The following is a 232,645-nucleotide window of genomic DNA, read 5'->3' as shown; positions in this document are numbered from 1 at the left end:
ATAAAGAAAAGGAACCAAAAGTGTCTGCTTCCCAGGTGTAAAGTGATGATTTGAGATTATACCACTGACAGCATTTAGGGTGCTACATAAAAAAAAAAAAAAAAAAAATATGGAGATGGCTAGAGAATTACAGGAGAAGTTTAAAACTGGTCAAAAAGGTAAAACACACAGGAGCCCGTTTCACATTAACAATCTCAATGCTTAAATTCCCCACAAAAAACTAGACAGCGAAGTGGTCTAGTCAGTGAGATAAAAGTAAATCAGCAGCTGTCTTGCATGTGGTTTGCTCAAGCTGGGAGAAGAGCAAAGAACTGCAGAGGAATCTAAGTTTAGTGAACGGGCATTACAATCAATATTAAGCTCATTGTTGGCAAATGCACATTGGAGGCAACAATTTGGGCTATTCACACACCTTACTATGCTAAATTAACTATCAGCTCAGGAAAGAGTCCTAGGAATTGTGGACAGCTCAGTTGAGACCAGTTATCAATATGCAGTCGGAGGGCAAAAAGGAAACTTATTATGCATAAGGAATAGGCTGGAGAATATGGAAAATGCTATTATGTAAATTATTATGCTATTATGTAAATCAGTAACAACCTCACCTGGAATACTGTGTTCCACTAAAAAAAACAAACAAAAAAACAACCACATGAAGAAACAGGTGGTTGGTTCAATGCTGGGTTCCAAGAATAATTAAGTACATGAAACAATTTCATATGAAGAAAGATTGAAAAGACGATGCGCGTTTGCCATGGAGAAGGGAACCGGAGATTGAGGCCACAGTTTAGCAGGATGCAGAAACAGATTGGACATTTAGATGGAACAAAGAATAGCTTTTTCACCCTTTAAATTAGTTTTGGAAAGGATATAAGACCTCATGCTTCAAGGCTTAAACAAACTTCTAACTAATGGGGGTTAGCAAGAAACCTTCCCTGAGGGACAGGGTTTTCCCTTGACAGCCTACTGCAGGGTTTCTTGTACCTTCCTTTGAAGCAGCTGGTACCAGCCACTGTTAGTAACAGGATACTGGACTAGATTGACTAAGTGGTCTAATGCAGCATGTCAGCACCTCTGAACAAATGTATGAAAGCAGGCTAGTACTGAACTGAAGGAGAAAGGCTGTGTACTACTGTTCTTGTTACACCTGGCTAGCCCAAGAACTTCACATTTATCAGCAGTAAAGTCATAAAATGTTCTTATCCACATGGAAAGTAGTAATAGTGCAGGGGAGTGGTGTATATTTACAATCTTCTATCTTACTTCCTCCTCCCACATCCAATAAAACAGTTTAATTTGGCCACAGTATGATTTAATTTGAAGAGAAATGGGCTCACTACATCCTTGAAAGCCACACAGTGAGGATAATACTGTCTGAATAAAAAGCAAGATTAAAGTATAGAAACCAAAATGCTAAATCCACTCCATCTTGAATATTTCTCAATTCTTTCACTGGCTCTTACTGCTAATGTTTAGACTAGCTAGGCCTCTAGGTGGAAGGTTGCTGGAGACAATCTAATTTTTAGTGGGGAGTAAGGGCACAGCACTAGTTATATAATCATAGGACCCTAGTAGTGTTGTTCTCTTATTCCATCCAGTTGTTCATTAAATTTTAGAGGCAGCAAAAGGGGTAAATAGTATGGTTAATAGTTTTAAAAAGTATGGGCTGGATGAATGGATTATAAGGTACATAAAAAGCTGGCTAGATTGTCGGGCTCAACAGGTAGTGATCAATGGCTCGATGCCTAGTTGGCAGCTGGTATCAAGCGGAGTACCCCAGGGGTTGGTCCTAGGGCCGCTTGTGTTCAACATCTTTATTAATGATCTGGATGATGGGATGAATTGCATCCTCAGCAAGTTTGCAGATGACACTAAGCTGAGGGGAGAGGTAGATATGTTGGAGGGTAGGGATAGGGTCCAGAGTGAGCAAGACAAATTGGAGGATTGGGCCAAAAGAAATCTGATGAGGTTCAATAAGGATAAGTGCAGAGTCCTGCACTTAGGATGGAAGAATCCCATGCACTGCTACAGGCTGGGGCCCAACTAGCTAAGCAGCAGTTCTGCAGAAAAGGACCTGGGGATTACAGTGGATGAGACGCTGGATGTGAGTCAGCAGTGTGCTCTTGTTGCCAAGAATGCTAACGGCATTTTAGGCTGCATGAGTAGGAGCACTGCCAGCAGACTGAGGGAAGTGATTCTTCTCCTCTATTCGGCACTGGTGAGGCCACACCTGGAGGATAAAAAGTCTTGTACCTACTACTGTGCATTAAGGATTTAAAGTAGAATACTAATATAATAACTAACATAGGCTAGCAGTGGCACAAATTACTGAAGCATTTGTGGCTACCTACAACAGGTTCTCAAATGAACGTTGCTCATTTCTACAGCAATTCCGCTAATTCAAACTCAAGTACGGACAGAATAATTCTGAAGATTGCTTACTGACCATTCATTTTTCAAGTATGCTAGAAAAACATTCCACACATTTTCCACCTTTCCTTGGAGTTCAGACATGAGATATGCCCAAGAAGGTGCACTGCTGCATTATGGTAGTCAGTCAAAGAGCTGATTTTAGGTTTTGTTTCACGTTACTTAAAAATTCATGCTCTGGTTGTTACAAAAAAATAAAAAGGAGGACTTGTGGCACTGTAGAGACTAACAAGTTTATTAGAGCATAAGTTTCTGTGAGCTACAGCTCACTTAAATTGGTTAGTCTCTGTGGTGCCACAAGTACTCCTTTTCTTTTTACGGATACAGACTAACACGGCTGCTACTCTGAAATGAAAAATACAGTTTTTCAAAAACAAATCATCCAGGTTCAGACTGAAAGTGCATTCAAATTGTCACCACGGGACACTTGTGGATGGGTGCATAACAAATATATCTAAGTATTACTCCAGTTTTACCAAAAATGTCTTGCATGACTGGATTCTGCAAGGTATTGACCAGTGTTGCTATGTGCATTCTGGAACAGACAAGACATGGGTGTACTCCTATAGCAGTATGTGGTCTTTCAACACAGTTCTTTTCTTAAATGTAAATTATAAAGTTTACCATATAGAAAACTGCTTCCTACCTTCTGAGCTTTTGAGGAGAGTGCACCAAGCAAGCTTGCTGCAGTTTTATTTTAGTCATATATGCAAAATAAACTTTCTAAAGCAATAATGCAATTTAAGGGACCAACAGTCCAGAGTAAGTTTATGCAAGGAAAAAAACAAAGATATTGACAATTTCACATGTATTTTACAAAATTTTCATGACTTTACAATTACATAAACATGTGGCATGGGCGGGTGTGGGTACAGAGGACTTTACCCCACCAGTAAGTCACTTTTGCTGGTTAACAATACAGAACAAATAATTCTGGGCATCAAAGAGGTCAGTTATCCCATGTGTAATTTTCAGAGAAGCTAACATACATATGTGTCATTGGACAAGAGAGCTCAATAAACATGGATGTAAAGGTATTTTTAATACAGTTTCTCAGAATTAGGGCTAATCTAGTAATGTGGACCTGATTTAATACAAGCAAAAAGGAGCTACTACTTTGTCTTGGAAGTTAAGGAAATGCACATTACTATGTCTAGCACAGTATCTAGAAATCGTAGGCCATGTGAGTTACTGTAAGTGATAAACATTAAACGCAGTTTGCAAGTCATGACTGTTACAACCCTGTGCTGGAGTCATTTACAGACTGAAATACAAAAGGGATATGATGGAATGCAATATACTTCCAATACTTAATATGTGAAAAGCACTACTCAACTACAGCACTCAGCATGCTCAAAAGAAGGCTACGTTATTTCTGGTATTCTTTATTAAAAATACTGCTGTACACATGAAGAATGAAAACAGGATTAAAGATGGATAACATATATTGGGATCATGACAGAACTTAACATACTGGTGCTTTTTAGGGGAAGCTGTTGACATCTGAATTACTGAAACAGGGGACAAACCAAAAAAACCAAAACATAGGTACCCCCCAAAAAACTTTTACAGTGTAGTAAATACACAGACAGAATTTAAAACAGGTACAAAAATTAAAATGACCAACATCACATGATTTCAAAGGTTGCCCTTTCTGTGCTTTTAGCTGTAAAGATAGGAAGATCACAATAATTTCCCACATGGAAGGGTATGTCCTGGGTGGTTTTTGTTTTTTTTTAAAAATATACACATACAGCTCTTCTTCGGAATGGAAGAGAGATTATAACTTTAGGACAACCTTCTTAATGGAATTAAAATGCGGTAGAAGGGCTCTCCCCAAAAACACCCAAGCAGAACTTCAGACTGTTCAAATCATTCCCAAATATGGACCAAATGAAATAAATAGAAAACAAAGCTCAACAATTATTTGTTTTATGTATTACCTGACACCAAATGTTTTCTGGCTGACATTAGTTACTTATGAAAACTTAATAGCTGTCTCCTTTTTTTTTTTAAACCAAGTCCTGAGGTTACTAGGGGCTGAAGCAAACTGAATTATGTAAATACATGCAAGTTTGCATTCTAGACTTGTCTCACAGAGGATGGTTTGCTGGTCTAGGAAGGATGAGAATTCAAGCCCTATTTTACCCCTGCCTTAACTTTCACAAAATATTGGTCCACAAATTAAATTTTCCAAAGGTTCCCAAACCCCACAACTGAACAGATGATCCCCTTTCATTTTCAAAGAAAACAATACCGGAAAAAACCTCAGCCCGCTTATAAATTAAGCATTTCATATTTCTTCTAGAATACAAGTACTTCTTTTTTGTACAAAAGAATTACAATATGATTTGTCAAAAAACATATAAAAGACAGCTGCTCTTCCTCAAATACATGAGCTAATGATAAAAGACTGTTTTGCATGTTCACTTCTCAAAGTTCCCGTTCCTTTTACATTAAAAAGAACAATATTGTGGCAATTGTTATCCTTTGAATATTAAACGTTATGTTCCTTTTAAAATTCATTCAGATCAAATGCAACAATAATTGATTTTTAAACTCAACAACTGATGCTACCAAATGCGGACTCAACCACATTTTCTAAAATATGTAAAGCACGGTCCCTAGTCTTCAGAGCTTCCGATGTGAAAAGAGTTGCTTTTCTTGATGCAAGTCTCAAGGCGGAGAATCATTTTAAAGCTTATAAAAGTGAACAGAGAAATATTAAAAACTTCTCTGAAAACTACAAATATTGAGAATTATTAAAATTGATGTCAGTAACATCAGCTGCAAGTGCTTAGAGTCTGTCCTGACCTTTTGAGTTTCCACATTTTCTTCATGGTGAGCACCCAGTGCTATTAAAATATTCAGTGCTGGGAAAGGATAGATACAGTCTTCACTACTGCTTTACGAAAGGAAATTCCTACATATTTGGCAGTCTTCAATATCAAAGTGTAGCTGTTTATCTTTTACTATAAATCCCAGGAATACCCAAGTTTGGAGACACAACTGCATGTCCAAATATTAGAAAGTTAATTGAGGAGGAAAATTCCAGACTGAATTACTTCAGGAATATTCATGTGTTGAGTATTATCAAAAGTAATATTACTTTGGGCTAAGCAGTGACTGCAAAGGCACAGCAGATCATTATCCCTCCAGATTCAGGTTGTAAAACTTCAAAAGCTCTTGATGCCAGACAACTGCTGTGTTTAGTTAATCTTCTTAACAGTGTCTTTGTTTCTGTATCCAGTGTAGAGTACCATAATAAAGCTGTGGTTCAAAGAACAGAACTTTATACAAAAATTATACTGTAAATAACCTAAAGTAATACACTCCTGAAACTTCAGGCATTTAACACAATTTCTTTAAAAAAATTCTGTTAAAAAAATTGCATAAATGTAAATGCAGCTGACTAGCAGGAAAACATACAAACAGTTTTTAAAGGCGTTGGTTGTGTTTAGAGCAAATTTGATATGCCCCTTAAATTATAGGTGTTTCAAAGGTTGCTATTTTGTCACGTTGCTTAGACAAGGCTTAAATGAGAGGGGATTTTATACATGTCAATTCACTGATACTTGATTTTTTTTTTTTTTTTTTAAATATGCATCTTCTGGTTGGTTTGTTAACTAACTGTGGGTGGCATACAGAGCTCGCATACAACACACTTTTACAGAGATTACAAACTAAACTCTCATTTATAGAGCACAATTTCTATGAAATTATTTCCCTGGTCCTTTATGCTATTCTGGGTGCAAATAATATCAAAATGAATAAATTGAGCAATATCCTCAGTGACAAAAATGTATCCCAGAAATGTCCTTGCAAAGAGTTTCCCTTAATAAGTATACAATGTGGCAAAACATCAGAGATCAGAAAAGTCTTAAAAAAATTAAAATTAGTGCATATACAAGTGGAAAAAATAAAAGCAGGAACATCATGCACCTGATGTGTTCCTTAATCTAAAATAAATTCTTCACAGATAAAGCCTCCAATGGCAGCCATAGCTCTAGGATAAATGAAACATTCTTCCCTTCAAGTAACAGTGTACCTGACTGAAGTGCAAGCAGCTTTGCTCATCTCCTGTTTGTTTCCCAAATGTGAAATGAGATGACAACAATAATTCAGCTGTAGTGCAATTTGCTATTGGTTAAGTTCCTCAGCAATGTCCTGCATGCTTTCAGCAAATACTACAACTGACCATTTGCGGCTGCAATTAGTTCTTGAAAAGTATTTTCAAAGCAGCGTTTTAAATCGCTGTAAGTTACCACAAGGACACTCTTCTCGTCTCTGGAAATGAGGCTTATTTTTTCTGGCACACCAGCATCTAACTGTAACAAGAATGCAAAAGATAAAATGTGACAAATGGCAGTACAATCATTTTCTTAAACACAAAACCTATGAGGTTTTTAGCAAGCTTGTGAGAGTGTGATTCACAGAAAGGGCAAGGTTTTTCTCTTTCAACATATACAACCTGTTAAACATTTTCAAACCTGTGATTAGTCAACTCAAATCTGACCCTGCATCAGATTAATGGTCAAGAACCACAAGTTAAAAAAACATTGCAGAAGAAGAAGGGAACTTGGTCCAACCCTTCTGAAATACCACTCCCCTTAAAACAACCAAGCAAGCTAGGGAGGGATAATCTCTATATAGGCCTGAGCCACATCACTGAATTTCTGTGCAAGTTACGGGACATGTTCATCAAATGGACCAGTTAGGAGGGATGGATCTTCAGCCATTTTAAACAAAACTACAGGAAGTATCAGCATCTGAGCAATTTTGGCTGCCTAGTCCTGTGCTCTGTAATAGCTGAAACTTTAACTTCCGAATTCAAACTGGCTAGTGGCCAGTGAAGGTGGGAACAAAATTAACTAGCTGAAGTTTTGTTAGGCAGTATCCTTTTTCTCAGTCTAGAATGCAGACATTATCTAATTTTGATCTCTGACAGACAGTTAATACAGGCTGTCAGTCAGTCAGAAGAAAAACAAACTTTTTTTTCCCAACCAACGTCTCAAGTTTTTCTTCTACCGATTAAACTAGCATTGAAGCAACATGGAAATAAACTAACATACATTCTCAACTGGCTTCCACACAGCTTGTGTCACTAATATTTTATGATATTTCTACCAGCAAGTGGTGTAGAAATCTCTAGGGGAACTTTATATTTTACAAAGAGTACACAATTTCTACACTGCAAAAGGTGTTCATTAATTTGTAACTTGCAGATTCTTTGCTAAGTACAATGGGTGCTGCTTTCTTTTGAAAATAGTTTAAGGGATCTTCAACATTTGTTTTATACCACAAACTCTTGTCCAAACACAGGCTTCACTGTCTGTATTACGGTATATAGAGCAACACTTTGGAAACATACCCCAGGGGATAATGGGGGTACTAGTAGATTTGTAGATAATATGGTAATGAGTGCTATGGAAACAGATAAATGTACTGTTATGCCTGATTGAATAGAGGAAAAGGAGAACTAGGTTAGCCACCGAGTTCTTGTTTAATTGGATGTTCTCAGGAGCAACACTGTAAGATAGAAAACATCTTGTAGAAAGAGGTGCAGCATACTGATCTGAACTCACAGCAATAAAAGCTAGAACCTCCCGAATTCTAGCCTCACTGTTGTGTGAGGCTTCAGGCAAACTAATGCAGAGAGACTGATTTGTTTTCTATTTCTGTAAAATGGGTATAATACTGCCTCCACCACCCCGCAACACTTCTCCTAGGGTGTTATTAGGATTAATTTTCAAAAAAAGAAACCAGTTTGAAGACAAAGAGTACCAACTGTAAGTGCAATGTAAGATCTTCTATCTATTGTTCAAGTGCTGTATACGCGTAATCTGAGGTATCCTACTGGATTTGAAACACTGCAGATCAATAACAAACAAAGCCATGCTATTGACCATGTACCTGACTACATGTGGCTTTCTTCCGCTGGTCCTTAGGTAAATAGGTGCACAGAAATGTCGCACTCGGATATAGAAGTTCCTTCCCCTTATGATACTTGAATAAGTCTGAATCTAACAATGACATTTCAAGAGCAAAGTATGAAAGCCAGATACCCCATTTTACTAGGATCCGTTTTCCAATATGCTGCTTTCTGAAGTTTAAGAATGCTTTTTTTAGAGTGCCTTTACTGCCAAGATATTGAGGTCCTTCAGCCCTAGATAGTGATTCTTTGCATTATGGGTCCACAACCCTAGAACTAACCATTTGTTTTGAGCATAAGCCACAAAAGTTTCTAGCACACAATATTCTGCAATATATTCTTTCCCCTGACTTACAGAATTACATCCCCCCAAAATTGCTGTAGCTCTTCACCTCCTGTTTGAGCATCAGCATACATGCCTTTAATTTTCACCTGGCCATTAGCACACACTCCCCCAATCTCCTTTATTTAGCCTCATAAATCCCTTTAAATCAGGATTTAAAGAGACTGACAAAACAAAATTAAAAGTAAAAGGAGATTAAGGAAATAATCCAGTGGCCAGATTAAGAGCCACCAATAATTTAGGGAGAAGTTTTGGCTGAAGTTAATTAGTAGTTGCTAGTATCTAAGGATCTGAGTATGGTCAAGCTTCTCTGGAAAAGAAAGGTGGTTTTGGATTGCTAAAGTTTGGTAAAACATCTGCAAAGTTGAAGTACAAGCTGCAGGGAAAAAGTAAGTCTGTTACTTTTTTATTTCGTTTACGGAGCGGAACAGAAAGATATGCCTCTGCTGCCATTCATGAGAGTGCTCAACTAAAGTTTTGCCAGTGACGCAACTAAAATCTTAGAATACTGCAAGTGGCCTCTTTAAACCAATTATGCACCCTACTACTGCTGAGCTGCTCTGGGGGCTGGAAAGGACTCTGGCACAATTTAGACAAGCCATTGCGTCTATGTTACAGAAATCTCCCTGGGGTGCCCCTATGTGCCACAATGCTGCCTGGAATCCATGCAGCACTGCATGCTGTGGTACCCCTCCAGATACAACCCTGTCGCCCCCAGCCCTGCCCCGGCAAACCCCCAACAGCAGGGTGTGTGAGGGCATCTTCAGAAGACAGCCTTATTGAGGTCTTCCACTGTACCTGTGCCAGGAGAATCATACTCTAGGGGCTGATTACAGGACTTTTAGGGTCCCTCTCGGTTATCCTTTAGCATGACAAAAAGGGGCCACTGTACACCACTCTAATGAATTCCCAGTTTTAACATTAACATAGCAGTACTTCTAATTAAAATATCCATGAAAGGTTACATGCTAATTTACTGGATAATCTGTTCTCACACAGATTAGAAAAATATCAACTAAATCAACAGAATTAGTCTGTCAGTGACGCATCCATTTTCTTTCAACCATGGAATGTCACATGAGTGAAAGCTTCACCAAATCATTCTTTAAAGAAAGAACACAGATACAGGTTACCTTGTTAAGACATGAGATAATGTGACTGAGGTCAATCCAAGGAGTGCCCGCTTCTGTCACCTGATGGAAAAGATGATCCCGAAAGAGCTTCAGTAGATATCGATCTCCAGTTTCTGACCAAGTTGGGTCTTTCTGAAATCTGGTGCAAAACAAAGCTTCACATTAACAATCAAGGAGTTAAAAAGATATTTGCTCATTAACTCTTCAAGATAAATACTGTCTCATTATGTAGCGGAGCTTAGATAACCTACTACCAAGTAGTAGTGTTTTCTTCCTATCACAAAGATATAAGAAGCTTTATCCATAGTTCCTCAGCTAAAGTACCTGAAGTTAAATGTTTACTAAAAGCTTGCAGGAAAGGGATTGGGAGGAAAACCATCAAAGTTACCAGACGAATGCTAAAAACTAGTTATATTGTAACTCAAATCTGCAGTTACCTAACAGTTTATTTAAGTGATTTTGAAAATAGGCCAGTGAAAAGTACATTGTTTCATATTAGCAGACAGATAATCGGCACAAAACTATGCCTCATTCAAACTCTTCTGAAACACTTTACTATAATTACATATTGAGGTAAGCCATAGCCTTGTATATGTGCTCTCAAGCATAATAAACCTCAAATACAATATATATGCTAAATATATGGTAAAGAAACACAAATATATATGTTCAGATAGGAATATTTTTCTTTTCTTTAAGTTAAAATTCTGATTAAAATAGCCTAACTCATTGCCTCAAGGTGTTTTTACTTCTTACTTCTTCAGAGGCATAACTGGAGATAGGATTATTCAGATCATATCTGTGAGGGTAGAAATCTTGAATTATAAACTGGATTTTATATATTGTACTATGAAAAAAAGCATTGCATCTCTTACTCTGGCCTCTCATTGATTGTTCCCAATTTTGCTAGAAGCCTAAACAACCTTCCATTCTGCACCTCCTATAACACAAGAAATGTATGATTAGTTCAAAGTTGGGAAGAAACACAAAACTTAGACACGGGTGCACACAAAAGCCTCAATGCAGCAAAACTGATCTTGTGTAACAAAATTGCAAAGACCCATCAGATTAATTTTGATGAAGATGGTTTACATTTTCTAGAAATAGATTCATCAATACATTGCACTGCATACCCAAAGTCAGCGTTATTGATCTTTGTGCTTCATTTTCTTCCTTTGCAAATCTCCAGTCTGGCCAGCACCCAGGCCATGTTTCTGCCCCAGAAAGGGCTAGACTATCAGCTTCATTGCCTCATGGAACACCAATGCAGACTCCAGCTACCCCATTTGTTTAGGATACCAGAGGGTGGATACTTTAAAAAAGTATATTGGGTTTTAAGATGGAGCAGGAGCAGGGTCTAGACATCAGACGGAAGAGGAAAATGCTAAATTTCCTAGTTGCTTCATGCCCCTCTTATCTTGGTTACCTGGACATTCAATTTGGATTGTTTTGTTTTCTTCTCACTTTTTTTGTTTTTGCTGGCCACCATTAGTAAAAGGCGTTTGCTAATACTGGTAAATCAGATTGCAATCCAAATGCATAATAAGTATCAGATCCAAGACCACTTTAGACACAAAGCACATCTGTTCAAAAGGAAAGCTATAAACAAATGCGTATAACTAAAGGAGCTAAAATCCTGACACCATCCCAAACAAAGACAGCAACAAAATCAGCACAAAGTATAGAACCTCTGCAATTTGGGTTTTTTTTTTTTTAATGACACAGACAGCTGATAATCCATTTCACACACTGCTTTCCATCTCCATGTCAAGTCTGAGAGAAAAAAATTGTTCTGCCTGTATCCTAGTTTATAACACATTCTGAATACATGCATATTTTGTTTAAATAGAGGCTGTTCAAATCAGGCTTCCAGAAGGAAAAAAGATTCTAATAATGTGCCATTATAAAGCATCTCAAGACCTAGTTACTGCCATCCACACTCATGTGGCATAGCAGCTTACTCCACACACAGTGCCACTGATTTCAGTAGGATTACTCCTGAAGTAATTTACTACTCAACATGAGTAACGTTGGCAGAACTGGGTCCTAAATTTGGCAAATGAAGTCATCCTGTAATACATTAGTGTGACAGCTTGATTTGAAAGACAAGAAGAAAAGGGACAACAAGATTTATACTCCTCAGGCTCCTGGAATACTGCGGAGCAGTTTGTATTGCTCCTGTAACTGTATTAATTTCAGATTATGGAGTGGCAGTGCAGCCTCCTACTTTGTCCAGCTACAAGGTTTTGCATGCAGAATATATACATTAAAAAAATAATAATGCCTAACGACTACATAGCAACTTTTATCTGTAGATCTCAAAATGCTTTACACAGGTAGTCAGTTTTATTATCCCCATTTTACAGATGAGGAAACCAAAGCACAAAGAGGGAAGCACCCAGAAGGCCAGTGAGAGCCAGGAACAGAACCCAGATTTCCTGGTTCAGTGCTCTTTCCACTAGGCTATATGGTCACCTTTTAAAACCTCAGTATGGGCAATGGGATTAAGGGAAACAGGACATAAAGGCATGATTTAAGCCCTTAAAACCTTAATATCCCACTTTGACTGAAGATTTGAGTTATTCCATGTTTTGTCACATGAGAGGGAAGCAGCGAAAGCCTCCTACCATGTATCTTGGTCTGAATCTTGTTGGGGATTTGTAGTCAAAGTAGGAAGAGTCAAACCCTCTCTATAGCAGTATTATATAGTAACAGGAAAGTACACTTCTTCTGGAAGCTATATAACTTCCAGAAGATCTACTTAGCAATACATGTCTTGACTGAATTTGAACAGTATGAGCGACTGATTTAGTTGATGCGAGGGTGACAGCAGATAGCTCTATTTTTCATTTGTTTGAACAGGAGTTAATATGGGGTAAGGAGAAGAGTAATGGAATCTGAGGAATCAAACAAAGGTAGTATTTGTTTGTGCCTATTTCTAATACAAACTATTGAAAATGTTTTGATGTACTGCAGATCATATCTACTCAATCAGAAAAGCAATCTTCATTCTATAAGGTAAGGAGTTCAATGCACATAGAATGTCTTTTAGCTTCTCCTAAGCCTGTTGGTTCCGTAGAATGATGGTGCTTCCACTAAAACCCACGTTAAAATGCCACCATCATGCACTGACCACCTCTCAGAGAACTGGCCACCAGGCTTTTAGGTTTACAATCAGTTAGGGAGACCTCAAGCTCTGACTTGTTAAGACTATACAACCAGCACCCAGGTCAGTCAAATGCTTGGGCTGTCCCCAAAGACATCAGTAATTGAGGTATTTATTTCAATATTATTAGAATTTCTTATTTAGCACTAAATTCTAGTTCTCAAAAAGTCAATGACAAAACTCACCTAGAGCTCAACAAGAACAGGGTTCAACTTTATAAATTGTAGATCTACCCCCCGTAGGATACTTATGTTCAACCTTTTACCACTGAATGACTTACCTTTGCAAGGTCTTCCTCTATAACATCATTTCTCATTTGAGCAGCATCCAGTTGAGTATAGAATCGTGCACCAATCATAGGCATGATATCGTTTACACTGCGAAGCCTATTTTGGTCAGTCAGCAAATACCTACCAAAAAAACCAAACAGAGTAATTGAACACATCACATTTAAAGAGAGATGCCACCATATTGTTTTAACCAGATCCTATTTTCTGCTTCAAATGCTATTTTGAGCACTAAACATGCATCTGGCTCTGAAGCTGCCACTATGTCTTCTTATATAAATGTCAAGCAGCAGTACTGAAGCAGCAGAGAAAATGTTCTTTGTAACTTACCTATATGCTGTGTTTCCAGTCAATCACTGAGAGAAAGCACTCAGTATGCTAAAGAGTACTCACATGGCAGTGCAGAAGTAGATCAATGCCAGAAAGGGCAGGATTAAAAGTAGGAGATATATGCAGATTGTAAATTTTCAAGTGATGTTTTTTCAAATGAGGAGCAGGGGACAAATACTCCCATTTTTCTCTCTCTGACTGTAGGGGTGGGTGAGGAAAACAGTGACTACATTTATGAACACAAAAAAACAAATCCTATCTCTCTGGTCAGAAAGGCAGCAACCCTATTAATAAAAAAACGGACAGTTTCAGGAACTAAAGTGTGCCTGTAGTTTGTATAAAGAGGTAGAACACAAAAGTTAAGATCTTAATGCAAATCCAATTATTCATATGCTATTTCTGACTCTTGAAAGAAGATTTTATGATATTTTGGTCAGAACACCTTAAACACCACTTACTGAGGGAATATGGGAGTTCATATTTACTACATATACTGTAGAAAATATATAAAAAGTTGTCTCTGAATAGCAAGGGTAATAATGTATTTTGTTGGCCCTTTTAACCTACTAAGATGACAATTCAGTACCACTTTTTAATGCTGTTCTTTTAATTTGAAATGATCTTAGACACTGTACAGAATTTAACTCTTATTTGTGTCTGAAAATATGAACTATTCATTGGTACCTTCGGCTATATATTATCTTGCATTTGTGTTTTGCTACTAACAAATTTCCTTCAACTTAAAAAGCGGCAACAAAAATATGCTTCAATCCATACTATGAACTTACAAAATCAGATTCTTCAGATCAGAGGAATAGTTGATTGTCACCAGTTCCATAGCTTTCTGCAAATTTTCTCTCTGAATTCCCGACAAAGAATTGCAAGCCAACGCCAACACAACTTTTCCTAGTGAGATCAGATCTGCTTGCTAATAGAAAAAACAAACAACTTTACTATGGCACTTTTTAAAAGTACTTGCAATAGTTATTTTTTTTTTTTTTTTAAATGAGTATCTAAACTAAATGCTTTTAAAGCCCACACTATCAATAGAATTTTTCAAGATATGTTTAGTGTGCACAAAACAGAAGACTGTATTAGTAGCAACTGGTAGGAATTATATGCATCTTTATTAACACTTAACATTCAACTGCCTATTTCTATTTGCAATTTAAATTTTAACAAACGAAGAGTGCCAGGGCAGAATTCTCTCTCGAGAAGGGAAAGATCCTTTCTTGTGGAGATCAGAAGCTTTAGAAGAAGGAGGTGTCTTCTCTCTATCCACCCCCTTCCACATCCCACCCCAGCAGAGTGAATGAACTGGTGACAAATAGAACAATTCTGGTTACATCTTGGTCACATCTCCCTGCATTGTCCACAAGGGTCTAAAAGAAATGCCAGTCAGGCAACTCTTGCCTGCTAGCATCCTCAGGTTACTGGGCAATTAGTCATAAGTTGAAAGCAATGCTTATGTGTTGCAGGTCCACCAGACAAGGTTTTTTTGAAGAAAAGCTATAATCAGAATAAAAAGGGCTGAATAGATAATCAATTTTATTAGCCATTTCTTTTCTGCTGATTACAAAGAACATACAACAAGAGATATCCAGCTAAGAAGAAATAAGAAACAAGTTAATGTACACTGGTAAAGTAAATTGAGAGCGGTTTACTCTAACACGAACAGAAAGCTGCTACATTTCTGAGAAGTCTTGAGCTTTAGCCAGGCAGAAACCAGCTTATTCAAACTTCCCATTTATTACTATGTATGTATAAATAAGCAATTCTCTCAGTGACTAAGCTTGTTTAATGAAAACAAATTAAGTCCAATTTCCTACTGTGGTCTTACACTCCCAAAGCTGTCAGGAGATGAAAATGCTCTGAAGACAGTAGTCAGCAGCAAGGGGGAGTTAGGGAAAGTAACCCTCCAGAGAATTATGGCATAGCACTCATTGACTCTAAAGGGAGTCTTCCTAATGCAGGAAGTATGTGGAGTGTATAACTGTTGGAAATGGGAAGAGAAGTCATCCCACAGTGAGCCCATTTAAGGACGGGGGAGGGGAAAGAAGAGGCGAGTGAGTGCAAGTACAAATTTAAAAAAAAATTTGTTAAGCTATCTTGCTCTTAGATACACATTTACTTCTGAACTATTCTGGCTATAATAGCATGAAAATGGAAAGCAGAAACAAAAGTACAACTAAACCATTAACTGTTCATTGATCTCATTTTCTATTAAAACCATAAACGACACAAGCCCAATTCTGTAGCAGCTTCATGCGCACATCACATCCTAAATTTGTTTCCCAGTATTCACTCAAGTTTTCATACTAAATTTAAAAGATTTTTCCTTCTTTTAAAAAGGAATCTCATTTCCAACCAATTCTGATTTTTGTGGTTTTGCAAAGTAAGCTGCCCTATGCTTTGCTTGTTGTCAATATATAAGAGCTATCTTATTTCAGAAGTTTCAAGAGTAACAAAATGACAGCTCATATATACAAATCACAAATAAATTTAGACAGCTTTAGGAGGAAAAGATATGACAATACCAAAGATAGTTAAAATATATATACACTGAAGCCTAAAAATGTAAAATGTCTAGGCCTTAATGAAAATTAATGTTTCAAATGGAATTAAGTTTTTCCTGGTACATATTATCTAACAGAAATCAACCTATTATAAAGCAAGCATGGCACTATCATCCTACCTGAAACTGAGCCATTAGTGCCAGTGGATTATTCTGACTGTTATCGAATGTTAAAACATCAAAGACTCCAACACAATTCACTCGTAACCTTTGAAACAAACAGGAAATAGGGAAGAGATTTGGTAAGATTTTCTCTCTGTTGATTAGTTTTTTTCTGACATTTATCATATAAAAATACAGGGTAAGATTTCAAAAAAGTCATCTAAGCTCTCCTGCTGCCAATTAGCTTACTAAGAATTTTTTTTTTATTAAAACATATGCTGCAGCTGAAAGCTTTCTAGGTAAGAACTTAAATGGTTAGATCCACAAACATGCCTTCTGAAAACATCCAGTAAGCAGCACGCAAGATGTAAATTCTTCTAAACTTAGTTTAGTAAAACTTGATTTCGAGCATCAAACTTTTATCACGTCATTAGTCTTGGGCCAACACAAAACATTTTAGTCAAATTATTAGGTTGTTTCCCCATATCTGGAAGAGGAATGTAATTAAAAGCTATCGTTGCACACAGATCTTAATAGTCAACAATCTAATTTGAAAAGGCTGTTTTCCATTACCTTGTTTTGCCCGTTACTAGAATCTTTGTTGGATCCATAACTCGACATGCTAATCCTGCTGTATGAATGGTCCTCAACGCAGAGCTGAGCTGCACAATATATGCCCAAATAAGAGACTCTGGCAGTAACCCAGCATGCTGCCGGGGCAGAGGACCATCATGCTGACCTAAAAGCAAAATATTATAGTATCAATGAACAAACAAAACGCAGCCAACTTTAACTTCAAGGATCGTATGTAATATTTAAGTTAACGTATTTTGAAATGAAGAATTGACCAACGTACCTCACTTTCATTCTACTTTAAGGCTACGTCTACACTATGAACCAGAAGTGCGACTCCCAGCTTGCATACATGCTCCTTCTAGCTCACATCTGAGCTAGCCTGCTAACAGGAGGGGTGTAGGGGCTGTAGAATGGGCAGGGGCAGCACTGTAGCTGCCCAGAGTACAAATCCACGGTAACCCTGTGGGTACGTACCTGGAGCGGCGAGGCATGCTGCCGTCGCCCAGGCTACAGCAGCTCCACTACCCTTTTTGGCAGGCTAGTACAAGCACGCGTACAGCAGGCGGGCACCCCACTCCTTGGCTGCAGCACAGACGCGCGCGCTTACTTAAAAAGCGCCACCACCCTTTTAAATGGATAATTTTGAATGGTCAAAATAGATCTTCAAACCGGTGACAACTCCTCCAATAAGTACTGTAACTTTTGATTCAAATTCATGAGAATTAAGTCATTTTAAAAGTTAGGATGAAAATTCAGTGCGAAAAGGCAACAGGTTTAAAAAACTGACTGCTGCAGTCTGATTGCTGATGCAGCACGATACTCAAAAAGCAGAAACCAAAAACGTTCCAAAACAAAAGGCATATAACACAATAACTACTGCTTATCTGCAACTGGTACCATTTTATGCCATATAAAGAATAGAAAGGAGTATAATTTAACCCCTCCCCCAATCCCAGAGTGTACAGACAAGATAAACAAACAAGCTCATTTCAAATTTCATTCGGGAAATAAGAATGAAAGATTGTATTGTTCAACAGAATTGGAATGCTGAGCCTTATTACCCCAGATCATTTCTTTCATTGCGACTCAAATCACTAGTAATTCAGTCATTACTACAGTTCAGTGGGCCATGGAAAAGCAAACTGATTTCAATCCATTTCCAAATCATAGCCCAAAAGCCATGCTTCTAGAACAGCAAAATACACAGAGTGCAGATCTTAGTTGTTGATTTTAATGACTGACCTAAAATAATGACTAGAAATAGGGAGACTACAAAAAAAAAAAAAAAAAAAAATCAGAGGGGCGGGTTGTTAATAGTGAAGACACTCTGCAACTAAAAGATGTAGCTGTGTGTGCGGCTACGGTGGAAACAATGCTTCCAGAAAAGGAGTACTAGAACTAAATTTGACTAGGAAATCAAGTTTGCTCTTTTCAGATGTTTCATTGGTGTTTGTTTTGGGACTATCAGGGTCATCACTGTGGCTCCTCTTAGTAAGTCCCTGATTCAACAGTGCTCTTACATATGTGCCTCAATGCTGAGAAATTTACAAGTATCTTCATCCTTTTCCATATAAAATGTCAATTTGTTGGTTTTCCCCAGGAATGCGTCAACATTTCTGGGAAATTGCTCAAGACTGTAGTTAACAGCCACTGTTGAAAAGTAAAGCACATTGCTATAGATGATTCCAGATGAAATGTTACTGTTTGGGGGGTTGTGGGAAGGCCAGAGAGAGAGGAGAGGAATGTGTCTTGCTTTCATTTCTGTTAACATCTTTATCTTTAGTTCACTCTTGGTGGTGAAGGTTCCTTTGGTTCAGATTTTGAAGGACAAGACACTTCCTCTTCTAACCCACAGAACTCTGGCACACCACATGGAGGCTCCCAATGATTTAATTTTAGCTTTATTGCCCTGCTGATGAATCAGTATGTGAATAATCCTCCACAAACTTTACACCAGTAGTCTCGCTTTGCACACATTTTTAAAATATCCCCTCTTCATCATTCATATCTATCACTGTTTCATGTCAGGGTGACAGGACGTTTGTTGCCTTATTGGGCAAGGCTCTGTCACTCACACCTGCACTTTATTTCATTATATACTCGTTTAGATACGGTGAACTGCAGCAGATGCGATATGCATATGCATTTGGCTGTGCTTTTCCTTTGCATATAACAAAAATTACATTTGATTCTAGTGTTTGTTTATTAAACAGATGTAATAGTCACTGTCTTAAAGGGACAAGACAGTGACTATTACATCTGTTTAATAAACAAACACTAGAATCAAATGTAATTTTTGTTATATGCAAAGGAAAAGCACAGCCAAATGTTTATCTTCTTGGAAAACTGCAATTATTTGCATCACTGTAGCACTTAGGAGCCGTAGACATAGGCCAGAAATCCATTGTGTGAGGCTCTGTACAGAAACAAAACAGTCCCTGCCCCAAGGGGCTTACAATCTAAGTATCACAGTGGGAGCAATATTTGCCTTTTGATACAGAAAACACTAATGAAAGAGTGCTCAACATATGCTGAGAAGGTAAAAAAGATCAAGGAGTGATTACTCAACTAAAATACCAAACTTTATTTCTGCACTAGAAAGCTGGAGTTTTCTGTGCCAGTTAGCGACTTAAGCAGTTACTGATCTGATATGCACTTTTGGGGAGGGAGGGGCGGGGGGGAGGGGGGAAGGGGAGAGCAGGGTGTCAGACAGATCTAAAGTAGCTCAAGACAAACTCTCAATGTTAAACTGATCACTCAGACTGTTTACAGCAATCATCTCTCCTTCCCCAATAAGACAGACTACAGAGAAAATAGCACAAAATGTTATTGAGTATTTAGTTTTAGTCTATGTTAGCCCTGGTCTACGCTGGGGTGGGGGGAGAAATCGAACTAAGTTACGCAACTTCAGCTACATGAATAACATAGTTGAAGTCGACGTACTTAGATCGACTTACCGTGGTGTCTTCACCACCGTGAGTCGACTGCTGCCGCTACCCCATCAACTCTGTCTGTGCCTCTCGCGGCGCTGGAGTACAGAAGTCGACAGGAGAGCGCTCAGGGATCGATTTATCGCATCTAGACTAGACGCAATAAATCGATCCCCGCTGGATCGATCGCTGCCTGCCGATCCGGCAGGTAGTGAAGACATACCCTTAGAATACTGTGAGAAATAAAGATTCATAGCTACGACAAACAAAACATTAATATAAATGAATGCAATGCAAATCAGTTGAAACACTCAGACTCCTGGCATATTCCCTCATTAGTAGTATTACGGTAGTAACACAATCGAGGATCAGAATCTTGTTGAATTTGAACTGTAAATGCATGCACTAAGGAAGACAGTCCCTGCACCAGAATGCTCAAGCTACAGGACAGACAGTCTACATTTCCACTGCCGAGTTAATCTGGTCTCGTATGAGTGTTTCTAGCCCAGCCTCCTACGCCACAAAAACCTCTGACCCAAGTTTGGAGGTGCTTTCAACCCATGCTAGCTGGCTTTTCTGGGGCTATAAGATAAAGACAGAGTGCTGCTTTCACTTGGGCTGGTAACCTGCCCACTTTGCTGTCATGACACAGACTAGCCCACTCAAGTGCTGACAGTCTTCCAATGCTTTCCCACAATTCCCTCCATGTGCAGAGAAAGACGGACACGTTGTCCCACAATGCACTGCAAAAGAATCAGAGCAGTTTAGCTTTCTGCAGTGCTAAGAATGATGGGATGTGTCTCCAGAAGTCCTAGCAACTCACACGAATGTGACACACTGGCAGACTAGGTCCCAGCTCATGCCAAGGCCCCAAGCCTCACTAAACACTTACAAATGCATAGCTGGAAACCAGTCTTGCTTACCTATGTGTTAGCATTATCAAAATATATTTTAGATGTTAAGTTGATAAGAATGTGTTTAGACTTTTATAAAATGCTTGTTGGATGCTGCATATATTGATCTCACTTATAATCTCTAGAGCTCATGGCAGTGGTCCCCAAACTGTGGGGTGCACACCCCCTGGGGGAGTGGAGGAACAGTTGGAGAAGAGTGTGACAGGGCCCGGGCCAGCCTCCATGTGGGGCAGGGATAGAGCGACACACTTCCAGCTCTGCTCTGGTCCCAGACCAGCTCTGCCTTCAACCCCATTCAGCCTCCAGGCCTGCTCCGCCTGCATGTCAGATCCGCCCCCAACCTCATTCCACCCCGAACCCCAGCCCAGTTCTGGCCTCATTCCTTCTCCGCCCCCAGCCCAGCTTCACCTCTAGCCCCAGCTCCTTTCCCAACCACAGTTCCATCCCCAGCTCTGCCTTCAGTCCAAGCGCTGCCGCTGAAGAAGCCTTGACTGTGTAGTAGTGGAGGGGGTCATGGACAGACAACGTTAATGGTACGGGGGTGGGGGAAGCACAACTGGAAAAGTTTGCTCACCACTGGCCCACAGTGAAAAGTTACTTTGAATTGTAAACCTCTGTAATTGTGTAATTCACCAAACAGGAAAAGAAGCACTAATTAAAGGGCTTGTTAAAGTAACTAATTAAAGTAGAATCATAGAATATCAGGGTTGGAAGGGACCCCAGAAGGTCATCTAGTCCAACCCCCTGCTCGAAGCAGGACCAATTCCCAGTTAAATCATCCCAGCCAGGGCTTTGTCAAGCCTGACCTTAAAAACCTCTAAGGAAGGAGATTCTACCACCTCCCTAGGTAACGCATTCCAGTGTTTCACCACCCTCTTAGTGAAAAAGTTTTTCCTAATATCCAACCTAAACCTCCCCCACTGCAACTTGAGACCATTACTCCTCGTTCTGTCATCTGCTACCATTGAGAACAGTCTAGAGCCATCCTCTTTGGAACCCCCTTTCAGGTAGTTGAAAGCAGCTATCAAATCCCCCCTCATTCTTCTCTTCTGCAGGCTAAACAATCCCAGCTCCCCCAGCCTCTCCTCATAACTCATGTGTTCCAGTCCCCTAATCATTTTTGTTGCCCTTCGCTGGACTCTCTCCAATTTATCCACATCCTTCTTGAAGTGTGGGGCCCAAAACTGGACACAGTACTCCAGATGAGGCCTCACCAATGTCGAATAGAGGGGAACGATCACGTCCCTCGATCTGCTCGCTATGCCCTTACTTATACATCCCAAAATGCCATTGGCCTTCTTGGCAACAAGGGCACAAGTAAAGGGCTTGTTCTGTGTACAAGATGGCCCACAGAAGGCAAATGAGATATTGGGTAGCACTGAAAGAAAGAGTCCCTGTTGATGCATTCCTAACTCCTTCCAGGAAGGGGAGACCTACACATAAACTCATCCCATCAGTTTGGACTCTGGTGTGGAGAGGATTAAAATCCTTGACAAGGAGAAACTGAATCTCTCTTATGCTGTTTGGACTCTTACCAGGGCTGGAGCAAAGAAACAAAAAGTAGAGATTCTCAGGGTTAACCTGGGTTAGTCTAAAAAGACATTCAGTGGATGGACTACTCCATCTCTGTCACCTTTTGGAACCACAGACTGACTCTTTTGTGCTTGTATGTTGCCTGCTTTAACCTGTATATAACTCTTCTTTTTCCTCGTTAATAAATCCTTAGTTAGTTTACTATAGGATTGGCTACCAGCATTGCTTTTGGTGTGAGATCTAAAGTACAAATTGATCCGGGGTAAGTGACTGGTCTCTTGGGACTGGGGGCAACCTGAATATTTTATGATTTTTGGTGCAAGTGACCATTTATCACTAAGTTCTGCTTGCTTGGATGGCAAGATAGATCGAAATGCCCAAGGGAACTGTCTGGAACTCCATGGTAAGACTGTTACAGTGATTCAGGAGTTCATATTTGTTACCTGTTTGGTGAAATCTAATTATAGAATATACCACCAGTTTGGGGTGCCTTTTTGACAGTCTGCCCTGAGGCTGGCATGCACAGTTGTTAACCACTCCAGAAAGCATGACAGAGTGCAACCCCAGTCTGTATGATGTTGAGTAGATGCACCCGATTATGGCTTTGCAGTGCGGTCACTCGCATCTGAGCTAGGCCAGCCCAGGTGACCTAAGTGGTGATCACTTGAGTAAACAGAGCTAAGCACTTTTCCAGAAAGTTGATAATAGTGGGATAAAACTCATGAGGAGCAGGTCAAAAAAATTCCAAAAAATGATCAAACCGAATGGACGCAAACAGAAAAGCTTTATACCAAGGGCAGGGAGTTCCACAGAGGTCCAACACCCGGTAATGAAAAGGTGTGCCTATGTCACTACATCCTGCAGTAAAACACAAAAGACTAGAATCAACAACTGTAGCAGGCAAAATTTTAGATTACATCCCCTCTCTACAGAGCAAACACCAGAAAAGAATTAACCTATTCCTGGTATTCTGCAACATAATTCCACTGTCATCTTTCACAAGGCCACGACCTAAAAGACTTCAGCACGTCATGAATGACTGAAGAGATTAGAAATATTTTCAGGATGACAATTCTTACATAAGCGAGCCATTTCTTGTTATAAGTAAAAGCCCATCCTCCTAGTTTTATAATTCTGCGCTATGAGGATGTCAGTGGAACAAACTTTAAAGTAAACCCTTGATCAAGAGCAATATGCTCCCCATCAGACAACGGAAGTGGTCCCACTGCCAGAAGGGTCCCCCACATGCAAGTAAATGTAGCTGTGACTCAGGAACATTGTCTTGGATGCATGCTAATGAAACGTGAGCTAAATTGATTTTGGATTAGAGAAAAACTTCAGACAATCAGAAGTCACCGGATCATATTCTAGCCTGCCAAGATTATGCTCTTTTTAAATTCAATGCTTACTCTTTGTCAATAGATGCTCCTTGATCTTATTTAACTAGTTGTTTGAGAGAGGTACTACAATTCACAGCTTGAACAGGGACAATAAAAACCAAGTTCTCCCTTACTGTGAGGATGATGCACCTTCTGCCTATATACAAAGGCCCTGTTGCCAGAGGAGGCTCTACCAATTTTGCTGCCCCAAGCAGTAGCTGCCGAATTGCCACCGCGCCCGGAAGAGAGGCGGAGCTGCTGCCCAAAAGCCTCCGCGGTGGAGCTGCCGCCGAATTGCCGCTGCGGGACACGGACTGCAGCCCCATTCTCAATGCCACCCCAAGCACCTGCTTGGAAAGCTGGTGCCTGGAGCCGGCCCTGCCTGTTGCACCCATTCTTCTCCCTTCCCTCCCCCACAAGCTGCGCCTACATTCCATAGTACTGTGGTATGGATTTTCTGCAGCAGTTTAATTTAAATTTTAAAAAAAGTGAGTTTTTCAACAAATCCAATATGAAAGTACAATGAATACAGTAGACCCTCTGCAACTGGTTATTGAATTCAGTTATTTTTACACTGTCAATCAATATACTGCAGAATTTTTGTACTGTTAATGAATAACTGCATTTCACAAAAGTTGTTAGGGATACGGAGGTTTCAGGAGAGAGTTGGGACTTCTAACTCCTGGGCAGTCACAAAGGCAGTTTTGGATCGCGAAACAATCTAGTCAGCTAGATATTTCTGCTAAACAATCAGCAGCAGTGAAATAGTTAGTTTCCATTTAGAGTGCTTTCTTTAGATTTCAGTATCAACTTGCTATTGCGATAAAGGTGCAGTTTATACCTCTCAGAGCTATTTGTTTCTGCCTGTTTGTTGATACAGGAAGGCTATATTCACATCAACTTATAATGTTCATGTTTTCAAGGTCCTCAGTTGTGAGGACTAGAAACAGTTTAAAGTAGACTATATTCTGGAGAACGATTCTGAGGCAGGGATGGAAAAGATGGATTCAGTTCCAAATTATGTTCTTATGGCGTAAACAGATTCCTGCCTATACGTCAAAAAGGGGCTTGTGTGTCTTTGCTGAAAAACGGCTGTATTCAGAAAAGTAATCTGTAGCACTGAAAACTAATGTTCAGAGCCTTTGAGGGGTTTGTTAATAAGCATGGATAACACAGAACTTTTTAATGCATTGATTGGAAGATGTATATAGAAGGCTTGCTTGTCTTCGGTCCCCCCCCTCCCCAAACTAAAGTAGTATTGATCTAGGAAATCGATTTTAAAGAAATGCCATCCAATGCTGCCAAAAAAAATTATTTCTAATATTGCTGGTGTTTACTTTAGCAAATTATTTAAAATATGTACAATTTTTGTGTAGTTTTTTATAACAATCTGATACTTAATTTCTATTAATTGATTATAATTCATTCAGGCAGAGTAACAGTTTAAGGTACTTTTGAGGCCAGGTTTCTACAGTAAGAGGAGTTTCAGCTGGTGTAAAAAGAGATGTGACACATTGTCATGTCTTGTAATATTTCAATACATTAAGTAATATCACTAATAAAAAAAGAAAAAAATGCTCTACCAGAAACTCCAGAACAATAACTATCTCATGGAAAGATGACAAATTCCCTTCTTGGGAATAAAAATTGATAGACAAAACAAGCAGCAAGATTCAAAGAAACTGGAATTGTACAAATAAATGGATTCTAAACAAACAGAATGCTTTGTCTGTTGAAAAACGTACATGCTTCATCCTTAAATCTTATCCACATTGTAAAATACATCAAAAACAACATTGGATTATCACAGTATACTACCAGAAACTGAAGATATTTTATGGAATAAAAGACAGTACAGGGAAATTTTTTAAAAAAAATTAGGAAATAAAGTACAGGTGTTCAGTACAAAAATAAACCATCGTTGTTAGGGCCCCCCCCCCCCACCTGTAATGAGAAAGCTTTATACCACATCCCTTCCAAAAAATTCTGGAACAGTATTTGCAGATGACATAGCAAAATAAAAAAAGACTGACCACACTGACACCAGAAAGTGACATGTGAAACAGCTATGTAACCACAATTCTTTTCATTTAACTGTCAAAAACTAGCTTTGCTAACTGATAAGACCGAGACAAATAAGGTTGCATACCTGAAACCAAATTCTCTTAATTCACTATTTCCACAGATTCACACCAAGTTGTATGTCACTCTGTAGGGATTCTAAACCTTTAAAAGTAATAGCACCATTCAGGGCCTCATACTGCAGCGTGTTCTTTGGGAATTTATAGAAAGGAAATCTCTTCTTCCATATATCCCCTGCTTCTCTTGGGAGTCTCTTCCAGGCAGGCAGACAGCCAAGAAACTCTAATGAGGGGTGGGCAAGGAATCTGTGAAGGTAGTCAAGCCTGGGAATTCAAATTATAGGCACACAATCTTATTTTCTCTCTCAATTTGCTCATTGATGCCCACTCTTGTAGACTAGAAAGCAGTAGGTAACTCAAAGATGGACCAGAAGAAATATCTGAAGGAATGCCCTGGCAAAAATGGCCATCTGACTAGCCTCATCTAAACACCACCATGCAAAAGCTGGAACAGACTTTGAAGCGGCTGTTCTGCAGAGTTCAATAGTAAGGACTAGATGCTGCAGGTACTGAAAGCTGCTCTAGCTGTGGTGGAATTACTTTAAATACCTTCCTGAAAAACAACTTTAGTTTTGTTATAACAATATTCTACTTAATTGTACAGAACACCTAGTTTCTGTTTAAAAAAAGAAACAGAGCCCCCTTCTTGTTTCAAGAGTATCACCCATAGCTATGTCTTATCTATGGTGTACGATACTCTGAGAGAAGTAGATGATGGAAAGAAAACATGAGAAAGATAGATTGAAATGTTAATAGAAAAAATACATGTGGGAGACATTCAGAAATTCAGTCCTACTCTGAAAAGTGACTAAAATAGCAGTAGTTCCATGTTTATTCTCTCTCACTAATTCCATATTAAGTTCATTTGGTTTAGGACTGCTCTTTTTCTTAACTGCTAGGCCTGGAAACTTATCATGGAATCCGAAAATCAAGAGGAGTTCTTTCCCTTTGGCACATCACCATCAGTCATGATGATTCTGCAAATCAAGTTTTAATTTCATACCTGAGAACTATATGAAAAGATAATGGGGACTATTTGGTGATCATTTTGAATTGCATCTTTTAAAGGCTTGCAACTTTCATACACTGAAGATCCACTAGGTCCTGATTTAAACAACTAAGTCAAATTTAAATAGAAACATTTAAAATAAACTAACAAGTCCAAAACTAGTGGTTCCAGTTTCAACAGGCAGATGTAAGAAGAGCAGGCTTGGGAAGAGTCTGTGGGTCTATTTACAGAATTGCTCTCAGAGCCAATTAGTGGCCACTTTGAGCTATGAAATCCCTAACCACTGATTTCTTTTCTAAAAAGTAACAGATTCTATGGCACAGCTTGCAGTTCTCAGAACGTGGATCTGTAGATACAGTATGAAGGAAAAAATATATCTAGGAATATTAAATGTGCAGAGATTTTAAATTGGTTTCCTGTTCTTACTAACTCTAGCTTTAACATTTGTATGGTGCTTTGAAAAGGTATTACCTAATTAGCCTTCATAACACCTTTGTGAGCAAGTAAGAATCCCCATTTTACCAAGGGGGACCTCTCAAATTACAGAGACTAAGGGGGAGATTTTCAAAGACACAAATTGCACAATGACTGTAGATGGTAGTTAAGCACCTGTTATTTGTGCTTTGAAAATCCCACTGGTAAGTAACTTGCCAAATACCACCCAATAATAGAGCTGGGATTAGAGCTCAGGAGAGCTGATTCCCAGTCACATGTACAATCTCGTAGACCATACTGCCAAAAAGTTGTTGTGGCCTACAGTTGCCAACTTTCACGCAGTAAAGCAGCACCCAACTTTCACAATAAGCCAAAAACCAAGCTAATCCCATTTCAAAAACAAGGCCAAAACAAGCCAATCCCTAAGAACCCCAACATTCTACGTGACTAGATCCTCCCTGGCGTGCAGTCTGGGACTGTGATGGCCTGCTGTGCACCCCTGACTCTCTCCCCCCCCCGGCCCCTACTTGCCAGGAGCCGATTTAAAAAAAAAAAAAAAAAAAAAGGGCAACAAGCAGCAAGCTACTAGCCAACAAGCAACTCACAAGCCAATTAGGCCAAAAACAAGCCCAATTTCTGCGTATTTTTTTGCAGGTTTGGCATGTCTGTTGTAGCCCCCTTACTCAAGTTTCTTGTGCATTTTCTTCCATTTTTGCTGATGTAAAGTCAGAAGTTGTATGAAATTAGGAAAATAATCATTGCTCAACTGGTTCAGTCTATTATTTAAAATACTTCCCATGCATTTATTTTCATATAACACCTACAGGGTGCTAGGAACTTTACAAATAAACTAGGAAAAGAGAGGTAAAGACCATTGTCCTGTGGTACTTACAATATACCTAATATCTGACTAACTGAAAAATTATTAAGCTGAACTTACCTATTTCTCTGCCCAACTAACTTTACACCTCAGATATCTGAAATAATTTCTAAAGTGAGTTGAATGCATTTTCCTTACCCCATTTCCTTTTAGTGAAATAGCCATCAGCACTAGGGTCATTAAAGTGTCTGCTCATCATAGTCTCTCCTCCAGCATGAAAATCGTATGCAAACACAAGAGCTTAAAAATAAAAAGATGTGCAAGTGACAACAATTATTAACTCTAATACAGGGTTTCTCAGCCCATAGCTCACGACCCAAAAGCGGGTTGCCAGAATGCATCAAAAGGTTGTGGGGCTGGCTGAACTCAGCTCCACACTCCGAATGTTGTGATCTGGTGCACAGAGTTGCTCAAGTTTGCCCTAGTTGCCCCTCCCCCATCCCTGACGATGGGGGGCCAGCAAGGCCAAATTTGAATGTGTGATAGCTGCGATTCCGTGCGCCAGGTCACAATGCCACTCGCACAAATTTGTCCCAGCTGGCCCCTCACTAGGGGAGACAGGCCAAACCTAAGAGGTGCTGTAGGTCCAGAAATCTTAATGCCCGGAGTAGACAGCTGAGCCCAGGCAGCTCTGCGAGACAGTAGCTGTGAGGGAGCGGTAGGGGTCACATTCTCTGGTAACTACTGGCCACTTGATGTACTCCCCCTCCCCACTGGAAGGTGTACTGCCTGTCTTCCATTCCCCATCCTGGGCTGCCTGATGTACCCCTCCTTCCACAACCAGACGAATACCCCCATCATATCACCCACCAGGGCCACCAGCTACCCAGCACTTCCCCGACTGCACCACCAGCCCCTTCTGCCCCCAACTCCTTCCCACAGATTGCCACTTTATCCCAAAGATGACAAATCCCCACTCCACCCTTTTACCCTCTGCCCCACAAGGGCCATGTGTGGGGAATGTGTCCCCGGGCCCCACTATGCTCATATCCTCACTCAGTCCACCATTGCACCCACACCCATCTGCCCCTCCAACTCCTTCTCCAGCACCTCCGAACCTGCAAACCCTTCTTCACTACACCCCCAAGTCCCCAAATCCCCCTCCCACCCTGTGTCCTCTGATACCATAGGTTTGGAGGGGCTGTTTTTTGGCGGTGTCAGCTCACTGCCACTCCTCCAATTCCATTGCGGAGCATCTGGAATCTTAGCTCTGAATTCCCACTCCCACCAGTGGAAGTGGGGATGTCATTGCGTCTTGGGAGATCTCTGTGTCATGACAGGCCAAAGTTTATAAATGGGTCCTCAACCCAAAAAGGTGAGAAGCACTGCCCTAATACCCTCAAAATTACCTCAACAGTTTAATTCCTGGAAACTTACAATGTTCTCCAAATGCTTTAGTGGTAAACACTTCACGCAGAGTTACAATATTTGAGTGTTGAATTTTTTTCCACATGTCAACCAATACCATGCACTTTGTGTTAACAAGACGGAAACCTGAGAAGAGAATAAAAACCCACACAGTTTAATTACGTTTATTCAGTGATTTTAGGCTCCATTAGATTTGTTTAAAAAAACGTTGGTATCTGTTCTGAAAGTACTGAGCTGCCACCAACAGAGGCACACCAATATAAAACTTTGCTTGCTCATTTCCAACACTATGGACTGTTATCTAGGCCAAACTTTGCTCTCTTATTCCAACAGAATGATTCATTTCAAAGCCAATTTAAGATTTATGCGTAGTATTATAGAAGTGCAAATGTTTTAGGCTTAAATATAGGTAGCATTGACGTTTAAAAAGATGACAACTTATGATTTCCCTCACCATGTATCCTCCGAAGGCAATATGGCAGATCATCTTTGCTATTTACAGCTTTGTAGCATGATGTAATGTACCCAAAGTTGCTTGTTTTCTGTATCCGATTGGGTGGTGGCAGTGGTTCTAAAGGGAAAAGGCTGTGGTAGCTGTCAACTTCTGTAGGGACTGCTAAAGCAGTTTATAGAAATATATTAGACACTAATTGCATTTGTAAAATCAATATTACAGTAGTAAAGAAAATTTGACTATTAAGATGTCAAACAATACTTTGTGCTGTGTCTGAGATACATGCAACAAAAAAAGTAAAAATTCATAATTCTATCTTTGGCACAAATATGGTTTCTTGTGAGATATTTTTGGATAACAGATATATCTGCTTTCTGAAAAATAATCTTGCCATACTAAAAGTAAACAAGAGAAGTAAAAGCCCTGTGTGCCATGAAGTATCAGCGTCATTCTAATATTAAACCAATTCATCCATAAATAGTGGGGAGCAGTACATTGGTAGCTGCCCAACAAATTGTTATCTTTTGGTCTGCCTCGAAAATTTACTCTTTCTTGCAGCTACTGAGGATGAAGATATGAAGGGACATGGATAATCCCCAATACCACACAAGCCTTGTGAATATGAAGCCCCGAGTCAACTCTTGACTTCTGTTATGACAGCAGCAGAGAACAGCAAAGACAGACACTGTCAGTGTTCAGAATGAATACACTATTTTATTTGGAGAGTGAGGGGAACAGGACAGATAATAAGACATCTAAGAGGACAGTCCAGACTAGGAAGCTAGACTGTGTTTTATAGTGCATCATTTAAAGTGCTAACACTTGTATTTTAGTCCCAACTTTGCACCTAGACAGGACAAACTGCATAAAAACCATGTTAGCTGACTGCGGTCAACAATAGGTTCTCCAAAAGACTGACCATGATGAGCAACTGCATTTTTAAACACAACTTCCCCAATCTACACTAGGTGCAAAATCTGTCTAAAATCATGTTAACTAGCATTTTAAAACACAATCTATCTTACCAGTCGAGAGTGTCTTGTAAAAACAAAGTCTTCTAAACATAAACCCACATTTACCAAGGCTTGTCTACATGGAGACTTAGTGAGTGGCAAGCCAGGGTGTGAACATTTAGCATATGAGCCTGCTGAGCACTAAGTGGCCATGTGGACCCTTCTATTGTGCACTAAAAGTTCTGAAGTGAGCTTTGACATACACTTGTTTCAAATGGCATATGTCAAAATGCACTATGAAACTTTAGAGTGCAGTAGCAAGGTCCAAACATGCAGTTAGCGTGGGGCAGGCTAATATGCTCTAGATTTACACCCTGGCTTGCTGGGTCTCCATGCAGATAAGGCCTAACTAGTAAAGGCACTGAGTTTAAACAAGGTTTTACTCCCTCAACTCATTTTCCCTTGTTTAAATCATTTAGTGAAGTCAATCCTGTATTTATACACGCAGCAAAAAAAGGACAAGACAACAGATTGATGGACTTCGCAAGCACTGAGGACCATTAGTATCAAGCAGACGCTGGGGGAGGGGATGCTAGGGAGAAAGTTCTCATTAAAAAGCAAATACCTTTGAGCAGTAACAAATACTGTGGATGTTGTTTGAATGCCTTTATTTAGGAAGAATTTCTCAAAAGTACAAAAAGTTCCTCTAAAGTATCACAATAAATGCTTATTACTAAACCTGTGGAATTTTACTTGTTTTTCCTCATTAAAATACTTCCTTGGTCTGATTTTATACAGATAAGCTTCTAGAACAGTTCCCCTATTTCTTGGTAGTGAAGTGGCACCCTAAATATTCCTTCATCCAATGCCTGTCAGGATATTTTAATAACAAGGAAAGGACTGCTGAAGAACCCCTCCCGTTAGCATAGGTAGTGTCTAAACTGAAGTGTTGCAGGTGTGCCGCTGTAGCATTTTAAGTGTAGACATACCCACAGTCCCCAAAGCTGAAGGCTAGAAACATAGTCAAGTTGATGGGTTTAAAAGTCCTTGTCCTGATGATCTGCATCCATATTCACTTTTGAAAAAGTAGGCCTTAGCTGCTGTAGTCACCCAATAGAATGTGTGAAAACAAACCATGCTTAGAGCCAACCATGCCACTTACTGGATACAAAAATCAGTTACAATGTGGATTGTGGACAGGATCTAAAAGGGAAATCTGCTCAATGAAGTTAAGAACTGCGTACTTTTTAAGCACAGATATATGGTGTTAAACAGAAAAACAGACAGTCAGCTAAAGAATTTTAAAATAAAGAAAAGAAAATATGCAGAAGAAACAGTGAACAGTAGAGACCTCATGTTTGTAAAGTACTTTGAAGGGGCAAAGTATTAAAACAATGACATCTGTTATTAACAGCTCTAGTATAATCAGACCAAGTCATACACTTCATAAAAAATTAAATTCAGGAACAGTTTTGTCAAAACATGCTGTTAATATAAATTTATTTTTAACGAAGTTAGTAGTGCTATGCGGTTGTGAGAGCAAACAAGACTTAGCTTAGAATAATCACAGACAATTATGACTAACTTTCTAGTTACTTACCAGGGATATCTGCTTGATCAATCTGAGCCATTGTTATTAAATGTCGGTTGATCAGCTCCTGAGGAACAAATTATGTAGCCTTACAGTACAGAACATAATTTAGTTTATCATCTTTGCTAAATTTACAGCATAATACCTAGGAAGGGCCAGGTTTCCATAGTAGAATAGCTAGTTGACTTTTTAGGAGAACTCACATCACCAGCTTGGAAAAATTAGGGCTTGAATCTATGGACTCTCCCCACAGGTAGAACCTGCACAAAAGGGAGGCTGCCTCAGGACTACTGCTTCTCATCAGAAGGAGGTTACAATGGAGACTTTTTCTTTTTTTAAAAAAAGAAGTGTCATGTGGAAGAAAGGAGCTGTAAAAGGAGCATGAAAAAGGCAGGGGCATAATACCAAGAGACACCATAACAAGTCAGAGCAACTCCAGGGGTGCTCAGTATCCTGCCCCAGAAGGCTAACAGGTATGCTGAAAATGCTGAGGCAGTTAACTTTACAGCCAACTTCATAATACATTTAAATATACTAAAGAAATAGAACTACATACTCTGTATATAAATAAATCCACATAAAATCAACATTTTCTTGATTATACTTCCATTTCATAAAATCATAGAATAGAATCACAGAATATTCGCGTTAGAAGAGACCTCAGGAGGTCATCTAGTCCAATCCCCTGCTCAAAGCAGGACCAACACCAACTAAATCATCCCAGCCAAGGGTTTGTCAAACCAGGCCTTAAAAACCCCTAAGGATGGAGATTCCACCACCTCCCAAGGTAACCCATTCCAGTGCTTCACCACCCTCCTAGTGAAATAAACTTTCAGTTAATAAATAAATAAAATTTCAGTTAGCTGTATTCTAATCAAATTTAAAATAAAACCCCAATGCCTCACAAAATGTTTAGCATGTACAGAAATTCTAAAAGATTTACAATAATACATTTCTCTTCAAGTAAACTTTCTTGATAAAAACATATGGCATGCAGAAGGTATTACAGTTATAAGTACTTGTAATTTTGTTTTCTGTGGTACCTCTATTTCTGTAACGTGATTACATTTTTAAGTCTGGAATGAAGATAACTGTCTCAGTGGTTTTAATGTGCTTATTTCCCTTTTGTTGTTTGTGGTTGCCCAACTTTCTTTAAGAATATATTAAGATATTTGAATCATTTCTACTTCAACACTATGACAGCCTACCTGTCTGAGTTCATCTGCCATGAAGAAGGAAGGTGCATTTGCTTTTGGCTGCATATAAGCAACATGAGGTGCAGTAGGAGGGTAAATGTGATAGTTTGGAAATACCTAAAAGGGAAAAAATAAAAGATTATTTAAGACTTGTTTCCTTTAGAATTTGGAAAAATCTGATTTTGATATGTGTTTATTCTGAGCACTTTTTGACCCGCTGACTTAACAAAATCCTCAAAATGGAACATGTGCTATGAATGTACTTCTTGCATTCTCTATAATTTTCTAATGTGACATTCACAACCAATGCAACTTTAGATGATTTTTAAATCATCTAACACTAACTGTCCTTCTTTCCCATCTGTAAATGCAAGTTTCTCTTTATTTTGCAGAAATGAAAGATTATTATTCTTGGAGTTTAACGATTTAAAAAAAAATGTTTTCTTCTTGCTGTTGTGTGAAAAAGCCCACACAAATGGAAACAAGCAAAATACAGATATGTTTTCTCATATCTCTTTCAGTTATAATAATCTTAGGTGTTACTTGTAAATTTAACACTATTAAACTATTCAGACAATGTGATTTTTGAGTTGACAGTACCCTTTTAATTATCCATGAATTTTTCCTACTGTCTTTCCTTACAATTCCTCTGCTTAGTTACAACTTTTAAATTAATGGAAATTTCATCAAGAAGTCTTGTGTACATATAACATACCAGACTCAGTAAAACAAAAAAGCATAATTCGGAGTGGTCATCGGAACACTTCCTCTCTAGTCAACCATTTACTAGAATTCTGCACAAAATTGTAAGTTCCAGTTTGCCTTTGAATATTACCCACATTATGCAACTATTTAGGGTCTTATGTGACTACCCTCTCCCCCATCATCACAGCATTTTAGTATCTGCATGATAACAACTCAGTAACCTACTCCTAGTTTCAATTTTTCATGAGTCCCAACACGCCCTTTTTGGGGGGGTGGTGCAGAACGTAACAGATTCAGCACAGGAGTGCAGAAATAGGTCAGAAACAGCAAAGGAAAAAAACTGCCCCATAGCGCTCTCATATCACTTGAATAATACCACTCAAAATTAAGATTTGGCAAGAGAAAGTGTCCAAGTAACAGCTTCTGTGCCAAGTTGCAATAGAATACAAATTAGTAGCAAGATTAAACATCTCTCAAACATCTTCATTTTATGAAAAAGCTCAGATATGGTCAAAAACGTTATGAGGGTATCAAAACAAACATACCATTCCTGTGAGAGGGGCTGGAGTTGTATCAGTGTAGAAATACGTTGTTCCACCCACAGTTTCCTTCTGAATCACCTGGCCAGTAGATGGAGGCTGGGAGACAGCATTAGTAACAGGAGTAGAGGCACTAGTAGGCACCATATAATTTGCTGGGTTTGGAGTATGACTTCTTCTTCTAGGAGCAGGAGATGTGTGAGGAGTAATTTTAGGGGAGTGAAGAGGAGAAGATCCTGCAGACAGTGACATTCCTTAAGAAGACAAGAAAATTTTCTTCAACAAATTTTTGCTTTGTGGAAATGTAAAGACTAACTCAAAGCTTGAAACAAAATCTACCTCATCAACTTGCTCAAGGTGAAATGAAATTTTGATAGGTGAGAAGGGCCAGGAAGCTGCAAGTTCCCTCTGCAGGAAGGCAGGGAGCAGAAAGGCATAAGCACCACTATTTCTTTATGAAGCATTAAGGGGACAAAGTAGCAGTACAGCTGGAGAAGACACATTTTTCCCAGGAAGAGGACAGACACACAACAGCCAGAATCTTTGCTTCTTTTAAAAGGAGACCAGGACAGTTGTGCTGGGGGACTGGAGAACACGTGGCCTAGATGTAGGAGGAGGAATTAAGATGGCACATGGAATACAATATGTCAACAGGGAGATGGGACTGAGAGCAGAGGAGACTTGCAAAGACAAAGAAATAACCAAGTTATTGGCATGCTTGTAGGGGCAGAACTGGTTTAGTTGTGTGCAGATAATATAGGGAATGAAAATGTGTCAATATATATTAACACTAATTTTTACACAAGGTAGTCAAGTAAACAATCAGGAAAGTTTTTCAATTTAAAGCAGTACTAAGAAATGTATATTTCTGATAATTCACAGACTGCTTATGAACTACATACTATGACGAATAAGTCCCTAAAGAAAAGTTATTCCTTTTCCTAAGGTAACCAAATAAAAAGTGATCTCTTGTTGATTGGAAAATTAATCTAATAAATATCGATATGGTAACTCTTTCCAGATTGAGAACTAGTATAGATTTGGGCTGACATTTTCAAAGCTGCCAAGGGACCTGAATGTCCAATACGCATTAAAATCCATGGTAACTGGATATCCAACAGGGTTGCCAAACTTGCCAGGCATCTGGTTTTTGACCAGAATTCCGGGTTGAAAAGGGACCCTGGTGGCTCCAGTTGGTGGCGCAGCAGGGGCCTGGGGCTAAGGCAGGCTCCCTGCCAATGGCAGCTGTGGGGGTGGCACCTGCAGGCATGATGCGCGGAGCCTACCTGTCCATCCATGCACCTAGGGGCTGCAGGGACCTGGTGGTCGCTTCCTGAGAGCCGCAGTAAGCGGCCACCAGGACCCTGCACCTCCTCCCATACCCCAACCTCCTGCCCCAGCCCGGAGTCACCTCCCACACCACAAAGCCCTCCTCCCTGGTCCCACCCCAGAGCCCACACCCCCAGCTGGAGCCCGCACCCCCTCCTACACTCCACCCCACTCGGTTCCAGCCCAGAGCCCCCTCCTTCAACCGAAACCCCTCATCCCCGGCCCCACCCCATAGCCTGCACCCCCAGCCAAAGCCCTCAACCGCACCCTAATGTCCAAGTCCTATAAACAACTTTAGAATCTCAGGGCTGATGAGCACTTTAGTGCTGCAACTGGAATAGACAGGGGCACCCTACGTTACATTCATACTTTAGTTATTGAGCAACTTCTCATTCAAGAATATTGCAGACAGAGATCTAAGATATGAATATTCCCTGTTCCCAAATATCCTTAAATTCATTAGGAATCTAAAAAAATTCATCCAAGATTAGTTTGACATTTTCAGATAGTATAGCATTTTCAGACAGCATAGGAGTGAGTGTCAGCCTACAAAAATAATTTCAGGAGTTTATTCTATTGGCCCCAACTACCTCATTTGTAAGAAAACCCCCTGGGTTACAGATAGAACATACACATCTGGGTGAGCAGGTTAGATACAAGACAGGCTGGTATTATAGTGTTCCTTTTAATATTTCTCACTTTAGGCACGCAGTTTTCCCCATCGGAAACAACTTTAACATTTTCTAATATGTCTAAAGTTAGCCTTTCCAGACTTAAATATCCTCTCTGCAAAACTGTACCATAGTACCACCTATATCAATATGACTAGCTACAAAAGTGAATATAGATTCTACCATGTAAAATGCAGCCAACGTCTCAATTCTGTATACCTACCAAATATGTTAATGGATATAAATGTAACTTTTGGTGACTTTGATAAAAAAAAATTAAAAGAGATGTTACGCTGTGGAATAATGTAAACTTTCTTGGTTTTGAAAATGGCTAAAATTTCATCTGAAACAAGTATATTCTGATGGTACTATTAAAGTTATTTGCTCAATTTGCACTCTAGCTTTGGTTCTAGCAAAGAATTTTTAGATAGCTCAAAAGACATGCATAATAAGTTAGGTCTATTTCTTTCTGTCAACAAAATTGGCAGATTTCCTCAGAAAGATTGACATTTCTCTTATCTTTCACAAAAACCCTGAAACAATCTTGCAACTTTCCCAAATTCCAAAACATATGTATCTTTAATACATTTTCTTATGCATTTTTCCTCCACTGCTGAGGTAAAGTCTACCAGTTCATTGTCTTTGCATCCTTTATATATAGATATATAGAAAATACAGAACCTTCATATCTGCTCTCTTGTTAAAATTAGTCTTTTAATATAATATGCCGTAATTGTTTGTTTAACCACTATTCAATCGCTCTAGTGGTTAAACAATTACTGCATATTATATTAAAAACTAATTTTAACAAGAGAGCAGATACGAAGATTCTGTATTTTCTCCCACTTTAACGTGGAGAGGAGATAATGATTTAATAGGAAACAATATACCAAGTCAAATATGGAAGGAAAGCCAATAAAATAATGGCCTACAAAATAAGAATGAATTTTATGAATTCCACTACACAATTCTTTAAACCAAGGAAAGATTAGAGTGTGTCTCTTCTATCCTATTTCAGTTATTTTATGCCATAAAATGTTTGACGATTATGTATTAATTAAAAGCATTTATTACTGAGTGATCCAAAACTATACCAAAGTAATTGCTTCAAAGAGTTTACTGAAAAAGAACTAATTGAATTAAATTATAGATTGGAAAAAGCAGCAGCCACCACTTAATGAAATAATGTCTAAGACTGCTTTATGTGGTGAAGTTTAATATAGAATATCTGTAAACAGGAAAAAAAGTTATATTGTACTGTATACCTTGCTGGTTTGGGTACAAATATAGTCTAGGGTCTGTGTTTAAAGTATGCTATGAACATCTGTTGCAAGTTTCTCAAAACCATTCTCCTGGGGCCAATAAAGCCATGTACCACCCAGCTATGGTTATAGGTATAGTTTCATCCATTTTTAAATGTTAACAAGATATATTTCCATTTGCAGTAGTCAAATAAATACATCTAATGTTTAGAAAGTTATGTTTGTTTAGCAAAGCAAAAGAGAGGAGGGAAGGGAAACAAGAGAAAGGGAGTAATATCATTATACAATTTTGTATACTGTATTATGCTTATTAGTCAAAATTTCAAATGCGCATGAAGTTCAGCCCTGCATTTAGGTTTCAGGAGTTTGGGTATCTTTTGAAGAACTTCTGACAGCTTGAAGGAATAAATTGGAGGTCAGACTATCCAGCCTGGAAACACGGAAACTCTATCATATCAAGCCCCCTTAATGTAATAGTAGTCTATTTTGCCAATGCACATGTTGAGTAAAACGATTGGAGATAGGAAGGGGTTTTTTTTTAAATCAGAGTTTCTTTTTATCCTGCTGGAACAGCAGACCTGTTTGTTGCAAGAGACTTGCAACTTGCTTTTGGTTCTGTGGATGATTCCAGTAGGCTAGGAGTGTCAAATATATAGCACATTTGATGGATTTAAGGCTTGCATTGCAAATTCAAATTTTACATCATTTAAATTTTCATTTATAAAAAAAAATGTTTCCAGCCTTCAGGGTAGCAAAGAAATTCCCAATGTAAGCAATGCAACTGATGCAGTGCTGCCAATGTGAGTATGCAGACTGTCTGAACCTAGGACTCAAGGGTATGAACTCCCCTGGCCATCACTAACTTAACTGAGGTGTTTTTTTTTTTTTTTTTCTAAATTAAGACACTAATGTCAACAATTAGTGACATGGAAAAGAGGGTAGAAATAAAGCTTGCTGGGAAAAGCAGACACCAGGAGGTGCTGCAAGAAAGGAAATGTGGAGGTAAGAAAAGAAACAGAAAAGAGGATAGAGGAAAAAACAATGAATTATAGAAATCAGTTAGCATATCTTCCCATTGACTGACACTGACAACAACAATAAAGGCACTGAATAAGCAACAAGACAGACTGTGGAGCCTCTGTTCCCATAACTAGAACCACTGGCTTCATCACACCTATTTACAGGGTAAGCGCTCATCCATGTGATTAGGGGGGTGCACAATCTCTAAAGGTTTCATAAATGCCGTATTCTACCCTTGATCTTTACACAAACCTGCCACCAACCATAGTAAGAAAATAGTAAAGCCATTTCCATCTCCTCTATTGGAGAGTTTAAAGGTCTGAGCGCTGTGAGTGATTAACTGGTAGGAGCACCAAGATACAAGCTTTGAAGAAGCTGCTGTCAAGCTGTTTTTTTTCCATCCTCAGTGGGAGAAACAGATCTTATCTGATAATGGAGAAAGCTGGGGAGAGAGCTTCCAATTTTCATCTCTGCCCATCATCATCCTCTCATCCTCTCACACACTATACTCAAATGCATCAGTCAGGTCTCCTGGTGAAGTAAACCATAAGTGAGAAAGAGCTTATCTGGCTTCATTATCAGTCACATTTGAAATATGATCCATGTATGCTTTGCTAACCTATACTTCTTGGTGAGAGGCACAGATTTCAGAATCTATCGACTAATGTAACTATTTGCAAACTGATCAGTGGACCACTGGAAGTCTGCAAAAGAGCTGACTGGTCACATGCTACTAACACTCCCCCTTATTTTCAGCTGCTAAATCTCTTTCCTGGTATTTATAAGTACAGTACCCACACAGGTTCCTTATGGATTTGTGAACTGGAGTGGAAGTAGGAGCTATACATCACTTGATGAGGTAGGAGTTAATATTCACACATGAAATCAAAAAGTGCCTGTTACTGTCAAACTTTCACTTCTTACATTGTTTTACATTTTCCAAGTTTCGTGGTAAATGAAGAAAAGGGAAGTGACAGGATTGAACAAAGAAAAGCCAGCACACTTAAAGTATATTCACAAATTGCTGAATTGTTGATACTAATCTAAAAAAGGCTACGACAATATTTAAATATTGTAACCATAAAATTTAAACATTGACTTTTATACAAAGTACTTGATTAAAAAGCTGGAATTCTGCAAGTATTAACTCCTACACCCACAACTGCTTAGTATTAAGAGACAGGTTTCAGAGTAGCAGCCGTGTTAGTTTGTATTCGGAAAAAGAAAAGGAGTACTTGTGGCACCACTGAATGCATCCGCTAAAGTGAGCTATAGCTCACGAAAGCTCATGCTCAAATAAATTTGTTAGTCTCTAAGGTGCCACAAGTACTCCTTTTCTTTTTATTAAAAGACAGTGGAGCACAATGTTAACTTTGCACGCTAGAGCCATGAAAAGCGTGCCTTTACTGGCTTGCTTAATTGAATCTCATATTAGTAGTTGTACAAGTTTCAAAGAATTGCTACCCAAGTTACAGTAGTTCAAATTAAGAGACATTTTCTTCATTCATATTCTTGTCACAAAGCTACTTTTTTTTTTTTTTTAAATAGAAAGACTAATTTTATACCACAACAGTAAAAAAAAAAGAGCAGGCAATGAAATATTGATTTTATCTTCCTTTTGTATTACAATTCACTCCAGGCTCACATAATTCATGGGATGAATGCTTTAAAGCTCTATTGTTCGCATTTAAATATTTTCATTAAAAGCAAAGTGCCTTTTGACTTTGAGAATTCATATGGATACACTGGGACAAAAAAATGTTGGTTTTAATGTATTCTTCATTTGAGACCTGGCGCTAAAACTCCCTGAAGTCAATGGAAGTTTGTCAGTCAATGCTTGTACAATCCAGCCTTTAATTAGTACTACTTAATAATGCAGATGCAGTTTAGCTAGTCTACAACACGTGATCTTTTAAAAAGTGGTGCAATTGTTTTAAAGCATCACAAAAAGATTTTCCACCAATTTTTTTCCTCTCGTCCACAAATTTACACTGGCACTCACCATAACCACAGCCTAAAGCTAAAGAAAAACATTAGTGATGTGTCCAGCAATTGAGGCATTCACCTTCTTTTTCCAGAGATCAAACAAAAACACTGTACAAATATAAAATTGTTAAAAGCTTCACAGATATTCTAAATTACTGAATGTTATAGAAGTTTTAAAATAAAATAATTTGCAAAAGGTTTTTTCTGTATTTAAAGCTGTTGCAGCAGACATTTCTTTTTATCTTAGAGAGTTTTCCCACAGTGTCCATTACCACAGTAGCTAAATGCGTGCAAGGTAATTAGATCTGCATGCACTAGGAACCTAGTGCATTTATAGTCTTCTGCTCTTCTTCCTTTCCTGCTATGAGATGGTTTTGCTTGGAATATAAATAATTTTATTCTTTCTTTTCTTCTCCCTCACCTGTACCCTTCTGGTATGTTCGGAAAGCTCTCAAACTGTAGGGTGTGGCATCATACCTTACAGGTGGTCAAGAGAGATTAATCTGACCTCCTTTCAGAGCTCAGCCCACAGTCAAACCCCTTCAACAGAGAACACTTTCTCCTGCTGTCCCACACTGCAACTTATGTGGACATCCCTGATCTAGATAAAAGCTAGCTTGGGTAAGGCAAACTTTTTGGCCTGAGGGCCACATTGGGTTTCTGAAATTGTATGGAGGGCCGGTTAGGGGAGGCTGTGCCTCCCCAAACAGCGAGGCATGGCCCAACCCCCCGCTCCCTATCCAACTCCCCACTCCTCCCCCTCACTTCTCGCTCCCTGACAGCCCCCCTGTCCCCTGGGGACTCCTGCCCCATCCACCCCTCCCTGTTCCCTGATGGCCCCCTGCTGCCCATACAACCCCCTCCTCCTTCCTGACTGCCCCCATTCAATCACCCTGCTCCCTGCCCATCCCGCCCCCTATCCACACCCCCGCCCCTGACCGTCCCGCCCCCTATATACACCCCCGCCCCCTGACCGTCCCGCCCTGCGAACTCCCCTGCCCCTCTGTCCAACCCCCTGCTCCTTGCCTCCTTACCGTGCTGCCTGGAGCACCTGTGACTGGCGTCGCAGCTGCATCAGGACAGGCAGCCAGGCAGCACAGAGCACCGGGTTAGGCCAGGCTCTGCAGCTGCGCTGCCCCAGGAGCTTGCTGCTCTGCCACCCAGAGCATTGTGCTGGTGGAGCAGTGAGCTGAGGCTGCGGGAGGAGGGGGAACAGCGGAGGAGGGGCTGGAGGCTAACGTCCCGGGCCAGGAGCTCAGGGGCTGGGTAGGATGGTCCCGCAGGCCGGATGTGGCCTGTGGGCCATAGTTGCCTACCTCTGATCCAGATAGACCAAACAGCAGAATAGCTGCTGCACCATGGATGGCAGCATGGACTAGCTGCATGAGTTATGTACCCAGGGTCCTAGGCACGGTTGTACTCAGGAGGCAAGCCTGTACCAGTGCCCCTGCAGCTACACTGCTATTGTTACTTGATCAAAGCCTAACTCAGGTACACCTATGCAAGCTGGAATCACCTCTCCTGAGTGCAGTATAAACATACCCTTAATCTTGGGCTCTGTACATTTCATTTCCTCAGAGGTGTTCAGTTGTCTTGGTAGGTCAAGGATGGAGAGACAGTTTCAACAGAACAGGCTACTGCGAGCACATCACCTCTGCGTTTCCCCTACTAGCACTGAACATGGTTCTGTTGTCAGTTCAAGGTCCTGGTTCTTACCCATTTGATGGCTTTGAAGATCACGGGTCTTGAACTGTCAACAAAACCAGATTGGAAAACAGTGGAGAAACTGGAGCACGGGGTGAGGTATTTGCAGAGGCCTGGCTCATTGAAAGGCAGGCTGCTACATTCTGCTTGAGCTGGAAGCCTCTACATTGTTTTCACCTTCAGCCCCAGAAAGAGGAAGTTGCAGAAATTTAGACTGGAGATGACAAATGCATCAATCACTGGCCAGATTCTTGTCTGAGCAACATTATTTTAAGCAAGCTAGAAGTGAAAGAAGATTTTCACAACTGATGCTATGTGGTTCATCTAGGCTTAGTGAAGAGTCAGAACAGGGCTATGACACGTTGCACCACTTTGATGAATTGAAAAAAGCCTTCAGTGAAGGGGAGGATAACATCCTGGCTAATTCTTCAAAGCACTTCCCCTTTCTGACCAGCATCATTTTGGTCTTGTCCAGAATGAGTTTGAACCAGCTGTTCTCCACCCAGCTACTGATCTCTGACATCTTTGTGATGGCATTGGTTGCCTCCGGAAATGAGCTATACAGCCGAGTGTCATGAACATACTGGAGGCAACGGGGTCTGTGGCATATTACCAACTCTAAGTCGCCTCATGTAGACTCTGAAAAGAAGGCTGGTCCAGGATATTTACTTGTGGAACTCTGCAGGGGAGAGTTTATGAAGAACAGCAGCTGCTCATCATTTTCTAGGTCCCACTGGGGAGGAATAACTGGAACCATTGCAGTTCAGCAGTTTTCTCCAGCTACATGCATTTTGTGGCACTACATTTCAGCATCTATGTTCAGTGATGAGCTGTCAAAATCTTAACAACTGGTTCCCTCCTCACCCCGCGAGGGGGTCGTGGCCCACCCCTGCCCCCCAGGACTCCTGTCCCATGAGGAGTGGTTCCCCTGCGCCCCCCCCACGGGTTACCTGCTGCGGCGTGGGCTGCCCTCCTCACGCCCCGCCACCCCAGCTCACCTCCGCTCCTCCTCCCTGGGCCTGAGCGCGAAGCCGCCGCTTGCTTCTCAGCCCTCCCAGGCTTCCCGTGCCAACAGCTGATTCGCGGGAAGCTGGGGGGGGGGGGGGGTCCGGGGAGGGCAGAACAGGGCGGCACGTTCAGGGGAGGAGGTGGAGCAGAGGTGAGTTGAGGCCGAGCACAGGGCAGGGCGGGGTACTGCCGGTGGGTGCTCTGCACCCACCAAATTTTCCCTGTGGGTGCTCCAGCCCCGGAACACCCACGGAGTCAGAGCCTAAAGGTGCCACTTTTGGCCAGTTGTTAAATTTAGAAGCCCTTTTAGAACCGGGACAACTGGTATCCTCACGGGACAACCAGTTCTAAAAGAGCTTCTACATTTAACAACCGGTTCTAGTGAACTGGTGCGAACCGGCTCCAGCTCACCACTGCCTATGTTGAAAGCTGCAGAGATCAAGTAGTGTAGGTGCTAAGATGTAGCCTGCATCATGATGTAGTCATGAGTAGGTAACCTTGAAGCTCTATTAGTCTTGTCTCCATGGCGCACACCAGTACAGAAGTTGTGAAGCAGCCAGGAATTGACAAATGTGATCTGTTTGATTTTGGCTGTCACTACATTCTCAATGGTTTTGCTTAAAAAATCAGTTGCAGAGGTTTTCTTCATCCAGTGTTGATAAAGACTGAGTAAATAAATGCAGATTTCAAGGGACATTTATACCATTTTGGGAACAAATTCTTTCAAATGTCATATATAAAATAGGTTTTTGTTTTACATTTCTTAAAGCAAGGGAAATCTCAGAATCAAAAATTTTAAAAAAAGAGAAGAATCTATTTGGTCGTCTTTTTCCATCCTCAAGGGATGAGCAAATGCAGGACTGTTCCCTACAGAATGCTTTATCCACTTTAGTGTTCAGCGATTCAAACAATGGAGACTTCTCTTTCAAAGTTTAACAGCAATCACTGCTAGTTCATTTCCTCATCCCACCTGGAACACTTTTGCTCCTAATGCCACCTCACTGAATGATCCTAATGAATTCTTCAACATTTAAATCCTTCACATACCTTTTGAAAGTTATATTCTCTTCCCCCAGACAACACATATACAACTTAGTTGCTTTTCAGCTAAGCTATACATTAAAAAACAAACATTCCCTGATTTAAAAAAGCCAGCCCATACATATTTAACTTTTTTTGCTTTTTTCTGAGTTCCCTCCAATTTGTGAGCATATTTCTTATATGACATGCCAAGGAACAGTTTGCAACATTTTAAATGAAGCTCCAACAGGGCATAAAGAGACCATTAGCAACTTAGTTTGTAACTTGTTTCTAAGTGTGCTACTCAGAAATCATTCCTTATTTTATCAATTTCACAACAGAGTTCATTTTCTGTAACTTGCTGTCCAGTATGACCTAAGACCAAGATTTTCAAAAATAGGAACCTAAAGTCAAGCTTCTATACTCTTATTCAGGCGCTTACAAAAGTGACCAAATTTTCAGAGGTGAGGAGCACCAAGCACCTCCCCTTGAATGGACAACAGGAGTTGTTGACAGATAAGCACTTTTGAAGCATCATGCCACTTAGAAATCTCAATAAGGAGGCTAGACGTCTAATGTTAGGTTCATATTTTAAAACCTTGGACTAGATCTTTTTCAGCACTGGTATCTGCTAAGTATTTATTATGGAATCCCTTTCCGAGATTTAGGCATAATCTGTGTTCATGTTCTACTCATATTTCTAATTTCTCTGCCCTCAATGCTGGTGCTTCCCCCTTCAAATATTACTAAAAGAGATGTTAAAGGAGGACCATGAAGGATCCTATAGCACCCCCACTAGACAGTTCCCAAAGCAGATGATCATTTATTGTATTTTGCTGGTCTACACTACGAGTTTATGTCGGATTTAGCAGCATTAAAACCGAATTAACCCTGCACCCGTCCACACAACGAAGCCATTTTTTCAACATAAAGGGTTCTTAAAACCGATTTCTGTACTTCTCCCCAACAAGGGGATTAGTGCTGAAATTGACATCGCCATTTCGCATTAGGGTTAGTGTGGACGCAATTTGAAGGTATTGGCCTCTGGGAGCTATCCCACAGTGCACCATTGTGACTGCTCTGGACAGCACTCAACTCGGATGCACTGGCCGGGTGTACAGGAAAAGCCCTGGGAACTTTTGAATCTCATGTCCTGTGTGGCCAGGCAAGCTCATCAGCACAGGTGACCATGCAAAGCTCATCAGCACAGGTAACCATGCAGTCCCAGAATCGAAAAAGAGCTCCAGCATGGACCGAATGGGAGGTACTAGATCTGATCGCTGGACTACGCACCAAAAGACGAAATGCCAAAACATTTCAAAAAATCTCAGAGGCCATGAGGGACAGAGGCTACATCAGGGACGCAACACAGTGCCGCGTGAAACTTAAGGAGCTCAGACAAGCATACCAGAAAACCAAAGAATCAAATGGACGCTCCAGGACAGAGCCCCAGACATGCTGCTTCTATGCTGAGCTGCATGCAATTTGGGGGGAAGGGGGGGCGCCACCACTACCCCACCCCTGCCCGTGGACTCCGATGATGGGAGACCGATGATGGGGTACTCTCCGCCATGCCTGAGGGATCTTCCCTGATACCAGCCAGGCGGTGGGGGGAGGGGAAAAGCAATCATCCCAGAGAACTGGATGGGGGGAGTGGGTTAGTTTGGTTTCTGCTGCTGCACTTTAACAGGAAAACCGCAGCACTAAATGGCCAACTCAACGGGCTTTGCTTGGTATGGGAAAGGAGGGTGCTGCTGTTATGAAGGTTGCAGAAGCCAAAAGACTATGGCTTACCATGGCCGCCTGCAAGCCGAATTCTATTGCCCGGCCCTGCTTGCGTGACCTCTAACACCAAAGCCGCAGGCACTCAATATAAGATGCAAAATGTGACCTTGTACCAAAATCACATGTGCTATGTAATGTGAATAGTGTTGTTCACTGTGAAAGAGTATAGCCATTGTTCTGTAAAATGTATCTTTTTAAATACTTCACTCCCTTTTTTTCCTCCAGCAGCTGCAAGTGTTTCAAGCCGCCGTCCTCCGTCCCAAAGGCTATCTCAGATAAGGCGTCGAAAAAAAAAGCACACGCGATGAAATGTTCTCTGAGCTCATGCAGTCATCTGGCACTGACAGAGCTTTGTGGAGGGACACAATAGCAGAGTACAGGACAGTGGCCGATGAACGTGAGGAGAGGTGGCGGCAGGAAGATCAGAGGAGGCATGAGGCACCGCTGGGGCTACTGTGGAATCAAACGGACATGCTCTGGCATCTGGTGGAGGTTCATGAATGGCAGGAGGATCACAGACTGCTGCTGCAGCCCCTGCTTAACCGCCCTCTCTCCTCCCCAAGTTCCATAGCCTCCTCACCCAGATGCCCAAGAATGCGGGGGTGGGGGGGCACTCCGGGCACCTGACCACTGACAGCCCAAGCAACAGAAGGCTGTCACTCAACAAGTAGCTTTTTCCTTCCCTCCTCCCACACCCCACCTGGGCTACCTTGTGAGTTATCTCCCTATTTTTATAATCAATTGATAAAGAATACATGTTTTTTAAATGATAGTGACTATTTCCTTTGCAAGCACGTTGTGATCGAAGGGGGAGGGCAGGTGGCTTACAGGGAATTTAGAGGCAACCAAGGGGGCGGGTTTTCATCAAGGAGAAACAAACAGAAGTGTCACACAGTACCCTGGCCAATCATGAAACTGGTTTTCAAAGCTTCTCTGATGCGCAGCGCTTCCTCCTGTGTTCTTCTAACTGTCCTGGTGTCTGGATGCGCGTATTCAGCGGCCAGGCGATTTGCATCAACCTCCCACCCTGTCATAAAAGTCTCCCCCCTACTCTCACAGAGATTGTGGAGCACACAGCCAGCAGGAATAACAATGGGAATGTTGATTTCGCGGAGGTCTGAGCGAGTCAGTAAACTGCGCCAGCGACCCTTTAAACATCCAAATGCACACACTACCACCATTCTGCACTTGCTCAGACTATAGTTGAACAGCTCCTTAGTACTGTCCAGGATGCCTGTGTATGGCTTCATGAGCCAGGGCATTAAGGGGTAGGCTGGGTCCCCAAGGATAACTAGGCATTTCAACATCCCCAACAGTTATTTTCTCGTCTGGGAAGTAAATCCCTTCCTGCAGCCATTTAAACAGACCAGAGTTCCTGAAGACGTGAGCGTCATGGACCTTTCCCAGCCATCCCACGCTGATGTTGGTGAAACGTCCCTTGTGATCCAATAGTGCTTGCAGCACCATTGAAAAGTACCCCTTGCAGTTTATGTACTGGCTACCCTGGTGGTCCGGTCCCAAGATAGGGATATGTGTTCCGTCTATAGCCCCACCATAGTTTGGGAATCCCATTGCAGCAAAGCCACTAGTATGACATGCACATTTCCCAGAGTCACTACCTTTGATAGAAGCAGCTCAATGATTGCATTGGCTACTTGCATCACAGCAACCCCCAGAGTAGATTTGCCCACTCCAAATTGATTCCCGACTGAGTGGTAGCTGTCTGGCATTGCAAGCTTCCACAGGGCTATTGCCACTTGCTTGTGAACTGTGAGGGCTGCTCTCATCTTGGTATTCTTGAGCTTCAGGGCAGGGGAAAGCAAGTCACAAAGGTCCATGAAAGTGCCCTTATGCATGCAAAAGTTTTGGAGCCACTGGGAATCATCCCAGACCTGCAACACTATGTGGTCCCACCACTCTGTGCTTGTTTCTCAGGCCCAGAATTGGTGTTCCAAGGCATGACCCTGCCCCATTAACACCATGATCTCCAAACTGCAGGGGGAACGCGGTTTTAGAGAAAAGTGTGTTCATGTCCTCATCACCGCCCTTCCGTCGCCTCCTTGCCTGGTTTTTCAGGTGCTGATTCTGCATGAACTGCACGATAATGCGCGAGGTGTTTACAATGGTCATAACTGGTGTGGTGAGCTGAACGGGCTCCATGCTTGCTGTACTATGGCGTCTGCTCCTACTCTGGCAATCCAGGGAAAATGGCACAAAACGATTGTTTGCCGTTGCTCTGACGGAGGGAGGGGCGACTGACAACATGGCTTACAGGGTTGGCTTACAGAGAATTAAAATCAACAAAGGGGGTGGCTTTGCGAGAAACAGAATGGCCCCCTCAAGGATAGAACTCAAAACCTCAAGGATAGAGCTCAAAACTGGGTTTAGCAGGCCGTTGATTTCACGGAGGGAGGGAGGAGAAAATGAATACAAAAACAAATCTGGTCTATTTTTTGGTTTGATCCACTTCATCTACCTTTATGCATCTTGCTGGCAGCAGACTGTGCAGTACGTCCGCTAGCCATCATCATCTCCTGGGTGCTCAGCGGAAGACAGTGCAGTATGACTGCTAGCCATCATCATCTCCTGGCTGCTCATTAAAAGACGGTGCAGTAGGACTGCCGGTAGGACTGAATTGCCATGAGATGAAACTCAAAAGGGTAATGACCTGGCTGAGTCACTCCCATGTTTACCCAGGCGCCCCGACCTCATCGAGGTCGGTTAAAAGAGCACCCATACTGCACTGTCTGCTGCCAAAAGGCAATAAGCTGCTGCTGTGTAGCAATGCAGTACTGCGCCTGCCAGCACCCAGGAGACATATGGTGATGGTTAGCTGAGCGGGCTCCATGCTTGCCAGGGTATGGCATCTGCACAGGTAACCCAGGAAAAAAGGCGCAAAACGATTGTCTGCCATTGCTTTCACGGAGGGAGGGAAGGGGGGCCTGACGATATGTACCCAGAACCACCTGTGACAATGTTTTAGCCCCATCAGGCATTGGGACTTCTACCCAGAATTCAAATGGGCAGTGGAGACTGCGGGAACTATGGGATAGCTACCCATGGTGCAATGCTCCGGAAGTTGATGGTTGGCCTCAGTACTTTGGACGCACTCCGCCAACTACATACACTTAGAGCATTTGCGTGGGTAGCTACAATCGACTGTATAAAAACGCTTTCTACAAAACCAACTTCTATAAATTCGACCTAATTTCCTAGTGTAGACAAATCTTTATGTACAACTAAATCTTTCAGGTAATTTTCAATCCAGATGACAATGTTCATATGCATACCAAAAAGACAGTTTTCCAGTCAGACTGCATGGCACTTTATACCTTACTAAAGTTCACATATAATTATTGCATTATGTCATCCGTCACTTATGTTAATTTGATCAACAAAAATAACAATTTTCTCAACATGATTTGTTCTTTGCAAAGCTGTGCTATTTAGTGTTTATTTTTCTGTTCTCTTCTAAATAGTTACAGACAGTTCTTCCATTATTTTACGAAGGACTGAAGTTAGTTTTGCCAGACAGCAACTGTCAAGACTGAGCATTATGTCCAACAATTGCTCTTTTTGATTCCTCTAGTACAGGGGTGGGCAAACTTTTTGGCCAGAGCGCCACATCTGGTTATGGAAATTGTATGGCGGACCATGAATGCTCACAAAATTGGGGGTTGGGGGTGCAGGAGGGCTCCAGCTGGAGGTGCGGGCTCTGGGGTGGGGATGAAGAGTTGGGGGTGCAGGAGGGTGCTCCGGGCTGGGACCGAGGGGTTAAGAGGGCGGGAGGGGGAAATCAGGACTGGGGCAGGGGCATGGGAGAGGGGCAGGGGGGCGGGCTCCGGGCGATGCTTACCTCCAGCAGCTCCCAGAATCAGTGGCATGTCCTCCTCTGGCTCCTACATGGAGGCACAGCCAGGCAGCTCTGTGCGCTGCCCTGTGAGCAGGCGCCGCCCCTGCAGCTCCCACTGGCTGCGGTTCCCGGGCCAATGGGAGCTGCGGGGGCGGTGTATGGGGTGGGGTCAGCATGTGGAGCTCCCTGGCTGCCCCTATGTATAGGGACTGGAGGGAGGACATGCCACTGCTTCCAGGAGCCGTGCGGAGTGGGGCAAGACCCTGATCCCACTCCCTGGCTGGAGTGCCAGAGGGGAGCAAGCCCCAGACCCCACTTCCCGGCGGGAGCTCGAGGGCCGGATTAAAATGTCTGGAGGGCTGGATGTGGTCCCCAGGCCATAGTTTGCCCACCTCTGCTCTAGTACTTCCCTAGTTCTCTATGACTTGTCAAAAGCAATGGTCAGGGGTTCAAGAATGTACATTAGCAAATTCCCTTAAAGACCTGGGATGTATGTTATCCAGACTTGCTGATTTGTATATATTCAAATTGTCCAAGTATTCCCATATGTGCTTTTTATCAAAAATTAGAAACTAGTAAAATATATCTTTGCTTTATCAAACTTTGGAAAACTAATGTGCAAATTGCTTGAAATTTTCTAACTGTTTTTATTTCCAGAACACCTTTGAATTCCACGATTTGCATGCAACACATTTTTATAGGAGTTTTTAAAACTGAAAATAATTGGAAACAGAACCCTAACTATGGGTTGCAAACTGAGATTACACAATAAGACAAACGGTATCAGTAGAATTAATTTTTAAAAAGCCAAGTGATTTTAAATCTTATTTTCTAACACTAAAGAAAGTAAGAATTTTCTTAAATCTTTAGCTTTAATCTTAGGGCTTGTCTACACTTACCAGAGGATCGACTTTGCAGTGATCGATGCATTGGCCGTCAATTTAGCGGGTCTAGGGAAGACCTGCTAAATCGACTGCCGATTGCTCTCCCGTTGACTCCTATACTCCACCATATCAAGAAAAGTAAGGGGAGTCGGATTTACTTTTCCCTTTAGTGTAGACAAGGCTTAAGTGTCAATGTATTATTACATCCACAATACCTATCCTAGAAATAAAAAGCATTTATTGTATACAGTACACCCAAGCTATAACAAAAGAGACCCACAGTGGGGGGGAAGGGGAGGCAATAACTCCTCCAGCCCTGTCGCAGTGGTGGGGCTCAAGGTGGGATCCAGGGACCACGTTCATTATATCTGAAGGTGTGTTATTATGAAGGGCATTATAGAGAGGGTGTACTGTAGTAGTAAATTAGTAGGAAAGTTATTTCAAGATATTGTACTATTATTGGCACTAAGGATTTTAAATTAAGAGCTAAACCAGGAATATACTATACACTGAAAACTTTACTCCTAGTTTTAAATGGGGTTAAATTTGACATGTAGATTAAATATAAATAGCTATACTACAAATCATTATTCCCAACTTACCTGGAGCTAGTCCAGCAGTAGCAGGACTTCCCATGGAAGGGTGAGAGAACAAGGCTTGAGAGAAGGCAGACATACTTGACTGAGACACATTATTCAGCCTGGAAGTTGATCCACCTTTTGGAATAAACTCACTTGCAGTAGGATTTGGTGTCTGTTTAAAAATCAAATACAGTAAGTTAATGTTTATTTCAAGTGTGAAAATATAGATAATGCCTATTAAGCTCAAAAAACTTTCTAAGCAAGTATATCAGAGGGTAGGGGACATTTTAAAGATTTGCATACAGCTTGTCTGAATAGATATAGAAAACTACATTGCATAAACAGATTTTAAAGTTACCTTCTACCTTACATCTTAAGTAGCATTATTGTGCTAGCCTTATGAACATCTGAGTTATGAATTTATAGAACATCTTTGCAAAAGATTTCTCAAAAATCTCTTATATTTTAGTATTATGGACCTTTTGAGAACAGACTTTGTAATGGGAAAGCCCTAACATCGCTGCACAGATTGGCACTACACTGAAGTATTTTAGGGAACTAGACTGCTGAAAGTACCTCAGAACTGAGAAAGAGTTTCAAATTTAAGTTGTAAAAACCACTTCTACTAAAGAAAGGTCATTTCTTTCTCTGTTTCAAACAGGTTTGTGTGTTTCTTTTTTTGGGGAAGTACAGCTCCCTTCTGATTTAGGCCATGTCTACACTACCACTTACGTTGGCAAAACTTATATCACTCAAGGGTATAAAAAAACCACACTGCTGAGGGCCATAAGTTTTGCTGACATAAGTGGTAGCGTGCACAGCACTATGCCAGCGGGAGAGCTTTTCCCGCCAACATAGCTACCACCTCTCGGGTGTGGTTTAATTATGTTGACAGGAAAGATCTCTCCCGTTGGCACAGAGCAGCTACACAACAGATCTTACAGCAACAGCTGTAAGGTCTCCAGTGTAGACATAGACTAAGTTATTTACTCCATTTACATAGCACCTTTAACAAACTGCTAGTTGCTACACCATAGACAATATAGATTCATAGATACTAAGGTCAGAAGGGACCATTATGATCACCTAGTCCGACCTCCTGCACAACGCAGGCCACAGAATCTCACCCACCCACTCGTGCGAAAAACCTCTTACCTATGTCTGAGCTACTGAAGTCCTCAAATCGTGGTTTAAAGACTTCAAGGAGCAGAGAATCCTCCAGCAAGTGACCTCTGCCTCATGCTACAGAGGAAGGCGAAAAACCTCCAGGGCCTCTTCCAATCTGCCCTGGAGGAAAATTCCTTCCCGACCCCAAATATGGCGATCAGCTAAACCCTGAGCATATGGGCAAGATTCACCAGCCAGATACCCAGGAAAGAATTTTCTGTAGTAACTCAGATCCCATCCCATCACAGGCTATTAGGCCTATTTACCATGAATAGTTAAAGATCAATAAATTACCAAAAATCATGTTATCCCATCATACCATCTCCTCTATAAACTTATCGAGTTTAATCTTAAAGCCAAATAGGTCTTTTGCCCCCACTGCTTCCCTTGGAAGGCTATTCCAAAACTTCACTCCTCTGATGGTTAGAAACCTTCGTCTAATTACAAGTCTAAACTTCCCAATGACCAGTTTATATCCATTTGTTCTTATGTCCACATTGGTACTGAGCTTAAATAATTCCTCTCCCTCTCCGGTATTTATCCCTCAGGTATATTTATAGAGAGCAATCATATCTCCCCTCAACCTTCTTTTAGTTAGGCTAAACAAGCCAAGCTCCTTGAGTCTCCTTTCATAAGACAGGTTTTCCATTCCACAAATCATCCTAGTAGCCCTTCTCTGTACCTGTTCCAGTTTGAATTCATCCTTCTTAAAACATAGGAGACCAGAACTGCACACACTATTCCAGGTGAGGTCTCACCAGTGCCTTGTATAATGGTACTAAAACCTCCTTATCTCTTCTGGAAATACCTTGCCTGATGCATCCCAAGACTGCATTAGCTTTTTTTCCACGGCCATATCACATTGATGGCTCATAGTCATCCTATGATCAACCAATACTCCGAGGTCCTTCTCCTCCTCCGTTACTTCTAATTGATGCGTCCCCAGCTTATAACTAAAATTCTTGTTATTAATCCCTAAATGCATAACCTTACACTTCTCACTATTAAATTTCATCCTATTACAATTACTCCAGTTTACAAGGTCATCCAAATCTTCCTGTATGATTTCCCGGTCCTTCTCTAAATTGGCAATACCTCCCAGCTTTGTACCATCAGCAAACTTTATTAGCACACTCCCACTTCTTGTGCCGAGGTCAGTAATAAAAAGATTAAATAAGACTGGTCCCAAAACCGATCCCCTGGTAACCTCCCTCCAGCCTGACAGTTCACCTTTTAGTAGGACCCGCTGTAGTCTCCCTATTAACCAATTCCTTATCCACCTTTCAATTTTCATATTGATCCCCATCTTTTCCAATTTAACTAATAATTCCCCATGTGGCACGGTATCAAACGCCCTACTGAAATCTAGGTAAATTAGATCCACTGCGTTTCCTTTGTCTAAAAATTCTGCTGCTTTCTCAAAGAAGGAGATCAGGTTGGCTTGGCATGATCTACCTTTTGTAAAACCATGTTGCATTCTGTCCCATTTACCATCGACCTCAATGTCATTAACTACTTTCTCCTTTAAAATTTTTTCCACGACCTTACATACTACAGATGTCAAACTAACAGGCCTATAATTACCCGGATCACTTTTTTTTCCTTTCTTAAAAATAGGAACTATGTTAGCAATTCTCCAATCATACGGTACAACCCCTGAGTTTACAGATTCATTAAAAATTCTTGCTAATGGCCTTGCAATTTCATGTGCCAATTCCTTTGATATTCTTGGATGAAGATTATCTGGGGCCCCTGATTTAGTCCCATTAAGCTGTTCAAGTTTCGCTTCTACCTCAGATATGGTAATATCTACCTCCATATCCTCATTCCCATTTGTCATGCTACCATTATCCCCAAGATCCTCTTTAGCCTTATTAAAGGCTGAGGCAAAGTATTTGTTTAGATATTGGGCTATGCCTAGATTATCCTTGACCTCCACTCCATCCTCAGTGTTTAGCGGTCCCACTTCTTCTTTCTTTGTTTTCTTCTTATTTATAGGGCTATAGAACCTTTTACTATTGGTTTTAATTCCTTTTGCAAGGTCCAGCTCTACTTGACTTTAAGCCTGTCTCACTTTATCCCTACATGTTCTGACTTCAATAAGGTAGCTTTCCTTGCTGACCCCTCTCATCTTCCACTCCCTGTATGCGTTCTGCTTTTCCTTAATCACCTCTCTGAGATGCTTGCTCGTCCAGCGTGGTCTACAACTCCTGCCTATGAATTTTTTCCCCTTTCTGGGGATGCAGGCTTCCGATAGCTTCTGCAGCTCTGATTTAAAGTAATCCCAGGCTTCCTCTGCCTTTAGATCCATAAATTCTTCAGTCCAATCCACTTCCCTAACTAATTTCCTTAATTTTTGAAAGTCAGCCCTTTTGAAATCAAAAACCCTAGTTGCAGATTTATTTTTGTTAATCCTTCCATTCAGTGTGAACTGAATTAGCTCATGATCGCTCGAACCAAGATTGTCCCCTACAACAGGCAACAGTTGAACACCCTGAAGTAAGCAAGGCATTTGAACACTTTCTTTAAAACAATTAAAATTATTGGTTTTGAACTTGCATTTTAAAAAAGTATGTTTTTCATAGGAGAAAAAAATATAAACTGGTTCTAGATGGGCATAAAGTACACTACAGGATATCCATCTAAAATAAACTTAAGTGGACAGAAAACATGTGAAGTTAAGAGTAGAAAATAAAAATAAAAATGAACAAAATTCTACAAGCAGAGGTGTATAACCTGAAGATCATTAAGTGTTAGTTGGCAAATTTAAGTATACATTCTCAAATTCAAAGGGAACTGCTACAATTGCCTGAATAAAAGAGGTAAAAAGAGTGAAAAAATCAGAAAGAATACGTTAGCAGCGGAACTTTGAATGGACAGCAGGCTGTTGACAAGGTAATGGTTGACAAAAAACAAAACTAAAAAACCCACACCCTCACAGCAATTAAATGAGGTATGGACCATACTTTTTTAGGTAGTTGAAATAAAAGATTATGAGTTTTATAATTTAGATTAGTTAAGTTACTAAGTTGTACACTTTTCCACAAAAGTGAGAAAACCAAGTCCCAAAGAAAATCATTTGTTCATTTCACACACATTAGATGGAAGACATGACAACAAAGATGGACGCTGAAGAAAATTATTGAAAACATTGTTTTAAATGCTTCTGGTATTACAAATAAATTAAAAGAAATGAGCCTCCAGTTAGACACTTCAGCCACACTGTGGAATATAATATTTGAAACTACTAGAAAGGAAGGCTAAATCTGGACACTGCAACAAGATAGATAATACTCAAAAATTTAAAATCACAAAAAATAGTCCAACAGCCAGCAACGGATTTGGAATGGAGCTCTGTTGCATTCCTACATTCCAGCCCTATGACCAAGATAAATTCATACCAAAAAATAATCTGTTTTAGGTAGGAGTCAATTTGTGCATATGTGTGAATATTAAATCTGAAGCACAGTCAATAGAGAACTGTCCTATTTTAGTCACAACCAAAAGTGCAGACAGGAGAATTAAAATACCTGGACTCATAAGGGTACAAAGGTGTTCATCTACGATGCTAAAGGAGTTGTAAAGTCTGGGTAACGAAAAAAAATCAATAAAATCTAAACCAAGACAGGAAAATAAAATGAAAGTTAATTATAACCGGCAATTTTAAATGCATTTAAACGCAAAGGGAAAGTTCTAGACAGACACCTGAACGTTTTAGGTAGAGGAATAACTGTAGAATGAAATATGGTCTTTAACAGCCTGAAGTAAGATCAGGCAAACATGCATGTAGTCAGTTAGATGAAGAGACTGCAGAAAGTGAAGAGAAAGAGGATGCACTGAGGGGAAAAAGAGTTTTCAAATACAATACTACTACTGTAAATTCATCAAGCAACATCATTCAAACAGTGTCTGAAAACAGGTGAAAAGCTTGTAGAATCAAATTAAATTGCATCATCTCAAAGAATGACAAAGTCCATAGAAAAATAGTTTACAGTTACAAGCAGATCATGAACCCTTCATGTCTACAATACTGTGATGAAAATTCTACCATGTCAAAACATTTTGTGAAATTAAAACACCTGTCCTTCAATGAACAAAAACAAAATGCAGTCAAAACCAAAAATGCATCCAAGAAACTCTGATCAGCAAAAATTCCCTACTGCCTCCTAAAAAGTGGGCAACTTCCAAAAACCCACAAGTGATTAATACTTAACTCCCTCAGCTCAAATGGAAGCCCATTCTACTGTCTATAAAATCATACCACTGTAAATTCCTAAATATATTACACAAATTTAGGTACCCAAGTTCTGGTCTGTATAACAGCAACCAGTAGGTTCAAACATTTTAAAATGAAATTCTACTCCGAATGTTCCCACTTTTGTCACTCTATGAATACTTCAGTTTATCCAAATTAGGTGGCTGCATCTGGATGCTATTCTCCATATATAATCTAAATAGTACTTTATAATGAAACTGCAAAAAAATACCCTTGATTTGACATTATATCGCTTGATGAATAGCAATATCCTATTGGCCTTTTTAGTCACTCACGCACTCACCTGCCTCTTCTATGCTGGTCAAAGAAGAGATTTGAGGATTTAAACATGCTTCCAATTTCTAACCCACTTGGCTCCATACCCATTGATCAGAAAAACAAGTAGGTTAAAATTCTGATTATAATGGTTTATAACAGTAAAACGTTCTACACAGTCACAAACAAGCAATATTTTTTAATAATTTAATATAACATCATGATCAGGAAATCAGACGTTTAGTTCCCAGAGCTCGCTTAACTGCCATGTTACACACCAGTTGACAAAAGCTTTTAAGAACAGACAAATTTCCTGAATGTGTAAGCTCTCAGCTATAGTGCCACATTACATTAGTGTGATTTTTCTGCGTCCGAGTTCCTTGTTACATGTGCATCTTTAATTTGTAATCACTTGAAATCAATGAAATTTTATTTAATTTTCTGGCTTTTAGATATATGACTACATGTTTAACATAGACAGGCTGCACATTCAAAATGGTCAAGAAAGTGACATATCACTGTTACTTGTCTATGCTTGCTATTTCATTTCAGTGTTCTTTTCCAAACTTCACAAAATGTACTCAATGCCAACTACCAGGTATATGCTAATTTTGAATGAAAGATTAAGAAATCAGTTATTAATGCTCTAAGTAAGTACCCAAGAAGGTTCTTATACCTGAAAAAACATCCTTGTCAAACTCTGGCAACTCAAAACACCAAATTAAATTTTAAGAAACTTTTGATTAAGTCTGAGTCAATAATAAGCCCAAGTCGAGAGTTTTCAGCCCAAAAGGGGATGGGATTGCTTTAAATAGTCAAAAAGAAAACAAGTGCATCACTACAGTTTTATGTGGATTAGTTTAACACACTATACTGAAATAAGAATGATTCCACTCTGAAGGGACACTTCACCCTTGACTACATGTGGAAATTGCAATGGTTTAATTTAAGGTGTGATTTTTAGAACCATTTAAACTGCTGAAAAAGGCAGAGAACATTTATTATGGTTTAAGACAGGCTTGTTGCACTTTCGTTTAAGTCTTTTCCTAACTGAAAGCGAGGGGAGACTTACTTTCTTAGACACAAAAAAAATTTACTTCATTCCAATCTGTTACACTTATGATACTCCACAGAAAGCAGTGTCCTTTTTTTTTGTGGTCATGTGCAAAACCACAAAGAACCCAGTTTGACCCTCTGAATCCTGGCAGAGGGTGCAGGATCAGCAATTCAACATATTTGACATGAAAATCTCTAACACAATACAGAAACTCACAAAGTCATTTTTACTGTTTTCTGAGTGGAACTTTACCGAGTTTTCTGACAGAAGTTGGATTGAATAACATCCTTTAGATTGTGAGTAACCAACATGTATTTGGCGTTAACATGTTCAGAAAGAAAGAGGTATTCCTAACCACATTTCTGAGATACTTTTTTGAAAAATTTTAATAGGTTCTGAATTTCTTATAAGAATTGTGTAAGCAGAGGCACACAGAGCTCATGTTCAGCTACTTATCCACACCACCAGCACATTAAGAAACCTGTTGGGAGAAGGGGGAGCTCTTTACTGCTAGCTTCTCTCTTGCAAGTTCAAAGTTTTTAAATTTAGAAATAGTAGCACAAGGAATTTTACCAGCTTCTAAACACCTAGGTTTTTTTGATAATCATTAAAAAACAAAACAAAACCTATAATCAGAAGAGAGGACAATGCTGTAAAGAAGAAGGTAATTAAAGATGCTATCTTGCATCCACAAGATTAAGGCAGTGGTTTGCAAAGCATATTATTTCAATAACGCTTTGCCTCAGATTAAACAAACTCAAAAATTGGGGCTAAAATTGCTAGTCAATCAGAGTAAGAGTAACCTAGAAGCAAGAAAGAGCAGCGTGACAACGGCAATTTCCTACATATCCTTGGGAAACCTTACTGAATTAAGTTCAAGTATATTTGGGGTCCATTGTTTTAAACAAAGGGTTTATATGTAGGATTGTGTTGTACTCCCAGGGGGAGGGCTACCACAGCTCCCCCAGGAACTAAAAATAGTGGATGCTGATTAAGGCAAACCAGTCAGGTTGTAGTTCTGCCTCAGAGAGGTATCACCTCTGGGGCAGCTCACATATTAGGTCAAACTGGATTCTCCACAAACCAAAAGACAAAGGAAGGCCTTTTGGATAAAACAGCTTGATTTTAAACTACCCCAGGGCCTTCTTTCTGATCCAGCAAGCAGATAGGACCTGCTGTCCAAGAAGGAGTCACAATCCTTGCAAAAAAGGGTTTGAAGGACTGACACCTACCAGACCCTCGTGCTCGAGTTGGGGGTAAGCTTTTTAGCATGCGTGTAGCTTCTTTTTTTGTTTTTAGTATATTTTCTCTTATGCTTTCACCTTAAGAATAAATGTGCTTGCTTCAGAGATTCTAAGGCCAAAAGGGAACACTGTGATCATCTAGTCTGTCCTCCTGTATAGTACAGGCCATAAGACTACCCCAGAATAATTCCTAAAAAAGCATCCAATCTTTTAGAATAAATGAATAAATGAATAAAAAAAATACTTTTAGAAAAGCATCCAATCTTGATTTAAAAATTGCCAGTGATGGAGAAGCCACCATGACCCTTCATAAATTATTCCAGCAGTTAATTACTCTCACCGTTAAAAATGTATGCCTATTTCTAGTCTGAATTTGTTTAGCTTCAACTTCCAGCCACTGGGTTCTGTTATACCTTTCTCTGCTAGACGGAAGAGCCCACTATTAAATTCCATGTAGATACCTACAGACTGTAAATCAAGTCATCCCTTAACCTTCTCTTTGTTAAACGAAAGTCTAACATTATAAGGCATGTTTTCTAATCCTTTACTCATTATCGTGACTCTTCTCTGAACTTTCTCCAGTTTCTCAACATCCTTCTTCAATTTTGGGCACCAGAACTGGACACAGTACTAAACCAAAAGTTGCACCAGTGCTGAAAAAAGGTAAAATAACGTCTCTTCTCCTACTCAAGATTCTACCGTTTATATCATAGGATCACATTAGCTCTTTCGGCCACAGAGTCACACTGGGAGCTCATTTTCAGCTGCTTATCCACCTCCACCACCAAATCTTTTTCAGAGTAACTACTTCCCAGGATATAGTCCCCCACTTCATAAGCAAGGCCTATATTCTTTGTTCCTAGATGTATACTTTTCCATTTAGCTGTATTAAAACACATATTTGCTTATGCCCAGCTTACCAAGCAATCCAGATCACTCTGAAACAGTGAACTCTTCCTCATTATTTACCACTCCACCAATTTTTGTGTAATCCGCAAATGTTATCAGTGATGATTTTGTGTTTTCTTCCAGGCATTGATAAAAGTATTAAATAATGTATGGCCAAGAACCAATCCCTGAAAAGATCCCCTGGGTCAGGAGGGAAACAGAAGTGAGTCTCTGCACAGGAGAGGTGATGGCTGAGGAGCCAGGAGTCTACAGTGGATGCCCTTAATGGACCAGGGAGGAGGGGGAAGCAGGGGTAGAGGGCATGCAGATGCAGTTTCCTTGAACAGTGACAGGAAGGTAGAAGAAAAGATTCACAAAGCCATTTACTGAATATATTTAGAGAACCTAACAGACTCAGACTTTAAGGCCTGAAGGGACCATTATGATCATCTACAAGGGATGTCTGCTGCTCAAAGAGTATGGATAAAGTAATGGAACAGTGTGACTTTTAAAAAACAAACAAACCCATGAAGTACTGGCTGTAGTTCTGAAATTTCAATCAAGCACTAAAAGTAAGCCAACACCACCATTTAAGTGATTTGTCCAATAGGTAGCAGAGCAGAAAACTGAATCCAGAGCTCCTGGCCAATGTCTTATCCTCAAGACCATTCCTCTCATATTGTCCATCCCCCTGCTAGTGCAGAATAGTTCCCAACTGTGTATTTTCTAATGCTTTATTCTGACTAGCTGTAAAATAGTTCAGACAATAAATGAGGATTTTGTGTGTGTCAGATTTTCTATGACAAAGGCCAGTTTCAAAAGTCTAAAGTGGGGACACAGAAACAGCGTTCAACAGAAACTTAACTGAATGTAAAATGTACACATATGTTGTCGTTAATGAACACTGTAGATTTCCCCCCTAGCAGACTGATAAATATAGCATGGTGCGGTGTGAACATGAGAACATTCTGGTGCTACCACCTCACTTTCTGCACCAAGAAGTCAGTTACAGCCTACTGCACCAGGCCAGAAGGGAGACAACATTTAATTTAAATCAAATCTATTGCAGCAGGTAGTAAAAAACTACATTGTTCAAAAGGAATACTTTAACAAATTTGTCTCCTGTATGCATAGTAAAAACAGCTGTAGAAATATGGGTTGTGCCTTTAAAAGGCTGTGGCTGGTGTACTGCATGGCTATATTAGCTCCATGCACAAATCCTATCAGATCAAAGCAGATATAGATTCCATTTATTTCAGAAGTATGCGGTCGAATGTACTTACCTTGTTAAAAATCTGAAGTAAAGCCTTTTTGATCTTTTTTATTATTATTACTACTACTCCTACCCACCACCTCCAAATTCATGCTGATCTGTTCAAACATCCCAAACTGAATAATCCTTTAAGGTCACTGTTCGGAAAGAACTCCATTACACTGTACCCATGCTATTCGAGGCAGTTATCTCCCTTTATGGCATGCTTTTCAAAATGGTTTTTATATTCCAAGTAATCTTTAAAAACAGACAGGTGTACCCAATAATGAACCTCACTTACCCAAGTCCCTATGCAGGTGCTTGCTATTCCATTTGAGTTTTTTGATAATTATGACATCTGAGAATTAAACACTCTGGAACATCAGAGCAGCCAGCCTGAGACTGGAGGTTGCAAGGGACATTAAAAACAAACCTCTCCCCACCACCCCATTTGTGCAGAATGCCTGTTTAGGCTGTTTAATAGAAACAAACAACACATCTCTCCTAAATTAAATGGATTCTACCCATTTCTTCTGCAGATCACTCTTACCATGAATTATAGTATTGCTCCTCCCCCCAAAAAACAGTTACAGGTATGTTGAGCTGTATGTTTAAACTGAACCTTTTCTTACCATTTTACACAGTATTTCATATTACTGCATGCGTGTTGTGTGATCATGTAATAATACACCCTACTTTCTGCATACACACAAGGGACAGAACTGAAGTAGCCATGGATGTTTTGTAACTGAGGGTAGAATTTAGTCCTGAAAAGGAATTTAGTAACCTTTTGAAGCACAAAATTGAATAGAATCCAGCTCACTTTCTGCACAACAGTGTTGACTGTGCAATGCTTACAGCTGTAAGAAGTAGCATAAGCTTACTGCCACTAACATAAAATTGATCTGACCCTTGTGTATTCATGACCATATTAAATAGTTTCTGTCCTCTTTCAGCTGCTTTTCTGACCATAGCAACATATTAAAGATAGCACTTATGTTGCACCTTTCAAATAAATTTAATCCTGTTTCCACAATCCGAATCAGGTATTTCAATGGCTGTACATTCAAATGAGTATGTGAACTTTAAGAATACCAAAATGAAAAGTTATTGGAATGTTAAGCTGGAATCCTGGTTTGTATTAGTTATAGATCTTCAACAGATAAGAAAAACCTGCAAATAAACCCCTATGTCCATTTGAATGTACAAGTCACCTTAACGGTATATTATATTTTCATAAATTATATTAGCAATTATGACTTGAGGCTGAGTTCTTCCAGGGACTTAAGAGGCTAAGATAAGAACTTTAGCTTCAGCACAGGCTTTCAACACCTCCAGTAACCACTAAATGCCCTCCCTAGTCACTACTGTTTAATCATCCTACACTATTTTCAGACCAGAAAAGCTATTTTTGAACTACATATCTTCAAAATGTTGGTAAGGCATCAACCTTATTTGTGGATTATGGACATGCTGAATTAGGACACAGTCAACTTGAAATCTCAGTTTCAACATGTTAATTTAAAGGTAATTTCAGGAACCAAACTTGCCCAATTACTATTGCCTATTTGTGATTTAACAGTTAGTTTCTATTTTTTTAAGAATAATTTTCTCTTCTCCCCCTTGTGTTAAAACAGAAAAGTTTAATATCGGTACTTTCAAAGTCACCCTCACAAAAACTCACTAGAACTTCAACATATATAAGGAACAATCTTGTTATAGAATTCAACCAAAGCTGAAATTCAGCTTTTCATTCTCCACCTAGAAGGCCCTATACAATTTTGCTCTCACCTAAAGTCTCTGCTCATCTCTCCATTTTTCTCTTTCCTTCCCTATGCTTTTCACCATACAACTCCTTTTGTCTCATCTTCCTGCTCTGATTCATGTATTCTGCCCTCTACACCTGGAATAGTCTTCCCTTCGTCATCCACAAAGAGTGCTCTCGCTCTTTCTCTCTCTCAAAGAAAGTATCTTCAAGCAGGAAAGCACACTGTAGAATACACAGCCTCACGTCTTATGTGCCACATTAATAACCGACTGTTGCACTGGCCCTGGCTATGTGTAGTAAGGAACTTGGATTTATGGGATATTGTTCCTCTGCCCTTCCAAGCCCCTTGACCCACACTGCAGTCCCAGCCTATTGCCAATTTAAACTCAAAGACCTGGGGGCACTACTAGGACCAAAGAACCTCACTCCTTTACAATTCAGGAGGGAAAAACTTAGAAGAGAAGGGTGGCAAGGAGGAGGCCTGAATATTTAGGTTTCTAGTCCACTGCCTCCCCCATAGCATTTTTAGCTTTCTTACTCTAGAGCTGGGCAAATGGACCAGATGAAAATCCCAAACTAAATTACAATGGAAAAGGAGAAGAGGTGGCAACTGCAGGAGCAGGAGGGAGAAAGAGCGGGCAACTCCTTCCTTGCCTTTCCCTGTTGAGTTTGGGGATGGGAATTCTGCCATTCCCCCTCTTCCTCTCACCTAGCAGGTGGCCCCTAGTGAATTATGTGCGGTTTGTGCCCCTACGAGTCACAAAACAGAGTGATATATTGAACAAAAGCCTGAGAGCTTCAGAGTTCTAATTCCACCTCTACCACTGATTCACTGCATGCCTTAAGCAAGTCATTTAACCTTTATCTTTCTAACTCAAATAGGAAAATAATACCTCAACACCACTGTGAGGTAGAAGACTGTTCTCAGAGCAAACATTAATCGCAAGTGTTACGGAAGTTTTAAGCAATAGGAATTACACCTAGGGTTACCACTTCTGAAATACAAAAAAATGGCACCCCTCGCCCTCCACAACCACAAGGCAACTCAGTAACACTGGCCTCTTCAAGAGCAACTTGAGTATCTAGCGAGATAACACACAGATAAGAATGATAACATCATTTTCTTACTTAAACTGTGTAAGTGGCAACACTGCAGCATTTTTAGCTGGACACAAACTTTTAACATTAGATATCCTAGTGTATTGTGATAATAATGGAAATCTTTAGTTCTACATTAAAAAAACTGTCAGATTAAATTATTTTACTGGCAAATTCATAAAAAAGCCAGGCTGGTCAAATACCAACCAGGTGGTAACTCTAGTTACAACACAATAGTTAAGGTTAATACGATCATTCCATTCTAAGTACCTCTTTTCAGTTCTAACTTTATCAAGTTTATACAATCATAACCTTCAACACTGCACAATCTCTCCTCTCTTAAAAACTGAGTTGATGGTAATTCGGGGGGGATGGGGGGGAAGAAGAAGAGGAGGAACTATTAATACAATGTTGAATTTGACAATTTAAATGCACAAGACAGCCAGGAAATTTAGAAGGTTCAAATAGCAAAGTTAAATTGTGAAGTTTTCTGACTTTTGTGCATTTAAACTTTTCTACTTTAATATTCAATGCAAAAAAGCCTACAATATTAGATGTTTGCGATGGATATAACGAAATTCTTTCCATCAGAAATGTACCTCACTCAGAAATGTAAAGTATGGTGTCTTATTTTAATAGGTTAGAAAGAATGCAAGTCTGTTATCTCCTCCACAAATTAGAACAGTAAACAAACAAACAAAACCAAACCTCTGAATGGGAGCGGGGACAGACAATAAAATGCCAGAGAGCATTTGTCCTGGGGGCAACTACACTTATTTTATTGTTTGAGCTTCTGGCCCAATTTCAACCCCTGCTTTGAGTAACTGTTTCCAACATTTTTTTTAAAATGTAAAATAAAGCATCCAAGATACTGAAAAGTGACTAGTAAAAAGTAATTTTACCTGAAAATTGTTTTCTGTGACTCTGTTCCACCAAACCATATTGATGGGTACTCCTGTTTTACACCTGTCAGCCAGACAGCCAATAGCGTTCTTTGATTTTCGTGCCTTTGATCCCACCGGAACTATCCTCTCCTCCAGCATCCCCAGTCGATACTTCCTTGGCTACGAAAAAGAAGGAGAGAAACCAGGCCACTCCTAACATCCCTCAGTCTAGAACTAAGCTAAAATAGGTAGAACATCTCAGGATGATCTCTGGATTGGTGGAATAGGAAACAATTTGCAAGTAAAATTTATCTGAGACTGTTGCCCTTCAATCCCGACTATGAGGCTCTAACTAACAATGCCTTGGAAAGGAAAGGAAAACAACTAAGGCAGAGGTAGAGTATTTGTAAGCAAACCATTGCAACAGAAGTCAGCCACTGAAGTCTGTGCATACAGTTTGGTGAATTTCATAAAAATGAAAAATTATGTTTTGCAAAACTCTTCCATTGACACTCCCTGTTTTTATCCCACAAAGCAGACACTGTTGTGGCAGAACAAGTGCAGAGGTTTTAGACAGAGACCCATGGTACCTTCCAACCTATATTCCTCTAGCACATACCTTCAACCACATCATGATACTGAACTCCGACACTTTCCTTGGGAAGGGTCAAAGGCATCCATCAAGCAACAGGAAATCAGCTTAATGAAAAAACATTCAAAGGCAAAACAAATATTTACGTTCAAGGCTGCCACAGCTCTTTCTTGAAAGAAAAAAAGAATGGGGCCTTAAAGGAAATTTCAAAACATAAGACAATTTTGAAGCCATTTACAACAGAACTCATGGAACTAGACAAAAGGTCTTCCACCTGTCCAAATTAATAGTCAGAAGACTAATTCCAACTATCTTCCTAGATGAAGACAGACATGAAATACAATAATGGAAGAATATGTGAAATGGACTCCAGTCACTCAAGAAAGCAAACCATGCGTTTTTTAAAAAAGCAAACATGCAAAAGGTGGTTGTGACTCAACAATACAGACAACCCTAGTACCCTGATTATGAAAACCAGTAGATGGACTTTAAAGCATTTCATTGAATTTTTATGAAAAGAGCTCTGGAAACTGAAACCCTTTACCCAAAAAAACAGGCAAAGCACAAGGGCACTGCAAACTTCCCCATGATGTCATATCAATGTATCCTAGCCTAGAGAGCAAATACCAGCAGGGACACAGTTCAGAGTTTAGACTTACTTAGAACATGGCTTCTTTACTGCTGCTACCAATCAGTTGGGGAATAAATTTCCACACCTATGAGTACGGGTCTTAATGCGCTGCTTGGCCACTAGGATCTGGATTGAGACCACCAATTACTTAAATCTCACACTGGTCACTGAACAGTTCTAAAACAGCTTTCAGAAGACTTCTAGTTTGGGTAATAGGTTGTCGCCTGAATGTGAAGAATGTTAGAAGTCTAGGATTTTGATAAGAACCTGCTTTAAACTTCCAAAATGATCAAAGGATGTTCTGCTATGGTAAAATCATGACAATGAAAGGGAGGGAAAGAGCAGCTAATCTATTTTAGAATATTTTACCCACACAGAATGAAGGATGTAAACTTTTCAATAGTCTCCTCTCTAAAGCAAGCTTGTAGCAAGAGTCATTCTACATTAAAATACCCAAATCGTTCTGAATACTTGTTACACGAAGAAATATGAAACTGTCTGGAATCAGACCAGCATGTCTGTTATACATGGTCCCGTGTAATGACTTCACGGATAGGAGATATGGCACGGATATGGATCAACTCTCCTGGGTTCCCTTTGTTACTTCCTTCTATACTTGTAATATGAACTCTTAAAAACCATGGAGAGAGTTCATCCTTATTCATAAAAAGTCTTCCTTTTGGGGTATCTACTGAAATAGGTATCAACTGGCAAATGTAGGGAGGTTTTACTGTGATCCTGTATAGATGGAGATAAACTAAAAATTTACTCCCCTTCATGCAGAAACCTACGTAACTAGTCTCTCTAGGAAACTGAACGGCTTACAACTGGACATGCATAGTAAAGATTGTTCCTTGCTAGACAAAATGAGAACTTCATTGAAGGAGATTCCCCCTGTTCATGCAAAGCCACCAACACTGTAAGATGAGTTTAACCAGACTATCACAGAAGGCTGCAAAAGGAGCCTCTGTTTATGGGGGGGTTCACCTGACAACCTATGAGTCACACTTTTAGCCAGTCTAAATACCTACAGAATTCAGTTGGCATTTTGCTTGAATAATAATTCCAGCATTTGGCCTCCTCACATTCTTGCTTCTGAGAAAAATAGTTCAAGTTAACTAAGAGTAGAAGATGAAGGATCCCAACTTTGACCTTCAAGTTATAAAGATATAAAGCTGCTTAAAGATCAAGTAATTTGAATCCTTGACGTACAAAAGGAGAGTAAGTGGCTTCTGCAATGTCTCTAAATGGAAATATATAAACTGTGTGATGACAGGACAACAGTCTCCCCACATTTTGAGTATGAGTGCATTACAGTAATGCTAATGATCAGTTGTCCATTTGGGAGACTGGAAATAGCAATGTGTCTGAATTTCTGGTAAGGTATACTCAATACAGGATCTTTTGGGCGAGACAAAATATGTCTTTTCTCTGCATAAATATTGAAAATTTTACTGTATTTTTCATGATGGGTTTGTCTCAATGTCCTTGACCAAACTAGCACCTCGGCCTTCACTGCTATATCAAGTACTATGTCCCAACCATCCACTCTCCTCAGTGTTGAAGCTCACATATATTTATGAAAGGCTTATGGATCCTTCAAAATGAAAGGTGATCTATAAATATAAATATTTTGAAAAGGAAAACTAAAACAAAAGAGAAACTGAGCCAAGCAGTTAAACCAGAGGAAGGCTGTTTCCTTTACAACTAGATTCAGATTCCAGAGCACTACACTGAAACTGAATCCAGGTTTTATGAGGGGTCACAACCAAAAACACACACACACACACACACCCCCCATAGGCCAGTTGTATGCTACAAGCAATATAGAATCCAGTCTGGACTGATAAGATCCCCCTAATTCATAGCGTTCCTAACAAGGCTCAGGAATTAAAAGACATCTGCATGTAATAAAACTTAGATCTTGCACTAGAGATAAGATTCTCAAAAGCGCCCAAGTGATTTAACAGCCTACATCAGGGGTTCTCAAACTGGGGGTCGGGACCCCTCAGGGGGTCACGAGGTTATTCTGAGGAGTCACAAGCTGTCAGCCTCCACCCCAAACCCTGCTTTGCATCCAGCATTTATAATGGTGTTAAATTATATATATATAGGGTTTTTAATTTATAAGGAGGGTCACACTCAGAGACTTGCTATGTGAAAGTGGTCACCAACACAAAAGTTTGAGAACCACCGGCCTATATCCAATTTTCAAAACTGACTTAGAGCTTGTCTACATGGTGAGTTACTGCATGGCAAGCCAGGGTCTGAATCTACAGCGCACCAGCTTGCTGTGCAATAATTCACCATATAGGCACTTCAACAGCACAGTAGAAGTCCTGGACAGTGGACTAGACCTTAGACATTCACTGCAGTTTAGCAGTGTCCACAGAGTCAGCATGCAGCAAGATGATGTGTGGTAAATTCACTCTGGCTTGCCATGCCATACAGACATGCTTGAGTCACTCAAAATTTTTTTTTACCCAAGAACCCGAACTTCTGCAATGTAAGACAGACATAAAAGCCCTGTCAACATTTTAATAAAAAGACTGGATACAAGTTTTGAGTAACTCACATCTAAATATCCCAAGTTCACCCTCAAACTATTCCATCAATGAAAGCACATCCAGGTCAGGATGTACAGCCGAATCTATAGGAAACTGGAAGAAAGGAATTTCTGTAGGGAGAGCTGATAAGGTTAGTAAATCTACTGAGTAGTCAGGACAGGAAAACCAAGATTGCCATATTCTTACTCTCTGTAATTTTGTTTGCTACCACAGGTAGCAGATTATGTCTTGGATCAAAGGCAAGGACAAAACAGCCACTCATAAGCTTCTAGGAAAACAAGTCATCTTGATAATGTCTTCTCTGAAGCTATGACATCCTATGAAGTATGATTTAACCTGCCCAATACAGCTCAAGAGCTGCTTGATGCAAGGGCAATTCCCTTGGATGAATATAAAGACGACTGTCTGAAAGAAAGACTCCATCAGGTAAAGAACTGCTCAGCAAGACTTTTTGTAAACTTTGACATCTGTATAATGTCTGTACGTTTTAGGAAGACAACTGACATTTAAATACTGACTTGGTAAACAATCTTGAGAAGCATCAGAAAGTTCTAAGAAACGTCTTCACACCAAAACACTCTGACAGATGAGCAATCTTGAATCACCATGTGCTCTAGAAACGTTTCCCGATGCCAGCCTGTTACTTGCTCCCCATTCATCCAATATAGAGTTCCAGAGAACTCTAGCAAGTCTATTAACTTGTCCATTTTATTCTGCTAGATGGACTGCTTGTTGTATTTGAAATTAGCATGGGGAAGTAGTTTTTACTTTGTGTAATGACTCATCCACTCCCAGTCTTTATTCAAGCTTAAGTTAATGGTGTCCAATTTGCAAATTAATTCCAATTCTGCAGTTTCTCATTGGAGTCTGTTTTTGAAGTTTTTTGTTGGAGAATTGCGACTTTTAGGTCTGAAATTGAGTGACCAGGGAGGTTGAAGTGTTCTCCGACTGGTTTTTGAATGTTATAATTCTTGACATCTGATTTGTGTCCATTTATTCTTTTGCGTAGAGACTGTCCGGTTTGGCCAATGTACATGGCAGAGAGGCATTGCTGGCACATGATGGTATATATCACTTTGGTAGATGTGCAGGGGAATGAGCCTCTGAGGGTGTGGCTGATGTGATTAGGCCCTATGATAGTGTCTCTTGAATAGATATGTGGACAGAGTCGGCAACGGGCTTTGTTGCAAGGATAGGTTCCTGGGTTAGTGTTTTTGTTGTGTGGTGTGTGGCTGTTGGTGAGTTTTTGCTTCAGGTTGGGGAGGAGAGGGTGGCTGTCTGTAAGCGAGGACTGGCCTGTCTCCCAAGATATGTGAGTGAGGGATCATCCTTCAGGATAGGTTGTAGATCCTTGATGTTGCACTAGAGAGGTTTTAGTTTGGGGCTGAAGGTGATGGCTAGTAGCATTCTGTTACTTTCTTTATTGGGCCTGTCTGGAGTAGGTGATTTCTGGGTATTCTTCTGGCTCTGTCAATCTGTTTCTTCACTTCAGCAGGTGGGTATTGTTCTTTAGTTGTAAGAACACTTGATAGAGATCTTGTAGGTGTTTGTCTCTGTCTGAGGGGTTGGAGCAAATGTGGTTGTATCTTAGAGCTTGGCTGTACACAATGGATGGTGTGATGTGGTCTGGATGAAAGCTGGAGGCATGTAGGTAAGTATAGCGGTCAGTAGGTTTCCGGTATAGGGTGGTGTTTATGTGACCATCGCTTATTAGCACTGTAATGTCTAGGAAGTGGATCTTTTGTGTGGACTGGTCCAGGCTGAGGTTGATGGTGGGATGGAAATTGTTGAAATCATGGTGGAATTTCTCAAGGGCTTCTTTTCCATGGGTGCAGATGATGAAGATGTCATCAATGTAGCACAAGTAGAGTAGGGGCGTTAGGGAACGAGAGCTGAGGAAGCGTTGTTCTAAGTCAGCCATAAAAATGTTGGCATACTGTGAGGTCATGCGGGTACCCATAGCAGTGCCGCTGACTTATGCCCAAATAAATTTGTTTGTCTCTAGGGTGCCACAAGTACTCCTCATTTTTTTTTGCTGATACAGACTATCACAGCTACCATTGTGAAACGTATTCCATAGGTAATTTTGGAAAATCTAAGCATAACATTTATTTGTGTGTGGAAAGAATTTACTCATTTTCTGAAATGCATTTATTATACCATTGATGAGCACACAGCATTTTAGAGATGTAATACACTTCCTGTTCCAAGGATCTTACAGTCTAAATCAGTCATAGAAACATTTGACTATGGTGGGTAGAGAAGATGCAGTACACAACAGTTATCAGTGGGTAGAGAATACAGATTTTGGGACAGCATTGTATTTCAAGGAAAGTAGTTCAAATATGTATTTTTGTTCTACATAGATATTTTTGAAGGGTTATTTTTATACATACACTAGAATGGGAACAGATTATGCCTCAACAGAGATTAGGCAGAGATTAGTGGTGGAGAGCTACCAAAGAAGAATTTGAAGATACTGAGCCATGCTGTTAGTCTACTGGGACAGAACTAGCTTTTCCTGTGTTGCCTCCTAAAAACTGACCATTAAACACGATGTGACAACCCATAACCTGCTAGAGTACACAAAAGCGCTCTGAACAACTCATTATCCCACAATCCATAAAACACCTCCTTCCTCCTCTCTTCAGGACAGCCATAAACACTATGTTATTTTCATTCAGTAAACCATGATTTGTTATCTGGACTACAAGCACACACTTCAAATGAACATTACCAGTAACTAATATGTTCCACATGGAGCTATAATTGAACACTACTTAGTAGTAGAGTTGCTATAGAATGCACCATCCTTCGTCCTGCATGCCAACTATTAAGGGGATGTCTTCCCTAGCAGAGGCGTGCAAAGGATCAGTTCCAGAGGATCAGACCTGGTACCATAAAGGTGCCTCAGCCCCCCCACTTTTTTTTTTTTAAACTTCTCACTCTTCTCTTCTGTCATGGTGCCCTAGCCTTTTCTACAATTGCTTCCGTCACTTGCTCTCAACTGACCTTATATCTGCATTCCTGAGCTCTGGCTTAGTTTCACCTGTTTTAGCCCTGAGTTTCACAGACATATGACCTTTGACCCAATTTCTCAGAGCTTCACAGAAATATTAGCTAGACCTTTCACACACTCAGTCATTCCAATGCTAGCAATTCATTCACGAAGAGCTTGGTGGGTGAATTCTTATGGTCAACAGTGATTTCCACCATGAATACCTACAAGCACAAAAATGGTGCTCAAAAGTGCAAGCTGCAGCAGGCCTTTGAAAAAGATCAGAAAAGTGCAAGTGGTCTACATAGTTTCTTGAAAAGTGAAAAGTTTGGCCATGTTCCTGGTGAACAATCATCGGATGTTTCTGCTACTTACACTTTTAGACCTTCCTTAGCTAGTGAGGATGTTGATTTGGATTTCTCAGGCTCATTGAGTGCTGGAACATCTGATTCTGGCACAGAGCTTGGCACTGAATAGTTGAGCCCTAGAGTTTGAGTCTGGGACAGAAAGTTGCCTGTTTGTTAGTGCAATAGTTATGGATGTGGATGCTGAAATTGGTTCGATTATTGAAAGCGTGGGGAAGAATTTGAACTCTGACAAGGTAGATCTGGCTACTTAGCCACAAGTGACAGATTCTGTTCACTATTTTTTTTGCAGAAAACAATCCTGTTAATTTAAAACAAGGCAACTATTAAAATGGTGAGTCTTTGCTAATACTACTAATGTTAATTGCCAGTGATCTTCATTAATGTACAGTTAGATGCTTGCCTCCTTGTTACATTTTACTTGTTTGCTTTTTCAGCTAAATTCCTCATCTTCCTTTATGAACCACAAAACTGTGCACCCAAACTTTTCCTTATAGCAAGTGAGAATGCCAACATGAACATCTGAAGGAATATATAGAGGCAAATCACTTGCTGGATGGAACTTGCAGAACAGCTGGAAAAAGGACTGCACAATTGAAAAAGGTATGTAAACCTGCTACAGGATGCAGAAGGGCATGTGGCACAATACTCTCATCTCTTGGATATTCTGCTGTATTTAGGTGAGAGATGTTAAGCTTTGAGAGGTTCAAGCGAGAACTTAGACAATTTCTTGTAATGGTAATTTTTTACATTTACTGGAATTGCTTGCAAGGTATGGATAGTGTGTTGCAAGACCGTGTGAAAGCTATTAAAGCTTGTGCCACAAAGGTGACATACGGAAACTGAATTCAAAATGAATTTTAGTAGGATCATAAGAAAAGTATGGCAGCCTATTTTTTACAAGGTTAATAAACCTGATTACGTCTCTATTATGTTTTATTGCATTTCAGACCTCTCCTGATGGAACAAATGTCTCAGGTGTTTATGTATGCAGAGGTTTTGAAAGACAGAGCAAAAGGTTATTGCGAATGTTATAGATTTAATTGACATCCACACCAAAACTAGGGAGGATATTATGGAAGTTATTTAGAAGAGCTAAAAAAACCTATTTAGATCCAGCTGATTGAAGGGGACAAAGCAACGAGAACAGAGCTAATGGCTGTAGCACACAATGCTGTTCAAAACTGAATTCAGTGGGCAAATCAAAACGAGTCTTTCGTCCTACATGCTACCCATTCACTGAATCTTATTGGAGGAGAAGCAGCTGCAATGATTGTTCCAAGTTGTTTTATTTTTTTTTTTGGAATTGTTCAAAGATTGTATACTCTGTTTTCCATTTCTACCAGTGGTTGGGATATGTAGAAAAAGCATATTAGCATAACATTAAAATGTCAAAGTACACAAGATGATCAGCATGGGTAGAGGCAATGTGCTAGACAAGATCAAAGCTTCAAACAATCTTATGCCAGTACTTAGACACTGATAGATTGCAAATAAACATTACACAGAGGTTTTTGTTTTCTTAGTATTCTGCATCTCAGCAAAAACATCTGGTCAAAAATTAATGCTGTGAGCAAAAAATTGCAGAATTCAGATCTTGACATTAAAACGGGTAATGGTTTACTTGGTGGCCTGCAAGATGCTTTAACAGAATTATAGTCTCCTGGGTTTGTTGCATGTAAGGAAGCTGTTGATTCACAGTCTGAAACATTAGGATTATCCACACAGGTCAAAGAGAAACTATCTCAAAGGGGAAAGTAATGCCAGATGAACTTGCAAAGGATGAAAAGAAAGGTCATTAGATCTTGAAAGTTTTGAATGCAAGGTTTTCAACTCCATTTTAGACAGTATTAACACAACTGGATGATAGACTGCATAAGTACGAAGTGGGGAAAACGTTTGCTTTCTTTTAAAAGAGGAGTAACTGAAAAGTCTCAGCAGTGACAACTTGAAGAGCCACACTCAAAACTTAGCAAGCAGCTACCCTTGTGGTTTTAAACCCTGAGAGTTTTGACAATGAAACTGAGCTCTCTGCCAGTTTTTGCAAGCAAATCTTCAAGGATGACTTAGAAACAAAAGCACCCACTGAACTACTTAGTTACATTCTAAAAAGATCTTTAGATAAGAATATCCATAACAGAAATAGCATTGCATATATCTTGCTGTCTTCTTTTACCTGTGGCAACTAATCAAAGGAATTTCAGCAAGCTAAAATTAAATCACTAAGAACACCTATGGGGCAGGAAAGGGTATGCAATCTGGCAATTATTTATAGAGAGAACTCAGAAGCAAGGTGGACAGACTAGGATGAGTTAATAAGATTGCTTTAGAGAAGACTTTGTAAGAGTATGTAACGTGATTTTAGGGTTGGGGGGAGAGGTGACGGTGGGAGGCAAGGATGCCCATATTTGAGTCTTAACTGGGCCCGGAACATCCTGGGTACAGCACTGTTTCCCAATCTCTTTCAGGTGAAATTCAAGTTGCTGATATGGATCCATAAAAGCCAATGTGGTTTGGATCCTAGTTCTAAGAGCTCTCTCTCTCCCTTCATGTTCCACGAACACCATTCAAATCAATCAAGCACTCTTGCCTATCGTCCCTATATTTGAACTTCTGAGGGCTGGAAACAGTGGTTTTCAGCAATGGGCCTTAGGCTCTGGAATTAACTGCCCTCAATGGGAAACCAGAAGAAGAATCGCTTAACCTTCAGCACACAGTTCAGAGCTCATCTGTTACAGAGGTGGAGCATGCTGACATTTACAATGTTGTCACTAGGATTAAGACTGCATACAAGTTTCAATGCTAACTCCTATTTTCATTTGCTCATAACATTCTTAAATTTTCACCTTTTAAGATGAAACTTTCACTGGCTGAAAATGACTTGGGAAAGTGATCAAAAAATGGTTGAGTTATTTGAGGGCAAGTGAAAAACAGTTCTTGTATTATAAAAAATTACTGATACTTTCAGTTTGGTACAGAAATAACAGTCATTCGAGGGATGTGCTTTGGAGTACTGCATGAAAACGGGTTTTGATCTGAGTTACAAATGTGAACAGTGCATGCTGCTGAAAGAGGACATTCTGCATTTTGTTTCAATTCACAACACAGGAACACAGCGCAGGCAAGTGTTGGCTGGTGGCTGCACAGTGTAAGAGTCCCTGCAGACCTTACAAACTCCAAAGGAGTAAGAGAAAGCTGATGCACTCTTAGGTCAGTCTATGCTCAAAAATCAAACCTCTAACTGATATAACTGTGCTGTTAAACTTTTATTTGTATTTTTTTACATAGCTATGCTGGCAAAAGCCTTACTGTAGATGCAGTGATACTGGCAAAAAAGTACTTTTTTGCTGGTCTTGCTGGCAGAGCTGCATGAGCAAAGCTTCTAAGTGTAGACAAGGCTTAAGATTTGAAGCAAAGAACCATGCTTAGAAACATACCTTGGGAACTCCATAGCTGAGGGAGGCAAAAAGTGCATTACTAAGCTGTAAATTTCTTAAGTTTAAGGGCCTCTTTTATGATGTCTTATAGTGCACAGAACACAGCATTATGGCGGTGTGTAACCAAACAGTTCCAGATAACGGAATTTACACATACAATTATATGTTTTTTTTAATAAGAAAGTAGACTTTAGACGTCTAGGAAAGTGAAATTTGGGTTTTCGTTTTAAAAACCCTAGAATATTATATATAAAAATTTTGAAAAAGTTAAAGATGCATAATGAAGCACTCAAAATGCAGGGAATAATAAGGTTAAGGATTCATATGCAACCTTTACTCCGCCCCGTGTTCATGCATCTCTATACAGTAGCTCTTCCTCAATGATGACATTCTTCCTGCCATTTTAAATACAAGTGTAGTATCTTATATCATGTATGGAAGGCTACAAGATCTTTCCCTCTTCATGTTCCATTACAGACATATGAAGAGTTCATAGCAAGTCATTCTTACACAGCACACTACATATGTATTAGACCTAACATAGGTATAAGAGAAATCTTGCAAATACACAATAGCCATCTAGATGTACAGCAAAGTTGCTTTGAGGTTTAATTACCTCAGCCCTTGAATTGTAGCTATAGAAGACTGTGTGCCTGGTAGCAAAGATATGTAGCTGATGAGTGCGGACAAACCTATTAAATTATCCTTTTCCTAAGGTATGTCTCACAGAAAGACTAAGTTATTAAAGTTACTCCAGTCATAAGATATACTGACTTTATTTAGGTATAAATAACAAAACAAGCAATAAGATATTTTTTAAGTTACTAGTTAAGATGAGAGCTAGAAGTTTGTTCTTTCATATAGTTAGAGGAATAAGCATTTTATCTTGATGAACTTATACACGTCATCAGTTTCTGAAACTTTCTATAAGTAAATGTAATTTTGAAATAGTTTAGCTTCATGAAATAATGTAGGGTGCCCACCTACCCATAAATCAAATTAAACCTGAATAAAAAAAAGTATTTAAGAACACACCACACTTACACAAGAAGAAAGAAAATATCAAGTCAGGTCTGTTAATTAGTAAATATCAATTCTGTGGAACTCTACTGAACAACTGAAAACTGAATAACAGAGTTCCATAACACTGTAAAAAGGAGACCAAATAGCACAGCAGTCTTGATACACGCCTTGTAGTAAATAAGTCAGTTTCTCCACAGTAAAGAAAAACTTTATTCTAACTCTTTGTTGGAGGATAATCTTGTTTCCACATTTGTGCAATAACCTTTATAGAAACAAGCAAGTGATTGCGTAACTGTTTAACAACAACATTTTATTATTGCAAAAGTATGGTATAATTGCACAATGTAAACTTCATGTTTAAAAGAAAAGTTTAGTCCAGTAATGATCTGAAGTCTTCTCTGTAGCCCCACAATCCTGAAAATTACAATGAGTGATGACACAAATGTGGGGTTGCTTGGTAATGAGTACTGATCTACCCCTAAATGTGGTTTATGTACTGGATTTCTGAGATGGTGTGTTAGAATGTCAGAGGGGAGCAGACAGTTTCAACACACTCCCACGTGGTTACATACAGTCATAAGACCAGTGACTGCAAACCATTAAGGCTGAATGGATTTCACTGTCTGAACAATGGAACATGGATGGGAATATTCTCCTAGAGTGACTTTTCTCTCCTTCTGGTTCAGACTTGCTGACTGACTTGGGGAAGACATCACACCACATCCCCGTACCAAAGAACATTGAGCAATGTGGTAATTGGGGCCAGAGACACAGAGAGAAGGAGAGTTGACTTTCTACAAGAATGCTGAAGAAGTGCTTTGCGTAGCTCAAAAGCCTGTTTCTTTCACCAACAGAAGTTGGTCGAATAGAAGATATTATCTCATCCACCTTGCCTTTACAAGAATGCAAGTTGGTTCTGTTCTTTTACTGTAATTAGGGTGGCCACTCTCACATTCTCAGAATACTGGACATTCCAGTAGTTGTGGGAATGGAGTGAGCCCGCCCCTGTCGGCATGCAGGGTGCACGGGAGGACGCTGCCCTGCAACCACCAGTGTGATCTCGCATGCACCATGTGTGCGAGATCGGGCCAGAAGAGTTGCATAGTGTGCTCTTCAAAACAGCATTCCCCTGTCAGATACTGAACAAAACCATGTCCGGTTTTGTCTCTGTTCAATTTAAAACCAGATTACCTACCTGTAACTCAAGAGAGAAACATCTTACTTAGCTTGCAGAGAAGCACAAGATTAGAGGAGATTAAATATGCACGTAGGCGGTTTTGAAATCTTTATCTCTAAAGTTTTGTTCCTACCGCTGAATAAAATATTTGGATTTAAAGAAGTTGGTCAATCTCACTGGTCACAGGTCTGTGAACTTTGCATGGTAATACTTGGTTGAATACATGGGTATCCCAATCTAAGAGTGGAAGCACTGCAAAATTCCATTCCAAGACAGGGAAGGACAAGAGCCCTTATACCTGGGGGGAAGATGGGGAGACTCAGACAAGAATGGGAACAGAGATGCAGCTAGTCCTATAACGGTGACAAGCACATAGTCCCCCATGTCTATATGCTGTAAATTGAAGAATTATGGCTTGTTTTAGTAGTGGCCAAAAGGAAGATGTTTCAGTGCATTACACTACCTACATAATAGTGTGTCCTTTTCATTGCATTTTTCCCAGCAAAAGAGGAAACCAATTTTCATTAATTCTTGATAGTTTGTTGGGAACATAATACATTCTTAATATTATCTTAACCCGAGTTAAGATATCCGAGAGGTTCTAAATTAGCTATTACCAACCAAAAACGATCTTGGAATCACTGTGGATAATTCTCTGAAAACTTCCATTCAACGCGCAACAGCAGTCAAAAAGGCTAACAATATGACAGGAATTATTACGGAAGGTAAAGAAATAATACAGAAAATGTCATAATGCCACTTATGAATGCGTGGTGCACCCACAGAATCAATTCTGTGTCTAGCTGTGGTTGCCCTGTCTCAAAAAGGATATAGTGGAACTGGAAAAGGTTCAGGGAAGAGCAACAAAGATGACTAAGGGAATGGAACAGCTTCCATACAAGGAAAGACTAAAGTTTAGAGCTGCTCAGCTCAGAAAAGAAACTGTGGGGGTGAAGTAACAGAGGTCCATAAAATCCTGAATGGTGAGGAAAAAGGTGAATAGAAAAGCGTTATTTACCCTTTCACACAACATAAAAACCTAGGGTCACCCGATAAAAGTAACAGGCAGTAGGCTTAATACAAACAAGAGGAAACAACTCACCACTAAGCTTGGAACTCATTGCCGTGGGATGTGGTGTTGGCCAAAAGTATAAGTGGATTCAAAAAAGAACACATGCATAAAACTGGAACAACACAGAGAAGGAACAGATCCATGATGACAGTTAACTAAGGTAAAAATGGAAAAAATTGAATTATAGAAGAAATGCTACTTTACGTATAGTATGTGATCTCAAAGACTACTGTAATACATATGCACAAGATAGCAGAGCAAAGGTTGCTTGTTGAAACTTCACTTTTGAGTGCTTAATAGACTTTGTATGGAATTCTATTTAATTTCATATCAGTCAACTAAGTTTTACAGTTTAAGAAATGAGTTTATATGACAAAGAACAAAATGAGAGGAGTTTATTTTTTTTAGCTGAAAAAAGATAAAGAGAATTCCCAGGTGAGTGCTTGCTACGGAACGACTCAATGCCTCAAGGTGCTGGCCCCAATTCAGCAGAGGATGTTGGTATGTATTATCTTTAACCACATGATAAGTCCTTAGTCCCATTTAAATACGACTGAAGTCACTGCTTCAAGTTAAGCATGTGACTAAGTGTTTTGCTGGGTTGGAGCCAGAGTGTTCAGCACCCTGCAAGACTGAGTCACTAATGGTTTCAAGGCAGTGTACACATACTAGTGGAAAGCTGTATAGAACACAGTAAGAACAGAAGGTGCCAAAATACACTACTGCTGTCAGCAACTGTAGAAACATGGCATGAGCAGGACTAAAGTGGAAATTAGGTCTTGTTCTGGGAGACACAAATATTCCAGAGGAAATCTGGAATGGTTTAGGCAAAGTTCACCTCTTCATGTAAAGAATACTCTAATAGACTAGCTAAGCACGAAGATGCACCAAATTTGAATAAGTAGTTTGTTTCTGATGAATCTCAATCCAGATAACCTCTCCAATATCTTCCACTGTTCAGTCCAATTTGGAGAAAATCTTTTGTTCCTAACTTCTAGTCATCCAGGGCCAGTGAAGAGAGATTCTGAAGGACTAGAACTCTTGTTATACAGCTTGTGGCATATGTAGAGAGACTAGTACAAGCAGCACAGAAACATCCCAATAGCATGGCCAAACGGAATCACAGGATGGTTCCCTCATTCCAACCACTGTACCAACAGCTGTCATCACATGAACAATTATCACTTCCGCAGGGTATATCTACACAGCAATAAAAATAACCCACAGTACTGAGTCTCAGAGCTCAGGTCAACTGACTCGAGCTTGCGGGGTTCAAGCTCTGGGGCTATAAATCACAATGTAGACATCTGAGCTTGGGCTGGGGCCCGGGCTCCGAGACCCAACCCCCTTCCAGGGTCTCATAGCCTGGGCTCCAGCCCAAGTCTGAACACCTACCTTGCAATTTTATAGCCCCTCAAGCCCAAGTCAGCTGACCCGAGCCAGCGGCAGCCATGCCACAGATCTTTTAGCACAATGTAGATGTACCCATAGAGATCTTCTCTAGTTCTGACTCAGATAAAGAGCCATTCAAAAGTGGAAATAAAACCAAGAAAATTATTGGGAACCATTGAGGACAGTTCAGTTCCAGTGGGTTTGAAGGTATGAACAAATAAATAAAAAAGCAAAGAATGGTATTTGTGGACCTTCCAGGCTGACTGGTGAAGGTAAGTGGTAACCATAAGTCTGGATTGGTGGTAACAGTCTCAGAACCAGTTTACATAAAAATGTCACTATGCGTTTTTCTTTAAACCTATAAAAGTGCCATCCCCTTAGCATCGGTGATTACAATCAATTATACCATACATATTTTATGAGCTATCAAAACCAATTACCAAAGGAACCAGAATTAATCCAAAGAGCTTTTCCAGGCTGAGAGAAATAATAATTTATGCTAATTTAAAATATAATCTTTCTAAAAAGAAAGTATTTCAATATATTAATGTTGAGACAAAATGTTAAACTCCAAGGAATCCAAGTTCAGGATGACACTCCATCCTTAGCAACTGGTATTATGCATTTTGGAAGATGACAAAAAAGGTACAACAGCATTAAGTTAAGGACAGAGTGTTAATCTAATATTGAATATCCCGGCTCTTGTTATCATGCACCACAAATTTATTATTTGTGTACGTAGTTTGTAAGAGAAAAATTGCCATAAGAAATTTTCAAGTAGCTACCTAATTGCATTTAGGGTTATGACATTCAGAGAGGTTTAGGGTTGTCAGAACCACCACATAGACTGCACCCACAGAAGTGTTCAGCTCATATGAATTTTTCCTTTTCAGTATCCTGTAAAATTTCTTAAATTTGTATTCTTAGATTTACTGTAACTTAAAATTGTAGTGCAGCATTCTAATAATTATTTGATGGGTGAAAGGAAAGATTTTACAGTTCCAAGAATGCATTTATCAAAGGCCATTTGAAGGTAATTTTTAGACTGTTCATGTAAAATTAAGAAGTTGGGTTAATTTTTTTAAAGCCAATCTGTAGCTGACTGATTACAAGATGTTTAAAAACATATAATGTTTTTAACGCCCTAAATATTATAAGCACCTCAAATAGCCCCAAGCACACAAACCTATACTTCCAAACACTGTCTGCCTACACAAAAAGCAAGGAAATTCATAGTTAAGGTTACCAAGTCCATCCTTAACTTACTTTGTTGTAACCAAGTATTGCAGCTCATAAGTAGTATAGGATCACCCACTGTTCTGAGGACTCTGATAGGATCATATGATCAGCAATATCTAGGCACAATAAGATTTTTTTCAGACGGAATAAACTCTGAATTTCCTTGTCGAAGTCAGCTATTTAATAAATCTTTTACAGAAAACTTTATGAATTCAATACTACTCAAACATCCCTCTTTCGGAGAGGTAAGATGCAAAGCTTTTTTAAATAGTTGAGTATTTTAAGATTCCAAATTGCTAACTTTTAAACAAAATACCTGAAAAGCAATTTCTCCTTTACTCACTTACCAAGACCCTATTCAGGGTGTTATATTTGTCTTCCAAGTCAGTGATAATGCAGGAAATGCTGGTTTTAGACAACTGTTTTTAAGCGCTTTCAGGACAAAAACAAAACCCACAACTTGGGTTCTTGGCAAGTAAAGAGATTTTTTCAAATAGCTATGTTCAAATTGTAAGTGCATATGAACTCAGGTCTATACAAACCATTTAATATCCCAAATCAATATATTTCAAACTGTCAAAAGCTCTGCAATTCACCTTACAGGTGACCCGTTGACATGAACTGCAAGCTACACAAACCCCAATAATACAAAAATATGCATTTCAGAATATTAACAGTATTTAGAAAACAAATCCATAGCCATCTGCATTTGTATTCTCTGCAGACTGAAGTCAATGGATAACCTTCTTCTTCATGAATCGACATTAAGAAGTAGCAGCTACAATGTATACTCAATTAGTAACATTTCAGAGGTTTCCAGTTTGTATTCCAATTAACAGAAGTGCTAAATTAGTTGTAAAAGTGAATTATGAGTCAGTTTGCATAAGCCACTCTTTCTGTCAAAGATACCATTTTTGTGACTATGGGTTTAGAGCTTTGATTATTCATGGAAAAACAGGAACAAGCTAGGAATTTATAGCTATTTCAGGTTTTGCTTTGTATTTGAAACATTACATTACCAGCCTGGACAAATGAGATTAATTATAGGTAGGTCAATTAAACAACATATAGCACCGTAGCCAGTTGGCCTTATAGTATACCTATACATGATGATATGCTCCTTCTACATATTTAATTTTTATTGTTGTGTGTATATTTTCATTCTCACCACTTTCAGCAAGTAGTGAAAAGTGTAAGATTATATGCAGCATTTAAAGCAAGCTGTTAGAGCGTGACAGCTGGCATTAAGGAACAGGGACAATTCATAATGCCAAACTATATCCAATATTAGGAAATAGACAATCTGTAACATCATTTTATTTCAAGGAACACTTATTTGGTGGGCCAATTATGGTAGCTTTCATTTCAATCCTTACCTGCAGGAACTATGCAAAGAACCCACAACTTTCAGTACATGGTTAGAGCTACAGGAGAAAGCACAAGCATGCTGAAGTAGCGTGCTTGCAAGACAGCGTACCACTCACTTGGGGGAAATTAATGCTCATGTAGGTGGCTTGATATTAGGAAAAAGATGTGAAATTGGTCAGTGAAAGTACATTTTGACTACTATTTGGGACAAGTTGGGTTGCCTTTCTAACAAACAGCTGCAGATTACACAGAACAGATGGAACTCTGGTGTAACCCTGGTTTACAGAAAAAAACTTTCTGATCTTCTAGATGTTTACATTTTTTCAAACTAATGAATTCTGCAAGAATCACTGAGGTTCAGGACCCATCCTCCATTTGAAGATCTTATCACAGAACCTGAGGCTGTGAAGGCCCAAGATGAACACCTGCAAGCCTCTGTTTTCAGCACCATAAAAACAGTTTATTTTAGAGTTCAAGGGGCAGGTCCTTGACACTCATGTTCAAAGTATTCTTATAAATGCAGTCTGAAATATGTGCCTGGAATATTTCATATTAGCAGCAACAGGCTGGTCTGCAATAGCACATCTTAAAGATATCATCTAACTTCTTTATGTAATGAAATAGAAAATAACAAATGTGACACCAAAAGAGTCATACCCGTTTAAAACAATCTAATTTCTTGGGTTCCCTCTGTCCTACCCTCCATTCTTCTTTTGTCAGTTACAGATATGCCACCTTCTAGAGTTTAGGTGTTGCCTACCTTTCTCCTTTGAGATAAACTGAGGGCAGCAAAGTCATTAAACAAGGATGAAGCTGGTGAAGTCAGTGGGTCTGTAAAAGAATGTTAGAAACATCGTTACTACTATATATTATCAGCACAAACTATTTTGAAAAAAAGTTCAAATAATTTTAAATGTCACTGGAAAAAGGCGAAAAAAGGTTTATCCATTCAGAATTAAAGCTAATTTTAAAGTCAGAACTGCTAAAAGCATAGCAGTTCATTAGACTGTGCATGGGTACACAATTAAAAGAAGAATTTAAAAAGTTACCCATTGCCAGTTTAAATAATTATGTGCTGTACTCCATACCACTTAATTCTGCAAACATTATGGTTGTTGTCTGTTTTGCCAACTTTTTATTTAGAAATTTAATCAGGACCTAGAGGCAGTCAAGATGAAGATTTTACAAATAAATTATTATTTCTCCCTGTCCCTACACTTTGCCTCCAGATCATAAGTACCATAATCTGGATCTCAATCACCACAGTCACTATTTAAACAGGAAACTCCAGATTAATTCATAGATTAAAAATATGGATGTCTCCTAATTGCCTAGTGGATGCCATCTGCTAACACACTAATGTTTAAAAATGTTTTCTGTAAACCCGAATCTCTTTGACCATGGTCAGTATGCCTTCAAAGTGCAGTTCTATTCTAAAGTGTGCCTCAAAAAGGGAACTGGAAGTTCTCTCTCAATTTCTTAAAGAGTCTGTTCAGTTTACACAGCCAGTCTAGCAAACCAAAAGTCAGTCTGTTTTTTCCCCTCTTCGTGTATTGCCCTCAATGGTGGATATTTTACACCTAAAACTTAAATCTCATTTACACCAGCAAAACTCCATCATCTTGAACAATTAACTATTTTCAATCGGAGTGTAGAAGTATAATTCAGGACAAAATCTGCTCTGTAAAATAATTATTACTAGAAATGAAGCACAAGGAGGAAACAGCCACCTGACTTTCAAATCTAAGGTTGCATTTGCACGATAAGTCCATAGTACGCCCATATAAATCCATGGTACGCTGACATCTTGAATACTGCATACAGATATGGTTGTCCCATCTCAAAAAAGATATACTGGAATTGAAAAAGGCTCAGAAAAAGGGCAACAAAAATAATTAGGGGTATGGAACATCTTCCATATGAGGAGAGATTAACAAGACTGGGACTTTTCAGCTTGGAAAAGAGACTACTAAGGGGGGATATGATTGAGGTCTGCAAAATCATGACTGGTGTGGAGAAAGTAAATAAGGTACTGTTACTTCTCCTTCTCATAACACAAGAGCTAGGGGTCACCAAGTGAAATTAATAGGCAGCAGGTTTAAAACAAACAAAAGGAAGTATTTTTTCACACAACGCACAGTCAACCTGTGGCATCCTTGCCAGAGGATGTTGTGAAGGCCAAGACTATAACATGGTTCAAAAAAACTAGATAAATTCATGAAGGATAGGTCCTTCAATGGCTATTAGCCAGGATGAGCAGGGATGGTATCCCTAGCCTCTGTTTGTCAGAAGCTGGGAATGAGCAACAGGGGATGGATCACTTGATGATTCCCTGTTCTGTTCATTCCCTCTGGGGCACCTGGCATTGGCCACTGTCAAAAGACAGGATACTGGGTAAGATGGACCGTTGGTCTGACCCAGTGTGGCTGTTCTTATGACTAATCATTAAGATAGGGGTTTTTTTGTTTGTTATTTTACTTGTAAACGGACAAGTGAATTTGCTGTGGCATCTAACACAAACACGGAGCTCCACAACACCACTTTTGTAGCCCCTTTTAGAGGAGGGCCATACTTTAAATGTATGTTTTTGCCAATTGGAAGTGGGAGCCACTTCTTAAAGAAGTTAAATATTGATACAGGACTAAGCAGATCATCTGAAGAAATCTAAAGTGTTGTTATATTCTAAGAACTAAAAAGAATATTGTGAGGTTCAGTATTCTCTCACTGGAGTTAAACACTAAATTTGCTCAAGTTAAAAGTAAAAATATTTTCCTTAACTGACAGCATTTCAAACACCTTGGGATCTTCCAGACGTTGACATAACTAATAATGATTTTTAAGTAGAAAATGCATTAGCAGCTTCATAACACAAAGATAGGCCTATAAAATATAGTCATTTTTTGTATGGATGGATGGAATGTTCCCAAGTAATATGAAAGAAGAAAGTGTGAAAGGGGCAAGGTATTACTTAAAACATGCTGTGTAGAAATTTTAAATTCCAAGCTCCAAGTTATTTGGCATATGCCACAGAACTCAAGATCCAAAATTCATTAGATTCTGTTAGTGCCAAGTTCCTGTCCTCTGTTACCAGGAGTTTCATACCAAATAGCCTATTATACCTTGGCTGTGGGAAAAAAAATATGAAAAACATGAAACGATAAATTTAGTTCAATTTGTAAATAAAACAGACAAAAATGTGTGAATATGTGCATCGAAAATTTAAAGGTAAAAAAAATTACATATGTAATTTCATTTATTTCAAACAACTATATTTCTAAGTTTTTCCCTTTAAATGAAAGGCAAGCTGAGAGTTAGAAAGTTCACTAGTAATTTGGTTTGGAATACACAGTAATAAAAAAATATTCTATCACCTCTAAATCAGATTAAAGGGAGGACTAACTCCCTTGAAACTATTTTTTTCCCATAAAGATAGCTTTTGAACATACCTTTAAACATATTTCTTTAAAAGTTCTTACCATGGCCTGCATACTGCTTGGCACTGTCATTGAGGAGACTAGGAGAACTGCTGCTATTTGTCATCCTCTGCAAAAAGTGAAAAACAAAAATTGCACGCATAAAATGAAGCTATTAAGGCTGAAGACATACGAGCTAATCTTAAGACTTTATTAATACTAATTAGAAGATTAACATCCTGATGGCCATTGTCTCAGGGTAAGAAGAGGATAGGTGTTTATTTCCAATTTAATAAATTGCTCTACACAGATTCTGATTGGTAGTTAACAAAAAATGTTGAGCAAATGAGAGAAAACAATTCTAATGAAAACCACAACACACAAAACAAGTGTGTATGAAAAACAGCATTATCTACACCAACTACTTATAGATTAGGAGGCCCTACTGTATCTAAGGTTCTCCTCCTTTTTCCTATAGTTTCTCAAAATGTTAGAGAAGGCCGTGGCTTTTATTACTTGAAGATTCCTTAATGCTGCACTCCCAGGACTCCTCCTCCTCTCCCCATTATTTGCCACTATCATCATATGAGACTCTTCCCCTGTGAAGAACTGTCAAATTAGTATAGCATTTGGTGGCATCTTTTGAATGATGGAACCCAAAGAATTACCAAGCATAGTGGGGCTTTCAGGAAAACTATATGATTTTCCTGTGGCTGTGCAACATGTTTAAAGGGCAGCAGTGGCTCTCTTCAACTTTTTCAATCATTATCAGGCTGAGCCCCGCTCCTATGCAGTAAGGGCAGGAATCTTGCTAAGCAAGAACTTCACCCCAACTCAGCTCTTTGGCCACATAGGTCAATATTTTCAGGGTGGGGCCTAAAACGAAGGGAAGATGACAAATGGCAGTTTGAGAGCTGCCTCCTCCCTGTACTGTTATTAGAAATATACATCTGCAATGCGAAAAGATTCTCACCACTTTCCATAAAGCAACTGAAATTAGAAGTCCCTGCAGAACTTTAACACTCACTTCAGCAAAAACATACAAATGCTTCAGTTATAGTAAAGAAGAATGGAAACAGGTTTTGTAAAATAAGTACAGTAGGACCTCAGAGTTACGAACACCTCAGGAATGGAGGTTGTTGGTAATGTTCGTAACTGAACTGAAATGCTCGTAACTGAACAAAATGTTCGAGTTGTTCTTTCAAAAGTTTACAGCTGAACATTGATTTAATACAACTTTGAAACTTTAGTATGAAGAAGAAAAATGGTGCTTTACCTTTATTTTTTTAGTAGTTTATATTTAACACGGTACTGTACTGTATTTGCTTTATTTTTTTTGGCGGGGGGGGGGGGGGGAGGAAAGGGAGGAGAAGAGGAGAAAGAAAGACAGTACTCTGCTGCTGCCTGACCGTGTACTTCCGGTTCCAAATGTGGCGTGTGGCTGACTGGTCAGTTCGTAACTCTGGTGCTCGTAACTCGGAAGTTCTATTGTAAGACAAGCTTTTAAAACTAACTTATGCATATGATGCCATACAAAGAAATAATAAAATAAACACTAAATTATGGAGTACTTAGTAAAACCATTGAGGCACATTACCAGATAGCAACTTTAGATGTGACCCTCTCAGTGAACTCAGTTAGTTGCCATGCTAATCTCACTCAATTCCACGTACTGCATTCTGTTGGGATGCTCCAGCATCAAACATTCTGTTGTCATGGGACCTATTATGTTACTACCCCTTCCCCTACTCCATCCCTATGAATCTCCACACACATACCCACATAACCTCTGTCAAGCTGCCCTGCAGTGGTTCAAGAGTATGAGTGTATCACCTCAGGGAAGAGGCACAACCCCAAATTGGTTGTGACTTCAATACTTAGATTTCACCAACCAAATATCAAGTGTAAACACCTCAGGCACTATAACCGCCTTAACATGACGTCACATCCAGTCCCCTCTCTGTCTTGCCACACAGATAAGCCTGCCTTTGTCATAGACAGTCCCTTACATCATGAAACACCGCAATATTCAGGTTATTCCCCATCCCAACAGACCAGTCACTCACACCAGGGTCAACTGCACTTTAGATCTCACACCAAAGACAAGGCTAGTAACCAATCCTACAACCAACTACCTAAAGATTTATTAAATAGGAAGAGAAAGCAAGAGAATCACTTACAAGGTTAAAGCATATACATATACATATATATACACACACACACAAATAAGTTACAGTCTTAAGTTTCAAAAGGTAATAGAAGCTTCTATAATAAGCAAGCTCTATCTGTCCTTTAGGGCTAACCCAGGCTAAGCAGTTGGGGATCCCTTGCTTATGCCTAGAAACCTTGCCCCCAGAGTCCAAGCAGCAAATGAGATACAGTTCCTCCTAGTTAGGGGCTTTTATTCCCTTCCCCCCTTCTCCTTTGAGCTGCAAATTCAGCTGATGGGAGGAATTCACTTGCAAGACTCATCTTTATTGAGGGGTGGAGGTAGGAGAGAGAAGAGTAAACAGTAGTCTTTTGTCCTCTTTAATGTTCTACTCTTGTCCATCTGGTGTCAATGGGCCTTCTTTGTCAGACAGGACATAACACCTTCTGTTGGAAACCAGCATTCTGCACTAGTTAAAATCTCTCTCCTGTCTGGTGATTTACACAATGGAAGAGGCTTACGAGACACCTACTTAAATATTACCTCATAATATGGGATACAGATGTTATAAGTGAGAGTAATGCGTGCAGCAACTCACAAGCATTCAAACACAGTCTAACCTCTTAACACATTCTTAGAATTCTAATACCTATTATTAATATTAATACACAGGTGAACCAGGCTGACTTCAGCTATGTATTTGCCAGAATTCAATTAAGGCATGAGCTGGCACCTGGTCTACCAGTGTCACCACCTCTTTCAAGACCTTTAAACAAACAAGCTGCTGGTAATGGTTTTGATTCTGTGGGTGTGTCATATTGCTGAAGAGCTGAAGTCCAACTCACAATAAAGGGTTATTAATCAGTGAAAGCCAACTCCTTTCCACAGACTAACACCCGCAATGAATTTATAAAATGTATTTATCACCACAATATCAGGCACACTTTGCAGGTTTGGGACTAAGTTAACCTGTTTCCCAAATACAGAGAACATAACATAACACCTGTCCTTCTACTTCCACCTCAAGAGCAACAACATTACAAGAACACAGATAGAGTACATCTGACCAGTAATGTAACACTTCAGACATTCTTACTTAACACTTTTCAGCTTCACTCAAAACTGCTTTTAGCAAGTTGAGAAATATCTCCTGTTCCTGTATTAGATTATCCTTGTAATTCTGCCTAAGATAGTGTATATAATTCTGGTGTCTAAAGTACAATTCCTTCCACCATAAAGTACTTTAGTTACCTGCCTCTGAAGAGTAGCAGTGGTATTTATAATATCTAATGATATAGAATGCAAAAGCCAAATGCTGTAGAAAGAGACAGATTTTTGTTTGATAGTCTATGCAATGTGATACCTGGTACCACCCCTTGGCTTGAGGAATCCTTTTCTGCAACCTAGTTCAACTGGTTTCAGAGTAACAGCCGTGTTAGTCTGTATTCACAAAAAGAAAAGGAGGACTTGTGGCACCTTAGAGACTAACCAATTTATTTGAGCATGAGCTTTCGTGAGCTACAGCTCACTTCATCGGAACTGGTTCAACTGGTTAGTTTCAGCATCTTAGTTCTTGGCATTGGGTAGGAACGGAACACAACAGCCACACCGGTCTTTTGGTAAGTAACAAAACCATACTGACTTTCTTAAGGAAGTGCATAAAAGATGAGCCCCACTGATGGTTGAATTTCTGGATCGATTGCCACTCTGGCATCTTCTATAGATTCCTCTCTCCTAATGGATTTGGGCCAGTGGTATGCCTCAGGGCTAACTGATTAAGCGTCCACCTGTATAAACCACATGAGGTGCACCCTGGCTTTGCTGAAACTCATTAATGGAATGCAAGATATCATCTGTACCCTCTGTGTGAGCACGCAGGCAAAGGAATCAGGAAAAAAGCCAGAACAGGTTAGATGACACACGTCAAGCATCCCATCATACTAAAGAAAACAGAAATAAAATCTTTGCTGAAACTATTATTTTTGTTGCATCATGGAACACTAGAGAGAGCACAGAAACTTGGGGGGGTTGGGGGAGCGCAAATTGGTACTGATCTCCAAACGAGGAAAGAAACGTGATCTTGGCAATGATTATCCCATCAGTCTATTTCTCAGAGTCTGGCTACAAATCCTGCTGGTAGAAACAAGGCAAGAGGTTCCACCACCACTTTTTAAGTAATGTCCAAGTTCCAGCTTAACCAGTTATCTTTCCCCATACCTTCCTACTTAACCCAGCAAAAATCCTCATAAGCTCAGTGTAAAAGAGGTCCTTCAAGCTTGTATCTGAAACAGACTAAGGTCCTTAGAAAGTCCATTTTGCTTTTTCATTTTACACCAATTAATTTGGTCAATCTGTGCCAGAAGATAGCCATTTAGTTATGTGTATCTAGTTGCATGTCCTAGAATTACTCCCTTAAAAAGCCTCAAACATCAAGGTCATAATAAAGTCACATAAAGGGTATGTCTACACTACACGCCAGATTGGCAGGCGGTGATCGATCCCGCAGGGGTCGATTTATCGCATCTAGTCTGGACGCAATAAATCGACCCCCAAGCGCTCTCCTGTCGACTCCTGTACTCCACCACCGCGAGAGGCGCAGGCAGAGTCAACGAAGGAGCGGCAGCAGTCAACTCACTACAGTGAGGACACCAAGGTAAGTTGATATATGTCTGTCGACTTCAGCTGTGTTATTCACGTAGCTGAAGTTGCGTAACTTAGATTGATTTCCTCCCCCACTAATGCAGACCAGGCCTCAGTCAAATCTACATCCCACAGCACTTGCTGGGATGGATAAAAGTTTAATTAAAAAAAGTTTTTAGAATTTTTTTTTTAATTTACATTTTAAAATTTTGACTGCCTAGCTCAAGAACCATTGCTTACTAAGTTTGTCATGGAAATAAATTGATCCTCCTCCCACAAAAAAGTCAGTTCAAGATGTTGATGCATTATGCAATTCATGTCTTTGAAAGTGTCAGAGTAGGATTCACATGTGCAATGTTGCTGTACCCAAGTTGGTCCCAGGATATCAGGGAGACAAGGTGGGTGAGGTAATACCTTTTATTGAACCAGCTTCTGTTTGAGAGAGAGACAAGCTTTTGAGGTTACACAGGGCTCTTCTTCAGGTCTGGGAAAGGGACTCAGAGGCTATGTCTATGCTACAGCGGCACCAATGCAACTGTGCCATTGTAGCACTTCTCACGAATACACTCTAAGATGACGGGAGAGAGATGTCCCACTGGCTTAATAACTCCTGCCTCTGCGAGAGGAGGTAGCTATGTCAGCAGAAGCTCTCCCACTGACAGAGCTCTGTCCACACTGGCGCTCAGATCATTATAACTTATGTCGCTCATGGGGTGTGTATTATTCACAGCCGTGAACAACGCAAATTATACCCAAGTAATTTGTAGTGTAGACATGGCCAGAGTATCGCAGCTAAATACAAGGTGGAACAGATTATTTACCGTAAGTAGTTAACACATATTTCAAGGGACCATTCAAGGTAAAGTGGTCTGTTAACACCCCTCTAGTTATAAGGGGAAACTGAAGGGAGGGGAGCAGCTAGGGGGGCTGTTAGTGCATGCACCAGTGCCTATTTTATTACATAGTATTAAGCAGGCAAAATATTTGACTCCAAATTTCAATATATTCAGTTTGTGACGTTTGGAAGAACTGACCAGGCCTTTGTAATTCACCAGGCCTAACAAATTTGCTTCAACAGGTCATATTCATCCACTGTCTGTTTTTTGTTCACCAATGTAACAGAAAGATTAGCTTTCCTACTTCCTCGACTCACAAGTCAGTGACTGTTTTATATTCTCTTTCACACAAACTATATCCCAAAACACTTTTACAGAGTTGTTACTTAACTACAGTCTGGATTAGGCTGCTAAGATACTGGGTAGTTGCCCAGTGATTCATTTTCTGGGACTGGCTAGAATGTCACTCTGTTCTCAGACCCAGGAGAAAGGGGAGAGCATAGATGAGTATTCAGCCATGGTGGAGTTGAGGAAGTGGCATACAAAGGCAAAAAGCAGATTTGCAGACAAAAATCCAAGGTGAACAAGATAGGCGGTAAAACAAGGATGACAATGGAGCAAAATTAATTTATCAAATTTAAATGTTACCCTCTACTACTGAAGGAGTGGCTACTTTTTACAAATCAAATTTACTACTTCATAAAAGTGCATCTAAGTGGCAGGGTAGTAACTTCTATTATACCGGACCCTTGCTAGAACGCCGGATTGGGATCCATGCGCGGGACCGCGTTAAAATGAATTGCACTTAAAGTAATTAAATTTGGGATCCATGGCCGCGACCGTGTTATATGTGACTTCGCGCTATATAGACGTGCGTTCTAGTGAGGGTCTGGTGTATTTCAATCAGGGAACAGTGTATCTGAGCAAAAATGTACTTTAGAATGGCTTATCTCCAGCCCTAAAAATGACTGTGAAAAGAGACTGAAGCATCAATACCCGTGAAGTAGCAACATCTTGTCTTCTGTAGCAGAGCTTTTGGAAGTGTTTAAGTATTAACTCTGTTATGGTGCCCAACTTTCAACTTGCATAAATTGTATTCTTCAGATCTAAATTTCCACCTATAAATTTGATTGAGATGTTATTTTTCTACTTTAAAAAAAAAAAAGACTTTGTACATAGATGCTGATGTAGATGCCTCCTCCCATATTTTAGTGCTGGCTGAACGATCTCAGCGTTTATTTTTTAGTTTGGAAATAGCGCTGAGATCCATCAGAATGGGAGTTGTTATAATAAATACAAGCTTATATTTCACTTATTGTAAGGATAAACACGTTATTAACATGGAATTAACTAGGTCTATGAAATGATGTCATGTTAGTAGAGAAGTGACTACAATCAGCATCTGAGTGTGGCCACAACAGATGTTTCCAGAAGTCTGAGAAGACAACTGGAGTTGAATAGGTATCCAGTTAATACAAAGTGATTTGCACTTTCCACCAACCTACCTCAGAAGAGCTAGACACTAAACCTATCTTGCTTTATGAATCAAAGCTAATAGTTTTACTATTTTTAAGAATATATTAACATGCTTTCTGTAGTGGTTTTACACAGTTTTTTCTAATAATAAAATCCAAACATTAATAAATCTATTAATGCTGTATTTAGTCAAACATAGCAGTTATTGAGCTCTAATACAGGAATGACCAAGTAAAATGTAATGCCTTGTAGTATACAAGAAAGAGGCCAGACTGGATGATCTAATAGTCTCTTGTGGCCTTAAACTCTGTGAAACTATAAAGGTAATTTATTACTATAAAGGTGTATTTATTAAAGCATAAAAATGACAAATCAGAATTTCACTGCCTGAAAAAGCTATGCTTTGTTGCTCACATCTATCAATGAGCATGGTCTTTTAACAAGTGATTTAAGTCCATGACTTAGTAGCCTTGGTTTAAACACTCTGGACATGCACTATTGCTTGGACTTGGTATTGTGCATGGACATGCACATGGTCTTTGTTAAAGACTAAACTGTTTCTGGATTAAGAGTTGGGCTACTTGATCACTCTCTTCGGTTCCTTTTATCAGAAAACTCACTTATAGAAAACTTACCCAAACACACACATGCCGAGACTCTACAAACAGGGGAGCATAAGAGAAAATATTGAAAAACTGAACAATTCTTGTCAAATTAGATTTAGGCAGTTAGCCTGGGAGAGGTTTGAATTTGCAGCACTGTATACACATACAACAGCTTCAGACTCCTATACATCTCATGATCCTCACCACAAAGAAGCTCACGCACGCAGACAACTCTGTCGAAACCAAAGTCAAACAAAAAACAAAATCCCTTCCCCAATGCCACATGGAGGTGGCTCAGTTCCATACATATCCCTAATCCATTGCTGGCCGCTTCAATACACAATATTCCGTTGCTATGGTCCCGGATGTGTCACAAAGAACTAGTTCAAAGTCAACCCCAAAACTGATGGCTATTCTTTTTGCTTAAGTGATATGAGTATGTTGCCTCTGTTCAAATCTAAATGGAAAACTGTTGTCAGAGCAAGAGCCATCATCACATGCAACATCCAGGGTCTTGTCTACACTGAGCTTTTTCTGAAAAATTCCTTATGAAAGCAGTAGCATAGACCTGCCAATAGTGTTCTTACTATCTTCCAACTTGCTCTGAGCACTACCTCTAATGGAAGCTACAGGGCTCTCATTTTTGAAAGTCAGGATACTCATTTAGATAAGTACAGATTTAAATTTTTTTTAAAGTCTTAACCGTTAATCTAATCTTAACCGTTAATCTTTTATACACTGAAGAAAGTTTTTCAGAATAGTCAGTGTGGTTATCTGAATATACAGCAATTAAATTACAAAAGGGAAATGTAAGTATCATTCAGAAAATTAGTATACTTTTACTGTTTCTTCACTGTCAAGGAACAGCACAACTCTGCCCCTACTTACATCTCATCTAAAGGGAAGGCAGTGTGAAAGGCGGCACAGAGTCAGGTGCTGATGAAAGGGCAAGCAGACAATCTGTAGAGCGGGATGAATGAGGAAAAACTGGAAACAGCAGCCACAGCACACCCTTGCAGCCTCAGCCTTCAAGTTGCAGTGGGGGAGGTTTAGATTGGATATTAGGAAAAACTTTTTCACTAAGAGGGTGGTGAAATACTGGAATGCGTTACCTAGGGAGGTGGTAGAATCTCCCTCCTTAGAGGTTTTTAAGGTCAGGCTTGACAAAGCCCTGGCTGGGATGATTTAACTGGGAATTGGTCCTGCTTCGAGCAGGGGGTTGGACTAGATGACCTTCTGGGGTCCCTTCCAACCCTGATATTCTATGATTCTATGATACTGCTGAGGCCTTTGGACTCCCATTCCTCAGATTTTCACTGTGACATTCTTTCCCCTCTACTAACTGTTTGTCCCAATCCTCTCCTTACTCTTCCCTCACTGGATCTTTCTACTAGCCTCACCCTCACTGCTTTCTATTTCAGAGCGGTAGCCGTGTTAGTCTGTATCAGCAAAAACAACAAGGAGTCCTTGTGGCACCTCAGAGACTAACACATTTATTTGGGCATGAGCTTTCGTGGGCTAGAACCCACTTCATCAGATGCACGGAATGGAAAATACACTAGTAGGTATATATACACAGTACATGAAAAGATGGGAGTTGCCTTATCAAGTGGGGGGTCAGCGCTAATGAGACAATTCAATTAACAGTAGAATACCAAGGGAGGAAAAATCACTTTTGTCGTGGTAATGCGGGTGGCCTATTTCAAACAGACAAGAAGGAGTGAGTAACAGTAGGGAAAAATTAGTATGGGGAAATTAGTTTTTGTAATAACCCACCCACTCCCAGTCTTTATTCAGGCCTAATTTGATGGTGTCCAGTTTGCAAATTAATTCCAGTTCTGCAGTTTCTCATTGGAGTCGGTTTTTGAAGTTTTTTGAGTGGAAGAATTGCCACTTTTAAGTCTGTTATTGAGTGACCAGGGAAATGGAAGTGTTTTCCTACTGGTTTTTGAATGTTATAATTCTTGACGTCTGATTTGTGTCCATTTATTCTTTTGCGTAGAGACTGTCTGGTTTGGCCAATGTACATGGCAGAGGGGCATTGCTGGCACATGATGGTATATATCACATTGGTAGATGTGCAGGTTAATGAGCCACTGATAGTGTGACTGATGTGGTTAGGTCCAATGATGGTGTGCCTTGAATAGATATGCATACAGAGTTGTCACTGGGATTTGTTGAAGGGTTTTGTTTTCTGGGTTAGTGTTTTTGTTGTGTTGCGTGTAGTTGCTGGTGAGTATTTGCGTCAGGTTTGGGGGGGCCGTCTTTAAGTGAGGACTGTCCTGTCTCCCAAGGTCTGCGATAGTGAGGGATTGTCCTTCAGGATAGGTAGTAGATCCTTGATGATGTGCTGGAGAAGTTTTAGTTGGGGGCTGTAGGTGACAGCTAGTGGCGTTCTGTTATTTTCTTTGTTGGGCCTGTCTTGTAGTAGATGACTTCTGGGTACCTTTCTGGCTCTGTCAATCTGTTTCTTCACTTCACCAGGTGGGTACTGTCGTTTTACGAATGCTTGATAGAGATCCTGTATGTGTTTGTCTCTCTCTAAGGGACTGGAGCAAATACGGTTGTATCTTAGAGCTGGCTGTAAACAATGGATCGTGTGATGTGGTCTGGATGAAAGTGGAGGCATGTAGGTACGTATAGTAGTCAGTAGGTTTCCAGTATAGGGTGGTGTTTATGTGACCATCGCTTATTAGCACTGTAGTGTCTAGGAAGTGAATCTCCTGTGTGGACTGGTCCGGGCTGAGGTTGATGGTGGGGTGGAAATTGTTAAAATTCTGGTGGAATTCCTCAAAGGCCTCCTTCACATGTGTCCAGATGATGAAGATGTCATCAATGTAGCACAAACAGAGTAGGGGCGTTAGGGGACGAGAGCTGAGGAAGTGTTGTTCTAAGTCAGTCATAAAAATGTTGGCATACTGTGGGGCCATGCAGTCCCGCTGACTTGAAGGTATAAATTGTCCCCAAATCTGAAATAGTTGTGGGTGAGGACAAAGTCACGAAGTTCAGCCACCACGTTTGCTGTGACATTATCGGGGATATTATTCCTGATGGCTTATAGTCCATCTTTGTATGGAATGTTGGAGTAGAGAGCGTCTACATCCATAGTGGCTAGGATGGTGTTTTCTGGAAGATCGCTGCTTTCTATGGTATTTACCATTCTACCCTCCCTTCCTCTCTATCCTTTATTTACTTTTTATCTATTTATCTAGACTTAAATTAATAAAGATGCCTATCCAAGGCTCTCTGTGCCCTAACATACAATATATACACAATTAAATCAAATCTCAGCAGTATTAAAATGAGTTCTGCAAGAGCTCAGTCAGTCAACTACCCCTTTATCCTGGAAGCAGGCCTCTCCTCTACTTTGGCTTCCTTTATCCTTATTAACCAGTTCTCTCCTGCCTTCCCTCTTCATGCCCCACAATACATTTTTATATATATATTATACACACACACCATTAAAATAACATTGCAATCTTAAAGTCAAGTCGTCAAAAGTTAGGAAATGCAAGAAAAAAAGTTACATACCTGTCTGATAACTCTTGTTCTTTGAGATGTGTTGCACATGTCCATTCCATTTTAGGTGTGTGTGCACGCTAGTGCACCAAAGCAGGAAAACTTTTTCCCATACCAGTACCCATCAGGGCAGCACATACACCCTCTGCACAGGCATGCTGCCGGCTTAGAGTGCAAAGGAGCAGAGTAGTACCAATGCCCGTTTCCTTCACACCAGAAGTTAGAATTTGCTGTGACACCAACGTAGAGGGGAAGGAGGGGTAGTCATGAAATGGACATGTTCTTTGAGACTTTGCACATTTACCAAACACTTAGGTAACCGTGTTTTCCTTTGAGTTCTTGCAGATGTCCATTCCACTTTAGATGGCTCACAAGCAGTTCCAGATGAGAGAAGAGTGTTGGAGTCTACCTAAACAAGGCCTACAACACCATTCTCCCAAATCTAACGTCATTTCTTGAGGCATTGGAGAGCATAATGAGTGGTGAAGGTCTAAACAGATGACCAAGTTGCAGCCCTGCAAATCTCACTGGTGGGAATGCAAGCCAAGAAAGCAGCCAATGTTTGTGCTCTTGTAGAATGGGCTAGAATTCACTGAGATTGGGGAACCTTAGCAATATTGTAGCATAGATAAATATAGGAGGAGATGCAGGAAGAAATCCTCTTCGAAGTGAAAGGCTGCCCCTTCATCCTGTCAGCAAGGAGACAAATTACTGAAGAGAAATTCTAAACTCTTTTGTCCTTGTCCCAATAAAAGGCTTATGCCCCCGCAAAGTACGGATTTCTCCTATTTTTTTTTGGTGGAAAAGGTTTTGAAAAAAGATTGGTGAGCACAGAGTCTGATTTAGATGAAGTTCCGACACCAGTTAAGTGAAAATTTTGGGGTGTGGATACAAACTCACTTTCTCTTTTATAAAACACCATATAAAGGATGGTCAGCCACCAAAGCCTGAAGTTTTACTACCCTCCTGGCCAAAGTAACAGCCACCAGGAATGCTAGAGAGACAGGAGAAAATGAGGACACAGCTATAGTTTCAAGAGGGGGCTCCATTAAAACTGAAAGAACCAAATTCAGATCCCATCATATTGCTGGGTTCCTAATACTTGGGAAGAGCCTGTCCAAACCTTTCAAGAACTTAACAGTCATAGGATTGGAAAAACGGATCTTTCCTCCACAGGAGGAGAGGGCATGGAGATCCCTGAAGGTTCCTCTGGCAGTTAACTGACAGAATCCTTTTTTCTTTAGGTGAAGCCAGTAATCCAGGATAATATGAATAGGAGCCTGTGAAAGAGGTATCATTCTGCTGGGACCAAACATACTTACCTCAAAAAAAAACAAAAAAAAACCAGAAGAGGTTCTCTATCTGGTGGAGGGTTTTTTGCTATTTAAAAAGAACATTTTGCACTCCAACTTAACAGACCACGTCCTGGGGAGCTACCCACTGAACATCCAAGCAGTCAGATGTAGGCTGAGAGGGTTGGGATGCAGCATCTGACCATGGTTCTGTGACACTATGTCCGAGCCTGAGAGAGAGGTATGAAATTTTGAATAGAAAGGCTCAAGAGGTCTAAGAACCAATGCTAGCTGGGCGAGACTGGTGGTGGCATCCTGTCTGAGTTTGCTCACAACTCTTGACACCATAGTGATGGGAGAAAAAAATGTAATGAAGTTTCCCCTTCCAGGATAGTAGAAATGCATCTGACACACATCCCAGGCTGTGACCTGACCTTGAACAGAACTGGGGATTCTTCCTATTCCATCAGGTGGCGAATAGGCTTATTTCTGGCATTCTGAAGATCTGAAAAATAGACTTTGCCATGTTCAGTCTGAGAAACCAGACAGTTCTGAGACCCAGGAAAGTGAGATGCTTTGAGAGTAATCTCATTCCTGATGCAGAAAGACCAAAGGTTTATCGCCTCTTGGCAAACAGGGTCATACGTGACACGTCCAGGCTTGTTTAGATGGAACATCACAGCTGTATTGTCCATGAGCACCTGAGCAGAACTACCTTTGATATGGGGAAGAAACACTTCACCAGCCAAGTGGATAGCTTGAAGCTCTCAACCATTCATGTGAGGGAGAGAACTTGAGTCTGAAAATCATCCTTGACCACGGTCACAGAGGGCAGAGTTGGGGCAAAAGAAACACTGTTGCATACATTGGCAGAGTCCATCCACCAGTCCAGGGATGACAAAACACTTGTGGATATCTGAGTCAGCATGCCCAGCAGATGATGAGAAGGATAGTAGATAGACACTCCACATGATTGAGGTAAAGTCTGGATACTGATTCTTGTAAGAACAAGCTGTCATGTGACCTAGAAGTTTCAAGCAATTCCTCACTGTTGTACAAGAATATGCCTGAAGTCTTTGTATAGGTCCCATATCACCTGAAATCCTAGCTTGAGGTAATATGTGATTGCTGTGGTTGAGCTGAGAACTGTTCCTATGAATTTGATTCTCGGGAGAGGGGGAAACTGATTTGTCCTTGTTGATCAACAGTTCCAGTGACTGAAAGAGGGACCGGATCTTCTCAATGGCCACTATTATTTGCTGTCTGGACAGATCTCAAAACAACCACCCAGATATGGGTACACCGGGACCTCTACCTTCATGAGATATTCTGCAACTACTGCCATGCACTTTGTGCAGACTCAATGGGAGGACCATAAGCTTGTAATAACATCTATGACTTTTAAGAAGCTCCTGTGGCTCTGGTAAACACCCACATAGAAGAAGGAATCCTTTAAGCTGAGAGCAGTGAACTAGTCTTTTGGGTCTAGGGACAATAGATGCTAAGGTAACCATACAAAACTCTTTATGTATCTATTGAGGTATTGCAGGTGTACAATAAATCCAAGGCCTACATTGGATGGTACCACATAAGGTGCCAGAGCTGACAACTCTAAATCGCCAGAATGTGATATGGGGGAGTTCCTAGTGGGACCTGGCTTAGCTCTAACCTGGTAGTGGTCTTCTTGTGAAAGTCTGTTGGAAGACTTGAAGATGAAGAGGGCTTTTTCTGGCTGGAAGAGGTCAAAGTGCTAGACTTCTGCTGCTGTTTACATGATATGAGACAGAGAAGAGTGTCATCTCTCTGAATCTCTTCAGCACGGGGATGCTGCCAAGCCTGGTAGAATGTTCTAAGATGGAGTACAGTCCAAATTCCTGCATACTGAACACCTGGGTTCCAAAACTGAGCACAAAGCTGCTTCCACCAGGATATCTTGACACTGAACTTCCCTCAACTTCTCAGTCCTGATCTTAACCCCCCTACAGAGAGGGCACTTATATCTCACATTTTCTTCTCCCACACACCTTAAACTGAAGGAGTTAGGCTCGCTGACTGACAGATTAGTTACAGCCAGAACAACACTTAACCCATGGGAATTTAGGCATGACCCCCATACAGAAAAGCTCAAAGAACAATAAGACAAAAACCAAGTCATCTTTTGCAAATGAGTACCATTAAAACTATAGAAAAGTAACTATTTACAATTAAAAAAAACCTCTAGAAAACTTTTCCTAAAGAGAGAACGAAAAAAAAAGGTGAGCAGCTCACACACGCTGACTACCGACCATAGGGTATGATACAGAACTGGAGTGGAGCAAGGGGTGGCAGGGCTGCTCTGACCCTTCACAGCCTTGGCTAGTACCACAAGTGTGCAGAGCGCACATGCACTGCCCCAATGGATACTGCTATGGGGAAAAGTTCTCTGGCTTCAGTGCACTGGCACGTGCGTATCTAAGTGGAATGGATGTGTGCAAGAACTCAAAGAAAAATTTAGGTTGTCTGTACCATCTTAATGTGCCCCTCTGGAGTGTATGCATTATGATACAGTCTTTAATTACAGGATCACAAACTAGTTTTTCCACAGGACCCCTGCCCCATTCAGTGTACAAGACAGGCCTGCTGTAGGGATGAATCAGGGCTGTGTAGTGAAGGAGGCTGCTGTCTGTAGTAGCCGTTTCAGTTGGAAAGGTGTCTCATGAACGAGGCAGCAGACTGCAGGAAAAGAAAGAATGGTCTCATGGTAAGAGAGACTGAATGCTACTATGGAGCATAGGTTTCTATCACTGCCTCTACAACAGAGTTCCCATATAAGGTAGTTAAGTTACTTAAACCAAACTTTTCAAAGGTGGTCACTAAATGGGAGTTTCCATTTTCTGACTTAGGACCCTGGTGTCTGATTTGCAGAAATGCTGAGCACTCTCAACTGTAACTGAAGTCAGTGGGAAGTGTGCTTTGAACATGAAGTGCTATATAATGAGAAGTATGCTGAAAAATCTGGTAGTAGGTTTCTCAAGTTGGGCACCCAAAATTAGTGGACTCCTTTTGACATTAATCTCTGTCTCAGTTTGCCACTTGTAAAATGGGGATCAATACCCACAGGAGTGTTGTGTAAATACATTTTATTAATACTTCTGAAGCACTCCAATGCTATAGTGATAAGCTCCACAGAAAAGCCCATGAGCAAATGATTGTTTTCAGAGGAAGGTTTGAATGGGTGTATGGTAAATAAGGCCTGGGGGCCACACATTGAACATGAATGAGTAAACAAAATATTGAACAGATGCTTATTCTGCACACTGAAGGAGACGGGGACTCTGTGACCAGGTAATTGAAAACAGTATCACAATACATACGCACAAAGGAACTAAATTAAGGCACAGGCAACCTTAATTCTGGTATTTCCTTACCATTGAGTGCTTGATGTTTGCCCCCTTAATAATGTTCTTTTAACAGATGTGTGTGTGAGTAATTACCTAGGTTCTAAAAAGAACCAACAGGAAAAAAAAAAATTCCATCATGTTTCATCATTCTCAGTCTCGCATGGCTCACCGGAAGGGGTGGAACCTTTAGATACACCACACAGCCTTGAGCTAACAGAGTAACTGACAGCAGTAGTAGGCAGTCATCTTCTATGTGCACCAGCACTAAAGGGTTATGGGACACTGCCAGTGAGCTTCACAGACAGCAGAAGAATGGTAAGATTTAGTAGTCTTGGGTTCCATTCCAGGTTCTAGAAGAAAGCATGCTCTAGTGAGCACAGACTCTTCTGCTCCACCCCCTGAAATCTGTCCTTTTCCCAAGCCTGTGGTCTTCTTCAACCAGTTCCTCTTCCCAGTCTCCACTCCTCAGGCTTTTCATCCACCTCCTTGCCCAGCAAGTCCTAATCCCAGTCATTTTATTCAGCCATTCCCAGTTCCCCTGGCCTCCAGTCGCTGGTGCCGCAGTCCATGTTCCCAATCTCACTCCCCAAGCTTCTTGTCCAATCTCAGTGTCATCATCCTGTTGCCCTAGTCTCTTTGCCTAGCCAGTCCCAGTTCTCCTCCCATACTCCAGTTCCTCCTCAGATTGGCCTCACCTCACCTTCTTGCCATGCCTCCAGTTTCTCTATCAGCCTTCAGTCACAGCCTCCATGTCCATCTACTCAGTCTATCCCCACATGTCCAGCTCTTGTCCCCTCTGTACATAAATCAGGCAGCTTCCTCCTCCATGCTGCTTGGGCCTAGCAGAGGGCGGGGGTTCAGAGCACAGGAGGGAGTTCTCAGTTCTTCTACCCAACCTGGACCCAGCAGAGTTTATAGCAGCCCAGTGCAGCAAATGCAGGGAAAGCCCCACACTGCCTTGGGCCAGAGCATGCCCAATGTGGATGGAATCTTCAGGAAATTTAGCTACTAAAATCTAAGAAGTCTATACTGAGCATGTGCAAACTGCGATTTTCAAAGTCTTATAACTTGCTCCAATTTAGGCAGATTTTCACAGGGACAGAAAGAAGTATATCCTTGACACAATGGCCACCAGCCTACCAAATTTCGAGTCCCTGCTCCAAAGCACAAGGGCAGTAAAGTTGTTAAAAGAAAAGGTTACAAGAATATATTCCTACTCTTGTTCTTGGAAACAAATGAAATTTTCTGGGCAACCTTTTTAAAAGAAAAATCATTCTGAGGCAGACAATCAGCATGGAAAATTGCAGCCCAAATAATTAAAATTTGGCAAAGTTATAAGCAACTGAAAATGCACTCTTATAATGAGATGTGTCAGGCAACCTTAATAGGTGGGGCTGGTAGCTCCACCTATAATTTTTGTGTATTTGTGTTCATATATTCCAGAGACATACTTTACAGACAGAAACTTCATTTTATTGATTAAGTACAACATCTTCCAAATCAAACCCTAAAACCAAGAAAATGTCAACTTATAGGACACTTCTTAACAGTAAGCTTAATGTCCACAGAGCATGTTTTCAGCAACAAGACTCCCCATCTTCACAAGGAACTTTCTTCTGCCTTCAACAGATAAGAAAACACTACACACAACACATTAATTTTTCGCACAGTAACCCACAAAACCTGAATTACAACCTTAGCAACATTACCAAATATTCAGCATTTGCCTGGGCAGCCAGGTTAAGTGCATGAAGTGCTATGTTTCTGAAAGAAGTATGAAATTATAACAAGGGTTGTGTATTCTACAAGGAAGATGTTGCTGTTAAAGATCAGAGTCCAAAAAATGCAAAACTTTGATGGGTATGTTGCATAGTTCCATGTTTAACTCAATGCTATCTAGCTCAAATTTCTTCAGAGATAGGAAAATGATTTTCTAATTTCCAGTCCTACCAACTCACCTTGAGATCTGAGGTCAAGATGGGCAATTTTCATCTCATGCATGGCTACCAGTAATAAAAAAATTAAACACAGCAAGTTATGCATCCTCCAACCCCATTTAAAATAAGTGATATAGCCTTTTTCATATCATACATGAAAAAGAAGGAAGAAAGGGAACACCTAATTCTTTCCCACCCTTCGCTGGTTATTTTTATATGCATCATACCAGACCTCAAAGGAGCCTTATGAACTGGAGTTCCCTTGATATAAAATAAGAAAAAGCTGCTGTCAGGGCTTTCTTCATGAGAAAGCACTCGCTGCTCCTGGTCACCCAAAATCTGGATTTATTAGCCTTCCAAGCCCATAGATAGACCATCTTCCCTCAGGTTTTTAAAGAGAGGATGGATTGGGGGTTAGAGTGCTTTATTTTATGAGGTTATTACTGCATTTACTAGCAGATCCATATATTTATGCTTCAAAGTAAGATGAGCAGCCCTTTCCAACAGACTGTATTATATGACTGTTATATTGTATACATTAACATATAATGGACACCTATATTTGCTATAAAATAAAATCTATTCCAAAAAATTACATAGCAAATGGAGGTCACTTAATTAGTTTATATTCTGTGGGCAATGCACATAGATAGAGTGTGATAGATGTTTACCTGAGAGTTTACATAAGTCAAGCTATTAGTATACTGTTACTTTAACAGTTCACACCATTTCAGAGGCTTAAGGACATTAAAATGTATTTCAATTAAAAATATTTTATAGTTTTGAGTAAAAAGGCTGAAAAAAGTTAGTCATACCAATTCAAATGTGATAGACACAAATAAGGGGGGGCCCTAAAAAGAAACCTGGACAGTTAGTTAAGATTGCAGTATATTTTGACCATAAGTCACAAGAGGATTTAATATACAGTGGAGTCGCATCTTACACGGGGGCTTGGTTCTAAAGTCAGCACGTAAGGTGAAAATCACGTATAGTCAAAAAGAGAGAGAGAGAGATAGATGGAAGAATAAAAAAGGGAGAAAGACTACTTCAATGTCGTTTTGCGCAAACTGGAGTGCCTCAGGATGGCCAGGAGCATTGTCTATGATCAGCAACACTTTAAAGTCAAGTCCTTTCTCTTCGAGGTACCGCTTGACCACTGTAATGAAACACTTGTGGAACCAATCCAGAAATAATGCTGATGTCAACCAAGCCTTTTTATTTGATTGCCAGAACACAGGCAGGAGATTTTTGTTCTTGCCTTTTAGAACATGGGGATTTGCAGCCCTGTAGAGCAAGCCCACCTTTACTGAATGCCCAGCCGCACTGCCACATAACAACACAGTCACACAGTCTTTAGCTGCTTTGAAGCCAGAGGCTTGTCTTTCTGATTTCGAAGTGTAAGTGCAGTTGAGCATTTCTTTTCCAGAAGAGCCCAGTCTCATCAGCATTAAAAACTTGTTCCGAAGATAGCCTTTTTCTTCTATGATTTTCTTTAATTGTTAGGGGTAGGCTTTTGCTGTCTCTTCATTGGCAGATGCAGCTTCACCAGTAGTCTGCACATTTTTGAGGTTGAAGTGGTTCCTAAAACTGTTAAGCCAACCTTGGCTGGCTTTGAATTCCTTCTCATCAGAAAGCTGTCCGTCTTCGGTGGGAGGTATAAACAGCGTGTAGAGGCTAAGAGTCTTTTCTTGCAACATGTTACCATCGATAGGCACCCGTTTACGGTTCATGTCTTCCAGCCATAAATTTAATGCCTTTTCAGTCTTCACTAAAGTCTTATCATGCACCTGGCTCACCTTAGCAGTTATTGGAGCACTTGATGCTATGGCTTGACAAATTTCTCTCTCGAATCTTGATGGCATGGATGCTAGATTTGTTGTGGCCATATTTATGCGCCACGTTGGAGACCGACATACCATCTCTCAATAAGTCCAACACAGCCAGTTTTTCCTCCAACTTTGGAGCAGATCGCTGTTTCTTCGGCTGAGCACCAGATGAAGTAGTTGGCTTGCGTTTAGGGGCCATGTTGTACGAAAAATACGCATCTTTAAAACACTAGAATCTCACTCAGCGTGGCAAGACGCTCACTGGATCGGCAGGCAGCGATCGATCCAGCAAGGGTCGATTTATTGCGTCTAGTCTAGACAGGATGCATCAACCCCCGAGCGCTCTCCCGTCGACTCCTGTACAGTACTCCACCGCCGCGAGTTATTGTTATTTTTCTTTTTTTTTTGGCCAAGCACATATAGTTGAATTCACGTAAGTTAAATGCACGTATGATGCGACTCCACTGTAATATAATATTATATATGTTGTGGCAGAGCTCTGATTTTGTCCCCATGGGTCCTGTGCTTCCAGGCAGTTTATGTTAGCCTCAGAGGCTCACTCCACATAGCCCTTCTCTCTCTAGGGCCAGGGTTACAGTCTACTGAGCCCTTTTCCTCATAAGCCAGCAAGGAGGTTGGTGAGAACTCCCACAGTCTCTGTTGTCCCTATGGGCTTATTCCAGAACAGTTTAGCCTCCTGTCCTGACAGGGACCTGTCTTCCCCTCCCAGGACGTGTTTCTGTAGTAGTGGGTTGGGGGGAACCTGGGCCCACCCTCTTCTCTGGGTTCCGGCCCAGGGACCCTAATGGGAGCAGCTGTTGGCAGCCAACCTTTCACTGCCAGAGTTGCTACATTTCCCTGGGCCACTTCCGCACAGCTTTCCTGCTTCTCTCTCCTTCACCCTTACCTTAGGGCTCTCTTTCCAGTGGCATGACGATGTCTTCATTACCCAGCCCTTCAGTCGCACTTCCTCTCCTCGGCCTAACCAGAGTGAGCCCTTTTATAGTATCAGAGGTGCCTTAGAGTCAGGTGTTCACATTAGCTTAATGGCCTCACCTGACTCTTTGCAGGTTAATTGGAGTCAGGTGTCCACCCTAGCCTGGAGCAGCCCCTGCTCTGGTCAGTCAGGGAACAGAAAACTGTTTATTCAGTGGCCAGTATATGTGCCTTCTACTACTCTGCTGTACCCAACTGGCCTGGGTCTATCACAATATACAATACTATAAAGTGAAAAACTAAAGGAACATAAGTTAAACAAAACTGCTAATAAAGATAATTACAACACAAAGGAATGAACAAGGTTGTTCTGTTTCCACCCTGTTAGATGAACTGGGAAAGCCAAATGTACTCTAACAGGTAGAAAAACAGTTGTAGAAAGGCAAGTTAGTTTTCTGTTGCTCCTGCCACTTAACTGTTTTCAGTTCTTGGCACAACAATGGCTGTCAGACCTAGTGCAAATTGATACAGTTCACTGCTAATATTACCTGCATCACGGGATATTTTGCTTCAGCAGGACTTCCAAATCCATTAACACCAATGAAGCTGGTACTAAAGTAGGAATCTGTGAGACTAGCATCAGCTAAACCACCGCCATCTATTCCAGGAACTAAAAGAAAAAGGAAAAATGTTTCAGATGATTTTAGTTTAGCAAGTCTACCTGTTTCTTGCCAATGAAATATATGTCTATATTTAGACTTGCATTCCTAGGAGAAGCAACAAAGAAAACATATTGGTACATATAATGAAAGGAGCAGTTAGATTGAGGATGGTAAATAAGGCGTGTGTGCACAATATGAAATTATAGCAGAGAGGTAGGCAGGGCAGAGCTGTGCATAGCCTTGAACGCAGGGAGGAGGAGCGCAAAAAATGTGGAAAGAGGAAGGAACAAGTAATGGTATCAGAATAGGAAGTAATGTGGTTGGAGCATCAGGAAAGGAAGTTTTTTTAAAAAAAGAAAAGAAAGTAATGATCTTGCATACATAGTAAGAAGTTCTCAACGTGTTCAATAATTTATTTCTCAAACTATTTTTTAAACAATGTATTCATTCCTCTTGATGGCAACATTCACAGCAAGTTAACAACTTAAAATGATGTGTGGGGAAGAACTCAAACAACATCTTACAGCATAGACATTCTACATTTCCTTAAATGTTTCATTATCTTGTTTTTCAAAAGTGGTTAGACAATGTTATTCAGAGTTGCCAAAAAGTTCTTCTAGGCTAAGAACAAGCATGAAAGATTTAATTCCCAAGGCATATTTTAAGAAAGTTCAGTGTCTAGAAACAAGGGCTTATAATAAAATACTTCAACTGTACCTATATAAATTTGCCACTACAGTGCAACAAAGATTTTTAAGAATAAAAAAATATAGTAATTTCATGAAGAGCTAAAACACACTAATCAAACATCAAAGAATCAAGATTTTATGGTTCTATGGAAAGTATGTTTCAGTAAAGAAACCCTCCATAAAGCATAAATGTGTGAATATAAGGCACAGATCCAACTCGGAGGAAAGATCTGTACCACAACAGTGCTACTTGAACCTTGGTATCAGCCTCCAGCCAGTTGGTAGCATGCTACCAAGTCATCTTAGTCACCACTGTCAAACAGAATCAAATGGATCTCTGTACCAAGCTGAAGGATTGCAGTTGCTGGTATTCACACCCACATGTGAATGTAGGGTTTTGAATGCCAAAGCAGGCTGCATGAACTGGTTGGTAACTTCCCTGCTTCCAGACTAGAACAGATAGATAGCAGGAAAACTTTTTCAGAAGAAACAAAGGCAGCATTAGACCAGCAGCAGCACTAACCACATCCAGTTAGCAACTGACAAGTTGCGCTCACTCACACTTCAGCCTATATCCCCATTTGAGCCAGCCAACTTAAGTTATGGCATCACAGCATTTGAATGTCAGGTTGTGTGTGAACAGAGGGAACAAGTTAAGGGGAACAATTGAGCTATCGCAAGATAACTTCGCAGTGAAGACATGCCCTTAATTAAACTAATCCCGACATGACATTAGCATTTAGCCTGCTACTTAAGCGTTTTTCAGGAGAGGTGTATTACAGATGTTAGAGACCCCAACTATATGCGGTCATTAAAAATTACATGAAATTTTCAAGTCAGTTTTGAATCTTAAATTTAAGGACTAAAGGAACAGGGAGGCAGAGCCATATCTGCATCTGCAGCACATTCTAGGTCTTCTTCCACAACTCCAGAAGAACAGCCAAGAGGGAGTTCTTATGAGGCCCCAGAACTACTACTCCTCCATCTGCAGTTTGGCCATGTTCTTACCTCACTCGCCCATAGCTGTTTAGGTGGGAAGTGTGAATTCAGAATACTGGAACAAGACTATTCCATTCTGTGGACCTACTGTAATGAGAACACTGAAAACTGCAGAGCTATCAAATACTGTTGCCACACCTTGTTAGTCAGGATCCAACTAGGACTAGGAAGGGTCAGCTCGAAAGGTGGAGAAATACGCCCCTCTGGCTGACACCTTGAGAGCTAAGGGTTACCAGATTCAGAGAGACACACGGATCATCAGAGCCCTGGGCGCATGGGACCCCAGTAACAAGCTAATGTTGCCGGACTGCAGAATTGGTCAACGCTACGCTTGGCTGATGCAGCAACTCATGGTGTCAGAGACCATCAGATGGTCAAGGGACATCTACACAGAACATATCACTGACATCTGCAATACCAGGAAGGATGAGCTGGAGTGCCGATAAGAAGCACTGTGGGGAAAGTAACTGAAATACTCTCCTCATGGATTGTATTTTCCAAATGGACAACCTACCCTAAATTCTCAATTACTGAGAGACAATCTTCACTTATTGGTATATGTGCTTTCCACAATCAACTCTGTGTAACTTTTCATGAGTGATGTATCTGCATACTTGGTTGCTAATGTCTAAACTGTATTCTTAAAAATTATTCACCTAAATTTGGGTTAGTGCATAATCAGCAATATCTGCATCTTCTGATTTAAAAACAAACTTTGTATTTGTGGATAATCTAAGCACTATACCCAGATGTACAAACATTCACTGGATAGTTTTTTCAAGATGGAAATTTGAGGCTCTGTTTAGTGACAATTAGTTGTTTTCATGTTATTTTTCATTCAGAATTGCTTAGGTTTGCACTGAGGTGTCTGCTGCCCTGGAATCAGGGGTCGTCTCTGCTTGAATTTCAGTCAGTATTGGAAACTGAGGTACTGCTGCAGCTTTATGCTACACTATACAAGTTAAATCCATATCCTTCCTGACTGGTGAAGGCCATTAGCAACTTCCAAAGTTTCAAGAACAGTTGCCATTCCAAGATACACTGTATAAACTCATCAGCTGACTTGGGCTTGCAAGGCTTAGTCTTTTGGGCAGAAAAATCACTGGAGTGATTGGGCTGGAACTGGAACCTGAGTTCTGGGACCCTATGAGGGTGGAGGGTCCCAGAGCTCAGGCTCCAGCCTGAGCCCAAATGTCTACACAGTAATTTTTAGCCCTGCAGCCCAAGCCTGAGTCAGCTGACCTGGGCCAGCTGTGGCCTTGGGCTGCAGGGCTAAAAATTGCATCATGAAAACATTTTGAAGAGCTGTCCACCACAGCATCTCTCAGTGAGAGTCTACCTCAAAATGCCATGTGATTCTGTAGTCTGGGTGATTTCCTAGACCCCTTGGTGTTTCTGGACACTCAAAAGAGCTGTAGCTGCTCCAAAATATTCTCGTTTCTGTACCTAGAAGAACAAGCCTCTTTTGTAGAGTAATGATCTGGCCGACTGTTCATGACTTCATAACTTCCTTGCTAGGTGACTGCACCTGATTGTACTAAAGAAATTACACTGACCTTTAAAAGATCCTAACAGGACCAAAGCACAATAACCCACGTCCCACGCATCACCAGCCACTGAGAGCACACGACTGGGGTGCTCTGCTCACTACATTGGCTCCCCACAAAGAAACATGCTGATTTCAAGGTGGCAGTCCTCATCCATACGCCCTTCCACTGCACTGTACCAAATTAGTTAGTAGAACAACTTAACAGTCATGTTCCACAGGAATGATTCAATGAATAACCTCCAGGGTTAAACTCATTAGAGTAGAGGACAAGAGTTCTCAAGATAATGGCTTGAGGCTATGGAATTATATTCCGGAGGTGAAAAATGAACCCTGGCTTCCCTGCCTTCAGAATAAAACCCGGGATTCATTTCTTTAACATAGCCTTCCCACATCAACAGCAATGACTAAGAAAAGAAAGATAGAAAGGGACAAGATGCAGCTCACATAGACATACAGTAAAAGAAGAGGGAAAAAAGTTTCCAGACACCTTTCTAGAAGCCAAGAGAAACCGAGACCACTTTGTCTGACCATGTCTTCTATAAGATTATTTTTTGGGGAAACAGTTTCTACAGCAATGGGTGCTTGATAATCACCTAAATAGATGAGGCAGTTGCCACTTGGTCTATTATCTGGAAGACCACAAATCTCTGTTAACAGCTTTTTCTCCTCTGACTTTTTTTCTGATAACTAATTATTCAGACAAGCTACAGATTTTTTTCCCCCTCTGAGGAAGGCCACAACTGTTAAAATCACTTTTGTAACTGTGTATCACGGCCAGCCTAAAGAAAGCTCTTGCGCTGGAAGCACCTGGATTTCACCAAGGATAAAGAGTGTTGAGTAATGGGAAAGTAGGTGTCTGAGATGCATGCGTAACAGGCCTAGGACACACCTTTGAACAGATTTTAGAGTTGCCACTTTGAATTTTTATTGACACACATTTATTGAACTACATTAGCTTCTGCATTCAAATTGCCCATCTTGATCTTTTCTGTATAACTAAAATTCATAAGTATACTTTCAAATTCTTCAGCTTTCAGTACCATTAAAATAGCATTTCCAGTACTGTTCTAGTTCCCAAAAGTATACTTTTTAATTAGTTTAGATTAATTGTTTACTGTTTTAGGGTGGTGGGAAAGTTCTGAAATTGGATAAAGTTGTCTTACAGGAGAAATACATCCATTTGTCTTGTGTTAGCACTATTTATGCTTCAGGAAAGTGAGGTTAAACAGTCTCAAGATGATCTTACCCTGAGAGACTAGTGATTTCCCCACAACAGTGAAAGAATTAGCTAGACTAGTTTGAGTAACAAAGATGGATGTGACAAGTAGGGGAATAGCAGACTGCGTTTCTCTTTCATTCAAAATCAGCAGAAATTGAGAATGATGAGCAAACTAAGATTTTAGCATAAAAAAGGAAGGAAACATTTAATGCAAACAACAGATATAAAAAATAGGGCTCTCAATTAATCGCAGTTAACTCACACAATTAACTCAAAAAAATTAGTTGTGATTAAAAAAATCAATCATGATTAATCAGTTTTAATTGCACTATTAAACAGAATACCAATTAAAATGTATTAAATATTTCTGATGTTTTTCTATATTTTCATATGTACTGTATTGTGTTGTAATTGAAATCAAATATTTGCACTGTAAAAATGATAAAAGAAATCATATTTTTCAATTCACCTCATACAATCTGTAGTACAATCTCTGTCCTGAAAGTGCAACTTACAAATGTAGACTTTTTTAGTTACTTAACTGCACTCAAAAACAAAACAATGTAAAACTTCAGAGCCTACAAGGCCCCTCAGTGCTACTTCTTGTTCAGCCAATCCTTAAGACAAACAAGTTTGTTTACATGTACAGGAGATAATGCTGCCTTCTTGTTATTTACAATGTCACCAGAAAGTGAGAACAGGCATTTGGAAGGCACTTTTGTAGCCAAAATTGCAAGGTGTTTACATGCCAGATATGCAAACATTCGTATGCCCCTTCATGCTTCAGTCACCATTCCAGAGGATATGCTTCCATGATGTTGCTCATTAAAAAAAATGTGTTAATTAAATTTGTGACTGAACTCTCTGGGAAAGAATTGTACGTCCCCTGCTCTGTTTTACCCACATTCCGCCATATATTTCATGTTATAGCAGTCTCGGATGATGACTCGGCACATGTTCATTTTAAGAATACTTTCACTGCAGATTTCACAAAATGGAAAGAAGGTACCAACGTGAGATTTCTAAAGATAGCTACAGCACTCGACCCAAGGTTTAAGAATCTGAAGTGCCTTCCAAAATCTGAGATGGACAAGGTGTGGAGCATGCTTTCAGAAGTCTTAAAAGAGCAACACTCCAATGCGGAAACTACAGAACCCGAACCACCAAAAAAAAAAAAAAAATTCACCTTCTGCTGGTGCCATCTGACTCAGATCATGAAAACGAACATGCGTCAGTCCACACTGCTTTGGACTGTTATCAAGCAGAACCCATCATCAGCATGAAAGCATGTCCCCTGGAATGGTGGCTGAAGCATGAGCGGACGTATGAATCTTTAGCACATCCAGCATGTAAATATCTTGCAAAGCCAGCTACAACAGTGCCATGAGAACACCTGTTCTCACTTTCAGGTGACACTGTACACAAGAAATGGGCAGCATTCTCGCCTGCAAATGTAAACAAACTTGTTTGTCTGAGCAATTGGCGGAACAAAAAGTAGGACTAAGTGGACTCGCAGGCGCTACAATTTTACATTGTTTTATTTTTGAATGCAGTTGTTTTGTACAACTAATTCTACATTTGTAAGTTCAACTTTCATGATAACGGGATTGAACTACAGCAATTGTATTAGGTGAATTGAAAAATACTATTTATTTTGTTTTTTACAGTGCAAATACTTGTAATAAAAATAAATATAAAGTGAGCACTGTACACTTTGTATTCTGTGTTGTAATTGAAATCAATGTACATGTGAAAATGTAGAAAACATCCAAAACCATTTAAATAAATGGTATTCTATTATTGTTTAACAGTGTGATTAACTGAGGTTTTTTTGTTTTGTTTTTTTAAATCGCTGGCCAGCCCTAATAAAACAGAACATATTTTTAAGTGGCTTGGAGAATCCAAAACATATTTTTTACTTTTGGTAATGCTGGAAACAAAAGAAGGAAGGCAAGTTTAGAAAGAATCATAGAACACATTTTTCTACTTTTAAAAAGAAAACCATCAAGCAATTTCTTGCTTATGATAGCACAGCAGTTGAGCTTGATAACTGAAATAAAGAATAAAAGTCTCCTCTAGTATACTTCTTCCACTGCCACAGCAGGAAACAGAGACTCTTGACTACATGCACAACAGGAGAACAAAGGACAGTAAAAGCTTTTTTATTTTAAAAAGAGTAATGCCAATATTTTCAGTTACGAAGGATTTAGTCACAACTTAGGTGTTTGGAAATTGGAGTGATGAGCCTTGTATAAATGCCTAGACATACCAAACTTTGAGAAGAGTCAGTGAGTGACTTTCAGCTGGCTAAATCACATGCAATGTTGGAAAATGAAGGGCAAGTCTAATATAAACACTAACAGGCAATATGGTCAAATTTCCCTCTCTCTTACTCCAGGATTACTGAAAGAAGTTAAGAGCAGTTCCAAGTACACCTGCTTAACAGAAAGCTCTGCTTTTCATGAGCTGCATAACTATGAAACAATGCTTAAAATGGGACCTGATAGGTAAGCCTAAAGAGTTGGGTTTGTGCCCTTATTATGCTTCTTTATGTGGTGTAAATGTGGTCTGACACAAATGTTTGGGAGATTTTTCTGCTTGTTTTTTATATCTTAAAAATAACAGAAATGTAAAATTTGGTCTTCCCTGGCTTTGCTCAAGGTCTCATATTTAGAGAGAGAGCTTTCTTACAGATTAATCAAATCAATAAATCATTGATCATTAATCTTTAACTAGGACAACCTTTCTCAAGTGTTTACTACATATCAGCATTAAATAAGAGTTAAACATCTCTGTTATTCAAACATGGAATATTATCTTTGTTCCTAATTTTTTCAGCACAGCATATCACAGACTTCTGAAAAAGTAATACCCAGATTGAACCTTGTATGTTGCCATCACTGCTTAAAATCCTAAATTATAGCTATGTCTGTAATAAAAGGTGTGTTTTTACAATGAGATGGCTATCTAGATTCAAAATCCTGTTGGAGATAAGGAACAGGTAGATTTTAACTTCAATGTAGGCTAGTCAAAATTAACCCTCTTCCCCCACCCTGCCCCAAGGGTTCAAATCTTGCCCATATGCTCAGGGTTTAGCTGATCGCCATATTTGGGGTCGGGAAGGAATTTTCCTCCAGGGCAGATTGGAAGGCCCTGGAGGTTTTTCGCCTTCCTCTGTAGCATGGGGCACGGGTCACTTGCTGGAGGATTCTCTGCTCCTTGAGGTCTTCAAACTACAATTTGAGGACTTCAATAGCACAGATATAGGTGTGAGGTCTTTTTTAGGAGTGGTGGGTGAAATTCTGTGGCCTGCATTGTGCAGGAGGTCAGACTAGATGATCATAATGGTCCCTTCTGACCTAAATATCTATGAATCTATGAACTCAACTAGCTACTGTGAGATAAAAACTACAGTGGCTTGTCTCCTCTTGAATCTTACAGAGATAGCTATTGCAGTGTAAAAAAACCAGATCTATTTTTGCAGCAGACACAAAATCTGTGTGAGAGAGATGTCATTTAAAACTTAGGAAAACTGCTTTTAGCTTCATTAAAATATTATGATATTTGTAGGGCTTACATTTGACCTACTTTATTTTGTAGTGACATTTCTTCTATCTAAAAACAACAATCATAAACCTGAGTTAAAAATCAACATTTGTGCACTATTTAATGGATCTCAAAGTACAAGTTATGTGCTTTATATTATGTAGCAAGTGATTCTATGTATTGTCACTACCACTGTTTTAAGCTTTTAACTCTGATACCCCTTCTATGCCTGTTTTTAATATAGCATTTCTCAAGTCAAGACTAAAACTAATTGCCTTTATTACAAACACTCCAACTTAGTGATCAGGAATTTATTTACAAACAAAAAGGGAAAAAACAGAAACACATAAAATAAGCAAACTATACCCTACCACTACTACTAATAGGAGAGCTAATCTTCCTGTTCAATATTGCAAAATGTGCATACCATAGATATGTCTAATCTAGACTGCAAACTCCTTGGAGCACATGTAATTTCTTCCTTTTTATTTTTACAAAACCAGCAACACCTCAACACTAAAATGGTGATAACACTCACTCCACAGCAATTACTTTCAATCCTCAGACCTTCAAAATATGTTCTCTCCAAGTGCTTTCCAAACACTGTCTCTTCATGATATTCTGCATCAAAATTCTGATGAAAAGAAAGTAACAGAGGACTATTAAGAATATACAAAATTCTTAAGTGAGAGTATCTAAAGGCTAATATTTTTTTTTCTTTTCGGAGGGAAGACAGTAAAAATGTTCTGCTACTTAAGATTACTATTGGTATTTTCCTGTCCTTATGGTGAGGAGGGACACCCATTAACCATACAGAGTTGGTTCATATTTATGATATGTAAGCACTCAAAACATCCAACCCGACTGTAGTTTGTACAATCTATGACCAGGGCCTGATTCTTGTAAGTTTGTATTTCATTTCCAACACTGAATTCTCAGTGAAGAATGCTGAGGAACAGATTGCTTTAACTAGGTGACTAAAAAGATTTACTCTTCTGAAATCAGTGAAAGTACAAAGCAGAAATATGACTCAGAAATTCAGCCACACAACACAAAGGCAATGCAATTAGTCCTCCTTTAACTCCTTACAGATTGTACTAAAATACACACAGCCTAGCCTATCTTAGCAGCAGCGTACGATGGTTTTCGACTAGACTTTTCTAAGGTATGTCTATACTGCACGCTAAGCCCATGTCTGTGGGACCCAGGCTTGGTAACATGCTGTTTCCAAGCCCTCAGTTGAGTGTCCACACAGCACTGTAAACCTTAGCCTACAATTGCTGGATCTGGGTCTCACATCCCTGCTAACAGGTCTATACAAGGTCCTTCTGACCTCAGGTCTGCAGCTTGAACTGCATCCAGACTGCAAAATGACAAGGTTTGAACCTGAGTCACAGTGGGATTTGGGCTCTGATGCACCCCTCCCCCCCACACCAAGGGTCCTAAGACTGGATCCTGCGTGCTTGTTGACCTGAGTCAGACTGATGTGTGTACACTGAAGAGAGGTTTGGGCTCAAAACTGAGTAGAGTCCAGGCTAAGAATGCAGTCTAGATGTACACCTAGCATCATGATCTACTTCTGTATCTTGAAGGAAATGGAGCTTCCACCACTTCCCTTGGAAGCCAGATCATCTCACTGCCCAGATGTTTCTCCTGATCATCCTAAATTTTTCCCTCTTAATTTTAATCCCATTACACCAAGTTATAGTGCCATACATTACTACAGAACTGGCCCCCATCTTTGGTCTTCTCTTTCTTTCATTCCATTTTTTCCTTTGCACAATGTCATACACTCACAGTTTTTAAAGCTACCATTCTCTAAACTGATGTTTCGCAAGTCTACCACTGCACTCCTTAGTCGTCTCTATCCAATCCTGCATTTCTACCCATCTCTCTGACATCTCATCCTGGATCTCTCACCACTGGCATCCACTAATATGGCAAAATCTTAACTCATTATTCCTCTTCCCCCATCCCAGAATTTCTCCACTAAAAACTATGTTTACTGCAAATTAGACACAATATGCAGAATGTGTTGGGTAAAATGAAATCTTAACTTTAATATGGTGCACTGCAATATAATGGCAGGTAAGATGCAATATAAAAATAGTTTCAAAGGTAAAAATTACATATTTAAAATAATGCTCCATTCTGTTACAATACATTAGAATAGTGGGTTTTCAACCTTTTTTAATTTGCTGACCCCTACATTTCAAATAAAGTCCTTTGGAAACCTTAGACATAGTCTGCAGATGCCCAGGGCCCACAGACCACAGTCTGAAAACCACTGCATTAGAATATTATACTCCAAGTTTTGTTTTTGGGGGGTTTTTTTTGTTTGTTTTTTAAAGAGCTAGCTTTCTGGTCAGTTTGTCTTTCTGAGTCTCTTAACTACTGTATGTTGTTTCAAAACAATGGTGATGCTTAAGTCTTCAATACCTTTTTTAAAAAACAGATATTATGAACAAATTTCTCTAACCAATATTACAAAACCTAAATTGTAGGTCTCACCTAAGAGAGCAGAATTTCTTGAACTGGCTTAGTTTGTTCGAAGTGACTGTATGCATGGTCCCTACAGTGTTGTTGTAGTGTTGCGTCTACTGTGGCAGCAGCTGCTTACTACTATCATCACAGTAAGCTTGAAAACGTGTAGTTTGCTGACTGTAAGAGCAGCAGCATTATGACTATCAGGCCAACCTGTTGTGATCCCGGTCTCCATGCCCCTTCCCACCTTCAGATCATAGACAGTCTGAATTATCAACCAGTGCTGCAATGGAGGGACCTAGAGCAGCACTACTATCTCAAGTGTTGTGGGCAAGTTAAATTTTGTTCTACTTCTATTTTTTAACCGGAAGTGTCCTACAGAGAATTCAAGGAAGGATTTTCTTGATAAAGAATAAAGACAAGGAAAAAGGAGTATTGAGAGGACAAGACCAGAATAGGGTTAAGAAGGAAAAGGACACCTAGGCCTGGTCTACACTACACAGTTAGGTTGATATAAAACAGCTTACATCGACCTAAATATGTCAGTGTACACACCACAGCCTTGCCCCACCAAAGTAAATGCCCTACTACACCGACATAATAACGCCACTTCCACAAGAGGTATAGGGCTTATGATGGTGTAGTTAGGATGACGCAGTGTCTGTGTAGATGCTGGGTTACTTACATTGGCTCTTTGCTGTCTTCTCAATTTCAGGGCTCCATGAAGCCTTGAAACCGACAAGAAAGCCGGGCAGCTACACCCCAGCTGCCCCTAGCTCCCTGCTCCCGTAGGGGAATGGGGAGGTGAGAAGCCCGGGAGGCAGCTGGGTTCCCTGCGGGGAGCTGTGTGGGGCTGAGAGCCCGAGCTTTCAGCCCCCCAACACTGCTCCTCTTCAGTCAGTGGAGGTGCTCCTGGTGAGGCAGCACACCACTGACAGAAGGAGGGTAGTGTGGACCTAACAGATGCAGTTAAAATCAGTGGGAACTGTATTTTGAACAAATAAAGCACTTAAGAAGTTTCCACCTGAAAAATCAGATCCTAGGTTTCTCAAATTAGGCACCCAAAATTAGTGGATGCTTGTGACCTTGATCTCTCTACACCTCAGCTCCCCATCTGTGAAATGGGGATATACTCCCTCACCTCACAGGGGTGTTGCGAAAAGAAACAAACATTGGTTATGATTTCAGATACTATACGGATGAGCGAGGCAGAAATGCCCATTAGCAAATTAATAATTCTGTATTCAGAGGAGAGTTTTAGTGTGTGTAGTAAATAAGCTACTGAATAGCAGATCATTCAATTAGCACTGCCCATTCTGTGCTCCTGCATTTGAACCAGGTGGCTTCCTTCTCCACATTGCCTGGGACTCAGCAGGAGAAGCAATGAGGGCATAGAAACAAGTCTGCCAGCTCTCAGTTCCTGTGTCTGGGGCCACAGGAGCAGGGAGTTGCAACTACCAGGAAAGTCCTATTCAGTCCCCGTGCCCTGAGCTAGAGCATGCTCAGTACAGACAAAATCTTCAGAGAATTTAGCTGGTAAATTCTCAAGTCCATACTGAACATATGCACAGCGAAATTTTTAAAGGCTTATAACTTGGCGTTTCTTCCCCCTCACAGGAACAGCAAAAAAGAGACATCTCTCGGACGTAAAGGAAACCCTCCTGCCAAATTTCAACTCCGGCTCCAAGCCTGGCCGCACAAGTGCTTCTTAGCAAAAGGACGTAAGAATTTTCTGAACATTGGAAAAACAGTGTATTTTTCCCCCAACTTTGTTCTGACAAATGGCTGAACCATTTTTGCTGAAAAACTTTCCAAAAAAAATTCAAACTAAGTTAACAACTGGCTTCAAAAATTTCAGTTCCACCAGTTCAAGTTTGGCAAAATTATAAGAAATTGAAACAGGGTCTTATATGGGAAAATGTTGGGCAATCTTAACCATAGATGGTGCTACCCTCTCCTCCTGTAAAAGTACACATGACAGTGTTACATTCCTATGTTTGTCAATCTCACATTAACTACCTAGATATACTGCTCAAAGGAACAGGCTCACCATAGTAATAATTTATTGTTATAATTGTTGTAATTTACCGTTAGAGATACAAAAGCAACAAAGTTCATTAGTAGAGAGGTCTAATACCATGAACAAACTTGCCATCTGTCAGCTATATCTATACCGTCCATCGCTATCTGAATTTCAGAAAAGTACCATGAAAAAACATTAGATAGTTAGAAGTTACTTCATGCAAACAAACATTAAGCTTATGCCACAAACCCATAATGCAACCAAATGTAGTGTACTAATTTAAAAGGGCATGACAACCTTTTTTAAAAAGCCTCCACAGCTAAGAAGATTTTGCTATGCTGAGTGCTGCTGCAACTACAGACCAAGTCATTTACAAAGCTAGTTTTCTGCAAGTCGCAAGCACACAGCTAATAAAGCTCAAGTATAGCAAATGCATCACTGACAGTAACTCAGCTTAATATGGAACCCAGACACTTGCAATTCTCACTTGTTTGAGGAGAAGGAGGAAGAGGAGTGAGAAAGGGGACTTAATCTGAAATACTTTAAAAAAAAAAAAAAAGTAATGCCATCTGAGGATGAAGGGCTATACTATGAGTGTATCAGTTGAGAAATTTAAGATTCCCATCAAAATAATCTCATTTAAAAATTGTCCCATCTTGACTACCCTACAAAGCTACTAGTCAAATAGCTTCTTCATGCTAATCTCTCTTCCAGCAGAACCTTTAGCAGAAAGTTTTGAATATCCTGTTTTGACTCTGATACAAAAACACTTTACCTGCTGGTGTACTCAGGCTCCCTGTTTTGCCTACACACTTTTGGATCTCCCTGATGTCAGCCAGAAAGTAATTGAGTAAGCTTCTGTTAATTAGTAAAAAAAAAAAAAAAAAAAAAAAACACACCACACAATTTAACAGATTCCAGATACACCTCTACCCCAATATAACGCTGTCCTAGGGAGCCAAAAAAACTTACCGCGTTATAGGTGAAACCGCGTTATATTGAACTTGCTTTGATCCACCGGAGCACGCAGCCCCGCCTCCCCCCGAGCACTGCTTTACTGTGTTATATACGAATTCGTATTATATCGTGTCACTTTATATCGAGGTAGAGGTGTATGAAAAACTGGGAATTGAGGCACCATCAAAAGAGATTAGAAGTTTTGTGCACCTACACATGGACCAGCAAATTGGTGGTTTTGGGGGGATAGTGTAGAGAGGAAAAAGATATGAAAAGCAGCAGGTCACTTCAAAGCAGCAGGTCATTTCAAAGTATCTCTGAACAAATTAAACCAGTTTCCTTTTACACAGTGCCGAGCTACTTGCACTGAATCTCCCCAACCACCAGCCTCAGCCATCGCCGTTACAGTTTAGTATTTGCTTCTGGTATTACTCACAGCATGCTAGGTGCTTTCCCAAAGGGCATTCACGCATCTCTGCCACCCACCAAACGCACTGCATACCTAACCAGCATCCACGGAGGAGACCCTTCCTGGTAACCCCCATCACCCCCCTGCTTCCCTAACCAACATCCACAGGGGATACCATCCCTGAGATCTCCATCTCCTCCCTGCAGCTCTACCCAGCGTGGAGGTGGGCACCCTCCCTGGTATCCCCATCTCCTGCCTCTCTAACCAGCACCCTATCCTCCTTCTCTCCCTGTATCCGCGGGGGGGGGGAAGCAGGGCACCTTTCCCAGCATCCCCAGCCCCCTCCGCCGCCCGGGGGCAGGACGGGCTGCCCGGCCCTGTCCCTGCCAGTTCCCACCAGCCGGGACTCGGCCCTGTTGCCGGGGCTGGGCCGTCGTCTCCTTCCCTCGCCCGCACTCACTCGCCAGCCGCGGTCCATCCAGCCCCCCGCCTCCTCCTCCTCCTCCTCCGCCGCCGGCGCCGTGGCTGCCCCCCAGCTCAGCCTTCTTAGGCCCCGCCGCCGCCGCCGCCGCCGCTCCGGGGGCTGCCCCGTGCGGGTAGCCGGGCCCGGCGGCGGGGGCGCTGGGGCCGGGCAGGCCTAGCGGGAGCCCCCCGAGGGCGGGCGGGGGCCCGGGGCAGGCGGGGGCGGCGCCGGGCTCCTCGTGCAGGAACTGGCACTCCTCCCCGTAGAAGCAGGTCTTGTCCTTGGCGTAGTAGCGGCAGAACTTCAGCTTCAGCCCCGCGCCGGGGGCCGGGCCCGGGACCCCCGCCGCCCCGACCCCCGCCACCGGGGCCGGGCAGGGGAGGCCGCCGCTGTTCATGGCAACGCCGCCAGCCTCAGCACCATGGGGAGGGGCCGCGGGAGCCGCCGCCGCCGTCACCCGGGGCTCCGACTCCAGAAGGGGGGAGCCGGGGGCGCGATTGTGCTTCTCTTAAAGGGGCCGCGCGGCTCAGCCCGCCGGAGGGGAGACGCGGAGGCGGCTCGTCAATGGGCCCGGCCCGGGGCTTGTTTATTCCATTTTCCTCTTCCTGAGCGGACGCCCCGCCACGCATGCGCGGGAGAAGGGCGTTCTGGGTAATCCGGGACCAGCGAGGTGCTGGGGGACCCGGGCAGAGGGTCCCGCGCGCGCAGGGCGTGGGGAAGGGGCCCGCGCCGCTCGCCGGGCCCATCTCCCCGCGTGTGGCAGCCGCAGCCCCGGGACACGGGCCCTCCCCCGGGCACCCCCGGCCGTCTCGTGGCTGCTGGAAACACCGCCCAAGAGGCCGCAGCCCGAGCTGCGAGGGGAACCATGTGAAAACCTCCAAGGCCCTCGCAAGCGAGGAGCTGCGCCTGGCTTGGCTCAGAGGCTGGCGGTTGTGCAGGGCTGTGTTCACGCCTCCTCCATGGGGGCTGCAAAGCCCCCCGTCCCCCCCCCCCGCGCAGGAGAGAAGGACTAGCCATTGATCAGCCCCAGGGTGCTCGTCCTATTGGGAATCCAGGACGTGGGCGGGCAGAGCTCGTCCACTACAAAAGGATCCCCCCACAGCCTAAGGGGGAGATCCACAGGGCCTGGAGAACCAACTAATTACGGGGGACAACTAATGAAAAAAAACAGGGACGGGAGTGCGGTCAAAGGGTCAAACGAAGGGAACCGGACGGGGACACAGAGCAGAGAACCCCGGACAGCGCCCACCGCTCCGCAAAGGCGTCAAGGGAGTCGGTGGACGCCGCCCAGAGGAACTCCGCTCGGAGGCGTGAACGGACAGAGGAGCGGAAATAGGCCCCGCAGTCGCAGGAGACTCCATCGGCCAACCTCCTCACCCTGGTTTTATAGATGGCCCCAGGGTGCTCGTCCTATTGGGAATCCAGGACGTGGGCGGGCAGAGCTCGTCCACTACAAAAGGATCCCCCCACAGCCTAAGGGGGAGATCCACAGGGCCTGGAGAACCAACTAATTACGGGGGACAACTAATGAAAAAAAACAGGGACGGGAGTGCGGTCAAAGGGTCAAACGAAGGGAACCGGACGGGGACACCGAGCAGAGAACCCCGGACAGCGCCCACCGCTCCGCAAAGGCGTCAAGGGAGTCGGTGGACGCCGCCCAGAGGAACTCCGCTCGGAGGCGTGAACGGACAGAGGAGCGGAAATAGGCCCCGCAGTCGCAGGAGACTCCATCGGCCAACCTCCTCACCCTGGTTTTATAGATGGCCCCAGGGTGCTCGTGCAGGGCAAACAAACAAACCAGGGGGGCGCTTGCCGTGTCAGGGAGGGGTGCCGCAGCCATCACGCCTGTGGGTGAGTCTCTGGCCTGTGCTGATATCTGGGAGGTCAGACTAGATTCTCATGCTCCACCACCTTTCCGCAAAGGCTTACTAGTAGCTAGCTAAGTAATGGTTTAAGACACAGCTTCGGTCTGATGGTTTGTTGACATAACATGTGAAATTGTTGAAGTAAATGGGAAATACCCGGCTGACGCCACTGGAATTTTACAATTTACTTCAATGGGGCCAGGATTTCACCCATCACCGTCAAACATGGCACTGATTCAAAATGCATTTAGGGGGAAAAACTCTCTGTGATATCTCTACTGTGTTCTGTAACTAAACCCTCTTTTAAACTATGCAGACTCAAAGAAAGTGTACCATGTTACCAATTTTCTTCGCTTGTATTCCACCAGACAAGACAGGAGAGAGGCTGACTTGGCCACACTTCCGGCTTTAAAATTATGAATTTGTGAGTACTCCCATTGACCTCAAATGAGGCGGGTGAGGTGAGGGGTGTAGGATTGGACCCCTCAAATGGCACAGATGGTAAAAGCATTAAATTTAGAATTATTACCAAGTGACAGAAAATGAGGCATAGTATGATGATAGCAGAGTAATTCAACAAGAAAATCCAGGGTTTTCAATTTTCCATGATACGCAGGTATGGCTAAATATTTGGTATTTTTATATAGTATATGGTGTGAAGAAAAATATATCCTGATGATAACTTTAAATGTATATGTAAATTACATTATTTGTGTGCAGTGTAGCCATGTTGGTCCCAGGATATTAGACCAGGAGGGTGAAGTAATATCTTTTATTGGACCAACTTCTGTTGATGAGAGAGAAGCTTTTGAGCCACACATAGCTCTGCATCTTGCCTCTCTCACCAACACGTTGGTCCAATAAAAGATACTACCTTACCCACTTTGTCTTTCATTGTTATTTATATCCATCTTGTACTATTGTCTGTTCTAACTCAGTAGGCTACCACATATTGCGTCATGATATCAGTTTTTAATCAGAACTTCCCATTTTAACCAGCGGCCCTTTGTTAGTCTTGTAGATACTGTCCTCAAATTCTAATATATTATTTTTAAAGGAACTAATACAATATGTATATAACAATGAGAATATCTCATGTTCTTTCACTGATGATGTAACCCCCCTCCCATTCTTCCCCATTTCCTTACAGCCAACCCTTGCTGTGTTTTCTCTATTTAAATTAAAATCTTCTGCCAGGGACCTGTCATTTCTTAATTGCCTGAAAACACCATGTACAACTATGACATTGTGTAAATACTAAATAATATTGTGAGGCAGTTTCTGCAATGTGTGTTCTCCTTTGTAGACGAAAGGTGGGGGTTTGGACACACCCTCATTTTGAGTTTTATGACAGGATTCAGAAAAGATTTCCAAAAGCATAACCGTAAATTCCCTGCTGAAAAACAAGCAAATTCCTTCTTCACAGATGTTTGAAAACTGACTTAAAATTAATGCAAAATAAGGGATTCTCCCTTTGGATGAGTGAGACTCGGCAAACCTGCCATTTTAAAGGTGTGTTTAAAGATTCTAGGGATGGAGAATTTTGTTATGTGGGTTTTCAATGAGTCATTTGCAATCTCAAGATTTTTTTAAAATCTTCCTCATTCAGACTGTCTCCACCGTTTGTGACACAATCCTTGCAATTATATATATATATAGCAGAAGAATCCCCATATTTTTAAGCGCCATGAGTATTATTTTGGTAAGAAAAACATTTACTATGGAATTAAGATTCCTTTTTGTCTTGCTTAGACTCATTATTATAAAAAATAGAAAATCAGGGGCTGCCATCAAGATGCTTTGACAGTTCGTATGAAAAGAGAATTTCAAAAATGAGTGGGATTTTAAATGTCACATTGAAACAAATCAAAATACTCCCTCATCATATAAAGACTTCAAAAACTTTTTTAAAAGCTGTTTTAAAATGAAACCTCAGACCACAGTTCTAGCAATTAGCATTATTGATATGACTTCTTCAGGTGGTTGCAAACCAAGGGAGAGCAAATGAATTGCTTGGTTGAAGAGGTTGGTCAGAAAGATGGGCAAGATCCAGACCCATCCTACCCAAGGAGTCAAGGTTCTATTATTTGCTTATTATATATATCATCATAGTCCCTGCAAATGTCCCTTTGTGGAATGCAACCACAAACACACCTGCTCTCTGAGATTTGCAGCTCACTGGTGTCCACTAGAGTCCTCATTCAAACAATGACATCTCGGTCAGCTCCCACTGCAACCAGTCCCTGGTCTGAGAACACCAGGTAGTGCCAGAGTACCACACGCTCGCTGGTAAGGTAATCTACATAGTGTACATCCATGGGGATGTTAGACCATGTCCAAATGGAAGGATAAAGTTGTCTGTTGGGGAGCAGTACAAGTTGGCTAACCCAGTTGTATTGGAGTGGGATGTCATTCATTTTAACCAGCTTCTAGGGCAGGGGCGGGCAAACTTTTTGGCCTGAGGGCCACGGCGGGTTTCTGAAATTGTATGGAAGGCCAGTTAGGGGAGGCTGTACCTCTGCAAACAGCCAGGCATGGCCCGGCCCCTGCCTCCTATCTGACTCCCACACTTCTCACCCCCTGACGGCCCCCCCGGGACTCCTGCCCCGTCCAGCCACCCCCGTTCCCTGACGGCCCCCCAGGGACCTCTGCCCCATCCACCACCCCCTGCTCTCGGTCCCCTCACTGCCCCCGGACCCCACGCCCCTAACCACCCCCTGAACTCCCCTGCCCTCTATCCAACCCCCTCCCTGCCCCCTTACCACACTGCCTGAAGCACCAGTGTCTGGCAGCGTGGCTGCACCAGGACAGGCAGCCGTGCCACACTGCTCTGGGCAGCACAGAGCACCAGGTCAGGCCAGGCTCTGCAGCCCCGCCGCCCAGAGCATTGCGCCGCATGGCTGCGGGGGAGGGAGAACAGCAGGGGAGAGGCCAGGGGTTAACCTCCCAGGCCAGGAGCTCGGGCTGGGCAGGACGGTCCCGTGGGCTGTAGTTTGCCCACCTCTGTTCTAGGGAGTTTTCAGAGATTCCCATCTCAGAAGCTGTGGGATTTCCGTATCTATTTGGGGAAACCAGCCTACCACTGTGAGTCAGATCAGGACAGATGAGGCTCCCCTCAACAGAGGGAGATTCTCCTGTTGTTCAGGAGTATATAGAAAACCATTATGAACAGCATTACGCCATGGGGTACTTTCAGCAAGACATCAAATTTCTAACAGAGCTGTAACTTTATGATTGAACCACAGAGAATGAGTAATGGAAATAACATCCTGAGTCAGGCATATGACCTCGTGGGTTCTGACAGATTTCACTCACGCTGGAATCATTAGAGAAAATAGCTTTCTCCAGGCCCTAAGCGTTTTTGCACTATGGCTTTTTGAGTACATGGAGCTCCTGTGACAAGGTTTGAGTTTGCAGAAGGATGTGCAAACATCTTTTACCTTAAATGACTATCCACTGCATGACCGTAGATAGGTGTCTCTGCCTTGTTAGCAGGTATTGGAACCTGACTGGGAGTTGCAGTTTAATTGCTACCGACTCTATGGGGCAGTTGTGATTAATTAGATTCTATCCTGAATATAATAAGAAAGATGTGATTAGCTCGGGTTTATGACAGACAGGACCTAAGGGAAAGAACCCAAGGAGAAAGCTTAGACAGACCTACCAACTTAAGGAGAAGGCACAGGTTGGGGATTGTGTTGTGTTATTTTGGGTTTACAATTTTGTTGTTAAAGCCAGGCTCCAGGAGGAGTGTCATTTTGACTCTACAATGACAGTGTAGCTTTTATTCAGTGCTGGGAAAGGACTCCAACCTCTTAAAATGTTCTAGCAAATATTTTGGATTGGGTATTTCACATTGCTACGTTCTGTTACCAATGTCACCTCTAAATGGCATTGACATTTAGGGATCAATCTCTTATAGGCTCATGTGGTGACTTCGCCGCCCAACATCTCACTGAAGCAGTGGAAGAGTGTGATTTGGTGATAGGTCTGATTAGAGAGTCTGATAACATTTGCACACAGGCCATTTGGTATCTTTTTTTAGTTAAGTATAAAATTACTACATCAGTATCCACCTGGCTGAATACATCTACATCTGTGATTCAAAATCCTAACTACTGTATTCAGCTCAGGTGACCCAGATCTCAAAAAAGAGATCACCAAATCAAAGGGTGTCCAAATACAGGCATCTAAAATAATGAGAGGGTTGAAAAGATCAAGACTGCTTAGTTTAGCAGAAACAGTACATGATAGAAGGGACATCATAGATATATTATTTACAATATAATTAATGGTATGGAGAAAGTAAATCAAGCACTCATTTGTACTCTTTCTTACAACACAATATCAAGGGACACACACTAAAAATGAATGACAAAACCTTTTTAACCGATAAAAGGAAATATTTTTTTACACAACGTGTGTTTAACCTGGGGTTATACCATTACAAAGTACAATCAAGCTCAATAATTTTGTAGGGTTAAAAGAAGATTGGACATTTATATGGATAATGAGAACATCCACACTTATGTTAGACAGGATTTTAACAAACTTTTTATTTATTTTTGTAATGAGAGGTATATACCCTCTTCCTTCAGGGTATAAACAACTAATTGCCTGAAGTTTGGGAGAAATTTCTGCTATGGACTAGTTATTCTGTTAGAGGGAATCTTGTATATTCTAAAGAATCTGATACTGACCACCATCACAGGCAGGATACTGGACTAGATAGATGACTGGTTACAATCTGCTGTAACAGGTTCCTATGGGGTTTTTGGAGGGGATGGGGGTTATCCCTAAGGGCTTCCCTTCACTGAAATATTAGCTTGAGTGTTACCCCTTACCTATCTCCAGTCCACACATAAATATCTTTAGTTTGAGTTAAGTGATGCTTTAAACTTGAGCAAGCTGTCCCAGGCCCAGATTAACAAATGTGTGCTAAGTGTACTTGCACAGGACTCCTGTCTCCAGGAGGCCCCTAACCACCTCGGGAAAAGACAAAAACACTCGGCACTCGAGTGCAGCTGATGCTTAAACTAGTAATGCAATGGAGGTGCAGCTTCAGGTTACACTTTGAGATAGCACAACTTGTCAGCTGCTAATCCACTCTATGCTGCTAACTACATCATTCTGTGTATCTTGAGTGTTGTTTTGCAGTTTGGCTGCTCTCACTCAAGCAAGGCTAACTCCAGTTAGCTGTTGCAGTGAAGAGAAGCCATACTCTGATATAAAAGAAATAGAGTGATTGTGTGATGTGGTAACAAAATCAGTTTTCCCAATGAAAAATCCAATTTTAGTTCTAGCATGTATGTGTTCAAAAAACAGATACCATTTACTAGTTCACTCAGGAAAGTGCTTTACTATTGGACATATTAGGATGGAAGTCCTCTGTCTCCTGTTCAATACATCTACATGTACATAAGCCAAATGAACTGGGTTTTTATTTATTCATTTTTAGTCATTAAATATGAACTAACCTGACAAAAGAAAAACCTTCCAGAATATGGTTTACTCATAAACATACACACTGAGACTTCTGATAAACAAGCAACTGAATCACCAGCCATGAAGTCTGATTCTTCATAAACTGATAAGCCAACCACAAAAAGGCAAGGAATCAATAAAATCCTCTGCATCTTGCCCAAGCATGTAGGGACAAAATTAGACACGCCAAGACACAAAATGAAATTAAACTAATAGGGACAAAAAGGGTACCAAGAAAACATTTTAGAAATACATTAGAACCAAGGACAGACTAGGCCCATTAGTCAATGAGAAGGGAAAGTCAATAACAGAAAACACAGCAATGGCTGAAGTTTTAAAAACACCGTTTTTGTATCAGTTTACACCAAAAAGGTTAGCAGTGGCTGGATAACTAACATAGTGAGCATCAGTGTAAATGGGGTATGATCTGAGGCTAAAATAGGGAAAGAACAAGTTAAGAGTTAGATGTCTTCAACTCAGTAGGGCCTGACAAAATACACTGGGACCTGGCTGAAGAGATCTCTGAGCCATTAGCAATTATCTTTGAGAATTTGTGTAAGACGGTAGAAATAGCGGAGGACAGGAGAGGTCCCAGAAGACTGGGAAAGGACAAATATAGCTCCTGCTTATAAAAAGGAAATCAGGACAACCCAGTAATCAATCAGTTTAACTTTGGTACCCAGAAAGACAATGGAACAAATAATCAATGTGTAAGCACATAGAATATAATAAGGTGATAACAGTCAACATGGATTTGTCAAGAACAAATCATGTCAAACCAACCTAATATCCTTCTTCAACAGGGTAACAAGTCTTCTGGATGTGGGGAAGCAGTAGATGTGAAGTATCTTGACTTCAGTAAGGTTCTTGATCCTGTCTCACTTGACCTTCTCATAAGCAAACTGGAGTAAAAGCCTAGACCAGTATTTCTCAAATGCGGCCACAGTGGCCTCATGTGGCCACCAGGTACTTTTCTTACAGCCTCAGGCTCCTGGGTGGTGATTGTGAGGTGCGGGGGGGAAGCAGCGGCCTCTCCCCTGGAGCCACCAGTGGGGGTTGGTCCCTGCCCCCTTCTGGAGCCACAAACACTGTAGGAGCAGGTGACCACTGTGAGCTCCCCACCTTCCTAGGGGCAGTGGGGCTTGGATTTTGGGCTTCAGCCCTGGGGTGGTGGGCAGCAGGATCTGGCCATGCGACAGTTGGCTTCATCCCCCAGCCCCAGGGCTTTGGGCCCTGGGCTCATTCCCACCACATCATCGCTGGTCCCTGCTGCATCTTCCATCCCTCAGTTGTGCAGCAGGACCCCAGGATCCAGCCCCAGACTCACCCCCCACATCCCCCGCTACCTCTTCCAGCCCCTCATTGCCCCGGCCCTCCTTACCTACTTTCCCATCCAGGGTTTAATTTGTCTCCCAGCTTGCCAGGGATGAGTAAGTCTGCTGTGAAAAGTGATATTAACAAATATCACTTTTCACCGTAGCAGACTTACTAGCTAGCAAATTTTTTTAAAAAATCAACCAAGAAGAGCAAAACATGCAAAGCACCTTATTTGTGTTTCTATTCTGTTTACATCCAATAAAGATTAAAGACAACTGTACATTCTTTTTATTATTGAATCTGTAAAAAACCCCTACATAAATAAATTGCTATGATTTGGGCATGGATATGTGCATATTTATTTGTTTTTCCTAAAGTTAATTAAGTATTTAAGAAAAAATTGTCAGAGCAGCTACCAAAAATGTGTTGTGAGAACCCCTGGCCTCGACAAACCTTCTATATGATGAGTACACAAGTGGCTGGAAAACAGAGAGTAGTTATCAGTGGTTCACAGTCAAATTGGAAGGACATATCAAGTGGGGTCCCACAGTATCTGTCCTGGGTCCAGTTCTCTGAATAGCTTCATGAATGATTTGGATAATGGCTTAGAGCAGTGGTTTTCACTTGTGGTCCGCGGACCCCTGGGGATCTGCAGACTATGTCTAAAAGTCTGCAAAAGGTTGTCATTACCCACAAAACAGTGGTTTTCAACTGTTGGATTCCTGAGGGTCCGCAGATTGTCTAAGGTTTCCAAAGGGGTCCACACCTCCATTCAAAGTTTTTTAGGGGTCCGCAAATGAAAAAAGGTTTAAAACCACTGGCTTAGAGAGTATACTTATAAAGTCTGCAGACAATACCAAGCTGGGAGGGGTTGCAATTGCTTTGGAGGACAAGATTAGAATTCAAATTGATCTTGACTCACTGAAGAAATTGTCTGAAATAAATACGGGAGAAATTCAATAAGGACAAATGCAAAGTACTCTACTTAGGAAGGAATAATCAATTGCACAAATACAAAATGGGAAATGACTGCCTAGGAAGGAGTACTGTAGAAAAGGATCTGCGGGTTACAGTGGATCACAAACTAAATGTGAGTCGACAACGTAATACAGTTGCAGAAAGAACGGACATCATTCTGGGATGTATTAGCACAAGTGTTGTAAGCAAGACATGAGAAGTAATCCTTCCACTCTACTCAGCACTAATAAGGCCTCAATTGGAGTATTCTGTCCAGTTCTGGGAACCACACTTCAGGAAAGATGTGGACAAATTGGAGAAAGTCCAGAGGAGAGCAACAAATATGATTAAAGTTCTAGAAAACATTACCTATGAGGAGAGATTGAAAAAACTGGAGTGGTTTAGTCTAGAGAAGAATAAAGGAGTGGGAGGAATGATGATAGTCTTCAAATAAAGGCGGGAGGAATGATGATAGACTCAGATACATGAAAGGTTGTTATAAAAAGGAGCATGATAAATTGTTCTCCTTATCCAATGAGGGTGGGACAAGAAGCAATGGGCTTAAATTGCATCAAGGAAAATTTAGGAAGAACACCCTACCTGTAAGTGCAGTTAAGCACTGGAACAAATTACAGTCTTAGGGAAAGTGTGGAATCTCTGTCTTTGAAGGTCTGGGATGGTCTAGAAAATAATACTTAGTCCTGCCTCAGTGTAGGGAATTGGACTAGATGACCTATTGAGGTCCCTTCTAGTCCTACAGTTCTATGATTCTATGAATGTGTTGGGGTAGAGGAGGTGAACACCATAAAAGTTTGTTGTCATAATTAAGGCTACGTTTTAGTCCATGTCTTTTACTAAAAATACCAGTGAATAAAACTTGGGGGGGGGCTGCCTGGGGACCCCGTGGGTGCTGGGGGAGGACGGCCCGGCTGCTTGAGGGGTGCGGGCGGTGGTGCGTGGCCCGGGACCCCAGCTGGTGCTGGAGGTGGGATTGGCAGGACCGGCAGGCTCCCTACCTGGCTCTGCGCCTTCCCTGCAGCAGCAGCAGAGTTTGGCTGTAGGAGGGGGTAGGGGGGTGGGGCATGGGATGGGGTGAGGCAGGCTCTGGGCAGTGTTTACCTGGGGGGGGCTCCCCATAAGCGGCGACATCCCCCACACTTAGCTGCTAGGCGGAGGCGTGGCCAGGCAGCTTTGCTGCGCGCTGCCTCCACCTGCAGGCACCGCTTCTGCCCCTCCCATTGGCCACGGTTCCTGACCAATGGGAGCTGCGAAGCTAGCGCTCTGGGTAGAGGTAGCATGCGGAGCTGCCTGGCCATGCCTCTGCCTAGCAGCTGAGCAAGGGGAATGTCACCACTTCCGGGGACCGCCGCCCAGAGCCCGTCTCACCCAGTCCTGTGTCCCAACCCCCAGCCTCAGCCCCTTCCCACACCCAAACTCTCTGCTGGGCGCGAGGGCGCGGTGGCCCAAGACTTCCTCAGCAGTGGCCAGTGTGCCTGGTGCAGGGGCTGCCTGAGCTGCCCCTGAGCCAGGCGCACTGGCCACTGCAGAAATCACAGAGGTCACGGAAAGTCATGGAATCTGTGACCTCTGTGAGAAACTCATGGCCTTAGTCATAATCCATAGTGGTGTTCCTCAGTTTGCAATACCTTCTTTAAGTTCCCAGGAATCCTATATTTTCTTTCCTGCTTTAGGGAACTTTTTCTTTCACACTCATCTGATTATCTCCTTCACTCCTCTTCAGATCTCTGCAGCTTCCCATTTCCCATCACATCGTGTTTAAACTTGTTTTCATTTCAACATCAAAACCCAACATAACTGGCCTGGCCTACATCTCCAAGCTAGTCTTTTTATCACATTGCTGGCTCTGCTTTGCCAGTGACATCAACCTCAATGCTCTATTCATTCACTTCTGCAATTGTCTTTGTGACATTTTCTATGCAATCCTCAATGTGTAAAATGCCTTCCCAGATTTGGTCCATCAAGCTACTACACTCTTTTCATTTAAATCCTTCGTAAAGGTTCATTTTCCATGATGCCCATAAGAAATTATTCAACCAATATTAATAACAAAAAATCCTAGTCATTGCTTCTGCTGGGTTTCATAGAGCATCCTAACTACACTGAGTCTGTCTTGCTTAGACTGCAAGCTCTTTGGGGCAGGGATTGTCTGTATTTTGTTTCCTGTACAGTGCCAAACATATTGTTAGTGCTTCATAAATAATCAATAAAATACGAAGAATAAAATGAAGAATAATGAGAAGTTCTGGAACTACACCACCCCCTCTCACTCCAATGAGTGATGATATGGGCACCCTACCTGAGGCAAGCAGCTTTAATGAGCCAAACTCCATCTTTCCAGCCATTGCCAATGGATGTGAAAAATTACAGGAATAATTGAGCTACAACATCAAATGCATATGTGAAGAAAGATATGGGGGTGTAATTTAGAGACTAGAGCAGAGGACCAGGATAGGCTAACAGTGAGGGCCCTCCACTTTTATATAGAATGACTCACTAACTCACTGTGAGAGTGGGCAAGTCAGGTGACCTTTTTTTGTAGTCTAGACAAACAAGCTGTAAAGCAAGCCACACTAGGTCCTCACAGCTGCTGTAGCTAAGTTTGAGCTTTCCTGTGGAAATTAATAGCTTCCTATACCCACCCACACAAACTGCTGCTTTACTCCTGTTCCAGCTATTAGAAACTGTCAGGGTTCCTTCCCCACTCTGAACTCTAGGGTATAGATGTGGGGACCTGCATGAAAGACCCGCCTAAGCTTATTCTTACCAGCTTAGGTTAAAAACTTCCCCAAAGTACAAACTTTGCCTTGGCCTTGAACAGTATGCTGCCACCACCAAGCGTTTTAAAAAAGAACAGGGAAAGAGACCACTTGGAGACATCTTCCCACAAAATATCCCCCCAACCTCTACACCCCCTTTCCTGGGGCAGTTTTGATAATAATCCTCACCAATTTGTACAGGCGAACACAGACCCAAACCCTTGGATCTTAAGAACAATGAAAAATCAGTCAGGTTCTAAAAAGAAGAATTTTAATTATAGAAAAGGTAAAGGAATCACCTCCGTAAAATCAGGATGGAAAATACATTACAGGGTATTCAGATTCCAAACACAGAGGATTCCCCTCTGGGCAAAACCTTAAAGTTACAGAAAACAGGAATAAACCTCCCTCTTAACACAGGGAAAATTCACATAAAACAAAAGATAAACTAATCCACCTTGCCTGGCTTACCTATACTGGTTGCAATATTGGAGACTTGGATTAGGATGGGTTGGAGAAGATGGATTTCTGTCTGACCTCTCTCAGTCCCAAGAGAGAACAAACACGTAAACAAAGAGCACAAACAAAAGCCTTCCTCCCCTGCCAAGATTTGAAAGTATCTTGTTCCCTTATTGGTCCTTTGGGTCAGGTGCCAGCCAGGTTAGCTGAGCTTCTTAACCCTTTACAGGTAACAGGACGTTGCCTCTGGCCAGGAGGGATTTTATAGCACTGTATACAGAAAGGTGGTTACCCTTCCCTTTATATTTATGACAGAAACACAAGACCAGAAACTTCTCATTAAGAGTTTTAAACTGAGCAGGTCAGCTGATAGATTCTGACGAACAAAGTCTTAATCATCGGGAGAGGGCTGCTCTCACTCAGTTTTAAAGTTTTCTCCCTCTTGTGATGACATATGTTGCTGTGTATTTCCATGAGACATTTAGAATCTTGCTCGGATTTTTGCTTTGAATCTTCCTCTTTCGGATTGTTATCACAGCTTGAATGATGCACCTCCCTAAAGATACCAACAAATTACGCGGACTTTCAGCCATAGACTGAGCAGCAGAAACTGCATTTGCTTCAAAAATTGGATTGTAATTAAATGGCCAAAAGTCAGCTCTGTCCAACCTGCCCTGGTATATTTTTTATCAACACTTGTGAGCTAAGGTTTAAGGGAACACAAGAGAGAGAAATACAGTGGCACTAACAGATATCTAGTCTGGTTCACATAATACAGCTCCTTCTGCAATGATCCTTGCAACAGAAGGAAGAGGCTCCCTGTCCCTCAAAGAGGCCCTTTATTCCCCCTCTCACAGCCATTTCCTTTGGGTGCAGGTCTCAGTTGTATACGTTCTTGGGCCCTCAGCTTTTGAAGAAGTGGTTTCATGGTATAAAGGTTTGTGGTCACTGACGCGCACCCTTAAGAGAGCCACCTGCTGCGCTCAGTTTCACTCAGTTGGGCCTGGGGACTGCAGGCTCCAGTCAGGCAGGAGAGTCTCCGGCACCAGCAACCATGAGACCACACCAACCCAGCACCTGCTCCAGCGGCAGCCCTCTTCAGCTGCTTGGTAAGGGCACACACAGCACAAAGCCTCCTCCAGTCCTCCCTTACTATTATCTGATTCCTTTCTCCTTTTTTTCTCTCACTGCTGCATGACCACTCTCTCCCTCCGTCTATCCCCTCCTGCTTCTCTTCTCTTTCCCCTTCCATGGCTCTTTCACTCATTCTTTCCTGCCCACCTCCTTTGACCTCCCTCTCATTCTCTTTCCCTCCTTTCTTCTATTCCTTGAATACTGTTCTCTCTCCCTGTCCTCTCCACCTTCACAATCTCCCCTTTCCCCATCTTTCAGCTTTTACTCTCAGTGCACCCAAATTCATCTCATATACAAGGAAAGATTTCAGACTTAATGACAAAGTGGTTGTTTTCCAGTGTAAAGAATGCTAATACTGACTTATTTGGATTGTTTTAAGCAATATGGGGCAATTTCTTAGCTAAACCTTATATGGAATACCATGGCAGAGTAAGACTTAATATTGCATTTGTGGGTTACTTGGTGGTGTTTTAGAGTAAATTGTGTTGTTTCGCATTTTTGTTCTAGGGTGTAAATGGAAGAATACATCATATTAAAATGTAGCAACTTCTGCCTGATTCATTGCTATTGCAAAGCTTTTAGTTTTTAAAGACTTGGTTTCCCATTTTAAAAAATTATTCCAAATGTTTTAATGTTAGGAGAAGTGGAGACCACATTTACTGTATGTGAGATGCTTCCAAGCTACTTTCCTTTGTCTCTGAAATAAACTTTCCTTGCTTGAGGTGAGCTTGATCTAGTTGTTACAAAATTCAGGATTGTGAATCATGAGAGAGGTGTGCTTTTTTTTTAATGGCTCTGCCACAGCCCTGCTGTATGACTGGGAAAGTCATTTCATGATTTTGTTTCCCCAACTGTAAAAAGTGGATAATAAAACTTACCTGCCTTCCAGAGCTGTTATTAGGGATGGTTCATTAATGTTTGTAAACCTATTTGAGATCTGCCAAGGGAAGGCACAATAGAAATGAAAAGGATTATTTTATGACCTCCTGCTGCAAATGACTCTAATGAAATGAGCACTAAGCAAAACCTGTCAGGCTTAGATTTTGGTGCATTTTATTCTAGAAAAGCAAAGGATGTAAACAAGGTACAGTAATCTTTGTGGGAATCAGAGTTAGCATAGCATCCAATTCTGGGCTGTTAGTCTTACACAGCGCTTTAAAAACTAACCACAGTGTTACTATTAATTGTTATTATCTGTATTACTGTAACACCTACAGACCCCCACTGGGATCAGGGCCCCATTGAGTTAGGTGCTGTACAAACAGATAGTGAGAAACATTCTGTGCCCTGAAAACAAGATGGACAAAGGGTAAGAGAATGGGAGTATTATTATCTCTATGAAGAAAAGGAGTACTTGTGGTACCTTAGAGACTAACAAATTTATTTGAGCATAAGCTTTCGTGAGCTACAGCTCACTTCGTCGGATGCATTCAGTGTATTTTCTGAATGCATCTGATGAAGTGAGCTGTAGCTCACGAAAGCTTATGCTCAAATAAATTTGTTCGTCTCTAAGGTGCCACAAGTACTCCTTTTCTTTTTGCGAATACAGACTAACACGGCTACTACTCTGAAACCTGTCATTATCTCTATTGTGTACCATGACTAATTGTGCAGATATATGATTTGTCGGTTCAGAAGTACAGCAGGATTTTCACTGGGGATCGTTATCTCCATACATATAAAAATGTGGGTTTTTTTAAAAAAGATGTCATTTTTAGAGTAGGAATTATGACGTTAGTGAGTGATAATGAGATTCTTAAAATTGAAGTAGCCATTTCCCAAGACTTTGTAAAGGTTCTTCATTATTACTCAGAAGTTTGAACTGAAAACCAATAACGTAGCAGGTCCAGGTCTGACAGACTTTATCCGGCTGATATAAAAATGTTATCATAAAACTGTATTTACCCAGCTGTATTTACCCAGCAGAGACTCTCTAAAACTAAGATGAAAAGGAAAATATAAAGTTAAGACTCCCACTCTATCTTTACTTCATATATCTGCAGTTGCAGAAATCTCTGAACAAAGAGTGTCCTATGTGTGTTCGTTGCTGCAATAACCAGGCAGCAAGAATTTGGAAAGGAAGCCTGGGAGCATTATGAACCAAAACTTGTTTGTTTTATGACAAATAAAAGCTCCTCCCCTTACTGCTTTTTTGGCAATCGCAACCAGATTAGACACATGTGGTTAAAGGTAATATTATCTGGGGTGAAATTAGCTTCATTTGCACAAATCCAGGCAAGTGAGTTACTGATTTAGTTCCCAGTCTTGCAATGATGTTAATGGACATTTTGCATGAGTAAGAACTGCAAATTCAGGCCCTAAAAAGCTCCAGGTGGGACAGCAGTTTCTCTGATTCTGCAAAAGCTAAAAGACAATAACACTGACATACATATCATGAAACCTATAGAAAACAAAACTGAAGTGTGTAACATTCCTGTACGGGATTACCAGAGAAGTCTGAGACTGGAGATTTCATTTCTATTTTTTAAACAGATAACAGAATTATTTGGGACCTAGTTTTCTCCAGAATTTGTCAGTCTCACTGCAACGCAAAGATTACCTTCTTATAAACCAACGGATAAAACACTCCAGAGCATGTTCAGACACAGACCCATGCCACTGCCAGAAATGGTAAATGAGTGAACATCCAAGAGGCAGAATCATGTTTTATCCTGACTACATTCTCTCCTGAAGCATGTTAAACCTTTACACAAGCCAAGCAAATTCTTTGTACAAGACTAGTACATGCTCTGCTTACATGGTGAAACACAGTGGGATCTACAGGATCACAATGTATCTTTGCTTTGTCATATATTATCAAATATTTTATGGATCAAAAATTTAAGAAATATTATTTCTGAGATGAAGATTCCTGAGTGTAAAAAGGATTATTTGGATTTTTGCAACTGAATAAAACCGAGCTTGGTCTGTCCATGCTGTATTTCTTTTGAAGATGGACCCTAGCATTTTCATTTTGGGGTACCAAAGTTTGCCCAACTTTCAAGCAGATAGTCATTTGGAAGATAGTCAGGGGATGCACTAATTCAGCATATAACTAGCTACCATCGACAGGCTCCTGTCCCTGGCCACTGGCCTTATGTTCTGGATCTGTGCTCATCAACAGTGGAGACCTCAATGGGAGAGATTGCAGGTTCCTTGCACTGGTGCACTGAGTGGACTTTCTACTACCAAAGGGAGATGGTATATCCAGGGCTGAATCAAGGCACAGGATTAATAAACTATCCTAGTCTACTCTTATTTAGGGTATGTAGAGATCTGTATGTATATGCAGAATATAACTTTCAAAAGAGCTGAATATAAAATAGCAAGAGCAGTATCATTTAGACCCATTCACTCAGTTACTGTTGTCTTTGCTGCCATTTTGCTCTACCAAGTTGAAGCAACCAGTAACTAAGAAAACTCTCTCAAACACCTCGTGGAAATGTTCACTCAAAAATCCATGGACATGAGAGTAATGCTAATGTCAGAGATAATTAAATGGGAGAGCCAGGTTGTGAAAAAGAATTTCCAGAACAAAAAAAAAAATGGAAGAGCTGTAGAGGGTAACAAAGAAGACTAACAACCAATTGCAGGCTCACAAAACAGCAATGGAAGAGATCAAGGACTTTTCAGTTGCAGTGATCAAAATTAAGAGGAAAGCAGGACTCAGCAAAACTAGGCCACCGCCAAGAACATCTCTTGTATTTCTGAGTGGGCAAGGAAGACCCAGCTTTTGATTCACTTTGTGTTTAACACTGTTCCTCAGTTCCTTGACATATCCTCCCACAGAGGTGCTACAGGAATCAAAATAGAAGCACAATGCAAAATACTGGACTAGGGACTGTTGGTCTCTGTAACCCTAAGATCTAACAGGGACATTATGTTTGAAGGATAGAATCTTCTTCTTCCTGACACACTTCATGGAAGCCAAAAGGTTAAAAAAGACAGGATAGCTAATGTGTGGATGTCTTCCACCCAGTTCAGGTCCAGCTAGGATAGTAAAGAAATATCTGTTGCCTTTTCTAGGGTACATCCTTGGAAATCACGCTGCTTAAAAAAGCAAACACCCCCCACCCAATTGATTTGTATGTGTTGTAAAGTAGAACAGTAATTACACTTATTTTTACAGTATAGGTTTAATTGTGTAAGTAAGATTTTTGTGATATATGAGATATAAGTATGTTTTGGACAAATACTGATTGGGTTACAGTGTGTTCCTTTATGGTGTGAACACATTTAATTTTACATTTATAAAATTATTTTATAGTTGCAATTTTTTTCACAGTTATCTGGCTCATTACCATACATGGCATGCAGTGGTACATTAGCACAAAACCTATTATTATTTTAAATATTTTATTGATTCATTTTTACCTCTTTTACACTTTTTAGCATAGCTCTTCTTAACTTGCCGACAGGCTCCTCCTCCCCCCAACAACCAGAACACAAGGAAACCAGCTGTAGTGGAAATTATGTTTTAATTCAGACGGGAAATGTATACGGTACTAGGGTGACAAAGAGTATCATTTCTTCAGTAGCTGTCAGTGACATATACATTCTTGTGTTTTCATTTCTCTATTTCATGGAAACTTTTCTCTTTGGAGGCAAGTTATTATGGCCCAGACCCTGCAGCGCTTCCTCATCTGAGTACTTCATACTCACAAGAAGTTAGTAGCTCCATTAACATCAGTGGAACTATTCTTGTAACAGGACTGAGCCCTCAGTGTGTAAACCTGAAGGGTATTTTTGATATCCTTTTAATAAACAGTGCAAAAATTCTCGTATTATCAGGTGAAGCTAGTGGGTTTATAAACATACTTTGGTTTTTAACTGAATAAATTGCATGGTTTTCATGGAATGGTCACATGTTCAATTTCCATAAGCAAATCACTGTATATAGCCAAGAACACTGATGGTCCAAAGCCACATGATGATTGGCTAGTTGGCCTTTTTTGGTTATGTCTGTCACAGCCATTTACCAACTCCCAGTCCCATCTGGGACTTCAGCACGCGCACACCCACACACACAATACTCTAGGTCCCTGGATCAAGGTGCAGTAAGGGACTGGTTAATATGGGGGACAAAAATAAGGAATCCTGTGAGGATGGAATATGAATGGCAGCAGTTATGGGGTTATGGAGAGTAAGTGTCTAAAGAAGAAAAAGTCACTCTTTAAATCCTTCCACCAACTGGCAAGTTACTATTTCTTGTTTGCAGTGTTGTTGTAGCTGTGTCGGTCCCAGGATATTAGAGAGAGAAGGTGGGTGAGGTAATATCTTTTATTTGACTATTTTTTGTTGGTGAAAGAGACAAAATGTTGAACTACTTCAGGACTGGTTGGTGGCCCTTTCTGCCACGTTTAACCTACTTTCCAAACAAGGAACTTTTCAGCAGTCCAAATGTTTATAAATTAAAGTGAATTGAAAATAGTTGTCAAGCCATAGAGTGCTGCTGGAAGAGCACTGACAGCAACAGGGCTTCATGTGGGCACAGGAGTCTACCTGCACAGAGCTCATTGCAGTATCGGGGCCCATGTGTCCAACATGCTTCCACTGTAGTCAAGAGAAGTTTTGCCATTTATTTAAATAGGAGCATGATATGCACTCAACTCCCACAAGGAAAATAACAGTATGGTAGTTTGAGAAATGTACTTCATAATATTTAAGATGCAGAATCACAGGGACTGAAGGACAAGTATCTTAGCAAGGTGAAAGGTAAATGAAAGTTTGGATAAAAAGAACATCAGATTGGAAATAAAGTGTACATTTTTATCAGTGAGGGTAATTAACCATTGGAACAAATGACCAAGGCTCGGGGTGGATTCTCTATCACAGGCAATGTTTTAAATCCAGATTGGATGTTTTGCTAAAAGATCTGCACCAGGAATTATTGTGGGGAAGTTCTATGGCCCGTGTTATACAGGAGGTCAGACTAGATGAGCACAATAATCCCTTCTGGCCTAGGAATCTATGTATTTGTCCAAGAGTTCTGAAAGAATTTAAGAAAGAAGTGGCTGAGCTGATCACAAAGGCATACATTCGCTCATGAAAATCAGCTACTGTTACCAGAGCTATGGCAAATCCTATGTAGCTGGAAATATTGGAAAGAGAGGCAGAAAAATGGAAAGCTAATTAATAGATACAAAATAATCCAACACATAAATTCATTCAATGGGAAAAAGAAACCTGGACAGCATAAATGATGAAACAGGAATAGGAGTGACAAACAGCAAATTAGATACACATTTGTAATGCAAGATGACAGCAAAAAAAGCCAGTAAGAGTTTCAGCAGCATATGCAGTGGTATCACAAGAGAAACACTATTGATCTTTGTGTCATCATTATTCTCATTGTCCCAGAGAGGAAAACTGAGGCACAGAGAGGCAAAGTGACTTGCCCATGGATTCACAGTGAGTCAATGGCAGAGCAGACAAAGGATCCAGGTGTCCTGGCACCAAGCCAGGTGTACAATTGAAACAAAAAAATTTAGAAAACAGGTGCCACTGACAAAAGAATATAATGCAAATCCCAAAATGGGATCACTTATCTAAAATCCCTATGAATCTGGCTATGATTAAGCTTATACATGACCATTAACCAGCCTTTTCTAACTAAGGAAGGTACAACAGTAAAAAGTAAAAAACGAGAAATAAAAATTGATGAAATCTATTCCCAGGGTGCTAAGAAAAGGTAAGGCTCAGTAGGTGGAGGCCAAACTCTTGCAAATGGTGATCAGGAAGAGGAGACTGATAATGAGTTAGAAGTGATGTCGTAGGATGGGGAGGTGAAGGAGTACATTCCTCTTCCCCCACAGCTGATGATGCACAATGGAGGATGAGAAGAAATTTTAGGAAGATTGAAAACTGATTGGTGAGCAGAGCTTTGATATACTTGTTACAGGTGTGACAGTCATTTTCTCTGAGCAGGTGTTGTGGGGAGGGCTGAAAATGGTGTTCCTGAAGTAGGCTGGACAGGAGCTGTTGCTTCTCCTTCATGTATCCTAAGGAGAGATCTTTTAGATTCAGGCCTAGATGAAGGCACAATGGATTGGACAAACTGGAGATGTTTATTATCAGAACAGCCAAGAGAGATTTGTTACTTTGTTTATCAGACTGATGTAGTACCTCTTCAAGAATGGGATAGTAAAGTCCAACAGAATAGGCAAGAAGATGAATGCACTTGCTGAATATTTATTGCTGCTGCACTTAGTTTATTTATCCTGGCTCCAAAAATAACATTTTTTGTTTCTTCAGAAATTATAGTGCTAATCTGGAATTTTCTTTCAGCCTTGGGGATCCTTCCAAAAAGGGATAATAGTTTAAGATTGATATCTTTGAATAAAAACCAGAGGATGATTGAAATAGAGCTGTTAACCAAAAACACCAATGTGAAAGAGAAAATTAGAAATGGGTCTGGTTTCCAGGTTTTAAATCAATATTCTGGTGATGTAATATTTATATTATTGTAGTGTCCAGAGGCCCTGTTGTTCAAGATGCTGCCCAGAAGAATTTATAGTCGATGAGCATGTCTACACAGTTTGTGCACCTATTTAACTAGTTTTTAGTTATTTGTGTAATCAGTGATTTAGTTAATTTGGTGCATAAATTTTGCATAGACGAGGCTTAAGAAAGCATTTACAAGTAATTTTTGTTAAGAAAAATGGAATGCAAATCCTTAGCTTGTAATTAGAGAGAGAACTAGTTAAACTAGTTGTGAGCTGTGAAACTACCCATAAATTCAAAGACATCAAATGAATTCATATATATTCAATACACATTGCTCTGTCTGAAGCAAATCCCATAAAGGAAATATGGAAAGGGAATTTGATTATAGGGTGTAAGGAATAGTTTGCATGTTACATAAACAACTTAATTGAAAGAGATCAAAGTTAGCATGGGGAAAAATGTAATAGGTGAAATCCTGGACCCACTAAAACTGAGGGCAAAACTCCCATTCACTGCAAAGGGGCTAGGGTTTTACCCAATGTGTCAGCCTGAGAGTAAGTGGGTGTATCTTTCAATGACTGTTGTGCCTGCTTTCTCCAGGGCTGAATTTAGCCCATAGTGTGTAAGACAGTCCAAGTAGGTTTTACTTGCATGCTAAAGGAGTGCAAAGATGTAAATTGATGATGAAGTGGATTTTAGCCCATGAACGCTTATGCCCAAATAAATTTGTTAATCTCTAAGGTGCCACAAGGACTCCTCATTGTTTTTACCAAATAAAAAGGACACCACATTATTGGATTTATTTTGACACCCATTCGGGAAAGGGGGCTGAATTATTTCTGTTCAGACTCCAAGCTCAGCACTTCAGAAGCTTCAAAAGGGAGTTCATGCTTACCAGACCTAACTTGTACTGTTCATGAAGGTGAGATGCTTATCTAAGACTTTTATCATTTCTTGTCTTCACAATCTGAACCATCATTTGTTCTATCAAATTTGTGACTTGGGAGTCCTCCTGTACAGAATTACATGTATGCTAGCTTGTTTTCGTTATTTATTGTTTTATGTTCTGAACCTTGTTGCGTGTACAGATCTGTGACTGCAGCGAAATAGTCTCACATTGAACAGCATGGACCAAATCCTGCTGAGAATTCAATGGGTAGGTTGGTGCAGGAAGAAGATGGAGGAAGGAAGCCTTCCTTCTGCCTCAATACCTCCAAGAAGCAGGGCAGGATCTCCACCTAGTGGTAAGAGGGGGTACTGCCACTAGTTCCACCATTACACCAAGGAATTGGGGAAGATCTTCAGCAAAAATGCTGTGGATGCAAACTGCTGCTTTTATGAAGCAGTAATAGGGTGCATCCACCTGCCTCTCTCTCCTCACCACCAAAGAAACTGTGAGCTAATCTTCTCTGCAATTGGAGGATGGCTCTGCATATATGGTTGAGCAAGCCCTACTCCCTTGCTTTCCCTCTTCTTTGCTTCTCCCAGTAGTAAAGGGTAAAGTAGGGAAGTAAAATGAAGCAGAGTGAAGTTTGCATGCCAAAGAGCTAGGAGATAGATCATACATTTTCTAGAAGCTGGGCATTTTGTTTCAGGTATAATCTAAGTGTCTGGGGAAGGTCTCACAGAGCTAAAATAGCGAGAGGCACCAAGAGCACTGAGAAGACTTGACAATATATTGCCTAGTCTAGAATGAATGTCCCAAATAATATGTGTTATGTGGAGACTGGTCCCAACTGAAAAAAAAGCCTAAGCAAATGCAAAGAATTATTTTGGTTGAAAGAAAATAAATGAAGTTTCAATACACTGTTTCGAGGAATGAAACTGCCAATCTTTTTGTTTGGTTTTAGAGTTTAATTCTGTTTTTGTTCAGGACACAGCAGCCTATTGATTCAGTAGCATAGGCTCCTCAGATGATATTACCGCATGCGCTCCGCTTTTCACTGGCTTCCTGTTAAATCCTGATTCAGATTCAAAGTTTCAGTGCTCCTTTGCAAAGCTCTCCATGGGATTGTTCCAATTTACCTCAAGGACTACTTCACTCTATGGGCTTGTCTACATTTCAAAAGTTGATCATGTTTGAACATGATTATAATCAATTGAGTTAAATGACATGGTGTTGCCCATGACAGACTTGTCAGTGTACACCAAAAATAATCATGCTCGCTGTCATGTCAACTAACCATGATTAATTATCATGATTTAAACCCTGGGGCTACTACAGTGCTAAACGTGATTTGTCCTGGCCTACAGTGATCGGCAAAGTTGTGGTCAGCAGCATCATACTCATGTCATCTAACCTGATTATTTACAATAATGTTCAAACACAATATAATTCTGTAATGTAAAAAATATCCTAATATGAAGGTATCCGTGGAGACAGATATATTCCTCTGGAACAATGGAGCTATTTAAATAACATTACATTGATGGGTGTGGTATAAGAACCAAGAGAGATGGGTAGTTAAATGGATCTGAGAAGAAAATTCAAAGGAGCCACACACAAGCACGGCCATGCATCGGTGGAGAGAGGGGGCGTTAGAGGTATATTGCCCCCGGGGAAGCATATGCACTGAACTATTAATGATATCATGTGCACCGCTCTCTGAAGCTGGGCAGCTACACTGGCTTGAGTTTAAGACAAGGGGCAATGGACCCTTCCTCACCATCGCTCTGGGTGGCTTGCACCTCGAGAGACAGTAGGAGGAGCAGTTCCTGTGCTCAGAATACAGAGCCAATAATAGTACCTGGCCATTAGATAGGAGACCATATCAGTACTGCCAACGCAAAAGATCAAAAAGAATGAGCCAGACCACCTCATGAATCAGGTCTCAAAAAATCATGAGATTGGCTGCACAAATTATTTTGGGGAAGTTCTATGGTCTGTGTGATCATCTAGTCTGACCTGTAGTACAATAGTCCCTTCTGGCCTTGGAATCTATGAATCTATGATTGATTGGGTTATCAGTATAGCCAACTCTGATAGGATATTTGGTATTTTTCTTAAAGCCCCAGCCTGACTCCTGATTTTTGAACGTTTGAGGTTGCCAGTACTGTGTCATTACTGGAAAAGTTTGAAACTTCCCACCCATCTATTTTCACTGCACACCTTTTAGTTTTCAAAGTAACTAGAGTGTAACTAAGCTGCACGAGTCTTTGCCTCCCATGTATACTTCCATTAAGTGTGTTACTGGACCAAAGACTTTTTTTGACAATTCCCTGTAACCACCTTCCTCTAACTTCTCTGCTTCTGTACTCTTTATGGGTGCAGGTTGTGCTGGAAAGAATGTTTAGTGTAATTCCAGTCTATAGGTAGGCTTATGTAGGCAGCCTTGAAAGAGTGTCCGCATTACTAAGAGGATCCATATTAATCTACATACAGCAAAACTACATTTTAAAATGTTACTTGGGTTGCAAGGTCAAGCACTGAAAAGTTAGAAAATGCCACATCTAGGGTGGCCCATGCAGCCTTAATTCAGCCCCCTGGTGCATTCATCCTGTGCGCTGAATGGGGCAAGTGTCCTGTGGGAAAAATATTATGTGGTCATGACTGCACCATAGTGTATCTGCGACAGGGTTCTTTTCTTTTCTTTTATCTGCTCCTCCTCCCCTGCTACAGCTGGTTGGGCAGCTCCCAGGTGTCCCCAGTCCAGTGACTGCTGCTGCTTTGGCAGTGGTGTGAGCCTGGCACTTTAGAATGTTTGTGTGTTCTGTTATTATTTTGGCAAGCTTCCAGTTTTTTCCTGAAGGACACAAGCAAGAGATGGGAAAGGGCAATTTTTAACAGTTTATGCCTCAGCAAAAGATAACTAGAATTTCATGGGACAAAGAAAAGGCACTTTGTTAACCCAAGGGCATTCCCCCTGCTGACAATCAAAGCCTGTTGCAAACAATGACAATTATAGAGCTTCTCAAAGAAAGGTCACCAATGGCCCATCTAGCCTGTATCCTGTCTTCAGACAGTGGCCAATGTTAGATGCTTCAGAGGGAATGAACAGATCAGGGCAATTATTGATTGAGCCATCCCCTCTTGTCCACTCCCAGCTTCTGATAGTCAGATGCTAGGGACACCCCGAGCATGAGGTTGCATCTCTGATCATCTTGGCTAATAGCCGTTGATGGACCTATCCTCCATGAACTTACCCAGTTCTTTTTTTAAACCAGTTATAGTTCTGGCCTTCACAACATCCCCTGACAACGAGTTCCTCAGTTTGACTATGTGAAGAAGTACTTCCTTGTGTTTGATTTAAATCTGCTTCTTATTAGTTTCATTGGGTGACCCCTGGTTCTTGTGTTATATAAAGGAGTAAATAGCACTTCCCTATTCACTTTCTCCACATCATTCATCATTTTACACATCTCTATTATATCCCCTTTTTGTTATCTCTTTTCTAAACTGAACGGACCCAGTCTTTTTAATCCTTCTTTATATGGAAGCTGTTCCAAACCCTTAATCATTTTTGTTGTCCTTCTCTGTACCTATTCCAATTCTAAGATACCATTCTGAGATGTGTTGACCAGAACTGCATGCAGTATTCCAGGTGTGGGTGTACTATGGATTTATATAGTGTCATTAAGCTATTTTTACTGTCTTATTAACTATCCATTTCCTAATGGTTCCTAACATTCTGTTAGCTTTTTTGGCCACTGCTGCATATTGAGTGGATATTTTCAGAGAACTATCCACAGTGATTCCAAGACCTTTTTCTTGAGTGGTAACAGATAATTTAGACTCCATCATTTTGTAGATATATTGTTGGGGTTATGTTTTCCAATGTGCATTATTTTGCATTTATCAACAATAAATTTCATCTGCCATTTTGTTACCCAGTCATCCAGTTTTGCCAGCTCTCTCTGTAATTCCTTGCAATCTGCTTTGTACTTAACTATTCTGAGAAATTTTGTATCCTCTCCAAATTTTGCCACCTCACTATTTACCCCTTTTCCCAGATCATTTATGAATATGTTGAACAGCATTGGTCCCAGTACAGATACCTGGGGGACACCACTATTTACCGCTCTCCATTCTGAAAACTGACCATTTATTCGTACCCTTTGTTTCCTGTCTTTCAAGCAGTTACTGATCCATAAGAGGACCTTCCCTCTTATCTCAAGACAGCTTACTTTGCGTAAGAGCATTTGGTGAGGGACCTTGTCAAAGGCTTTCTGAAAGTACACTAGAGATCCACTGAATTACCCTTCTCCACATGTTTGTTGACCCCCTCAAAGAATGTTAATAGTTTTGTGAGGCATGACTTTCCTTTACAAAAGCCATGTTGATTCTTCCCCAACATATCACGTTCATCTATATATCTGATAATTCTGTTCTTTACTACAGTTTCAACCAGTTTGCCTAGTACTGAAGCTAGTTTTACTGGCCTGTAATTGCCAGGATAGCCTCTGGAGCCTTTTTAAAAAATTGGTATAATGTTAGCTATCCTCCAGTCATCTGGTACAGACGCTGATTTGAGCGATAGTTTACATATCACAGTTAGTAGTTCTGCAATTTTATATCTGAGTTCTTTCAGAACTCTTGGGTGAATACCATCTGCTCCTGGTAAGAATTCTTTATAATGGAAAATGTTAGATAATTTAAATATAGGAGTCACCACTACCACCACCACCTATAATATATTGAAAACTGCAAAAACAATCGCTGCAGGCTAGCAACTGATAAAGAAAGTAAAATAGAGAAGTCTTGTGTCCTAAGACCTTGAATAATATTTTATGGTCAATGAACCAGAAACAGTGTGCTATTCCTGAAATTCACATTCAATAAGTAATTCCTAATATTAAACTTAAGGCTGCTTTATCTGTGTATGACATTTCAGTTTTTGTCAGGTAGCATAGTGCGTAGACCCTGGAATTCGAAGTGCCAGATGACCATCTGTGAGATCATAGCTGTCACTTTATTAATTATTATTATTTCATTGACAAGAATCTGTACAAACATTCAGATTTATAAGGCAGTACCATCTTCTGGCAAACGTATGTCAAACCTAACTCAATAAAATTCTTCTTTCTGCTACCACTGAAAAAAACAAATCCTATGTTTCAGGGGCAAGATCTGATGTCACTTTATAATCCACAATCTCTGTTTTAGTTACATATAAACATAAGGTGCATTCCTCTCACTTTGAATAGGAACATTAGTGTAAATGATGAATTCTCTGTAACTTGAAGTCTTTAAACCATGATTTGAGGTCTTCAGTAACTCAGCCAGAGGTTAGGGGTCTATTTCAGGAGTGGGTGGGTGAGGTTCTGTGGCCTGCAATGTGCAGGAAGTCAGACTAAATGATCAGTGTTCCCTTCTGACCTATGAGTCTATGAAGCTATTACCCCTTCATTCTCTAGAAAGCTTGAGTTTCATGGCTGTTCTTCCTGGATATGACACTAGTGTAGTTTGCAAACTTCAGAATGACTTTGTCTGGGAATATAATAATTTTTCCTCTGTTACTTTAGCTAAACCCACTCCTGGTTTGAAAATAAAATCTAACATATAATTCTTGTGGATCAACAATCTGCTTAATGCTTAACTAGCAGAAAAGTAGCTTCTCAATTCAATATCTGCCCCAAAAAGCAAGGTCTTTGCCCTGGATATTAGCAGTTTAATTTGCTACCTGGTACTTGACTTTTAGCAGCATTTTCCCAGGTATGTACTTTAAGAACCACATTGCAGGATTGCAATTTAAATGTTGGGTGAAATCTTGACCGCACTGAAATTAATGAAAGTTTTACCATGGACTTCAATGAGACTAGGATTTCACCCTCTGCATTTATTCTTACACAGTTTTGAATGGAAATGAATAAATAAATAACACAGGCATAGTTTCTGGGACAGTGTTTTATTTCCATTCTGTTCTTTATACCATTACAATTCAGCTTTACCAGGTATGATTATCCTTACTCAGGATTCTTTACACAAAGTTCCAGATGAGTGTTTTCTCTCTCTACAGTTCCTACTCTGGGATATTGGGAGTGTGAATGACTAGCGGAAAGCGATCATTATCCGGTATTGTAGTTGCCAGATACCACAATGCCAAACTACGAACAGTGTAGGCAAACTAGGAGTGAAGAAGAGAGTTGGAGGAAAGTTGAAAATGTGATTGCAAGCGTTATTTCCTGCCTTGTCTCCACCTCAGCACCTTCATTTTCTTTCCATGTTCCAGACTTTGTAGAAAACTGTTGGCTGCCTTTTCACATGTATAGGCTATGTTTCTTCTCATCTCAAAACAACTGCATTTACTCCCCATTGATTTCAAGATCCAGTTCAAAATTGCCTTCCTTATTTTTTTTAAATCTTTTTGGACTTGCTCCTGCCTATTCTACTTCACAGACCTGGTCTGTCTCTGCTCATCTAGCATTTGGTTTCCCTCTGTCTCTGCTTGAATTTGGGCCATTGTATACCTCCATTTCTGTGTAAATCTCAGCTGAAAGTATTTTCTCCATTGCTTAAATCCAGTTTAAAATGGTGCCAACGGCACCATGGGTCTGAGCCCACATGCAGAAGGGGCTGCAGCACCCCACTCCACCTGAGCTCCACCCTGAGGCCCCTCCTCAGCTCAGTCTCTTCCTCCCAAGGCCCCACCCTTGCTCCTACTCTTCCCCCTGAGCCCCCACTCACTGCTCCCTCCTCTCTGCCCTGTCTCCTCTTCCCTCTGCTTGCTGTTCTCCACCCCCACCCCACTCCCATGTGAGTGGCAGGCAGGGCAGAGTGTGGGTGAAGCAGGGGGCAGGGCCATGATCTGGGTGTCAGGGTCCACAAAAGATTAAGCCAGCCCTGCTTAAATCTCTAAATATTTGCTATTATTCAAGGGGCTATACCCTACCAGCGTTTATTGCTGTGAGCAAACTCTTCAAAGTCAAGGGATGAATTTGGCTCAACCTTAGAAGGTGAATGGCCATTGTTTGGATTAAACAGCTGAACCAAGAAAGTGATTAGAAGGATGGATGGGTTGAGCATTTGGGGTCAGATTCCCAGCTAGTATAAACTGGTGTAGCTCCCTTGAAGTCAATGAAGCAATGTTGGTTTATGTTGAGGATCCAGCTTTAGGTCTGTAAGGAGGATCCCTGATATGAAATGAAAAGAAAGAACATACAAAAAACAAGTGCAGAGCAAGGATGATAGAGAGGAATTTTGTGGAAACTGCCAATGAGAGATCCTGAAATAGCAAAGCACCTGAGGAAGTTGTACAGGTATCACATTTCCAAGATAGATGGACATAGGTTATCACATGAGGTTACCAGCATGACCAAACAGAATTTATAAACACGTAAATGAAAATGACAAAGGAGAAAAAAATTATAAATTCCCATTAATGCCTTATCTAAACCAGTGGTTCTCAGAGATATGTGTACCCCACAGGGTATGCAGAGGTAGGGTTACCGGACAGCAAGTGTGCAAAATCGGGACAGGGTGGGGGGTCATAGGTGACTATATAAGAAAAAGCCCCAAATATCAGGACTGTCCCAGGGGGTACATCAACTCCTCAAGATATTTGCCTAGTTTTACAACAGGATACCTCAAAAGCAATACTGCTGTCAGTACAAACTAAAATTTCATACAGACAATGACTTGTTTGAACTGCTCGGTATACTAAACACTGAAATGTAAGTACAATGTTTATATTTGAATCGATTTATAATTTTATGGTAAAAATGAGAAAGGAAGCCATTTTCCAGTAATAGTGTGCTGTGACACTTCTGTATTTTTATGTCTGGTTTTGTAAGCACATAGTTCTTAAGTGAGGTGAAATTGGGGTATGCAAGGCAAATCAGACTCCTGAAAGGGGTACATAGTCTGGAAAGATTGAGAACCACTGATCTAATCTGTCTTGGACTATCTGCAATTTTGGTGCCTCCATCACCTGCCTTGATTTTCTGTTTCACTGCTCAGTTATTCTTACTCTGACTGCATTTTCCTAATATCGAGCCTAAATTTTTCCTTCTTTATCTTTAGACTCTTGCTTCAAGTCCCACCACCTTAAGAAGCAATGTAAACAATGTGGCCGAAGCTTTTTAAGTATTTTGAAAGAACAGCTCTATGATGTTATTTTGGGATCCCATTCTTATTTATACAGTTGAAGGCTGACTTGAGGAGCTTATCAAAATCACACACAGATCACTCCTCTGAGTTAGTTCCTTATTTTTACTTCTCTTTTTCTTGTTTCTGTGCATGCTTAGGTCTTGGGTTACTGTATTACACCTATAGGGCTAGATTGTGGTTTTTTAAAGCCATGACCGGGCATGGGGCGAGTGCGGAGCCACACCACACCAGCAAGAGCACGAAAGAGATTATACCTCACAGCAAGCAGAATCTTTCCCATGCTACTCCTTGGGCACATGGAGAGTATAATTTGCTCGATCCATTGGAATGAATCAGGATGTTAACCCTTAGTGCCATTGCCAGACTCTATGGGCCACTGTGAGGTTGGGGAGGGGAAAACCAGGGCCTTACCTCCTTCTCACCATTCCCTGCCCCCTTTCCAGCATCCGGAACCCAGGAAAAGCAGAAGCAATGGTCCCTTTACTCCCCAGAATGCAGGGAGCACAGGGACAGCTACTGGGAGAGGCTGTGTAAGTAGGGGAAGCTTCTTGCTCTCCCCTCTGCCTTGGCATGGCTGCCCAGGGGTTGCTCACAGACTGGGACATAATGTGGCTTATGATCATTTTATCCTATCTTTAATATTATAAGTAGAAATGTAAGTCATAAAGAGTAAGGAAATTCCTCACTTTCTATGTAGGGCTAAGTACTGCCCTGGCTAGTGCAGCAAGAATGAGAATTGCTGGGCAGGATTCTATGGGTGAGCTGGGAGTGGGATGAGGACATGTATGGGGCTGCACTTTGCTGCTGCTCTGAGCAGGAGCACCCTGGGTTCCTGGGTGACAGACAAAGCATCTTGGTGACAACAGGCAAGTTGGAACATTAGCTGGCAGCTGAGAGATTCTGACCTGATGCTGCTGAGGCATAGGCAGCATGACCCTTTAAGAGATTCTGACACCTAAGAGAACTAGAAGATGTGGCACATGATCCATAGGAGGCAGTCAGGCAGCCACCCAGTTCGCAAGTATAAAATCAGATTGTGCAAGTGCAGGCAAGTACATGGACTTTTGCCTCTCTCTATAGGTTTTGTTGCATCCTGTTTTCATTAAAATCATGATTATCCCCATGTAGATGACAGTATTTGTTTTCCATTTTGGTTTTGCAGTTCTTGCTGTTACAGCAATGACTCTCACTTCTGCCACAAGACAACATATATCGGAGATTACGTGCATGTTAATCAACCAGCAGAGTAAAGATTCAAGAACACTGGAGTCATCAGAATTTCCGGAGGTAAGCTAACAGTGAATGAATAGCCAACCACAAAAAATAAAATAAAATAAAATAAAAATTCCTTATCCGAGATTAGGAAAAATATTAGTAGAGAAAGAAGCTTTGAAATCCATGCTGAGTTTAATATTTTTGAACTAGAAATAAGATAAATATCTAAAATGTAACTTTTGATCATTACTATGAGATTGTCTCACATAATTTGGCCTAAATTATTCACCTCTGAGTATATTTTGAAATGTATAAAGAAAAGGAAGTGTACAGTTAGAAAGGCAAATAATTTGGACAGGGACTACGGCATCAAAGGTCGATGTGTGAATCAAAGCTCAATTTTCCCTTCCAGTGCTGAGTTATTGGAGGGCTTGAAGGTCAACAACAGACCCTGTGCAACTGAAACCTATTATTTCTTTTAGAGACTTAATTACAGAGACAATCCTATACACTCTTTTAATTCTTGGACAAATAAATGGATAGTTGTGCCACACCCAGAAGTACACAAACAAGAAGGTCCATGATTTTCCAGTGCTGGGTACCAAAAACGGAACACTCAAAATTGCAGCAACATGTCCTTCTGAATGCGAGAACATGAAGAATGTCCACTTCCTCCTGCCACAAGGAAATCAGATAGCACACATTTTTATGAAGATTACCAAGGGTTTCTCTGGGATGGTAATCCAATTTCTGTAATTGTATGTTCTCAACTGTATACATGGTGCTTTCTACAATATCCCATCGGTATTCATGTTCTGCTGCTTATGTCACATACTTTTCCATATCAGTCAGCTAATTGTTAATGTGATAATCCCATTTAGTAAATTCAAGTCTTGTAGGGCTAGACTGTGCCATTTTATTTTGCTGAGCAGAATAAGGAGGTTTCTCTAGCTACTCCCCACTGGCAAATGGGCAGGGAAGTGGAAGAGATGGACAGGCATTTGGATGGAAACTTGGCTTCACCCCCTGTTCCCCTCCATCCCTCACTGGGAACAGTAATTGGTCAGGCACAATGGAAGGACATAACATGCACCCTTCGATGTGCTGCAGTGAGTTATTTACTTTCACACACACTCCACCCCACCCCACCCCAAGCAGAAAGAAATCTTAGGGCTGCTCTTAGAATGGAGTAGTTACATGCCACCCTTTTACTCAGGCTGAGCCTAAAGGCTCAACTATTCTTCACTGGCTTTCTGAACCAGTGTAGAATATTTGTTTTTCCATTTGAGGTACTCCTTTAGTCAGGGCTTAATTTGTGCTGGGGCTTGCCAAGACTGAGCCCCAGCACCTCCAGGCTTGGCAGTTTGTAGCCCCGGCACCTCTGGGCTTGCCACGTCAGTTATGAATGTAAAAAAATTGCTTGAGTCCTGGCACCTTTCCCGATAGACAAAAGTGAGTAAATGCATGATAAGGAAGGTCATAGTGTATTGTCTGTTCCTTGGTACGGTACAAAGCATGGAACAGAACTCCAGCAATATACAGAATGACACACAGCATGGTGCTAAGAGATTTCCTTGCCTTGGGTTTGCAGTAGAGGCCTGAAGGAAAAGGATGGTCGTGCAGTGCTTTTATCCATGGAAATACCTAAAGGTAGGTGAAATCTGGAGTGAAAGCTTGAGTGATGTGTGATCTTAGCCTTGGGTTACACTACAAAGTAAGGTCGAAGTAAGCCACCTTGTGTTGACCTAGTTGTTGTGCATGTGTCTACACTTCAATTTGTCTCCCACCGATGTAAGTGCCACGTTACAGCAATGCAGTAACACCACCTTCTCCAGAAGCACTGAGCCATGGTTGATGTACTGAGGATGGCGCAGAACGAATGTAGACACTGTGTTACCTGTGTGGATCCTAACCGTCCTCGGTAGCTTTCCCACACTGCCCGACGCTGACCGCTCCAGCCACAATTGTGAACTTTACTGCCCCGGGGTCACGGAGACCATAAGGCCCCTATCCCTTTAAAACTCTGTGAATTTTTTTAAATGCTTTCTCCTGGTGGTCCAGCGTGGCAAGCACACCTAGTAGCTCTTCACTGTTGTGCGCAACTGCCCAGCTGGCCATGCTGGCTACACATGTCAGACGTGCTCTTGCCTAGAGTAGATAGGAGATATTGGATCTCCTAGGCCTGTGGGGAAAAGAGGCTTTGCAAGCACAGCTACAGAAACATGGACAGGTCTGAGCAGATTGCACAGGGGATGCTGGAGAAGGGGTATGACAGGGATCAGCAGCAGTGCCACGTGAAAGCCAAGGAACTGTGTCAGGCATATCAGAAGTCCAGGGAGACCAACAGTCAATCTGATGCCGAGACACAGACCTACCACTTTTACAAAGAGCTGCATGCTGTACTTGGCAGAGACCCCACTACTGTCCCACACACCACCATGAATACTTCCAAGGAGCCCAAGTCACAGGCCCCTGGCATGAACAGTGAGGACAAGGAGCAGGTGGAGGAGGAAGAGGAGTATGGGGGACGTGCAACCGGCGAGTCCAGCTATGCTGCGAGCCAGGACCTGTTTGAGACTCTGTACCGCAGTCCAGTCAGTCCTAGCAGTCGAGCTTGGGCGAGCCTGATGCAAAGGCAGATCCTCGGGTAGGTGTGTACATTTATTTCCCATTACGGTGATGGTACCCACAACTTAACAGGACACAGCTATCAACTTTTCATGAATTTACGTGTACTAGGAGAGGTAGCAGTACAAACTGAGAGAGGCAGCGCGTGACTCTTGCATTTGGTGAAGGGGGGCACAAGTGCCAGAAGTTCCCTAGAGGTGGGATTGGCCCCGCTCACCACTCCACCCCGAGACCCCGCTCACACTCCATCCTCACTTTGCTCTGAGGCCCTGCTCCTGCTTGGCCTCTTCCTGCCCCCATTCCGCCTCTTCCCTCAGGGCCCCACCCCCACTCTGCCTCTTCCCTCGAGGTCCCCTTCCCCTACCTGCTGCTCACTTCTCTCCGGCCCCTCCTAGAGCCGCCTGCTGCTTGTTTCTTTTTGCCCTCTCTTGTCTTAAGGGCAAGTGACAGGGAGAGAGGCAAAGCAAGGGTGGGAAGAGGCGGAGGGTGGGTGAGGCCTCGAGGGGAAGAGGCGCAGCATGGGAGGGGCCATGGGGGAAGAGGCTGAGTGGCAGCGGGGCCTCGGGGCAGAGTGCAGGATGGGCCACAGTCCAGATGCCTGTGGCCCTCCACTTCTCAGGAATTTCTAGCGGCACTCCAAAGGTGGCAGGCTGATGCACCTCCAAAGGGGGTGCTTCTTATACCGGCATTTCTTCCAAGCCTCTATACCCACCACTCATGGGTAGCATGTTATCTGCTTTTTATTCCCCTCCAGAGTTAAGCCGGGGGGCGGTGTGTGTGCAGCAGTTTGTTTAGGTACAGAGAGGTGTCCCTTGCATTCTCCTGAGAGATCTCGATGAAACTTTCATGGAGGTACTCTGCAGTCCTCTGCCAAAGGTTTCCAGGGATGGCAGCCTTATTTCTTCCTCCCCGATAGGACACTTTCCTACACCAGTCAGCGATAACCTCAGCAGGCACCATTGCAATACACAGGCTAGCGGAAAATGGGCAGCAGCTGTCCTCTCTGTGCCTTTGTTACCCTCAGGGGTGAGATATCAGCTAAAATCACCACCGCCTGTGGAAAATGGTGCCAGTATTCAGTGCCAGTGCCCTGTATTCATAGTTTCACTCAATCAAGCAATTCCCTCTTCATTTCCCTCACCCTTGGTGGACCACAGTCACCATGGGTGGTGCTGTGCATGGTGCTGTGCACAATCAATCCCAAGCAGAAGAGTCAATAAGCCTGTCTTGTTTAAAGCTTTAGGGGAGCAAGGGAAGGGAGTTCTGAATCTTAACTTTCAATTTACATTGTGACTGTACCTCTTTTATCTGCAGCTGCTGCCATTGTGGCCTTGAGGAATTCCCCACACTCATCCGCAGAATGATTGAGCCAGATAAGGAGAAAGAAGGGGACTTGGGATGACATGTTCAGTGAGATCCTGCAAGCCAATGCTGCATCAGACTGTGAGCAAAAGGCCTGGAGGGTGAACATGGCAGACAGCCTGAGGAAGGAAAGTGTGGACAGGAGAAAGGCCCAGGAGTCCCAGCGTGAAAAGGAGAGGGAGATGCACCAGGACATAATGGGGCTTCTCCAGCAGCAAAGACAGATGCTGCAGGCTCTTGTGGAGCTACAGGTTCAAAAATCACAGGCTCGACTCCCTTCGCAGCCCATGAAAAACTCCATTACAGCACCTCCCTACAGCCCCCTCAACTTTCCATGTGGCTTCACGGGCTGCTGCCCTACCCCTAGCATGCCTTCCAGCGGGACATGAAGGACAACCACCGCTTCACAGACACTGACCTGTGAAAGCCACAGTTGCTGTATGTGTAGGTAAAATGGACATGAATGTTCATTCCCTTTTTAAGTTCTGTTCCATTATTTTATTAAGTTTTTAATGTATTTGCTTTTACATTGCACAGATTTTGCTTTGCCCTGGTTTTGTTTCTGAATAAAATTATATTATCTGGAAAATAATTTATCTTTATTAGTGCTCAACGTATGCTGCTGAGCACCCAGCAGTTTTGAAAGCACCCACTTCCTTGTTACTGTACAGTGTGACCCAACTCATAGGATCAGTGATAAACACAGTATACTAATCAGTGTACTGTCAGATTAATGGGTGCATTGTCAGTGTTATATTCACAGATGTACATCAAGCACCACACAGTTCTTAACAGGCCCCAAACCATAAGGGCCAGGTAGTGCACAATACACCACAATGTATTACTGTGGCTCACTGTTAAACTGGTCTTTCAAAGCCGCCCTGATATATATAGCTCCGCGTTGAGCTCTTCTAATAGCCCTCGCGTCTTTCTGTTCAAACTCAGCAGACAGCTGTTCCACCTCTGCCCTCCACTCTGGTGGCAACTTTTCCCCCTTTGCTTCATAAATATTATGCAGGTCACATCAGGCAGCTATAACCATTGGGATGTTTTTTTCCCTGAGATCCTATCTTGTGAGTAAACAACACTGTGTCCCTTCGGTCTACCAAAAGCTCATTCAATTGTCATTCTGCACCTGCTGAGCTGGAAGTTGAATTGTTCTTTGGTGCTGTCAAGGTGGCCATTGTACCAGGGGACAGAGGTGCAGGCTGGATTCCCCAAGATCACTATTTGCATTTCAATATTGCCAGTTGTAATCTGTTGGTCGGGAAAGAAAGTTTCTGCTTGTAGCTTTCTAAATAGTCCTGTATTCTTAAAGATGCAAGCATCATGCACCATCTCTGACCAGCCAACACTGATGTCAGTGAAGCATCCTTGGTGATCCACCAGTGCTTGCATAACCATAGAAAAGTAGCCCTTTCTGTTGATGTATTCTGTGGCAAGGTGGTCTGGTGCAAAAAATATGTGTTGCCTATTGCTCCATTACGGTTTGGAAACCCCATTACTACAAATCCATCCACTATGTTTTGAACATTGTCAAGAGTTACAGTCCTGCATAGCAGTAGAAGATTGAATGAACCTCCGCACTTGCATGACAATGGCCCCCATAGTGGATTTTCCTACTCAAAATGATTTCTCACTGACCAGTAGCAATCTGGCACTGCAAGTTTCCACAGTATGATCACCACTTGCTTCTCCACTGTCAGTGCAGCTCTCGTTCAGGTGTTCATGCACTGGAAGGCTGGGGCGAGCTTGGCACACAGGTCTGGAAACGTAGCCTTGCACATCCGGAAGTTCTGCAGCCACTGCTCATCATCCGAAACCTGCATCACAATGCGATCCCACTAGTCAGTGCTCATTTCTTGGGCCCAGAAGCCCAAGATTCCACAATCTACAGCTGCTTCATGAACACCACCAATAACCTTGAATTGGCTCTCGCTCTGTGTCCTCCAAGAAATTGTCAGGTTCCACGCTGATTCCGTTCCTTTTACGGCTCTGCAAATACTGAAGGATCATGCATCTTGTGCTTTCAATGCTTATGACAATACTGCAGAGCTGTGCAGGCTCCATGCTTCCATCAGAGATGAAGGACAGCGAGGAGGGCTATGCGGGTTCATCAGATTTTTAAAAGAAGACACAAAACTTATGGGCTATAGATGACATTATGTGATACAGACAGTTGCATGCTGGGAAGTTGACGCTTTGCTCGCAGTTAGCCCTGCACAACTCATTTCTGCCCCACCGTGCATTGCCAAAATACCCCAAAAGAGTGCACTGGTTGGTGGCAGTTTGCACACTGGGATACCTGCCCATGGTGCACTGCACTGTGCATCAACACAAGCACTCCTGGTGAACGTGCCCAGCATTATACAAGGATCCAAGTGTGCGCACATATGACTGATAAGCTCTGGCAGCTTTATGCCAATGTGACTTGTCTCAACCAAAGCTTGTAGTGTAGACATGGCCTTAATCATTAGGAGAAAGTAGCACATTACTGATTGAACTGCTACTAACTATGCTGTCAGCCCAGAAAGTAAAACTTGTTAGTATAGCACAGATCTTCCTGCATTTGTTCTTTCGGCAGAATTAAACATATTTGATGACTAGGTATCAGAGCTAAATTGAAGAGGGAAACAAGAATGAAAGTATAGTATTAAGATTACTTTTGTTTATAATTACTATGCATAGGTATGTGTTATCAATAGGTGTAGGCATATTTTTAATAGAGTGAAGTATTTTTTAATAGGTGAGCGTCCTTTTAAATGTTTAAATCTGAAAAACCCAGTTACCACCATTAGACATAGCAATCTGTTTTATTGCAATGCAGATGCCTAGTATTTCGGAAGATCTTGGTTGTGATTTGAGTTCTCAAAGCACAGAGAATGTCTATGAAACAGCAAAAAGTGTGGAAGTTGACGTGTTTGGAGACATTGAATTAAAAGTGATCATGAATATTTCAGAGACCATTTCATGCCTTTGGGTCTTCAAAGAGAACCAGGCTGACTGCAAACCCTCACTGGATTCAGAAAACCGGTAGGTAAAGGGCTGTACTGAATCAAAAAACCTAAATGGGATACTTCCATTAGAGCATGCAAATGGGATATTTTCCATATGAGAGAGCTTATTTATCATTTCTTTTCACATTACTTGTTATATTCCTAAACCTATCTATCTTAATTATTATCATCATCACTAAACTGCATGTTAATTATAGCTGTTTATACAAATATGCACGAGGAAAGCAATGAACTCTGGCTTTATAGTTTACAATATAGTGATTCTTTGCATTTGTATAGCACGTTACATCTGAGGATCACAACAGACTTTACAAACATTCATCAGTTCAAGCATCACAGTGCTCAAGTCAAAGAAACCAAGGCATAAAAAGGTTAATGCAATGCCTTGCCCAAGGTTACACTGCAGATCATCATCAGAGCCAGAATACCACCCTAATTCTCTTGACTGTGTTCTAGCCACAAGTCCATACTTCCACCCAGAGAGTTGAGAATAGCTGGGGTAGGACCAGAGGCGTAGTGTAGATGATTCCCCTGCAGGGTGAAACCCATGGGATGGCCTCTTGGTGAGGAAATCTCCATGGGAATCCTGTTGCGTGGGCCCCGATTCAGGAAAGTACTTGAGCACACACTAGTCTATCCTATTCAGGACAGTACTTAAGCAGAACTTTGAATCCCACTTGGGATGAGTGCTTAAGTGCAGTCCTGAATAGGGATGATTACATGAATCAGGGCCATTGTCTATGAAAGCACTTTGGAGATTGAATGTACTGCATGTGTGTTAAGTACCACGAGCCTAGAATTCTGGTTGTATGGGTTAAGCGTAATGCCAGTGTATTCTTCAGCCCACTCCCCTCTGTTTCAGGGGTTCTCAACCTTTTCCTTTCTGAGCCCCACCCCAACATGCCATAAAAACTCCACAGCCACCTGTGCCACAATAGTTGTTTTTCTGCATATAAAAGCCAGGGCCTGCATTAGGGGATAGCAAGCAGGGCAATTGCACAGAGCCCCATGTCCCAGGGGGGCCCCCCAAAGCTAAGCTGCTCAGGCTTCAGCTTTAGCCCCAGGTGGCGGGGCTGAGGGCAGTGTGGCTTTGGCTTTCTGCCCTGGACCCCAATGAATCTAATACCAGCCCTACTTGGCGGACTCCCTGAAACTTGCTCAAAGCCCCCCAGGGGGCCTTGGACCCCTGGCTGAGAGCTGCTGCTCCATCTGACATGAATGTTCTCTAATGTATTTTCTGTTTTACAGATATGTTGTTTTGCTGGCCTTTTCAAAAATAAAAGAAACTCAAGCTGGAAAATACACCCTTGCAGTGCATAGTGAAAACAATAACTGCACAATAATGTTTACAGTTCTCATAAGAAGTAAGTATGTGTCAAACCAAGGGAATCAATCTATCCATAGCGTGAGAAGGGGGAGGCTGAAGCCTGTATATGACCAAACCCTCTTTAAGCAGTAAAATTCTGTCAATTCTACACTCCATGAGACTTCTCCCTTCCTCAATTGCCTCTCCTCCCTCTCTTTCAGTTCTTGTATTGTGGGCTATTTTTCTTGTCACTTATTTCATGTATGGCTGCCTTGTTTTCCTTGGTTCATTGTGAAGGTTAAAACGGTTCTGAGTCACTACGTGTTGTTAAAGATGACATGCAAAAGATTATTTTTAAATGGGGCTTGTGCTCATTTCTCATTCTTTGTTACGTATTACGCACATGCGCGCGCTCGCACACCCACACACACAAACCCCAAACAAACAAACTATATTAAAAGAACATTATTAAGATTGCAAAATCAAGCACTCAAAAGTTAGGAAATGCCAGTTTGAAAGTTGCCTGTATAACCTTAATTTGCCCCCCCTGTGCAAATGCACTATGGTACAGTCCTTAATTACATGATCCCCTATTTTTCTATAGGTCCCCTTCCTCATTCAGTACCCAAGATGGATAGTGCTCACTTAATGAACAGCTATTCAGTATTTGTTATTCTCATTGTAAAAGTGGCCCCAGGCTTTATTTATACTATTCAAATGCTGCTCTGAATATAGAATTACTAATTTCCGCATGGGCTTTTCTGTCTTCACTATAGTATCTGAGTGAGTAACAAATGTTAATTTATTTTCACAACACCCCTGTGAGTTGGGGGAGTATTATCCGCATTTCACAGACGGGGAACAGAGGCACAGAAAGATCAAGATCAAAAGCATCCACTAATTTTGGGTGCCTAATTTGAGAAATTTACAACCTGATTTTTCAGGGTTCTCAACATTACATGGTGCTTTACATGTTCAAAATATAGCTCCCACTGATTTCATTTGCAACTGTGAGTGCTCCACACTTCTGCAAGTCAGATCCCAGGCTCTCAAGATGTGTTATACCAATAAAATAAAAAAATAAAAACCAGCAGGATCTTATTAAAGGGGAAAAGGCACATTTATTGTGAATACAGAAAGAATCATAGTAAGCAGTTAGTTATAGCTATAACATTCCATTCAATCTCATATTTATTCACACATTCATTCATACACACACAGGTTCTGCAAGGTTGTTATCATAGTTACCAGCCTTAGAGTTGCTCATGCCAAGCCACTGGCCAGGTGGCCTGGACATGAGGAGGGATCAGGGCCTTGTCAGATGTACATCTGATGCTCCTGGAAGTTGGTTTGCAGAATCAGACCCCAAAGTTCTCACTTTCTAGAGTACATTTTTATAGGAATTTCTTCCTATGCCAGTCTTTGGGAATTGCTTCGTCATGCTGTTGCTGAATCAATCAGCAGATGGCACATTCCTGATAGCTCCGTGCTGCCAGATGTTATCTTGTTCTTTGGTTCTCCCATTCTTGAGGCTGTTGGGTGGATTCCAGTCTGCCCTCTGGGGGTCCTCTGGTTATTTCCACTTGACGCCTTCTTCAGCCGATGGACACTGGATTCTTAGGCTGGCACCTCCCTGATCATTCAGTTATTATCCACACCAAGCATCCATCCACATAGATCCTCTATCTCTATTTTAATCACAATTGTTTACAAAGTGAGATGAATATAACAAAAGGGCGGGGAGTCTCTGGGTGCTGTTTCTGTTGTTACAGAGTATTGCTTTGAGTCTCTCTCTGTGCGAGTAGTTGTGGTTACAAAGAATTGCTTTGAGAACAGACTCTATCTTAGGATGTACAAACACAATTAGCAGCTTGCAAGTTTCACACATAGAGGGAGAGAAACAGTACCAAAACCCAAGAGACCTCTTAATTAGTAATACCCTGGAATTTAAACTATGGGGAATCAAACTCATTTGTGATTTTAATACAGAACTTCTTTAATATGATCCAACAGATGGGCACCCAGAAACACACAGTTTAGTGACCACCTGTGAAAAGTTTGGTTTAAATGACTTGCCCCAGTCTCACCAGGCTCCTTGTCTCAATCTACTCCTTTCCCTACTCCCTGGGTGGGCTCTTGGCCCCCTTTATATTCAGGTCAGATTCTTTCCTACTCTGTGTTTCCTGGGTGCAGCAGAGGGGTCACTAAGAGAACTAGAGAGACAGGTTCCCGGCTCTCATTTTCAGTACTCTCAGCACCTCGCAGGAGCCATTATAGGGAAAGACTGGCTTCACCCCTGTAACCCTGGCCTGCAGCATGCTCAGTCACTCTGTGAGGATGGTCCATGTGCACTCACAAGGAACTGTGAGAGGCTGAAGCGTGCTCAGTGAAGACAGAATCTTCAGAGATTTTAACTGTAAACTGTAGTCTCCACTCAGCTTGTGTGAACTGGGATTTTTCATAGGATTATAACTTGGCCAAATATAGGTAGATTTTCACAGGAGTGGCAAAAGGCAGACCCCTGGCACACCCACCAAATTTCAAGTCAAGACTCCCAGGCGTCGGGGCATTAAAGCTTTTTTTTAAAAAGTCACTTTTTAACAAAAATGGACAAACCCCCAGTGTAGAGTTCCCTGGCCTCGTTCTTAGAAATGACCAAACTGTTCGGGCTGAAATAAAAAAAATCAGCCTGGGGCAGAATTCTCCCATCGACGTAAAAAGCTCTCCCGCCAACGTAGCGTTGTGCGCACTAGCGCTTATGTCTGCGTAATTCACGTTGCTCAGAAGGGTGGAATATTCCCAGCCCTGAGCGACATACACTTTGCCAGCATAGGCAGTAGTGTAGACATAGCCTTACAAGCAACAGGATCTTATAATCGGTAGTGTCAGGCAACCTTTATAATAGGTGGCACTAACAGCTCTGTCTACAAGAAAGAGGATCTAACAGGTTTTGCTGTTGTTTTTAAGAATTTTTTTCTGCTTGGTTTTTTGTCATAGAAATAGCAGGAATATCAACTCCATTCTTCCCTAGTTTTGTTGTCAGACTTTTGTTGTAATTTCACTTGTTCTCCAGTCGTCAGAGTTTTCCACGCTAAACAGAACCTACGTTTCTAATATTAAAATCATGCAGCTAAAAAACCATCCAGGCCTTCTGTACAGATTATAAAGACACAAGCGAACAACAACAAAATGCGTGAGCCCAATTTTTCCCTTTGCACATTGCCTTTAAGATACCTAAAGTACGAATCAGGAGCAACAGTCAGTCTTCTCGTCAGAAAAGTTAACTTCATAATCACAGTTGAATTTAAAACAAAATCAGTGTTTTCAGTTTTAAGTGAAGTCAATATCAGTTTTGGTGCAATAAACTTTCAAGCATAGTCCAAATTGGGAAGCTGGTGGGCTCAGGGGATTGGTAATGGTTTATGGAACTTTACACTTCTAGGTTACAGATTTATGGTGGTGAAGTCATTAATGACTGAAAGTCATTATCATTTATTGCTTTTCCACTGTGTATATGAAATGAGTTGGTGAGAAGTGGCACTCCTCCGTGCAGTCTCAGTCGATTCTTCAAGGGTTTCAGGAAAATAGACTCAGGAGCTGATTTTCAGAGGTACGAGGACTCATAACTCCAGATGAAGTGAATGAAAGATAAAGGTGTTCAACACCTCTGAAAATCAGGCCCCAGATTACTCTCTGATTCCTACAGGCAATTCCTTGAAGTCAGAGAGGTGACACATTTACCAGGTCAAGGTTGAAGAGCTTATACAAACGAGGACCTTAGACAAACAGTTCTTTACTTTCCTCAAGCGTTAAAACCACTTGAAAAAATATTATAACAAACAAAGTGACGTAATATATTATGAACTGAGCAAAACAATTTGGCCTAATGTTGTTAACATCCTAAATATGTGGTGTGGCAAAGCTCAAATATCCGAAGACCAAATTTTGTTCTTGAATGCCTGCGCATTGCTCTCATTGAAGTTATTGCTGTTGTTGGAAGTATAGGTATCCGAGGGTAGATTTTTTGCCTTCTGGTTTCTTCTTGTACTTTGTTTATGCGTAATACAATCAGCCATCTCAGTCTGACACCTGCTGTCATTTTTCTGCTCCTAACAAGAAAAGTTGACTGGCTACTGCTTACATATATGTCTAAATCAGTGTTGGATTCTTATGTCAGGAAGTCTGTCAAGATTATTTAAAGTGACAGACTGGTTTGTTTTATAAATCTATAACTCAGACACAAAGCATATAGCCTCCCAGTTCACAAGTGCTCAAAGTGTCCTACACATTAGAAAGATGGATAATGATGTTTTAAAAATATTGCAGCATGTCTGAAAATATTTGCATTACTTTTAATAGGTAAACCAAGGAAGCCCTATTTCATAAAAAGTGAAAACTTGACCATTATAAACTGCATATCCGAAAGCTACCCTAAATCAGATATTGAATGGTTATTTTGCAGAACACCTGATGACAGGTATCGTGCATATAATGCTACCTTTTTTTTTGTTTACTGAATTTTAAGGTGTAAGTCTTGATGTCTTCCTAAGCCAATAGGCTTTATACAGCATGATGTATTTATTTTTGCTGTGATTGAACCTGAACAACTGAAGGAGAATTGTGGAGTCAGATTTTCAAAAGAGAATGTAGTGGATGCTCCCATAAAATTTCACACACACACAGTGTCCTTAAAAAACTACATGCAAAAACTAAGTGCATATGAGTGCAATAGGTGAATTCACATTTTTGTATGAGTTGCGGTGTATTCTTGGAAAATTGGGCCAATGTATACTTTTCGAAACTTTAGGCACCCTAGTTGGAAAATTTTGGCCCAAATCTAAGCATTTTCACTTGACATAGCTAATGAGTTAAATATATTTATACCCCATAGCCCTCTATTTTCCATTTCGCTAAAACCTAGCTATTTTGAGAATGAATGGGGGTTGAAGGTGGGAAGAGTGTAATTAGAAATTTTATATCTAAGTTTGCCTTTCCTTGTAGCTTTAAGTTTTATGTATGATACATGGTTCTACTGGCAACATGAATATGTTCCAAGAAACATATCAGGTCATGCATAAGTAAATTCAACATTCAGTATGTTTTCATACAGGGTGCACGTGTGATAGTGTGGATTTCTCTCCCTCTCGAGTGCCTGAACCACACAGGGATTTATGAGTCTTCAGCAGCCTTCAGACTACCAGGACTGTGTCTTCTAGCTCAAGTCGTAGAGGCTCATAGTCAGGGCTGGCTTTACCATGAGGCGAACTGAGGAGGCCGCCTCAGATGCCAGACTGTGGGGCGTGCCACTAGGACCCAGAGTGTAGAAAATTGTGTCTGCTGTTGGTGCATATGTATTCTCTCTGCTCTAGATGCACAGAGATGGTGGAGTGCTGTGCTGGAGGAAGGAGGCACAAGAGACATGGCAGGCAGGCAGGAGAAAAGGTGAGAGGGAATAACAGAAAGCAGCAGGAGCTGCAGGGAGAGAGAGGAGGAGGAGGAGCCTCTTATGTACCTCTCTAGCACCCCCAGGAGCCTGGACTGATTAACACCAGCTTCTCAGGGAGCTTCCTGTTTCCTGCTGCTTCCCTGAACCCACTTGAGAAGAACAGGCAGTCAACTGAAGTAGTAGGAGCCAGTTAGGCCCTTAAGGTGCTGATATCTTCCCTCACTCAGGCCCTGCTACCAGCCTGCTTATTTCTCTCCTTTAATTGAGTGTTGAGAGCCACTATAGCTGGCACATAACAGCCGTCATGAGCGAAAGAAGAAAACGCCCCTCTGGGGCAGCATTCAGAAAAAGAAAGAAAGCAAAGGCAGCTTTTCTATCTGAGCAGGAAGGAGCTCTCCTGAGATACATAGACACAAATGTTCACAGTGAGCCTTCCGGCCCCAGTGAGGATGTGAGTGGTGAGAAGATGACTGATCTTCCAGTTAGTCAGAGTGCAGGTGACCTGGCAGCTACTGCAGCGTCCATATCTCCATCTCAAATGGATGGAACCATGCACATTCCTGAAGAAAAGTGTAGATCAGAGAAGAGTGTGGTGGAGGCACAAGAAACAGCTGCTGCTGAGTTTAGTTCCTTAAGTCTAGATAATCCAGGACTGTGGGCCCACTTGAGCAGTAGCCTGATGGACTTCCTTGTACTGCATGGGCCACAGCAAGTGAAAAACTTCATGTTCCCCAAAGACCATGAAAATAGAAGTTTCCATTCAACACATTACTGGCGTGAAATCCCCAATGGTGACGAGAGGCCATGGCTTATGTACTCAAAACCCCAGAATGCTGCATACTGTTTTTGTTGCAAACTCTTCGAGTCTAATGTTCCAGCCACATTGAGTACTACAGGAACAAAGGACTGGAAAAATCTGGCTAGAAATCTGGTATGTCATGAGAAGGCAGCAAATAACCAGAGAGCATTCCACGGGTGGAAAGAGCTTGAGATGAGACTAAGATTAAAGGCCACCATAGATGATCAGCATCAAGAGAAGATTGCATCAGAATCTCTTTACTGGCAAAATGTTCTGAAAAGGCTCATTGCCATTGTGAGAATGCTTGCTACCCAAAACCTAGCACTGCGTGGCACTTCAGATCAGCTGTATGTGCCAAACAATGGAAGCTTCCTTAAAATTGTGGAGCTGATGGCTGAGTTTGATGCTGTACTCCAGGAGCATCTAAGAAGAGTCACCACCCAAGAAATGTATACACACCACTACCTTGGAAAAACAATTCAAAATGAGATCATACCATTACTGGCAACAAAAGTCAAACAAGATTGTGGCAGATCTGAAGTCAGCAAGATATTACTCTATTATTTTGGACTGCACACCTGACATCATCCATACGGAACAAATGATTTAATGGTGGGTTTTGTAACAACAACAGAACCTAGTGAAAATGTCCCTGCAATGGTGACTGTCAGAGAGCATTTTCTAGAATTTATTGACATTGGTGATACTACAGGAACGGGTATGACAAACGTGCTTCTTAAAAAGCTGGAAGATACGGGAATTGTGATAGCTGACATGAGAGGTCAGGGCTAAGATACAAGTGCCAACATGAGAAGAAAGAACAAAGGAGTGCAGACACGGATACGAGAGTTAAACCCTCGAGCTTTTTTTGTCCCATTCAGTTCTCATTCATTGAACTTGGTGGTCAGTGATGCAGCATCAGCTTCTAGTGAGGCTGCTGAATTTTTTAATGTAATTCAAAGCATCTATGTATTTTTCTCTGCATCAACTCATTGATGGCAAATTTTGAAGCGACATCTGAGAATATCCTCTCTGACACTGAAACCACTGAGTGCCACACGATGGGAAAGTCGAGTGGAGGCGATGAAGCCTATCAAATACCAAATTGGGAAGATAGATGATGCCATAGTTGCCATTATGGAGGATAATGCTATGACAGGAACTGTTCATGGGAGAACAGTGGCAGAGGGAAATGGAATCACCAGAAACATAGATAACTTCAAATTTCTGTGGCTTAGTGTTCTGGCATGGCACACTGTTTGAAATAAATGTTGTGAGCAAGATACTCCAAGGTGTTGACCTTGATATATCTGGAATGGAACAACTGGACAAAGCAAAGTCATACCTACAGTCTTACCGGTCAGATGAGGGATTTCAAAATGTTCTGAAGAGTGCACAGAAGTTAGCAGAGGAACTTCACACTGAAGCTATTTTCCCACCCATTCAAGAGTACAAGAGTCACCGAAGAAGAAGACATTTTGATTACTTGGCTCGGGATAATCCCATAAGAGACCCCAAACAACAATTCAAAGTTGAATTCTTTAACCAGATGCTAGATTGTGCAATACAGTCAGTTGAAGAACGTTTCATGCAGCTCAAAGAACACAGCAGTATATTTGGGATGTTGTATGATATTCCAAAACTCCTCACTGTACCTGAAGACCCACACCAGCAATGCAGGGCACTAGAGACAGTGTTGACACATGATGACATGCGCGATATTGATGCGAGTGATTTAGGTGATGAACTGAAAGCCCTTTCAAGATACATTTCAGCAGGATCAACTCCAAAGGCTGTTCTGGAATATATGTGCACAAATAAGATGACCACCCTCTTTCCAAATGCTTTTGTTGCTCTGCGCATACTTCTCACACTTCCTGGAACAGTTGCCAGCGGAGAACACAGATTCTCCATGCTGAAGTTAATAAAAACACATCTATGCTCCACAATGACACAGGAGAGGCTGGTTGGCCTTGCAACCATCTCAATAGAGCATGAGCTGGCCCAGACTGTGGACCTTCGGGAAGCAGTTCAAATCTTTGCAATCAAGAAGGCAGGGAAAGCACCACTTTGATTATTCAAACAGATAAAAATGCCAGTGTTTACTATGCAGACAAGAAAAGTTACATTTGCTGTTCAGGTGTTTGAAAGTTAAATGTTACTTAAAATTTTTGAACAAGGCATTTTAAGTTGTTAGTTCTCCTTTATTGGGGTAGGTAGCAGAGCAGTACCATGAGAGGAGTAGAACAGGAAGAAGGCAAAACTGAGACCTTTCAAAGTTTTGTCCAAGCGAGGGGGCAAGGGGGCATCATTTAAGCTCCCTGCTTCAGGTACCAAAATGTTGTGGGCCGGCCCTGCTCATAGTCCAACATTCTGGGTTCAGTGCAGTTCCAGAGATGTAGGGTGAAATCCTGGGCTCATTGAGTTTTGCCATTAACTTCAAAGGAGCCAGAATTTCACTCAGAAAATTACAAATGTTTACATCTACCAGTATAAGCACGAATAGGGTATTTAGGTAATATCAGCTCATTCTGCTTATAATTTCCCTAGTTCCATTGCCCTTGTGTTTGGTTTATAATCTCCACATTTTCTAGTTCCTTTTATTCAACTACAGAATATGCCAGTTTCCCTACTATTGTTCACATTTTCTTACGACTTGGATATCTGTTTGAGATTAACCAAATGATTCAGTAAATAGATGTATGTGTAATTACAGTTGCACCAGTACAAATCATAAAGACAGTAAAAGAAGTGGGGAAGTATATGGAGTACAGGAGGTGCCACGTGGATTTTCAGCAAATACATTATTTCAAACAGACATACAGTGCTGCGCAACTAATGAGCTGGGCAGAGAATGCACCAAGCTGTATACAATAGGTAACATAACTGTAAGATTTATTTAAATAGGGGCCTAATCCTGCCATTGATGTTAATTGCACTATTCACTTCAGTAAGGTTTGCAAGACTGGGCTGTAAATTTGTCACCACTGGAATAAATATGTTTAGAGGTACATTACTGGGCAAAACTAATGTAATGCTGCTATATTTCTGTCTCATATTTATCTCCTAAATTATAATGCTTATTTATAGTTGGGGCCCTAGCAAATTCACAGTCCATTTTGGTCAATTTCATGGTCATGGGATTTTAAAAATAATAAATTTCATGATTCCAGCTATTTAAATCTCAGATTTCACAGTGTTGTAATTGTAGGGGTCCTGACCCAAAAAGGAGTTGGGGGGGTCGCAAGGTTATTGTCGGCGGGGTTGCGGTGCTGCTGCCTTTACTTCTGTGCTGCTGCTGGGCAGCGGCGTAGAAGTAAGGGTGGCAATACCAGACCATACCCTCCTTACTTCTGCATGGCTGCTGGCAGTGGCTCTGCCTTCAGAGCTGGGCTTCCTGCCAGCAGCCGCCGATCTCCAGCTGCGTGGCTGGGCAGCTGGAGATCGGCGGCTGCTGGCAGGAAGCCCAGCTCTGAAGGCAGAGCCACTGCCAGCAGCCATGCAGAAGTAAGGAGGGTATGGTCTGGTATTGCCACCCTTACTTCTACGCCGCTGCTGGCAGGGCGCTGCCTTCAGAGCTGGGAACCTGGCCAGCAGTCACTGCTCTCTGGCCACCCAGCTCTAAAAGCAGCACAGAAGTAAGGGTGGCAATACCACAACCTCCCTCAAGATGGGCAGCAGGTATAATAGACCAGGGGATGCTGCCGCTGGACACCCGATTGCAGGTTTGGCGGGTGATGTTTTTGCTTTAGTATGCCCCATGCAGGTTCTGGGGTGGCTAAGGAGGCAGTATGTGCTATTCAGCTTCCCAGGTTCATCAGTAATCTTCCTGGACACCAGAGAGATTACTGATGAAGCCAGGAAGCTAAGTAGCAGATACCTCCTCTTCAGCCATCCCAGAACCTGCATGGGGCGTAATGAAAGCACAGGTTCTTCTTCGGGAAGAGATGCTGTGGTTTTTCCTGGGTGGCTTGGGGCCTGGGGAGGAGAGGGGATGTGTGGCTGTGGCTGGCCCGGGTCTTCTCCAGGCAAGCGGGGAAAGGGGAAGGACTCGGGCCTCATCCAGGCAGTGGGGACCTCGGGGCTCTTCCAGGCAGGTGGAGGTGTGGCTTGTAGCTCCAGCCATGGGGGAGGGGGCAGGGGGTCTTGGGGCTCCAGCTGCGGGGGGTCGGGGGCAGAAGGGGTGGAGCTGGGGGCTAGCCTCCCTGAAGGGGGACTCCACCCTCTACCCAGGCCCCTAAAATAACCTTGCAACCCCCTTGCAATTCCCTTTTGGGTCAGTACCCCCAGTTTGAGAAACGCTGGTCTCTCCTGTGAAATCTGGTCTTTTGTGTGCTTTTACCCTATACTATACAGATTTCACAGGGGGAGACCAGATTTCACAGCCCATGACGTGTTTGTCATGGCTGTGAATTTGGTAGGGCCCTATTCATAGTACATTTAAAAACAAATTGTTGTGTTATTTTACATTTCATCAGTAACTGCTATTTTTTCACACAAATCTTTAACATCTACTTTTAATAAAAAATCATTTTAATTTTTTTTTGTAATACTGATATTCAGGGTTTTTTTAATAAACTTACTTTGATTGGCTTAATTCTTTGCTGAATTGCACCCTGTGTGAATACCGGCTTATTGCTGGATTTGAAAGTCAGGACAGAATTTGGTTTTATTTATTTAAATGTTAGACTATTATAATTCATTTGAATGTTAGTTATAAATCTGGAAAAATAGTCTGCTATCATTACCAATACAATAATAGATGCAAAAACTATGGATGCTTACAAATGTGAAAATGGGGTGTGGGAAGGAAGGAAAAGTTGAAATAAATTACAGTTTACTCTGGGGAAAATTATTTCATTTGTTGTTTCACTGGTGTGTTTTCATTTTGCAGATCTAAATGAAAAACTTGGAGGATCTTCACCAGAACTCCTTCTTAAAGTTGGGGAACCATTTCTGATAAGATGTAGAGCTTTTTATAAAATCTATAGTTTCAGATTGAAATGGCATTTTGAAAACAGAGAATTACAGCAGGTAATAGAGCACGATTCTTTTCACATAAGTCATAATGGAGAGTGCCACGCAATATTAAATACAAACTTTATTAAAAACTAGGGGCACTGGTTTGAAGAAACAGACTATCAAGAAGACTCCTCTATGGTACGGATTGTCTATGCATTTGCCTCATCAATGGGAAGAAGTGATAGTGGACATTACACCTGTTCTTCCACAGAACATCCAAATAAAACAACTTTGGTTACAGTCTTAGGTAATTCAGATTCATGTTGTTAACTTTGTGCCATATTTTTCTTTTAGTCATTCAGTTGTTTGCTTGCATGTGTATACAGTATGTTTACAATTATTATGAAAAATCCTGTTTCTACTTGAAGTTAAAGTTGAAAATGGAGATTTTATCCATATCCCTGCAGGGACCCCACAATCACACCTGCTCCCAGGTTATTTGCATTACTCCTCAAGGCCAGTACTTCTGGGAGTGACACCACCATAACATTAATTTGAAGTCTAGCCTACACAGTGTTGTCATCCTTGCAACAGTATTTCCAGAAACAAAATAATTCAAGATGGCAACTGCAACCATTTCAAAGGGAGGCTGGGGATGTAAAATATTGGACATATCCAGAGGGTTTCTAGATACCCAAAGTTTCCTGTAAATAAAGCTTTCTGTGCACATTTGGCCAACCATCCTTTGGAATTATGCTGTTGACCTTCTAACAAATACAGGAGATAAATTTTAAATTAAAATTCAGGTTGTCCAGTTAAAATTTAAAAAGCCAGAATATGCAAAAGTTAAGGTTTCTAAAGCAACAGTAACTTGGTCACATTGTATTTATGCAATATTTTATTCCTGTTTTTCTTGTTAAATATGTAGCTTAATATGTAATAATTTGTGCTAGCAAATATACATAATATACAACATTTTGCCCATAGTTCGTAAACATTATAAAGTGCTTTTAAGTGATGCTCTTCAAACATCAGGTCATTTTATTGGGCTGAATGGTGGCTTTCCCATGAGCCCACAGTAAGGAGCAATGCATTGTTGTGCTCACTCTGGAGAAGCCCAGGGGGAGACTGTGATCCAGAGAGAGTGAGTCCCTGTTGCTTTGGGGAGGGAGTAAAGTGAGCTGGGCCTTTACCACCCACTGCCTGTCCCTTTTTGCTCCCCCATGCAAGGGAGGGACATGTCATGTATGTGGAGCCTGCTCTCCCTCCCACACTGCTACTCATGATGCAGATAGCCAGCTCAGGAGCCCTCATGTCCCCTTACGTCCTGCTCCAGAGCACTAGCCAGTTATCATTTATTTTACATACTAGTTGCCCTAATACATAACTTAGTTTACTCGAATCCGTACCAAGTATAATCTACATGCACAGGAATGAAATCCAGTTATTACAAGCATACAGTGGTGGACTCTCTCACAGAACCCATTAACAAAGGCATGAGGTTGACGGCTTTCCCTCATAGAGCCTTGCTTGAAGGGACTGACTACAGAATGAAAATTATGAGTAAAATGGTGGGTAAAATGATTTGTGAAAGAGTAAATCTGGGAAAGAATTGAACCTTCTTCTTTATAGTTTAATAAACATGCCCCAGTTATGTCACAGAAAACAAATACTAACTTTTAGGTAAAATCCAAATTTTCTTCTTATTAAATTAACTACAATGTGATTATGACTAGCTAGCCATGATATAACTGGCCAGAGTGACATACTAGAGGGCTTAGGGCATGTCTCCACTGCAAAGAAAAACCTTCAGCACTGAGTTTCAGAGCCCTGCTCAATTGACTTGGGCTTGAAGGGCTCGGGCTAAAGGGCTAAAACTAGCAGTGTAAACATGTCCACTGGGGATGGAGCCCAGGGCTCTGAAACCTGGTGAGGGGGGAAGCCTTGGAGCATGGGATCCAAGCCAAGTGGGAATGTCTACATGACAATTTTTAGCCCCGTAGCCTGAGGCCCACAAGCCCAAATCAACTGAGCTCTGAAACTCGCTGCTGCAGGTTTTTCTTTAAAGTGCAGAAATACCCTTAGATACTACAGTAATGGACACCATGGAAAACCCTACGGTAGTAGCTAGATGCTGCTAGTAGAACTGGATGATATTTTTTTGACCAAAACTTTTTTTCAGCAGAAAAATGCAGATTTGGCAACACTGAAACATGTTGTGGGTTCCTATTGATTCTGTCAAATTGTTTCAAGCAACGAAAATAAAAGTAAAATAAATAAATCAAATCAAAGTCAGGAAAACCTGAAATGTTTCAGTTTGAGGTTTTCAAAATGAAATGTGTGTATTTTCCTATTGGAAATGACTTGTTTTCAAATTTTCTTTAATTTTATTTTTTTTTAATTTAAAATGTAGAAAAAAAATGCTTAAAATTGAAACAGAACGTTTTGGTTTGGGAAGGAAAAATGTGTTGCTTGACCTAAAACAATTTTTTTTTCCATTTCAATTTACCAAAACTATTGAAAAATGTTATTCATGGTTCAATTTGAAATTTATTTTATTTCTTATTCTTTGAAATTGCCAGTGAATCAAAAAAAAAATCCATCATTTGCCCAGCTCTAGCTGCTAGGTTCTTGCTTGGGCTAGTTAACTCCCACCTTCAGGGTATTATAGGGGAATATCATATAAAATTGCACATAAAACTTGACAATAAAAAAAAAGAAAGAAAAGAAAATCCAAGGCAAAGCAAAGGCACATCAGCCCGTTCAGTTTGTGTGGCTTCCAACGAGGCTTGCATGCCTTCAGGCCAATGAAAAAACCATAATCATTTCAAAATTAGTAATTTCAAAAGTTAGCAATTAATCCCAAATGCCATCATCAGCAATCCTTTCCCCCAAAAGGAAGATACTATAACAAATGAAACAAGCCTATGATCCTGAGATGAGAAATAAGGAGTCATTGAAATGGAAGTTCTCAATTTCCAAAATGCTCACATTCAGCTTCAGTCTTTTACTGAGCAGAACATTTTCCTATATCATGGTAACTAAATACAATAGACTGGCCACTTTGTTGTACACAAAGTTTCTGAGTAAAGGAAGTCAAAATTCAAACCCAGCTTCTGAAGCTGCTGCTTTCAGATGAGATAAGTCTCTCTTCGTCTTCTTCAAGGCTGGGGGATAGCCTAGAAAGACTGCATCCTTGGAGCCCAAATTTAAACTATGGAGCTTGTTTAAATGTAATGTTCCCATTCTTCACACTGGAGAGTCATCCCTGACTGATTCAATTTGTAGACGAATGAGGTGGATAGATTTCCTTCCTGGTAGTCTCAAAGTAGATATGCGCAGTATTATTGTAAGAAGAAAATACTTCAGCCAAACAGCATAAATTGCCATCTCTCTGCTCCTTTTCAAGTACGCCTGCTAATCTCACTTTTAATTTTATCCTTATTCTCAGATTGTCAAGTGTGGTAGAGGGGTTTTTAAACACAGCAGAAACCAGGCCATTCACCAAAGCCACAGAGTTCTTCATGTCTGTTATTCTCACATCCAGTTTCTGGATTTTACCTGACACTGATGCTATTTTGTTTTATTGGCATTGGATAAAGAATTCTGCGCATTATCCAGTCTTTGTACAAGGAGAGAGGAGCTATTTTCAAATAAATGGTTCTAGCTGCTGAATACCAGGTTCAAAGGAAAAATAATTACAGAAACAAGAAAAAAATCAGATTCAGACTTAGGAGTTTCAACTTGACTCCCACGGCCCCTAAATAATATAATTACTCTTAATACATTTTGAATAGAAATCCAAAACCTGCTGTGAAGATCAGATCACTCACTCTTGCACTCCTTCCTTTCAGCTGTAATAGGAAAAACTGTTTTGTTTATGTTCTTTTGTAGAGAAATGGCATCACTTTATTTCAAGGTACTTGTGGACAGTATGGAATTAGCCGTTAGACCCAATCTCTTTGAATGGTGCTCACAACATAACTTTAAATGACTTTCCACCTGAAAAGATGAAAAATACTTCCCTTGGTCCCATTTGTACAGCCAAGACGTGTATAGCTCGCAAAAATTGGAGAATTCACACAAAAGGAAGCATTTCTTGTTTTAAAGCATTGTCCATTTTTATGGTTTATGTGGGAATTTCCACCATATTATTTGCTAAATGAGGACTTCATCTAGAGAAAACTGTGCTTTACAGAGCATGTGGATTTGGCCAGAAGAAAACTATTTAAAAAGAAAAGCCCAAACCAGCACTATTTACTACAATTCACATTTTTTTTTAATCTTTATGGACCTGATCCTAAGCCCACTGATGTCACTAGAAAGGCTTCCATTGATTTCTGTGAACTTTGGAGCAGGCCCTGTGAGATGTAGATTTTTTTTTTAAATTGATGATTTTAATACATTTTAAGGTTCCTTTTCTATTTTTCATTTTATATATATACTGTATTAATGAACAAACAAAGAAGTAGATATATATTTTGTTTTATCTTTTCAAAGTCAACCCTCTGCAGGTAAGAAATGACAGCAGCCATCAAGAGATGCTTAAACTAGCAGTGATGTATTACTTTATATTTTATAAATCTTAAGTTATTAACATTTGGAATAAGTATTTGCAATTGAGTGAAAGAAATTTACATGGGATGATCACTGTAATTGATTCAAAATGAGGTGCGAGGCAGAAAGATGGATGAGTTCCTGTATTTTTAAAGGTCTTTGAGTCTTTTATTAACCAAGCCAATCAGATTGGTTCATTCAAAGACAGAGCATTTACACATAGACTGGAGTGGAACATCAGGACAAAACCTGCATGTTATCACCCAGTATCACACCTAATCTTTTTGTAGATAAACAGAGTGATTTTATGACCAATGCATTTATAATTTGCAATAATAAATGAGAATAAAAATGTGCACATTTTCAAAATTCCTTCATTAGATGGCAGCTTTTATAATAGAATTTTAATATTTTGTTTACAGAAAAGGGATTTATAAATGTGACTGACTCAAGAGAAGATTTTGAGATTGATCTGTTGGAAAAGTTTTGTTTTGAAATTAAACTGAAAGCATACCCACCAATTAGATGTATATGGATTTTTTCCCAAAAATCATTTCCTTGTGAGCAAAGATACAATGCGGATGGATACAGGTACTTAACTATTCTGAATATTTGTCTGTTATAATTTGTACAAATACTTATTTTATTTTTTGTCTCTTAAACAGAAGTATTTGTTCATTTTTTTCTTTTAACATGTAGAGTGTGGTTTTTGTTTTTAAGTTAACTGTTATTTTTTAAATATAAATAGACCGATATAGTGGTAAAGCAGTGTTACCAAAGTGTTCTGGAATATTACTTGAGTCTTCAAGAGCAACTCGGGTAAATATCTAGTGTTATCCATTTGATTAGTCTTGTGTGTTATAACAAATCCTTTCCTAAATTATGCACATAACATACCTCTTTCAATTATTTTGTTATATCCACGGAAAACTCAGTTTCTTGATCTTAGACATAATTCTCTTTTTATGAACCCATTCCAATCATCCATGACTAAATTATAACCTTTTAGGTGTTCCCTTAGTCTTATTCCATTCTTAGCTCGTGTTCCCAGTATCTTTCAGGCAGCTAAAGCCAAGCTTATTGGCATGTAATTTCCTAGACCATTAATAGATCCCTTAGGTCTTGACTACATTACAGACATTTTACTAGCTGTCCAATTCACAGATTTTTCCCATGTTACAAAAGAGGTTTTGAAAAAAATTTGTTAACTATTTTTTCTGCTACTTCCTATAATAAAGTTCTGGCATGGATTCTGTCTAGTCCTAACGATGTATCCATTCTCCAGGCTAATTTCTTGATATCATTATCTAATTTCCTTCTATGTTTCCTTTCAACATTGCAAACTAAAGTCATACAGCAGTCTAACCTCTAACTTTGTGAAAAGTCAGGCAAAAAGTTAACGTTTTAGCAATGTTAACTACTCTTGTCTATGCATGGCCTCTGCCAGGTCTGAGGACATAATGCTCCTGTGCTGATTTCTTGTTCCTCATATTCTTAAAACATTTAATTTTTTGCTTAAAACTCTGTTGCAATCTTGCTTTCACTTTTTAGCTTTGCTTTCTTTATCATTTTGTTACACTTCACTTTAGTCTTAAGCCTTTTTGGTCCTATTTTGTAACAGACTTGGCTATTCATCTGAATCAGGTTGGTTATTTGGAGTCAGACCTTCATATGGTGCAGAGACAGCACAGATCAGCCTGGTAAATGATCTTGTCCTGGCAATGGAGGCAAGAGATCTGTTTTTGTTGATAGCGTTCATTTTGTCAGCAGACTTTGGTAGAGTTGTTTACTGGGTCTTGGTGACTAATCTGCAGTCCCTGGTGTGAGTAGGCTGATCTGTTCTTCTGATCTGATCTGATCAGTGGTTAAGATAATTTCTGGAGATGAGCTTGCTAAAGGTAGTCATGAGCATTTACTCATCCTTGTCCAAGAGATACCACTTACATGCTGATGATACTCAGCTTATTTACTTTCCAGCTATTGCAGACTGTCTCCTAGCTGTCTGATTGTCTGGCAGACTGTTGTGTTTGGAGGACAGACAGTTGGTTCAACCCAGATAAGAGTAAAGGGCCAAAAATAGGATTTTTGAGGAACTGTGAGATGGTTTGGGTAACTCCGATATACAGGAGGGTGAAGTCACCACTTAATCTCAGGAATATAGAAGTCACTCTAGATTGCTTTTTCAGCATGGAAATGCATGTTGCTATCATAATCCAGAGTGGTGACCACCATCTCCAAGTTCTGTGAAAAGCCCACCCTTTTCTGTCTTTTGCAGGCCTGTCTTTGCTTGTTCACCCCGTAGTCACCTCAGGCAAGATTCTTGTAACTGAGTCCTAGTCAAGCTTCATCAATTACAGGACATAGCTGCCCAGGTGCTCCATGCACAGAACCCAGGGAATCAGTTTTGTTTAAATGTTGTTTTTAAAAAGTTTTCATTTACGGTGTCCCAGATAGTTATACTTAGTGCTTTAGATTTTCAAAGCACTGTACAGATTTCAGCCAACACAATGCCCCTGTAGGAAGGCAGGTAGTTAAGTATTATTATTGTACCCATTTTGCAGATGGGTTCAATGGACAGAAAAGTAAATATATTAAAAAATAAATATGCACTCACCTTCTATAGCACCCTGTTTGATTTCTTTTTTCAGCTTTGCATGTTTTGGTTTATGGTTGAGTAATCATCTTTCCCATCACTTCTACTTTGCTCCTTTCATATCCTTTTTATTGATTTTATTTCCTTTTTTGATTTCTGTTATTTCCTTTTCAAGTTGTTCCTCCTTATTGCATTTTATAGTAAATTTGTACTATGAACTTTGCTCCTTAACATTTAATTTCAAGCTATAAAAAATTTGGCACCATCTTTAGTTCCTCTAAGTGCTAAGAGCAACAACAGGTTCTTTCAGACTTTCCATTTTCTGTTCTCTCTTTATAAAACAAACCATATCTCTGTGCTTAGCACACTGCTGCCTTTCACTTCCTTACTATGAGTGAATCAATTCCATGAAGGCAAATGCTCTCATGTACATCTCGTTCTCTCACCTTTCCTTGTACTTACATGCGGACACCAAAGAAATGATTCTTAAAAGGCTCTTCTTCTTTCTTTCCAGTGACTAGTGATTCTTGATGCATCGATGTTTGGGTGCCCAACTGGAGACACTCTAAAGAGGGCTTGATTTTTAGAAAGTGCCGAGCACCTAGACATCTCATAAACAAATCTGTTTTTCTTTCTACCACCTTTACGGTCTTGAAGGTGTCCCAGTTGAGCACTCTACAACTGAGGCACTCAAAATCAATAATCACTACTGGAAATCTTGGTCTCAGTAAGCAGGCAAAATGACACTTCTCTTCAGTGTGAATTTTCTTGCTTTAGAACCACATATGGATGGGCTGGCTTCATAACTCTGTGTTATGTGTCTTGTCTAATAAAAGCTACTTAGTTTTTTCCCCCTCTCTAGGTTTCTTTTTCAGCGCTGACTGTCTCTTTCTCCTGTACACCTACCTGCTGATTCTGGCTGTTTCTTCTCTTCTGACTGTTACAGATTTTCCTCATATGCCTGCCCTCTTTACCCCTATTCACTGATTGAAACTCTTCTAGCCAACAAACCTTATTCCCTTAAGTCAGGACATCTGTACCCTAAAGCAGGGGTTCTCAAGCATCTCCCTTAAGCACTCTTCTAACACTGATGAACCAGCAAAAGTTCCCTCTCAAATCTGGCAACAATCCAGACAAAAATAAAACAATCAAATGAACAGATTTGGGAATCACTCCCATTTCCTTTCATTACAGCACATAGTGAATGGAGTTATGTCTGGAGACATAGTGTTATGTCTGGAGACTGGTTTTACATTTCTTTATTCAGAAAATTTTTATTTTGGATTCTTTGTTAACAACTTGATTTTTAAAAAAATATTTGAATCTTGACTACATTTAATCTGTAAATGTGCTTAAGCATTTTACCTCCTTTTCTCAACAGCATTTCTTCAAGGTTCTGTGATCATAAGTATCAGTCTGGGGAATATGTATTCTATGCAGAAAATGATGATACGTATGTGAATAAAACAATGATGTTGTATGTGAAACGTAAGTAAAAAATGCACAGGTTTGATTAAATCTATGGGTGAGAAATCCTGATCCCTTTGAAATCAATCAGTTGAATTTTTGCCATTAACTTCAATGGGGCCAGGAATTCACGCAATATGTTGTTTCTTTCCCACCCCTCTTTCATCCTCCTAAAAAAAAAAGTTACAATTTATCACCTTGTAGATCAGGAATTTTTCAGATAGTAAGAGTGAACTATAACTAGATGTCAAATACATTAGACAATACAAAAAAGCAAACTTTTTAAGCGGGAAAAAGGGTGGGTAAGTGGGAATTTTGAGATTTAACCAGTAGTAAGGTGGCTTGCTAATGTCTTCTGTTTCCTAATGTCTCCCATGTAACTGTTTTTATTTGTGCATCTCATAAACAAGCCTGTTTTTCTTTCTACCACCTATTTGGGAGATTTTTTTTTTTACTTGCATATTGCAGATTTTGGAGTACAGTAAGGGTACATCTACATTGCAATTGGAGGTGTGAATACAGCTCAGGTGGGCATACCTGTGCTAGCCAGCGCGGCGAAAAAGAACAATGAAGACACAGTGGCACGGACCCCAGCTCTTCACTACAATTTTTCGTCAGGCTAGCTAGATCAAAGCTAGCACGGGTAGGCCTACTTGAGCCACATGCACACCTCGGATTGCAGTGTAGACCGACCCTCGGATAGTTTGAGTCCCAGTGAAATACTGAAAACTTGCTACCTGTCCTGAAAATATTACTGCAATGATAGAGGTAATCAAAATGGGAAAGGTTTAAAAAAGTGGGAGGGGTAAAATAACATAAACTCTTGTCAGAATTTTTTCACGCTCGTCATGTAGCAGCTGCTATCATGTGCTTCTGGTATGTCGACATTGCCTCGCAGTTTGGACTGTGGGGGTGTGAATAGCCCTTGATGCCAGCCTTGGCTGTTAGATGCCCTGCTTGTGGCTTCTTTATGCAATTCACGAGTTCACGAAATTCATCCCAGAACCCTGTGATGGGGTATATAACCCTGCCCTAGAACTAAAGATGTTAAAGAGCAACTCTGGGTCCAGATGACCCCCGCCCAGCCTCACCTGCAGAGCATGCTCCAGATGGAGGTGGAGCTTAAAAGAAAGGCAGACAGCTTAGAAGGGGACTAACAAGGCAGGGAGCTCCTGAGACAGGATGCTGCAAAAGCCATTCTTGAAAAAGGGGTGCCTACTGGTTGCACCCAGACAGACAGGAGGGGCAGTTAGTACCATTTTTCCAATACCTATTTGCTACAAACTGCAAAACTTGGCCAGTAGAGTAAAGGGTAAGAAGTGGCCCAAGGAAGGCAGCGTTAAGGTGCTCTTGGGTGCCAGATCCCAGTGGAGTGACAGGGCCTGGGCTCCCCTACCCCGCCCCCCTCTGCATTAAGAAGGGACTTATCCCGTGACACTTCCAACAAGCGCTGACCATCACAAACCCATGAACATTTAGTACCTGTCAGTGCTGCACTGTCATGAGTTATGTGCTGCATCCAATATCTTTTGCTGAACATTCTCAGTCATCTCAGCTTTGCTACGTGTTAGTCATGTCATGTCAGTGCTTTACATTAACTGTCAACAAAAGAAATGCTCTTCACTGGGAGCCAGGCCATCAGAATTTGCCTTTTCATGTGGAGCATAGTTTGGAGGAATGATCGTGTTGGGGTTGGCAGTCAGGAAGTTCTGAGTTTTAATCCTCGCTCTACCACTGATTCACTGTGAGACCTTGGGTCAATTACTTCAAGACCTCTGTCTCCATTCCGTTATACATACAAAGGAAATAACAGTACTCACCTACCTCACAGGGGTGCTGTGGAGATAAACGTGGCCCCCGGTGATGGGATGCTTTATAAATACCGCAGTAGATTTTAATCATTTTGGGTGTGGTGTAACCATAGGGGTTGGAACTAGGGGCGTTGAAGTGGTTTCCATCATATACAGGGTTTAGAGTTTGGTTCAGTGGCTCTCAGCAGCCCCACGATACAAATTGTTCCAGCCCCCCTGGGTGTAACCCTATAGACATAACTGTATTATTGACTAAAGTATTGTGCTATGTTTGTTACAGGGAGACCTGAAGTAACAATACAGTCAACATCAAAAGATATTTCTTGCTTCTGTGATAGTTACCCTGCACCATCTTGGACCTGGAGGAAATGTCTAGGACCCGATTCTTCTAAGTAAATACAGACATTTTCTGTCCTTTTTAAAAATTTCTCTGATCTTATCTGTGATGTTTCTTTGCCTAAAAAAGACTAGCCAGTGACTAGGATACTGTAAGATGAACTTTGAGGTACATGCAGTGATGAGCTGCCAAAATCTTAACAACCGGTTCCCTCCTCACCCCACGAGGGGGTCATGGCCCACCCCAGCCCCCCCGGGACTCCTGACCCATCCAACCACCCGTGTTCCTTGATGCCTCCCCCAGGACCCCTGCCCCATCCACCCCCTCCCCTGTCCCCTGACTGCCCCCAGAACCGGGCGGGAGGGTCTCATGGGCCACCGTAGTGGGTACCCACCCCACCCCTAAGAGCCAGAGGGACCTGCCGGGGGGCGAGGTGGGAAGTCCCGGCTGTGCTTACCTGGGGCAGCTCCCAGGAAGCATCTGGCAGGTCCCTCCGGCTCCTAGGGGTGGGGGAGCGTAGCTAGAGGGGAGTGGGGGAGCGGCCGCTCCCCCCACTGATCACATCAAAAGTGGCGCCGTAGGTGCTGACTCCGTGGGCGCTCCGGGGCTGGAGCACCCACGGGGAAAATTTGGTGGGTGCAGAGCACCCACCGGCAGCTCCCCACCCCGCGCCTGGCCCCAGCTCACCTCCGCCCCTAAACACACCGCCCCACTCTGCTTCTCTGCCCCCCCCCCACCACCACCGGCTTCCCGTGAATCAGCTGTTCGGCAGGAAGCCGGGGAGGGCTGAGAAGCAGGTGGCGGCTTCGCGCTCAGGCCCAAGGAGGCGGAGGTGAGCTGGGGCAGGGAGCGGTTCCCCTGCACAGCCCCCCCTCCCCCCCCGGTTACCTGCTGCGGCGCGGCCAGCCCTCCTCGCACCCCCCGCCCCAGCTCACCTCCGCTTTGCCTCTGCCTCCCTGGGCCCAAGTGTGAAGCCGCTGCCTGCTTCTCAACCCGCCCCAGCTTCCCGCACGAACAGCCGATTCGCGGGAAGCCTGGGGGGGGCGGAGAAGCAGAGCGGGGCGGCGCGTTCAGGGGAGGAGGCGGAGGCGGAGTGGAGGTGAGCTGGGGCCAGGGGTGGGGCGGGGAGCTGCAGGTGGGTGCTCTGCACCCACCAAATTTTCCCCTTGGCTTCTCCAGCCCTGGAGCACCCATGGAGTCAGTGTCTAAGGTGCCACTTTTGTCCCCCACGGAACAACCGGTTCTAAAAGGGCTTCTAAATTTAACAACCGGTTCTAGTGGACCGGTGTGAACTGGCTCCAGCTCACCACTGGGTACATGTAAAATAATAGTCTAGTACAGGGATGAATCAGACTAAATTAGAGTTTTTCCTTGATTTTAATAGAAGCAACATCAGGCCCATAAGCATGTGTATCTGAAGCTCTTTATATTGAAATAAACACAGATGTGTCTATAGCAATAGTTAGACATTAATTTAATTGCACATTGTCCCAGTATGAATACTGGATTCCATATAAGCTTCCCTTGGTGCATTTAGTGATCCTAATGAATCAAAGTATCAGGAGCAGTGGATTTGCCAGGGAAAACATCAAAGTCCCATTATAAATTTTGTTTTGTGATCTGACTAGCCCTCTGCCGATTCAAGAATTGCTAACTCTCAGATGTTAAAGTGACTGGTAGATACCCAGGAAGAAAGTTGTGTATGTACTACTACACTCTTATTAATCTCTCCTCATATGGAAGTTGTTCCATACCCCAATCATTTTTGTTGCCCTTTCTGTACCTTTTCCAGTTCCAATAGATCTTTTTTGATATGAGGCGACCAGATCTGCACCCGGTATTCAAGATGTGGGCGTACTGTGGATTTATATAGCGGCAATACGATATTTTCTGTCTTATTAGCAATCCCTTTCCTTATGATTCCCAACTTTCTGTTGGCTTTTTTGACTGCCGCTGGACACTGAGTGGATGTTTTCAGGGAACTATCCACAATGACTCCAAGATCTCTTTCTTGAGTTGTAACAGCTAATTTAGACCCATCATTTTATATGTATAGTTGGGATTATGTTTTCCAAGGTGCATTACTTTGCATTGATTGACATTGAATTTCATCTGCCATTTTGTTGCCTAGTCACCCAGTTTAGTGAGATCACTTTGTAACTCTTCGCAGTATGCTTTGGACTTTATCTATCTATCTATCTATCTATCTATCTATCTATCTATCTATCTATCTATCTATCTATCTATCTATCTATCTATCTACCTAATGTACACATGTATAATGTATGTAGCTGTATATATCATCATGTATAATAATATAGTGAAAATCAAGCCGAGCAATACTCTCCTCTCTAGCATGAACATCAGCCACCTCTCATGATTTGGCCTCCCCAAAACCCTGTGCAAGTTGTAACAATCATAACTGGACCTCATTTCTTTTTAGTTGTACAGAAGAAATCACAGAAGGGATTTGGAGTGACACACATGAGAGGGAAACCTTCGGGTCCTGGCATTCCAGCAGCATTTTAGTTATACAGGACAAAGTGATAGGCTTTTCTGTTGAGTGCTGTGCAAACAATTCTGTTGGCTCATCCTGTGCAAAGAGATTCATTAACCAACAAGGTACTGTACCGCTACTGAGACAGTGCAGGCCATCTCAAGTTAATTAAAGACTACAAAGAGAAAACTGTGTCATCATCTATATTTTTGGTTCATATCTGAACATTCTTTGCAAATAAAATATAGGATTCCACACAGGCTGTGAGTGGAATTGTGGGTAAAATTTGTGTCTCTTCTGGCATGATCTTTTTCTTAAGTTCAGTGATATAACGTTTGGGATCAAATCTAGCAGTCCCAAAGCAGACTACTCCTCCATTAAAGTCAGCTGCAGAATCACGCCCTGTGAATCTAGAGTCCTGCTTTTTATTCCTATGAGTAAGCTATACCGGGAAATTAAGTTACAAATTGATGTGCAGTCCCTTTTGCTTATGGAAATATATGAGATCCTCCTTTTATGTATGATTTCAAAGAAGAAGCAATGTGGCTATCAGATCATGTTCTGTTCAGATGTCTTCTCTGAGACTAAAGATCTACAGCCCATAGGTATTGCATAAGGAAAAATATTTGAGCTACAGAAAATAACATGCAGTGTTATTTAGGAAGAGGGCAAATTTTTAATTTATTCAGTTTGAACATAAAGATTTCCTTTGACTTGAAGAGACAAGATATTGTCTTAATTCAGTACATGTATTGACCATGAGTGATAGATATTACCTGGTACCATTTCACATACACACTACATAGTGTCATAAAGGATATTAAAGTTGCTCAATTTTGACCTTCAGAAGACATTTTGCAGCTATAGTAAAAAAGGAAGTAGACATAGAAGAAAGAGTAGAAGGTAGCAGAGTCAGCCTGCTTTTGTGAGAGAAGGTCACATACTTTCACCTTGAGTGTCTTAAAACCATAAAAATATAACAAGGAAAAGGCAGGGAATTCCGATTTTAATACCATTAGTTACTGAGTCATTTTAATTTGTCTTTGTGACACCCAGCCTGGTAGTGATCTGCATCTGCACTGATTAGTGGTGTACGTAGGCTGGACTGTCTATGAGAACATGTGTAGAATACATTTAAGGATTATGAATCCAGTCTTCTAAGGTCTAATATTTTGAATTTAATGAACAATGAATTTATGTAAGCATGTGTCAAACATAACTAGTTTACACTGGAGTATACTGTATGGATGGCACACACTGTATGCTGGTGTTAATTTTCTGAATGGGCAAGGATGTATTTATCTGTATGATGAAAAACTTAGACCTGGTCATTTTGGCATTATGTTGTTAACTGGGCAATAGCAGAGCAATACTCTAAGCAGGTTTGGTGTAATTGGTCCTCAGTTAACTGGTGGCTCTATTATATCTGCATTGAGGCAGGGGTTATGCAGTGAACCTTGGAATAACTTCTTATTTGTTTGGCTGCTTGTCTTTAGATTCACAGGGATCTGGGCAACATGCCATGATGGCATCTGGTTGAACAATGATGCCCAAGGGGTTAAAGAGTCATATAACATTCACTTTTTGAATGAAAATAAGTTTCAGACTTATCCAGTTTATAAGTATTGCCCATCTTGTTTTGTTAAGAATACAACTCATTTACAGTGCCAATTGAGGCCTGACCCAAAGACAGTTGAAGTCAATGGGGGTACTTCCATTAAACACCTCTTCCTGCAGTAGAATCAACAAGAGGGGGCTCAGGGGAAGAAATATTTATGACTATCCTCTTAGGGCTTCCTCCCAGTTCATTCCACTTTGGGCTGTCAGTCTGTCCCATGTGGAATGGATCATGGTGCCGACCAGGGATCCAAAGGAGATCAGGTGCATCTATGTGGAGATCTTTTGCCTTCACTCTGGCTCCTAGTCCCCAGCATTTTCTTTGCTACCTGGCAGCATAGCGACATTACCAGAGACTCCCCAGGCTGCAGGGGGCCTCATTAAAAGTATCTTCCCATCACAGACATGATAAGCTGTGTGGTGGAAAGGGGGAAGAATGTGTATTCTCCCAGCTCCACCCTCACCCAGTTCTGGGCCACCTAGACCCTGCCCCTCCCTCTGCATACATCTTTGCACCTTGGGTCACCTCTATTGCAGAGGCAACTGAACCCTCCTTCATATGGGAGTTGGTCGATCCACATACAGAGGATCTTACTCATGTACCAAGTTTTGAAGGGCATGATCTGGCTCCCTGAGAGATGTTGACCACCTGTAATTCCCATTGGCAATTCTCAGGCCAAAAGGGAATGGAAAATAGTGGAGATAATACACACACGACAGATTTCACTCTGTTCCTCGTAACTTGACATTACATTCCAGTTCTGATTCATTGTTTAATAACATGTATCTTTTTAAATTACAGGAGCTGTTTTTTCCCTCCAAGATAATGTTTCATTCTATGCAACTACTGGATTTTGCCTTCCATTTATAACTGTTTTGCTTATATTTATTTTTCATAAATACAGAAAGGTAAAAGCAAAAAACTTAAATGAATGCTCTCCACTCCCCTCTCTTGGAAATCTATTTCTCTGTTGGACTAATACAATTTTTCCATTTCTGAAGCAATTTAGATATGAAAGCCAAATGCAAATGATACAGATAGTTGGTCCTTCAGATAATGAGTACATCTACATTGATTTCAGTGAATTTGAATATGATCTCAAGTGGGAGTTTCCAAGGGAAAATCTGGAATTTGGTGAGCAATCTGCTATGTAAACCATGAAATCACCGTATTAGTTTGCATTGCACTAAACTAGAAATCACCTTAACTAATTTTGTCTTGTAGGGCAGGCACTTGGCTCTGGTGCCTTTGGAAAAGTGGTGAATGCTACGGCTTATGGAATTAGTAAAACTGGAGTTTCAGTCCAAGTTGCAGTCAAAATGCTAAAAGGTACAGTAAATCAAAAGAAAGATACTACTCTCACAAGCAGTGATTTACTGTTTGTGTTTTAAAGTAGAAACAGCGCCAGAAGCCCCTCTAAATCAATTCCCTTAAATCCTTCTATACTTCAATACTTACTTAGCTCTAAAAATTATTCCTTTTGCATATTCTTATTGCTGCATTTTGTAGTTTATTCCATGTATTAACTAAGTTCTAGAGTGTGTCTCTAAGGCACAACCAATAGTATGGGAAAGGGTAGAACTCTGCCACTCCAGGGGGGCACTGGGAGGCATTCACCCTACAGGGAAGGACTCCTGGGCCTCCCACATGGCAAAGGTTGCATACCTGCTGCAGCATCCTTTCATAGGTTACATCCTTCTCTTCCCAATGCGGCTGGCCAGCTCTGGTGACTTGGGGATTTGGAGGCAGCTTAGTTAACAGCTCTGTTTTGGACCTGCTACTCACAGATGCTGTCTTAGTCTGCATTACCCAGCTGGGTCTTGTCTTCCCTGCTCTGCAGGCCATTTAGTTTCTCAGCTGTTCCACAGCTGTAAAGAACTTGTCCCCATCAAACCAGTGGGATGTAGTGAGGTCCTGCCTCCTGTGATATGGTCACCCAGTACCCCAACTGCCATATATGGCATTCAGAGGTGGAAACATGTACTCCATCCAGAAAAGAAGGCAGGGCTTAACTGACAGGTAGTGTCAGCCCTGAGAGGGCTTCCCACAAGGCCAGTCCTGAGAGCGCTTCCCACCTTTGAATTCTAGGAGGGCTCTCCCACTGGAGAAACCAGCTCTGCCATGCAATTCATCCCCCTTCATGCTGTGGTAGGGCAAAGTTTTAGCTCTAGTAACTTTTTTAAAGTTCTTTCTATATTTGATTGATATAGAGAGAGTGCTTCCTGTTCATGAGGTAATGGGACATTATTTTGGGCTAAATGAACTCTGATGCAAAGGAGATGTTTATCAGCACAGGGTACCATTTTTACTGAGTGAACAGAAAACACCTTCATTTTGTTGTTACACTGAAATATACTTTCCATTTTCTCACCCTTACTCTCTGATTGGCTACTATGGTTCCCTCATCTCCACGGACTACTGCCTTCAAAACAGACATGTCTGCCTCAGTTTCTTACCCATCCAATACCTCCCCTTCTCTTGCAAAATGAGGAGTTATTAGTTCCTCTCTCTCCAACTAAGAGTAATTAAATTAATAAATTAAATTTTATTTATTATCTAGAGTTAGGTGAGGTGAGTTTGCATAATGATTCTGCATTTATTGAAAAACAGACATAAAGTCATTATTGAAATGATGGTACACTAATTGGCTAACAATTATTGGAATCGGAATGCAATTATTGGTACACTTTATGGTGGATGAGAAATCATAGACACAGACTCCCTCACCCAATCTGAGTGCAGGGAATTGCATAAATGAGAAATAAGTTATGAGTCAGTAGTTGTACTGCTTCTCTATATTGTAACTGAGACAATTCCATATCAGTTTAAGTTGTAAGCTATGGTTTCCTCGAAATTGCATGATCCAGTTTTGAATCAGGAGAGACAATATGGAAAAATTATGGGCCAAATTCTGCTCACAGTTACAACAGTTTAAATCCAAAGTACCCCTACTGAACGTGTTTCAATGTTATAGCAATATAAACTTAGAAAGGAATTTGGTTCTATATCTGTCTCCCTGTCTCATATTTAAAGCAAATTCTGGCTACTTCTCAGAACCTGCCAACCGTTCTTTATTTTATCACTTTCATAATATCTGTTTTTCAAGACCACAAAATCATCTCACAAAGCTTGTAGCTAGAACACAAACACAGAGAGAGAGAGAGAGTTCCAGCTGTGATAGATAGCAGATAGAATATCTATTTATCTTAAAGTATTACTCTTTAGAACAATTTTCTACACAGTCACAGCTTTATATCAATGGGATTAATCTAAAAGGAAAGCTTTCTATGCCGCACAGAACCGAAACTTTTTAGGTTTCAAAGTCTAGCCTGTAAATATTTTTCTAAGTTTGTGTTGCTGTTGTATTTACAGAAAAATCTGACCCTTCTGAAGAAGATGCTCTAATGTCAGAGCTCAAAATGATGACTCATATTGGAAGCCATGAAAACATTGTGAATCTATTAGGGGCTTGCACCATGTCAGGTAATAAACACCACATTGAAATATACTAACCTAAATCAATGTAAAGAAGACTTCTGAATGGAATACAAATACCTCAAAAATCGGCCATTAGCAGCAATATGAAGCATCTGTGAACACTGATAAATCCCAAATCCCATGGTTAGTTTGTTATTTCCAGTGTTGTGCTATGCAGTGGCCCAGATGCAGAAAATAAAGTGAGGGTAAAACGAAAGAGAATCTAAGGGCTTGTCTACACGCAAAAATTGTACTACTTTAACTATACTGGTACAGTTGGTATAATTAAAATAGCACAGCCCACCTCCTGTGGATGCAGTTATACTGGGATGAATGTGTTTATACTGGAACAGTTAATTCCTGTAAGGAAAGGGGAAGAAGCAAATATGGCATAAGGCACCTTTATATCAATATAACTATGTCCACACTGGGGGGTTGTACCTATTTATTTTTTGCAGTAGAAAATCACCAAAATAGTTACATTGGTACAAAAACTGTTTGAAGACCAACACTCAGAGGCAAAGAAGACTAGGTAGCCTGATGGACTGACAGGAAAGGAAAGAAAGTGGAGGGGGTAAAAAAATGAAATGAAAATAAGAGAGTGGAATGAAGGATGAGGAGTGAGTGAAACAGAGAAGGGAAGAGAAAGAAAAAGTAAAGAGGGGAGTGAACAGAAGAAAAGAGTGAGGATGGAAAAAATAAGAGGGCAGAGATTGTGGTTTACTGTTGTTCTTTATTGTTTGTATTGTGGTGGTGCCCAGGAGCTCCAGTCATAGACCAGGATCCCATTGTGCTAGCTGTTGTACAAACACAGAATCAAAAGATGATCCCTGCCCCCAGATAGCTTACAATTTAAGTAATGTAGTCGTACTAGTGAACACAGAGAGGATAAGGAAGCTATATAGTGTGAGCAGGGCCAAGATTCTACCTGGTGTTTGTATTTGTAATTGATTTGTTACATCCATCACACTGAAAAATAGGAAAGATTTGAGCCATGGGTGGTATTTTAAGGCAGAAATAATAATAATAACAATGAAATTTAATTTCCCCAGGTCATAGGAACAATAATTCTGTCGTGAAAAGGAAAGGAGGGCAGTTAAATAGATCACTGCGATTAGCTTTGAGACTGAGCCTGGGAGGATAGGGGGGATTCAGAGCCTGAGTCCAGCCCGAGCTGCAACTTCAAAGCACTGTCTACACAGCTATTTTGAGAGCAAGCCCTGCTAGCCCAAGTCTGTCAACCCAGGTCAAGCGGCTTGCTCCCAAGTGCTGTGTAAATATACTCTAAATGCCCCACCAATGAGTATGCCCACATATGTCGGCACCTTCGTTCTAGATTGTCTTAGAACAGAGTTGATTACTAGAGTGTACGGACAAAATAATAAAATACTATGAATGAAAACGGCTTAAATCAAACAACAGTAACTCAGTTTGCCAAAACAAAAAATACTGTTAAGCAGGGCCCCAAACGTGTGGGTAAAGTAATATGAAAAGCTGCAGATTTTTCTCTTTTCTCTCCAGCAGGCAGTTTGAGGGAGAAGTGTATATGTCCAAAGTCCCAGGAAGTCTCTCAAACTCTCAGAGGAAGGGGTCTGGGCTTTAGGGGAAAACCAGGTTCTTTGCCATCCCCCCAAAATCCACTATGTCATTTCCCAAAAACAGATGGACTCTACCTCATCTTTTGTGCCTACTCCGCCTTGTGTGGATGATAAGCTTCATGGATGGCACCTTCCAGTCCTGTACACTAAGGGACAGATTTTTAAAGATGCCTAAAACTCATTGTTGCCTAAAACTGAGGTGCCTAAAACTCATTGATTTCAATGGGTGTTAGGTGCCCACATGCCTTTGAAAATCCCACTAGGTGCCTACATACCTTTAAAAATCTGGCCTTTAGTCACTAGTGCTAGTGCTCCTCTGGTAACATTTTTGGGAGGGATCTTTGTTCCCCTTCAGTGCTCCCCAGTCCACCTTTGATGATACACATCTGGCAATGTCAGCCAGGCAAATTTTCTGAGATGTTTGCCTCATATCCATCAGTATCCATTATTTATATGGAAACTGTAGAAGGTTCAGGCATTTAATATAGACCATACATTGGGAGAAAATGTGGGTTCCTTAGGGCTTCATCAGGGATATAGAGGTGCTCCTTCCCCCCAGAAAGATTGCTTCAGTACATCCAGTACCTGGACAGTAATAGATATTCATTCTATAAACTATCTCAGGACCAGTTTACTTGATTTTTGAATACTGTTGCTATGGTGACCTGCTGAACTACTTAAGGAACAAAAGAGAAATATTTCACCGGACGTGGACAGATATCTTCAAACAGCACAATTTCAGCTTTTACCACAATTTCCACTTGGATCGAAACCCCAGGTAAAATGTTCAGTAACAGGTTGAATGATAAGTAACCTATTATCAGTTAAGCGTGTGCACTGATACAACACCCTGCAAGCTCGTGTCCCGGAACACTTTGCAAAGCGAAATGTTGAGCCTGATCCTCAACTGCTGTAAACTCACGTAATTCCTTTGAAGAGCTATGGATGGGGGCCAGTATGTAAACAAAACAAATCTCGCTTAAGGAGTGAATTGAGGAGTGTCCTTGAACAAAGAACACCAGTGAGTTCTAGGCTCATCACACGCCAATCTTTGGTTCTCTGCAGGAAGAAACCCACTGGGAATTGGCTAAAAAATGGTCCTCTTTCTGCTGTAGGTCTTCTGATTGCACTGCAAGCATCATGAAACCCCTTCTGTGGATTTTGGCATTTTAAAGGGTCATGCTAGATGTACAATAAGTAATGATTCCGTGCCAAAGGTTGTAATGGCAGTAACTGATGCCCTTTTCATTACAAAGCAGTTCACATTTAGATTATGATTTTATTTGAAGTATGCAAATTTTTTAAATATGCCCCCTACTCCAGACAGGGGACTACATTAACAAATGTGTCATATATTTCATTATGTAGAATGGATGACTTTGGAGGAATGCAACTGAGGCAAGACTCAGATTTGACCTCTGGATCAAACAGGATTACATTATATTCAGAGGAAGGTGAGAAATTAAGCATTTTCTTCTGAGTAACAATTGTAAAAAAGCAAAGTTGCTTTCTTTGTATTAGAGATGTGTATATAAATAGAGAGAAATCAATAGATCTAGATTATAGTAAAAATGTAGGGACAGATTTTTATTTTATTTTATTTTATTTTATTTTACTTTATTTTACTTTATTTTTGGAGTGGGAACAGCAATTCCATACATGGTTGGAAAGACGGAAACATTTTTATGGCAGATTGATTTTTTTTTAAAGGCCTGTTTCAGAGATTTGGAATATTGGAATTTGGCCTCATGAATGTGAGAAAGTTGCATAGGTTTAACTAAAGGTGTGAAAACTGACTTAGAATCATAGAATATCAGGGTTGGAAGAGACCTCAGGAGGTCATCTGGTCCAATCCCCTGCTCGAAGCAGGACCAACACCAACTAAATCATCCCAGCCAGGGCTTTGTCAAGGCAGGCCTTAGAAACCTCTAAGGATGGAGATTTCACCACCTCCCTAGGTAACCCATTCCAGTGCTTCACCACCCTCCTAGTGAAATAGTGTTTCCTAATATCCAACCTAGACCTCTCCCACTGCAACTTGAGACCATTGCTCCTTGTTCTGTCATCTGCCACCACTGAAAACTGCCAAGCTCCATCCTCTTTGGAACCCCCCTTCAGGTAGTTGAAGGCTGCTATCAAATCCCCCCTCACTCTTCTCTTCTGCAGACTAAATAACCCCAGTTCCCTCAGCCTCTCCTCATAAGTCATGTGCCCCAGCCCCCTAATAATTTTTGTTGCCCTCTGCTGGACTCTCTCTCCAATTTGTCCACATCCCTTCTGTAGTGGGGGGACAAAAACTGGACGCAATATTCCGAATGTGGCCTCACCAGTGCAGAATAGAGGGGAATAATCACTTCCCTTGATCTGCTGGCGATGCTCCTATTAAAGCAGCCCTATATGCCATTAGCCTTCTTGGCAACAAGGGCACACTGCTGACTCATATCCAGCTTCTCGTCCTCTGTAATCCCCAGGTTCTTTTCTGCAGGAAAATTACATAAACTGCTGCAAAAGACTGGATTGCCACTCTTATTTGAGTTTATTTTTAAATTGATTAGGAATCAGTTTAAACTAATCAGAAGTAAGCCATACTTTAACCAAATGAAGAGTCCACCCAGGGTATTGCACTGGCTTAACTAAATTGGTTTAAAAAATTACTTAATTTAATCGAGTGCAGCCTTCTCCTATAGACAAGGCCTATAGTTCCAGCAGAGATGGACTAGTTGGCAGAGAACAGGTAAAATGGTAATAGATGTAAGAAAAATGCATTTTATCACATAAGCTGCACATCTATCACACCAGTATCACCTCTGTAAGTGTAAGTGTGTGTGTGCATATGTGCATGAGAGTGAGAAAGAGAGAGGAGCTCATAATTTTGCCAGTAACAATAAAAGTAAAGTCACAAATTGTATTTTACATGCATTAGTTTAGCTGTAGTTTTGACTGAAGCCTTAGCTCTTGATCTGCTCTTATCGAAGTCAATAGGAATTTGCTAGTATAAGGACTAAGCCAATGTTTAGTAAGGATCTCAGGATTTTGCTTACAATTATTTTATGTATTTATTAGCAGTTATAGAAATAATAGCAATAAAAGTGGTACTGGACTTTGAAGACATCTACACGTGACTCTTTCCCCTAATCTGTGTGAGAAGAATAAGTGCACAATGCACTGATTATGCTTCTTGATACTGTATCAGACAAGCCAATTGTAATGATTTATTGAGATAAATGGAGAAGGGGATTAAGCTTCAGAAACTTTGCCTTACTTTACTTCTGAATGAATGTGTCCACCCAGAGGTTTACTGCACTTGAACTCCTGCACTTTAGCTTCACACCTTCAGTTAATTCATCTTCACTTTCCCGAGTGTCCCCAGGTAGTCACAAGCCCAAGGTCTGCTTATGTTTTACAGAAGAAATTAAATATATCAATGGAAGGGTGTATGAAGTGTATGAAGAGGAGGACTTCAATATGCTCACCTTTGAGGATCTTCTCTGCTTCTCGTATCAAGTTGCCAAAGGAATGGAGTTTCTTGAGTCAAAATCGGTATGTTTAACCTGTGAACAATGTTTAGAGTGTAAAGAATAGAAAGACAGATCAAATTAGCAGCAGGCTGTCTGAGATAGAGAGCTGTGAAGTGAGAGGTTTAAACCATATCTTTATTACAGGTTTTTAAATAACCAAAATAAAATACTCCTAGATTATGCTTTAAGGCTTGACTGTGTGTGAGCCAGGGCTGATGCATGTGTGATTAGAGGCAGATTACTGTTTTGTGGGGCCCTGGACCAGAGCAAATGGGGGCCCCTCTACACTCCTTCTGCCTGCAGTCCCCCCAGCCCTCCCTCCCACCACTCTTTCTGGGGAGTGGGGGCTTGCCCCACTCCGTCCGCCTGGCGCTTCTGCTGGGGAGTGAGGCGAGTGGGTTGGGGCACAGGAGCGCACATTTTTCAGGGGGACCCTAGTTGGCCAGGGCCCCTGGGCACGGGCCCCATTGGCCCAGTATCTAATGTGCCACGGTGTGTGACACTTCCTCAGGGGTAGCCCAGGAGTACGTTGTGACCCAGAGACACCCTCCTGAGGCACAATTTCTCCTTGCTTCCCCCTTGCTCTGGAGGAGTATGGATTTGCTGCTGATCTGTACTGGCAGCAGATTATAATATCCTCAGCTGTGTGTTAGGGGTTCAGCTAGATGGCTGGTGTGTTATGGGGCAGAGCCAGGGCTCTGCCTACTCTCCACCTACTCCCTGCCCACCTGCTTTGGGAGGGCAATAGCTGACATACAGCACCCACGGTCCTGTGCATCTGGACCCCAGGTCAGAGAAGGCCATATAGGGGCATAAAAGGGAGTTCTTACTCCTCCTTATTCACCTCCATGAGCACATTGTCTCAGGGTACAATCTAGCCCTACTTAAAGTAGCAAATTATAAGTCCTACACTATACAGTAGCAATATATAGCTATGTAAGCTAATCAGTCAAGGGAAAGTATGGAAACGAGAATCACTCCTCCCTCTCCCAGGAACAATTATGGCTTCACAGCTCCTTTTTGGGGCCCGTCCTGCATCATTCCACATGGAGCAAAAGCAGGTGTGAAGGTAGTTTGTCACTCACCCCAGGAGCTAAATCTTTGCTCTGGTTAAATGGAGAGGAAGATGAGCATTCGCAGAAGGAAAAGAAATATGCCCCTAAACAAGTGTTAGGTCTGTTCTCTATCCTATTCATCAACATCGCCAATTTAAGACACGTTCCCAGTGGTGCCTGAGATTGGAGGAGTTAACTGTTAATTAACAAGATGGCAATTGTGCACTTGAGGTTGGGGTCTGGAATCTGATTAAAAGAAGTTGTAACATTCACTCTCTGCTCACACCATGGCCCCTTTTTCCGCTTGTTCACCATTTCACAAGGTGGGGTGAACCAGATATTTGCCCACCCTGCAGCGATTTGCGCTGGATGCACACTGCTGGTTTCGCACCTACAGTCTCTTTAGCACTGTACTGCACAACGCCTTTCTTCTCCCTTCTTCTGCTTCCCTCAGGACAATGCAAGATTTTCTTGCCCTCTGCCCCTCTTCTCCCAAGACACAAGGTGCTATTGCAGGTGCAGAAATATCAGTCTGTATCCTGTCCGTGCTAACGCGAAACACACATGCTCAACCCACCCTCTCTGTCCCTCAAGGTTTGGCCATGCCTTGTATGGGAGAAAGAGGGAAGGGCGGAGGTAGCCATGGGAGGAGGGTGGAGGTAGCCATGACATGTCTCCTAGAATTCAAAGTCTAAATATAACTACATCTGCGTGCTTGTAGGAATAACAGAAGATACTCCCCACAGGCAGCCAGCAGTAGGCAAGGGTGTTGCCACTTGCTCAGTGTGTATATTTCTTTGGCCAGTGCAGGATCTCACTCACTGTGTCTATCTGCTTTTGTTTTTGCACTCAGTATAATCAACCTATACACAACTATAATCTTCCACTTTAGCTCTTAATTTACAAATTCAGCTTAGGCAATCCCAGCCACCTCTGCTTTTTGGCCAAATTAAAGTCAATTGAAAATCATTTCTTGAATCTCTGAGTTCTGTATTTTAAGAAAAAAAACCAATTAGGGCCCAATTCATCTCACAAGGAGTAGTCTTAATCCTTGAGTAAACCTGTTGGTCTCATCTAGGAGAGCATGATCACTTAAATTCAGTGACCAATGGGAATACTTGAGAAATAAGGTACTACTCAGTGTGAATAAATATGGCAGAACTGGACCCTCAGTAAATATAATTCAATTTGAGGTAGCAAACTGTGGGCCTAGTTCTGTGCTGATGTAGGCCAGTGTGGCTCCACTGAAATCTGGAGAGGCACCAATTTACATCAACAGATCATTTAGAACTATAGTTCCAAATTTCCTCTGCCTTTTAACATTGGTTCAAAAGTGCCTGATTTAGGGATATAAGCAAATAAACTGTTTAAATTGTCATTGTACTGGCCCCACCTCCAGTTCAGTAAACTCCAAGGAGGATCTTCATTGTAAGAATGTGAGGTTTGATGCTTTTGCTGTGTTTTCAATGAAATCCCCTTGATCTCAGGATATAGAATAGGTCCTGAATAGCAATACGTTGCTCTCTGTCATTAAACACGCCCTCTCTCTACTTACTGCAGTTCAATCTCTCCTCTCTAAGAAACTAGATAGCAGACTCTGGCATAGGTGCTTGAACTAGGGGTGCTGGGGGTCCTGCTGCACCCCCTGGCTTGAAGTGGTTTCCATCATATGCAGGGTTAATGGTTTGGTCCAGTGGCTTTCAGCACCCCCCACTATACAAATTGTTCCAGCACCCCTGTACTCTGGGCATGATCCATCATGATTTACTGGGTCCTGGGCACAAAGAAAATTTGCCCCCAGAGCCTCCTCATCATGGGGCCCTGACCCCTGCTCCTCCTCTTCCCCCTGAGGCTCCACCCCCTGGCTAGGCCAGAAGCCAGAGCCAGGCTATGGTAAAAGCCACCCAGGGAGCTTTGGGCCACTGTGGGGAGCCCCAGATCCTCCTCCAGTCCTGATTGGTGCACCCCAGAGGGTGGGGACACAGGCCAGGGGCTGCTCTTGGGCACCCCAGCCTCCCACCTGGCTCTGGCTTCTGGCCTGGCCAGGGGGTGGGGACATGGGGAAAGAGGAGGAGCAGGGACACAGTTCTGGCACTGGTGCACCCCCCACTTCTACACAGGTTCTCCCACTCCTGCAGAGGGCCCCAAATTGCCTGGGGACCCTGGGCACGGGCCCCATAGGCCTGTACATTAATCCACTACTGATCTCCAATAAGATTAAGTAGAGTTTAAAGGGCTATGTCCTCCTTCCTAAGGGAGATTGGAAATGCCTCATTCTCCTGTCACAGGGCAAAGTTTGCATCAGTGGAAGGGGTCAGGGATTCAGCTTCTTAAACCCATGAATTCTTGATGAACCATACAGATATCCTGGGAGATCTGCTGGAGCAACAAAGACCTTTGTTGTGAGGACCTAAGCCTACTCGTTGTTCCCCAGCCACTAGGGCACCTTGCAGACTTCAGCCTGACCACTTCTATAGAAGCCATGTTGCCATGTTATACTTCTGACTATAAAACCAAACCTCAGGTTGTGTCTGTGTCTCCACAGCATAGAGAATGAACCTATCCACACTACTACAGATTGGGTCTGTGGGGAGTAGTGGATTATGCCGTGGAGAATAGCTAGTTTCCAATGCTCACCCCTTACCACAGTCCCCTCTCCCACTCCCAGCCCAGATATACAGGCTACAGTTTCTTCTGTTTGCAGAAGTGAAGAGGAGTGGGGGGTGGGCTCTAGCTATCAAACAGAAAATGTCTGTGGCTCAAGCTATGTATTAGCATTCTGGTGCCCTTTGAAGGTTTAGGTTTATCCAGTGTATAAGCAAACTGTATTTCTGCTGTTGTTTTTTTTCCCTCTGAAATGATAGTTGCTAGGGAGAGATCCAAATAAGCCATTCAGTCTAATCTCAGCCTTCTCCTATTCCTCATAATAAACAAGTAATATTATTCCATAAACAGCTAGTAACTATGACGTTAGTTCTGACATCCTGTCTTCCACTACACATATTAGCCTTGCAAAACCAAGTTATTTCACTTTCCCATGAATGCAGATAAAGTTGTTTGAGCAGGGAAAGGTGCAAGATTTTGCAGATGAAGCCAAAAACAATGAATAACAACTTCCATCTGTTGTAAAACAATGCACGGCACTAACCGGTTCTTTTTTTACAGTGCATTCACAGAGACCTGGCTGCCAGAAATGTATTAGTGACCTGTGGAAAAGTAGTGAAAATATGTGACTTTGGCCTAGCTAGAGATATAATGAATGATTCTAACTACGTCATCAGAGGCAACGTAAGCTCACGCCTACTTTACGTTTTTTCACATAATTGTAAAAACTATACGGACCTGCTGAGCTGATAAATGCATATACAGCGGGATCGCTGTACTAGCTGGTAGTTATACGTGTAGCTGGACGTACAGGAGTGTAACCTCACGGTGTCACTGAAAGAGTTTCCTAGCCTTGGCAAATGAAGATAGTAGATTTGGTATTAGCCTACTCAGATTTGGGCTGGACCCTGCAAATGTTTGTATCGTAATCTAAACATTAGTTAATTTAAGGTTTCAGAGTAACAGCCGTGTTAGTCTGTATTCGCAAAAAGAAAAGGAGGACTTGTGGCACCTTAGAGACTAACCCATTTATTTGAGCATGAGCTTTCGTGAGCTACAGCTCACTTCATCGGATGCATGCCGTGGAAAGTGTAGAAGATCTTTTTATACGCACAAAGCATGAAAAAATGGGTGTTTACCACTACAAAAGGTTTTCTCTCCCCCCACCCCACTCTTCTGCTGGTAATAGCTTATCTAAAGTGATCACTCTCCTTACAATGTGTATGATAATCAAGGTGGGCCATTTCCAGCACAAATCCAGGGTTTAACAAGAGCGTCTGGGGGGTGGGTTTGTAGGAAAAAACAAAGGGAAACAGGCTACCTTGCATAATGACTTAGCCACTCCCAGTCTCTATTTAAGCCTAAATTAATAGTATCCAATTTGCAAATGAATTCCAATTCAGCAGTTTCTCGCTGGAGTCTGGATTTGAAGTTTTTTTGTTTTAAGATAGCGACCTTCATGTCTGTGATTGCGTGACCAGAGAGATTGAAGTGTTCTTATTAGAACACTATTTTTCTAAGAGTGTTGGGTCATCCTTCAGGATAGGTTAATCCCTCAGACAGAGACAAACACCTACAAGATCTCTATCAAGCATTCTTACAACTACAATACCCACCTGCGGAAGTGAAGAAACAGATTGATAGAGCCAGAAGAGTTCCCAGAAGTCACCTACTACAGGACAGGCCTAACAAAGAAAATAACAGAACGCCACTAGCCGTCACCTTCAGCCCCCAACTAAAACCCCTCCAACGCATTATTAAGGATCTACAACCTATCCTGAAGGATGACCCAACACTCTCACAAATCTTGGGAGACAGGCCAGTCCTTGCCTACAGATAGCCCCCCAACCTGAAGCAAATACTCACCAACAACCACATACCACACAACAGAACCACTAACCCAGGAACCTATCCTTGCAACAAAGCCCGTTGCCAACTGTGCCCACATATCTATTCAGGGGACACCATCACAGGGCCTAATAACATCAGCCACACTATCAGAGGCTCGTTCACCTGCACATCCACCAATGTGATATATGCCTTCATGTGCCAGCAATGCCCCTCTGCCATGTACATTGGTCAAACTGGACAGTCTCTACATAAAAGAATAAATGGACACAAATCAGATGTCAAGAATTATAACATTCATAAACCAGTCAGAGAACACTTCAATCTCTCTGGTCACGCAATTACAGACATGAAAGTTGCGATATTACAACAAAAAAACTTCAAAACCAGACTCCAGCGAGAGACTGTTTAATTGGAATTCATTTGCAAACTGGATACAATTAACTTAGGCTTGAATAGAGACTGGGAGTGGCTAAGTCATTATGCAAGGTAACCTATTTCCCCTTGTTTTTTCCTACCCCCCCCCCAGACGCTCTTGTTAAACCCTGGATTTGTGCTGGAAATGGCCCACCTTGATTATCATACACATTGTAAGGAGAGTGATCACTTTAGATAAGCTATTACCAGCAGGAGAGTGGGGTGGGGAGAGAGAAAACCTTTTGTAGTGGTAAACATCCATTTTTTCATGCTTTGTGTGTATAAAAAGATCTTCTATACTTTCCACAGTATGCATCCGATGAAGTGAGCTGTAGCTCACGAAAGCTTATGCTCAAATAAATTGGTTAGTCTCTAAGGTGCCACAAGTACTCCTTTTCTTTTTAGTTAATTTAAGAATATGACACTGTGGGGCAGATCCTCGGCTGGTGCGAAACAGAATAGCTCCAGGGAAGTCACTGTATCTAAGTCACTGTGGCATAACCAGCACTTTATAAAACCCATTCAGTTTCATATACTAGAGAAGAAGGGTGACCAGAGAGAGGGAAGCAAGATCTTAGAACAGAATTCAGGCTGTGTTACCGTTGATTTCAGCATGAGCTCCGAAGTAGGAATTTTTGGGGAGTGGGGGGGATAATTAGAGCCTGCTCTGTTAATGAATGTATTATTTTAGACTAATGTAAAGGCTTGGGGAGGCTTTTGGGGACAGGGATGAGTAAGGGTAGAAAACAAAAGTTCTGAGGCCACACTTACGAATTCGTAGGGGCACCCAGGGTGATTCCTTTGATCTGTGTGAGAAGGAGGACTTGGATGAGGTTTGCCAGGTGTGATGAGTGGGGTCTTACTCATCTTGTTACGTTGCATGTGAGTCTTACTGTCCTATACTGATACGGTGTGTACCTCCGTTTCCCTGTGTACTGCACCAATGCTTCGGTGGTGGGAATTGGGTGTGTGATTTTTGCTGAGGCCCTCAGGGCAGGTGAGGCTGCTCAGCGGTCTGCACATATGCTATGGCAGTGCCCTTCGTAACCTCAGACCCAGGAGGGTGTGTGACCAGGTGACACCTTTTGCCTGGGAAGCAGAACAAAGAGAAGGAGGAGGAGCAACGGGGGTGTCAGAGGTCGGATCACTGGAAGCTGGGCAGTCTGCTTGGAGGACTGGAAGAGGGGGAGTACAGGGCATCTGGCCGAGGACTCCCCAAGATGGACTTGGCTGAAAGTCATTGATTTCTTTGATAGCAAGTTCTGTTCTACACTGTGTTCCTTTCAACTAATAAACCATTCTGTTCTACATGGTGGCTGAGAGTCACTGCTGACTGCGGAGTTGGGGTGCAGGGCCTTCTGGCTTCCCTAGGAGCCCCACCTGGGCAGACTCGCTGCGGGAAGCACACGGGGAGAAAGGGGATGGTGAATGCTCCGAGGTCAGATCCTGGAAGGTCGAAGCTGTGTAAGCTTCTTGCCCTGGTGACAATATGCTCAGAGAGTGGAGGCATGCTCCCCCAGAGTCCTGACTGGCTTCGTGTGGAGTAGTTCCAGAGCATTGACCCGATGACCCCGTGACACCAGGCATGGAGGATGCCAAGCAAACCACTCACAGGACTTTGTTGATCAGCTTTCTATTTATATGGAGCTAGATTGTAACCTTACAACCTGCCCTGAGTGAGGGGCAGCACACAGCTGCACTAGCCCAGGAGCAGGCCAGGGAACAAACTGTGTCAGAGACTCACAGCTCCCCTCCTGATTCCCCATTGTTCTGGGGCTGGAGCAAGTTACTTCACCCCAGTCCATATGTGTGCCCCACTGGCTACTCAGGTCAGTGAGTAGTCTGTCAAACCAGAGCTCCTCCCACTTCCTGCCTTCTCCACTCCCCATCTTTCAGCTTGCTCATAGTGAGTAGCCCCATCTCTCCTCTTCATGGCCAGCATCACAGTAAGCAAGACCAAGAAGAGGAGTAAGAGGGGGCCTTAATCTCCTGCATAGCAAAGTAAGGACTCTGACAATGTAGCCCATGGAAGGCAAACAATCTTAGAACCTGTCATACAGAAGCCTCACCTACAGCTCGATGAGCTGTTTGCAGCAGCTATTTAAAATGAGTCTCTATTTTTCTGTCTACAGTCTGACTTTGATTGTACGTGGGCAGTGAGCGCTCTAAGGAGTCGGCCATACTGTGTGTAGAAAATAATAATCAAGCTCCTTTTCCATCTCTTTGTACAGGCTCGGTTACCAGTCAAATGGATGGCTCCTGAAAGCTTATTTGACAGGATATACACAATTAAGAGTGATGTCTGGTCTTATGGAATATTACTGTGGGAAATATTCTCTCTCGGTATGTTCTATATCACAACAGAAGAGCACCACTTTTCCCTAGCCTCCTGTATGCTAATATTTCCACAATATTTTTCATAGGTGTGAATCCTTATCCTGGAATTCAGGTTGATTCAAACTTCTACAAACTCATTCAAAGTGGATTTAAAATGGACCAGCCATTTTATGCTACAGAAGAAATGTAAGTGTATGTTCTAGGTACTGTGTAGGGTGGGGATTAATTGTTAATCAAGTAGTTATTTTTCTTAATGCTATATTTATATTTATTCCACTCCTTTGCCCTCTACCCTGCCTAACAGAGGTATTCCAGGCAAAACCACATCTTTCTCTAACTCTGGTGCAGGATATTTGTTAATGTAGCGTTTGTCCAGAAGCAGAAATTATTATAGTATCATGATCAGCAGTGAACATTGCACTTGTTTGAAAAGACCAGTTTACTACCTGTTTTCATTTGGTCCTTACATTCTCATAAAACTTCCCTTGGGTTGGTATTTCAGCATCTTCAGCTCCATTCATGCAGGAGCGTTTATTTTCTATATGAAGGGTTACACAAAATCCATGTTAGATACTAAATAAAGATCTCATGAACTTTCTCTTCTTTTTTTTACTGAACCCAGCTGTGTCCAATTCAATTCCAGGGAGATGTTGGTGCCTTTAGAAGAGGCGAGTGATAACACAAAAGGGTTTGGGTGGGAGCAGGAGACAGGAGATGCAGGGGCATTGTAACTCTTGTGCTTCTCAGTGTGAGCATTACAATCAACATGGAGTCTGGTGTGGATATTCAAATTCCATGGAGATTACACCCTGCAAATACCTGTGTCTGTGTGCTCTGCCAAAGGGGAGGAGTCCTAGGGGACAAAAATGGAGAGAGGGGAGAAGGCAGAGGGGCTGCAAGACATTGAGCAGAAAGAAAGGGAAGGATTTTGGTTTCTCTGGGCACCCCGTTGCAGACCTTTTGACATTTACCAGGAAAAGCCTGTAGACATGTTGATATCCATGAGGCCAGGTACACGTATTGCAAAGCTATGGGCATTGCAATGTCTTCAGGCTCTGCCTGTAGATATTGTAATGCCTGGGAAGTTGCATATATACATTACAATGTTTATGAGCCCAGCAGGGATTTCTGTGGAACTTGTAAGCCCCACAAGGATTTATGTTGACCTTATAAATTCTCAAAGGACTTCTGCAGAGATTATAAACACTTCATGGACTCCTGTGAAGACTCTGTGTGGATTTCATATAAATTCCACAAAGACTTTTGCACGGTTATGCTCCATAAAGATCCCTATGGAGATTATATGACTATGACATTCACTTAAAGTGGGGGCAGGATCAGCCCCATAGACACTGTCCACCATTTCTTAGGGGGGAAATGTTCTCCTACTATTCCCAATGTGGAGGGTAGACCTATTGAATCATGTTAACATTGCTAAGATCTCACATGATAAGTGATATGTAACATGATAAGTAACTAACAACCCAGGGTGAAATCCTGGCCCCCGTGAAGTCCACCAGGAGATTTGACATTGACTTCAAGGGGTGAACTACAGAGTTTAATGTGTGCACTCTCATTCTTTTTATTTATCTTTCTGAACAGATAAATCAAGCCTTAATTCTTTATCAATATCTTTCTGATACTCCATAATACAGTCTGTTGATCTTTGGCATTTCTGTAACGTCAATTATCATAGTATTTAACCATTGATACATTTTCTTTGGAAACTGTCACATATTTCTTCTTTTGTTCCTGCAGATACTTTGTAATGCAGTCCTGTTGGGCTCTAGATGCTAGAAAAAGACCTTCCTTTTCACAGCTGCGTTCCCTTTTAGCACGGCAGCTGGCTGATGCAGAAGGAGCGGTATGCAATCATGCAAACACAGAAAATGCTCTGTTTTGCAGCTCTGAATTTTAAATGTATCTTTAGAGTCCATAATAAGGTGTTTGGAAATGATGGCTCCTATTGCTTACCCACTTAATTAGAAATGATCCCCAGGGACACCCCATCATGTCATGGAGCTGGTTTCTTCCTTTAGCTGAGCCATTCACAGAGGGCTGAGCTGAGATGTAGGAGGAATCCATTTTGCAGAATTTTTTGTGTGTTGCTCTGGGACACAGGGACATTTTGTGTGCCCGCCTGGGGCATAGGGACTTCCTCTTTCCTGCCTGTTTCTCCAGTTCAATGCAGGAAGGTCACTAACTGTCTCTCTGTGCCCACAGAAACTAGTTCCCCTTTTGTAAAAGCTAATGCAGCTGGCTTTGTGGTCTACTGGTGATGCTGATGGCTGCTCTATGTGGGGATCTGAGTTGGGACATATTGCAGGGTCTGTCAGGGGCTAGGAGTGTTGTGGGTGCAACATGCTTAAAGTCCTGGAGGAGGGAGAGCCTTATGTCATTCTCAAATGACCCCCCCTCTGCCAGTAGAACTAATGTTGACAGGGTCTGGATGGAGCAATAGTCCACCCTCCTTAGATGGAGATGTGTCATCCTGATGCTGACAAATAGGAATATGGAGGATCCTAGTGGAGCTTATTTTCCCTACCAAAAAAGTTATCCCAGTGAAAAGACGAACTAACGCCTTTCAAAGCCATAGGTTCCCAGCTGGCTTCCTGCACTTAGCAGGCCAAACAAATTTCAAGGATGACATGTCCTTGATAAGCTTTATACTGATTATAAATTAACCTTGCTGCTTCTGCCTTAAGCCTTCCTGGAGCAGTAGGCTGACAGTAGTCGTTAATTTAACCCAATAGTGTCCCTTCTCCTTTTGTAGTTCTCAGTAGACTCACTGAGCATGCTCAGTAGAGTGCGCATACTGTCATCACTGAGGGCCAGCTTCCAAATGGGGATGAACTGTACAAAGGGGCTGGGGTTTGTATGTTGCACATGAGCTTTTGAAGGAGGGTTGCATTGAAGTCCAGAGACAAAAATCCACTGTTGAACTAAAAAAGACATTTTTTGCCCTCACACCTTTTATCAGCTGAGATATTTTTCCTTCTGGGGAAGAATTTCCCACAGGGGCTGAATGTTTATTCTCCTATTCCACATTTTTGCTGAAAAATAGCCTGGATGCGCTCTCACAGGCTGAATTCAGATGGCAGCAAGGTTCAACACTGTTACAGACCATCTAGCATATTTTCTGGCTGTTATGAGCAAGCCCTCAATGTGTTGTGGCTTCCCCAGTATTTTCTTGATGTGTTTGTTGTCTTATACATGTGACAAATGCCACTCGTGTCACTTACGGCACTTCTGGAAGGTGCTCAGATTCTGCAGCGATGAGGGTACTATAAGAACTTGAATAGAATTATAGATAACCTGTGTGATACTGATTGCTAGGAAACTGTGTGCAATAGGTAACACTGTTATAAATGACCATTACTAGAGATTAAACCTCGAGAATTACATGTAATCACTAATCATTTTCAGTGTTCACACCATGTGAATCACCAGTGCACTCATCTTATAAGGTAATGCATGCTACTAGCACGGTTGCAGCAGGGATCCTCTCCTCTGTGTGTTGGGTGAAGTTAAGGAGGAGGTGATTCAAAGGGCAACCCCCTTCTGCCTTCCACCAGAGCAGTGGGGATGCGGGGTGAGAGGTCAGTCATGACCCAGTCCTCCTCCATTGAAAGCAGGGGTTTTTGGAAGACCACTTGTGGGCTGACTTCACCCCTCCAGAGATGCAGGAGGTGCTGTGAGAGTAGATCTGGCCTCAGTCTTCACAGGTGCCAGGGTCAAAGGTAAAGAAAAGCCAGTAATATCAAATAAATGTACACCTGGCCCATGAGACAAGATGGGCGAGGAAATATATTTTATTAGACCAGCTTCCATTGGTGAGAGAGACCAGCTTTCAAGCTTCTTTCTCTGATATCCTGGGGCCAACATGGCTACAACAACACTGCGTATGCTTGACCTGTTTATTGTGTACAACTATGAGGCCAAGTTCTGTCCTATTCCTATGGCCTCATTGGAAAATCTGAAGGGAAAGCATGTAGTAGGGATCAATCCTGCAACTCAATCCGGAGTTGAGCATTCTAGCTCTGATCCAGCAAAATACATCAGCACATGCTTAACTTTAAGCATGTAACTAGTCCTGTTGAAGCCAATGGGACCATTCAGGTGCTTAAAATTAATCACATGCTGAAGTGGTTTTCTGCACTGAGGCCAAAGTCCTCAGCACCTTGTGGGATTGAACCTTTAATATGGGGCATGGCAGATCTCCAGTCCAGGCCTAGCTCTGCTAAACGGTCATGGAGAATCTATTCTGTCTTACCTCCAAAACAAAAGTCAGGAAGGTATGTAATGGATCATGGTCACGGAGGCCAATGTGTTTGTGCAAGGGAATACCCAAACCCAGCTCTTACGCACAGCCCCTTGAAATATTTAATTGTATTACTAGATCTCTGCATTCCCAGAGACTGATTTTCTTCAAGTTTCTCATGTCAATAGGACTTAAGGACATCCTTAAGTACATGCTTCAGTGTTTTGCTGAATTTGGGGCTAAATGCACCTGTTTGTCAGATGGGGGTCAGATCACTTTCTCCGCAGGATTTGAATTTGACCTCAGGGTTTGGAAAATGGATTTTTTTCCCCCAAACAATTTAACGTTATTGAGAGCAAAATGTTCAAGATGCTGGCAGCTAAGCTGCATCTGCTCAAACATGAGCACGCATCCATTTTCATGCACAAAATTCACATGTGGCTTTATTATAACTAGTTCTTTAGTAACTGCAGTAAATTAATAAATGCAGTTGCACACATTTGGCAGGCACAACTTAGACAACTAGTTTTAAAAATATGGTCTTAGATGGTTATTAACTTTACAAGAGAGTGCTTAGCAAAGATTTACTCTCCTGTACTGTAGCTGCATTTAGCTGCATTCAACTTTACAGCTGGTATTCAGTACTGTAGTACTTGCTATTTTGCCAGTATTGTTAAACTGAATTTAGACATGCAAATTCAGTATTGTGAGGGAAAACCGGATGCTAATGTACTCTGTGGTGTTTAGAGCAACCAATAACTTATATAACTTACTTTCCCTTCCTAATATATAGGTCTATCAAAATATGGAGAGCAATATTTTTACACGCCCTTCCAATTCCAAAACCAGACCACCTGTGAGCAGGGAAAATGAATGCCTTCCATCCACTGATCCATCCCAGGATGAAGATTCTCAGTTCAAAAAATAATCCAGTTTCTGGACTTTACCTAGAAATTCATATAAGCTCTGTATATGATTAATGTTTTATGTCACCACTATAAGTAAACAGATTATTAGCTGCTGCTATATTAGCATTTCTTACAGGCAATTCCATCATCTCATACCGTGAAGGGAACCTTTATTCAAATTCATCATTTTAAATCCAGAAAATGCATTTATCACAAGCCAGAAGCAGTATGTATTTTTGATCCATGACTTTTTGACGCATCTACAACTGAAAACCTTCCAGTAACAGCTTTATGGAAGCTGTGTTTAATCAAGGCATTGCATTCAAACTACTATATGCTGCATTGTAAGCAAACATGAAAATCTTAAGGCATTTTCAAACTTGCGTGCTTTAAAGTCAGGCATCTAAATCCTAGCGCTCTGGTTTTTCAGCAGTGTTTCTCACACACAGCTCCCACTGAAGTTAATGAGGATTGAGAGTACACAGCACCTTTGCCAATCAGGCCACTTGATTTAAAGATCTAACTTTAAGCACCTGTGTTGGAAAATGTCGGTCGTTATTGCCAAGAACCTAATATGGTTTTGAGTATTTCGGATCATTTAATTTTGAATCTTTTCATTCCTTTACATTTCCTGTTAGACGTACAGCTTGAGTTCTTATACCTTGGCCAGATGGACACACTTCATTTTTAATGAGGCTATTTTAGGGGCATAATCTCATCTCTGTGATTCAGCAACCATTCAACTCCCAGGAGTTTTAATGACAGTTACATGTACAAATCCCACTACACTGAGATGAGAATATACCTCTCTATCTCCTTTCCAGATTTGCTATGAGAAAAATCCTGAGGTGATTGTTCTTCATATAGATTTGGAGATATATTATTTTCCTGTTGATGATATGAGATGTGTTGGCGCAACTTCTAGGAATGCTAACCAGAGATGTGTGCATAACTCCCAGTGAATCAAGAGGAGAATATGCTTTTTTAACCATTTTTCTCTTTCTGCCCTACAGGAGTTGTTAACCACATTCAGCACTTTCTTTGGTAACTTCAGTAGGTGTATCATTATTTTGATTAAATGGTATCCCATAAATTAAGCTGCTATTTACTAACAAACTCCTGACAATGATTAATAAATCTGTTCTTGTACAGCAATAATGCATTACATATCTTGGTTAACATTTATTACTGAATTATCAGATGGCAATGTTGTATACCAGATATAAAATCCTACCTTTGAAATGCAAATGTAGCAATAAACTTTCTTCAAGTATATTTTTCTTTTGTTTCTGGAAAAAACAAACATGCTTGGTGTCTTTCAAACGGGCTTTTTTACCCAGTATATGGAAATATGAATAATTTCAAAATACTCAGAAAAGGGACGGCACTGTTTAGCATGGTTGAACACACATCTTAAAAGCAGATGAAAAGAAAGGGTTGTGAGCCTTCCACAGAGAGAGGGGCCATTTGGACAGGGTTTTTGGCCATTCTGAGTTTTAGAGCTCTATGGATGAACTGTACATGTCGCGCATGCCATTCATGTTGCCTGCAGCATATAGCACACATGTGTGTGTACAAAGATACCGGGTAAGATTCTGTCCTCCACTGAAGATAGGGCAATTTAGAACCTCCCTTACAAATCTTGGGCTACCTGAATCTGAGATCTGGGCACACAGCAGTAAGTTGGTGTTGTGTATTTGCTATTCCCACCTCCAGATGTGAGGAATGGCTGGAGAGGAGCAGAGCTGGAGTAAGGGGGCTTCGAAAGGGAATAATGGCTCTTAGAGTCAAAATTCCTTCCCTGGATGTTCCTGGTTCAGCACAGCAAAATGCCAGCCCATTCACAGGCTTGTGCAAAACCACAATATAGCCCCTTTTAAATGGCTGTTTTACAATTCTCTCTCTCTCTCTCTCTCTCTCTCTCTCTCTCTCTCTCTCTCTCTCTCTCTCTCAAAATAATGTTAACCTTGGTGTTAAACATGTTGGGTGTTATACAGCGACATGGAGGTGCACAACATTGACCAGAGAAGATTCATTACATGAGTGTCAAAACACTGAAATCTGATACGGAGACAGGTACTGTGTGCAGCTAAAATGTTAGTGGAATAATTCCTAATGCCTCTCGGGGCTTCTGGGATGAGGAGGGAGTAATATATGATTTTGTTTCTAGTGCATTTTTCCTGCATTTCACCTCAGAAGATAATAGAATGGCAAAGAAATTTCTCCTTAATAAGGGAAAACAAAATAAAATGCCAGGGATGAGAGGTAAACTGGTCCAATAATTAGGACACTAGCCTAGCACTTAGGAGATCACGGTTCACTTTCTTGCTCTTCCACAGCTTTCCTGTGTGACCTGGAGCTAGTTGGTTGTAACCCCTCTGTGCCTCAGTTCCCCATGTGTTAAATAAGGATATCACTTCCCTACATCACAAGGTTGTTATGAGGATGAATACATTAAGGATTGTGAGGCTCTCGGCTACTGATGTGAAGAGGGTCATATAAGTACCTGAAATGGCTAAGTTTTATACAGAATGGGCTTTATATCTTTAAATAAGGATCAGTGGAGCTGCCCAGAGGATTATGGGACACCAATAAAGCATATGGAACCATCGTTCTAGTGAAAGTCCCTGCTAGAAAGATGAGAGAGAGCGCACTGAAAACTTTAGAAGAACCATTAAACTAAGAAAGCATTTGAACAGCAGTGATCCTGCCGCAGCCAAAAGAATGATAACAAAGGCTTAAAAATTAATTGGATCTGCTACCATAAAAAACATCATATGTTCCTCCCAAGGTTTAAAAAACCATTATGAAGCAAAGAACAAAATAGAAAATAGGATAACAAACTAAACTGAAGTGCAAGATACACTCAACACTACCCCCAACCTTCATGACTGAGGCTCCTAGGTGCTGCTGTGATCCAATTGATTTGTTTTTATTTTTCTGCTAGGGGGCAGTACCAAGTGACCCTGGTCAAATTAGCCAGACTTTTGCCTACTTTTGTAGACAGTTGTAAAATCATCATCCACAAGAGAGGGTCCACTCACCCCTCAAATGGATATACCTCCCTTTTTGACATAGCCATGAAGAAAAAAGTCATGGCATCTATACCAGAGGCAAGGCATTTCAGAATCTACATCAAGCCTAAAATGATGGGCTAAATTCATAGCTTGTGAATGTTAAAATACTGTCAAACGACATGAAATGTCCATGAGGAGTCGCAGTTAATTATAGTTACGCTTTTATTCTATGCTAGGGTTAAAGCAGAGGAAAAGCCAGGGCACCCCCCAGGCATTGTTTTAATGTTGGACAGTAGGTGGCGCCCTAAGATCACTTTTTTAGTTTTTCTGTCCCGGGATAGCCCTGCAAAACGGTATAGTTGTAGTCATGTATATATGGTTTATACAGCATTTTGCATATCTAAAGTTTTGTACAAACTTAACAGTTAATCCTCACAAAAACCTGGCATCCTGCTCCCCCTATCCCTACCCAAGTAAGGTCCATTGGCCTCAATAATCAATATTGGTATTTTAAAATCCTGTAACTGAATGCAATAAAAGAAAAAAGAACGATTTTAAATAGCTCTGCCTTGGGGCTTTTTGTCCAAATTCAACATGGCTACTTAATGTGATAGTCAAGATGGCCCATTTGCTTCACTCTCTTTGCTATGATTATTTGATATGGGACAAATTCTGCCCTCAGTCCCACTTATACCTATCTCGGGGGTAACTCTGGACAGTATTTGGCTCTATAGGTTTATTAAGGTCAGGTTTGACAAAGCCCTGGCTGGGATGATTTAGTTGGGGATTGGTCCTACTTTAAGCAGGGGGTTGAACTAGATGATCTCCTGAGGTCTCTTCCAACCCTGATATTCTATGATTCTGTGATTATTCAGCTGAGTTTTCTGCATAGAACCAGCCTTGTCTCAGTGGTATGGACAGTGGACTGGGGGACTGGAACTCCCTGGGTCTGGGGTTTTTTGCTCTGCCACTGTGAGAACTTGAGCAAGTCACTTGCACAATCTGTTTTCCCAGTTTTTTCACAGGCTAAATAAGGGCTGGGAATTCTTTCTTACTTGATTTGTCAGGACCTTACTCTCCCCTTACAGGATATAAGTAACTCTTATTCTAAGTTAGATGCACACAAAGTGCAGGATCGAGCCCAGGACTCTCCAAACGGCATTTTCAAATTGTCATACTCTGGGATCTAAAACCATATTTTACTGAGGGCTGAGGCCCTGCTTTGTCTGAATGTAGAGTTCAGCCAACTTAGCCTGAGGAGGGCAGCATGGGCCAGAGACAGAACCGGCCCCTTGGATTCAATACATCTGAATTCTAAGGTTAGTTGTGCCCCTCACTCTTTCTGGGGCCTTGGATAAGAGTCTCTGCCTCAGTTCTCCAGATGTGTAAAATGGAGAAATAACTGCTTTACCTACCTCACAGGTGTGCTCGTGCCTAGATGGGCACATTACCTCAGATGATAGAACTGCCTGGAAATCCCCTGTTTAGAAAAGGAAACAGAGGTCTGACCCTGCTCCCATTGAAGTCAATGGGAAAGTTTCCTTTGGTTCCAGTGAGAGCAGGTTTGGACCCCATAAGAAGGGTTTGATTTTGTTTATTTTCATCTTCATGTAGCCAAGAAAGAAAGAAAGAAAGAAAGAAAGAAAGAAAGAAAGAAAGAAAGAAAGAAAGAAAGAAAGAAAGAAAGAAAGACTTGGGAGGAGAGAGGAAGCATGGAAAATTTCATCCTAGAAGATGATTCTGGATAATTATGAGCCAGTTAAATCAAGAGGTTGTAATTTAAACATGTTACTACTTTGGCTATAGCATCCACTATTAGCTACTGCTATAATTCTTAGTGAGCCTGAGCCTGTTCCCATTAAAGTCACATAAGAATTAGGATACTGTCTTAATAGGAATAATTTCTGGTACTAGTAGTGGTTCTAATTATTATTCCTACAGTACCTGGGCAGTGCAATGGTGTTTAAATGACAAATAAAATCATGGTCTTATACAAGCCCCAGTCCTACAAACCTTTACTCAAGCCCGCAATCCATACTCATGGGAGTAGGTTTATTCCTTCCCTTCGAGTAAGGAGTTGTAGAACTGGGTCTTTAGCAGGGATGCTGGAACAATTTGTACAGTGGCCCCATTGAACCAGACTATGAACCCTGTATATGATGGCAACCACTTCAAGCCAGGGGGTGCTGCAACACCCCTAGTTCCAGCACCTCTGGTCTTTAGCTGGACATAGCGGGAGATGCTGTCAAGCAAGATGCTGTTGCAGAGAAGGCACTGCAAAGTCTCTTGCTATGGAAGACAGTGTAGAAAATAGAAAAGGAGGACTTGTGGCACCTTAGAGACTAACCAATTTATTTGAGCATAAGCTTTCCTGAGCTACAGCTCACTTCATCGGATGCATACTAAAGACAACAGTTAATTAATTGAGTCATAATGATTCAATTCCTCCGAGAGAAGGCTACCCTGGCAGTTTGCAGAGGATAGTGCTCTAGGTGCTTACAAACCACTTTAGAGCTGGAATTTCACTTTTTCCTGAGGAATGGAGTCAATATAAAGCCACTAGCAAAAGTACCCTGCGCGCCAGTCACCAGAGAGCCCCTGCACTTCCCGTTCGCCGCGGAGTGGGGCTTCATTAGGAGCTGTACTGTCAGCCCTACCGCTAGCGATGCCCTACGAGTTATATCGTCTCTCCGTGCCTCGGTTTCCCCATGGGTAAAAGGGGGGTGAAAACGTTCTCGACACCTTTGTAAAGCCGTGCCATAGGGATGAACAGCACCATGGTAATACCGAACACTGTGTCGTTCCCGGAGTCCGGGGGTTCGGGTCCCCTGACTTGGGTGCTTTGCTAACATAGGAAGCCATGGCTTCCCTTTGACCCCAGTCCTGCCGGATCGGAAGGAGGGTGGAGTGGCCCTTTGCATGGAGGTGAAGACGGTCTGGGCAGCGGGCCTTGGGCTGTAGGCACAGGTCTGCGGACGACAGGCGGGTGGGCGATCCTGGGGGCTAGTCACTGCTGTTGTGAATTGCTCTAGCAATCCCTAAAGAGAGGGCTTGGGGGCCCAACTTGTCCTGCATTTCAGGAGTCCCTCTTTCGGGGTGTGAAACTGACCGGCTTTCGTCAAACTGCCACAGGGAAGAGCAGGTTCGCTCGTTTCATTCTCACCCGCTCCCGGCAGTTTCACCAGACCACACTCTCAGCCCAGAGCAAGAGCCCGCTTCGGCCAGGTTGGAGCCGGGCTCTGCACCAGCGGAATCAGTGGGGTTTGTGCCAATGATTTCAATGGGAGCGGGCCTCCGAATCCTGGTGTAAATCCGAAGGGATTCCACTGAAGTCGATCGACTTAGGGTGCAAACTGGAGCAGAGCATGACGCCTTATTAAGCCAAACGTGCAGTGGAGGGCTGATTAAAGGGGACGACAGTCTGGCTTTAGGACTAAATTCATGGGCAGTGCCTTCTTATTTGGGAGCAACCCCTGTGACTGATGTTTTTGCTTCCTATGCACTCACAGAGAGTCTAGAGAACACACCTTTCATCTCCACCGAGCAAGCGCCCCCCTTGGCCACCCCCGTGGAAAGAGAAGTTATTTAATGCGTAGCCTGGCAAATTCCCTCCAGAGACGACGGGCATCTCAAGTAACCCCACATTTTACTGTAGGGCCGAGCGAGCAAAACACTGGCATTTGGGCTGACTGAAGAAAAGGGGAGTGGGGACGTGTGTACTTCTCTGTAAGGACAATGAAAAGCTGATGTCGGAGCTTATGCTGCCTGCCACTCTGCGTGATTTTAGCGAAGTGAAACTCAGCCACATTCTCATTAAGTATTTCGTGTGCACACGTTTGCAACCGAGCCCACTGCGAGCAAACGCTCGCCTTCTGCTCCGCTCCTAGCGGCGTGTATTTAAACAACCCTAAACCCAAGGATAAAAGTATTGGCTTATTCTGCAACTTAATCTACATCAAAGCCCCGGGGGCAGCCAGCTTGAAAAGCTCCAAGATGTTATTTTAACTCCTTATCGTGTCTGTGCTTGAGGGGGAGCCATAAATTCCACAGGGCCGGCTAACCCACGGTTCCTCCTTTTCTTCTCCGGCTTGACCACCGAGGGCTTTAAAACAGTTATTTTTACCTTGCAAACAAAGCCTAGGGGGCGGGGGAGGGGGGGGGCAGAACGGAGCATCTCCGAGAGAGTCCCGGGGGTGGGTCCCCTGCCCCCACCAGTCCCATTCGTGGCAATGAATACATGATTCCACAGCCCAGAAATCCAGCTATCGAAGCGCGTGGTAATGGCCAACAGCCTAGATCACTAGCTAACCCGGGAGCAGCCTGCCGGGTTTCACACCCAGGGATCAAGGCATCGGCGGTGGGGTGTTGCAGGTAAGGAGAGGGTCTTGAGACGACCCCCTGGCTTGGAGGGGCTGGGGAGTGGGAGTCCCAACCAGAGCAGCTCCCCAAGCCCAAGGCTGACCCGGCTGCACTTCTGGCAGGCAGCTCAATTCTGCTTCCCCTCCCTCCCCTCCGCCAGAATGAGGGGCGAGAGCCAGATCCTCCCTTGAGGTGAGGGGGCTCGGCGCTGCAGCCCTTCCTCGGTCAAACCAGTCTCCCCTTGGCCGAGATCACACCCCAGCTCATCAGTGGAAATTCCCCCTGCGGGCTGAAGAACGAGCCCAGGATCTGGCCCAGAATTTCAGAGCAGGCCCCTGGGATCTACTCCCAATAGCTCTGGGGAGGTGGCAAGCCCTGGCCCCCCGCACTGCAGGGGACAGAGGCAAGGCGAGCCTCCCACGCCGTCCGCTATTCCATCGCTAACATACCCCCCGGCTCCCCACAGCCGCAGTTCAGCCTGGCGGAAGGTGGTTTGTTTGACTCCTGCGGGGCAGAGCTATTTGGTAATGTCAGGCTCCGTTCAGCTAGCTCTCCAGCGTGAGCACAGATCTCATTTTCCGAACACAATCGGAGCCAAAGTCTGCTTTTGTATTCTGTGCTCGTTAGCCCGAGGCACAGAGCAGGATTTGCTAATAACATTTTGTTTTTCTTATCAATGCAGGAGAGAAGACAGCGGCTTGTTGGTCCAGTCAGTTCACGCCGGTGTCAGGCTGCGGGTTAAATGAATCCTTCTTGCTTTTACCCAATCCTGTATTTTTGATCTGAACCCCTTGGCTGAGCCGTGCAAAGATCAGTTGTCACATCTTATAACCACAGACCTTTAGGGTGAAATTCCAGTTGATTCCAGTGGGATCAACTTTGCCCTGAGTAGGAAATATAGCAAGAAGTCTGAAGACGCGCCACAACCAAGAGAAGCAAACGAGGATTTCGTTCCACCCGCAATCAGCGTTTTGCAACTTTTCGGTCAAACTGTTTGTCCAGCCTCGCACGTGAAAGGCTCCGAAGGGAAAAAGGCTTTGCACTTGGGCCCGATCCTGAGCGCGTTGGGCTCCCCGAGTTCTGCGATGCGGCTTCGGAGCTCGGCACCTCGCTCGATCTAGTCATTAATAAACTCGGGACTTGCTCAGCCTGGGGGGGGGGGGATCGTAATGAATAATCCGGCGCTAATAATGCTTCAATTTTGTCCCTGGGGAACGCGGCATTGAAACCAAACGGGAATGTCTCTTTGACAGGCGCGAAAAGTTTGAAAGGAGGGTCTTTGTGATGTGTGTATTGGTGTGTGTGGGTTGTGCAGCTTGCTCACAATGGTGATGTGCGCAAAGAGAGAGACAGGGAGAATGCGCACTGATAACTGGGAGTTATAAGCCGACACAAATCCCACATCATGGTACTCACTGGGGTCCTGTTTAGGTTATTTGCGGTAAAGCCCCCAAGACATGTCTCTGGTTGTACTCCCGAGTGTCTTGTGTTGAAGCATATAGCAAGATCGCCTAGCAAACTAGGAGCGGTCCAGTGATAAATAACCTTATTTATACAATTAACAACATGGCCAGGATTTGACAAGGAAAACTTTGTATTAAAATACATACGAATTCCCCTGCCCACCTTCATGTCTATTTGTTGTACCATGGGAAGCCCACAGGGGAAAGGGGTGGGGGGATTCGTTCTCGATTGCATTTATTTCCAATTTGCAGGCATACAAACTGTAGCTCTATTACACGAGTGTTAAAACCCGTTCCTGATTTGCCTCCCAACAAAGATAAATACAATTCATTGTAATGGTGGGGTATCAGAAGAGATGTGCAAGCGACCCCTCCGATTATGTAGCTCCGATGCCGCACCACCCCAATCGGAATGTCCCATAGATAGCATCCGCTGGGCCCTCGGCACACCTGGGGTTTGTTTTCAGTGGGGCGCTCTCATTCTGGCTCGGGTGACTGGGGCATCCCAGGCAACTCCAGCAAGATCACGCAGCGGATTCTGCTTCATTTCTGCCCTGGAATGATGTTGATTAAAGCCCAGAGCAGGCTAACCTGAGAGGCCGGGTTTGAGCGGCCCCTGGCAGCCAGGGATCCTTTATTTCGCCCCTCGATGTTTTCAGAGATCGAGCAAATAACATCAGACTGGACCAAATAGGCAGGAAGCGCCGAAACGCTACTTGCTGAGAGGAGCTGGGCAGCTGCAAATTTACTCGCTCGGGTTAGAGAGACACGTGTGTGTTTGTTTAACGCTTGTCCACTGGAAAGGTGTCCACGTCAGGGTAAGGGAAGAGCCAAAGGTAAAAGCAGAAGGGTGACCGGAATGGGGGGGGGGAGTAGCAGGTGTGGGCCCGATCCTGAAAGATGTTGCAGAGAGTCCTGGGAGATGAGGGAGATCACCACACAGGACTGAGGGTCGCCTGCTCCCCCCCAGTGCCATTGCGTCCCCGTGAGTGCTAGTGAGAGATCGCATTCAGCCCTGCACTGATTTACACCAGGGCTGGATTTGGCCCAGGCTGTGTAACCGAATTTAGCTACAGAAATCTTTTCAGTCCCTTTGTCTCCGGTTTCATTTTTGGCATCGGGCTATTATGGCTCCATTCGCTGTGCAGCATCTCCATTAAGAACCCCAGTTCCTGGAAGGGGGGTAAGTGGTTAAAATAGATCAGTAACACGTTTGCGCCTGACTGAGGCCACATGATCCAGTGAGCCGAGAAGACCTCGGGTCCTGAGACAAGATGGGACACTGACTCCCTGTCACCTTGAGGCACTAACGTGACTTCTTTGTACCTTGGTCAAACCTGCTGCAGGACTTGGCAAATGCAGGGGTTTTAAGGAGAACGGATCTGAGCCTGCAAACCCTTATTCGTTCGCGTAATCCCTACTCACGCAAGTTGCCCCCCACAAAGTTAAGGGGGCTGCTAGCCTCAGAAGGAGTCCCTTGCTTTGGCAAGGGTTGAATACCACGTTTGCAGCTATTCCGATGCAATGCAACCATTAATAAAACCATAAACCCAAAATAGCTACAATGCGACCATTGACTACAGTTCTTGGCCAGTGAATTACTTCTCGCAAGAGTTCTGGGTACCCCCACTTCCTGTTCCTCCGCCCTATACATTGTCGCGTTTTTGACCCATTCACACAATAGACGACTCTAGCTTGGTGGCTTACAGGTCCCTAACGATTGCGATTGACGGGCTAGTCCTCTAGAGCTGTTGAATGCTGTTGTTGGAGGTGATGTGTGGATTAAAGGAATAGCTCAGCGAGCACACCCTGGATTTCATTCTGAGAGTCAAACGCAAGATAAAATAAAACCACACCAAAATGCCTTTGAATAACCTGACTACGAAATTCCCCCAAGAACAAGAAATTGTAAAGGTATCCTAGCTCGCCCTGTCGGGCTAACAGCTGTTCGCCCCCTAAACCCAGGTGCTGGCTGGATTCAGCACATTGATCCCTCATAACTAGTCCATACCTTTGATTGTACTGAGTAAAGTCATACCCTGGGCTTTATTTTAAACGTCACGGTGTGTGCGTTTTCCTCGAGGAGGCCACGAGGTTTTTCCACCCTCTCCCATCCTCAGTGGCTTGGTATTACCTGTCCCGCTTTATAGCAAGGCAGGAGATACAGCGAGTATTATTCCCCTATCCCTCCTGAGCGGGCGTGGAGATCGCTGCCTTCCCCTCTTTTGGCTGAGCACAGTTCTACCCGCCCCTGTCCCCCAAAGTCGAGGCACAAACTGGATCCAAAGTACCAGTCCTCCAGGGAAGCGCGTGTTGTCGGCGCTTTGGGGGATGAAATCCCCTCGCCGTGGAGACGGCGTGCGTTCCCGCAGAGCTCGAGGGCCAGGGGCTGTTGTGCGTTTTGGGATCCAATATGTTCAGAGCTTTGTCAGTTTAATGACCCTGTTTTCGGTTTATTGCTTCATCAAATTCGCATACTCCTCGATGTGCTTTGTTAGTGCTTATCGGGGCAGGAGATTACGCTGAAGGATGCAGCCTTTTTCAGAGGTGTGTTTAAGCCTTTGGCATTAGGAGCGCTGGGCTTTTAAAGAATTCTCCAACCCCCTTTTCTCTCTTTCATGTTGGCACTGTGCCATCAAACTGACACCAGGGAAACAAATCAGCCCCCGAGCCAGTGGATTTCTTGTGCTCCGCACGTTCATATTACAGCTGTACAATGTTGCTGCATATAAAATACCAGCAGTGTTTTAAACTGTGTTATATGGACGGTTTCCACGTACAGCCTGTGTCCGCGCTAGCTACAGAAAACGCATAGAGACACTGCATGGGGACAGAGTGCAAATATGTCCACCAAGCTCGCTCGCTAGTGAAGGGGATATATTCCAGCTCATAAAAAAGATCTCGAACAAGGGGTGCATCACATCTGAACTCCACTGCTCACAAGTCCCTGGCGTCTTGGGTGACTAGACAGCAAGTGTGAAAAATTGGGACAGGGGGTGGGGGGTAACAGGAGCATATATAAGAAAAAGCCCCAAATATTGGGACTGTCCCTATAAAATCGGGACATCTGGTCACCCTACTGGCGTCACTCCTTCATTAAAGAAAATGATTACAAATGAATCCAGTTGTTGAACAACGCTTTTGCATGCCGAAGGAGGAAATTCCATGGGGAATATATGAGAGCTAAAATGATCCAAACCTCTTCCTCAGATACTTTACAATGCACCACAGACTGCCAGGGCTTTAGTGACAAGCCTTTCTGATCTAGCTAGTCCTGAACAGTTGGCCCTGGGAAAAATAATTTCTATAACTAATAATGGGGTCCACCCTTCAGTTTTCATTGCTGAAATCCAGGAGAGTTTTGCCTCACTGAGGGCCGCAGGATCCGGCCCCTAAGAACTAGAAATATTAAATGCGAATGGAATTTCCCTGCGCGGTCTACATGACATGAAATGTCAAGCGATGATTCGCATAATTCTCAGCACTGTGATATCGGGTTCTGATCATAAGATGTTTCTGCCGCGATCACTGATTCTCCCCTAGGGCCGCCCAGAATGACTGAAGGTGGCTTGTGAAGTGGATTTTGAGAAGGGTCAGTGCTGAGTTGTCAAAGTTCTGTGAAACAGGGTGGAAAGGGAAAAGTTTCCATCTTATGCAGTTATCTGTGTGAGTAAAAGACTTCGTTGCTGTGTATATAAAGAGATGCAAATATTCAGCATTTTCTGCATTGTTCCCGCTCAAGGTGACAAGTTAAAGCATAAAAGCACTGAATGGATGGCGCCTCTTCAAAGAGCGAATTGTATAGGAGATGTGTTGTGAGAAGAATGAAGAATTCTCATAGCTAAGTAACATGTTCATAGCTGCTTAGTAGGCGCGAGGAGTTTGATCGGGTTTGCAAGGCGCTTTAAAATGTCAGTTCACCGGGTGAAAAAATAATTTGGTGAGCGCTGCAAATCACCAAAACCATTCTCATGTTTATCCTTGCATCTATGGTGTCATTGCGAGGCACTACTTCGCTTGAACTTAGTTGCAATCGATCAAAAGGAATTAATCAAAAGGGAAAAGGAATTAATCAAAAGGGATGAAATAAACTAAATTCATCCACCGGTTTTCTAGAGTCATAACTGAAATAGGAATAACAAAGATTTAGCTTGAAGTTTGCGTTTAAGTCGTATTTCATATCAGACTCTCCCTCGACTACAATATTTTCTCTCTGTTCAATCTAAACTATCACATAGGGGCTAAAAGATACATTCTATCAGATCAGCAGCGGGCTTATTTTTGTCTTCACTGTTCATCATTGATTATATTTCTTTCCCAACAATAATATCGAGCAATTAGATTAATATTTGTGAAGACAATTCTCTTGATTTGATGCGACCTCTCTTTCTTGAGGCTATTCGGCATGCGTATCCGAAAATTCACCGTTTCTATGATTCTGAAAACGTTTTCAAGAAAGTCTACACAACGCAGTAATATTGTTATATATGAAGTAGAACTAAAACACGATTCAGCAAAACGAAAAAGGAGCCACGTATCAAAATTTAGGGGAAACAAAACTTTACTTGGTCGGTAGGAAGTGAAGGAGACGCAAAGTGCCTTCCCTTTGGATTGAAAATTCTGTACACATATACACACAGTAAAATAACCCTTGTCTTGTCGATTTCACTTCTCCTCTGTTCCTCATCCAGCAGTCTACGGAAAAGTTATTCTAAACTAACAGCTCTAAAAAGCGAAACGTCTCTACCTGTATATCTCCTTATACGTGCTGCCTTTATAACATTTAAAACAAAAGCAAAAACCTCAACACGGGCTGCTCTGTAACGTGATGCCTATAGATAGTCCATGATACACGATTCCCATATTCCCACCCTGCCTCTCAGAACTCTCTCTCTCTTTTGCAAGTCTCTTCTTTTAGTTCTTTGAACCTGTGATTGGAGGATAAAGTGCACCAGGTTGCAATGGAAGGAGGAAGCTCTTAAACAATAAAGGCTTGAATATTTAGCTGTGATCAGGTCGCTGCCCTCTCCTTATCTTTTTAAATGCAAATCTTCTTTTAGGGGTAGTAGCTATATACCCAGCGCCTCTCCACGTCACCTGCCTTTGGTGTGTCTGTGCCATTACTAATAGAGCCTTGTAAACAATCGTTAAGCATGTAAGTGCTGCCGGCCAATGGGTTCGGATCGCTAGTGGGAGAGAGACGGCTCTGCAGAGGCAACCCGGGGGACAGCCGCCCCCCGCCGGCCCCCCCACCAGAAGGGGAGCCCATCCCCAAGGAAGAGAAGAGCCGCTCCAGAGCCCCAAGCAGCATGTGGAGAGCTGCTGCCCGGCTCTCGCCATCATGTACGTGAGCTACCTATTGGATAAGGAGGTGCCCATGTACTCCAGCTCCGTGCGCCACTCGGGGGGGCTCAATCTGGCGGCGCAGAACTTTGTCAGCGCCCCGCAATACCCGGACTACGGAGGATACCATGTGGCCGCGGCCGGGGTGAACCTGGACAGCGCCCAGTCCCCGGGCCCCTCGTGGCCCTCTCCCTACGGCGCTCCGCTGCGGGATGACTGGAACGGCTACGGGCAGGGGGGCCCGGCCACTGCGGCGGCCAGCGCGGTGCACGGGCTGAACGGCGGCGCCCCCGCCGCGGCCCTGGCGTACAGCCCGGCTGACTATCACCACCACCACCACCACCCCCCGGGCCCGGCGCCCCACGCCTCCTCCGGGGGCATGCAGCAGCTCAACCCGGGCGCCCCGGCCGCAGAACAGCTCTCCCCTGGCGGCCAGCGGCGGAATCTGTGCGAGTGGATGAGGAAGCCGACACAGCCCGCCCTGGGCGGCCAGGGTAAGCGGCGGAGCGCCGGGGGCCTGGGCGAGCAAAGGACTGAGGCCCGGGAGAGCAGCCGGGCAGAGCGCTGGGACCCAGAGCACGCTGCCCACCAGGGCCCTGGACCGTAGCCCAGCTCGGGGGGTCCCGGATTGCAGCTGAGCCCTGCAGGCCTGGGGCCCTGCGCACCGGAGCTCGGCCTGGGAGCCCAGCCCAGGGCAGTCTGGGAAGCAGCAGAGCTCGAGGCCCCTTGTAACCAGCCTGGGCCCTGCTGGGACCCAGAGCCGCCCAGGAAACCGTAACCCTCCGGGGACTGACCCGCGCGGCGCACAGCTCGGGCTGCACGGGTGGGGGCTGCGAAGGTTAACACCCGGCGGTTGTTTCGCTCGTGGTTTCTCCGCCGGACTGCTTTTCGGTTCGGGGAGCGGAGGGAACCTCCTCCAGGAAAACCCTGTGGGAACCAGTGCCCAGAGTTTCCAGTAGCAGGAGGGAAAGCCCCCCGCTGAGTCCTCTTTCAGTCTGGAGCCACTGGCTCTCGTTCAGGATCGGAGCAGCCTGGGTGCTGCTCGAGAGATGTTTGTGGCAGACACGCCTGGACGTGATTTGCAGGGGCACTGGATAATGCCAAGAAGCTCACTCGTTCTGGAGCCCGCCTTAGCGATGCGGGCCCAGACGTTTCACTGGAATAGCCTCACTTCCCATTTATTTATTTTAAAAAAGAAAATAAGGAAGCAGCAGCTCAAAAATGAGGCTCTTCCTCAGAAGGAAAAAAAAATCTATTTTCCCTGCGGTTGTTTTACATTGAACAAAAAATACTGAAGCGGGTAGAAAAAATCTTCAAATAACTGGTCTTAGTCTGGACGACACTTGAATTCTAGATCCTTGTGGGGAGAGTTTGTAACAACCAGTAGAGTCGCTTTGGGGCTTGGGACTCTTGTTCCCGAGCTGCAGGTACAGAGAGAAATGTGGACCTTTGCCTTCCTTTTGTGAGAAATTAGCTTAACACGAAAAACGTAGGCAGCAAAGACAGAGCCCTGCTGGGGGCCGGGGGGAGGGTTGTTGCCGTACGATGTTAACGCACTGGGGGTTGGCAGCCCCGACCCCACTGAGCTTTGGAACCCCTATTTCAAGGTGTCTTTTGAATCGATGAGCCGTGGGGCAGTCTTGGGGGGCGGGGGGCAAGGGCTTTTCCTAGACAAGCCAAGTTTGGCAGAGGCCGGGAGAGCCTGTTTCTGCTGAGGAAGCTGACCGATTTCCCGACGAGTTAAGTTAAATTTCATCCCAATGGAGTGCTTGCTGGTCCTCCCAGGCCTTCAGTCCGAGTAGCCCTGGTTATAGGCACTTAAAAGATTTTTATAACCAATTACAGCCATATAAATCATTGGCCGGTGTCGCTTTGCATTCGTTTCTGAGTCATTGGGCGCATACCTTTATTAACGTCTTGGTGAGCTTTAGGTCCTCACACCGACCTGCTGCTCCCTCGCTGGGAAATGGGCGAAGGCGGTTCTGAGTCCTGGGATTGTCAGGGTTCGGGCTGGCTCCTGAATTCCCATCCCATCGAGCTGGGGCTGCAACTTATCCTGGGGGGCAGGTTTCCTCCGGGAAGGCGAAACTGATCTGTGTGTCTTTTCCTCCTCGCCTTCGGGAGAGGGGCGCGGATCGGAAGGTGTTAAGGGTGGGGCCGGGTGTCTCAAGCCCGATTTTAAAAGTTGCCCCCTTCCTCCCGTCTCCTGGGGGAAAGGAGGCTTGGAGAGGAGCTGCGGTAGATGGGGCTGAATGTCAGCTGAGAACGGTCCGTGATGTCCTGCACTAAGGTGCCAAGGAGGTGGCCAGGCGCCGTTCTCAGTTGTGATGTTAATGTCCCCCGGGTGCCTGGAGACTAGCCAGGAGCTCCTGTTCTCTGCAGACCCTCATCTGTCATGGGCCTTTAAACACATCTGGCTTTGATATACACCTTCCACGCTATTGTCCCTTTTACTGGCCGGAAAGAGGGTGGCAACTTTCGCAGTAAATAATGAATTCTGGCATTCCTCTCTCATCCCCCGGCTTCCCCAGACAACGTGGGGGGCGATCGGGGTTGACCATTTCCCCCAAACCAAAGGGCATCGAGTCAGCGGACTACATGGAAAAGCAAACGACCAACTTTAATGTGAGGGAATCTGCAGGCCGCTGAGCACCCTCCCCAGTGGCCAGCCATCCAGGAATGGAAGTTGTCGGATTTTCCCACAATTCCGTCCTGTTCCCACCGTTTTCCTTTTGGAAAGGGTGGCTGGTCACTTGAGGGGGATGTCTCCATTCAAATGCTGCCTTTGGAGCCAGTGTTTATGTTAATCTGCTCAGCCAGGGGATGAAAGCGCCTGCCGCCATTTGCTCAGTAGTGGTAATTCAAACAGAATGGGGCTGTTATTAAGGCATTGAGAAGGTCTTTCTTTGATAAGATCTCCTTGTCCGGCATTGTTTGCGATTGTGTTCCCCATTCAGCGGCTCTGGGGAGTTTTCTCTGATCAGACTTGTATCTTTGCAGGGCGCTTTTGTTGTAGTTTGCAGAGAGTTTACCTGAACAAAGTCAGCCTGCCGGGCATTACATACCTAGAGGCAGAGCCTCCCCACTCCTCAGATCTTTCTGATGAACAAGAAAGCTGGGGATATAACCAGTTAAACAAGAAACAATCAGAAGCAAGGGAGATCAATTGATTTAGCAATGTACATACATGCTCCGCATAAAAAAACCAGATGCGTCAAACTTGGCATTTTTGAGCACTGATATTTTCTGCCTCCATTCTAGTGTTAGGCTTGTCAGTTCTCGTCTTCAGAAATAAATGAATCCGAGTAAAGGTGCGGATTCAACACACCAATCGCAGATTGTCTGCGCTACCATCGTTTGCTGAGGGACCTCAAAAATCAGGGGGGAAATCTGAGCAATGCCCAACAAGTTTACTTGTGAGACTCTTAAGAGTTCTTCCACTCTGAGCAAATAACCCCAGACAACGCGTGCCTACATTAATCAGGGGTTATTACCATAAGGGATGAACGGGAACAGCTGCATTTCAGAACGATGTTCCTTGGAGAAATGGACAGCTAAGGTACATTTCAAAATCATTGACATCTGAGCTGCCCCAGTCTGGGGAATATCGTGCATGCGTTTGGTTCCGAATGACATTCATGCAGTTTTTGCATGATTTCCCCACGGCCTGAAAAAATTGGTTCTCTGCACATCTTCTTTCTCGAGCCCGGCCACGCTCTTTATTAAGTCCACGCTTAGGGAAATGCAATCATTAAAGGGGTCCCGATCCTGGACTCCTGGCCCATTGAAGGGGTTGGCCTGGGTGAGGAGTAGCACCACTCCAGTCCCAGATCAGGCGAGGAGGAGATGGAAAGAATGGATCGGGGGAAAGGTTTGCCGTTAAATGTGCCTGATCAGTTGTCATGGATTTCTCCTCTCTAGTTAAAACCAGGACAAAAGATAAGTACCGCGTGGTGTACACGGACCACCAGCGGCTGGAGCTGGAGAAGGAGTTTCATTACAGCCGGTATATAACGATCAGGAGGAAAGCAGAACTGGCCGCTACGCTGGGATTGTCGGAGAGACAGGTCTGTCCTTTGAGCGTTCCCTTCTCTTTATTTCTGAAGTACCCAAATGCTCTTTCGTCCCCCTCCCCACGCCCCCACGCGCTTTGTCACGGCGCCGCTGGCCCCAGAGATAACGCAAACGTGGCCGGTGGGATCGGGCCCCCCGCGGGCTCAGTCGCAGAATGGCTGGCACCAATCGGCCGGGAAGGCCTAGGAAGGGCGATACATACCGAGGCGCTGTCTGCTCTTGCCAGGAGCGTGGGTGTTTTCCTAGGTAATGGGGTATGTGGCCGTGTCTGCAACTTCTCTCACGCCTTCAAGACCGGTGTGTGCGACAGAGACACAGACCGGCAGACAGGGAGCTTTCCGACCCGACAAACTCCCAAGTGGCCCATATAGCCAGGAGCCTGCGGTGGTCAGCCCACTCGTGCGCCTGTTCGCGCTCAGCGTGCTCCGGGCGGCGGCCGAGATGTCCGTGTCAGCCCCACCTTAGAAAGTCCTTACTCCGGAGACGCTGCGCTTGGCTGTGGCCTGCCTCAGGAGCTGGGGATCGGGCCCCACTCCCCCCTGAAAGGCTCTGCAGGAGACTCTGGCTGGCTTTACACGGGGCTATTCCCTGCGTGTTGCGGCACAGCCGGGCGGAGGTGGCGGGGCTGACGGCGGAGCAAACCCCCGAGGTGCCGTCTCCAGCTGCGCAGCCCCGCTCGCCTGGTCATTCTGGAGCCGCTCCGCTCTCTGATTTGACCATCCCTTTCTCTCGCTCTTGTATCCCCGCCAGGTAAAAATCTGGTTCCAGAACAGGCGAGCGAAAGAAAGAAAGATCAACAAGAAGAAATTGCAGCAATCGCAGCCCGGCGCGGTGCACGGCGGCTCGCAAGCGCTGAGCCCGGTCTCCTCCCTCCAGGGATCAACGGGTCCTGGCCCAGCTGGGGGCGTCCTGGGAGCCGCTGGGGTCTTAGCGCCATCAGTGACCCAGTGACCGCAGCCAGAGACTGAGTCGGGGGCGGGGGGGCTTCTGCCCTCCTTGGTGAACAGGAGCCCGACATTCACAGAACCCATCGTGGAAAAGGTCCCTGGTCACCCAAAGACATGGACAGAGCCAAGGCTTTTCCCCTCTGTGCACTACAATGGCCGCATTGACCTTCCTCAACCACACTCCAGCCATTTACTTTTTGTACAAAGTGTACAGTGTGTCTGTTTCCTTGTGCGGGGATATTCATGCTCTTTTGTATTTTTACACCGGCGTTTGCAATGCAGAAAATACCAATATAGCCGAGAGCTGAACCGAAATAGCCTGTAAGTTCTCAAACTCGGGATCGGTGTGCATGTTTTCATTACACAGGCTGGGCTAGCGAGGAATCTTAATAGCAAAATGTAAAGCACATTTGCCTTCCCTAACCATACACCTTCAAAATGACCATCTTGCCTTACAGCCGGGGGAAGGTAAGATAAAAAAACCAGCAACAACAACACTGCTTAAATGTTCAGAAGTGAATTGCTTAATGTTAGGCACCTGTAAAAGAGCTCATCAATCTGGCGCCGATAGTCAGCCCGCCGGGTTTATTAGCGGAGAAATTAAGAGGTGAGCTCTCCAGTGGAAACTGCAACCAGCTACACTGGCAAGCGTAAGGATCCTTGCGGGTGTGATATTGTTCCCACGGGGGTTGGGAGGAGAGAGTTAAGAAATGCACCCAGTGGCATGTTCTGTTGTTTAAATTATGCGATTTCTTGTCTCCCTAACCGAACAGCTTCATAAACACACGAGCCTTCCTGGTTTTCCAGGCTTTATCCAAGCTTTATGATAGGGCGGAAATTGAAAAGAAAGACCCCAGGGGACCCTCTGAGCGGTAAGAAGGTTCTTCAACAAAGCTGCCTGGAACACAGACATTTGGGGGTTGGCAGGTTTCAATCTTTTTATTAAATGGGGGAGAAAGACCAAAATATGGGTTCTTTCGCCAGATCTGGACACTGATGACAGCAGGGGGGAAAATCTCTGCAGTCCCTGGTCAAGCTTCAGTTTGGTTTTCCTCGTTTTATTGTAGTATTTACTCAACTCATTATCCAAAATTTGGAAAATTAGTCTTTGAAACACACACAGGCCAAGTCTTTCCAACCAGGTCGGAAACTGCATGTACTCATTACACCTGCCATCCGATAGGGACAACCAGCCAGTCTGTACTCAGCGGGGCATTTGCAATATACTTTGCCCGGGATTTCCAGTTAACAGTGTGGCTATGAGGGTGAAATGTATTCCACATTTCAGACCTGTTATTGCCTGTGGTAACGCTTGAGCTCCTGGCCCCCCATCCCCAACATCGTTGGCCAATAAACTATGGCCAAAGACAGCATTGGTGAGGACTTGTTCATGGTGCAATTTTTACTCCATCATCCCTTCTGGGAATCTGGTCAACAGCAATAATCAAGGGGGGAAATAGTCTATTAAATGCTTCCTGCTATTTTTATTTATAACCTTTCCATGCTGGTGCAGTTTTAAATACACTGATTTCCACTTGTAATTTTAGAAAGGCTATTAATAAAATGAGGGGGGGGCTCTTTTATTACCGACCTTGTTTTTAACTAGGTATTAGGGCTAGGGCAGACGTCTGCTGACAACGGAGATGCTGTGTAAGCCTTTGTGTAGCTGCGGTGTGATTCCACGCAGTGGGGGGTTGAAGATGTGTTAGAAATTAAGGGTCCTCCAAAGAGGGGAGTCTAGTGCTGCATGCAGGCTCATGCCCGAAGGCAGAGAAGCTGACGTCATGTGCCAAGCATGTGAAATCAACATGGGGCTTCCCCCGGGCTCTGCAGTGGTTTTAAAGCCCGAGTCTCTTTTGTTAGTTGCTTCCACTATAATCTGATGAGCAGAGGTTTGGGTTTGGGTTTTTGTTTGTTTGTTTGTTGTCTCGGTTGCAGATCTCGTGTCCTGGTGTATTTTGAAAGGCAGCGTGCACCGAAATCTGGCGGCTAACAGTATGAGCCCCTGCAGATGTATGCGAATGAGCGTGTGTGTGACAGAATAGGTGTGGGTGGCTGTTAGGTAGGATGCGGTTTTTGTAAAGCTGTGAGCAGCATCTGCGATATTTGAAGATCTGGCAGCCTGGTTGGAATAGGGAGCTGGTCCTATCCACTGAAAGCCTCATTTTTATACCCACTAAAAGGCACCGCCGGGAAGCCTGTCAAAGGCCAGCTCCCCCGGGCCTAGCCGCTAGACCCTGGAGCTGGGAGAGGGGAGTCAGTGGGGAGATGTGTCTGCTAGGATTCTCTCTTTGTGTTGTTAAAAAAAAAAAAAAAAGCAGGGGGAAAGTCTGGCTTGTGTGATCCCAACCGGCCCGTGTGCCGGCCTTGGGACGCGGTCAGCCCGGCAACGCTGGATCATCCTGAGCAATCAGGAGCGTCTCACCCCAAACACTAAAAACCCCCACTCCTGCCTGCAGCGCTTCTTCATCCCTGCCAGACAAGAGTTGTGCCTGGAACTGCAGGATCCAGTTAAAACCAAAGCCAGCCTTTCTCTCCCTGCCCCAGCCCCATTCT

General features: G+C 42.0%; 3 protein-coding genes across 9 annotated transcripts; 2 read left to right on the top strand and 1 right to left on the bottom strand.

Moving 5' to 3' along the window:
* Window positions 1–3,165: 3,165 nt before the first annotated feature.
* On the bottom strand, window positions 3,166–123,574 carry PAN3 (poly(A) specific ribonuclease subunit PAN3). Of its 7 annotated transcripts, none has more exons than XM_073340702.2 (19): window positions 122,761–123,573; window positions 108,312–108,433; window positions 87,231–87,297; window positions 84,515–84,585; window positions 65,912–66,073; window positions 52,026–52,176; window positions 34,908–35,155; window positions 33,670–33,774; window positions 32,471–32,528; window positions 29,918–30,076; window positions 29,473–29,589; window positions 28,234–28,335; window positions 16,872–17,037; window positions 16,317–16,404; window positions 14,410–14,549; window positions 13,285–13,414; window positions 10,714–10,778; window positions 9,839–9,977; window positions 3,166–6,758 (listed from the first exon to the last, which is right to left on the bottom strand). In XM_073340702.2, the coding sequence occupies exons 1-19, from the start codon at window positions 123,158–123,160 to the stop codon at window positions 6,618–6,620; spliced, it is 2,631 nt and encodes an 876-aa protein (XP_073196803.2). In that variant the 5' UTR covers window positions 123,161–123,573; the 3' UTR covers window positions 3,166–6,617. The 7 variants fall into 7 exon arrangements, 6 of the variants coding, with proteins under 6 accessions (XP_073196803.2, XP_073196798.2, XP_073196828.1 ...); XM_073340697.2 differs by having other exon boundaries at window positions 29,918–30,079; window positions 122,761–123,572; XM_073340727.1 differs by lacking the exon at window positions 122,761–123,573 and adding an exon at window positions 116,966–117,055 and having other exon boundaries at window positions 29,918–30,079.
* A 13,102-nt stretch (window positions 123,575–136,676) lies between these two features.
* On the top strand, window positions 136,677–211,012 carry FLT3 (fms related receptor tyrosine kinase 3). The gene is made up of 24 exons (XM_073321575.2): window positions 136,677–136,731; window positions 154,411–154,535; window positions 161,281–161,486; window positions 162,719–162,834; window positions 167,136–167,253; window positions 171,738–171,898; window positions 173,916–174,055; window positions 174,137–174,290; window positions 178,963–179,131; window positions 182,515–182,621; window positions 184,692–184,803; window positions 187,192–187,370; window positions 189,665–189,771; window positions 189,865–189,997; window positions 190,088–190,192; window positions 192,236–192,346; window positions 194,563–194,716; window positions 195,307–195,392; window positions 197,345–197,478; window positions 201,677–201,799; window positions 205,612–205,723; window positions 205,804–205,903; window positions 207,476–207,581; window positions 210,772–211,012. Exons 1-24 carry the CDS (start codon window positions 136,677–136,679, stop codon window positions 210,904–210,906), a joined length of 3,048 nt encoding a protein of 1,015 aa, XP_073177676.2. The 3' UTR covers window positions 210,907–211,012.
* A 14,054-nt stretch (window positions 211,013–225,066) lies between these two features.
* CDX2 (caudal type homeobox 2) lies at window positions 225,067–230,093 on the top strand. The gene is made up of 3 exons (XM_073321447.1): window positions 225,067–225,562; window positions 228,990–229,135; window positions 229,893–230,093. Exons 1-3 carry the CDS (start codon window positions 225,067–225,069, stop codon window positions 230,091–230,093), a joined length of 843 nt encoding a protein of 280 aa, XP_073177548.1.
* The last annotated feature ends 2,552 nt before the right edge of the window (window positions 230,094–232,645 follow it).

The sequence above is a fragment of the Lepidochelys kempii genome, chromosome 1, assembly GCF_965140285.1.
Source record: "Lepidochelys kempii isolate rLepKem1 chromosome 1, rLepKem1.hap1, whole genome shotgun sequence".
Classification (NCBI taxonomy): Eukaryota; Metazoa; Chordata; order Testudines; family Cheloniidae; genus Lepidochelys; species Lepidochelys kempii.
Note: the sequence above shows the minus strand (reverse complement) of the source record. Positions and strands in the feature narration are given on the sequence as shown.

Excerpts from the sequence above, each read along its gene's own strand:
- PAN3 (XM_073340697.2), bottom strand. The coding sequence starts at position 123,160 with ATGAACAGCGGCGGCCTCCCCTGCCCGGCCCCGGTGGCGGGGGTCGGG. Across the intron at positions 84,586-87,230 it reads CAAGCAGTATGCAGGCCATG|ACCCACTGACTTCACCAGCT; the intron begins GTAAGAACTTTT and ends ATTCTTTTACAG. Across the intron at positions 9,978-10,713 it reads ACAATCAATGAGAGGCCAGA|ATTTCAGAAAGACCCAACTT; the intron begins GTAAGAGATGCA and ends GTTTTGCACCAG.
- FLT3 (XM_073321575.2), top strand. The coding sequence starts at position 136,677 with ATGAGACCACACCAACCCAGCACCTGCTCCAGCGGCAGCCCTCTTCAG. Across the intron at positions 179,132-182,514 it reads TACAATGCGGATGGATACAG|CATTTCTTCAAGGTTCTGTG; the intron begins GTACTTAACTAT and ends TTTTCTCAACAG. Across the intron at positions 190,193-192,235 it reads TGCAGTCAAAATGCTAAAAG|AAAAATCTGACCCTTCTGAA; the intron begins GTACAGTAAATC and ends TTGTATTTACAG.
- CDX2 (XM_073321447.1), top strand. The coding sequence starts at position 225,067 with ATGTACGTGAGCTACCTATTGGATAAGGAGGTGCCCATGTACTCCAGC. Across the intron at positions 225,563-228,989 it reads GCCCGCCCTGGGCGGCCAGG|TTAAAACCAGGACAAAAGAT; the intron begins GTAAGCGGCGGA and ends TCTCCTCTCTAG. Across the intron at positions 229,136-229,892 it reads TGGGATTGTCGGAGAGACAG|GTAAAAATCTGGTTCCAGAA; the intron begins GTCTGTCCTTTG and ends TATCCCCGCCAG.